Raw genomic sequence first — 286,153 nt, 5'->3', positions numbered from 1 at the left:
ATATAAAATGTACAAATGTAAAATGAAAAAATGAATATATAATCACCATATAAAATGGTATCCTGACACCATAAATTAGTCAATATATGTCCATACAGCAATCATAGAGTATTTTTGCGCTGGAACCCCCATATTTGGGTACCAATGTGTGAGGAAGAGCGAGCTTGTAATACTATCTACAGCACGAGGACCCTGATACAAAGTATCGCATTAGCTCTCCGCAAGCACTTACACCCTCTCTACCGCCTGATCTCAGCTCCCAATATTGGGCCGGATGCAGATCCGTGCCAGTCAGCCGGCGTCTCAGTGCAACTAAGCCACGAGCGGAGAAATGTCTCTTACCGTCCTGAGGGCCCATCCAGAGGACTTGTGACTGCAGGTAATATTCATCATTGTGGCCGGGTACATCCCGTGCCAACCTACACAGAAGCATTGTCTGACATTCACGCAGACGGGTTTTTACCATAAGGACACAGACGGACTTTGGTGTCAGGATACCAATTCATATGGTGATTATATATGTATTTTTTATTTTTATTTTATATTTTTATATATCATACTTATTTTTATAGTTCACTCCCTGTATGTTATAAGTCTGCGACAAGGGCCCTGTTCAGACTTTAGTGTAATATATCTTTTTAATAATTAGCATACAATAAAATTATTTATTTTTTGTACAACCAATGATATCTCTAGTCTTCAATCAATTCTATACCTTGAGGTCTGTTTCTATATATATATATATATATATATATATATATATATATATATTTATATATATATATATATATATATATATATATATATATATATACATTTATATATATATATATATATATATATAAATATATATATAAATACCATATTAATCGGCGTATAACATGCACTGGCGTATAACACGCACCCCCATTTTAACAGGGAAATTTAAGTAAAAAAATAAAATGTTAAATAAATGACTTGGACTAAATGCAACATCATCCACCCAACTTCGTTTTCTTCCACACATCAGTTTGGTCCCGTCCCCTCCAGTGCCACATCATTCCTTCCCTTTTATCAGTCCCTGTGCCACATTTATCCCTCTCATCGCCACCCCCCATGTCTCATCATCCCCCCCCCATGTCTCATCATTTACCCCTGTCATAGACCACCACTAGCCATACAGACATTAAGCATTTAGTACCTCCCCCCACTATCATTTTCCCCTGTCTCAACATCCCCCACCAGGGAGTGGTATTTTTGGTGTAGATACTCCCTTTGGTCGGCCCTTCTGTTCACCAGGATGGTACTCCCCATCCTGCAATAAAGAAGAGTACCGTATTCCCTGGCCTTGTCAAATTTGGCCACCGTAGTGCGGCAGCGCTCTAACGGTGTTTCCCCTTCTCGGGGGTAGTCCCACATAAGGTTGTAGAAGGCCTCCAGATCCTTGGTGTTTTGCTGTTGACGGACCCTCTCTTCATAAGGCATATGGATGGATTGAGGAGCATAGAGTGCCCTATGTCGAGCTTGGAGCGGTTCCATAAGATTAGCCATTTGGCCTCCCTGCGGGCCCTCTCTCTTTGGGCTGTAGGGACAAACACCCACTTAGGCAGAGGGGGTGAGCGCGGTTGTGCACTCAGCAGGGTTATTCGGGCCAGGGGTATTTCTGGCTCTGGGCTGGAGGAGGATGAAAATGCAGCTTCCGCCAGGGTGCTCACAGAAGTCTCCTCCGTCGGGATCTCGGCCCAGGACCCCCATGTGGTGAGGGGACAGTCTCACCGGTGATGCCGCTCCGGATGTCCCTGGAGATTCCCCTGGAGGGGTTGCTGGCCAGTCGTCGTCGTCATAGGGCAGCGGGGGCAGGTCGTAGGCCCCCTCCGTGTTCAGCGACAACTGTTGCAGATGGTCAGATAGTTCTTGGAACAGTTGTGCTGCGACCGCGACAACTTTCCACTGCTCCGGCACCATCTTGGTACTTTCCCCACATGGAACACTGCTCTCCGCCATGTCTGTACTCTCCTTCTCTTCCTCATGTAGACTGAAGAGGTCGCTGTGCAGTGCTCCTTTTATCATGGGCTTCTCCAAAATGGCTGCCGACCGGAAGGACGTCATCGGTGCAGCTCCGACTTCCGGTCCCCCGACAAACAACAGCAGTGACTTTAAGTTCCCCTTTGGCTGCGACACATGTACTTGGTAGCTACGCCCAGGGGCAGGTCATGATGCAGTGTGGGCTTTCTTTGCGCGCTTTTCTGGCAAGCAGTTATCCCCTGCAGTACTGTATGGGCCAGAGGATCGTAGCATGGCTTCACTACGCACTTTACACATCTTTGCAGCAAATTAATTTTCGCCCCCCCCTTACTTTTCGTGTGCGCTTCCCGCACACCGTACCATAAGCACATTCCCGTATGCTTGAATGCGATTCACAGTACATTAATATAGTTCTTTACATGGGGGGTGTACTCTGCTAATGGTGGCAACAGCTGTAGGCACACACCCGTATCCTGTTCGTGATGCCAAAAAGCAATGTGGTGAGCTTGTGGGGATGTAGGGTATGTATGCTGTAGCTGTGCAGTGATGAACGGATGTTGAATTAACCCTTAACTCTCGTGATGCCAGGGTGCAGGTTCTTCCTCTTTATATATATATATCCTACCGCCACCCATCCCAGGAACGATAGGGAGGAATAAAGGATTGTCCACAACCGGTTTAGTAAACTGGAAATAACTTCACTGCAACTTTCATGCAGGTTAATGGTAGTAACAGTCTTTACAGAGGACCGGACTTAAGGTTCCTCACAGTTGGTTGGGACCTTGTAGGGAAATAAGCTCTGAGGCTTTCTTTACGCTGTTCCACTGAATTTAGGGTTTGGTTTTGGGTTCAGTAGTCACGTAGATTTAGGATTGAGTTTAGTTGAATTCACGGTTTTGTATTCGGCTGAAGTTAGCAGGTTTCAGGCCTAAGTTCTCTTGCAGAATTGTACAGAGTGATGCTTTCTCTAGAGATGATCCGGAACAAGAGAGCAAGGATTGGATACAGTGCCCTTATATGGCAAGAGGGCAGGCTCATAGCTTATTGGTTCCCACCAACTGTCAGTCCTTTCACAAAGCATTGTGGTACATCATGTGACCCACTCACGTGACCTGGAAGGTCCTTAAGCTTAACCTAACAGTAGGCTTAGTAGGCATGTGACCTAAGGTCCTGGAAGTACTGTACATATATATATATATATATATATATATATATATATATCTAAATCATATATAAATGATATACATCAAACACATAAAATTAAAGAAGGAAGAGGTGACAAGGGGTTATCCCACTAGAAGGATCCTACCAGTGCGCAGGAACTCTGACTTTGGGGACTTAGCACACAAGGTACAGTACAATGTACGGTACTAGGACACCACATGCATGAATACTAAAACCCATAGGCTGGAAGCATTAACTCTTCCCAAACCAGGGAGAATTAACACAGAAACTGTTCAGACAATGTCTGATCAGGACTATAAGCAGAAAATACAAAGTACAGAAAAACGGACATTACAGTGTAGTTCAAGGGATCTATATAGGATGCTCTTAAAAATGTCCCCTTTAGCCTTTGTACTTTTATTACTGAGGGCACGGTCCCAATCTATAATACAAAAGAGCGAGACTAATGGCTGGAGGGCAAAATATACAATAATCACTGATAGATTGCCAAAGGCAATCCAATAAAGGCCCTGAGGGTCCCAACCAAAAATTTACTATAAACAGGACTTTAATTTGCGGGTCCAAAATTATAATAATGAAAAAAGAAGGAAAAACTCACACATTTAAAAACACTATGTGCTCCTAACTAATAGCTGAATTAAGGCTTATTGGGCTCGACTAGCTCCACCATTTTCTTTAATTCGTAGGAGATACATTGTGTTTTTTGTATCCCAGAACTACTGATTGTTAGGGTACATAGCAGTTAAAACCATAACACTGCCCCCCTCAACGTTTCGCCACCAAGTGGCTTTGTCAAGAGGCAAATGGGCAATGGCGAACAGAAAACGCCGACCGGACCTTTTAACACCTCCTGTTGTGATGTCACCAATGTTATTGCCAATCAAAAATGGCTCCCATCAGCCATTGCGACAAACCCTCCAATCGATCTGTATCAAGTATTGAGTGACAAGTTGATAGCCAACCAGATAGCTCAAGAACCTCACCACTACATGTCTGCCACATCTCTCTTCTTGATAGGAGTTCGTCCGGACTTCCGGCACCGACGTCATGTGTAAACAATGCGCAGAACAAACTGTGCGCGGACTTCGTATCTGTAAGTACCTGAAATGCCTGCCGCGCATGTGCCAGAGTCTAAACTGCGCGTTCTCAACTGCGCGAGAACTTAGCTGTTATTTCGCTTACTCATTGTATATGCTGATAGTGCCTGCGCAACACTTTACCATCACCCAGGAAGAACAATGGATACACAGACACTTTGGTCCAGAGCCAAAAAGGAGTGGATATATAGAAGAAGTAAATTTCATTGAATAAGTTACTATTTAGTGTTGCCAGTTATTTAATTTTATTAAAAGGTTACCACCCAGGTAAGTATACAGTGAGGAAATTAGGGTGTGTACAAATCAATTAATTGATTCAGAGGGTAAGTATTAGGCATGGTGATAACTAAACCCCTTCTCTGACCGCAGGGGAGGGGAAAGGAGAAAAAGAGGAAAAGGGTGAGAAGGAAGAATCTCTATAAGGAATAGGGTTTGAATAAGGCTGAAATGGGAGAATAGTCATATTAATAAACTTCATGATATTAATGGAGGTGATTGGTTCCGGTCGACTTGAGTGATAATAACCTTCAAATAATAACTCACAATTGATTAGTTATTGGTAGAACGTAAAACAGGTCACAAAAAGGCAGAAAAAGTAAAACCTTCATTTAATCCTTTCGGACTCAAACTTTGTAATTTGTAGATCCACTTCGCCTCAATACGCAAGAGGATCTTATCTAGATCACCCCTTCTGGGACCTAACTTGCACTTGATAAAGCCCCAAAATTGTAATTGGGACACGTCACCATTGTGGACTTCCCAGAGGTGTCTAGATAGAGGTGTATCCCCTTTATTTTTAATCATGCTGAGATGTTTTGATATTCTCCTCCGAAACTGCTGAACTGTTTTACCAACATAGAATTTAGGACATCCGCATTCCACTATATATACAATGCCCATGGTTTGGCAATTGATAAAATCTCTAATCTCATATTGGTGATTGTCAACCCAGTTTTCAGCTTTCCAGTCTATATTAAGGTAGTTAAAGTCCCCCAAAATAATGACATCCCCCTTCTTTGCTGTCCCATCTATTTGTCTTATTAGTAGGTTTTCTGCTGCTTCCATTATACTTGGTATTTTATAACAAACCCCTATCATTAACCCCTTAAGGACTCAGCCCATTTTGGCCTTAAGGACAATTTAATTTTTACGTTTTCATTTTTTCCTCCTCGCCTTCTAAAAATCATAACTCTTTTATATTTTCATCCACAGACTAGTATGAGGGCTTGTTTTTTGCGCGACCAGTTGTCCTTTGTAATGACATCACTCATTATATCATAAAATGTATGGCGCAACCAAAAAACACTATTTTTGTGGGGAAATTAAAACGAAAAACGCAATTTTGCTAATTTTGGAAGGTTTTGTTTTCACGCCGTACAATTTCTGGTAAAAATGACATGTGTTCTTTATTCTGAGGGTCAATACGATTAAAATTATACCCATTATTATATACTTTTATATTATTGTTGTGCTTAAAAAAAATCACAAACTTTTTAACCAAATTAGTACGTTTATAATCCCTTTATTTTGATGACCTATAACTTTTTTATTTTTCCATATAAGTGGCGGTATGGGGGCTCATTTTTTGCGCCATGATCTGTACTTTTTTTTGATACCACATTTGTATATAAAAAACTTTTAATACATTTTTTATAATTTTTTTTTAATAAAATGTATTAAAAAAGTAGGAATTTTGGACTTTTTAAATTTTTTTTCGTTCACGCCGTTCACCGTACGGGATCATTAACATTTTATTTTAATATTTCGGACATTTACGCACGCGGCGATACCAAATATGTCTATAAAAAATGTTTTTTACGCTTTTTGGGGGTAAAATAGGAAAAAACGGACGTTTTACTTTTTTATTGGGGGAGGGGATTTTTCACTTTTTTTTTACTTTTACTTTTACATTTTTTTACATTTTTTTTTACACTTGAATAGTCCCCATAGGGGACTATTCATAGTAATACCATGATTGCTAATACTGATCTGTTCTATGTATAGGACATAGAACAGATCAGTATTATCGGTCATCTCCTGCTCTGGTCTGCTCGATCACAGACCAGAGCAGGAGACGCCGGGAGCCGCACGGAGGAAGGAGAGGGGACCTCCGTGCGGCGTTATGAATGATCGGATCCCCGCAGCAGCGCTGCGGGCGATCCGATCGTTCATTTTAATCGCGAACTGCCGCAGATGCCGGGATCTGTATTGATCCCGGCACCTGAGGGGTTAATGGCGGACGCCCGCGAGATCGCGGGCGTCGGCCATTGCCGGCGGGTCCCTGGCTGCGATCAGCAGCCGGGATCAGCCGCGCATGACACGGGCATCGCTCCGATGCCCGCGGTTATGCTTAGGACGTAAATGTACGTCCTGGTGCGTTAAGTACCACCTCACCAGGACGTACATTTACGTCCTGCGTCCTTAAGGGGTTAAAGGAGTACTCCGCCCCTAGATATCTTATCCCCTATCCAAAAGATAGGGGATAAGATGTCAGATCGCCGGGGTCCTGCTGCTGGGGACCCCGGGGATCGCTGCTGTAGCACCCCGCTATCATTACTGCGCAGAGCGAGATCGCTCTGCACATAATGACGGGCAATACAGGGGTCAGAGCATCGTTATGTCACGGCTCCGCCCCTCGCGACGTCATGGCCCGCCCCCGTCAATACAAGTCTATGGGAGGGGGCGTGGTGGTCGTCACGCCCCCTGCCATAGACTTGCATTAAGGAGACGGGCCGTGATGTCATGAGGGACGGAGCCATGACGTCACGCTGCTCCGGCTCCTGTATCGCCCGTCATTACGCACAGGGCGAACTCGCTCTGTGCAGTAATGATGGCGGGGTGCCGCAGCGGCGATCCTCGGGGTCCTCAGCAGCGGGACCGCGGCAATCTGACATCTTATCCCCTATCCTTTGGATAGGGGATAAGATGCCAGGGGCGGAGTACCCCTTTAATTTATTGTTCATACCCCCTTGCATTTTTTTTACCCACAGAGACTCCACATGATCATTCTCTGCATCAATTCCCTTACACAGAATGTGCCCAAGACATGATTTTACGTATAAGCAAACCCCTCCCCCCTTTTCACTTGTATGTTAATTTCTGAACATACTCTAACTGTCCAGTCATAGATCTCATCCTGCCATGTCTCGCATCCAGCCATGTCTCACTTATCCCCACTATATCATAGTCTTCCTCCAACAATAATAGTTCCAGTTTCTCCATCATATTATTGAGGCTTCTGGCATTTGTATAAATGCACTTCATGTTATCCTTCCTATTATCTTTCCTTTGATCACTTATGACTGTTCTAACTCCTTCCGCCACTCCACCTCCAGTGTTATTACCTATCCCCAGCTCTCTATCTATACTATCTTCCCCCACTATGCTTTAGTTTCCACGGTGAAACAGAAAAAAAAAATTAATTGTGCGACAAAATTGAAGAAAAAATGCCATTTTGTAACTTTTGGGGGCTTCCGTTTCTACGCAGTGTATTTTTCTGTAAAAATGACACCTTCTCTTTATTCTGTAGATCCATACAGTTAAAATGAAACCCTACTTATATAGGTTTGATTTAGTCTTTCTTCTGGAAAAAATCATAACTACATGCACGAAAATGACTATGTTTAAAATTGTCATATTATGACCCTTTTCCGCATACGGGGTTGTCACGATGCCGGCTGGCAGGTAGTGGATCCTCTGTGCCAGAGAGGGATTGGCGTGGACCGTGCTAGAGGATCGGTTCTAAGTCACTACTGGTTTTCACCAGAGCCCGCCGCAAAGCGGGATGGTCTTGCTGCGGCGGTAGTGACCAGGTCGTATCCCCTAGCAACGGCTCAACCTCTCTGGCTGCTGAAGATAGGCGCGGTACAAGGGAGTAGACAGAAGCAAGGTCGGACGTAGCAGAAGGTCGGGGCAGGCAGCAAGGATCGTAGTCAGGGGCAACGGCAGAAGGTCTGGAATCACAGGCAAGGAACACACAAGGAACGCTTTCACTGGCACTAGGGCAACAAGATCCGGCGAGGGAGTGAAGGGGAAGTGAGGTGATATAGGGAAGTGCACAGGTGTAAACACTAATTGGAACCACTGCACCAATCAGCGGTGCAGTGGCCCTTTAAATCGCAAAGACCCGGCGCGCGCGCGCCCTAGGGAGCGGGGCCGCGCGCGCCGGGACAGAACTGACGGGGAGCGAGTAAGGTACGGGAGCCGGGGTGCGCATCGCGAGCGGGCGCTACCCGCATCGCGAATCGCATCCCGGCCGGAGGTAGTAACGCAGCGCCCCGGGTCCGTGGAACCGACCGGGGCGCTGCAGTGAGGGAAGTGTAGCGAGCGCTCCGGGGAGGAGCGGGGACCCGGAGCGCTCGGCGTAACAGTACCCCCCCCCTTGGGTCTCCCCCTCTTCTTGGGGCCTGAGAACCTGAGGATCAGACTTTTGTCCAGGATATTGTCCTCAGGTTCCCAGGACCTCTCTTCTGGACCACAACCCTCCCAATCCACTAAAAAAAAAGTTCTTCCCCTGACCTTTTTAGAGGCCAAAATCTCTTTGACAGAGAAGATGTCCGAGGAGCCGGAAACAGGAGTGGGAGGAACAGATTTAGGAGAAAAACGGTTGAGGATGAGAGGTTTAAGAAGAGAGACGTGAAAGGCATTAGGGATACGAAGAGAAGGAGGAAGAAGAAGTTTGTAAGAGACAGGATTAATTTGACACAAAACTTTAAAAGGACCAAGATAGCGTGGTCCCAACTTATAGCTCGGGACACGGAAACGGACATATTTAGCGGAGAGCCATACCTTGTCTCCAGGGGAAAAAATGGGAGGAGCTCTTCTTTTCTTATCTGCGAATCTCTTCATGCGAGAAGAAGCCTGTAAGAGAGAATTTTGGGTCTCTTTCCATATGGTGGAAAGATCACGAGAAATTTCATCCACAGCGGGCAGACCAGAGGGCAAGGGGGTAGGGAGGGGGGGAAGAGGGTGACGGCCGTACACCACGAAAAACGGAGATTTGGAGGAAGATTCAGAGATTCTGAAATTATACGAGAATTCGGCCCAAGGTAGAAGATCTGCCCAGTCATCCTGGCGGGAGGAAACAAAATGTCGTAAATAGTCACCCAAGATCTGGTTAATTCTCTCTACTTGTCCATTGGATTGAGGATGGTATGCAGAAGAAAAATTTAATTTAATCTTGAGTTGTTTACAGAGAGCCCTCCAGAATTTAGACACAAATTGGACGCCTCTATCCGAGACGATCTGTGTAGGCAACCCGTGAAGACGAAAAATGTGTACAAAAAATTGTTTAGCCAACTGAGGCGCTGAAGGAAGACCAGGAAGAGGGATGAAATGTGCCATTTTGGAGAATCGATCAACGACCACCCAAATAACAGTGTTGCCATGGGATGGGGGTAAGTCAGTAATAAAATCCATACCAATCAGAGACCAAGGTTGTTCGGGGACAGGTAGAGGATGAAGAAAACCAGCGGGCTTCTGGCGAGGAGTCTTATCCCGGGCACAGATAGTGCAGGCTCGCACAAAGTCCACCACATCAGTCTCTAGAGTCGGCCACCAATAGAAGCGAGAGATGAGTTGCACAGATTTCTTGATGCCCGCATGACCTGCGAGATGGGAGGAGTGACCCCATTTGAGGATCCCAAGGCGTTGGCGTGGAGAAACAAAGGTCTTTCCTGGAGGAGTTTGCCTGATGGAGGCTGGAGAAGTGGAAATCAGGCAGTCAGGAGGAATGATGTGTTGAGGAGAGAGTTCAATTTCAGAGGCATCTGAGGAACGAGAGAGAGCATCGGCCCTAATGTTTTTATCAGCAGGCCGAAAGTGAATTTCAAAATTAAATCGGGCAAAGAACAGAGACCACCTGGCCTGACGAGGATTCAGCCGTTGGGCAGACTGGAGGTAGGAGAGGTTCTTGTGATCGGTGTAAATAATAACTGGAAATCTTGATCCCTCCAGCAGATGCCTCCATTCCTCAAGTGCTAATTTAATGGCTAGAAGCTCTCGATCCCCGATGGAGTAGTTCCTCTCCGCCGGAGAGAAGGTCCTGGAAAAAAAACCACAAGTAACAGCATGCCCGGAAGAGTTTTTTTGTAGAAGGACAGCTCCAGCTCCCACTGAGGAGGCATCAACCTCCAATAGGAAGGGTTTAGATGGGTCAGGTCTGGAGAGCACGGGAGCCGAAGAAAAGGCAGACTTGAGTCGTTTAAAGGCGTCTTCCGCTTGAGGAGGCCAAGACTTGGGATCGGCATTTTTTTTTGTTAAAGCCACAATAGGAGCCACAATGGTAGAAAAATGTGGAATAAATTGCCTGTAATAATTGGCGAACCCCAAAAAACGTTGGATGGCACGGAGTCCGGAGGGGCGTGGCCAATCTAAGACGGCAGAGAGTTTATCTGGGTCCATTTGTAGTCCCTGGCCAGAGACCAAGTATCCTAGAAAAGGAAGAGATTGGCATTCAAACAGACATTTCTCTATTTTGGCATAGAGTTGATTATCACGAAGTCTCTGAAGAACCATACGGACATGCTGGCGGTGTTCTTCAAGATTGGCAGAAAAAATCAGGATATCGTCCAGATATACAACAACACAGGAGTATAGTAGATCACGAAAAATTTCATTAACAAAGTCTTGGAAGACGGCAGGGGCGTTGCATAGACCAAAGGGCATGACCAGATACTCAAAGTGTCCATCTCTGGTGTTAAATGCCGTTTTCCATTCATCCCCCTCTCTGATGCGGATGAGATTATAAGCACCTCTTAAGTCCAGTTTGGTAAAAATATGGGCACCTTGGAGACGATCAAAGAGTTCAGAGATGAGGGGTAGGGGGTAGCGGTTCTTAACCGTGATTTTATTAAGACCGCGGTAGTCAATGCAAGGACGTAGAGAGCCATCTTTTTTGGACACAAAGAAAAATCCGGCTCCGGCAGGAGAGGAGGATTTACGGATAAAGCCCTTTTTTAAATTTTCTTGGACGTATTCAGACATGGCAAGAGTCTCTGGAACGGACAGAGGATAGATTCTGCCCCGGGGTGGAGTAGTGCCCGGGAGGAGGTCAATGGGACAATCATAAGGCCTGTGAGGAGGTAGAGTCTCAGCTTGTTTTTTGCAAAAAACGTCCGCAAAGTCCATATAGGCCTTAGGGAGACCGGTTACATGAGGAAGCACAGGGACACGGCAAGGTTTACTGGGAACCGGTTTTAAGCAGTCCTTGGAACAAGAGGGCCCCCAACTCTTGATCTCCCCAGTGGACCAATCCAGGATTGGGGAATGGAGTTGAAGCCAGGGAAGTCCAAGAAGGATTTCAGAAGTGCAATTGGGAAGGACCAACAGTTCAATCCTCTCGTGATGAGATCCGATGCACATTAGAAGGGGCTCCGTGCGGAAACGTATAGTACAGTCCAATCTTTCATTGTTTACACAATTGATGTAGAGGGGTCTGGCGAGACTGGTCACCGGGATGTTGAACCTGTTGACGAGAGAGGCTAAGATGAAATTTCCTGCAGATCCAGAGTCCAAGAAGGCCACAGCAGAGAAGGAGAAGGCAGAGGCAGACATCCGCACAGGCACAGTAAGACGTGGAGAAGCAGAGTAGACATCAAGGACTGTCTCACCTTTGTGCGGAGTCAGCGGACGTCTTTCCAGGCGGGGAGGACGGATAGGACAATCCTTCAGGAAGTGTTCGGTACTAGCACAGTACAGGCAGAGATTCTCCATGCGGCGTCGTGTCCTCTCTTGGGGTGTCAGGCGAGACCGGTCGACCTGCATAGCCTCCACGGCGGGAGGCACAGGAACAGATTGCAGGGGACCAGAGGAGAGAGGAGCCGGGGAGAAGAAACGCCTCGTGCGAACAGAGTCCATATCCTGGCGGAGCTCCTGACGCCGTTCGGAAAAACGCATGTCAATGCGAGTGGCAAGATGGATGAGTTCATGTAGGTTAGCAGGGATTTCTCGTGCGGCCAGAACATCTTTAATGTTGCTGGATAGGCCTTTTTTAAAGGTCGCGCAGAGTGCCTCATTATTCCAGGATAATTCTGAAGCAAGGGTACGGAACTGTACGGCATACTCGCCAACGGAAGAATTACCCTGGACCAGGTTCAACAGGGCAGTCTCAGCAGAAGAGGCTCGGGCAGGTTCCTCAAAGACACTTCGAATTTCCGAGAAGAAGGAGTGTACAGAGGCAGTGACGGGGTCATTGCGGTCCCAGAGCGGTGTGGCCCAAGCCAGGGCTTTTCCAGACAGCAGGCTGACTACGAAAGCCACCTTAGACCTTTCAGTGGGGAACTGGTCCGACATCATCTCCAAGTGTAATGAACATTGGGAAAGAAAGCCACGGCAAAACTTAGAGTCCCCATCAAATTTATCCGGCAAGGATAGTCGTATTCCAGAAGCGGCCACTCGCTGCGGAGGAGGTACAGGAGCTGGCGGAGGAGATGATTGCTGGAGCTGTGGTAGTAACTGTTGTAGCATAACAGTCAGTTGAGACAGCTGTTGGCCTTGTTGCGCAATCTGTTGTGACTGCTGGGCGACCACCGTGGTGAGGTCAGCGACAACTGGCAGAGGAACTTCAGCGGGATCCATGGCCGGATCTACTGTCACGATGCCGGCTGGCAGGTAGTGGATCCTCTGTGCCAGAGAGGGATTGGCGTGGACCGTGCTAGAGGATCGGTTCTAAGTCACTACTGGTTTTCACCAGAGCCCGCCGCAAAGCGGGATGGTCTTGCTGCGGCGGTAGTGACCAGGTCGTATCCCCTAGCAACGGCTCAACCTCTCTGGCTGCTGAAGATAGGCGCGGTACAAGGGAGTAGACAGAAGCAAGGTCGGACGTAGCAGAAGGTCGGGGCAGGCAGCAAGGATCGTAGTCAGGGGCAACGGCAGAAGGTCTGGAATCACAGGCAAGGAACACACAAGGAACGCTTTCACTGGCACTAGGGCAACAAGATCCGGCGAGGGAGTGAAGGGGAAGTGAGGTGATATAGGGAAGTGCACAGGTGTAAACACTAATTGGAACCACTGCACCAATCAGCGGTGCAGTGGCCCTTTAAATCGCAAAGACCCGGCGCGCGCGCGCCCTAGGGAGCGGGGCCGCGCGCGCCGGGACAGAACTGACGGGGAGCGAGTAAGGTACGGGAGCCGGGGTGCGCATCGCGAGCGGGCGCTACCCGCATCGCGAATCGCATCCCGGCCGGAGGTAGTAACGCAGCGCCCCGGGTCCGTGGAACCGACCGGGGCGCTGCAGTGAGGGAAGTGTAGCGAGCGCTCCGGGGAGGAGCGGGGACCCGGAGCGCTCGGCGTAACAGGGGTGGTATAATGGCTAATTTTTTGCACTGTGATCTGAAGTTTTTAGCGGTTCTATTTTTGCATTGATCAGACTTTTTGATCGCAGTTTATAAATTTCATGATATACAAAGTGACCAAAAATACGCTATTTTGGACTTTGTCATTTTTTTGCGCATACACCATTGACCATGTGGTTTATTTAACAATATATTTTTATAGTTTGGACATTTCTGCACGCGGCGATGACACATATGTTTTCTTTTTTATTTACATAGTTTTTTTTATGGGAAAAGGGGGTGATTCCTACTTTTATTTATTTATATAGCACCTACAGATTCCGCAGCGCTTACAATTAAGGGGTACAAACAAAGACAAATAACTATATAACAAGAGGTGTGGGGATATATTGAGGATATGTTGGGGATATATTGAGGATATGTTGGGGATATGTTGGGGATATGTTGAGGATATGTTGAGGCCAATTAGAGAATGTTATAGGCCTGTCTGAAGAGATGTGTTTTTGGGCCACGTTTGAAACTATGGATGTTGTTGTTGAGTCTGAGGGATTGAGGGATAGCATTCCAGAGAACCGGTGCAGCACGAGTGAAGTCTTGGAGACGGGAGTGAGAAGTTCGGATTATAGAAGATGTTAGTGTGAGATCATTAGCAGATCAGAGAGAACGTGCAGGATGGTAGACGGAGATGAGAGAGGAGATGTAGGGAGGTGCAGCATTGTGGAGAGCTTTGTGTGTGAGACCGAGGATTTTGTACTGTATTCTGGACTGAATTGGTAACCAGTGTAGTGACTGGCACAGGGAGGAGGCGTCAGTGTAGCGGCTGGAGAGGAAGATGAGTCTGGCTGCGGCATTAAGGATGGACTGGAGAGGAGAGAGTTTGGAGAAAGGAAGGCCTATTAGTAAAGAGTTACAGTAGTCGAGGCGGGAGTGAATCAAAGCAATAATGAGAGTTTTAGCAGTTTCAGTAGTGAGAAACGGGCGGATTCTTGAAATGTTTTTGAGATGCAGGTGACAAGAACGTGAAAGAGACTGAATATGGGGAGTGAAAGACAGATCAGAGTCAAGTATAACTCCAAGACAACGAGCCTGCTGCACGGGCGTTATGGTGGTACCACATACCGAGATGGAAATGTCAGGGTTAGGTACAGTATCAGTTGATGGAGAAAAGACAAGAAGTTCTGTTTTAGAAAGATTTAGTTTCAGATATAAAGAGGACATGATGTCTGAGACGGCAGAGAGACAGTCACTGGTATTTTGTAGGAGTGCAGGGGTGATGTTGGCGGAGGAGGTATAGAGTTGGGTGTCATCAGCGTAGAGGTGGTACTGGAAACCAAATCTACTGATTGTTTTTCCAATGGGGATGTGTAGAGTGAAAAGAGTAGAGGACCCAGGACCGATCCCTGGGGAACCCCGACAGCAAGGGGAAGAGGAGAAGAAGTAGAGCCAGAAAACGAGATGCTAAAGAAGCGGCCAGAGAGATAGGAGGAAAACCAGGCAAGAGCAGAGTCCTTGAGACCGATGGAGCGGAGACTACTGAGGAGGAGTTGGTGATCCACAGTGTCAAAAGCCGCAGACAGGTCCAAGAGAACCAGTAAAGAGAAATTGCCATTTGATTTGGCCATCAGAAGATCGTTAGTGACTTTGGTTAGGGCCGTTTCTGTGGAGTGAAGGGAGCGGAAACGAGACTGTAAGGGCGTCAAGGAGAGAGTTCTTGGAGAGATAGTGGATAAGGCGGGAGTAGACCAAGCGTTCCAGGAGTTTGGAGATAAAGGGGAGATTTGAGACGGGTCGATGGTTGGCTGCACAGGACGGGTCCAGACATGGTTTTTCAATAGTGGGGTTATGATATAGTGTTTGAAGGAGGAGGGAAAGACCCCAGAAGAGAGGGAGAGGTTAAAGATTTTAGTTAGGTGACAGCTGATAGCAGGAGAGTGAGACTGGATGAGGTGTGAAGGCATGGGGTCACTAGAGCAGGTAGTGGGGCGGGCGGAGGAGAGGAACCTGGAAACCTCATCCTCCGTTACAGGCTCAAAAACCGAGAGTGATGAAGAGGAGACGTGGCTGGGAATTGGATAAGAACTTTTAGGGGACTGGGAGAGGATTTCATCACGAATGTCATCGATTTTAGTTTTGAAGTATTTGGCCAGGTCTTCAGCACAGAGATCAGTGATTGGGGTCTGTACTTTAGGCCGAAGGAGAGAGTTGAACGTGTAAAAAAGGTGTTTTGGGTTGTTAGACAGAGAGGAGATGAGGGAGGTAAAATATGTTTGTTTGGCGAGATGAAGAGCGGAGTAATAGGATTTATGCATGAATTTATAGTGCAGATAGTCTGAAGAAGTCTTAGTTTTTCTCCACAGACGTTCAGCACACCTAGAGCATCGCCTGAGAAAGCGGGTTGTTAGCGTGTGCCAGGGTTGCTGCCGTCTATGTCGGGAGGTTCGTGTTTTAGAGGGTGCCATTTGATCCAGGGTAGACTTTAGGGTGTCATGGTAATGTTTGGCTGCTAGATAAGGGCAGGAGAGAGAAGAGATTGGTGATAGTGAAGATTGTAGAATGTCTATAAATTGACTAGTGTTTATGGCACGCAGGTTTCTGTAGGTGTACAAGGTTGGAGTGTCTGGAAGAGGATAGGAGTTACTGATAGAGAAAGAGAGAAGGTTGTAGTCAGAAAGCTCAAAAGGAGAATTAGTGAATTTAGAGACAGAGCAAAGTCTAGAAAAGATCAAGTCCAGTGTATTCCCATCCTTGTGTGTGGGAGAGTCAGTAAGCTGTGAAAGGGCAAAGGAGGAGGTTAGAGACAGAAGCCGAGGGGCAGAAGAGGAGATTGGGGTATCAATGGGGATATTAAAGTCACCCATGATGAGTGTAGGTGTTTCTGAGGAAAGAAAGTGAGGGAGCCAGATGTCAAAATGATCCAGGAACATTTGGGGAGAACCAGGAGGACGATAGATGACCGCGACTCTGAGAGACAATGGACGGAAGAGCCTGTGGACCTCAAAAGAGGGAAATGTGAGTGAGGGTAATGGGGGGATGACTTGAAAAGTGCATTGTGGGGCTAGAAGCACCCCAACTCCTCCACCATGCCTGGTGTCAGATCTAGGGTTATGGGAAAAGTGAAGGTCACCATAAGATAAAGCAGCTAGAGAAGCAGTGTCAGAAGGTTGTATCCTTGTTTCTGTGAGAGCCAGCAGATTTAGAGAATTAGTGAGAAATAAGTGAATCTGGGTGAGCTTATTGCACACAGATCGAGAGTTTAGGAGAGCGCAGTTAAAGTTTGTAGTGGTTCCGCAAGAGGCAGGTAGTGTAGAGCAAATATTCGTGAAAGGTGGGCCAGGGTTAGGAGCGATGTCCCCAGCAGCTAAAAGCAGAAGAAAGAAAAGGGAGAGCAGATGGCTGGGTGAAGTGATGAAGCGACTTCTGCGCTGTACCATGGAATGAGGCGACTTTGGGTGGTTTATGATGGTGAGCAGTGCATGTGAGCAATACATAGGTGAGGGAAGGAGGCATGGACAGATGTATATAGAGTCCACTGGAGAAATCGGCGGGGGATATAAGAGAAAATATATCGCAATGATGTAAGTACTAAGTGAGTGCATGTTTGTTTTTTGTTTTTTTTTCTGAAAAAGAGTGACTTACTTTTGTAGTTATAATGTTGAGTTAGTTCCCTTTTGTTCCCTTCTGGTTCAATTCTGGTATAATTCTTGATGTCACACTTAAGAAGCACTTTAGATGGCATATTTTAATGTCACCAGACCTAAGGTCTAACAGACCTATAGCCTCTGATATTTAGTGCTAGGGTAAGCCAGAGAATTGGCAGAGGAGTGCAATCAGGTGTGAAAATGGGTGGGGAGCAATAAAGTTTTGGGAGTAAAGTTAAGAAAAAATAAACAGTTTGGGATCACTCAGGGGAAATAAATTGTGAACAAATAAAATAGAAACACTAGCCAGATAACAGTAAGAAATATACATGACAATCCAATGATGGGGGAATGGGAGTACACAATCACAAGATGAGTGACATACCAGGTTGATTATTTAACCCCTTAAGGACCAAGGACGTACCGGTACGTCCTTGGTCCTGCTCTTCTGATATAACGCGGGGTTACACAGTAACCCCGCGTCATATCACGGCGGGCCTGGCGTCATAGTGAAGCCGGGACCGGCCTCTAATAGTGCGCAGCACCGATCGCGGCGCCGCGCGCTATTAACCCTTTAGCCGCGCGCTCAGAGCTGAGCCGTGCGGCTAAAAGTGAAAGTTCCCGGCTAGCTCAGTCGGGCTGTTCGGGATAGCCGCGGCTAATCGCGGCATCCCGAACAGCTGACAGGACAGCGGGAGGGCCCCTTCCTGCCTCCTCGCTGTCCGATCGCCGAATGACTGCTCAGTGCCTGAGATCCAGGCATGAGCAGTCATGCGGCAGAATCGTTGATCACAGGTTTCTTATGAGAAACCAGTGATCAATGATGGAGATCAGTGTGTGCAGTGTTATAGGTCCCTATGGGACCTATAACACTGCAAAAAAAAAGTGAAAAAAAAAGTGAATAAAGATCATTTAACTCCTCCCCTATTAGAAGTTTGAATCACCCCCCTTTTCCAATAAAAAAAAAAACACAGTGTAAATAAAAATAAAAATAAACATATATGGTATCACCGCGTACGGAAATGTCCGAATTATAAAAATATATCATTAATTAAACCGCTCGGTCAATGGCGTGCACGCAAAAAAATTCCAAAGTCCAAAATAGTGCATTTTTGGTCACTTTTTATATCATTTAAAAATGAATAAAAAGCGATCAATAAGTTCTATCAATGCAAAAATGGTACCGTTAAAAACTTCAGATCACGGCGCAAAAAATTAGCCCTCATACCACCCCATACACGGAAAAATAAAAAAGTTATAGAGGTCAGAAGATGAAAATTTTAAACATATTAATTTTCCTGCATGTAGTTATGATTTTTTCCAGAAGTCCGACAAAATCAAACCTATATAAGTAGGGGATCATTTTAATCGTATGGACCTACAGAATAAATATCAGGTGTCATTTTTACCAAAAAATGTACTACGTAGAAACGGAAGCCCCCAAATGTTACAAAACAGTGTTTTTTTTTTCAATTTTGTCGCACAATGATTTTTTTCCCGTTTCACCGTAGATTTTTGGGCAAAATGACTGACAAAGTAGAATTGGTGGCGCAAAAAATAAGCCATCATATGGATTTTTAGGTGCAAAATTGAAAGAGTTATGATTTTTTAAAGGCAAGGAGCAAAAAACGAAAATGCAAAAACGGAAAAAACAGATATGCAGTGGTGAGAACAAATGATGGTGGTAGTTGTACTTTTATTAGGGAATGGGTTAAATGATCTTTATAAAAAAAAATCCACACCTTTTTTTTTGCAGTGTTATAGCCCCCTCTAGAGGCTATGACACTGCACACACTGATCTTCTATACAGATCACTGCCATGCATTAACATGGCAAAGGTCAGTGTTATCGGAGGTCGATAGCTCAAGCCTGGATTTCAGGCTTGGAGCAATCGCCGATCGGACACGCCAGAGGCAGGTAACGGACCATCCGCTCGCGTTCTAGCTGATTGGGATATTGCGATTTTTGTGCAATGGTCCCGATCAGCCCGACTGAGCTGCCAGGAGTGTATTTTTGTTACTTTAGATGCGGCGATCAACTTTGAACGCCACGTCTTAAGGGTTAATAGCGCGCGGCACAATGATCAGTGCCGCACGCTATTAGCCCAGGGTCCCGGCTTTCAATAGCCGCTGGGACCGACCCGCTATGACGCGGGGTCACGGCGTGACCCCGCGATAGAGAACGGGACTGGGCGCAGGTTGTACAGGTTTGCCCTGCATCCTTAAGAGGTTAAACAGTTACCTTTAGAGTCTGGTGTAAATTATAAGTGACTTTTCTAAACTCCCAGAATCTAAAGTCACTGAATTTCAAGTCACTCACTTAGAACTTGCGACCACGCACCAAGCGCTCTCACACCTCGCTATCTAGTTTTTTTGAAGCAACCTAAAATGCTGCAGCTGCTGTTTACTGCTCTTCAGTTTTGATCTCAGCGTCTAAAGAGTTAATGCCGCACATCACCCAGATCAGTGATGTTGGGCATTCGGCAACCGGCTTTGACTCTTTATAGTTCAGGAGCGGGCGCAGGGCATAAATGTACACCCTGCATCCTCTAGGGGTTAATCTACACAGGCAGTGGGACGGGCCTACTGCACCTCCGTGATATCTGCTGTTGGGGGTCCCGCCGGCAGGTATCAGTTTTGTTAAAGTTTTGTTAAAGTTTAAAAGTAAACTAACTTTTATCTGCTTGTGAATAAACTCTGAATGTGGAACTATTTTCCCTTTCAAAATGGCAAACATCATAATGGAGCTCATCAAATCTGCCTAAAATGTGTCGTAGAAGAGGAGTAATCTGTTAATCATTGCAAATAATATGACTACATACACTTAGTGTTCATGTACATGATGTAGCCTTGATAAACTGTGCTGTACTTTATTAGCAGACCTGCCATTGAAACATATCAAATATTTAATGCCTTGCTGACACGTTCTTCTATCACTTCAACAATTGCAATCTGTTATGATGGAAACTTACATAGACTGCACTGCATTGTAAATCAATTACATTGAAATGGAACCAACAGAAGATTACGACAGTAAGAAGAAGTTTTTCTATCTTTAAAGGGCCACACCTCTCATGGTCACGCCCCTCATGATGTCACACCATACCCCCTCCAGTCATGTCTATGGGAGGGGTCGTCCTGCCCCTCCCATAGACATGAATGGAGGGGGTGTGGTGTGATGTCACGATCACGGCCACCCTCTCCAAGCATTCTGAACAAAATGTTTAGAACGCTGGGGCCTGGGAGTACCCCTTTAACCCCTTAAGGACCCAGCCTAAATATACCTTAAGGACCCGGCCATTTTTTGAACATCTGACCACTGTCACTTTAAGCATTAATAACTCTGGGATGCTTTTACCTTTCATTCTGATTCCGAGATTGTTTTTTCGTGACATATTCTAGTTTATGTTAGTGGTAAAATTTTGTCGATACTTGCATCATTTCTTGGTGAAAAATTCCAAAATTTGATGAAAAAAATTGAAAATGTTGCATGTTTTTTTTTACTTTGAAGCTCTCTGCTTATAAGGAAAATGGATATTCCAAATAAATTATATATTGATTCACATGTGCAATATGTCTACTTTATGTTTCCATCATAAAGTTGACATGTTTTTACTTTTGGAAGACATTAGAGGGCTTCAAAATATAGCAGCAATTTTCCAATTTTTCACAAAATTTTCAAAATCGGAATTTTTCAGGGACCACTTCAGTTTTGAAGTGGATTTCAAGGGCTTTCTTATTAAAAATACCCCATAAATGACCCCATTATAAAAACTGCACCCCTCAAAGTATTCAAAATGACATTCAGAAAGTTTTTTTTAACCCTTTAGGTGTTTCACAGGAATGGCAGCAAAGTGAAGGAGAAAATTCAAAATCTTCATTTCTTACACTCACATGTTCTTGTAGACCCAGTTTTTGAATTTTTACAAGGTTTAATAGATGAAAAATCCCCCCAAAATTTGTAACCCAATTTCTCTCGAGTAAGGAAATACCTCATATGTGGATGTCAAGTGTTCGGCGGGCGCAGTAGAGGGCTCAGAAGGGAAGAAGCGACAATAGGATTTTGGAGAGTGAATTTTGCTGAAATGGTTTTTGGGGGGCATGTCACATTTAGGAAGCCCCTATGGTGCCAGAACAGCAGAAACCCCCCACATGGCATACCATTTTGGAAACTACACCCCTCAAGGCACGTAACAAGGGGTCCAGTGAGCCTTAACACCCCACAGGTGTTTGACGACTTTTCGTTAAAGTCGGATGTGTAAATGAAAAAAAAAATGTTTTCACTAAAGTGCAGTTTTTTCCCCAAATTTATCATTTTTACAAAGGGTAATGGGAGGAAATGCCCCCCAAAATTTGTAACCCCATCTCTTCTGAGTATATAAATACCCCATGTTAGGACGTAAAATGCTCTGCGAGCGAACTACAATGCTCAGAAGAGAAGGAGTCACATTTAGCTTTTGGAAAGCAAATTTTGCTGAAATGGTGTTTGGGGGGCATGTCACATTTAGGAAGCACCTAGGGTGCCAGAACAGCAAAAATAAAATAAAAAACACATGGCATACCATTTTGGAAACTACACCCCTCAAGGAACGTAACAAGGGGTACAGTGAGCCTTAACACCTCACAGGTATTTCACGACTTTTTGTGAAAGCTGGATGTGTAAATGAAAAAATATAATTTTTTCACTAAAATGCTGTGTTTTCCCCAAATTTTACATTTTTACAAGGGGTAATAGGAGAAAATGACCACCAAAATTTGTAACCCCATTTCCTCTGAGTATGGAAATACCCCATGTTTGGACGTCAAGTGCTCTGCTGGCACACTACAATGCTCAGAAGAGGAGGAGCGCCATTAAGCTTTTTGAAAGAGAATTTGTTTGGAATGGAAGTCGGGGGGCCATGTGCATTTACAAAGCCCCCCGTGGTGCCAGAACAGTCGACCCCCGCACATGTGACCCCATTTTGGAAACTACACCCCTCACAGAATTTAATAAGTGGTGCAGTGAGTATTTACACCCCACTGGCATTTGACAGATCTTTGGAACAGTGGGCTGTGCAAATGAAAAATGTAATTTTTCATTTTCACGGATCACTGTTCCAAAAATCTGTCAGACACCTGTGGGGCGTATATGCTCACTGTACCCCTTATTACATTACATGAGGGATGTAGTTTCCAAAATGGGGTCACATGTGGGGGGGTCCATTGTTCTGGCACTATGGGGGCTTTGTAAACACACGTGGTCTTCAATTCCGGACAAATTTTCTCTTCAAAATCCCAATGGCGCTCCCTCTCTTCTGAGCATTGTAGTTCGCCCTCCGAGCACTTTACATGCACATATGGGGTATGTTCTTACTCAGAAGGAATGGGGTTACAAATTGTGGGGGGCTTTTTTCCTATTTTCCCTTGTGAAAAGGAAAAATGTAGGGTAACACCAGCATTTTAGCGAAAAAAAAAATGTTTCTCTCATTTTCCCATCCAACTATTTTGTCAAACACCTGTGGGGTGTTAATGCGCACTATACCCCTTGTTACGTTCTGTGAGGGGTGCAATTTCCAAAATGGGGTCACATGTGGGTATTTCCTTTTTTGTGTTTACATCAGAACCGCTGTAAAATCAGCCACCCCTGTGCAAATCACCAATTTAGGCCTCAAATGTACACAGTGCGCTCTCACTCCTGAGCCTTGTTGTGCGTCCGCAGAACATTTTACGCCCACATCTGGGGTATTTCCGTACTCAGGAGAAATTGCGTTACAAATTTTGGGGGTCTTTTTTTGCTTTTACCGCTTGTGAAAATAAAAAGTATGGGGTAACACCAGCATGTTAGTTTAAAAAATAAAAAAAATGTTACACTAACGGGCTGGTGTAGACCCCAACTTTTCCTTTTCATAATGGGTAAAAGGAAAAAAAAGCCCCCCAATTTGTAGTGCAATTTCTCCCGAGTACGGCGATACCCCATATGTGACCCTAAACTGTTTTGTTGAAATACGACAGGGCTCTGAAGTGAGAGAGCACCATGCGCATTTGAGGACTAAATTAGGGATTGCATAGGGGTGGACACAGGGGTATTCTACGTGATTCCCAAACAGGGTGCCTCCAGCTGTTGCTAAACTCCCAGCATGCCTGGACAGTCAGTGGCTGTCCGGAAATGCTGGGAGTTGGTGATTTGCAACAGCTGGAGGCTCCGTTTTGGAAACACTGCCGTACAATACGTTTTTCCTTTTTATTGGGGGGGACAGTGTAAGGGGGTGTATATGTAGTGTTTTACCCTTTATTATGTGTTAGTGTAGTGTAGTGTAGTGTTTTTAGGGTACGTTCACACTGGCGGGCGTTTACAGTGAGTTTACCGCTAGGAGTTTGTGCTGCGGCGAAAAATTTGCCGCAGTCCAAACTTGAAGCAGAAAACTAACTGTAAACCTGCCTGTGTGAATGTACCCTGTACATTCACATGGGGGGGACAAACCTCCAGCTGTTTCAAAACTACAACTCCCAGCATGTACTGACAGACCGTGCATGCTGGGAGTTGTACTTTTGCAACAGCTGGAGGCACACTGGTTGGAAAACCTTCAGTTACCTAACTCAGTATTTTCCAACCAGTGTGCCTCCAGCTTTTGCAAAACTACAACTCCCAGCATGTACTGATTGCCGAAGGGCATGCTGGGAGATGTAGTTATGCAACAGATAGAGGTACACAACTACAACTCCTAGCATGCCCACATAGCAGTTTGCTGTCTGAGCATGCTGGGATTTGCAGTTTTGCAACATCTGGAGAGCTATAGTTTAGAGACCACTGCACAGTGATCTCCAAACTGTGGACCTCCAGATGTTGCAAAACTACAAATCCCAGCATGCTCAGACAGCAAACTGCTATGTGTGCATGCTGGGAGTTGTAGTTTTGCAAGATCTGGAGAGCGACAGTATAGAGATCATTGTGCAGTGGTCTCAAACTGTAGCTCTCCAGCTGTTGCAAAACTACAAATCCCAGAATGCCTAAACAGCTCTCTGGGCATGCTGGGAGTTATAGTTTTTCAACATCTGGAGGGCTACAGTTTAGAGACCACTCTATAGTGGTCTCAGACTGTAGCCCTCCAAATGTTGCTAAGCAACTTACCGTCTTCCGTAGGATCCACGGAGCTGCGTCGCTGTCCTCTTCTTCCGTCGATCGTCGCCCGCTGCCTTCGCCGATGGGTGAGTGGATCTTCGGCGCCGGTCCTGTGTCGTTTCCCCGTTCTGCCCCGCCTATTGTGGGTGGGCAGGATGGGGAAACCGAAAGTAAAGCCCACCGCCCCCGATCTGCTATTGGTCATCGCGTCTTGATGACCAATAGCAGGGATAGGAGGGGTGGCACCCCTGCCACCTCACTCCTATTGCTTCAGGGGGATCGTGGGTGTCATGGACACCCGCGATCCCCCTTCTATTCCGGGTCATCGGGTCACCATAGACCCGAATCGGCGCAAATCGCAAGTGTGAATTCACATGCGATTTGCGCTGATCGCCAACATAGGGGGGTCTGATGACCCCCCTGGGCATTTGCGTGGGGTGCCTCTGATCAATATCAGCAGGCACCCTGGTCCGGTCCCCGTCCGGCGCGCGGCGGGGACAGAAATTCCCATGGGCATATGGATATGTCCTAGGTCCTTAAGTACCAGAAAGCCAGGGCGTATCCATACGCCCTAGATCCTTAAGGGGTTAAAAGGGTTATTCACCATAAGGTGATTTTAGTACTTACCTGCCAGACAGCTTATAATGAATCTGTGCTTGTCTTAGGGTTAAATGGCTATGTTGTGAGTCTACCTTAAAGGGGTACTTCTGTGGAACTTTTTTTTTTAAATCAACTGGTGCCATAATGTTAAACAGATTTGTAAATCACTTCTATTAAAAAACCTTAATCCTTCCAGTACTTTTTAGAGGCTGTATACTAAAGAGAAATCCAAAAAATAAATGCTTTTCCTCTGATGCCATGACCACATTGCTCTCTGCTGACCTCTACTTTCCATTTTAGGAACTGTCCAGAGCAGCATATGTTTCTTATGGGGATTTTCTCCTGCTCTGAACAGTTCCTGAAATGGACAGCAGAGGTCAACAGAGAGCACTGTGGTCATGACATCAGAGGAAATGCATTTCTCTTTAGTATACAGCCCCTAAAAAGTACTGGAAGGATTAAGATTTTTTAATAGAGGTGATTTACAAATCTGTTTAACTTTCTGGCACCAGTTGATAAAAAAAAAAAAAAAAAAAAAAAAGTTTTCCATGGGAGCACCCCTTTAGTGACAATGGACGTAAATGTACGTCATGGTGACATGGTACTTAACGCACCATGACGTACATTTACGCGCCGACATGATCGCGAGCACCGGAGCGGTGCTCGCGTCATGCCCGGCAGGTCCCGGCTGCTATCAGCAGCCAGGGACCCGCCGGTAATGGTGGACATCCGCGATCGCGCGGATGTCCGCCATTAACCCCTCCGATGCCGTGATCAATACAGATCACGGCATCTGCGGCATTGCGGTACTTTTCACGATTGATCGGGTCGCCCGCAGCGCTGCCGCGGGGATCCGATCATCCAGCATGGCGGCCGGAGGTCCCCTCACCTGGCTCCGGCCGTCTCCCGGGGTCTTCTGCTCTGGTCTGAGATCTAGCAGACCAGAGCAGAAGATCACCGATAATACTGAGCAGTGCTGTGTCCTATGCATAGCACTGCACAGTATTAGCAATCAACTGATTGCAATGAATAGTCCTCTATGGGGACATAAAAAGTGTAAAAAAAAAAAGTAAAAAAAATGTTAAATAAAGAAGTAAAAAATTGTGAAAAATCCCCTCCCCCTATAAAAAAAGTAAAACGTCCGTTTTCTCATTTTACCCCCCAAAAAGGGTTAAAAAAAAATTAATACACATATTTGGTATCGCCACGTGCGTAAAATTCTGAACTATTAAAATATATTGTTAATCATCCCGTACGGTGAACGGCGTAAACGTAAAAAAATAAAAAAAAGTCCAAAATTGATGCTTTTTTGTCACATTTTATTCCAAAAAAAATTAATAAAAAATTAATAAAAAGTAAAACCTAAGCAAAAGTGATACTGATAAAAACTAAAGATCATGGTGCAAAAAATGAGCCCTCATATCGCCCCATATACGGAAGAATGAGAAAGTTATAGGTGGTCAAAATAGGGCAATTTCAAACATACTAATTTTGTTAAAATGGTTTGACATTTTTTTAAGCGGTATAATTATAGAAAAGCATATAACATGGGTATCATTTTAATCGTATTGACCCACAGAATAAAGAAAACATGTCTATTTTTACCGGAAAGTGTACAGCGTGAAAACAAAACCTTCCAAAATTTGCTAAATTGCCGTTTTCTTTTCAGTTTTCCCACATAAATAATATTTGTTTGGTTGCGCCGTACATTTTATGGTAAAATAAGTGATGGAATTAGAAAAGTACAATTGCAGCACACCTGAGCTGCTACACACAGGAAGTTATTTTCTTTTTAAATGTATTTTCTGTCTGACCACCGTGCTCTCTGCTGACACTTCTGTCAATGTTAGGAACTGTCCAGAGCAGGATAGGTTTTCCATGGGGATTTGCTCCTGCTCTGGACAGTTCCAGACTCGGACAGAGGTGGCAGAAGAGAGTACTGTGGTCAGACAGAAAAGAAATTCAAAAAGAAAAGAACTTCCTCTGTAACACAGTAGCTGATAAGTACTGAAAGGGTTAAGATTTTTTTATAGAAGTAATTTACAAATCTGGTTAACTTTTTGGCACCAGTTGGTTTTAAAAGTAGCCCTTTAAAGCTTGGTGTGAACTTCACCAAGTTGTCTTCACCATGTCTATATTTGTATTAACAAGCAGTTGAACAGGTGTACCTAGAATGGCAAGTGAGGTGAATATACATACATATATATATATATATATATATATATATATATATATATATATTCAGTGGTGCAAAAAAGTATTTAGTCAGCCACCAATTGTGCAAGTTCTCCCACTTAGCTGAGAGAGGACTGTGTGGTATAGCGGGGTGCAATGCAGGGCAGATGTTGTAACCCTGGGGTGCAGATGTTATTAACTCCTTCTTGTCGTGACGCCAGGGCGTGGTTTAGCCTTAACCACCCGAAGGTAATGCCGCTGGTCCTAGGCTAGGCACGGGGCTATGAAGACACGGACACCAACTTACGGACAAACGGCAGCTTTATTTAAGGTAGACAGATGACACAGTCTATGCAGTACAGCCAGTATCCCAAGGAGGTGACCAGTGACACAGGGGGAACTCGAAGGCTTGCTGGGACTTGCAGTATGTAGAGACACTGTAGTGCAGGCCACGGTGACTATATAGAAGACTTGACTTGACTGACAATTGACATGAAGATGACTTTGAGCTAACTTGAGCTGACTTTGTGGCTGCAGACTTTAGGTTTGAGGCCTCCAATATTCTGGACACACACTGGGACATCTTGACTGAACTGGACCTCAGGAACAAGATCTAAGAGCTCAAAAAAAACAAAAAAACATTGCAGCCCCTCCCCTGGTTTTTATAGGGGAGCTTAGCAAGGGTCCCATATGTCATTTGAGGGTCACCTGGTGCCTAGTCCCTCCTAGATAACAAGCACATGGTATAATATTTAAAGCAACAGTACACTAGTAATACACACATATATGCAATAGGGGTTACACTGTAAGGGGGGCTCTGGGGACATGGAGAGACTCTGCCTGAAAGGCCGGAGAAATGTACAGGGACACACCATCCCGTACTGGGCTACCACACCTGTAATTTTCATCATAGGTATACCTCAACTATGAGAGACATTATGAGAAAAAAAAAATCCATAAAATCACATTGTCTCATTTTTAAAGAATTTATTTGCAAATGATGGTGGAAAATAAGTATTTAGTCAATAACAAAAGTTAATCTCAATACTTTGTTATATACCCTTTGTTGGCAATGACAGAGATCAAACGTTTTCTGTAAGTCTTCACAAGGTATTCACACACTGTTATTGGTATTTTGGCCCATTCCTCCATGCAGATCTCCTCTAGAGCAGTGATGTTTTGGGGCTGTCGACGGCAACACGGACTTTCAGCTCCCTCCAAAGGTTTTCTATGGGGTTGAGATCTGGAGACTGGCTAGGCCACTCCAGGACCTAGAAATGCTTCTTACTGAGCCACTCCTTCATTGTCTGGGCGGTGTGTTTGGGATCATTGTCATGCTGAAAGACCCAGCCACGTTTCATCTTCAATGCTCTTGCTGATGGAAGGAGGTTTTCACGCAAGGAGGTTTTCACATGGATCAGTCATTCTGGTCCCTTGGCAGAAAAACAGCCGCAAAGCATGATGTTTCCACCCCCCATGCTTCACAGTAGGTATGGTGTTCTTTGGATGCAACTCAGCATTCTTTCTCAACCAAACACGACGATTTGAGTTTTTACCAAAAAGTTCTACTTTGGTTTCACCTGACCATATGACATTCTCCCAAAACTCTTCTGGATCATCCAAATGCTCTCTAGCAAACTTCAGACGGACCCGGACATATTCTGGCTTAAGGAGGGGGACATGTCTGGCACTGCATGATTTGAGTCCCTGGCGGCGTAATGTTTTACTGATGGTAGCCTTTGTTACTCTGATCCCAGGTCTCTGCAGGTCATTCACTAGGTCCTCCCGTGTGGTTCTGGGATTTTTGCTCACCGTTCTTGTGATCATTTTGACACCACGGGTTGAGATCTTGCATGGAGCCCCAGATCGAGGGAGATTATCAGTGGTCTTATATGTCTTCCATTTTCTAATAATTGATTTCTTCAATTATTAGAAAATGTTGATTTCCTCACACCAAGCTGCTTGCCTATTGCAGATTCAGTTTTCCCATCCTGGTGCAGGTCTACAATTTTATTTCTGGTGTCCTTTGACAGCTCTTTGGTCTTGGCCATAGTGGAGTTTGTATTGTGACTGTTTGAGGTTGTGGACAGGTGTCTTTTATACTGTTATAAGGTCAAACAGGTGACATTAATACAGGTAACGAGTGGAGAACAGAGAAGACTCTTAAAGAAGAAGTTACAGGTCTGTGAGAGCCAGAAATCTTGCTTGTTTGTAGGTGACCAAATACTTATTTTCCATCATAATTTGCAAATAAATTCTTCAAAAATCAGACATTATGTCTCTCATAGTTGAGGTATACCTATGATGAAAATTACAGGCCTCTCTCATCTTTTTAAGTGGGAGAACTTGCACAATTGGTGGCTGACTAAATACTTTTCTGCCCTGCTGTGTGTGTGTGTATGTATGTATATATATATATATATATATATATATATATATTTATTGTCATATATATTTATTTATAAACATATGACACACCCTGTAACTTTATACCATAGGTTTTGCTGTCAAATATCTGAAATGCACCCAATATTAATTCCATCCATTGTCCTCGGCATATGATAAATCATCCATTTGTGCATGTTCCCTTTTATTATCTGTATGTAATGCAAGTCTATACTGTGAACTCTGCTTGTTTAATACTGAATACAAATTTTGTGAAAAAATAAAGTGTATCCCATGCCTGGAAATATACAATAGAGTTGGTTCAATGGTAGGAGGAATGTATGTGCTGTGTGAGTTATGGGGCTGAAGGTTGTTTGGCTGTAATACATCAAAAAGGATCGCGGGCACATCCAATGGTTTATACATGTTTCATGGGCCCTGAACATGTATAAAACAAGAGGCTGTGCACATGATGTAGTAGCAGCTCTTGACTGGAGACATCCTTTGATCTCTTGATGTGTGAAGATGTCTGGAGACTGTTTTTTTTCTTTTCAATGAAGATGAGCTATGTCCCTTTCATCTTGAGGTGGTCAAGTGGATGACATAACACGAATCGTTGATACCATTGATATTGGATGGTAATAAAGTCTGAATAAAAAGTACAGATTAGAGACTAGTATTTTAGATGTACCTGATAATTCCATACAAGAAGGAGCCTCTTCATAGCATCATCTCTAACTCTGTAATGGAAAATCCACAGGCTAGCTGAGGTCACTACCATGTTGCTCGTACAGGTTGGTGCTTAGTTTTATATACACTGGAATAGATGTAACCAAAAAATAATCTGCACTCTGCCAGGGCCTGAGCTTACCATAGGACCGTCTGGTACTTCGGTGGCCCATTTTATCCTGCTCAGAAGCACCTACACCGATTTATGATCACCTGTGAGAGCATATGAAACAAATGGATCAATATGTTGTGGGAAAAAAATGTAAGGGCCTAGATAGGATTCTTCAATCAATAATCTTAGAACAGCAACATGATCTAGGTGCGGCTCGATTTAAAGGCGTTGTCCACCATAAGGTGATTTTAGTACTTACCTGCCAGACAGTAATGGACATGCTTAGGAAAGATCCGTGCATGTCGTTGAGCTAAATGTTGCAAATCCACCATAATGCTGTTGCTTTCTGTTTCTGAAATGGCTGTTTCCTGTTTGAGTTACCTCCCTACCACTACATGTCCCAGGATCCCTTGTTTGTAAGCATGAGGTCCTTTTTCTCCCTCCCACACAACAGCCACCCCACCCATTGAAGCACCCCTTGGACAATTCCCTGCTGCCCTGTGGAGAATGATCTCCTTCCCATCCAGTGGTCACTCCACCCATTGAAGCAGACAGGATCCCTTTCATCACCTGACTAGTGATGTAATGTCTCAGGCGGTTCTGGTCTTCCCCGGTACCGGTGTGTATTTCTCCTGATAACGTGCCCTCCCTGCTCTGCAGATGAAGTTCTGAGTACTCTGCAGCTTCAGTGATTTTCAGACTGGAGCACCAGCGCTGGCCTTAGCAAGATGAGTATGCTTAAATATATTATTTTACATCACGAGCAAGGTGTTATTTTTACTGTGGTAGAGGGTGTGATGCAAAAGGAAGATGGAACTACCCTAGGGGCATATGGCATTAACCCCTAGTATTCGTGATGCCAGGGCATGGTTTATCCTCAATACCACCCGAAGGTATACCACTGGATCCTGGGCTAGGCACAGGGGCAATAATGACTCAGATGCCAAGTTACGGACAACTGTAGCTTTAACTGAGATTACACAGGTGGAAAAGTCTATACAGTTCAGCTAGGCTCACGGAGGTGACCAGTGACTTCAGAGACCTTAAGGCAGTGGTTCTTAACCTGGGTTCGATCGAACCCCAGGGGTTCGGTGAGTCAGTCCCGGGGGTTCGGCGGGGGAGGTCGCAGCAGGACAGGCAAACCAAGCAATTGCTTGGGGCCCCGAGCTGGCCCGGGGCCCCGAGCAGAGCCGGCGTTTGCCCGTCCTGTAGCGACGGGGCAATTCCCCCCCATCACTAGTAACTCCCTGCGGCCCCGCGTTAAGTTTTAAAACGCTGGGCCGCCGGGACATATCGCACGCCGGGACGTCACTGACGTCCCGTGCGTGCGCCCATGGAAACAAAGGCGCCGAGGACCGGAGGATAGAGAAGGAGGAAGACGCGCTTGCCAGCTTGGTAAGTGACCACCGGTCCTGAGACCTACTGCTATAGCCGCAGCGGTGGTTGGAGCACCGAAGTGGGCAGTACACAGGCATACAGCCTCCAGCCATACAATGTAAATTGCTGGAGGCTGTATGTCTGTGGGGGAACACTGCCTACATCAGTGGTCCTCCACCTGTGGACCTCCAGATGTTGCAAAAATACAACTCCCAGCATGCCCGGACAGCCGTTGGCTGTAAGGGCATGCTGGGAGTTGTAGTTTTGCAACATCTGGAGGTCCGCAGGTTGAGGACCACTGGCCTACATAATGTGGGGGAACACTGCCTGCCTAATGTGGGGGAACACTGCCTGCCTAATGTTGGGGAACACTGCCTGCCTAATGTGGGGGAACTCTGCCTGCGTAATGTGGGGGAACACTGCCTGCCTAATGTGGGGGAACTCTGCCTGCCTAATGTGGGGGAACTCTGCCTGCCTAATGTGGGGGAACTCTATCTGCCTAATGTGGGGGAACTCTGTCTGCCTAATGTGGGGGAACACTGCCAACCTAATGTGGGGGAACACTGCCAGCCTAATGTGGGGGAACACTGCCTGCCTAATGTGGGGAAACACTGCCTGCCTAATGTGGGGGAACACTGCCTGCCTAATGTGGGGGAACACTGTCTGCCTAATGTGGGGGAACACTGTCTGCCTAATGTGGGGGAACACTGCCTAATGTGGGGGGAACACTGTCTGCATAATGTGGGGGAACACTGCCAACCTAATGTGGGGGAACACTGCCAACCTAATGTGGGGGGAACACTGCCTGCCTAATGTGGGGGGAACACTGTCTGCCTAATGTGGGGGAACACTGTCTGCCTAATGTGGGAGAACACTGTCTGCCTAATGTGGGGGGAACGCTGTCTGCCTAATGTGGGGGGAACACTGTCTGCCTAATGTGGGGGAACACTGCCTGCCTAATGTGGGGGAACACTGCCTGCCTAATGTGGGGGAACACTGCCTGCCTAATGTGGGGGAACACTGCCTGCCTAATGTGGGGGAACACTGCCATTGTTGCGAAAATGACATGAGAGTGGCACTTGCCAAGGTAAAGCCGCGCATTTCTGAACTGGTCTCTGAAAGACAACAGCAGAAGTCACACTGATTTGCAGTAAATATTCATTATGTTTTTGTTTTTGTGTGAAAATCATGTTTTCATGGTTTTGTTCTTTGTTCTTAATGGTTTTGTTCATTTTGTGCACCTATGTATAAATATACACTTAAATATATACCTCCGCTGTTTTGAATTTGAAAAAAATCATATTTTATTTTTCCAATTAAGAGGGGTTCGGTGAATGCGCATATGAAAGTGGTGGGGTTCAGTACCTCCAACAAGGTTAAGAACCACTGTCCTTAGGGCTTGCTGGGACTTGTAGTAGTAAATGTGGACAATTTAGTGCAGGCCATGTTGACTAGACAGATGATATTGACTTGACTGACTTGTGACTGAGAAGACTGTGACTGTGACTTACTTGCTGGTTTGTAGCTTGTGGCCGCAGACTGGACTTAAGTCCTCCTATGACTCTGGATACACAATTAGGCACGACTTGACTGGACCTCAGCAGGAAGCAAGAGAGAGAGCAGAGGCTCCACCCAGGGCTTTTATGGGAGAGGCTCTGGGGGGTCCCATTGGTCACCCTTAAGTCACCTGGTCACTGATACCTCCTGGGTAACAATCACATGACTACTCACATGTTAACAGTATTAAAGTGACAACACTTTCCTTACACATTATACAGCATACTACATAATAAATGTATGTACATGGGGGCAGTTGCAAGGGGGCCCCCAGGGGACACTAAAGGGAGGCTGTCTGACAGGGCAACAAGGGTACAGGGGTACAACTCCTGTACTGGGCCACCACATTACTTTACAGAGTTGCTGTCACTTAACCCCTTAAGGACTCAGGGTTTTTCCGTTTTTGCACTTTCGTTTTTTCCTCCTTACCTTTTAAAAATCATAACCCTTTCAATTTTCCACCTAAAAATCCATATTATGGCTTATTTTTTGCGTCGCTAATTCTACTTTGCAGTGACATTAGTCATTTTACCCAAAAATGCACGGCGAAACGGAAAAAAAAATCATTGTGCGACAAAATAAAATAAAAACGCCATTTTGTAACTTTTGGGGGCTTCCGTTTCTACGCAGTGCATATTTCGGTAAAAATTACACCTTATCATTATTCTGTAGGTCCATATGGTTAAAATGATACCCTACTTATATAGGTTTGATTTTGTCGCACTTCTGGAAAAAATCATAACTACATGCAAGAAAATTTATACGTTTAAAAATGTCATCTTCTGACCCCTATAACTTTTTTATTTTTCCACGTACAGGGCGGTATGTGGACTAATTTTTTGCGCCGTGATCTGAAGTTTTTATTGGTATGATGTTTGTTTTGATCGGACTTTTTGATCACTTTTTATTCATTTTTTTAATGGTATAAAAAGTGACCAAAATACGCTTTTTTGGACTTTGGAATTTTTTTTGCGCGTACACCATTGACCGTGCGGTTTAATTAATGATATATTTTTATAGTTCGGACATTTACGCACGCGGCGATACCACATATGTTTATTTTTTTTTTACACTGTTTTATTTTTTTTTATGGGAAAAGGGGGGTGATTCAAACTTTTATTAGGGAAGGGGTTAAATGACCTTTATTAACACTTTTTTTTTACATTTTTTTTGCAGTGTTATAGGTCCCATAGGGACTTGTAACACTGCACACACTGATCTCCTATGCTGATCACTGGCGTGTATTAACACGCCTGTGATCAGCATTATCGGCGCTTGACTGCTCCTGCCTGGATCTCAGGCACGGAGCAGTCATTCGTCGATCGGACACCGAGGAGGCAGGTAAGGGCCCTCCCGGTGTCCGATCAGCTGTTCCCGAACAGCCCGACTGAGCAGCCGGGATACTTTCAGTTTCACTTTAGAAGCGGCGGTCAGCTTTGACCGCCGCTTCTAAAGGGTTAATACCGCACATCACCGCGATCGGCGATGTGTGGTATTAGCCGCGGCTCCCGGCCGTTGATGAGCGTCGGGACCGAAGCGATATGATGCAGGATCGCGGCACGATCCCGCTTCATATCGCGGGAGCCGGCGCAGGACGTAAAATATACGTCCTGCGTCGTTAAGGGGTTAAAGGGGTACTCCTGTGGAAAACTTTTTTTTTTTTTAATCAAATGGTGGCAGAAAGTGAAACAGATTTGTAAATTACTTTTATTAAAAATGTTTAATCCTTCCAATACTTATTAGCTGCTGAATACTACAGAGGAAAATATTTTCTTTTTGGAACACAGTGCTCTCTGCTGAATCACGAGCACAGTGCTCTCTGCTGACATCTCTGTCCCTTTTAGGAACTGTCCAGAGCAGAGCAGTTTCCTCTGTAGTATTCAGCAGCTAATAAGTACTGGAAGGATTACTATTTTTTTTAATAGAAGTAATTTACAAATCTGTTTAACTTTCTGGCACCAGTTGATTTAAAAAATAAAGTTTTACACCGGAGCACCCCTTTAAGCTATCTTTGTCTCGCTGCTTCATAGACTTATAATGGAGCAGTGAGACAAAGATGTGTGTAGATGGGACATATGCCTTGGGGATTGTGGCACGGGAAAACTTCCCTCCCGAAAGAAAAAAATTAAATTGCTACCCTTTTCCCCATTAATCATTTTATATACCACTGGTCCCCTTAATGGGAATGCGTCACCCCTTTCCCATTTTTATACTTTTAGTGGGGTTTCTTTTGGTCTTCTGTAGTATTTAATGGCTGACACAATGTTATCCTGTCATTTTGGCTCCTTTTATATATACAGTCATGGCCGTAAATGTTGGCACCCCTAAAATATTTCAATAAAATGAAGTATTTCTCACAGAAAAGGATTGCAGTAACACATGTTTTGCTATACATACAGTACAGACCAAAAGTTTGGACACCTTCTCATTCAGAGTTTTCTTTATTTTCATGACTATGAAAATTGTAGATTCACATTGAAGGCATCAAAACTATGAATTAACACATGTGGAATTATATACATAACAAAAAAGTGTGAAACAACTAAAAATATGTCATATTCTAGGTTCTTCAAAGTAGCCACCTTTTGCTTTGATTACTGCTTTGCACACTCTTGGCATTCTCTTGTTGAGATTCAAGAGGTAGTCACCTGAAATGGTTTTCACTTCACAGGTGTGGCGGTGTGGAGGAGGAGGTGTGATGGTGTGGGGGTGCTTTGCTGGTGACACTGTTGGGGATTTATTCAAAATTGAAGGCATACTGAACCAGCATGGCTACCACAGCATCTTGCAGCTGCATGCTATTCCATCCGGTTTGCGTTTAGTTGGACCATCATTTATTTTTCAACAGGAAAATGACCCAAACACACCTCCAGTCTGTGTAAGGGCTATTTGGCCAAGAAGGAGAGTGATGGGGTGCTGTGCCAGATGACCTGGCCTCCATAGTCACCGAACTTGAACCCAATCGAGATGGTTTGGGGTGAGAGAGGACCGCAGAGTGAAGGCAGAAAGGGCCAACAAGTGCTAAGCATCTCTGGGAACTCCTTCAAGACTGTTGGAAGACCATTTCAGGTGACTACCTCTTGAAGCTCATCAAGAGAATGAGTGTGCAAAGCAGTAATCAAAGCAAAAGGTGTCTAGAACCTAGAATATGACATATTTTCACACTTTTTTGTTATGTATATAACTCCACATGTGTTAATTCATAGTTTTGATGCCTTCAGTGTGAATCTACAATTTTCATAGTCATGAAAATAAAGAAAACTGAATGAGAAGGTGTGTCCAAACTTTTGGTATGTTTTGTATGTTTATTCCCTTGGTGTTTATTGAAACTAAACCAAAAATGGGAGGAAAAAAACGCAAATTGGACATAATGTCACACCAAAATCTAAAAATGGGCTGGACAAAATTATTAATATTTGGTTGCACACCCTCTGGAAAAAAGAACTGAATCAGTCGCTTCCTATAACCATCATTAAGCTTCTTACACCTCTCAGCCGGAATGTTGGACCACGCTTCCTTTGCAAACTGCTCCAGGTCTCTCTTATTGGAAGGGCCTTTTCCTAATAGCAATTTTAATATCTCTCCACAGGTGATCAATGGGATTTAGATCTGGACTCATTGCTGCCACTTCAGAACTCTCCAGCGCTTTGTTGCCATCCATTTCTTGGTGCTTTTTGACGTATGTTTGGGGTCATTGTCCTGCTTGAAGACCCAAGATCTCGGACGCAAACCCAGCTTTCTGACACTGGGCTGTACAGTGAGAGCCAAAATCCATTGGTAATCCTCAGATTTCATGATGCCTTGCACACAATCAAGGCACCCAATGTCGGGCAGCAAAACAACCCCAAAACATCATGGAACGTCCACCATATTTCACTGTAGGTACTGTGTCCTTTTCTTTGTAGGCCTCATTCTGTTTTTGGTAAATAGTAGAATGATGTGCTTTACCAAAAAGCTCTATCTTGGTCTCATCTGTTCACAAGATGTTTTCCAAGGATTTTGGCTTACTCAAGTTCATTTTGGCAAAATGTAGTCTTGCTTTTTTATGCCTCTATGTCAGCAGTGGGGTCCTCCTGGGTCTCCTGCCATAGCGTTTAATTTAATTTAAATGTAGACGGATAGTTTGCGCTGACACTGATGCTCCCTGAGCCTGCAGGACAACTTGAATATCTTTGGAACTTGTTTGGGGCTGCTTATCCACCATGCGGACTATCCTGCGTTGACACCTTTCATCAATTTTTCTCTTCCGTCCACGTCCAGGGAGATTAGCTACAGTGCCATGGGTTGCAAACTTCTTGATAATGCTGCGCACTGTGGACAAAGGCAAATCTAGATCTCTGGAGATGGACTTATAACCTTTAAATTGTTGATATTTTTCCACAATTTTGGTTCTCAAGTCCTTAGAAAGTTCTCTTCCCCTCTTTCTGTTGTCCATGCTTAATGTGGCACACACAGACACACAATGCAAAGACTAAGTGAACTTCTCTCCTTTTTATCTGCTTTCAGGTGTGATTTTTATATTGCCCACACCTGTTACTTGCCCCAGGGAAGTTTAAATGAGCATCACATGCTTGAAACAATCTTATTATTCCACAATTTTGAAATGGTGCCAATAATTTTGCCCAGCCCATTTTTGGACTTTGGTGTGACATTATGTCCAATTTGCTTTTTCCCCTCCCTTTTTTGGTTTAGTTCCAATACACACAATGGGAATAAACATGTGTATAGCAAAACATAGTTTTACGTGCTGTCTTTACATGTACTCTGCCAGAGGTCCTTACCTGAGCAGTACAGAACAGGCCTTTTCCTTTCTTCATTCATACCAAGAAGATATATTGAGCTTGGCAAAGGTATTTTACCGGCACAGATGGTATTTTGGCATCCCTGACGGTATTTTTATATAAAAAATACCGGCAATGCAATGGCTGGTATTTATCCAACCAATCCTCCAACTCCCGGAATGTTGCACCATATGCTATACCAGTATTTCACAATCAGAGCGCCTTCAGCTGCTGCAAAACTACAACTCTCAGCATGCCCGGACAGTCAACGGCTGTCCAGGCATGCTAGGAGTCGTAATTTTGCAACAGATGGAGGCACCCCTGGTTGGGAAACACTGACCTATATTATATACTACTACTGAATATAGTCCAACATGCTGGGAGGTGTAGATTTTGTTTGGGGCAGCTGCTGAGCCACAGGCTGTATCAGGTCATGCTGGGAGTTGTAGTTAGTCACTAACTGAAACTGCCAAATTTAATTAAAAAGCCAACAAAAAGTCACATCAAAATAAAAATGGTACTGTTAAAAACTACAGATTGGGGCACAAAAAATGATCCCTCATACAGGCCCATATGAGGAGAAATAAAAAAGTTATATTTGTCAGAATAGGACAAAATTTCCCCCCGCATATGTGTATCCTGTGATGTCATGCATATATAATTAATTATGCAAATTAGCATGGCCGGTATGTTTTTTTAGAATACAGAAATTGGGGCTCAGAGTCGTGAATATTAGGATAACGTATGCTTATTTCTGTATATAATGTATAAAGTTACTTTACTTGTGAACTGTGAATCACAGGGACCAACAACAGAAACACAAAATGGTTGTTCAATGGTTAATGCAATAAAATTAGAATCATGGCAAATAAAAAGGGTTATTACAATAAAATATGGCTTTTAAAACACATAAAATTATCCTTTAAATAAGTGTCCACACATCTATAGGAATGAAAGCAATGGTTTAGCGATTTGTAAAAATGCAGTGATTTCTCTGATAGTCTTGGTTCGCTATTTCCACAATTATTTTGCATCCAGTTAGAATAAATAGTAAATGTCTTGAATAAAGAATGCAGCGATTTGTGCAAAGTTAGTTAGTGGCAATTGTATCAATTGACTTTAGAATGTAACAAATTGGTATCCTCTATGCAGAGGGCTCGCTGTTGGAGACACAGCCGTCTCCCAATTGTGCAGCGGCGGTGTTAAGTTTAATAACAACAGCGCTTTAAAAGTGTAGTCAGAATGGGTAACATCTATAGATTGCGCTGATCGCTGGACAAGTCCCAGTCCCTGGGCAGAGGGTGCGCTGCTGGAGACTCGGCCGTCTCAGATGTGCAGCGGCAGCAGTGGGCTCAGTCCGTGGATACTGCAGCGGTTCTCCGTTGTATTCTTGTGGAAAAGGTTGATGTGGCACTTGGATTGTTTGTGGTTGAAGCTGGATGTGTTTCAGGTCCTCCTTAGAACCTTTCTTCAGCAGCTAAACATATATGTTTTCAAAACAAAGTTCGCTCTGTGTTGGCTCTGTGTTGTCCCGGTACCGTATTGCATACCGTACCTTGTATGGTGGTCCCCAAAGTCAGAGTTGCTACATTCAGGTAGGGTCTCCCAGGTGGGACAGCCCCTAGTCGCCTTTCTCTTTTCTAATTTTGTAATGTTTAAATGTATATATTTAACATAATGCATATTAGTATGCTAACCTTGGTAGCATCGCAGGACATTCGGTCATGTGACTATGGTAATCCCTCTATAGTATGTTGGAGGACCTTTGGAGGTCCTTGGGTCACATGATTACCCATAACATTTTGTACAGATAATTGACAGAAGTATTGGACCAATCAGCTTTAGTCCAGCCCCTGCCCATATAAGGGAGCTGCAGACAATGATCGCTCTCTTGGGTACCGGACTATCAGAGAGGACAGATCCGTGCAACTTGCAAAGACAACCCAAGGCCTGAAGCCTGCTGGCCTCAGCGTGAACTCAAAACGTGAGTCTTAAACTGAATCCCCGCTAACAGTAGCGTGACTGCTGGTCCTCAACTAAATCCCCTAAATCCAGTGGAACAGCGCATATCAGTCTACAGACTCTAAAACGCCTAATGTCCCAACCACTGTCAATATGTAAGAGACTTTGCTTGTACAGAGACTGTTCTGGTTATAAAGCCTGCATAAAATCTTCAGTAAAAGTTCCGACTGTTTTCAGCAAACTCTCCGGTTGTGGACATTCAACTATTTCCTACCTCCCTATCGCTCTTGGGAAGGGTGGCGGTAGGACAAGCATAGCAGAGGAGCCCTCACCCTGTTGTCACGAGTAGAAAGGGTTAAACAGACTCAATTGAAGTACCGTACAGCTACACCCCATATACCCGACACCCCCAAGCTACCACAGCTCCATGCAGTTAGCCCTTTGACACGCTGTGGTGTTGGAGAACGTCATTTGTACAAATCAGGCAGGAGCGATCCTATTAGAAGCAATGGGAGGGGGGGGGGGATTTACTAAGACTGACATCTCATGCGCCGGTCCTGAATAATCCCTCGCCAGTAATTGATCACGCCAAATTTATGTTGAAGATTTGAACAAATTTTTAGATTTGAACAAATTTGTTCGTAAGTTAACCCTTGAGCGTCACTTCTCACTGGTTAGTGAGCGTGAATGTCCTACCCCTGTTCTGGAAACCATAGATATGGCCCTAGTGAGTGAAGTCAGAAACGTTCACGTTGTACCAACCTCTTCTTTCTATCCACTACATCACCGAGGTGTCCATCTTGAAACCTTTTATTCTTTGGTGTCTAAGGAATTTTCACGAATTCGTGATTATATAAGTCCTACCGCTAAGTATGATAACTTGACCAGCCAAGAAAGGAGTGCTATTAAATCTTTGCAGAATAATAAATTTATAGTTATACGTCCAGCGGATAAGGGTGGGGGTATTGCCATCCTAGATAGGTCTGCTTACATTAAAGAATCTCTGAGAATATTGTCTGATGTTGAATATTACGAAGTATTACCAGCTGACCCCTCATTCCAATACTTTTTGGACTATAAGATTCTCATTAATAAAGCCAGAGACGATGGTCTGGTGAACAAAAAAGAATTTGACTTCCTTAACATCAAATACTATTCTCTTTCCACTTTTTATTATTTGCCTAAACTTCACAAGTCTGTCACTGATCCACCGGGACGTCCCATTATCTCTGGTGTAGGATCCCTCACTTCCCATCTTTCCCACTATATAGATTTATTTTTGCAACATTATGTAGTACAACTTCCATCTTATCTTAAGGATTCTACTCAACTAATTCGGGAAATCGGTTCTTTACATCTCCCTTCTAATTTTTCTTTTCTCACTCTAGATGTCTGTGCACTCTACTCTAATATCATTACTTCGATAGGACTGGCAGCGATTTATGACGTATTTCATCTTGATTCCACTCTCACCTTTTCCCAATCTGACTTCCTCATTAGAGCCATGGAATTTATTTTGGAACACAATGTTTTTGAGTTTGATAATATTATTTACAGGCAGAGGCGGGGCTGCGCGATGGGGACTCGATTCGCGCCCAGTTATGCCAATTTGGTGATGGGGCGTTTCGAGTCCCTTTTTATCGCGCAGTCCCCCCTCTGTCATCATGTTTTATTTTTCAGAAGATTTATTGATGATTTGTTTTTTATTTGGTCAGGCAGTGCACAACAGGCCACTGAATTTGTTGACCACATTAATTCCAACGATTGGGGACTTACATTTACTCTTCATCACTCTACTGACAATATTGAATTTCTTGATTTACTTATCAAGAAGGATGAGACTGGTAACATTACCACTGAAACGTTTTTCAAATCTGTTGACATGAATAGTCTGCTCACGTTTAGTAGTGCCCATTATCCAAAATGGATCTCCAATGTACCCTACGGTCAGTATCTAAGAGTTAGGAAAAATTGTACTTCTGATGGGGATTTTGTTAAACAATCACGTATACTCCAACAAAGGTTTAAAAATAAAGGCTACCCACAATCTATGTTGAACAAAGCATATAACCGTGTTAAAGACAAACAACAGGTTAGTCTAGTACAGCCCAGGTCAGTGGAGCATCCGAGTAGGGTTGACAATGGTAACATCTATAAACACAATTTTATTACGTATTATAATAGTGCATCCAAAGAAATAAAAAACATCTTTTCAAAACATTGGGGTATACTCAAGGATGACCCAATTTTGACGAAGTCTCTCCCTCAACACCCAGGGGTAACTTTCCGGAGATCTAGCAATCTCCGCAATTTGCTAGCTCTCAGCCGGTTAAAACCCCTTGATCAACCTGTGAAAAATCATATTACACCCCAGGTGACACCGGGGGTATACCCCTGTAGTCGTGGGAGATGCCTTTGCTGTCCCATGGTTGCAGGGGGTACTAATAGTTTCAAGTCAAACCAGTCAGGACTATCTTACACTATAAAAGGTATCCATAATTGTGACAGTTCATACGTCATATACCTATTGACCTGTGTTTGTGGCATGCAGTATGTGGGCCGCACGGTTCAGGCCGTGCGGTCCCGCAAGAACAAACACAGGTCAAACATCAACAGAAATTTTCTTCTCCATAGCGTTTCACACCATGTTACATTAAAACACAATAAAGATATTGATTGCATCAAACTAATCATTATTGAAACCATTCCAGATCACATCCGCAATAGATTTCAGAGACTGATTAATAGAGAGTCATTTTGGATTTTTACTTTAGGTACTTTATTTCCAGGAGGATTGAACGAGACAATAGAAAATGCCCGGTAATATGTATAATTTTGTGATTTTTATATATTGTGCTCTATGTTATATTAATAGTTTTTTATTTTTTAGTATTATATTTTATAAATTTTTTTATTTACCGTATTTATCGGGGTATACCACGCACCGGCCTATAACACGCACCCTCATTTTACCAAGGATATTTGGGTAAAAAAAAGTTTTTTACCCAAATATCCATGGTAAAATGAGGGTGCTTGTGTGCGCTTGTATACCCCGATATACCCCCAGGAAAGGCAGCGGGAGAGAGGCCGTCGCTGCCCGCTTCTGCCCTGCTGCCGGCCCTTCTCTCCCCCTGGCTATCGGCGCCACTGCCCGTTCTGTCCCCCTGACTATCGGTACCGGCGCCCCATTGCTGGCACCGACAGCCAGGGGGAGAGAAGGGGCAGCGGCACCCATTGCCGGCGCCGCTGCCCTGTTGCCTCCCCTCATCCCCGGTGGCATAATTACCTGGGTCGGGTCCGCTCTGCTGCAGGCCTCCGGCGTGCGTCCCCTGCGTCGTTGCTATGCACGGCGTGGCGCACTGACGTCATGCGCCGCACCGTGCAGCGCATAGCAACGACGAAGGGGACGCACGCCGGAGGCCTGCAGCAGCGTGGACCCGACCCAGGTAATTATGCCACCGGAGATGGGGGGAGGCAACGGGGCAGCGGCGCCGGCAATGGGTGCTGCTGCCCCTTCTCTCCCCCTGGCTATCGGCGCCGGTACCGGTAGTCAGGGGGACAGAACGGGCAGCAGCGCCGATAGCCAGGGGGTGAGAAGGGCCGGCAGCAGGGCTCTAGACCCCAGGGAAGTCAGGGGGAGAGAAGCGGGCAGCGACGGCCTCTCTCCCCCTGCCTTTCCTGGGGCGGTATCGGCGTATAACAAGCACATAGACTTTAGGCTAAAAATTTTAGCCTAAAAAGTGCGTGTTATACGCCGATAAATACGGTATTCATCATTACTCTCTACTAGTTGCCTTTGGTGTAATACTCTACCTTATTGAACATAGTTGCTAGTTAGCTAGGTGTTTTTTCACCCCTGCATTCCTGTATATATGAACATATTATTTCTATATATATATATATATATATTTTTTTTTTTTTTTTCTTTATATATTTTTTATATATTTTTTATATATCTTTTTATACATGTTCCCTTCTATATGTATTGTTCATATGTGAAATTTTCCCCCTTTTCTGTTTATTCGTATGTGTATCTTTGTATACTGGGTGGTTCCCCTCCAGTGGAGCCCTGAGGGTTAATTCCCTCCTTGGCTCATCTGGAGGGCTAACTACCCAGTTCCCTATATATAGTATGCTTTTACTCACCTGAGTATGCCTGATGAAGCAGATAATCTGTGAAACGCGTTGCATGATGGGTGATTAAAGTTGATTTTACCCTCCGAGTGTGTCCAGCGCCTCCTTGGAGGCTCCTTGTTTTCCTTGTGCAAATTTATGTTGAGGCACACGTCGCTCCATAGTTAAAAACGGGGATGGGTAGCTCAACCAAAATTATAGAGATAGATGCATTATTATGCCAGACGAGTACAAATGTAGAAAAGTTGTGTGTCTCATACAACTTAAATAAATATAAAATACAAAAGGGGCAGACTGGTCTGAAATGTGTAACCTTGAATTTGTGATTTATTGCATAGAATGGTTCTATATCAATAAAATACATTCAGATATGTATAACAGTTGTTTTATTTATGTCTCATAAAATACAATATTATGCTCGTAGTGAGTATCAACTGCAGGGCCCGTTCAGGTGATCTCAGCATATGATAAAAATATGGATAAAAGTATATATCAAGGTAGAATAAAAAATGATATACAGATATCTCGATTCATATAAAGAATACTTCAGTTGTTTGTAGATGTAGCCATAATAACACCAAGTGTAATTAGTCTTTTGCGCGGCACCCTCAAGGTACTGTTGTTTTTATAGATATTGTGTGCGGCATCCTAACGATAATGCAGTTCAAATAATGTGATTCAGATAGACAATCCCGTCTTCTGTGAAGACTTCCTTAATAGATACTATGTATCTGTATAAAGTATATAGCAGAGAACTGGATACACTGCAATCTCGCCAGTTCAGATGATGTCCCTCGGCGCTCTCACACGTACCTTCTATGGTCACACAGATGCTATGAAATTCCTAGGATCGTGTTTAGGCTGCGCTGGCAGACCTGGAGAGGTCTGTTTTCTGATGTGATGAATGGGTTGTTGGTAGTAGCGCTCTCCTCGTGCGCGGTTTGCTCACTGTACCCCTTATTACATTCCATGAGGGGTGTAGTTTCTAAAATGGGGTCACATGTGTGTGTGTGTGCGGGGGGGGGGGGGGGATGTCCACTGTGGGGGCTTTGTAAACACACATGGCTTTCAATTCCAGCAAAATTCTCTCTCCAAAAGCCCAATGGTGCTCCTTCTCTTCTGAGTCCTGTAGTGCTCCCGCAGAGCACTTTACGTCCACAAATGGGGTATTTATATACTCAGAAGAAATGGGGTTACATATTTTGGGTGTCTTTTTCTCCTATTACCCCTTGTGAAAATAAAAACTTTGGGGTAACACCAGCATTTTAGTGAAAAAAAATCTGATTTTTCATTTTCACGTCCAACTTTAATGAAAATTTGTCAAACACCTGTGGGGTGTTAAGGCTCACTATACCCCTTGTTACGTTCCGTGAGAGGTGAAGTTTCCAAAATGAGGTCACATGTGGGTGATTATATTTTTTTGGGCGTTTTTATCAGGACCGCTGTAACTATGAGCCACCACTGTGCAAATCCCCAATTTAGGCCTCAAATGTACATAGTGCGCTCTCACTCCTGAGCCTTGTTGTGCGTCCACAGGGCATTTTTTACGCCCACATATGGGGCATTTCCGTACTCAGGAGAAATCGTGTTACAAATTATGGGGGGCTTTTTTTCATTTTAACATTTTTTTACACTAACATGCTGGTGTAGACCCCAACTTTACCTTTTCATAAAGGGTAAAAGGTGAAAAAGCCCCCAAAGTTTGTAATGCAATTTCTCCTAAGTACGGAAATATCTGATATGTGGCCCTAAACTGTTGCCTTGAAATACGACAGGGCTCCGAAGTCAGAGAGCGCCATGTGCATTTTTGGCCTAAATTAGGGATTTGCATAGGGGTGGACCCGGATGCAAGCATAGCGCTTGCCTCTGCTGCCAAAATACCCTACGGCAGTGTTCCCCAAACAGGGTGCCTCCAGCTGTTGCAAAGCTCCCAGCATGCCTGGACAGTCAATGGCTGTCCGGCAATACTGGGAGTTATTTTGCAACAGCTGGAGGCTCCGTTTTGGAAACACTGATGTATGAGACGTTTTTAATTTTTATTGGGGAGGGGGCAGTGTACGTGTGTGTATATGTAGTGTTTTACCCTTTTTTTGTGTAGTGTAATGTAGTGTTTTTAGGGTACAGTCACACGGGCAGGGCTTTACAGCGAGTTTCCCGCTGGGAGTTTGAGCTGCGATGGAAAATTTGCTGCACCTCAAACTTAAAGCGGGAAACGCTCTATAAACCCTCGGCCGTTTAAATGTACCCTGCTAACCTTCAACTGTTGCAAAACTGCAACTCCCAGCATGCACTGACAGACTGTGCATTCTGGGTGTTGTAGTTATGCAACAGCTGGAGGCACACTGGTTGGGAAACACTAAGTTAGGTAACAGACTACCGCAGCACCAGTGTACCTCCAGCTGTTGTAAAACTACAACTCCCAGCATGCATGGTCCATCAGTACATGCTGGGAGTTGTAAACACAGTGTTTTCCAACCAGTGTGCCTCCAGTTGTTGCAAACTACAACTCCCAGCATGTACTGACAGACCATGCATGCTGGAAATTGTCGTTTTGCAACAACTGGCCCTTCAGATGTTGCCGAACTACAACGCTCAGCATACCTGGAAAGTCTTGGGATGCTGATAGTTGTAGTTTTGCAACATCTGGAAGTGCACAGTTTGGAGACCACTATACAGTGATCTCCAAACTGTAGCCCTCCATATGTTGCAAAACTTCAACTCCCAGCATGCTCAGATAGCCAGACCCAGCTAAGGTATAACACCAAGTCACCACTACTTCATTAAACTCTGTCGCTAATATCATCTATAGCGTCAGCTTGCCTCACCTGCCCGGCTTTGGCCTGCCTGCCATTTAACCAAGACCCAGTGTCTCCCATCCAGTTAAAGTCTAGCTTCCACATCCTGGAGCCGGATTATGGGTGAAAACTAGGGGAACACTTAAACTCCGCTCCCATGTTTGGGCCCAAAGCCAAACCAGTAAGTGACAGAGTTGGCCCACACCCGTTGGGACGTTACACTCTCCCATCACCTGATATTTACTCCCATTATTACAAAAAAGGTCACGCCCATGTGACTGATTCCCTGAATTGTCAGACAAATTATAAACCAGGAAACAGGATCAAGAAACTGTAAAAATCTAACAAAGAAACTATATATTTTTTAATTTTTGGGTTGGCCACAGGTTCTCTTTGTTTTTGTGTAACTCTACAGTGACCAGTGGCCTTGAGTTACATCACTGTAGAGGGTTGGATGATCATCCATGAGGAGGCGCTGTTACAGCAGCGGGTAGATTGGTGCACCCAGGGGTAAAGTATCACCCTTAGTACACCAAATGCCGTTATTAACATATTAATACAAATTTATGTTACACAAAAGATATGTTGTTGATCAGTGTCCTCGGCCCTATTGGCCCATGTCAGCAGGTCCCATTCTTCTAACCAGCTGTCAGTTTCCCTTTAAATCTTGGATGGAGTAACATTATCAGTTTATCTCTATTTTAAAACCTGTGACAGTGCTTTCTGACCTGAGAAAACATTAATATATTTATATATGTAAAGCATACATCCACCAGATATGGCACCTCACATTAGAGATATTTCTGGAATGGGTTAAGACACATTTAAATTAAACAAAACTTAAAAAGCTTAATTGTGGTAACTCATTAACACTTGCCATTGGCAGAAGAACCATCTAAGTACATTGAACATATGCTCAACTTGTTTGCTGAAATATTTTCCTTCTATTGTTGATAATTAACCAAAAACTGTTACAACTGAATAAGTTGAATAAAATCTTGTAATAAGGAAACAAGGCACCTGTATATGATAATCTCCAAATGATAGCTAAGGCACATACATAGGGTACTTAAAAAGGTCAGATGACATGTTACTTACTTTTTACTCACCTAAATCATTGGCATATATTAGAAGGCCCCATCTTCTGTCATCTGCCTTTGTCTTCAAGAGCTTCTTTGCCATGCACCCTACTGATGACGTATAGCCATTGCAATGCTGTCCCCCGCTGAGAGTGGACTGGCATTTCTTCATGACACAGTACATAGCCTGGCACGTCTTCTGCTTTTGTTCCAGACATTTGCCCTCTGACACCTTTGGTACTTATGGCACATTGCTATCATAGTTGCCACAGCCTAAGATTTGTTGGAGGCTGTCCCTGTCACAGAAAATGTAGGGGCAGTTTTATTTATTTTTTTGTGCGTTGATCAGCTATTACAGGGTAGCTGTCTTCTCTTTCATGTTGCCTGAACCACATTAGGGTTGTCCCCAGCAGCTTCTCCTTACCCCATCAGCCTTGAGTGATAGATGTCTCCCCATACCCAAATAGAAATATATTTATCAAGGCTGGTGGGGTGGAGAAAATCCACGAGGGACCGCCCTAATGACTTTTGGTTCAGGCAGCATGAACGTGATGTTTTCCCTTTACCTTTTGGATTATTCCAAGAGGTAATAGGCAATATAAAATCCTCACCCCTCCTTGCTCCTGTTTACTTCTCTGCAGGTTTGGCTTGTCTTTGCTCCGAGCACTGACACACAGATTCCCGGATTCTCGACAGCATACAGATCTCATATGTGACTTAGAGCTGAACCTGCAGCAGAGGACCAAGGAGTGAAGAGAGGGAATTTTTGGGGGATCTGGGGTCTGAATTCAGGAGATCTGGGGGTATGATCTGAGATCTGAATGTTAATGTCTTGTCTGGAGTCTGAATTAAAGAGGAGCTGTGGCCAGTCTAAATACAAATATGTTTTTACAGTGAAACTTCTTCTAGAAGACTGCCCAAAAAAAGTGGTCTTCTAGGAGGGCGGCCTTCTCAAAGAAGATGGCCAATATGCATAATATATAGTTGAAGTCACAGGAAATCTGGTCTGGAAATTAGTTGGTCTTCTCAAAGAGTTGATGTTTTGGAGAAGTTTCATTGTATATATATATTTTTTGTTGTCTAAATTGTTCTGATTCCAACTGTCTTTTTATTTTTTTGCTACGCCCCCGGTTTCCGAAATATAGGGGTTTTACTATTTTACAAGAAAGAATTGGGGCTCAGGGTAAATGATGTATGGACACAACTGGCTAAATATGTTAAATAATGATATTTATTATTTATAGTAATCAAATTATTTGTAAGACATGGTAAGTACCGTGACTTACAGGGCCCTTGTAGAGCCACGGCACTCCCTACAAAAATATAGTATAGTATAATATAGATAAAATTGCGAATAAAAAATAAATCATGAATATAAAATATTATTTAAAACATAATAGTACTATTGAGAGCACTCAAAAAATTATGGATATCCAACAAAAGGTCCTCTTTGGAGTTTGGACCTCTTTAGATGTTAGTAACTAATAGCAACCCATGGGGCTATTTATAGCAATATAACCACAGTCTATTGAGTCTTTTGATAAATAGTTGAATAGGTTTGTATCCAGTTCGTTAAAGCATATTGGTGTAGCGCTGTTATGTCCCTTGGTAACAGAGTTAATATATCACTTGGTAGCAGAGTTGTAATAATTGCCGGCAATTGTAACAGTTAGTAAAATGATACAGTTATGCTCACCGCCCCGGGACCGGTACTTGTCAGGATGCTGTTGCTCTTTGGGGATGCTGCGATCCCTCCTGCGGTCTCTCCTGCGGCTTTTATGGATAGTTGGAGATACTGTGATCTCTCCTGCACTTTCTCCTTTGCGCTTTACTGGAACGAACTCTGTTCGTGGTTATATTGCTATAAATAGCCCCATGGGTTGCTATTAGTTACTAACATCTAAAGAGGTCCAAACTCCAAAGAGGACCTTTTGTTGGATATCCATAATTTTTTGAGTGGTCTCAATAGTACTATTATGTTTTAAATAATATTTTATATTCATGATTTATTTTTTATTCGCAATTTTATCTATATTATACTATACTATATTTTTGTAGGGAGTGCCGTGGCTCTACAAGGGCCCTGTAAGTCACGGTACTTACCACGTCTTACAAATAATTTGATTACTATAAATAATAAATATCATTATTTAACATATTTAGCCAGTTGTGTCCATACATCATTTACCCTGAGCCCCAATTCTTTCTTGTAAAATATTACCATTTTCATTCACCTTGGATATAGGTGATATTTTTTGGGTAGCCCGGGTTGCTATTGGTTACGGTGAGGACAAAGAGCCACTCCAAATCCTCTTTTTAACCGGTTTTACTATTTGTTTGACTACCTATACTTTTCACTGAAGAGTCAGATAAAGAGCTTTATTACAAAATGGAGTGTGAATGTTCAGGGGGTGTGAATCCTGGTCGGGCTGTATGATTATGAAGCTTCTATTAACATCCTCTATTTACAACTTATTTTCTTAAGACGTTCTTGCCCATCTGACGACAATTCAACTGGTGTCAGAAAGTTAAACAGATTTGTAAATTATTTGTAAATTAGATTTGTAAATAACCTGCGTATTGGGTTTAGGTGCTGGCTACATTTTTTTTTTTGTTTTTGTTTTTGCTGTGCCATTTGGGGGGAGTGGCTCCCTCTGTAGCCGTGCCTCCCCTCCCCTATTTAACAGGAGGTGGTTTTGGGTTGTTAGTGGATCCAGCATGTCACCCAGCCTGAGGTGAGTGAGTGTTAGGGTCCCATCCGATATAAGACCGTCTTCGCGTGGTGAATGGGGGGACACATTTTGATCAAAAAGTGCGCTAAGAACCTCCATTTTGTTGACCAAGTGTGCTGCTGCCATTTTCTTTTTTTTACAAGATTTGTAAATTACTTTTATTTCAAAATCTGAAGCCATACTTATCAGCTGCTGAATGCTCCAGAGAAAATTGTGTCTTTCTTTCTAGCCTGAAAACAATGCTCTCTGCTGACACCTCTGTCCATGTCAGGAACTGTCCAGATTAGAAGCAAATCCCCATAGCAAACCTCTCCTGCTCTGGACAGTTCCTGACATGGACAGAGGTGTCAGCACAGAGCACTGTGGTCAGACTGGAAAGAACTTCACAAATTTCTCTGTAGTATATCTGTAGTATACATTTACGTCCTGCGCCGTCTCCAGTGATATGAAGCGGGATCGGGCCGCGATCCCGCATCATATCGCGCCGGTCCCAGCGCTCATCAACGGCCGGGACCCGCGGCTAATACCACACTTCGCCGATAGCGGCGATGTGGGGTATTAACCCTTTAGAAGCGGCGGTCAAAGCTGACCGCCGCTTCTAAAGTGAAAGTGAAAATGTCCCGGCTGCTCAGTCGGGCTGTTCGGGACCGCCGCGGTGAAATCGCGGCGTCCCGAACAGCTTGCAGGACACCTTACCTGCCTCCTCGGTGTCCGATCGGCGAATGACTGCTCCGTGCCTGAGATCCAGGTAGGAGCAGTCAAGCGCCGATAACACTGATCACAGGCGTGTTAATACACGCCTGTGATCTGTGTAAAAGATCAGTGTGTGCAGTGTTATAGGTCCCCATGGGACCTATAACACTGCAAAAAAAAAGTAAAAAAAAAGTGTTAATGAAGTCATTTAACCCCTTCCCTAATAAAAGTTTGAATCACCCCCTTTTCCCATAAAAAAAATAAAACAGTGTAAAAAAAATAAATAAATAAACATATGTGGTATCGCCACGTGCGTAAATGTCCGAACTATAAAAATATATCATTAATTAAACCGCACAGTCAATGGCGTATGCGCAAAAAAATTCCAAAGAAAAAAAAAGCGCATTTTTGGTCACTTTTTATACCATTAAAAAATTTATAAAAAGTGATCAAAAAGTCCGATCAAAACAAAAATCATACCGATAAAAATTTCAGATCACGGCGCAAAAAATGAGTCCTCATACCGCCCTGTATGTGGAAAAATAAAAAAGTTATAGGGGTCAGAAGATGACATTTTTAAACGTATAAATTTTCCTGCATTTAGTTATGATTTTTTCCAGAAGTACGACAATATCCAACCTATATAAATAGGGTATCATTTTAACCGTATGGACCTACAGAATAATTATAAGATGTAATTTTTACCGAAATATGCACTGCGTAGAAACGGAAGCCCCCAAAAGTTACAAAATGGCGTTTTTTCTTCGATTTTGTCGCACAATGATTTTTTTTCCATTTCGCCGTGCATTTTTGGGTAAAACGACTAATGTCACTGCAAAGTAGAATTGGCGACACAAAAAATAAGCCATTATATGGATTTTCAGGTGGAAAATTGAAAGGGTTATGATTTTTAAAAGGTAAGGAGGAAAAAACGAAAGTGCAAAAACTGAAAAACCCTGAGTCCTTAAGGGGTTAAGTATGTACATCTATTATACGTATTGTACAGGGAATGCAAGTAATGTATGAAGGTTGTTAGGATATTTACCCTGTATTGGACCTTCCTAAGGTCATATGATATGTCATGTGATGTGTGATCACGATACCCAGAGTTCCAGAGGCACAGGTAACCACAGGCAACCAGCTACCAATGGGCTTTAGTCCAGCCCCTGATATATAAAGGGCTTTAATCTACACATTCTCTCTCTCTCTTGGTTCCTGCTCTTACTTTCTGGACCTTAAAGGTGTACTCCGCACCCCTAGACATCTTATCCCCTATCCAAGGAATAGATTAGACATCTGTGCCATCGGGAGATGTACTGGATATTTCGGCTCAATACATTGAGCCCTATAGGTCTCAATGAAGCTTTGGAAACCGTTTTCTGAGGTGTGCAGTGTGTATTCTGGTGACACAGATGTCTATATTCATAATAAGATCCAAATAGAATTCCTATGGAGAATGGAAAAAATTAGTAGTGAAACACAATATATACTTTGATTACTATAGATTAGTACTATGATAGGGGGAAGTGATAAGGTAAATGTTGTATTTTTAGCAATTGAGTACTAGTTGTACTGGGTATTGCACCACACCATAAATATATTTTCTTTTTGCCAAATAATTTTATCCTTACTATTAATTAGTATTATATATCTTTTTTTATATGTTTATATATTTTTATATTTCTGTTTTTTTATATATATGTAAATGGATCATGCAAACGTGGACCTGGAGACTGCCGGCGGCCCGAGGGGAGGCGCTTGGTGGAGCGCAGGCTGCATTCCGGGAAATTGGCCGTCCAGAATTTCCGTTCCTGGTGGAGCGCATTGTGCGTTCCAGAGGACCGGAAATGGGGGACCGTGGAGCTCAGAGTGCGGTCCAGGAGTGGCGCACAGGAAACCAGTGATTCGACCAATACACTGAGCAAGCGGGATACTTCCGGTGACCCATGGAGCGTCGCATGGAGGTTGGGGAAGCCGGAAGCGAGTCCACTCTGTGCACGCCGGCAGAACCCACAGGAAACGGATGCATCACGTGAGTAATGAATATGTATAAAATGTTTGTAAACCATTTGGACTGCTAATGGCCTGAGGAAGGGGAGTCTACCTGCTTAATCTCCCAGAAACGTGTTGCCACAGCACTTTATTGTAACTTTTATAGTTTTAAATCAGTAATAAATATCCTCTGCTACGGACACCTGCGGTGATCATTATCCATCTATACACGGGAGCTTGGATTGATCCGGTGCAAAGAACCCGTGATAAGCGGACGTGGAGGGGGGTACCAAGTTTTAAGGTTTTTGGTCCCCCCAAAGAGGAGTGAGTAATAACAAGTGTACACCCTGAGTCCTTTTAAATTACCTATTGAAGTGCTATATCTTGAGCGCTAGCCCTATTTTTTCTTTTTTTTCTTGTTTTCTTTGTATCTATCCAAGGAATAGGGGATAAGATGTCAGATCGCCAGGGTCCCGCTGCTGGGGACCCCCAGGATCTCGGCAGCAGCACCCACCTGTGAGGCTTCCACCTCACACCGGCAATGCTGGAGGCTTCGGATCCCGACCACAATGGTGGACGAGCGTGACGTCACAACTCTGCCCTGTGTGACGTCACGCCCCGCCCCCTCAATGCAAGTCTATGGGAGGTCCGTCACGCCCCCTCCCATAGACTTGCATTGAGGGGGCGGGGCGTGATGTCACGCTCGTCCGCCATTGTGGTCGGGATCCGAAACCTCCAGCGTTGCCGGTGTGAGGTGGAAGCCGTACAGGTGGGTGCTGCTGCCGAGATCCCGGGCAGCAGAACCCCAGCGATCTGACATCTTATCCCCTATCCTTTGGATAGGGGATAAGATGTCTAGGGGTTCGGAGTACCCTTTAAAGCAAGCAAAAGTGCTGCACAAGTCAAGTCCAGCATATCTAGGCTAAAGCCTAAAAGTCTGCAGCCACATCAAATCTGTAAGTACAAATCAAGTCTCTACTGTCCCTACCAAAGTCATAACAGTAGTACAGTGACCTGCATCATTATTGTTATTATTACAAGTCCAAGCAAGCCTGAGAGGTTCCCTGTATCCCGGTCACCTCTGTTGAAGTTGGCTATCTGTAAGAAATGTTTTCAGCCTTCTTCAGTAAAGTTCCAGATACATCAAAACTCTGCTTTGGACTCTCATTTACTATATGCCGTTTTGGGCTGGTTGTCGGCGGTACCCTACACCATACAACCTCATCCTAGCGTCACGAACACTGGGGTTAACAAAATCTTGCCCCCAGGGGTTAATACCATCTGGCCCCGCTACCTACACCGCTACACCCCGTGGGTCCCGCCATAACACCGTGGTCACCACAGAAGTAATTTACAAATCTGTTTAACTTTTTGGCAACAGTTGATTGGAAAAAAAAAAATTCCACCGGAGTTAAAGGGGTTAAAGGGGTCCTCCGCTGCTCAGCGTTTAGAACAAACTGTTCCGAACGCTGGAGCAGGCGCCGGGAGCTTGTGTCATCATAGCCTTGCCCCCTCAGGACATCACGCCCCGCCCCCTCAATGCAAGTCTATGGGAGGGGGCATGACAGCCGTCACGCCCCCTCCCATAGACTTGCATTGAGTGGGTGGGGCGTGATGCCATGAGGGTGCGGGGTTATGATGTCATGAGCTGCCGGCTCCAGCGTTCAGAACAGTTTGTTCCAAACGCTGAGCAGAGGAGTACCCCCTTTAAGCCTCTGGGGATTCACTGTCTGAAGATTGAAAACAAGAAGCTAGAGGACCCCAGCACTGGTAGTCTTCTTGATTCTTGTTTGTTTATGGTGCCGCCCAGCATCTCCATGCTCATGTTCGGTGGATGCCTGTGTTAAGCTGGACATGTTCTCGTTTTGGTCTATAGATGAAAGATCCATCAGCCTTTTATCATACTTTTCTTCAATCCTTATCTCTGTCCATGCTATGAAATTAACATGTTATTTATTCCACACGAGGGGTCGTCCACTATTAACACCTATCCCCTACCGTTTTAGGGGGATGAATGTTTGATCATCAGGGTCTGACTGCTGAGACCCTATGCAGTCTTAAGAATGGGATTCTGAGTCCCCTGCTGAAATGGGTCTAAGGACCTAAAGGAGCAGCATAGTGGTTCCCTATGAAACAGTTAGTACGGGTCACTAAACATGTGCCCATATTATGCTTATGTGAAATCAACCTTACTTAGGGAGGTCAGGCCTGCTTCCCACAGTATGGTTTTGTATTTGTTCCTGTAACCTTTTTGTGAGATCCAATTTATGGAATGTTTTGGGCCCAACAACACATATTTACAGCAAAATGAAAACTAGCTTTCGATCAATACTGGAGAAATTCTTAATGTATGGATAAAGGTTGATATCTCCAGAGGGTATGTTTAAATATTTTTTTCCAAAAAACTACTCTCAAAAATGTAAAATTTATATTAAATGTTGAATAGCAATATGCTGTTTCATACAGGTTGTAAATGACTATGTACCATATTGTGTAGTATACCAGATCAGCACTACTTGGTGTTTGACATAAAATGACTGACAAATTAAAAACAATTAGAATATTGAAGTCTCCTTTTATATCGGTAATAATTTCCCATACTATCATTTCATGTAGGCTGAGGAGTCCAGGGACAACTATCTGTGTATGCATGCTTGTATGGCTCTTAATAACTGAAAAGGACCGCCCATTGGACTCTTAAATGAACACTGTCAGAATCAAAAACTTTTTATATGTTGTACATCTGGGCAAAACATTAACCTTTACTTTTTATAGAAGTCATCCAGAACATAATCCTGTCCGGCTGCAGCATCATCTTTGTCCCAACTCAGGCACAGGCTGGGACAAAGTCCAGGAAGTGGGGGCCGGACTAGCTCTCCTCTGTGCTCACTCCTGTCCTGTCTCAGACTGCAGCATGAAAACAGAGAGGAGGGGTTTACAGATCAGCCTGCAGTGACTTGATGAAAACACCCAGCACAGCAGACTCAGGGAGGAAGTGAATGCATGGTGAGTGAAGGTGGGCTCAGTGCTTGCCTCAGACACGCCCTTTCCTGAGCTGTGGATTTCAGAATGAGTAAGCAGCAGAACAAAGGGATTTGTGAGCCAAAAACAGAAGATAGACACATGTGTTATAATTTTTTTTAGTAATATGACAGGTATGCTTTAAGCCCAGAATGATCAGGGATTTCAATGAATCTTTTCCCACAAAACTTTATTTTTATCTTTATATGTCCTCCTGCTCTATAACAAAATGCTGGCAGATCAGACTGAACGTTTAAGGTGACAGGTTCCCTTTAGTAAAAGTGGATGCAGAAGGAGCATAAAGAAACTATGGGTTAGGTACAGCACCGCAACCTCTTGGAGCAGGCTAAATACTGTCATCACTGAAATTAAATAAAGAATATGTCTACCTTACACTGATATTTATCTTACAGAAAATCCAATGTTACTAAGAAAGAATTTACTGTTTTCACATAAGACAGCTTTTTAGGATCTAATTGAAGCTTTTTAAAATTAATCATCTGCAGAGTTTTGCCTTAAAGTAAAGCCGCTGCTGCACCGGAGGCTCGTGATGTCACGGCCTTGCCACTTTCTGGCGTCACGACCCCTCAATGAAAGTCTATGGGAGGGGGGGGGATGGCTGCCATCATATACTTGCATTGAGAGGTTGGGCGTGATGTCACGAGGGGGGCATAGACATGATGGCATCTTTAGTCATCAGGCTCGGAGCGAAGTTCACTCCGTGCACCTGATGACTGTGGTGCCGCAGCAGAGATCGGGGGGTCCCAGCGGCAGGACCCCTGTGATCAGACATCTTATCCCCTATTATTTTTTATAGGGGATAATATGTCTAGGTGCGGAGTACCCCTTTAAAGGTATTAAAAGTGCAACTCTGGACACATTTTTGTAATTAGTAAAATGGAGCTAAAAGAGTCATTTGAAAGACCTGGACGATTAAGGGGGCTTTCCAGGACATAAATATTAATACCTATACTTAGAATGGGTTGTCAGTATTTGATTATTTAACTATTGTGTGAAAAATATTCAACCAAAAAGGATTACTGGGTGCTTTGTCTTCCGTGTGGCTGTCCCATAGTTGAGGTCCACATTTTTCAGTGCTACTGTGTTATGTACTTTTGGGCTAATATTTAATTTCTGGGGTTTCAGCTTACAATGAGGGGCATGTGGCACTCTAGTGAATGGGTTCCTGTGATTGGTGGCATGCTGCTCTATTTCTGTGGTGGACAGGAGCAGGGACTTCTATTTCTCCCCAAACTCCCTGCTACTGTACCATGAGCTGCAATACATTCAGTACTGTATGCATTGCTGCTCACTACATTTGCTGAGCATACAGCAAATGTACACTTAGTGGACGAAGATGGATAAGGTGCTGTATGTATCGCTACTCACTTATGAACCAGCAAATGTATTTAGCTTCTTCCCTCTTTTAAGAAGCACAGTGTGTCGGCATGCTGTTTAAACTTAATGTAACACTTTTGATAATTGTGTAGGTGTCCACTACATCTGTAGATGCCAAAAACACACATGCTGCAGTGGGCTCACAGCTGCCATCTATCTGCTCTACTGACAACATGCTACTTGTGCAAAGTGCATGCAGGTGATCGGAAGATTGGATTTGATTGATAAGCTGTTTTCCCTTAGTCTCCTCAGCAACACAATATGGGGTGTCTTTCGCCCCTGTGTGCCCCCACAGGACAAAGGAATTTTTAAATAAAAAAGTAGCACTTAATTATGCAAATAATCCCCCCCCCCCCATATAACATATAACGGGCTTACCCGCTGCATCTGACCCACTGAGTCAAATTATAAATTAAGTAAACTAAACTAGGGAGGGAGCCTTGTGCTGCTGGGGAGACTATGGGAAAACAGATTATCAATTATATCCTATCTTCCCTAGCGTCCCTCAGCAGCAAAATATGGGGATTTAGCAAGAAGAGAAACCCCCATAGAATTTATAACCGAGTTAGCAAAACTCGGTTGAGAAGAGAGCCTAGTTTCCATTCTATATTAATGAAAAAATGTCACAGGAGTAGACCAGGTGGCAGATGATAAAATCTGATCATTAGGGACAGAACCTCTTTTCTCCCAGAAGGCACACACAGCTCTTGTAGAGAGGGCCTTAGTTAATGCCGGGGGATCTAACCCCTCCAATGAGTTGCATAAATTTATACAGTCGCAGATCTATCTTGGAATGGAGGGTTAAGAGGCCTTCCTGCCTCTATTGCATCCCTAAAAAAGGACAAATAAATATTCATATTTTCTGAAAGCAGAAGTCCTGTTTAGATAGGTATTAAGACAGCGGACAATATCCAGCTTTTTAAGATGTTCATCTTCCTCCATCGGAAGGACAGGCAGAGCAATTACTTAATTGGTATTTTGAAACGAGGCATACTTCGGCAGGAAAGTAGGAAGTAATCTCAGAAAGACCTTGTCCTCAAGAAAGATGGTATGTGGCTCTTTAGCAGAAAGAGACAGAAGTTCACCCACTCTTAGTCGATGTAATGGCTAAGAGGAAAGTTGACTTAAAAGAGAGAAGCTTCATGTCAATCTCTTCTATAGGTTCAAATGGATGATCCCATAATATCTTCAGAACCAAAGGTAGATCCCAAGGAGATAGAGGTTTCAGTAATCTAGGTCTTAAATGGGAGACCTCCCTGACAAAGGCTTTGACTTCAGGTGTAACTAACAGTCTCTTCTGAAGAATTGCAGAAAGGGCTTAAATTTGCACCTGCAAGGTACTTGGAGACAAGCCTTTATTGAACCCATCCTGGAGAAATTCTAAAATTTCAGGGTTGTAGGGTATTGAGGGATCAATGACTTTAGACACACACCAAGACTGGAAGATTCTTTTTATCCTGGTATAGGATCTGTTTGTAACCTAACCCCTTGAGTGGGCAAGTGTTTCAAAAACCCTATGGCCACTATTAGGGTGCAATCAACCTCCAGGCTGTCAGATTGTAAGACTTGAGACTGTGACAGACTTGTGTTCCATGCAACACCAGATTCTGTCTGAGAGGAAGTGTCCAATATGGCCCTTAAAGAGTAAGTAAAATAAAGAAACAGTGCCTCGCCTCGATGATCTTTTAGCAATTGAAAAAGGGGGAATTTACCCACAAAACGCATCTTACACCCTGTTCTAAAGTTTCATGTGTCAATAAAATACACTATTACTTTTAACCTGGACTACGATTCTACCATCAATCTCTTAAGAGGCAGCGCCGCTGCAGATCACCTTTTTCTACTATTGCTTGCACTCATTGATATGAGTTGGGCAATAGTCATGGCATCCACAGCTAAAGAGTTGTCCACAAGATATAGGGAGCAGAACTTCTCAAGTTTTGTGATATTCTTTGTGGCCATAAATAAGGTCCACCTCTCCACATCTTGGTCAGCAGTAGAAAAATCAGAGGGTCTGGTGACCATTCCCCTAGATCAACAAAGTTTCAGGACAAACTGTCTGCTATGATATTCAGAGCTCCCTTTATGTGAACAGCGGATATCACTGGCACCCAGTTCTACGTAGGGGGTTCGATCTGGTTCCTCCCTGCTTGCTGATGTCATACACAGACGCTATATTGTCCGACCTGATTTTCACTGCCCTGTTTCTGAGGGAGGGGCAAAGGGACATAGAGCCAGATATATTGCTCTAAGTTCCTTGACATTGGAGGACAGGGTCTTCTCTGCCGGCTTCCAAGTTCCCTAAACTGACATCTAAAGCATGTGGACTCGACACCCAATGCCCGAGACATCTGTGGTAAGTATTATCCAATCTAGCTCCTCTAATCATGCACCATTTTGTAGGCGTGCCCACCAAGCTAGGGACTGGCGAACTGGTGAGGACAATCTCATCCTGGTGTATAGGCTGGAAAGAGACCTGTTCCAATGGTTGAGGACTTCTGTCTGAAGAGGCCTCATGTGCCATAAAGCCCATGGGACAGCATCTATCGTGGAGGACATCAGACCTAGTATTTTCATTAAGGTTCTTAAAGAGACCTGGTGCGTATGTGCATGATTCCTCCTGCTAAGCCATCCTTCCTCTCTTGAGAAAGGAATAGTCTCATCTGAACAGTATTAATGCTGAACCCCAGAAAGGATCTTGCGATGGATGGGGAAAGGTGTGATTTTTACCAATTGACAATCCAGCCTAGAAGGCCTAGCAGACCAAAAGTTTTCAATAAGTCCTCTGACTCTGCTAATTGCATCCAGTCGTCAAGGTACGGAATAACTCTTATTCCCCTTACTTGCAAAAATGCAACTACTGCAGACACAACCTTCGTGAATACGAAGGGAGCCATAGATATTCCGAAAGGAAGGACTCAGATTTGAAGGTGTAAGCGAGTTCCCTGAACCCATACAGATATCCTCAAGAACCTCCAGAAGGATGGATGAATGGAGATGTAAAAGTATGCTTCCTTTAAATGTAAGGACGCAAGAAAATCTCCCTTCTGCAGAACTGTCTTCACTATACGCATAGTCTGAATTTCTTTTTAACTATATAAATTGGTAGAGATATCTAAGATCTATTATCAACCTGCATTTGCCCGAAGGCTTAGAAAAATTAGAAAATAAACTCCCATTCCTAGTTCGGAAGGGGGAACTAGTTCTGCTGCTCTTTGGGTGAGAAAATCCAGAATAGACTCCTCTAAAATCTTCTTCCTTGGAGAACTTAACTCAGGAGAATCCTAAACTCTTTCTCCAGGGCACTGATAGAGAGGAAATAAGTACCTTTTTTGAATTATAGAGAGGACCCACTGGTCCTTTAATAGTTCCTTCCCTGTCAAAAGAAAATAATGTTGATGCCCCACCACCACCACTACAGGAAGAGTGACCCGTCAAAAGTCTGACTTCTTGGTAGAATCTTTAGAAGATCTGAAACTCCTTCTCTGGTTTCTATAACCTCTGCCACGAACGGACTGACCACCACGTCTAACCCCTGGTGGAGAATATTCTCGTCTGAATTATTTACATTTAGATTTAAGCTGGGGCAAAGACTTACCCTTGCAATCAGAGAGTCCCTCCATAATGGCATCAAGCTGGAATCCAAAAAGGTGGCCGGGAGAGTATTCCAGAATGCAAAGGTGGCATTTTGATGGGTTATCCCCTCCTCAAGGACAAAGCCAAAGGGCCCTACGTGAGGCTGTAGAGAGGTCCATGGCCCTAGAGGCCAAATTTATGGCCTCTACAAGCAGAGTCTACTATATAGTCCATGGCTAAAATTATTTTCTTGAAATGATCAAGAATCACCTCCCTTTTCACTATAGAATTCATGTCATCCTGAATTTGGGATAACCACTTCTTCAGGGGTCTGCTGACATGGGTGGCAGGTGCTACGATGTTTAAACCTGAAGCTGCGGAATAAGCTCTTTTGAAAGTGATCTCCATATGGCAATCAATCAGATCCTTCAGGAAGGATGGTACATTTGGATAACTTATTTTCAGAGATAGGATAGAGCATCCGGAATATCTTTTGCCAAAACCGGAGGTTTTTCAGTTTTTTTTAATTCTCTATCCGTAAGAGATTTCTTGGTGTCATCCACCAAGAAAGCCTTTGGCCTCTTAGAGGTTAATGGAACCTTCCCTTCACCAACCAAACTCTCGGTCTGGACTAACCTTATTAGCTTTTGGGCTTTTTCTATAGGAAATAATGCCCAAGAAAAATCTTCCTTTTCCTCAGACTCAGAGGAGGGAAACACCTCATCAATAACAGTGAGATCCTTGCCCAAAGGAAGAGGAGAATCCCTTCTAGATCTTTTTGATCTGGACTGACTAGTGGTCATCTTTTCTAAAGAATTTCTTTAAAGGGGTACTCCGGTAGAAAACATTTTTTTTTTTAATCAACTGGTGTCAAAAAGTTAAATAGATTTGTAAATTACTTCTATTAAAAAATCTTTACCCTTCCAGTACTTTTTAGCAGCTGTATGCTACAGAGGAAATTCTTTTCCTTTTGAATTTCTTTTTTGTCTTGTCCACAGTGCTCTCTGCTGACACCTCTGTCAGTGTCAGGAACTGTCCAGAGCAGGAGAGGTTTGTTATGGGGATTTGCGCCCACTCTGGATAGTTCCTGATATGGGCATCAGATGTCATCAGAGAGCACTGTGGACAAGACAAAAAAGAAATTCAAAAAGAAAAGAATTTCCTCTGTAGCATATAGCTGCTAAGAAATATTTTTTAATAGAAGTGATTTACAAATCTGCTTAACATTCTGGCACCATTTGATTTAAAAAAAAAATATATATATATGTTTTCCACCGGAGTACCCCTTTAAAGAATCCTGAACCCATATGACCACATCTCTATTGGTGGGTTCATCAATGTCCATAGGGTTCGGGTGACACAACTGACAATCTGCACAGGGATCATGGTCAGGAATGGGTATATCACATTTTCTGCATGAGATATGCTTATGTTTGGAGGTGGATTTACAACCTCCAGAACTGCCAGCAGGTTCCATAAAGGATCTAGAATATAAAAAAAAAAAAAAATTAGCAAGTAGAAATTTTTTTTTTTGCATAAAATGCAGAAATAGCAAGCTGAAACTAAGGCAAGCGCCGTTTGGAGCAAACCAAGTCTCTCTAGCACAGAAGCAAGAAAACAGGTCTTGCTAGAATAAAGAAGATAAATAGAATGAACAGGGTTTAAATACCCCACCATCTGGAGCCCCCAAATCGGAACCTCCAAAAATACAGGGCAAAATAAAATAGAATTTAACTGAAAAAAAGCTAAATACAAAAAACTGTGAAAAAAGAAGGATAATAAAAGAGCTATTAACAAAAAATTGGACCGGAAGTGATGAAATCTCACGTCCAGTCTGCAGCTCCCCACTAGCAAGAGCCGTGGGGCTGCCATAAACCCACCGACACCTCCTGCTGCGTGGGAAAAAGAGGGAGCCGCTAGCTGCAGTGAAACAGGTACCCCCTGGAGGAGCAGGAAGACAGCCGTGGGAAGACAGGGACAGAAGAAATCTCAGATGGAGGGGGTAAGCCCATTATATGGGGGAAATTATTTGCATAATTAATAGCTACTTTTTTTTATTATGGGTGTATTTTTGGAGAGTAATTACATTACAGGTTATGGATTCTGGATTTATAGGGACAGAACGTTGATCCAGGGATTTATTCTGATGCCATATTAGGAGTCGGGAAGGAATTTTTACCTCTAGTATGATTTTTTTTTTTGCCTTTCTCTGGATCAACTCAGTAGGGACTCATTAGAGATATAGGTTGAACTTGATGGACTTTTTTCAACCTTATGAACTATTACTTACTATGTCTTTGTCCCGTGGGGCAGAAGACACCCCATATTGTGCTGCTGAGGGACGCTAGGGAAGAGCAGGGAGTCTGCATTGTACCTTCAGCCAATACCTGCAAAGCAGGAAGTGATGTCAGACAAGGGGCAACTTCTTTATAGCAATTAGTGATGAGCCGCAGGGGCCTTATTTGAATTTGCAATATTTTGTGAATATATGGACAAATATTCGTCCTATGTTAGCTAAATTTGCATATTCGCTATGTTTGTTCACTTTTTTTTTCCATGGGAAAATCGTAAAGAAATTTGTATAGTGCGCATACGCGATTATATATCTTTCACCTAGTGCTGGGCAATATGACCGAAAATGAGTATCACGGTATTTTTCTAAAGTATCACGGTATCACGGTATTTCACGGTATTTTTTTTATTTTTTACATTGAGACTTGCATTGAGGTGGCGTAGCGGAACTAAATGGGCTTTTGGAACTAAATGATCTGAACACTGGGGCAGTGGAGTACCCTTTTAAATAGATGTAACAAACAACCCTACAGCCTCCAGCTGTTGCAAAACTACAACTCCCAGCATGTTGGACTATATAGTAGTGTATGGTATAGGTCAGTGTTTCCCAACTAGGGGTGCCTCCAGCTGTTGCAAAACTACAACTCTCAGCATGTTGGACTATATAGTAGTGTATTGTATAGGTCAGTGTTTCCCAACTAGGGGTGCCTCCAGCTGTTGCAAAACTACTACTCCCAGCATGTTGGACTATATAGTAGTGTATTGTATAGGTCAGTGTTTCCCAACTAGGGGTGCCTCCAGCTGTTGCAAAACTACTACTCCCAGCATGCCCGGACAGCCGTTGGCTGTCCGGGCATGCTGGGAGTTGTAGTTTTGCAACAGCTGAAGCGCCTCAACACCTGGAGGGCCTACTTTAGGTATAGTATATTATACAGACCCCTGTCCATCCCAGAACCCTGACTCACCTTCCCAGTTGCTGCAGGGACCGTCCGGGGAGGGTGAGCCAGGCCATCCATCCTTCCTGTGGTATCCGGCGGCATTCCAGGTGGAGGGTGAACCGGTCCGGGCTGTCCTTCTCCGGGGGGTCCTCTTCTCCACTCCCGGCAGGCTCCGGCCTAGTAACGCTGCATAGACGCCGCTGCGCAGTGACGTCCGTGCGCAGCGACGCACCTGACGTCACGGCGTAGCGGCATCTATACCGTTATGGCGGTATGGGCAAAAATCCATACCGTGGGAGAAAAAAAAAACGGTATCCGGTTCATACCGGTATACCGCCCAGCAACTAACAAACACTATACCCTACACTAGAATCCATCTGCTAAACTAACCTACCCTATCTAAAGCTAAAAGAAGGGAGGGATCAGTGTCCTCTGGAAGTGCAGATATTCGCAAATATTTACATATTCGCAAATACAAAATATTCGCGTTCCACACCGACTCACACAGTATATAATATTGGAGCCTTCTTTGGATCACAAGCTGGAAGCAGGGAGGGATGATCACTTTTTTTTTACACAGTACACATGATTGTTGTGATTGTGTACTGTGAAGAAAAAAACTGAATATTCGTCATTACGAAAATATATATAGCGCAATATTCACATTTCGAATATTCGCGCTCAACACTAAATGCAATTAATTACAGCATTAGTTGCTATTATCTGTTGTGTCAAGGTTTTGATAAATGGGAGATTTATCAAAACCTGTCCAGAGGAAAAGTTGCTGAGTTGCCCATAGAAACCAATCAGATCGCTTCTTTCATTTTTCACAGGCCTTTTCAAAAATTAAAAAAGCGATCTGATTGGTTGCTATGGGCAACTCAGGAACTTTTCATCTGGACAGGTTTTGATAAACATCATAGTGTACAAAGTACTCTGAGAATTAGCATTTTGTGGACCAGCATGAAAGTATTAATGGCCCTAGTATATTAAAGGAACCTAGTAAGCAAATTTGATCAATATGAAACACGATTTTTTCACGATTTTTCACAATTTTCACTTTAAAATTCTCTAAATTTCTCCTTAGCAACACACTACAAAGTGTCACTTTATTAGTAACAGATTATTATATTTTGTAAAATGTTGCTAGGGAACAGAGTGAGAACATGAGAGTGTTGAGAATGTTGAGTGGGAACTGTGAAAATGGAACTACCTTGTGAAGGGGTTATTCCACAATAAGCCAGATTCACTGAAATCTCAAGAATGGGGAGTTGAGTCTTCTCAAAAGGGTACACGTTATATCTCTTGGCCATACGTCTGCCAGTAACCTCACAGTAAACACAACCACGAATGCTCAGCATTGGTGGAATATCTCCTGGCTCCCTGCCACTGCAGGGTCACTAGCCCCTCTTAGTACCTGTAAGTAACCATACGGACAGGGCTGTGTGGGGTATGGTGTAGGAACATTGCTAGTTTTATCTACATGTTTTTTTAATGGTGTTTATAGAGAATCCTCAAATTCAAAGCAAAGGGATTCAAAGTGAGTATGAATCTATTGAGTGACTTCAGCCTCGACACAGCTACTGTAGAATGGGGTAAGATAAGGACCCTTACTATGTTTTCCTACGTTTTCCTATTGCAGATTTGGAGATTCGTCAATAAATTGCCAGCTTTGTGAGCCTGCAGCCATGAGATAACTTTTCTAAGTCATCCTGTAAGGGTTCATGATATCGTAAATATATATTCTGTGCTCTGAACTACTAGCGTGTGACTATAAGTTTGCTGGTAATATTGGGTAATGGCATAGATTTCCCTTATTGTATGCTTTAGGCTGTATTGCCCCCATGGGACATCACTTACTGTACCTACACACTATTTTGTTCTATGTGAATTGAGATACTCCTTACCGCAGACTTTATGAAGATTGTATGCAAATTCCCCTGAGGACGTCCTGATGAATAACTGACCACATGAGGAAAGAAACGTGTAGGGATTGCGTGCTTATTAACTATTGTCTTTTTTTAATTATTTAGTTTGTACCATCCCTGTGTCCACCATAGAACACTGTTTTTGTATTTTCTAGATTTTAATGTGTACATTCTCTATATGACATTTCGTTTGATATTTTTTCACATTTTGTAGAATTCATTTTTTCGTCAGGTGGATTTTATTCAGTATCAATAAAATTTTATTGGACTGGAGTCTTTTGTCAGAATGGACCGCACTACCGCACCATTCATTCTCTATGGCAGTTGCTGGATATTTCTCTGTACAGTGCTCAACAGGGCCGGACTGGCCTACCGAGTTACCGGGAAGATCCCCAGTGGGCCGCCGGCACTGGGGCCGCTTTGAGATGTGCACGCAGCCATTTTCTCCCCCTCCAGCGGCCGCCAGCTGCCAGGGCTGTCATCATTGGCGCTCTGCTCCGGGCCCCATGCCCACAGGGGACCCGTCACATTAGGGACATCCCTGTGTCCCGAAAAATCTTTTCGGGACACAAGGGTGCCCCGGTTACCTCTTTGCGGCCGCCGGCCCCGCGTTAACTTTAAAAACGCAGGGACAGCCGGGATGTAGCGCACGCAGGGACGTCACTGATGCCCCGTGCGTGCGCCCATAGTAACAGAGCAGAGCAGAGCGGTGAGGAGGATGCACGCGCATGGTAAGTGACCAGCGGCACGTCATCTTCAGTATTCCGACCACCACTCCGGGTTCACGATCTAATGCTATGGCTATAGGCCATAGCAGTAGATCGTGACCCCGGAGCGGTGGTCGGAATACTGAAGTGGGGCGGTAAACAGGCATACAGCCTCCAGCCATACACTGTATATGGCTGAAGGCTGTATGTCTGTGGGACTACTGTATACTGCACCTAATGTGGGGGAACTACTGTATACTGTACCTATTGTGGGAAACTACTGTATACTGCACCTAATGTGGGCGACTACTGTATACTGCACCTAATGTGGGCGACTACTGTATACTGCACCTAATGTGGGGGACTACTGTATACTGCATCTAATGTGGGCGACTACTGTATACTGCACCTAATGTGGGCGACTACTGTATACTGCACCTAATGTGGGGGACTACTGTATACTGCACCTAATGTGGGTGACTACTGTATACTGCACCTAATGTGAGGGGAACTATACTGCACCTAATGTGGGGAAGTATACTGCACCTAATGTGGGGAACTATACTGTACCTAATGTGGGGGACTATACTGCCCCTAATGTGGGGAAGTATACTGCACCTAATGTTAGGGACTATACTGCACCTAGTGTGGGGGAACTATATTTTACCTTTTATGAACAAGAAAATGATGACGTGCTGGTTTAACGACGCAACACTATGGGACTGGTATGTGATTTTTTCCAGGGCTGGTTTTCACACCCAGTCCGGCCCCGGTGCTCAACAATCTCTCAGTACAGTGCTCAACAATCTCTTACAGCTGTCAAAGAGAAAGAAAAAAAATTTTGGTCACGAATACTCACCGCTGCACTTTTCTGATGGGTGACTTGGGTCCCTGTTCTTGAGATCGCAGTGGTCTGACCCCTCCTTTGTTTCTGTTCTGCAGGCCTAAACATCGCTCTGTGTAACCAGGGGATATGCGGCCAACAAGTATGAAATGAAAGGGTTGCATAAACAATCCAACAATCATGTGGCTCTGCCTGAAAAACATTTAAGCCATGTATAGGCTCTTCACTCAAGCCCTAACTGCTAGTTTGGCACTTGTTTACAGATAGTGTGTCAGCCTGTTCATATTGGCCCTTACTATTTTTTTTTTTACTCATTATTATTATTATTATTTTTGACCACCGGTTCCTCAACTCTATTTGCCGGATTCACTTTCTTCACTGGGTGGTCCTTTGGAGCAAAACTTGTGACCACCCTTCTAGAGTTGTGAACACAATTCTCATACCCATCTGGACCCATGTACTGTCATATACATTCTTGCTTTGTGACCGTGCATGTTCCGTTCCATTGCACAGGGGGAGCACGCGCAGTCACATGGCAAAGAGAGAGTGGGACCTTTACTATAGTAAAATATTAGTGCATTTTATCAAGTACTGATAAATATCTGAAAACAACTATATATATATAACAACATGTATTATTTGGAAGAGCACAGATTAAAGGTTTATTTTTCATTTGTGTCTGTACAAAATATTTCTATACACTGAATATACCCACCCTGTTTTCCTCTGTTTCCCCAGAAAATGTCTCTGTCTCAAGAAAGAAATGGCAAATAAGCTCAATTCACAGAGCATACTTATTGACCAGAAACGTCCATGTCTTTCCTTTAAAATATATGTAGCAGTTTAACAGGTCTGTTACTTTTATAGGTTATAGAGTCCTCAGACGCACAAAGTACAACTACACTATAACCCTGATAGACAGTGCCATAGGAAATCATTGCCATTCTTTGCCATCATATGGCGGATTCTCTTCTGTATGAAATATTGTCTAGTGCCATGGAAGCCTGAAGGCGATCTAGTTCTAGGTGACTTCCCATAACATGGATGACCCCTTCTTCTGGACCACCACCAAGGACTTCATCATCCTCATCCTCCTCCTGACTTAGGAGAGCCAGCTCATTTTCATAGCAGAAGGCGCTTGGGGAAGGTAAAGCAGTAATGCGACTTTCATGCAGTTCACGTGCACTGCACATAGGGGTTCCTGGCACCTGGTACGTTTTATGAAAGTGAGAATAGTCGACTTTATAATGACTCTTCTCCTCAAATACAACAGGCTCAAATCTATGTCCCCAACGAATTTCACTTGCTAGATATGAGCTGCGAGCTTGTGTTGTCATAGCGGTGGCCTCAACCATACCTTCCAAAATGACAACAATCTCAAAGTCTTCCACCTCTAGCTGTTCCTTCCCCATTGAGTAAAAGGGACTCTCCTCATCAATCTCATGGACAATAATTATAGGGGAAACAAGAAATATTCGATCCAGTCCACTATCATAACCCACATTTAGGTCCTTCTGATCCACAGGCAGGTACTCACCCTCTTGGGTAACATAGGGTCGGATAAGTTGTGCTCTTACATGGGCTTCAACAATGTGACTTTTGCGCAGATTACCAACCCTCCACATTAAGCAGAGTTTACCATCTCTAAGGGCAATTACAGCATGATGACTGAAAAGCAGCGTTTGGGCTCGTTTTTTGGGTCTAGCCATTTTGGCCATTATTGTTCCAATCATAAAAGAGTCAATGAGGCAACCAAGGATGGATTGTGCCACTACGGCTAGTATGGCTAAAGGGCATTCATCAGTAACACACCGGAATCCATAGCCTATTGTGGTTTGTGTCTCTACAGAGAAGAGGAAAGCTTCCACAAAGCTGTTCACATGCATTAGACAGGGTTTTGGTGGGCCTGTTCTTCCTGCAGTAACTGCACTAGCACTTAAATCCCCATGGATGAAAGCAATACACCAGAAGAGGAAGGCAAAGAAGAGCCATGAAGCTAGGAAAGCGGCAGAAAAGATGAGCAGCATGTAGCGCCAACGGGTGTCCACACAGGTGGTAAAGATGTCAGCCATGTAGCGTTGTGATTTGTTGCTGAGATTTGCAAAGTAGACATTACATTGACCATTCTTTTTAACAAAGCGATTACGCCGTTTCCGTCGTGAATGAGGGTTGTGGAGTGAAGAGGCCCAGTGACCATTAAGACCCAAAGATGGCATGTGGAGAGCTTCCTCATCTGTTGACACGATGCTGTACCTACTGTAGAAGACAAAGAGAAAGGATAACCAGTATTTAATCTTTACAGTCATTTTGATCTTAACATTTTTACTTTTGCATTGATTTCATTAGATGTTTTACTTAATGAGAACACCTTTCATTTTTAACCCTTAACTTCCTTATAGGTGGGAGTCCTTTATTTTTAAAGGGGTACTACGGAGGGAAAAAAAATCTTTTTTAATCAACTGGTGCCAGAAAGTAAATTACTTCTATTTCTATTTAAAAATGTTCTAGATGATTTCCCAAAACATGGATGGTCCCTTTATTAGGACCAATGTCTCCTTCTTCATCTCCTGACTTAGGACAGCCAGCTTATTTTCATAGCAGAGAGCGATTGGGTCACAGTTATGTGGTCCTTTATGGAACTGTTTTTCAAATTTTAGATGTTTATGGCATATCCACAAGATAACTCTCATACTTATAATATGGATATTAGAGCTGAGTGAATAATGATAATTTTATGAAATCCAAGATTTTCCATTTAAAAACTAATTTAGAGGCTGCAGGATTTCATATGGAACTTAAAAATCCAGATCTGAGGAACTCAGAACATAATCAACAATAGCAATATACTGTCCCAATGCGCTCAAAACAATCATTTGTCAGGTGAAGTTTAAAGGGGTACTCTGGTAATTTTCTTCTATTTACATTTTTTTTTACCTTTCAAGTACCTATCAGCAGCTGTACGCTCCAGAGGAAGTTGTGTAGCTTTTTTAGTCTGACCCTAGTGCTCTCTGCTGACACCTCTGTCCATGTCAGGAACTGTCCACAGTAGAAGCAAATCCCCATAGCAAACCTGCTCTGCTTCGGACAGTTCCTGATATGGACAGAGGTGTCAGCAGAGAGCACTGTAGTCAGACTGGAAAGAACTACACAACTTTCTTTGGAGCATACAGCAGCTGATAAGTACTGGAAGGATTAAGGTTTTTAAATAGAAGTAATTTACAAATCTGTTTAACTTTCTGGCACCAGCTGATTTGAAAACATTTTGTTTCCACCAAAGTACCCCTTTAATAACAATTTTCCTCCAGAAAGTTGGCTGTGTTTAAAATTTTTAGCCAATGGACAAGAAAACTTTCAGGCAAAATCTTTAACTTACAAACAATCCTTCTGGAAAGATTTACTGAGAAATTTCCCAAAAATAAGATTTATCCTTAACCCGGCGTTATTTATCATGTACTGTATGGCCAGTGCCAACAAATGTAACAGCAAATATGGACTAAAAATCTGTCAGCAATGTATTGTTTTGATTTTTGCTGTAGATTGTCTATAGATCAGCAGAAAAATCAGCAACTGTAACATTTTTAAACCTCTAATTTTAAAATATATTTAAAAAAGGAATAGTTTTAGACAGGCAAATATACTTTCAACAACCCTTGCATGAAACAACATTCAGATACATTTTAGAAACTTAATATAATGTAACAGATCTTATCAGAGTAAAATGGCTCTTTCTCCAATGATCAGGCTCCTTTCCTCCCCCACTGATAAACTCATCATTCAAAAACCATCCAAGCCTGTCTTGCTCACAGAAGTATCAGGTTACAGTCGACTATTAGAAATCTATGGTGAGGTAAAGGAAGGAGGTATCACTCAAATAAAGAAAAAAGCAATGGATCCAGCAGCTGCAGTAAAAACTTATCCTTGTTTATTAATCATCCAAGCAAACAGACACTTGACATGAGCAGCCGGAACACCAGAGAATGTAGAGGTAGAATGACTGTAGAGAGATAGGAAGAGATAGGGCTGCAACTTGTTGTGAGAGTCATATGTCACCAAAGTGCTGAATTTACAGCTCACACTGCTCAGAACTGCTATATAATGTCCTCCATGTTGCCACTGCTTCTTATGGTTTAGTATATAGGTATAGGGTAGCAGGATCATCTTTTCTGTATGAGCACTGTATGGGTAGCTAGTCTCTGCATACTAGCTAAGGGACAATAGCCCTGCTTTTAGATCTTCTCTGTGGGCCTTGTAGGGGTGCTGATGTGTGCGTGGGGCAAACTGCCCTTGAACACCCCCACTCTACAAAACAAACCTCCTGCCATCAGCACAAGCCCCAACCAGTCTGAGGGGAAACAGGGGATTTCATAACCACAATTAAATGAGTGTGGTGCTGCAGCTTCTTATATTTGCACATTTACATGTAGTGCCTGGGTTCTCAACCCGTGGTACGTATACCCCTACTGGTACGCCACGGGTTGAGTGGGGGTACGCCAAAGCGCTGACAAATACTGGCCCTGCACTGTAAGGGAGCTGTGTCATTGCCGGGGAGACGTGTGACCTCCCCTGATGTTGCGCGGAGGTGCCGCACAGCGCAGGAGGACGTCACACGTCAGTGTGGCCCGCCGAGCGCTGCACGAAGGAGCAGGCAACGACACCGCAGGAAGCCTGGTAAAGTAAAAAAAAGTTTTAAAGTTAAAAATAAGTGTATGGGATGGAGAAGACGGAGCACAAGGCATTAAGATGGAGGGGGAGAGGGATAATGGAAAATGGTATCAGAGGGAGGGGGGATAATGGCACAAGGGGATTAATATGGAGGGGGGGATAATGGCACAAGGGGATTAATATGAAGGGGGGATGATTAATCCACCCCTCCATATTAACCCCCTTGTGCCATTATCCTCCCCTCCCTCTGATCCCCTTTTGCCATATCCGATAATAATAGCACAAGGGGATTAAGATGGAGGGGGGAATATTGGCACAAGGGGATTAATCTCTTGTGCCATTATTCCTCCCTCCCTCTGATGCTCTTGCGCCATTTCCCCCCCCCCCCTCCATCTTTATCCCCTTTTGCCATTTTTCCCCCCTTCCTTTGATCTCCTTTTGCCATATCGGATAATAATGGCACAAGGGGATTTAGATGGAGGGGGGATAATTGCTCAAGGGGATTAAAATGGAGGGGGGAATAATAGCCCATGTGGATTAATATGGAGGGGGGAATAATGGCACATCTTAATCACCTTGTGCTATTATTCCCCTCTCCATATTAATCCCCTTTAGCTATCATTCCCTCCTCCCTCTGATCCTCTTGCGCCATTATTCCCCCCTCTCTCTGATTCCCTTTTGCCATATCAGATAATAATGGCACAGGGGGATTAAGATGGAAGGGGAATAATAGCACAAGGGGATTAAGTATCGCATTAGTAAGAAAGTAAGAACACTCTTTTTGTCCGCGGGTACCCCTCACACATAAGTTCCGCGGACATACTTTCAGCCTGGGGGTACAGTCGCCAAAAAGGTTGAGAACCACTGATGTAGGATACTTGTACAAATATGGTCTTCATGGAAGAGTCATCAGAATAAAACCTCTTCTACGTCCTCACCACAAAAATCAGTGTTTGAACTTTGCAAATGAACATATAGACAAGCCTGATGCGTTTTGGAAACAATTTCTGTGGACCGATGAGATTAAAATTGAACTTTTTGGCCGGAATGAGCAAAGGTACGTTTGGAGAAGAAGGGGAACAGAATTTAATGAAAAGAACCTCTGTCCAACTGTTAAGCATGGGGGTGGATCAATCATGCTTTAGGGTTGTATTGCAGCCAGTGGCACAGGGAACATCTCACGATTAGAAGGAAAAATGGATTCAATAACATTTCAGCAAACTTTGGAAGCTAACTTGATGCCATCTGTGAAATAGCTGAAGTTAAAGAGAGGATGGCTTCTACAAATGGATAATGATCCTAAACACACCTCAAAATCCACAGGGGATTACATCAAGAGGCGTAAACTGAAGGTTTTTCCATGGCCTTCACAATCTCCTGACCTCAACATAATGGAAAATCTATGGATTGACCTTAAAAGAGCAGTGCGTGACAGACAGCCCAGAAATCTCAAAGAACTGGAAGACTTTTGTAAGGCAGAATGGGAAAAGATACCTCAAACAAGAATTGAAAGACTCTTGGCTGGCTACAAAAAGCGTTTACAAGCTGTTATACTTGCCAAAGGGGGCAGTACAAGATATTAAATCTGCAGGGTGCCCCAAACTTTTGCAGACGACATTTTTTTGTTTTCTGTTATTTTGAAAGTGTAAATGATGGAAAAAAAATCTTACTTTTGTTGACATATTATAAGAATGTCTAATCTGTAATTTGATGCCTTTTGGAGACTTTTCCATCTTTCCTTGGCTTCTTTATGCACATTAATACAAATTTTTACCTGGGGTGCCCAAATTTTTGATCCCCACTGTAATATGTAAGGCAGTTATATATGTGTATTATAGGTATATTGGGGGAGATTTATCAACACCTGTGCAGAAGAAAAGTTGGCCAGTTGCCCATGGCAACCAATCAGATCGCTTCTTTCATTTTTAACAAGGCCTGTGCAAAATGAAATAAGCCATCTGATTGGTTGCTATGGGCAACTGGGCAACTTTTCTTCTGCACAGGTGTTGATAAATCTCCCCCAATGATTGAGTATACATTTCTATATATATTTAATGCAACACTACTTTTTATCTGGCTTCCAAAACAGCTTTTTACATCTAAATGCTGGAATATTGCCGTAGTGCAGGGAAAAACAGAATCGGTTCTACCGTCCTTGCTTTCTTACAGTGTTGAGCTTGAGGTTGGATTCTTATTGTTTATACAGTTCACTTATCCTAGTGACATCCCTTCACTTTATAATGCGGGAGTATTCTTTTATGGTCTATTCACACGTACAGTATTCTGCGCAAATTTCATGTGCAGGATTTTCTGCTGCAGATTTCAATGTAAACTGAATGATTTAACACATCTTGAAATCCTGAGCATCAAATCTGCGCAGAATACTGCACGTGTGAATAGACCCTTAATGTGTATTTTCTCCAAGTCCTGACAGTGCTACACACTCCAAGATGTAATGTAATAAACTAGGATCTGATAAAATGTATTTGTAAATGTAAAATGTGAGGGTTTTACTCTTGACTCCCCTATATATGGTACCCAGTGCTTTATTAATGTCGGCTCTGATAAAGTCTACAAAAAGTGCTTAGAAAGATCTGTGTAAGCCTGGTGGGTTCTAGAAAGTAAAATTAGAGTTAGGAATAAAAAGCCCAAATGGGTGTGAATGCCTTGTGTCACCTTACCCGTTTGACTTAGGAACAAACTCAGGAGCAGAGTCTGGGTTTTCACCCTTTATCCTGCTCCAGGTTGTGGAAGCTGGACTGCTGCTAGGGGATACCACTGCCCCAAGAGTGGTCCTGGTATAGGTAGGGTTGCCACTTTTCTTTCAAAAAAAATACCGGCCATGCTAATTTGCACAATTCATTATATATGTGTAACATCACAGGATACACATATGCAGGGGAGATTTTGTCCTATTCTGACCCCTATTACCTTTTTATTTCTCCTTATATGGGCCTGTATGAGGGTTAATTTTTTGCACCACGATCTGTAGTTTTTAACCCATTTGATGTGACTTTTTGATCGCTTTATTTTTATTAAATTTGGGAGTTGCCTGTGGCTCAGCAGCTGCCCCAAACAAAAACTACAACTCCCAGAATGTAGGAGTGTTTACCAACCAGAGGTGCCTCCAGCCGTTGGCTGTCCGGGCATGCTGGGAGTTGTAGCTTTGCAACAGCTGGAGCTGCTCTGGTTGGGAAACTCTGGTATAGTATATGGTGCAACATTCCGGGAGTTGGAGGATTGTTGGATAAATACCGGCCATTGCATTGCCGGTAGGTCCAGCTGTGGGTCATGTGTTAAGCTGGTGACTCTCTGGGTAACATAAACATAACATGTGACATCTCAAAGATCCTTTAGACAATTACATAAGTCCTCCAAAGGTCCTTTATACTGTCTATACATTAGCATACTGATTATATACCTATTACAATAAATAACATTGTACTAACAGCATGGGAGAAACTGCAGGAGAGCCCCCAGGTCCCTGAGGGACTCAACCTGACAGGGCCTAAGTGTAGTACAGGACTATGTTCTGTACTGGGACATTACAATACACTAGGCTCACAAGGATTGGCACTGCACAGCACTGAGGTGTGGAGTCTAATAACACCCTGTTCTTCACCCTAAACATCTTCACAGAGTTAGGCACTCTGCTGATCCAATGGTTCGCCCACATTCCTCTAGGTTGGCAGAGTATGTGGGGTGCTCTGATGGGTGTCACGATGCCGGCTGGCAGGAGGTGGATCCTCTGTGCCAGAGAGGGATTGGCGTGGACCGTGCTAGTGGACCGGTTCTAAGTTACTACTGGTGTTCACCAGAGCCCGCCGCAAAGCGGGATGGTCTTGCTGCGGCGGTAGTAACCAGGTCGTATCCACTAGCAACGGCTCAACCTCTCTGACTGCTGAAGATAGGCGCGGTACAAGGGAGTAGACAAAAGCAAGGTCGGACGTAGCAGAAGGTCGGGGCAGGCAGCAAGGATCGTAGTCAGGGGCAACGGCAGGAGGTCTGGAACACAGGCTAGGAACACACAAGGGAACGCTTTCACTAGGCACAAGGGCAACAATATCCGGCGAGGGAGTGCAGGGGAAGTGAGGTATACATAGGGAGTGCACAGGTGAAGACACTAATTGGAACCACTGCGCCAATCAGTGGCGCAGTGGCCCTTTAAATCGCAGAGACCCGGCGCGCGCGCGCCCTAGGGAGCGGGGCCGCGCGCGCCGGGACAGGACCGAGGGAGAGCGAGTCAGGTACGGAAGCCGGGGTGCGCATCGCGAGCGGGCGCCACCCGCATCGCGAATCGCATCCCGGCTGGAGGCGGTATCGCAGCGCACCCGGTCAGTGGATCTGACCGGGGCGCTGCCGTAGCGAGGATGTTGCGAGCGCTCCGGGGAGGAGCGGGGATCCGGAGCGCTCGGCGTAACAGTACCCCCCCTTGGGTCTCCCCCTCTTCTTAGAGCCTGAGAACCTGAGGACCAGACTTTTATCTAGGATATTGTCCTCAGGTTCCCAGGATCTCTCTTCAGGACCACAGCCCTCCCAGTCAACTAAAAAAAAGTTTTTCCTCTGACCTTTTTGGAGGCCAGTATCTCCTTTACAGAGAAGATGTCCGAAGAACCGGAGACAGGAGTGGGAGAAATAAGTTTGGGAGAGAAACGGTTGATGATGAGTGGTTTAAGAAGAGAGACATGAAAGGCATTAGGAATACGAAGAGAAGGAGGAAGAAGAAGTTTGTAAGAGACAGGATTAATCTGGCACAAAATTTTGAAAGGACCAAGATAGCGTGGTCCCAATTTGTAGCTGGGAACACGGAAGCGGACATATTTAGCGGAGAGCCATACCTTGTCTCCGGGAGAAAAAATGGGGGGAGCTCTTCTTTTCTTATCAGCAAACTTCTTCATGCGTGATGGAGCCTGTAAGAGAGAATTTTGGGTCTCTTTCCATATGGTGGAAAGATCACGAGTTATTTCATCCACAGCGGGCAAACCAGAGGGCAAGGGAGTAGGGAGGGGGGGAAGAGGGTGAAGGCCGTACACCACGAAAAATGGGGATTTGGAAGAAGATTCAGAGACTCTGAAGTTGTACGAGAATTCGGCCCATGGTAGAAGATCTGCCCAGTCATCCTGGCGGGAGGAAACAAAATGCCGTAAATAATCACCCAGGACCTGGTTAATTCTTTCTACTTGCCCATTGGATTGAGGATGATAAGCAGAAGAAAAGTTTAATTTAATCTTGAGTTGTTTACAGAGAGCCCTCCAGAATTTTGACACGAATTGGACGCCTCTATCCGAGACGATCTGCGTGGGCAACCCGTGAAGACGAAAAATGTGTACAAAAAATTGTTTTGCCAACTGAGGCGCTGAAGGAAGACCAGGAAGAGGAATAAAATGTGCCATCTTGGAAAATCGATCAACGACCACCCAAACAACAGTGTTGCCACGGGATGGGGGTAAGTCTGTAATAAAGTCCATACCAATCAGAGACCAAGGCTGTTCGGGGACAGGCAGAGGATGAAGAAGACCAGCAGGCTTCTGGCGAGGAGTCTTATCCCGGGCACAGACAGTGCAGGCCCGCACAAAATCAACAACATCCGTCTCCAGAGTCGGCCACCAATAGAAACGAGAGATGAGTTGCAAGGATTTCTTGATGCCCGCATGGCCTGCGAGATGGGAGGAGTAACCCCATTTGAGGATTCCGAGGCGTTGGCGTGGAGAGACGAAGGTCTTCCCTGGAGGAGTTTGCCTGATGGAGGCTGGAGAAGTGGAGATCAGGCAGTCAGGAGGAATGATGTGTTGCGGAGAGAGCTCTACTTCCGAGGCATCCGAGGAACGAGAGAGAGCATCGGCCCTAATGTTCTTATCGGCAGGGCGAAAGTGAATTTCAAAATTAAACCGGGCAAAGAACAGAGACCACCTGGCCTGGCGAGGATTCAGCCGTTGGGCAGACTGGAGATAGGAGAGATTCTTGTGATCGGTGTAAATAATAACTGGAAATTTTGATCCCTCCAGCAGATGCCTCCATTCCTCAAGTGCTAATTTAATGGCCAGTAACTCTCGATCCCCGATGGAGTAGTTCCTCTCCGCCGGAGAGAAGGTCCTAGAAAAAAAACCACAAGTAACAGCATGCCCGGAAGAATTTTTTTGTAGAAGAACCGCTCCAGCTCCTACTGAGGAGGCATCAACCTCCAATAGGAAGGGTTTAGATGGGTCAGGTCTGGAGAGCACGGGAGCAGAAGAAAAGGCAGACTTGAGTCGTTTAAAGGCGTCTTCCGCTTGAGGAGGCCATGACTTAGGATTGGCATTCTTCTTGGTTAAAGCCACGATAGGAGCCACAATGGTGGAAAAATGTGGAATAAATTGTCTGTAATAATTGGCGAACCCCAAAAAACATTGGATAGCACGGAGTCCGGAGGGGCGTGGCCAATCTAAGACGGCAGAGAGTTTGTCTGGATCCATTTGTAGTCCCTGGCCAGAGACCAAGTATCCTAGGAAAGGAAGAGATTGACATTCAAACAGACATTTCTCCATTTTGGCATAAAGTTGATTGTCACGAAGTCTCTGAAGAACCATGCGGACATGCTGGCGGTGTTCTTCTAGGTTGGCAGAAAAAATCAGAATATCGTCCAGATACACAACAACACAGGAATATAAGAGATCACGAAAAATTTCATTAACAAAGTCTTGGAAGACGGCAGGGGCGTTGCACAGACCAAAGGGCATGACCAGATACTCAAAGTGTCCATCTCTAGTGTTAAATGCCGTTTTCCATTCATCCCCCTCCCTGATGCGGATGAGATTATAAGCACCTCTTAAGTCCAGTTTGGTAAAGATGTGGGCACCTTGGAGGTGATCAAAGAGTTCAGAGATAAGAGGTAGGGGGTAGCGGTTCTTTACCGTGATTTTATTAAGTCCGCGGTAGTCAATGCAAGGACGTAGGGAGCCATCTTTTTTGGACACAAAGAAAAATCCAGCTCCGGCAGGAGAGGAAGATTTGCGGATAAAGCCCTTTTTTAAATTTTCCTGGATGTACTCAGACATGGCAAGAGTCTCTGGGGCGGACAGAGGATAAATTCTGCCCCGGGGTGGAGTAGTGCCCGGGAGGAGGTCAATAGGACAGTCATAAGGCCTGTGAGGAGGTAGAGTCTCAGCTTGTTTTTTGCAAAATACGTCAGCATAGTCCATATAGGCCTTAGGGAGACCGGTTACAGGGGGAACCACAGGGTCACGGCAGGGAGTACTGGGAACCGGTTTAAGGCAATCTTTGAAACAAGAGGTACCCCAGCTCTTGATCTCCCCTGTGGACCAATCAAGGGTAGGGGAATGGCGTTGAAGCCATGGTAGTCCAAGGAGAATTTCGGAAGTGCAATTGGGGAGGACCAAAAACTCAATTTTTTCGTGATGAGGTCCGATGCACATTAGGAGGGGTTCCGTGCGGTAACGCACGGCACAGTCCAATCTTTCATTGTTAACGCAATTGATGTAGAGGGGTCTGGCGAGACTGGTCACTGGGATGTTGAACCTGTTGATGAGAGAGGCCAAAATAAAGTTTCCTGCAGATCCGGAATCCAAGAAGGCCTTAGTGGAGAAGAAGAAGGTAGAGGCTGATATCCGCACAGGCACAGTAAGACGTGGAGAAGCAGAGTTGACATCCAGGACTGTTTCACCTTTGTGCGGAGTCAGCGTACGTCTTTCCAGGCGGGGAGGACGGATAGGACAATCCTTCAGGAAGTGTTCGGTACCGGCACAGTACAGGCAGAGATTCTCCATGCGGCGTCGTGTCCTCTCTTGAGGTGTCAGGCGAGACCGGTCAACTTGCATAGCCTCCACGGCGGGAGGCACAGGAAGGGATTGCAGAGGACCAGAGGAGAGAGGAGCCGGGGAGAAAAAACGCCTCGTGCGAACAAAGTCCATATCCTGGCAGAGCTCCTGACGCCTTTCGGAAAAACGCATGTCAATGCGGTTGGCTAGATGAATGAGTTCATGTAGGTTAGCAGGAATTTCTCGTGCGGCCAGAACATCTTTAATGTTGCTGGATAGGCCTTTTTTAAAGGTCGCGCAGAGGGCCTCATCATTCCAGGATAATTCGGAAGCAAGAGTACGGAATTGTATGGCGTACTCGCCAACGGAAGAATTACCCTGGACCAGGTTCAGCAGGGCAGTCTCAGCAGAAGAGGCTCGGGCAGGTTCCTCAAAGACACTTCGAATTTCCGAGAAGAAGGAGTGTACGGAGGCAGTGACGGGGTCATTGCGGTCCCAGAGCGGTGTGGCCCATGACAGAGCTTTTCCAGACAGAAGGCTGACTACGAAAGCCACCTTAGACCTTTCAGTAGGAAACTGGTCCGACATCATCTCCAAGTGCAGGGAACATTGTGAAAGAAAGCCACGGCAAAACTTAGAGTCCCCATCAAATTTATCCGGCAAGGATAGTCGTAGGCTGGAAGCGGCCACTCGCTGCGGAGGAGGTGCAGGAGCTGGCGGAGGAGATGATTGCTGAAGCTGTGGTAGTAGCTGCTGTAGCATCACGGTCAGTTGAGACAGCTGATGGCCTTGTTGCGCTATCTGTTGTGACTGCTGGGCGACCACCGTGGTGAGGTCGGCGACAACTGGCAAAGGAACTTCAGCGGGATCCATGGCCGGATCTACTGTCACGATGCCGGCTGGCAGGAGGTGGATCCTCTGTGCCAGAGAGGGATTGGCGTGGACCGTGCTAGTGGACCGGTTCTAAGTTACTACTGGTGTTCACCAGAGCCCGCCGCAAAGCGGGATGGTCTTGCTGCGGCGGTAGTAACCAGGTCGTATCCACTAGCAACGGCTCAACCTCTCTGACTGCTGAAGATAGGCGCGTTACAAGGGAGTAGACAAAAGCAAGGTCGGACGTAGCAGAAGGTCGGGGCAGGCAGCAAGGATCGTAGTCAGGGGCAACGGCAGGAGGTCTGGAACACAGGCTAGGAACACACAAGGGAACGCTTTCACTAGGCACAAGGGCAACAAGATCCGGCGAGGGAGTGCAGGGGAAGTGAGGTATACATAGGGAGTGCACAGGTGAAGACACTAATTGGAACCACTGCGCCAATCAGTGGCGCAGTGGCCCTTTAAATCGCAGAGACCCGGCGCGCGCGTGCCCTAGGGAGCGGGGCCGCGCGCGCCGGGACAGGACCGAGGGAGAGCGAGTCAGGTACGGAAGCCGGGGTGCGCATCGCGAGCGGGCGCCACCCGCATCGCGAATCGCATCCCGGCTGGAGGCGGTATCGCAGCGCACCCGGTCAGTGGATCTGACCGGGGCGCTGCCGTAGCGAGGATGTTGCGAGCGCTCCGGGGAGGAGCGGGGATCCGGAGCGCTCGGCGTAACAATGGGGACGGTGATGATCTTTGCTGGAAGTTTGGGTGCTCTCAATGTCTCTTTTAAACTTGTCAAAATGTCTCCCACAATGAATGGAAGTACAGTCTCTTGTGATTATATATCAGGGCAATGGAATGAGGATGTGTCCCTTAGGTTAACACATAGTAGAATGTGTTTGGGGTCTTGGTCAGTCTATGTTCATCTAAAGCCTTTCCCCTGAGGTGTAGGTACTAGTCCTCAGTATGTTCACTGAGGTAATCTTCACTGGTGGGATCACAGTGGGTTGAATGCAATATAACTGCACCCACAGAAGTTGAGCTGCAGTGCCCTCTGCTGGGTGCAGGTCTTAAAGTAATCCATGACATGGCAGCCATTCTGTTTCTAGGCCTGGCCTGATGCGCTGAAAGGTTTTAGATGTTCTATGGAGTACTTGCACAACTTCACCCCAGTTTGTCAAGCAATAACGCTGCAGATATGCATGCTAATAATGTTTTTTTGTATGTTTGGGGCAGTGGAGGCCAGGTCCGGCTTTCGCGATTAAGTTAAAAAGTTACAGGTTATGCTTTAGCAAGATTTATGCTGAAGCTATTGAAATGATATTCTCTATAAACCCTCCCCCAACACTTAGTTTAAAAAAAAACAGGCAGACATTAGAACAAAAAGTACACGTTTTAGATATGTTTGCAAATACTTGCAAACCGCTGCTGAGAAATTCAGCTCATTCTTCAGAAATGTTTTAAAGAAATTAGATTTTTTCGGCTTTATCTAGTGCTGCTATTATCAATTCAATTCCCTTACTAATTCCACAATTGCCACAACAGTTTCCTACAACCCATGGCTCCCAATAAATGTAATCCATATGATGTCACACCTCGTCTGGCCAGATGATTGTGATTTCCATGGGCTCAGGATTCATGTCCATGTATATACATGAAGACACAGGCACAGGCATTTTGATACCCCTGCACCAGCATCTTTCTGCACCGCACTTGATGTTGTAAAGGATTTATGAATAAATTGTCACTGAAGCAAGAGATTTTGTGGTGAGTGTCCAGTTTTCTGTTCTATGGAAGTGATATACATGGACTGTGAGCACAACCCGTGATATCAGTGAAATAATCCTAGTCCGCCTCTAGCGTGTACCTGAGACTGGTGCTGTAATTACTGCAGCGCCGAGTTACTCTTGTGGAGGATGGTTGCAGTACAGTATAAAGGTCAATGTGTCAGTTGTCACCTTTTGTCCCTCACTGAGACTGCATGGACAGATCGTCAGATTAGAATGGCGTGTAGTGATCCATTCTGTACTGCAAGGGAAATCGGACATCACAGACCAAGCCTGGGGTGTTGAACAGTGTCTACACAAGCCATCAGAAGGCTCTTGAACAACATTAGGTTATATGCAAGATGTACAGATACAGATGTTCCACCACACCACTGCTCTCATAGGCTATCATGGTGCAGAACAAGATGGCAAAATAGGCTAGAATGGAGGTCTAACCTCTTTATCAATGAGTCCTGAAATTGGCCTGGAAACCATGAGGGCAACGCCATGAAGAGGTCTTCACAAGACAATTTCAAACTAGTCCCACTCCTGGGATTATGGTGTGGGGTAGCTGGACCTTTCTAGTCTTCATTCCAGGTACACTAACATTTAATTTTTACGGCCATTTCTCTTAAGCGTCTCAGTAGATTTTTTTCAACACCAGGCTGCATGTTGCTTGTTTTACTGTGAGCAGCCTATGCGGCCTAAATGCAGCCTACAGAATTTCCATCACGACTCCGCCCCCATGTGGCATAATGCCCCACCCCTTCAATGCAAATCTTGGGAGGGGGCGTGATGGCCGTCACGCCCCCTCCCAAAGACTTGCATTGAGGGGGCGGGGCGTGACATCACGTGGTCGGGAGGCATAACACTGAGAGCTTCCAGCAGTGCTAAAAGATGGGTGCTGCACGCTAGATTGTGGGGGTCCCAAGCGGTGGGACCCCCGTGATCACACATCTTATCCCCTATCCTTTGGATAGGGGATAAGATGTCTTGGGGCCAGAGTACCCCCTTTAACATGTCTATTAATCTGGTGATTCCATAACTCTACAACTTTTTGCTGTTGCAATTTCAAAAGTAAGATTCTGCACTCTAACAGAAACTTCTTAACAAAAAAGGTGAAGCATCATTGGGTTATGCCCAATAGATAGAAAGGAAAGTCCTTATGTTAATATGCTTTTCACTAGCCTACAAAAAGTTCAGATTTAACGGAAACTAAGATTTCACACAGATAAAAAAAAGAAAGAAAGAAAAAACAACAACAATATAACAATATGAAAGAATAATCCTCAAAGTACATTCAGACACATGATCAATATCCAACACCCACAGATCTGTCTGATATGCTATAAAAATCTGTAACTGTCCGTCCTATCTAAGATCTTATTGTAACAACTAGAAGTCCAGGTATTCAGCTTATTTTTGAAGAAAAATTTCATGGAACATTTCCGTTCTTCCTAGTTGTCCAGTTTTTGCTTTCTATTTTTAGTCTGCTGTATTTTTTTTGTTGTTGTTTTCTATGAGGAAATTTACCATTACAATGGTGTATTCTGATTCTTCACACTGTGACACAACACAATTGGAGGAAACGAATCACTTTTCTGAGATCTCCATGTTATATAACACAGGATCCTATTTTTTGCTCTCAGAAGCTTTATCAAGAACCATCTGTGACTGTTCTACACTCAGCACAACTCAGTTGCCATGGTAACCTGCGGCCCTGGTGGCGTCTAACAGGAGCTCAGGGCTGTAATTTCAACATCAGTAGCAGGCAGGGACACGGCGGGGGACCCAAATGCACCTTCTTCTCTCTCATCCCTCAACTTCCTGGCCCACGCAACCCTGACTCACCCCTATGTACAGGCAATGGGAGAGGGGAGTGATGTCACCTGATGACATCACGATGAGGGTATTGTGCGTGGACCATGACTGGGATTTCTTATCTATGCCTTGTGCAATGTCATTTCTTTATTTTCCATATTTATTACCACTCAATTCAAAGAGACGTTCTACATAGGCCTACCTGGTCCTCTTTGAAGTTTAAAGTTGCATTAATGTTTAGGTTCCAGTTCCTACCACTCTTCAAGAAACAACCTTTCTTTTTCCTGGTGGGCCGGTAGATAACTGCAATGAGATATGGTTGCCTTGCAGGCCCGTAGAGAAATGTGGTTTAGATATTGGGGCCTGGGTTGAAGCCTCACTAGTTACAGTCCTGAGACCAATGGGTTGGGCCAGGTAAATTGGGAAAGAGGTCCCTGAGCGTTGGGTCCGTTGGGTCAGCAAGTAGGAGACAGGTACGGGTATGGTCCTGTGTCAAGTAACAAAGGCCTGAGAAGGGGCTCCTGTGACAAAAGAAGTATGTGAAACTGATTCTATACTGTTAAATATTATTATACAATATTTACAATAATTAAATTTAAACATATATGTGTATAAATATATATATATATATATATATATATATATATATATATATATGCACACACACAGAGGAAATTCACTCCCATTCACTACAATGGGTTTTCCTCTTCTGTGTTCACACAGGGTAATTTTCAGGTCAGAATTTTTGATGAGGATCCATATTCGGCCACAAGAGTGAACATGTTCATTCTTCTGACAGAATTCATAAGTAAAATCCCATAAGCGCCAATTCTGCTTCATTTCAACATGAAGCAGAGAGAGGATTTTCTGCTCCAAAGTATCAGAAAGGAAATTTTCCTGGCCATATACTCAGTGTGAACATACCCTAAAGAAGTCGTGCCATGAACAATACCTGTCATTTCAGGTGACTTTTTAGAATCTGTCTTGTGTGTGAACATAAAAAGTGGCACATTTCTGACCATATATAACTGCTATATGGCATTTCCATCCGATTTCTGCTCTGCAGGCTTCATCACTAATTTTCATTTGTCACAGTAATCACAGTAACTTGTATATTCTCTTTACAGTCTTTATTTGCCTCCTACTTTCTCAACTATTCTGCTGCTACTTGGCCTGTAAAGACAAGAAGGAATTGAATTATTTTCCCAAATGACTCTGAAAGTTTAGGAGGGAAGAAGTGGCAGGAAAGTTTGCTGATGCTAGGAGAAAAAAAAACTTTTTTCTCTGACAAAGTATCTTACCTTCTCTTGTACTATTTATTCAAGCAAATTTGAGTATACATGTACCTTTACTGTAGGTACACTCAGGCTAAGTGCCTAGGGCAGTATTAGTTATTAAAAGAGTAGTGTAGGGAAAGATAACTTATGCCCTATCTAAAGGATAAGGGAGAAGTTATAGATTGCAGGGGGTCCGACCACTGGGACTCCCTGCGATCTCCTTAAAGGGGCCCCGGCAGTCTGCTGGAAAGGGGCGTGCCAACCCTGCCCTGCACAGAGCGGCTGTCGACATGCCCTCTCAATGTATCCTATAGAGATACATGGAGGGGGTGTGTCGGCTGCGGCTTCTGGCGGGGGTTGGAACAGCCACTTCCGGGAGACTGCTGGGGCCCTGTTCAGGAGGTCGCAGGGGGGCCGATTGTGTGACTTATCCCCAGTCCTTTGGATTGGGGATAAGTTATTTTTCACTGCACTACTTTAATATAGCCATGAACCTAATATGACACACTTTGTCTTCCATTTGCTCAGTGGAACAAATACATACCTCACAGAAATATTCTTATATCATTTTTCACAAGAAATAGAAAAATTATTGAATGCTATGGAAATAGTTGATTCTTAGCAATACGTTTTTCTGTATCTTATAGTTTTGCAATATTTATAAATAGAATTAAAAAAAATACAACGGCCCTTGTTTTTTCCCTTTCGCTTAACAAAATATAGTTAAGCCAAATATAACTCTCCCATCTGACTTCACAATGAACTAAGGTCTCTATCACAGGTCTAACAGGTCTTCTGCCCTTATGAGTGGCATCAGTGGGGTACAAAGCTGTAAAAAAAATTATGTAGAAAAATGTTCTTGTAGGTGTAAAGGCCTTTCACACATTGGAGAAAAGTCCAACTTTTTAAACCCACTTATTTCCATGGGACAACAGACTTATGTGTATAAGGATACTCCTAACTCTCCCCCGCAGATGATATTAGAGGCAAGAAGAATCGGCCATAGTAAACCTTTTAATACTTGACAGCTCTGTTAGACTTGCTGCTTCTAAGGTGGAAGAGTCCATTGTGTGGGCAGATTGTATACACAAGGGAGATCTCTGCTGCTTTCTTACTTCATGTTGGATATTATTATACTATTAGCAATGAGAGATGTAGAAGTCTTGTGTATTAAGGAGCAGCAGAGAAAGAAAAGGAGGAAGAGGCTAGAAGTAGCGGTAACAGAGCTAAACTTTCTCTTCAGTGTAGTCTGACCCCTCAGTGTTCTGTGCCTTCTGCAGGGTGGCTGTCTATGAGAGAAACTTATGGAGACCCTTTTGCAAGCAGCTGTGGCCTCCTGCAACCAGATAAAACCATTATGAGCAGCTGTGTCCTCCTTTTGCAGAATTATCCTTTACAAGGCGCTGAGTCATAACACAGTATATATTAAAGGGGTACTCCGGTGAAAACCTTTTTTCTTTTAAATCAACTGGTGGCAGAAAGTTAAACATATTTGTAAATTAAGGCAAAAAACAGAGATATCAATGTCCGGCACTGCTGCTGACCACCGAAAAGGACCTGGATCTAGGATGAATAGGAGTAATCCCCGAAGCTGAGGTAGTGCTCTGACTTGTAAGACGAGTCAAATACAATGTGCAAGGAGAAGGTGAAAAAGTCGGCAGACTCACCAAGGCTTCTTTTTTCAGGGTTGCTTCTTTATTAAATACTCACATACAAAACTTTGTGCGAAAGGGGAGAGAGAATCACATGGAGGGGGGTATTCACTGTCTGGCGACAGAATCTGTTTCACTCGGTAATCGAGCTTCTTCTGGCCAGAAGAAGCTCGATTACCGAGTGAAACAGATTCTGTCGCCAGACAGTGAATACCCCCCTCCATGTGATCCTCTCTCCCCTTTCGCACAAAGTTTTGTATGTGAGTATTTAATAAAGAAGCAACCCTGAAAAAAGAAGCCTTGGTGAGTCTGCCGACTTTTTCACCTTCTCCTTGCACATTATATTTGTAAATTACTTCTATTAAAAAATCTGAATCCTTCCAGTACTTATTAGCTGCTGAATGCTACAGAGGAAATTCCTTTCTTTTTGGAACACTGATGACATCACGAGAACAGTGCTCTCTGCTGACATCTCTGTCCATTTTAGCAACCATGCATAGCAGATGTATGCTAAGGGCAGCATGGTGGCTCAGTGGTTAGCACTGCTGCCTTGCAGTACTGGGGACTTCGGTTCAAATCCCACTAAGGAAACAAATACATAAAGCGTTATTATTATAATAACGTCAGCAGAGAGAACTGTGGTCGTGATGGCATTCCAAAAAGAAAAGAATTTCCTCTGTAGTATTCAGCAGCTAATAAGTACAGGAAGGATTAAGATTTTTTAATAGAAATAATTTACAAATATGATGAAAATAAAATTTTTTTATTCATAGATAACAATATAAAATACCGCTACTATAATCTCTTAATCATAACAATCATAGTAAATTGATTAGCAATAACTCCTTACACAGGGCCCTTGTGTGGAGAGAAAAATTGCAATAATAAAATATAAATGATTTTAAAAAATGTAAAATATTATGGGACCGCAGAGAAATGTCTTAGATCCAGTGATCCAGCATAAATGGTGATGCAGTTTAAGCAAATTAAGCATGTATCCAAGTCCGCTTTTATATAGATTTGTGCAGCATATATTTACCGGCTTATGGCAATAGACGTGCCGAGCTTTGGAGCTGTATTCCTGATCTTCCTGTAGAGGCTGATGTCACGATGCCGGCTGGCAGGTAGTGGATCCTCTGTGCCAGAGAGGGATTGGCGTGGACCGTGCTAGTGGATCGGTTCTAAGTCACTACTGGTTTTCACCAGAGCCCGCCGCAAAGCGGGATGGTCTTGCTGCGGCGGTAGTGACCAGGTCGTATCCACTAGCAACGGCTCAACCTCTCTGACTGCTGAAGATAGGCGCGGTACAAGGGAGTAGACAGAAGCAAGGTCGGACGTAGCAGAAGGTCGGGGCAGGCAGCAAGGATCGTAGTCGGGGGCAACGGCAGGAGGTCTGGAACACAGGCTAGGAACACACAAGGAAACGCTTTCACTGGCACAATGGCAACAAGATCCGGCGAGGGAGTGAAGGGGAAGTGAGGTATAAATAGGGAGTGCACAGGTGAACACACTAATTGGAACCACTGCGCCAATCAGCGGCGCAGTGGCCCTTTAAATCGCAGAGACCCGGCGCGCGCGCGCCCTAGGGAGCGGGGCCGCGCGCGCCGGGACAGGACAGACGGAGAGCGAGTCAGGTACGGGAGCCGGGATGCGCATCGCGAGCGGGCGCTACCCGCATCGCGAATCGCATCCCGGCTGGAGACGGTATCGCAGCGCACCGGGTCAGTGGAGCTGCCCGGAGCGCTGCGATAGCGAGAGAGAAGCGAGCGCTCCGTGGAGGAGCGGTGACCCGGTGCGCTCGGCGTAACAGTACCCCCCCCCTTGGGTCTCCCCCTCTTCTTAGAGCCTGAGAACCTGAGGAGCAGACTTTTGTCTAGGATGTTGTCCTCAGGTTCCCAGGATCTCTCTTCAGGTCCACAGCCCTCCCAATCCACCAAAAAGAACCTTTTTCCTCTGACCGTCTTGGAGGCCAGTATCTCTTTCACTGAGAAGACGTCAGAAGAACCGGAGACAGGAGTGGGAGAAACTAATTTGGGAGAGAAACGGTTGATGATGAGTGGTTTAAGAAGAGAGACATGAAAGGCATTAGGAATACGGAGAGAAGGAGGAAGAAGAAGTTTGTAAGAGACGGCATTAATTTGGCACAAGACTTTGAAAGGACCAAGATAGCGTGGACCCAGTTTGTAACTGGGGACACGAAAGCGGACATATTTAGCGGAGAGCCATACCTTGTCTCCGGGAGCAAAAATGGGGGGAGCTCTTCTTTTCTTATCGGCAAACTTTTTCATGCGAGATGAAGCCTGTAAAAGAGAATCTTGGGTCTCTTTCCATATGGTGGAAAGATCACGAGTCACTTCATCTACAGCGGGCAAACCAGAGGGCAAGGGAGTAGGGAGGGGGGGAAGAGGGTGACGGCCGTACACCACGAAAAATGGGGATTTGGAGGAAGATTCAGAGACTCTAAAGTTATACGAGAATTCGGCCCATGGTAGAAGATCTGCCCAATCATCCTGGCGGGAGGAAACAAAATGTCGTAAATAATCACCCAAGACCTGGTTAATTCTTTCTACTTGTCCATTGGATTGAGGATGATATGCAGAAGAAAAGTTTAATTTAATCTTGAGTTGTTTACAGAGAGCCCTCCAGAATTTTGACACGAATTGGACGCCTCTATCCGAGACTATCTGTGTGGGCAACCCGTGAAGACGAAAAATGTGTACAAAAAATTGTTTAGCCAACTGAGGCGCTGAAGGAAGACCAGGAAGAGGGATGAAATGTGCCATCTTGGAGAATCGATCAACGACCACCCAAACAACAGTGTTGCCACGGGATGGGGGTAGGTCTGTAATAAAATCCATACCAATCAGAGACCAAGGCTGTTCAGGGACAGGCAGAGGATGAAGAAAACCAGCGGGCTTCTGGCGAGGAGTCTTATCCCGGGCACAGACAGTGCAGGCTCGCACAAAGTCCACGACATCCGTCTCCAGAGTCGGCCACCAATAGAAGCGAGAGATGAGTTGCACAGATTTCTTGATGCCTGCATGACCTGCGAGATGGGAGGAGTGACCCCATTTGAGGATTCCGAGGCGTTGGCGTGGAGAGACGAAGGTCTTTCCTGGAGGAGTTTGCCTGATGGAGGCTGGAGAAGTGGAAATCAGGCAGTCAGGAGGAATGATGTGTTGCGGAGAGAGTTCAACTTCCGAGGCATCCGAGGAACGAGAGAGAGCATCGGCCCTAATGTTCTTATCGGCAGGCCGAAAGTGAATTTCAAAATTAAATCGGGCAAAGAACAGAGACCACCTGGCCTGGCGAGGATTCAGCCGTTGGGCAGACTGGAGATAGGAGAGGTTCTTGTGATCGGTGTAAATAATAACTGGAAATCTTGATCCCTCCAGCAGATGCCTCCATTCCTCAAGTGCTAATTTAATGGCTAGAAGCTCTCGATCCCCGATGGAGTAGTTCCTCTCCGCCGGAGAGAAGGTCCTAGAAAAAAAACCACAAGTAACAGCATGCCCGGAAGAATTTTTTTGTAGAAGGACCGCTCCAGCTCCTACAGAGGAGGCATCAACCTCCAATAGGAAGGGTTTAGATGGGTCAGGTCTGGAGAGCACGGGAGCCGAAGAAAAGGCAGACTTGAGCCGTTTAAAGGCGTCTTCAGCTTGTGGAGGCCAAGACTTGGGATTGGCATTTTTTTTGGTTAAAGCCACGATAGGGGCCACAACGGTAGAAAAATGTGGAATAAATTGCCTGTAATAATTGGCGAACCCCAAAAAACGTTGGATAGCACGGAGTCCGGAGGGGCGTGGCCAATCTAAGACGGCAGAGAGTTTGTCTGGATCCATTTGTAGTCCCTGGCCAGAGACCAAGTATCCTAGGAAAGGAAGAGATTGGCATTCAAACAGACATTTCTCTATCTTGGCATAAAGTTGATTGTCACGAAGTCTCTGAAGAACCATACGGACATGCTGGCGGTGTTCTTCTAGATTGGCAGAAAAAATCAGGATATCGTCCAGATATACAACAACACAGGAGTATAAGAGATCACGAAAAATTTCATTAACAAAGTCTTGGAAGACGGCAGGGGCGTTGCACAGGCCAAAGGGCATGACCAGATACTCAAAGTGTCCATCTCTAATGTTAAATGCCGTTTTCCATTCATCCCCCTCTCTGATGCGGATGAGATTATAAGCACCTCTTAAGTCCAGTTTGGTAAAGATGTGGGCACCTTGGAGGCGATCAAAGAGTTCAGAGATGAGGGGTAGGGGGTAGCGGTTCTTTACCGTGATTTTATTAAGACCGCGGTAGTCAATGCAAGGACGTAGAGAGCCATCTTTTTTGGACACAAAGAAAAATCCGGCTCCGGCAGGAGAGGAGGATTTACGGATAAAGCCTTTTTTTAAATTTTCCTGGATGTACTCCGACATAGCAAGAGTCTCTGGGGCGGACAGAGGATAGATTCTGCCCCGGGGTGGAGTAGTGCCCGGGAGGAGGTCAATAGGACAATCATAAGGCCTGTGAGGAGGTAGAGTCTCAGCTTGTTTTTTGCAAAAAACATCCGCAAAGTCCATATAGGCCTTAGGGAGACCGGTTACAGGGGGAATCACAGAGTCACGGCAAGGGGTACTGGGAACCGGTTTTAGGCAGTCCTTGAAACAAGAGGGCCCCCAACTCTTGATCTCCCCAGTGGACCAATCCAGGGTTGGGGAATGGAGTTGAAGCCAGGGTAGTCCAAGGAGGATTTCGGAAGTGCAATTGGGGAGGACCAAAAATTCAATCTTCTCGTGATGAGGTCCGATGCACATTAGGAGGGGCTCCGTGCGGAAACGTATGGTACAGTCCAATCTTTCATTGTTTACACAATTGATGTAGAGGGGTCTGGCGAGACTGGTCACCGGGATGTTGAACCTGTTGACGAGAGAGGCCAAAACAAAATTTCCTGCAGATCCGGAATCCAAGAAGGCCATAGTAGAGAAGGAGAAGGCAGAGGCAGATATCCGCACAGGCACAGTAAGACGTGGAGAAGCAGAGTAGACATCAAGGACTGTCTCACCTTTGTGTGGAGTCAGCGTACGTCTTTCCAGGCGGGGAGGACGGATAGGACAATCCTTCAGGAAGTGTTCGGTACTGGCACAGTACAGGCAGAGATTCTCCATGCGGCGTCGTGTCCTCTCTTGAGGTGTCAGGCGAGACCGGTCGACCTGCATAGCCTCCACGGCGGGAGGCACAGGAACGGATTGCAGGGGACCAGAGGAGAGAGGAGCCGGGGAGAAAAAACGCCTTGTGCGAACAAAGTCCATATCCTGGCGGAGCTCCTGACGCCTTTCGGAAAAACGCATGTCAATGCGAGTGGCAAGATGGATGAGTTCATGTAGGTTAGCAGGGATTTCTCGTGCGGCCAGAACATCTTTAATGTTGCTGGATAGGCCTTTTTTAAAGGTCGCGCAGAGGGCCTCATTATTCCAGGATAATTCTGAAGCAAGAGTACGGAATTGTATGGCGTACTCGCCAACGGAAGAATTACCCTGGACCAGGTTCAACAGGGCAGTCTCAGCAGAAGAGGCTCGGGCAGGTTCCTCAAAGACACTTCGAATTTCCGAGAAGAAGGAGTGTATAGAGGCAGTGACGGGGTCATTGCGGTCCCAGAGCGGTGTGGCCCATGACAGAGCTTTTCCAGACAGAAGGCTGACTACGAAAGCCACCTTAGACCTTTCAGTAGGGAACTGGTCCGACATCATCTCCAAGTGCAGGGAACATTGGGAAAGAAAGCCACGGCAGAATTTAGAGTCCCCATCAAATTTATCCGGCAAGGATAGTCGTAGACCAGAAGCGGCCACTCGCTGCGGAGAAGGTGCAGGAGCTGGCGGAGGAGATGATTGCTGAAGTTGTGGTAGTAGCTGCTGTAGCATCACGGTCAGTTGAGACAGCTGTTGGCCTTGTTGCGCTATCTGTTGTGACTGCTGGGCGACCACCGTGGTGAGGTCGGCGACAACTGGCAGAGGAACTTCAGCGGGATCCATGGCCGGATCTACTGTCACGATGCCGGCTGGCAGGTAGTGGATCCTCTGTGCCAGAGAGGGATTGGCGTGGACCGTGCTAGTGGATCGGTTCTAAGTCACTACTGGTTTTCACCAGAGCCCGCCGCAAAGTGGGATGGTCTTGCTGCGGCGGTAGTGACCAGGTCGTATCCACTAGCAACGGCTCAACCTCTCTGACTGCTGAAGATAGGCGCGGTACAAGGGAGTAGACAGAAGCAAGGTCGGACGTAGCAGAAGGTCGGGGCAGGCAGCAAGGATCGTAGTCGGGGGCAACGGCAGGAGGTCTGGAACACAGGCTAGGAACACACAAGGAAACGCTTTCACTGGCACAATGGCAACAAGATCCGGCGAGGGAGTGAAGGGGAAGTGAGGTATAAATAGGGAGTGCACAGGTGAACACACTAATTGGAACCACTGCGCCAATCAGCGGCGCAGTGGCCCTTTAAATCGCAGAGACCCGGCGCGCGCGCGCCCTAGGGAGCGGGGCCGCGCGCCGGGACAGGACAGACGGAGAGCGAGTCAGGTACGGGAGCCGGGATGCGCATCGCGAGCGGGCGCTACCCGCATCGCGAATCGCATCCCGGCTGGAGACGGTATCGCAGCGCACCGGGTCAGTGGAGCTGCCCGGAGCGCTGCGGTAGCGAGAGAGAAGCGAGCGCTCCGGGGAGGAGCGGGGACCCGGAGCGCTCGGCGTAACAGCTGATATGCGCTGGCGTGCGCACCGGCGGCTGGTCCGCTGGCCACAGACCGAAACAATGCAGCCGGACACGGAGGTAGATGATCAAACTCCGATGGTGAAAAACAGACCTCGTGGAGGAATTCTCGGCGTGTGACGTCAGCTCTGCAGTGCTGGATATCAGCCCGGTGAATGCTGTTAGTGAGAGCGGTGGTAACCAAATACTGGCAGCTGGATTAGTAGAAGCAGTGATAGCTCAACATGAGCGGCTGGATGGATGGCAGAAAGTCCTTTGTTAGACTGCGGAACAAAAATAATAGCAGTGATGTTTGCGGTAAAAAAATATAACTCTAGACGCGTTTCAGGGTACTGAATATTGACCCTGAGGAAAGGGTCAATATTCAGTACCCTGAAACGCGTCTAGAGTTATATTTTTTTACCGCAAACATCACTGCTAATATTTTATCATTATATCAAATTTATTTTATCTTTTTATTATTTTATTTCTGGTATTAGTCTAGAGGTGAATGGGACCCTTATATATCTATTTTATTTTATTACATTGTACTTTGCGGTGTAAGTACTATCCATTCATACCTCGACTCATTTTTTGTGAGCTGCACTTCCATTTATATTTTTTCTATTAACTTACAAAAGTTTTCACCGGAGTACCCCTTTAACCCTTTACAAGCAGATGTGTCCTCCTCGTTTAACAGGATAATACACAGGATAATTTTATTTTTATGGCTAATAAATTAGATTATGATCTGTGTGAAGAAAAGTTTAGGGTCTTGGAAGGAATGAGGGTCTTTCTCTTGATTTGCATTTGGCTGATTCGCTGCCCATTAGCATCCATTAGTAAACTATTTGACCAGGTTTATGATTAATTTAGGTGAATAAGTAAAATAGATAAATCAATTCTTCCATTTTCCTATTAGAAAGTCACAGCAACCAGTACAACCTTTACCAATATGCACTTTGGGTCACAGGTAGAAAGAAGCATACTGGTTGGTATGGTCATAGGGGTACTTAACGCTGCAAAAATAGATTAGCAGTCCAAACGAAAAGTAGAAAAAATTATGAGCATTACTTAACTCCATATAGCATTTATTTCCAAATGGTGCACATTACAGACATACACCCAATGATTTCCTAATGATATGAAATAGACCTGTATGTTTCATGGTGGCAAGAGTAAGTGTCTTTTTTTTAGATAATCCTTTCTTGCACGATTTGGCTTGATATGGCCGTTACATGGATGACATCATTGCCATTTGGAGATTGAACATAGCGACCAAACCAGCCTTTGTGGCTGGTGTATGTCATTTACGGTTCACCTACTTGTATAATTTGCAACAGGATTCTTTCATGAATTTGGTTATTAAAAGGGATTTTCATAGAATTGCCACATAGACCTATGGAAAGCCTATGGCAGGGAACTCCATCTGCCACATACAATATACAAGTCTAAATAAAGAAATATATGGAAGAGATGGGACTATCCCCGATGGCCCCTAGAAAGAGCTTGTAGAATAGTTCACCAAAAGATAGACCACAGATGCTGGTACCTAAGGATAACAGGAAGTTGGAAAAATAAATAATTCTCTTGTTTTTTATTACTAAGTAAGGAATTTCCCATGATTAGGAACATAATCAATAAATATATCTTTATTCTTTTCCCAGAATTCAGACCATGTAGCAATCTTGTCACAGGGCTGAAGGTTTTCATGTAGGAGAGCTCCTACATTGTCATATCTGTTGTCCCTCCCGCCGTTCACCCGTTATCTTCATTATTCTTGATATTCAAATTATTTTCTAATCGGCACGGGCGGGGTTACATGGCTCCATCTGGCACTGTGAAGTCAGCACCGCTCGTCCGCAGCACCACCCGGCTTATGAATATTCATGCCCTGCCTCCGCTTCTCCCTCTCCTCCCCGCTCTGTACAGGACTCCGCTGCGCATGTGCCGCTTCCTGTGTACACCCGGAAGTGGCCTCAGCACAGTGGAGTCCTGTACAGAGCAGGGAGGAGAGGGAGAAGCAGAGGGAGGGCATGAATATTCATAATCCGGGCAGTGCTGCGAATGAGCGGAGCTGACGTCACAGTGCCAGATGGAGCCGTGTAACCCTGCCCATGCCAGTTAGAAGATCATTTACATATTAAGAATAATGAAGATAACAGGTGAACGGCGGGACGGATCCGGGTATGGTAGGCAATATATTGATCAGCATCCCCCACATTACCAGCCAGTACCTCTGGTTAATGCAGGGGGAATTTAGTGACAGTTTTCATTTAAGAAAGGTAAAAGAGAGGAATCAGGTAACTATAGGACAGTAAGCCTGACATCAATAGTGGGGAAATTAATGGAAACCCTACTAAAGGACAGGATTGTGGAACATCAAAAATTCCCATGGATTGCAAGATGAAAAACAACATGGGTTTAGCTCATTGATATATAGAGAAAGGTATTAGCAGTAGAGAGGGAAGTGCCCATGCCGCTGTACAGAACACTGGGGAGACCTCACTTGGTGTATTGTGCGCAGTACTTGAGACTGTATCTCTAAAAGGATTTCGATATTTTGTCAAAGAGTTCAGAAAAGAGCTACTAAACTAGAACATGGACAACAGGATAACACTTACCAGGAAAGGTTAAAACATCCTGACATGTTTAGAAGAAAGAAAAGACAGAAAGGATATGATAGAAACTTTTACATATTTAAAGGGAATCCACACGGGAAAGGAGGAGAGCATATTCAAAAGAAGAAAAACTACCACAAGAGGACATAGTTTTATATTAGAGGGCATAGGTTTATACAGTAAAATGAGGAAGTATTACTTTACTGAGAGAGTAGTGGATGCATGGAATAGTCTTCCTGCAGAAGTGGTAGCTGTGAATTCAGTGACGGAGTTTAAGCATGCATGGGATAGGCATAAGGCTATCCTTCATATAAGATAGGGTCAGGGACTATTGATAGGATTCACGATATTGGGAAGACTAGATGGGCCAAATGGTTCTTATCTGTGACACATTCTAGGATTCTATATTTCTGGGACAGTGCTCTGTGTATAGTAGTGTGGTGGCCCAGTACAGGAGTTGTACTCCTGTACCCTTGCTGCCCTGTCAGGCAGCCTCCCTTCAGTGTACGCCCCCCCCCCCCCCCTCATCCCCTTGTACAGTTATTGTTATGCTAGCTAATGTATATAAAATGTTGTAGCTTTAAGAACAGTTGTCATGTGGTTAATCATCTGTCATGTGATTTTAACCCAGTGAGGTATCAGTGAACATGTGACCTAAGGGTGACCTATGGGCCCCACCAGAGTCTCCCTATATAAGCCCTGGGAGGAGTCTCTTCACACTCTTTGGAGACTAAGGCCCACATTTATCATTGCAGTGTAAGTGAAGCATTTTTTACACCTTTTTTTGTGTGTGCTGATAACCAAATCACCAAATCTATTAAATGGTCAAAGATCATTTGATAAATTTTGTGCAGGTCCACATTTTCTGAAATTTCTGTCTACACATACACCAAAAAGCTATACCATGTCTGGGCTGGTGTAGTTTTAGAGACTTTTCGGTGGCTTTGCGCCTTTTTTTGCTCCTTTTTACAAAAAGGTGCAATGATAAATCCCTTCCATATCATGTCTATTGCCAAAATCAGTGGATTGCAACTCAAAATCAGTGGATTGCAACTCAAAATCAGCAGAAATGTGTAAACAAAAAGGGGCAAAAAAAGGCGTAAAAAACCCTGCTTGCGCCTTTTTTGACCCTTTTTTTAGACACATAAAACAGTCTAAAGACAATGATAAATGTGGGCTTACGTCTTTGCTGAACCACAGTGCAGTCAAGTCCTAAGTGTATGTCCAGAGTCATAGGAGGCCTCAAGTCCAGTCTGCAGCCACAAGCTACAAACCTGCAAGTAAGCCACAGTCACAGTCTTGTCAGTCACAAGTCAGTCAAGTCAAAGTCATCTGTCTAGTCAACGTGGCCTGCACTAAATTGTCCACCTCCACTACAAGTCCCAGCAAGCCCTTAAAGGGGTACTCCTGCCCTAATACATCTTATCCCCTATCCAAAGGATATGGGATAAGATGCCTGATCGCGGGGGTCCCGCTGCTGGGGACCCCGGCAATCTGCATTGTGCATCCACCTTTGTGAGCTCTCTGCAGTGCTGGAGGCTGCGAGTGTGCAGCATGACGACCACGTGGCCGGAGTATCGTGACGTCACGACTCTGCCCCCATGTGACATCACGCCCTGCACCCTCAATGCAAGTCTATGGGAGGTGGCATGACGGCTTCAGAGAGCTCGTAAAGGTGAGTGCTGAATGTGAGATTGCGGCGGTCTTCAGCGGTGGGACCCCCACGATCAGACATCTTATCCCCTATCCTTTGGATAAGGGATTAGATGTATTAGGGCCGGAGTACCCCTTTTAAGGTCTCTGAAGTCACTGGTCACCTCCGTGAGCCTGGCTAAACTGTATAGACTATTCCACCTGTCTAATTCAGTAAAGCTACTGTTGTTCCGTAACTTGCCGTTGGAGTCATTATTGGCCCCATGCCTAGCCCAGGATCCAGCATTATACCTCCGGGTGGTATTGAGGATAAACCAAGCCCTGGCATCACGAATACAAGGGGTTAATGCCATCTGCCCCTAGGTTAATTCCATCTGCCCTGCATCACACCCTCTACCACAGTAGATAACACAATAGAGGACAGTGCACTGTTACAAAAGGATCTAGATAGGCTGGAGGCCTGGGCTGAAAAGTGACGGAGTTTAACACAGATAACTGTAAGGTTATGCACATAGGGAGAAAAAAATCCAGGCTGGGGATATGTTCTAAATAGAAAAACACTGGGGACGACTGACCTGGAAAAGGACTTTTAGTTAACTGTAAATTTAACTGTAGTCTGTAGCGACCAATGTAGCAGCCGCTGCCAAGGCAAATAAAATAAAGGGGACGACAAGGAAATAATTGTACCACTGTACAAATCACTAGTCAGACCACACATAGAATACTGTGTCCAATACTGGGCACCAGTGTACAAGAAAGACATAGTGGAGCTGGAGAGGGTTCAAAGACGGCCAACCAGGGTAATATGGGGAATAGGAGGACTACAGTACCCAGAAAGATTATCAGAATTAGGATTATCTAATATAGAAAAAAAAAAGAAGACTTATAACTATGTATAAATATATCAGGGGGCAGTACAGAGATCTATCTCATGATCTATTTATACCCAGGACTGTATCTATAACAAGGGGGCATCCTTTACATCTTGAGGAAAGAAGGTTTCTACACCAGCACAGTCGGGGCTTCTTTACCGTAAAAGCAGTGAGACTATGGAACCTCTGCCAGAGGAGGTGGTCATGGGGAACTCAATAAAAGAGTTCAAAAGGGGCTTCGGTACATTTCTGGAGAGTAATAATATTACAGACAGATAGGTAGTTCCTCAGCTCACCTCTTCAGCCAGAGACCTGACGCACGGTACTGTGTGAACCAACACCAAGGCAATGTAGAAAAGCAGGAGTCCAGCGCAGGATATAGTGCAAATAAAAGCTAATTCTTCATTCAAGCCACGAGACAGCAGGATACAAAGTAACGCGTTTCAGCTGGTGTGACCAGCCTTACTCATACAAAGGTACAAATGGTATAGCCATTCTTGTATGGGAGACAGAGGATCAACGGACCACCCAGGTAAACACCTGTTTTTTTTTTTTTTCTTTGCTGTGCAATTTTGGGGGGAGTGGCTCCCTCTGTAGCCGTGCATCCCCTCCCCTATTTTCACAGGAGGTGGTTTGGATCGTTAGTGGATCCAACATGTCACCCAGCCTGAGGTAGGTGAGTGTTTAGGGACCCATCCGATAAGAGGCCACCTCCGCGTGGTGGATGGGGGGACACGTTTTGATCAAAAAGTGCGCTAAGAGCCTCCATTTTGTTGACCAAGTGTGCTGCTGCCATTTTCTTTTTTTACATGTTTTGTACTTGCCACAGCAGCGTCCACCCGTGTATTGGGTTTAGGTGCTGGCTACATTTTCAGTTTTTTTTTTTCTTACCTGGGTTAATCAGTTTAATCCACTCTCATAAAGGAAATACAAAAAGCACACAGATAAAATGTGCAAGAAAACATATAAAAAGAAAAGAAATTAGGAATATAATGTATAAAAAATCCCATAAATTCTGGCTATTACACTAATGGCATTACAAAAAAGGAATAAAAAAGGAATACAAATATATATAATATATATAGAAATATATATACAACATGCCACAAGTGTATATAAAAGGAGAGGCATAGCTATATAAAAAATATATAATATTTTAGTAGACAGTGTACAAACGACTATATGTAATACTGTATACATTTCTTAATAATGTAGAATTACATCTTGTCTACGATTTAGTCCTTTGGGGAATCGAGAATCAAGTTCCAAAATCCAATAAACCTCGTGGTCGAGGATTTTTTGTCTGAAATTTCCACCTCTCTTGGGGGGAATAACCCTTTCAATTCCGCACAGGACCATTGAAGAATAATCTCCCTGATGAACCTGTGCACAATGTTGTATGACCTGAGAAAGAGAAGAAATAAGTTAGGCACGGTCTTTGTTATTTGCCCTTAACAAAGACCGTGCCTAACTTATTTCTTCTGTTTCTCAGGTGTATAATAATATTGAACCAAATGACATCCCTACACAGAAAAATAAAAAACCTATTGTATTTGTCACTCAATATAGCAGTGATTTTGGTGCAATTTGCAGCCTAATTCATAATTATATGCCGATCATTACCAGTGATCCTTTATACAGTTCAGTATTGGATGTAGGCTACAAATGTGTGTCCAAAAAGCTCCCACTATAGGGCAAAAACTGTCCCCTAGTTTATTTTCTAACAATATGCCTAGAACACGTACCTGGCTTACCACAAAGGGTTCATATATGCATAATTTGTTGCAAATTTATGCATAATGTTATTGAATTTACCTCATACTCTACTGGGAAAAATTATAAAATGCAACAATACATAAATTGTAACACGACGCATGTTATATATTTGTTTTCTTGCGTTACCTGCTAAGTGCAATATGTAGGGTGTACGTCAAACTCACTAAAAGTTTGAATTAGAAAACATATCTCTGATATTGCTCACTTTAATTCTCGTCATACATCTATGGTCACACAACATTGCGCAAAGGTTCATCGGGGAGATTATTCTTCAATGGTCCTGTGCGGAATTGAAAGGGTTACTCCCCCAAAGAGAGGTGGAAATTTCAGACAAAGAATCCTCGACCACGAGGTTTATTGGATTTTGGAACTTGATTCTCAATTCCCCAAAGGACTAAATCGTAGACAAGATGTAATTCTACATTAATAATGTCAGGATCCAGACTGGTATGCAGGGATGACACAGGTAGTGGATCCTCTGTGTTAGTGAGGTGATGGCGTGGGCCGTAACAAAGGGGAATGGAATCTAAGGGGTTACTGGTTTTCACCAGAGCCCGCCGCAAAGCGGGATGGACTTGCTGCGGCAGGTAACCCCCAGGTATTTCCACCGATAGCGACTCAACCTCACTGACAGCTGAGACAGGCGCGGTACACAAGGAGTAGGCAAGGCAAGGTCAGACGTAGCAGAAGGTCAAGGCAGGCGGCAAGGATCGTAGTCAGGGGCAACGGCAAGGGGTCTGGAAACACTGGCTTGGAAACACACAGAAACGCTTTCTCAGGGCACAAGGCAACAAGATCTGGCAGGGACAGGAAGGGGAAGTGGGTTTTTATAGTGTAAGGAATTGATTGCACTGATTGGGCCAGGCACCAATTAGTGGTGCACTGGCCCTTTAAATTTCAGAGAGCCGGCGCACGCGCACCCTAGAGAGCGGGGCCGCACACCGGGATGGGACAGAAGGAGGACGGGAAAGGTGAGTGACATGGGGCGCAATCCGAGAGCGGGCACGTCCCGTGCCTCAGATCGTGTCCCCTCCGGAGACACGGGAGCAGCGCTCGTGGTCAGCGGTGCTGACCGGAGCGCTGCATGCAGAGGCGCGCCGCAAGCGCTCCGGGGAGAAAGCGGAACCCGGAGCGCTCGGCGTGACAATTAAGAAATGTATACAGTATTACATATAGTTGTTTGCATACTGTCTACTAATATATTGTATATTTTTTATATAGCTATGCCTCTCCTTTTATATACACTTGTGGCATGTTGTATATATATTTCTATATATATTATATATATTTGTATTCCTTTTTTATTCCTTTTTTGTAATGCCATTAGTGTAATAGCCAGAATTTATGGGATTTTTTATACATTATATTCCTAATTTCTTTTCTTTTAATGTTTTCTTGCACATTTTATCTGTGTGTTTTTTGTATTTCCTTTATGAGAGTGGATGCAACTGATTAACCCAGTTGTTTACCTGGGCGGTCCGTTGATCCTCTGTTTCCCATAAAAGAATGGCTATACCATTTGTACCTTTGTATGAGTAAGGCTGGCCACACTGGCTGAAACGCGTTACTTTGTCTCATGCTGTCTCTTGGCTTGAATAAAGAATTAGGTTTTATTTGCACTATATCCTGCGCTGGACTCCTTGAAATGTATACTAGATCGGGCCAGAGGAAGCGCACCAGTGAGCAAAATTTGTTGCCGCCCCAGTGTACGCCCCCAGCCTCACCTGTTTCACCGTTGCTCCCTGTGTCCCTCCGTCCTACTGTAGTGTTCCTGTTTTATACTGAATAAAGCCTGGATTTGCAATTGAGAAGTACGTGGTGAGTGCATTATCCTTACATTCTTCTTTATACAAGTATAATAAAAGTTGGCATTAACCATATGCATGTTGGTGTTGTGCACTGCAATAATGAGCTGTCTAATCTTTCTTCTGTGGCTTAGATCCTCTTTAAGGCCTCATACACAGGACCAAAATTACACCACTCTACAGAAATTAAAACCTCACATTTATTTATGTAAAAGAACTGATACAGTTGGGGAATATGATTTTAAGCCGTCCATAGGTTGGTTTAAATGGTCACTTAGGCTAGATTCAAATGGCCGTTCTCTCCAGTCCCGCTATTCTCCCATCATTGCTGCTAAACAGACCGTACTAACAAACTGATGCAAAGGGATACCGTTAAGTGCCATCCTGTTGCATCAGTTTTAAATCCGTTTGTATCCTCTATTGTTTGTTTTTATTTTTGTTTGGCTACTTCCTGGTTGCTCACACTTCTTCTGAGCATGCTCAGAAGTAATAACGGATTAGAAAAAATGGATGCAAACAGAAGGATTACAGGCTCATCTGTTTGCTATAGACTTCAATGTTAAATTGAATATATCTATTTCTAATCTGTTATTTTTTAAGGGGAAAAAATACTGCATTCCACATCTTTTCTTGACTAAAAATAACAGAACAGGAACCAAACGAGTGCAAACGGAGGACAAAGGACTGTAAAAGAATCCCATTGACAGCAATGGGGTCTATTTACAGCCGTTTGTAAAAGGCTTGAATGGATTTGAAAACAGGAATGAATTAACGGGGACTGACATTAATGTGAACGAACCCTAATTGAAAAAAACAAACAAACACAAAAAATTTGTATGCACATGAGGAGTAACCCTATATTTGGCATTCTGTCACCAGTTGTCCACCATGCACACTTCCTTTCTAAGTTTAACCCGTTAACGACCATGGACGTCTATGCTTGTCTATGTGCCGTTAACGGGGTATGAACTGGGCTCCTGACTCCAGCCCGCGTCATACCGGCTGGCCCCCAGCTGATTCTTGTAGCTGAGGGCTGGCGTTAATAGCCGGCATGCGGGATCGCCACGGCCGGCTATTAACTCTTTAGGTCGCTTCTGTCAAAGCTGACAGCGGCGTCTAAAGGTGCCTTTATCCCATCCCTGGTGGTCCAGTGGGGTGGATTGCCCCCCCACAGCATGATCACGGGGGGGGGGGGGGGGCGGTGGTGGGCGTTCCACTGTGGAGGTAGCCGGAGGGCTTACCTCTGCTCCAGTGCCGACTACAGCACTCAGAATGATAAAGCCTGGCAGGACCATGCTTTATCAATCGAGTGCAGAGCACACAGATCAATGTGGTTCTATGGACCCACATTGATCTGTATGAGGAATCAAATGATTCCTCCTAAAAGACCCCTAAGGGGACTAAAAGTGTAAAGAAGAAATAAAATAAAAAATAAGTTAAAAAAAAGTTTAAAAACACACACATTAACCCCTTCCTTATTAAAAGGTTAAATCACTCCCCTTTTCCCAAAATCCCTATAAAAAAATATATAAACATAATAAAAATAAACATATGTGGTATCGCCGCGTGCGTAAATGTCCGAACTATAAAAATATATTGTTAATTAAACCACACCAAAAAATTCCAAAGTCAAAAATTGCGTATTTTTGGTCACCTTTTTATACCATAAAAAAAAGGAATAAAAAGCGATCAAAAAGTCTGATCAAAACAAAAATGATACTGATTAAAACTTCATATCAAGGCGCAAGAAAAGAGCCCTTATCCCCATACTTTGGATAGGGGATAAGATGTCTAGGAGCGGAGTACCCCTTTAAGTTGTTCCTGAGCTAGTCTGTGTATGATGTTTCCCATACACTGCTCACGCATGAAAGGGATTGTTCGCTCCTATACCTCTATAGCACACCCTCAGAAACAGCAGTGGCATTGAAGACATTATAGAGCAGTACAGAGCAGTCTAAGTTGTAAATATGGCATTGAGATGGGATATAACATTTCCCTTGTTCTCCATAGACTTCTTTGGCCAGCTGTTGTCTGATCCCTCTTTCAAGAAATCCTTTTTTTTTTTTTTTTTTTTTTTTCAGCATTAATAATAAGTTGGGGCAGAAAAAAAGCCAGATAGGCGACAAAAGAAGCAGTTTTGTCTAATAAGATATCTCACAGAGTTTCTTACATTTGCTTGGACTGTTATGCAGTATGTTGAAATGTTAATAGCTTTTTCAGCAGTCATTTTTCTATTTGATGACATTTCTCATATGTTCCCTTTTTCAAAGTATCTGCTTATACACATATTAAAATATATATATATATTTAATTGTTATTAATAGAATGCAAACTAAATAATTCTATTTATACATGAAACAGGACACTCTTTGTAATTCATTGTTTTAAGTGTCTGTTGCATTTACAAATACCTGTTAAAAAGCAGTGTTAACATAGGTATATTATTACATTTTGAAAGTATCCACCGCCCACCCCTCTACCCCATAATATAGTGGACATGTCAGTATCACATCCAAGGGGGTCTGGATCATTTAATTTGCCCAATCTTAAAACAAATATAAATTTGGCAAAATAATATATTGCTGGGAATCACCTATACAAGTTGTGGGTGATACACAGCACAGGTTCTATTGGGATTGGGATTTAATGGCTGTGAACTTACCTGCTGCGAACTGTATCCATTGTCATGTCAATGGTTATATCCGAGGAGACAGATACAGAAATCTGCTTGCAGAGTAGAATTCTCCTTAGCTCAGGCCCTCTTAGGTGACCATCCAATGCCCATATGAATGCATTACTGCAGCTTAAAAACCTTGGCACATTCTTAAAGAAGTAGTCGATCTACCATCTCTGGGTGTTGGGTAGATTCAAATAGACTATAATTCTTGATGGTCCTCAATGTAAGACAACAATGGAGACAACTATAAGAATTTGAAGTTTTTTCCTGTTCAGTATTCCAGAATTTTGCTTATCTATTCCATACAATCCCAATGTGAAGAACTTTTAAAGAAAGCTTTAGATATGAGCGATAGCATCCTATAACTGGCATCATAACCACTGTAGCGGTATAAGAAGAAATACTCAATCGTAAGTTCTCTTGACGGTGTAAAAAGTGAGACTTTCGAAGCAGCTTTTTCACGGCAGTAAATGATGTTCTTTGTGGTTCTGAGTGAGTCTTGACATTGATGATCTCTGGTTATGTGAGAGGATGGCACATTAACCTGGCAGCACTGTCTCCGACCGCCCCCCCTGGTTGACAAACCACGTTCTCACTGTTGGGAAAAGAAAATAGAAAAATAGCAACAGATAAAAGAAGTAGCAAGCCAAATCCTTCTGAAAACCATCTGCTGTAATGAGCACAGTGGAGAACGCAGGTTATTTTTATCTGTTTCTTCATCTTCCAGTTGCATAATAATTCTTGATAGACATTACTGCATATGGATATGGATTTTTAAAGACTGTGATGGAATCAGGAAGTTTATCTTTATAGGAAGATCGCTACAGTTAATAGGACAATATGATTCAATTATTTAGCATTAACAGGACAAGAACAGAGGACCTGTGGCCAACCCTCCAAAAGTTAGAGAGAACCCTCCAGGGGGCACAAGATGGCCACAGGATGGGATTGGACAATGTGTGGCTAGTGGATCTTAGTATGAACTCTGGTCTCTATTGGTGGATCCTGCAGCTACTGGAGACCACAAGCACCTCTTCCTCCAGGAGGTGCACAATGAGTGACGTCATTGTGCACCTCCCGAACATGGAGATGCTTGAGGGCTCTAGTGGCTGAAGAAGTAGGAGAGGCCGGTGACTGCAGGGAAGCGGAGGTGCAGGGGCATAGCTATAGAGGTAGCAGAGGCAGCAGTGGCACCGGGGCCTTGGAGCCTAGGGGGCCCCAAAGTACATCTGTCCCATTAGAGACCAGTAAAATAATTGGCATATGGGGCCCTGTTGCAGATTTCGCTTTGGGGCCCAGAAGCTACAAGCTACTCCTCTGTGGAGGGAAGTATGTTTCTTTGCATTTTAGGGGGGGGGGGGGGGGGGGGGAGTCCTACCTACAGGGGATAGGGTTTGGTAAAGGGGGTGTGGCCTCCTTCTGACCAACAGATTTAACATAACGTGCCACAAAGTGGTGTAACTTATGGTGCATATCAACACCTGCTCAAAGCAGACAAAGATTTGCCATTCTGGTACACAGACAACCAACCTCATTTGACTCCAGTGTAGTTGAGATTAAGACCCATTTCTAGAAATTCTCCTTTGGGGACTTATACTTAAAACTAAACTGAATGATTGTTGCTCATAGTAACTAAACAGATTGCATATTTTACTTTTCCATAGAGTTAACAAATGAAAGCTGTGATCTGACTGGATGTCACAGCCATCGCTGAAGTTTACCATTCTTTATGAAGAACCCCATATCCATATACCCCACAAAGGCATGTGGACATTATGAAGGGCACTGGGGACCCCCGCGATCTCTGCTGCGGAACCCCAGTCATCCGATGCATGGAGCGAACTTCTCCCCATGACGAATGTATGGCAATGCGGGGCTGGAGGCTAGTGACTACACAGCCACGCCCCTCGTGACGTCACAGCCACGTCCCCTCAATACAAGTCTTTTTCTCATAGACTTGCATTGAGGGGGCGTGGAAGTGATGTCATGAGGGGCGTGGCCTTGTTGTCACGAGCCTCCGGCACTGCACCTGACACTCTAAATGAGCACCGGGTGCAGCAGGGAGATTGCGGGGGGCTCCAGCAGCAGGACCCCCATGATCAGACATCTTATCCCCTATCCTTTGGCATATCGTGAGTCATCAGATACGGAGTGATCTTTGCTCCATGAGGCTGATGACAAGTGGGTGCAGCACGGAAATTGTGGGAGTCCCGCCTCTTTGGATAGGGGATAAGATGTCTAGGGCCGGAGTACCCCTTTAATACCCTTTGAGGAGGAAGGGAAACGTATACCAGCAGGTAAAGAACAGAAACAAACACTTATGTGTGTGGGAGTCAACGCCTCTTAAATGTTTTATTATACAGTATACACACAAGGATGTCCCCCTGCATTATTTCACCCAAATGAAAGGATTTCTTTAGGGTGTCTCTTCAAATCAAAATACAGCAACTTTATATAAGAAACATCTGGAATTGATTGCAGTTAGGTGGGAAATAGACATAGAACCCTTTAAGAGTAACAAAGGGACTAGGGACTAAAAGTGAAATTACGAGTTATCCATGCATTTACTATATTTATACCATATATAATATACATAACATTATCATTTAATCTCTCCCTCCCCCCCCCCCCCCCTCTATTAGCCAGGGTGGAGAACCGCTAAAGCTGATCATACATATTAGATAGCTAATCTCTCCATGTGCATGTGTTTTCAATGGAAAAAGCATAGTAAGCCACTGACAGTCACCTCTAACCGCTGCTAATCTCTTATGAGAACAAAAGGATCTGGCAATGGAAAGCCGATTGACCAATCCTTGATGTGTAGGGGAGAGTCGGGAGACCACCATCTACTGAAATCAGCAGATTCAGCCAATAGTATTCTATCAAGTGTGACTAACTTAAGGGCGAACTGTCATCAGTGTCACCAGGACTAACCTGTTGGTGCAGGTATGTGTTCCAGCGGCGGGCTTGGGGCATGGGTAGAGCTTCCTGACGTCACCGCTGCTGTTTTCCCAGGCTTGCACGGAAGATATGGAGCATTATAGCGGGACATGGGACAGGGACAAGTAAGTATGGTTATCATCAGTGTCACCGGCACTACATACCTTTACCAACAGGTTGGTGCGCATGACACTGATGACATTGTTCCTTTAACCATACCTGTCCATGTGATCAGTCATTTCCTCCACATTGGTGAGAACAACCTTCCACCTTTATCTTGAATAGACAGCCCTTAAATTCTTCATTTGCAATTCTGGGATGCCCAATGGCTTTTTTTTTTTTTATGTTATACTTTCTCGCTGATCTGTAATATTACAATGAACTCTGTGATTATGTTTAGTGACGGTACTAAGATTACTAAGACCACCGAGAACTTTCTTTCCTCATTAAACCTGGTGGTAAACATTTTAAAGCTGACACTACCCATCACAATATGACTTATAACAACTCCCCAACTTCCTCAAGATGACACAAGTTACAATCTCCAGCTGACGCAGGTAGAGGGAAGCCATCTGGTGGCGGCTTATCTTACGATGACAAATACACACCTGGGTCTATGACTACAATGACATACGTCAAGTCAGAGGATTTTTGTATGGAGAGGTGGGAGGAGGTGAGCACACCGATTTGCAGTCTCTGCTCTAGGGTACTGTTAAACTATTTTTTTTATCAAATGGCTTCTATTTTAACATAACACATTTCTTATTAATTTCTATTAAAGAGACCAAAGGGTTAATGTTTCTAATTGAGGAGAGCATCATAAAGATGTGTGAAGGCCTATAGGCCATGTATACTGCACTAGGACTTGTAAAATAGCTCACACACAACCTTTTCAGGTATCTTTCTTTTAAAGGACATTTTTCACCAATATCACCTGCACTAACCTGTCAGTACCGACGGGTAGTGCAGGTGACACTGATGACAATGGTACTTACCTTGTCCCGTTCTGTGGCAGGGATCTCTGGTAATCTTGTCTGTTAATCTTCAGCTCTGACCCTGCTTGTGGCACGGGCGGGGCTTAGTGATGTCAATAAGCTCCGCCCATGCCCCAAGCCGCTGCTACTCTCTGCTGGGTCTCGCAGCAGCAGTGACGTCACTAAGCTGTATCCATACCCCAAGCAGGGCCGGAACTGAAGCTTGACGGATAAGATTACCGGAGATCCCTGCCACGAAACAGGACAAGGTAAGTATTGTTGTCATCAGTGTCACCTGCACTACCTATTGGTACCGACAGGTTAGTGCAGGTGACACTAGTGACAGATTTCCTTTAAAGTCAGTGTTTCACTCCAGCTCAGAGTCTTAGAACATGACTGGGAATGTATGCTGAGGAAGAAATCTCTTCAGAAGGAAAGAATGCCCATCTGTAGATGGGGTTGTTGCCCCCCATCAGTACAGAGCAGGGTGCTGGCTGGCTAGTGAGAGGCCTATTGTTTTGGGACCAAAGGGGTGATGTTTCTTTTTGATGAGTGTGTCATATGGCAGATCTTTGTATATGGGATTTCCCATTACATAGCAATAATGCCATATTGATAAGAGTGATGTTATCACTTTCTGGCTTGTGTTGTTTGACTGCTGAGACTCAGCCATCCTCAGAATGAATGCCCCCTTCTCACTCGATCATATCTGTGGTCCAGTTCCCTGGACTAATCCAGCACTATGGAGGAGGAATGACCTTATGGACCTTTCATTTTCTGGAGTGGTGTAGGGGAAGGGAGGTCCATGAGATCAAATTACATAATGGCCATGCAAAGTCAACATTTCGCTAGTACTGGTGACCAACATTGCATATGTAACATAAAAACCTCAGCTTAGACTAATTTCAGACAAGCTGTCAATCCCAGCGGGTCTGCTGACGCAAACTAATACAATCCTTATGATGCTGTCAACAATGCACATGGTTTTAACATAATTTGCCACTGTCTTAAGGAACTTTAAAGAAGTAGTCTGATATAAAAAAAAAATATATCCCCTATCCTGAGGTCAGATCGCGGGTCTCCTGCTTGGCGCCCTAGCTGTCTGCAGGAATGAAGTGTGTTGACCATGGCACAAAGCTGTGGCTGACATGCCCCCCTCCATGCAACTCTATGGGAGAGCTAAAGATACATGAGTGCTGTATCTTCGGCTCTCCCATACAGATACATGGAGGGGGGCATGTCAGCCACAGCTTTGTGCCATGGTCAACACACTGCATTCCTGCAGAGAGCAAGGGCGCCAGGCAGAATACCCCCTGCGATCTGACACTTATCTCCTAACTGGTTCCCTATTGGTCAGCAAAATGTGGCAGAACTGTTACATGTTTAGGGTAGGGTCATATGCCGTATTTTGCTGTGTATTTGCTGCTGCATATTTTCCTACCCATTGGAGTCAATGGGTAGCAAAATCAGCTGCAGCAACTACTCAGCAAAATAAAGCACGTGTGACCTGACCCTTTATGTTGCCATTGATCTTTCAGGAATCCAGAGCCTATGCCAGCAGTTGCAGCCTAATAGGCAGTGGTGACCTAAGGTTTAACTACCTGCAGTGCAGGATCAGGTTAGGTCACGTTCATTTATTCATTTATTTATACAGTGTAGGACACCGATGCAGAAAATAAAATTTTGTGGTTGATACTGTTGCTCTTTACTGCAGCTATATCCTAAAGGAGTGGGACCCTGTTCACCACTCTAACAAGTGTCCAGTAAATGAATATGAAGCAACAACGCTGTATCAGACTTTAGTAAGTATAATGTTCTATAGAAGATTTCTATGATCTGTGGGTAAATAAATGCTTAATTTTATCTCAAGAACGAAAAACCAGTGTGTTGCTTTATGTATTCCTATATCTTTACCTTAGGTGTTCATTGTACATATTTCATTTTAGGGATGCATCCCTGACGAAGGAAACAGCAAGCGTTCTGAAATGCGTTGGAGGTATTTTGGTCCATCCTGAGCTCTGTAGTGACATCACATACAGTGATGTAACACATTGGCTTTTGGAGGAAAGCCAGCCGGGTTGAGACGTCTCCTCGCAGTCCTAACCATCTTTTCTGCTACCTATAACTTGCCAAAAATATACTTCGAATGTATCTAGCTGGAGAAAAAAATGGGCGCAGCAGGAACTTCTCATACTAAGATTTTGCACTGGATATCTCTATTCCCTACACACTATCGCCCTCCCCATGAATGAAAGTGAAAGATGTAAAACAAATACTTAAAGGGGTACTCCACTGACATTTTTTTTTTAAATCAACTGGTGCCAAAAAGTTAAACTGATTTGTAAATTACTTCTATTAAAAAATCTTAATCCTTCCAGTACTTATCAGTTGCTGTATACTACAGAGGAAGTTCTTTTCGTTTGTTTTAAATTTCTTTTCTGTCTGACCACAGTGCTCTCTGCTGACACCTCTGTCCATGTCAGGAACTGTCATCCCCATAGCAAACCTATCCTGCTCTTGACAGTTCCTGAGACAGATAGGGGTGTCAGCAGAGAGCACTGTGGTCAGACAGAAAAGAAATTAAAAAAAAAAAGAACTTCCTCTGTTAGTATACAGCAGCTGATAAGTACTGGAAAGATTAAGAATTTTCAATAGAAGTGATTTACGTTCTGGCACCAGTTTATTTTAAAAAAAAAGTTTTTCACCGGAGCACCCCTTTAATATAAAAACATAGAAATACATAAAGTAACACACATAAACTAAGCATTTATTTACCCTCAGATTATAGAAACTCCTTTGTAGAACATAGTACTTACTAAAGTCTCATATGGCGCTGTTGCTTCTTATTAATTTACTGCACATTCATTTAATACATTTTATTTATCCAAAACTTGTTCTATCCCATAAGGCCATGTACACACAGAGGAAAGTGGGCTGGACTTAATAGCAGGATCAAGGCTTCCTGCAGCCCGAAAATTTCCTATAAATGATGCCAAAAATTGTCATAAATTACACCTAAAATGTACTCTAGCTCATAAATGGCATGTAGTCCATTTTCTGGTGCATGAACAGCCACAGATCCGAAAAACTTATTAAGAGACTGGCACCTTTAAAAAATGGGTATTTCTTCCTTCTGGAGATATTTCTGGTTTGATGTACAATCCCCGTTGGGGCCCCCATGATCTCCGGGCTGCACCCCAGCATTCTGAACATTACATAGAAACATGGAATGTGTCAGCAGATAAGAACCATTTGGCCCATCTAGTCTGCCCAAAACATTTTTGTTCAGAATGCTGGGTTCGGGCGGCCGTGGTCATGACGTCACGCCCTGCCCCTCCATTCATGTCTATGGAAGGGGGCATGACAGCTGTGGTTGCTCTTCACACCCCCTCCCATAGAGATGAATGGAGGGAGCGTGGTGTCGAAAATAATCAGAACGCTGGGGTGACGCACAGTGATGATGGGGGGTCTCCGCGGCCGGACCCATGTGATCAGACATCTTATTTCCTATTCTTTGGATAGGGAAGAAGATGTCCAGGGGCAGAGTACCCCTTTAAGGGAAAGCTACCTGGAAAAAGTGGCATGAGAGAGTGGCTTTGCATATCCTTTCTTTACAGAATTCCCTGTGGAATATTAATAAGTCTTCATATGTCTTTATGATGTTCTCCTCAAGGATAAACATTACAATATTTAAAGTGTTCTATTTTGTCTGAATCTGCAGATGTTTTAGATAGTATCCCGTACTGAAAAGCCAATGGCCATGTTTAGAAGTCAGTCAGAAATCTTTCATTACTCAGGACCTGGCCTGCTTCTCTTTACCTTTTATCTCCTGAGACGAATGACGTAAAAATAAGTTGATTATCCAAAATAATATCAAAGTAAAGGTTTGTTTCGCCAACGCAGGCTCAGAGCAAGCTGTCATCAACGTATGTCTCCCCCCCCCAGCAAAACCAGGAGGAGAACAAATTTAACTGTTTTCCCACCGGTGGGTGCCGCCTGGCAGGGTATGTTTGGCACATGGCAGGGGGTAGAGCTATTGTGGGGTTTGCTTTGAGCAATCAGCCTCAGTTCTGCTGTAATAGAGGGAAGATGTATATATGTCTTCTCTTTGTAGGATTGAAAAGATGGATTGTATTTTTATCTAACCTATAACTTGTACTGAGGGATGTAGATCATGTTGCTCTTCTGGACTTCTGAAAAGTATGTTCTATCTCTTTAAGAGCATCTCCTATGCATATTGGTGAAAATGGTTCAAAGAAATCGATGCTAAAGTCAATAGATTAGTTTGGGGGGGGGGGGGAAGAATGCGCATATTAAGCTAAAATATATGACACTCCCTAAACATCTAGGTGATTTAGCCATCCTTCATTTTAGGTTCTACTACTTTGCAGCACAATTGGCCCACATATAAGGGGAAAATGGTAAAAAAAATTTGGGAATTTCTTAAAAGGGTACTCCGCTGCTCAGCATTTGGAACAAACTGTTCCGAATGCTGGAGCCGGTGTCGGGAGCTTGTGATGTCATAGCCCCGCCCCCTCATGATGTCACGCCCCGTCCCCTCAATGCAAGTCTATGTGACAGGGGTGTGAGCACTACACCATGTGACTTCAGCCATGTGACTTCAGGGGCATGAAGTCTTTACTGAGCATGCTCAGTAATAATAACGGACGTTATAATAACGGACATTAACGGATGTATTTGCTAACATCCATCAGCCATAGACTTCATTGTTAATAATAACAGCTGTTAATTTATCCGTTTCTTGCGATGGAAGAAAAATTAGTGCATGTGCCGTTTATTCTTCCGTCACAACTAACGGCCGTTATTCATGAAGAACTATAATATAAGACTTGTTTCACACTAGCAAATTACTCCGTTTAGCAAGTTCCGTCGCTAGTTCCTTTCTAAAATCAGCTGTCACCGGCAGTAACCAAATCCTATACGTCTGTTAGAAAATCCCATTATAGTCTATGGGATTTTTCTAATATCCGTTTTAATCCATTATAGTCCGTTATTGATAACGGACGTTTTTTTGTGATATTTTGTGATTTTGTGATATGTAGTCCATAAACTATTTTCTTCCGTTACTATCTTCCGTCACAAAATAACGTCCGTTATCAATAACAGACTATAATGGATTAAAACGGATATTAGAAAAATCCCATAGACTATAATGGGATTTTCTAACAGACGTATAGGATTTGGTTACTGCCGGTGACAGCTGATTTTAGAAAGGAACTAGCGACGGAACTTGCTAAACGGAGTAATTTGCTAGTGTGAAAGAAGCCTTAGTTCTTGTGACCATTGTGCTTCTGAGAGAACAAAAGGGTCATGACGGATAATCAAAAAATCCCATAGACTTGAATGGGATTTTGTAACGGACGTTTAACATCTGTTATTAAGACTTTTCTAACGGATGTTTATAACGAGTGTCAGTAAATTTGGCACATAAAATAATTTAATTTAAGATTGTGCATAGACTTCACTATTCACCGGAAGTAATTAATAAATTTAGGGGGGATACAGAAACAAGGTGTAACAAATGTAATACACTAAATGCAGATTTATGTCACATGTTTTGGGATTGTAATAAAAAAAAATTCTGGGTTAATATAGTAAGAAGAATTGAGGAATGTGTAAAAAATAAAGTGACTTTGGACCTCAAATTAATTTTATTAGGTTGTCATGATTAAATAGAATCCCCAAGGATTAAGTTTCTATTAAAAATATTGTTTATTGGGAGATTGCTGATTCTTAGAAATTGGTTATCAGAAAAAGGACCGATATTGAAAATGTGGGAAATGGAAGTTGGGAAAGTTAAAAATATGGAGAAATTTTGAACTAAATCAAAAAAAGCACTTGCTAGGTGGGAGAAAATCTGGAGTTTTTGGCATTAAAGGGGTACTCCGGTGGAAAACTCTCTTTTTTTTTTTTTTTTACATCAACTGGTGCCAGAAAGTTAAACAGATTTGTAAATTAATTCTATTAAAAAATCTTAAACCTTCCAGTACATATTAGCTGCTGAATACTATTATTTTCGGAACACAGAGCTCTCTGTTGACATCACGAGAACAGTGCTCTCTGCTGACATCTCTGTCCATTTTAGGAACTGTCCAGAGCAGCATATGTTTGCTATGGAGATTTTCTCCTATTTTGGACAGTTCTTAAAATGGACAGAGATGTCAGCAGAGAGCACTGTGCTCGTGATTTCAGCAGAGAGCTCTGTGTTGCGAAAATAATTTCCTCTGTAGTATTCAGTAGCTAATAAGTACTGGAAGGATTAAGATTTTTTAATAGAAGTAATTTACAAATCTGTTTAACTTTCTGGCACTAGTTGATTTAAAAAAAAAAAAAGTTTTCCACTGGAGTACCCCTTTAACTGCAGTGCGTTTTTGTTCTTCTCCTCGTGTCGATAGGGTATGGGGGGGTGAGTTGGGGTAGTTAAATTGTATATTGTGGATTTATTTATTACCTGCTTACTGGATTTATTGTATTTTGTTTGTCAAATTTAAAATAAAAGGAAAAAAAAAAAAGAGGATCAGTGACCTCATGTTCCTGCAGCATTTATTGAATTATATGGCTGTACATGGTGTACATGGTGCTGTGAGAGGACACCCATGGGACACTATGCTGGGGGATGATTTATACTACTATAAATAGTATGTAGGGGCAGAAGGGAGTTACTGATGCTCTGGATTTTCAAGGTGACGTGTGAGCAGAAATAAAAGAAATAGTACTGCTGCGGCTGCTTCTGGGAGGAGAGGGAAGCCTTGATTTACTTTTCAGGAACAGTGAGTATCCTTTGGAGAATGGAAACAGGCCCACAGGCTAACAACAGGCGTGGACAGCAGTTTGTAGGGAACTGAGAAGCCTTTTGATCCAGTCTTAGACTTTGTTTTTGTGTTTTTTTACTGTATGTTGCCACATACAGTGTGAGGAACCTAACTATGCTATAGGGGCAGTGTAGGGGACCTATCTATGCTATAGGGACAGTGTGGGGGACCTAACTATGCTATAGGGACAGTGTGTGGGACATAACTGCTATAGGGACAGTGTGTGGGACATAACTGCTATAGGGACAGTGTGTGGGACATAACTGCTATAGGGACAGTGTGTGGGACATAACTGCTATAGGGACAGTGTGTGGGACATAACTGCTATAGGGACAGTGTGTGGGACAAAACCATTATATAGTGACAGTGTGGGGGATATAACTATGTTTTAGGGCAGTGATTCCAAACCAGGGTCCCCCAGCACCAAGGGGTGCTGGCAGGCCCAGCAAGGGGTGCTAGGACACTCCAGTAAGAAAGCTGGCACAGAAATTACAAAAAATATATTTTTTTATTTCCCGCCCAGCGGGTGTGAGGGATAAATGTAGTCTGAGCAAAGGTTATTGAGAAAGTCTTCCTGTGATTGCATTATAGTGCCAGGACCTGTGGAGAAGGCACTGTCAGGAAAATAAAGATGTAACGTTTGTGACTAAGAACAGTGCCAAGCAACGTCTAGCTATTCAATATATTTTAAATAATAATGCTGTGAATCCAACTAGCAATGTCTGGAAATCCTTCCTTATTCCAAGAAAAGGTGCAAAGATTTTCTAAGTCATCATCTAAGCCTATGTTTAAACCAGGTTATATGTTAAACTATTATATAGTGTTTAAATTTGGAAAAACGTACGACCTGGTGCGTTGCACAACTGGTGGAGCTGTGTTAATTTTGACAGAAAATTTTGATTTCGTGTTAGATGTAGTCTTTTGACTGAAACAACATTTAGTTTTATATCATCCAAAAGAATAGAAAAACAGGGCACTCACCACACGATTTTCTGCTTCAGTGAAGGGTTTATTTACAGATCGACGTTACATCAAGTGCTGTCCAGACCGGACTCGGTGCCGGGGTGCTCTCGTTTTTAGCCCTACGAGACACCCCTGCACCGAGTCTTGTCTGCCCCGCACTTGATGTAATTTGGATCTGTATATAAATCCTTCACTGAAGCAGCAAATCGTGTGGTGAGTGCCCTGTTTTATTATAATTTTGTATGATGTTTATGGACTGTCAGTTTTGAACAGTGAGCACAACCTGATAGTACAGGAAGGTGTGATCCCAGACCCGGCATGTGCGTCCGATGACAACAGGTGCATGCCGAGTAAATCTGCGTTGGTTGATTTAACATTTAGTTTTAGTTAGATTTTAATCATCTGAATCGTTTTTAGTCAACTAAGCTAGAGTTACATATATGCCGCATCTGGCTCTGATAAACCTGGGCGAAAATTGCCACAACTGATGCCAGAAGTGCATCAGTTGGCGTCAGTAGTGCATCATCTGGCATCCATTGTTTGTGATCACCGGATTGGGGAACACAGCAAGCTGCGTTCCCCTGTCTGTGTGGGTCCGGCATGTCCAATCATCTGGTGTCTAAACTGAGACGCCGGATGATTGTAAACTGTCCCATTCAAATGAATGGGATCAGTTCTTGCTTCATTTTCCCTCCGATGCATTTTCTGCAGTGCCGGAGGTACAAAAAAAACTGACAATGCATATATATAGTAAAGGAGGCCTAACTTGTCAGGTCAACTATGTCTACAGTAGAATTAGTTTCATAAAATCTGGTTAGATTTAGTTAAAGTGTAATGCAAATCGTAGACAAATGCCTAAATAAAGCAAATTGCTTCTATATTACTAAAATAAAGCTATTAACCTGTTATTACTTATGATATTAGGATTTGAACATTGAATACAGACAAAAGATTCTGATGGAATCTATTCCCAAATTTTCTCTAACATTTTATCCTAGTTTTAGTCAGTTGACTAAAAAGTCAATAGATTTTTATTAAAGTTTTATTCATCATAACTAGAGTTGAGCGAACTTTTAAAAAGTTCGGTTCACCGGCATTTTGGAAATCGTGGGTTTGGTTCAGCTCGGTTCGACTCAAACCGATAATAAAATAAGCCCCTAAACATGTTTATAATACTACCTAAGAGCTCTAATCCCCTGTCTAACAGGGTTAGGAATGTAATCAAGTAGTTTAAAAGTGTTTTTAAGGCTCAGTTATGTCGACATGCAGTAACCCATGGTAACTATTACAGCTCGCCCATTCTCAGGCCTATTCACACCAAAATAAAGTGTCATAAAGTATCCCTGGTTGTCGGTAGATGCCTGTCAGTGTTAATATGCACATAAAGGCATGGGAAGACCCCATCTCGTTATCCCAGCATGCCAAAAATTATCCCTTTTTTTTGGTGTAGCAAGAGGTTCTCAGTCTAGCAAGTAAAGAAGACGGCATGGATTTCTCCAAGCATTCCAAAGGTTATCCCTTTTTTGGGATTAGCAGTAGGCATTATAAAATAGTTAAGACTGAAGAAGAAATAGCTCTTGTATAAATAGCCTAAAAAATATTATCCCTTTTCTGGGGATGATGGGTTGTGCATGTGTTGGCCTGGCTGGAAGCAGTGTGATGTTGGATTGGTGTTACTATTAGTATCCCGCATACAGCAGGTGGTGGCTAACTGATGTTAATAGCCAACAGCATGAGATGGCGGACTGATGTCACTAGTGTGTACAGCATGAGATGGTTGACTGATGTCACTAGCGTACGGCATGAGATGGCGGACTGATGTCACTAGCGTACGGCATGAGATGGCAGACTGATGTCACTAGTGTACAGCATGAGATGGTGGACTGATGTCACTAGTGTACAGAATGAGATGGTGGACTGATGTCACTAGCATTCAGCAGGGTTGTGGTAGTACTGCTTAATCAGTGACATCTGACCACGCTGCCTGCTACACTGAACACTGTCTCTGAAGCGTAACTAGAGGGTGGACAAGACAAAACACTCATGGCAAACTGGGCAAGTTCTTGCCAATGGTCTAATTTGGTGAGCCAGAAGTCCATTGGGTCTGGGCTCATGGTGTCTGTCAGAGAAAGGCACTGCTGAGCTAGGCCTCAACCTGGTTGTTGGTTTACATCCCTTGGATGACTCATGTCAGGGGAGCATACAGGAGACAGAAATTTTACCATGATGTGCTCAAACGTCAAGATGCCACCATTGCTGTTGCTGATGCTCCTGCTTCATGCTATGGTAGGGCTGGCAGAGGTAGTGGAGCGTTGACTCTGCAGAGAGCGGAAACTGGACCTCCAGTCAGCAGGTGTTTGTTGCTGGAAAGCCGTTGGCAAGCTGGCTGCGTAGTTTCTCCTTATTCAAATCGAATTCAGCCCCCTTTTCAGAAGGCAAGAAAATTCCCCCATTTTGGGTTCATACCAAGGGTCTAAGAGTGTGGCTATCCAGTACTCTTCTCTTCCCTTCAAGCCTACAATATGTTTGTTATTGTGCAAGCAGGAAAGCATACACCTAGAGACGATGAAGGTGAAGCAAGTCACATTTAAAAGCATACGAACGGCTAAACCAAATGCAAATTTTCCAGCATGTAGACACCACTGGCTTCACACCTGGATAAGTTGCCAAGAAATGTTTTACCACAAGGTTTAGCATGTGTGTCAAACAGGGAGCGTGTGTCATGCCACCTACACGCAGCACTTTGATAATGTTTGTGCCGTTATTGGCAACATTTCCCAATGGCAACTCATGACCTGGGAACCAATGTGAAACCTCTTGTTGCAGATAGGGCAGAAGTTCCTCTGCCACCTGGCTTTTCTCGCCCAGGCTCAGCAGATGTAACACATCATGGCATTGCTTGAATTTGCAGCGATGAAAGAAGAATGGGGGAGGAGAGGAATAAGCTACATTTTTCCCCGTGGGGTGCAAGATGTCCGTGGAGGAGATGGAGGATAGGCAGTTAAATCTGATTGGCGAAACTGTGGAGGTGTCACTATAATTTCCCGGCGTCTTGCGGTGGAGCCTCATTATGCAGGATGTTGACCCAGTGGGCCATAAAAGACATGTATTGTCCCTGGCCGTAGGTACTACTCCACGTATCAACCGTGATATGCACTGTTCTGCACCCAGACAAGTTCATGGTGTGGCCTACCCTCTCCGCCACATGATTGCACAAAGCGGGGACGGCTTTCTTTGCAAAATAATGGTGACTAGGTAGGCGCCACCTGGGCTGGGCACACCCCTTTAGTTGCCTGAAGGTTGTGGAGTCAACAAATTGGCCAGGTACGAATTGAGGCGCACTACAAGAGGGTGACTGGGAGAATACTGTTGTCTGGAGGACATGGATTCCTGACGGGGAATAGGCAAATCCCGAAAATGTTCTGCCTGTGGAAGAGGCCTGGCTGTTAGACAGTTTTTAGGGATCTGGAGGATCATCAGTAGCAGCGTTTTCCTCACTTTGTGGGGCATCTAGAATGTCTCACGCAGCCTTGTGGTGATGCCCCATGCCTACGTAGAGACATTAGGGGGAATTTATCATTGTCTTTAGAGCTGTTTTTGTTTGTAGATTTGTCTCCATTTTGGCGAAGCACTGCACCTTAGGCTATTTTTTTGTGACTTTTTGGTTTACACCTTTTGTATAAAGAGTGTACAGACCAGTTGTTAAAGGGGTACTCCGGTGGAAAACATTTTATTTTTTTATCAACTGGTGCAAGAAAGTTAAACAGATTTGTAAATGACTTCTATTAAAAAATCTTTACCCTTCCAGTACTTTTTAGCAGCTGTATACTTGCTTTTTTGTCTTGTCCACATTGCTCTCTACTGACACCTGATGCCCGTATCAGGAACTGTCCAGAGCAGGAGAAAATCACCATTCCAAACTATGCTGCTCTGGACAGTTCCTGACATGGACAGAGGTGTCAGCAGAGAACACTGTGGACAAGGCAAAAAAGAAATTCAAAAAGAAAAGAATTCCCTCTGCAGCATACAACTACTAAAAGGTACTGGAAGGGTAAAGATTTTTTAAGAGAAGTCATTTAAAAATCTGTTTAAGTTTCTGGCACCAGTTGATTAAAAAACCCCATTAAGGTTAGTCTGGTTCAGTGGTAATGAATTTATCAACTGTGACTTTAAAAAAAAAAAGTTACAAAAACCACCAAAAAGTCGTAAAACTACACCAGCCCAGTGTATGTGAAGAGTGAACTTTCAAAAAATGTGTACCTCCACAAAGTTTATCAAATGCCTTGCGACCATTTAATAAAATTGGCGCAGTCACATACAAAAAAAAATAAACTAAAAAGTGAACTCTGGCCACGACTTACTTTCTGTTTGCAGAGACGACATATTGCCATGTTTTCTGTATCAGGTAAGGTGAAAAAGAAGTTCCACACATAAGCAGATCGGACAGGGACTGCACCAGCTGACTGTGCCCCTCATGTTTTTTTAAGGGAACCTGAACAGGCAGTAAAGTCACAGTTACCTGAGTTCAATAGACCAGTAGCCTCTACGCCAGTTACGTTTCACAGTTTTTTCCACTACTTTGGCTACGCTATCACCACTACCCTCCTGCTCTGAACAAGTCAGCTCATGCCCAGGTGGTTCCCATGTCCTGTCCAACATCATCGTCAACATCAAACTCCTCATCCTCCATGCCACTCCTGTCTGCATGGCCTTCTTGGGCACCTTGCTCCCCCTCAGCATAGCAACCTCGAAGCCTTACAGTATCCCCACCACGTCTACCATCACCAGTCTCACTTGTGCTGGGCTCAACCACTGATTCTACCTCCACCAGCCAGCCAACACACTCCAAAGCTTGACTGCCCCCACACAACTCCTCCTCATGGCTAGTTTTATCCTTCTGAGTAGCAGCAGGGGGGAGGCAAAGCCAGAGATGAGGAAGCACAGCATCTAGGATGGACCTTTCCACTTCCCCATGTGAGTGTAGATGCAAAGGAATTCACTGACCGGTGGCTTACTGGCATATTGTCAGGAGTCTTCCTCCTCAGAAGTTGTATGCCAGAAATATTCCAGTAACACCGAATCCTCCTGTAAACCACATAACCTGTCTCAGGCAGTGAGAACTTGGTATGGCTGACGTGGCTACCACCCGACACCTGGTTGCTGTTGCCCCTACCTTTACTAGTACTGCCACAAACATTCTTACTGACAATGAACATGGTGGGGGTCTTCTGCCCCCTAACCTGTCCACCAACTCGTTTTCCAGACTTGTTTTTTTGGGTTACTTTTATCTTTTTTGGGTGATCTATCTCCAACCTACATGTCAAATCTAAGTTTTAATGCTTTGAACGCTTTTTGGGTGGCAGAGAAGACAGCACAATAAGTACTGACGGTGTTTGCAGAACAATATTAAATGCACCAGAACTGTATAACACTACAGGTTAGATACATGAAACTTCAACATGCTTTTTGCGTGGCAGAGATGACAACACAATGAGTACTAAAGGTGTTTTTGGAACAATATTAAATGCACCAGAACCGTATAACACTACAGGCTAGATAGGGGTAACTTAAACACACGTTTTGGGTGGCAGAGGAGACAGCACAATGAGTACTGAAGGTGTTTGCAGAATAATATTAAATACACCAGAACTGTACAACACTACAGGCTAGATACATGTAACTGTAACACGATTTTTGTGTGGCAGGGATGACAGCACAATAAGTACTGAAGGTGTTTGCAGAATAATATTAAATACACCAGAACGGTACAATACTACAGGCTAGATACATGTAACTGTAACAAGATTTTTGTGTGGCAGGGATGACAGCACAATAAGTACTGAAGGTGTTTGCAGAATAATATTAAATACACCAGAACGGTACAACACTACAGGCTAGATACATGTAACTGTAACAAGATTTTTGTGTGGCAGTGTGGCAGGGATGACAGCACAATAAGTACTGACGGTGTTTGCCAAACAATATTAAATGCACTAGGACTGTAGAACACTACAGGCTAGATACTTGTAACTTAAACAAGCTTTTGGGAGGCAGAGGAGACAGCACAATACGTACTGAAGGTGTTTTGCGGAAATCTATTACAGTAACCCCCCGACATGCGATGGCCCCGATATATAATCAAATCGACATACGATGGCCTCTCAGAGGCCATCGCATGTCGATGTCAGCATCGACAAACGATGCTTTTATATGTCGGGGCCATCGCATTAACTGCTATCCGACAGCGCAAAATGCTTAAGCTGCTGTCGGATAGCAGTTTAAGCATCCCGGACAGGTTCACTTACCTATCCCCACTGCTCCGGGTCCACTTCGCGATCCTCCGGCGTCTTCTGCATCTTCTCTGGGGTCCTGGCCTCACTTTCCGGCGTCGTTATTACATCCTGCGCACGCCGTGCCGGCGCAGCAACGTAATAACGTCACCAGAAAGCGAGGCCCGGACACCGGAGAAGATGCAGAAGAAGCCAGAGGATCCCGAAGAAGACGCCGGAGCAGCGGGACAGCATCGGGAGACCATGGGACAGCATTGGGAGCGGTGTGGACGCGGTCCGGAGCGGCGGGGACAGGTGAGTATTAAATGCACTTTTTACATTGCACGAATCCCTCAACATACAATGGATTCGACAAACGATGGGTCGTTTGGAACGAATTACCAACGTATGTTGGGGGACCACTGTATATTCATTACTGTGTAAACAGGCCCTATAGGTATATAGGTGCCACTTGAATATGCTTTGTGGGTGGGTGACACAGATCAATACACCTAACTGAAGCTGGTTCAGGAACACCATTCAATTCAGCTATCCAATAGAAAAAAATGGGGAGGGGGGAGAGCCAGTACTGTAAAATTTACTTATAGTCTCAAGGTGGGTGCTCAGCTGTACCAGGTCCGAAACTCCAAAACCTTCTTTAGTCAGAATAGAAAACGGAAAGCAGCAGCACTCCAAAAATATGCAAAAATAGTAGTCTTTATTCATCCATAGTGTTCCTTGCAAAGTTTCAGTCTCACAATGAGGCCTTTCTCAAGCATTACAATAGTGTTACATCACTTCCTATGTGAGATTCATTGGTGACATCATCAAATTTCATTTACATCAATTAAATAAACAACAAAAAACGTGGTCTCAAATGGCTGGAGGTGCTCAACCCCAAATGCGGTTGTGCATTTATACTGGGGGAGCAGATCCTGCCCTTGCAGTCCGTTGCTAAGGGCGATCCCCAGCATAAAAATGCATACAATAGATGATGCCTGCAGCGGACTACAAGTGCCCCAATAGAATCCTACACCAGATAACCGGTGTGGATGTGTAACAATTAGAATAATACAATACAGGAATATGGGTGCACTACTGTGGTAGATGTATACAATGACATTGGCTATCCCTCAACACTGATGTTAAAATTGAGACATTCGCCAGTGTATCCTTATATGAAGGACACACTAGAGTCCGCACACCAACGCCAAGGTTTCTACGCTAATCCTACCTGTGCGTGATAAGCAAAACAGGGGCCAGTGGGCAATTACGGCAGCATTCGGTCGACTCACAAGCTCCTCCCAGGTACCCTCCAGCGTGACTGAGCACACATGCAATGGGAGGAGGGAGGCAAGTTGCAAGCCCCACCTGAGTTGGCTAATATGGGTGCATGGCCTCACAGGTGTTACCTTAATGCTGCCTTGAAGATATTCAAGGCGCATTAATTATGGAGTTTACACACCTCCAAGTATAAAATTTAAACAAACAACAAAAAACGTGGTCTCAAATGGCTGGAGGTGCTCAACCCCAAATGCGGTTGTACATTTATACTGGGGGAGCAGTTTATACTGGGGGAGCCCTTGTAGTCTGTTGCTAAGGGCGATCCCCAGCATAAAAATGCATACAATAAAGGATGCCTGCAGACGAACTACAAGGGCAGGATCTGCTCCCCCAGTATAAATGCACAACAGCATTTGTAGTTGAGCACTTCCAGCCATTTGAGACCACGTTTTTTGTTGTTTGTTTAAATTTTATACTTGGAGGTGTGTAAACTCCATAATTAATGCGCCTTGAATATCTTCAAGGCGGCGGTAAGGTAGCACCTGTGAGGCCATGCACCCATAATAGCCAACTCAGGTGGGGCTTGCAACTTGCCTCCCTCCTCCCATTGCATGTGTGCTCAGTCACGATGGAGGGTACCTGGGAGGAGGTTGTGAGTCAACCGAATGCTGCCGTAATTGCCCACTGGCCCCTGTTTTGCTTATCACGCACAGGTAGGATTAGCGTAGGTCCCGCGCCATTTTGAGAAACCTTGGCGTTGGTGTGCGGGCTCTGGTATGTCCTTCATATAAGGTTACACTGGCGAATGTCTCAATTTTAACATCAGTGTTGAGGGATAGCCAATGTCCCTGTATACATCTACCACAGTAGTGCACCCATATTCCTGTATTGTATTACATCAATTAAATACAAAACGTATAAAAATACATACATATTCACAACATAGTGCAATATAAGCATAGTCATTTTCTTTAGTATCATGTGCATATTCGCATCATCTACTCCGGTCTTCATAGTACAGTTCCAGATCGGAGATACAGTGGTATTTACATATTATAAAGTAGGCAGTCCCTCAACTCTGTGCCCATGTGTTCGCCTTCTGATTCGCTGCTCCCTTGTTGCATCCGTCGTTTGTAAATATTGCCATTGCGCAGGTCCAGAAGTGTGCTCATCCATCACAGTGCGCTCTCCGATATTATAAATTCGTCACATCCTGAACTCCGTATGTTACCAGTGTGTGCGTACACACTGGTTAATACTTCTGTTCGCCATCTTTATTAAGGGCCAGTAGGACAGTAGGACAGCCTGTGGGCATGGGCATCCATGTTCTCAATCTCATAGGAGCCATCTTTATTAATGGAAAGCATGCCCACATCGCGTCCCAGTAGCTGCCCAAAGATGAATAATGGATCACACACTCAGTGGCCAGATCCAGAATATCATTTTCATCTCTCCCAATCATGCTAAATGGATGCATGAAATAATGCTAAGTATGTCACAGTCCAACCAATTGGGGATCACTATAAATTAAAACCGGCCAATATCATAAACATAATAACAATGTAAAATAATTATAATAAATATCTTTAGTAAATGTATGAATGTATTAACCAGCGTGTGCGCACACGCTGGTAACATACGGAGTTCAGGATGTGACGAATTGATAATATCGGAGAGGCGCTCTGATAGATGAGCACACTTCCGGACCTGCACATTGGCAATATTTACAAACGACGGACACAACAGTGGAGCAGCGAATGAGACGGCGAACACATGGGCACAGAGGTGAGGGACCGCCTACTTTATAATAGGTAAACACTACTGTATCTCCAATCTGGAACTGTACTATGAAGATCGGAGTAGATGATGCGAATATGCACATGATACTAAAGAAAATGACTATGTTTATATTGCACTATGTTGTGAATATGTATGTATTTTTATAAGTTTTGTATTTAATTGATGTAAATGAAATTTGATGATGTCACCAATAAATCTCACATATAAGGAAGTGATGTAACACTATTGTAATGCTTGAGAAAGGCCTCATTGGGAGGCTGAAATGTCGCAATGAACACTATGGGTGAATAAAGACTACTATTTTTGCATATTTTTGGAGTGCCGCTGCTTTCCGTTTTCTATTCATTTCAGGTATATGCAGGTATGTGGATTTGTGGTAGCAAAAGATGAGCCCTTCAGATGCTGTGATTAAGATGTCCCCTCTTTATATGCTGTTTGTTACGCCGAGCGCTCCGGGTCCCCGTTCCTCCCCGGAGCGCTCGCCTCATCCTCGTTGTTGCAGCACCCCGGTCAGATCCACTGACCGGGTGCGCTGCGGTCCCGCCTCCAGCCGGGATGCGATTCGCGATGCGGGTGGCGCCCGCTCGCGATGCGCACCCCGGTCCCCGTACCTGACTCGCTCTCCGTCGGTCCTGTCCCGGCGCGCGCGGCCCCGCTCCCTAGGGCGCGCGCGCGCCGGGTCTCTGCGATTTAAAGGGCCAGTGCACCAATGATGGTGCCTGGCCCAATCTTCCCAATTAGCTTAATTAGTTTCCACCTGTGCACTCCTTACTTATACCTCACTTCCCCTGCACTCCCTGGCCGGATCTTGTTGCCCTTGTGCCTAGTGAAAGCGTTCCCTTGTTTGTTCCTAGCCCGTGTTCCAGACCTCCTGCCATTGCCCCTGACTACGATCCTTGCTGCCTGCCCCGACCTTCTGCTTCGTCCGACCTTGCCTTTGTCTACTCCCTTGTTCCGCGCCTATCTTCAGCAGTCAGAGAGGTTGAGCCGTTGCTAGTGGATACGACCTGGTCACTACCGCCGCAGCAAGACCATCCCGCTTTGCGGCGGGCTCTGGTGAAAACCTGTAGTGACTTAGAACCGGTCCACTAGCACGGTCCTCGCCAATCCCTCTCTGGCACAGAGGATCCACCTCCTACCAGCCGGGATCGTGACAGTAGATCCGGCCATGGATTCCGCTGAGGTGCCGCTGTCAAGTCTTGCCGACATTTTCACGATGATCACCCAACAAAATCACCAGCTGGCATACTTGTCCTCCGTGAAACAGCAACTGAAGTCACAGTTACAGCAGCTGCTGTCACTGACACAGCAGCTGCAACTGCAACAACCATCTCCTCCGCCGTCTCCTGCAACTCCTCCGCAGCGTCCGGCCATGGATTCCGCTGAGGCGCCGCTGTCAAGTCTTGCCGACATTTCCACGATGATCACCCAACAAAATCACCAGCTGGCATACTTGTCCACCGTGACACAGCAACTGAAGTCACAGTTACAGCAGCTGATGTCACTGTCACAGCAGCTGCAACTGCAGCAACCATCTCCTCCGCCGGCTCCTGCAACTCCTCCGCAGCAACCGGCCGCTCCTAACCCCTGCTTGTCCCTGCCGGACAAATTTGATGAGGACTCTAGACTCTGCCGTGGTCTCCTTTCTGGAAAGGCCTTGTCTGGGGCCACACCACTCTGGGACCGCAATGATCCTGCCACAGCCACAGTCCAGTCCTTCTTCGCTGAGGTCCGTGGTGTCTTCGAGGAGCCTGCCCGAGCTTCTTCTGCCGAGACTGCCCTGCTGAACCTGTCCCAGGGTGTTTCTTCCGTTGGCGAGTACGCCATTCAGTTCCGTGCTCTTGCTTCCGAGTTGTCCTGGAATAGTGAGGTTCTCTGCGCGACCTTTAAAAAAGGCCTATCCAGCAACATTAAAGATGTTCTGGCCGCACGAGAAACTCCTGCTAACCTACATGAACTCATTCATCTTGCCACTCGCATTGACATGCGTTCTTCCGGATGGCGTCTGGAGCTCCGCCTGGATATGGACTTTGTTCGCACGAGGCGTTTTTTCTCCCCGGCTCCTCTCTCCTCTGGTCCTCTGCAATCCGTTCCTGTGCTTCCTGCCGCGGAGGCTATGCTAGTTGACCGGTCTCGCTTGACACCTCTAGAGAGGACACGACGCCGCATGGAGAATCTTTGCCTGTACTATGCCGGTACCGAACACTTCCTGAAGGATTGTCCTATCCGTCCTCCCCGCCTGGAAAGACGTACGCTGACTCCGCACAAAGGTGACACAGTTCTTGATGTCAACTCTGCTTCTCCACGCCTTACTGTGCCTGTGCGGATATCTGCCTCTACCTTCTCTACTATGGCCTTCTTGGATTCCGGATCTGCAGGAAATTTTTTTTTGGCCTCTCTTATCAACAGGTTCAACGTCCCTGTGACCAGTCTCGCCAGACCCCTCTACATCAATTGTGTTTACAATGAAAAATTGGACTGTCTCGTGCGTTACCGCACGGAACCCCTCCTAATGTGCATCGGACCTCATCACGGAAAAATTGAGTTTTTTTTCCTCAGGTTCTTTGGCCCCAAGACGAGGGGGAGACCCAAGGGGGGGGGGTACTGTTACGCCGAGCGCTCCGGGTCCCCGTTCCTCCCCGGAGCGCTCGCCTCATCCTCGTTGTTGCAGCGCCCCGGTCAGATCCACTGACCGGGTGCGCTGCGGTCCCGCCTCCAGCCGGGATGCGATTCGCGATGCGGGTGGTGCCCGCTCGCGATGCGCACCCCGGTCCCCGTACCTGACTCGCTCTCCGTCGGTCCTGTCCCGGCGCGCGCGGCCCCGCTCCCTAGGGCGCGCGCGCGCCGGGTCTCTGCGATTTAAAGGGCCAGTGCACCAATGATGGTGCCTGGCCCAATCTTCCCAATTAGCTTAATTAGTTTCCACCTGTGCACTCCTTACTTATACCTCACTTCCCCTGCACTCCCTGGCCGGATCTTGTTGCCCTTGTGCCTAGTGAAAGCGTTCCCTTGTTTGTTCCTAGCCCGTGTTCCAGACCTCCTGCCGTTGCCCCTGACTACGATCCTTGCTGCCTGCCCCGACCTTCTGCTTCGTCCGACCTTGCCTTTGTCTACTCCCTTGTTCCGCGCCTATCTTCAGCAGTCAGAGAGGTTGAGCCGTTGCTAGTGGATACGACCTGGTCACTACCGCCGCAGCAAGACCATCCCGCTTTGCGGCGGGCTCTGGTGAAAACCTGTAGTGACTTAGAACCGGTCCACTAGCACGGTCCTCGCCAATCCCTCTCTGGCACAGAGGACCCACCTCCTACCAGCCGGGATCGTGACACTGTTTTAGTGTATATTAGTCCCTATGGGATTCTTGTATGGTGATTGAATCCTGTTCACACACATCTTTATCTCTCTCTTTCTAACCACTAACTGTCCCTATGTCTGGCTCTTTCCCTCTCTCTCTGTCTCCTCCCTGCAGAAGTTTCCAGTGCTCTGAACGCTGTGGGGGATGTCAGTGCCCTTTAATCTGTGTCCCTGGCTGTGTTCTGTTGGCCTTTGTACTTAAATGACACAGTAAACAGCAAATCAAATGATAGATCTGGTTGTCATGTGATCTGCTGCTTTCCCTACGTCATCTCACTACCCTCTGCCTGCCCTGCTTTTTCTGTCTGACAAAAACCCATGCTTTCAGGTTTTTGGTGCTATTTACCGGCTCACGCAAGCCAAACCGGTAAAAGCGCAAGTGTTCGCCGAGCCTGAAAAATCCTAAAGTTCAGGTTGAATCCGGGTTTGCCGGATTTGGCTCGCTTATCTCTAATCATGAAGTTTTAATTTAGTTTTAGTCGCTGAAAAAGGTTTTTGACCAGAACAATGACAAAAATGATAGTTTAATGAAATGAACGCTGCAGTGGATACAAGATGAGTATTCAAGAATGATAATCTGCAGCCAATGGGCAGTTCTTCATTCTCCCTCATGTCAACATTAAGCTCTTAAGGACCCAGCCATTTTACACCTAAGGACCCGGCCATTTTTTGAACATCTGACCACTGTCACTTTAAACATTAATAACTCTGGAATGCTTTTAGTTATCAATCTGATTCCGAGATTGTTTTTTCGTGACATATTCTACTTTAACATAGTGGTAAAAAAAAATTTGTAACTTGCATCCTTTCTTGGTGAAAAATTTGAATTGAAATTTTGCATTTTTCCAACTTTGAAGCTCTCTGTTTGTAAGGAAAATGGATATTCAAAATATTTTCATTTTTTTTTCTCACATACAATATGTCTACTTTATGTTTGCATCATAAAATTGACAAGTTTTTACTTTTGCAAGACACCAGAGGGCTTCAAAGTTCAGCAGCAATTTTCCAATTTTTCACAAAATTTCCAAACTCACTATTTTTCAGGGACCAGTTCAGGTTTGAAGTGGATTTGAAGGGTCTCCATCTTAGAAATACCCCACAAATGACCCCATTATAAAAACTGCACCCCCCAAAGTATACAAAATGATATTCGGTCAGCCTTTTAACCCTTAAGGTGAAACAGGAATAGCAGGAAAGTGAAGGAGAAAATTCACAATCTTCATTTTTTACACTCGCATGTTCTTGTAGACCCAATTTTTGAATTTTTACGAGGGGTAAAAGGAGAAAATGTATACTTATATTTGTAGCCCAATTTCTCTCAAGTAAGCACATACCTCATATGTCTATGTAAAGTGTTCGGCGGGCGCAGTAGAGGGCTCAGAACCGAAGGAGTGACAAGGGGATTTTGGAGAGTACGTTTTTCTGAAATGGTTTTTGGGGGGCATGTTGCATTCAGGAAGCCCCTATGGTGCCAGAACAGCAAAAAAAAAAACACATGCCATACCATTTTGGAAACAAGACCCCTTGAGGAACGTAACAAGGAATAAAGTGAGCCTTAATACCCCACATGTGTTTCACGACTTTTGCATATGTAAAAAAATAAAATAAAATTTCACTAAAATGTGTTTCCCCCCAAATTTCACATTTTTGCAAGGGTTAATAGAAAAAAATACCCCCCAAAATTTGAAACGCCATCTCTTCTGAGTATGGAGGTACCCCATAAATTGACCTGAAGTGCACTGCGGGCGAACTACAATGCTCAGAAGAGAAGGAGTCATATTTGGCTTTTTGAGAGCAAATTTTGCTTGGGGGGCACTTCGCATTTAGGAAGCCCCTATGGTGCCAGGACAGCAAAATAACCCCCACATGGCATACCATTTTGGAAACTAGACCCCTTGAGGAACGTAACAAGGGGTACAGTGAGCATTTACCCCCACTGGTGTCTGTCAGTGGTCTGTACAACATTTTTAATTTGCACAGCCCACTGTTCCAAAGATCTGTCAGACACCAGTGGGGAGTAAATTGTCACTGCACCCCTCATTACATTCCGTGAGGGGTGTAGTTTCCGAAATGGGGTCACATGTGGGGTTTAGTTTTTTTTGCGTTTGTCAAAACCGCTGTAACAATCAGCCACCCCTGTGCAAATCACTTCAAATGTACATGGTGCACTCTCCCTTCTGGGCCTTGTTGTGCACCCCCAGAGCACTTTGCGCCCACTTATGGGGTATCTCCGTAGTCGGGATAAATTGCATTACAAATTTTGGGGGGCTTTTTTCCCTTTTACCTCTTGTCAAAATGAAAAGTATAGGGCAACACCAGCATGTTAGTGTAAAAAATTATTTTTTTTACACTAACATGCTGGTGTAGACCCCAACTTCACATTTTCATAAGGGGTAAAAGGAGAAAAAGACCCCCAAAATTTGTTAGGAAATTTCTCCCGAGTACGGCGATACCCCATATGTGACCCTATTCTGTTGCCTTGAAATACGACAGGGCTCCAAAGTGAGAGCACCATGCGCATTTGAGGCCTAAATTAGGGATTTGCATAGGGGTGGACATAGGGGTATTCTACGCCAGTGATTCCCAAACAGGGTGCCTCCAGCTGTTGCAAAACTCCCAGCATGCTTGGACAGTCAACGGCTGTCCGGCAATACTGGGAGTTGTTGTTTTGCAACAGCTGGAGGCTCCATTTTGGAAACAGTGGTGTACCAGACGTTTTTCATTTTTATTGGGGAGGGGGGCTGTGTAGGGGTATGTGTATATGTAGTGTTTTTTACTTTTTATTTTATTTTGTGGTAGTGTAGTGTAGTGTTTTTAGGGTACAGTCACATGGGCGGGGGGTTACAGCGAGTTTGAGCTGCCGCGCAAAATTTGCTGCATCACAAACTTGCAGCCTGATACTCACTGTAAGCCCCCTGTTCATGTGAATGTATCCTGTACATTCACAGGGGGGGGACCTCCAGCTGTTGCAAAACTACAACTCCCAGCATGCACAGTCTATCAGTGCATGCTGGTAGTTATAGTTTTGCAACAGCTGGAGGCACACGGGTTGGAAAACACTGAGTTAGGAAACAGACAATGTTTCCCAACCAGTGTGCCTCCAGTTGTTGCAAAACCACAACTCTCAGCATTCTCAAGCATGCTGGGAGTAGTAGTTCGGCAACATCTTTAGAGCCAGATGTTGCCGAACTACAACTCCCAGCATGCTTGGAGTTGTAGTTTTGCAACATCTGGAGAACTACAGTTTGCAGACCACTAATATAGTGGTTCTCAATCTGTGCCCTTCCAGATGTTGCAAAACTACAACTCCCAGTATGCCCTTACTGTCCAGGCATGCTGGGAGTTGTAGTTCTGCAACATCTGAAGGGCCAGATGTTACAGAACTACAACTCCCAGCATGCCTGGACAGTAAGGGCATGCTGAGGATGTGTAGTTTTGAAACATCTGGAAGGGAACAGTGGTCTCCAAACTGTGGACCTCCAGATGTTGCAATACTGCAACTCCCAGCATGCCCAGACGCCAAGGGCTGTCTGGGCATGCTGGGAGTTGTAGTTTACAGGGTCCCAATACAGCAATGCATGTCGCTTTACGGCGACGTGCATTGCTGTAAAGGGCCCGACCGCGGCTGAAGATCAACTCACCTGTCGCCGCCGCTGCCGTCTTCATTGCAGGGATCCGGGTCTTCAGGGACGAGGTAAGTACCGGGGCCGGGCCCCAGCACTCCCCCGTCCCCCGCAGCGTCCTCCGGTCTTCCTCCCATCCTCTCCGGACTTTCAGGGGCCGGGCAGGACGGGAGGAAGTAACCGCCCCCCCTTTCTGCGATTGGTCGGTTAACTAACCGACAGATCGCAGGGGGATCGGAGGAGGTGGCAGGCTTGCCACCTCGCTCCTATACTTCAGCATTATCCTGGCTGTCTGTGACAGCCGGGATCATGCGAAATTACCGGGCGGTCGGGTCCCAGAGACCCGATCAGCCCGGTATCGCCGCAGATCGCAAGGGCGATTTCCCTACATGGCCCCCCTCGGCGTTTGCCCTGGATGTCTGCTGAAGCATTTCAGCAGGCATCCGGTTCCGATCTCTGCCCGGCGCACGGCAGAGACCGGAAAACACCAGGGCGTATGGATACGCCCTGGGTCCTTAAGGCCCAGGGTGTGAGGGCGTATCCATACGCCCTGGGTCCTTAAGAGGTTAAACAAGGATAATATTTCTTTACTCTTTTACAAGTACAGTATATATTACATTTTCATTAGGCTGGGTTCACATTGCCATTGTGCTCTGACCCGATTAGGGTCCACTCTACTTCATTCTTTGCGGGTTGGAGCACCCTGAACGGGTTGCAGCACAACGGACACTGCCGGGACCCACTGACATCGAATAGTGGCCTGTCAGGTTTCCGTCTGGGGTCTGTTGTTTCACAGGATTTGAGTAAAGAAATAATTAGGAATATTGAAATTAAATAATGCAGGAATATTTTTCTCTGCTCAACTCCCACAATTTGAACGGACATGGCTAGCGGAGCTAAATGCTGATGTGAACCTACCCTAATATTCATATTTTTTCGAAATTTGCCCACTTATAGTATCTGACATAAGCAAGTCCACCCCTCAAACTTTAGTAAATATTTAATTCTATCTTTTCATGTAACCCTCTGCTACAATGTGAAGTAGTGATAACACAACCTGTATAGCAGTGTTTAATGTTGTGTACCTTCAAAATAACTCAACACACAGCTAGTAATGTCTTAACCTTGGCAACAAGTGAGTACACCCCTAAGTGGAAATGTCTAAATTGGGCCCAATTAGCTATTTTTCTTGCCCTTTGTCATGTGTCGTTAGTGTTACAAGATCTCAGTTGTGAATGGGAAACAGGTGCATTAAATTTGGTGTTATCGCTCTCACATTCTCTAATACTGGTCACTGGAAGTTCAACATGGCAACTAATGGCAAATAACTCTCTGAGGATCTGAAAAAGAATTGTTGCTCTACATGAAGATGGCCTAGGCTATAAAAAGCTTGCCAAGGCTCTAAAAGTGAGCTGCAGCATGGTGGGTAAGACAATACAGTGGTTTCACAGGACAGGTTCCACTCACAACAGGCCCCACTATGGTCAACCAAAAAAATTGAGTGCACTTGCTTAGCACTATATCCAGAAGTTGTCTTTCGGGAATAGATGTACGAGTGCTGCCAGCATTGCTGCAGAGGTTGAAGGGGGAGGGGGGTCAGCCTGTTAGTGCTCAGACCATATGTCGTACACTGCATTAAATTGGTCTGCATGGCTGTCATCCCAGAAGGAAGTCTCTTCTAAAGATGAAGCACAAGAAAAGCCAGAAAGACTTGATAATAACAAGCAGACAAAGGACATGGATTACTGGAAACATGTCCTGTGGTCAGATGAGATCAAGATAAACTTATTTAGTGCAGATGGTGTCAAGCGCGTGTCGGGGAAACCACGTGAGGAGTACAAAGACAAGTGTGTTTTGCCTACAGTCAAGCATAGTGGTGGGAGTGTCATGGTCTGGGGCAGCATGAGTGTTGCTGGCACTGGGAAGCTACAGTTTATTGAGGGAACCATGAATCCCAACATGTACTGATGTAATGTGACATACTGAGGCAGAGCATGATCCCTTCCCTTTAAAGACTGGACCATAGCAGCGCCGACCACTTTACCTTTAAGGGATTGTGGCAGAGTGACCAGGTGATCCAAACCTATCCCTTATGTAGTGTAGGGGAGGGGGAGGAGGAGGTGTTCTGTCAGAGTGTAGAGCTCAGTGTGAGCTGAAGTACAGTCAGTGTTCAGTGTGTAAAGAGAAGAGTGAGGAGAAGCCTAGGGAGAAGTAAATCTCAAAATATTACAGTCACGCCAATCTCAAGAAAACCTAAACGCATAGGTGAATGTCAAAGCCTGGGGAAAATCACGTCTTCAGTCAGTCAAGTTAAATCTTTCAAGTCCGCGTGGGCTGTTAATAATCTGAAAGCTGCAACAGCAACTACAACTCCCAGCAAGGTGACAGGGTCCCCGGGTCACACGCTGTACATCCCTCTGCACTAAAGATTGTATTGTCAAGGATGCGGTCATTTCAGTTGCAGTAAAGATAGTTATCTGTAACCTTGCAATGGTGTATTCATTACCCCGTGCCTGGCCTAAGGAAAGCTATCTCATCTTCGGACCGCGGAGGTTAACGGTACCCTGGCATCACGAACTTTGTCTTACACCCTCATCATTAGTGACACCACAGCCTTGTATCCACACTGTACCAACCACACAATCAACTTTGATTGCTGTGTCTAAAGGGTCAATATAGGACTTTGGCAGATCATCATTTCTTCAGTGTTGTCACATGGAAAGACTAAAATAGTTATTAAATGTTAAGGGGAAAGCAGCATTGTAAGCGATTGCTATGGGCAACAGAAAGAGTATTACTTTTAGATAGTTCTGTGAATTGGCCCCAAAATACTGTCTGGACTCCATAATCTTCATATATGAATGAGAATAGTATCATATACACCAACCAATGAAGTTAATGAATTGTATTTGATCTGGCTGGGGTTGCCATGACAGTGGGGGCCTAAACAAGACCGATCTGTTTGTAAAATTATAAAAGTGGCTTTTATGATAGCAGCTGAAGAGTCAAACTGGTGGAGCTGAGCTGAGGCAGCGCCTCCTCCCTCTTCCTCCTGCCCTGCTTTTACTGATTGACATACAGAACTGAAAGCTGAGCCCTGTACATCACTAATGCAGGGCAGCTTCATATCCAGTACTGAGCTGACAGGTTCACTTAAATTGCCACTGCCTGTCATTAACAGTGAGTGCTCAGCTCCTGGGCTCGCTTCCAAGACATTGAACACTCCAGGGCATACAGGTATGCCCTGGTGCATTAATCCTATAAGGACGCAGCCCTTTTTCTTTTTTCAAATTAATTATGCATTAATAACTCTGAGATGCTTTTACTTATCATACTGATTCTGCGTTTGTTTTTGTGACATATTCAACTTTTTCTACTTATACAGTATTCAAAATTTTGCCAATACTTAGTTTCTTAGTGAATAATTCCAAAATTTCATGAAAATGTAGCATTTTTCTAACTTTGTAACTCTCTGCTTGTAAGGAAAATGGACATGCCAAATAAATTATATATTGATTCACAAATACAATGAGGGAGATTTATCAAAGTTGTCTATGTCCCGCATCAATATAGACCAAACCACAGAGGGTTAGGCTGGTCTATTGTGTGCCTAATTTATCAAAAGGCGCACGACTCTTGATAAACTTAAACATGCTTGTCGCTGGAATGTCGCTTTTGATAAATTCAGCACCAATGCATTTTTCTGTCTAAAATAGACAAGAATGCATCCGGTTCTAAAAATCCTCTAAAGCAAAAGTCACAGAAAAGTCGCACATATTTAGACTGCGACTTTCTGTGCGACAAATTTAGACAGGAAAAAACAGTTTAAATCCTTTGATAAATATCCCCCAAAATGTCTGCTTAATGTTGGCATCAAAAGTTGACATGTTTTTACTTTTTGAAGACATTCAGAAAGTTTGTTAACCCTTTAGGTGTTTCACAGGAATAGCAGCAAAGTGGAGGAGAAAACTACTCAAAATCTAAATTTTTTTACACAAACATGTTCTTGTAGACCCTTTTTTTTTTCATTTTTACAAGGGGACAAGGAGAAAAAGTCCCCAAAATGTGTACCCCAATATCTATGCAAATACCTCATATGTGAATGTAAAGTGCTCTGTGGGTGCACAACATGGCTCAGGAGGGAAGGGGAAACTTTGAGAGAGATTTTGGAGGGAGAATTTTGCTGTAATGGTTTTTGGGGGGCATGTAGCATTTAGCAAGCCCCTATGGTGCCAGAACAGCAAAAAAAATAAAAAAAAACACATGGCATACTATTACAGAAACCACACCCCCTCAATGAACCTAACAAGGGGTGTAGTGAGCCTTAACACCCCACAGGTGCTTGACAACTTTTCGTTAAAGTTGGATGTGAAAATGAAAAATTAGATTTTTAACACTAAAATGCTGGAGTTACCCCAAATTTTTCATTTTCACATGGGTAATAGGATAAAATGCCCCCCAAAATTTAAAACCCCACTTCTTCTGAGTATGGAAATACCTCATATGTGGACGTAAAGTGCTCTGCAGGCGCACTACAGGGCTCAAAAGAGAAGGTGCAAAATTAGTTTGATGAGAGAATTTTGCTGAGACGGTTTTTAGGTGGCATATCGCATTTAGAAAGTCCCCAGGGTGCTAGAACAGCAAAAAAAAATTTAAAAAACACATACTATTTGGGAAACTACAATGTTAGTTACATACATTCAGAAGAAAATAAAAGAAAGGAACACCCACATGTGACACCATTAAAGAAAGTACACCCCCTAAGGAAGGTGTATAGGGGGAAGTGGACATTTGGAACGGATGGGTGATAAATGAAAATTGAAATTTTCCTACTAATATGCCAATTATGTACCCAGAGGAATGACCCAGAGTATAGCCAAAAGTAAAATTTATAAAAAATTATGCCCGCCCCAAATGCTCTGAATCATCATTCTGGGAATGTTTTGTGTGGCCATTCCTAAATGGTTGCCTGCAAATGAGCACACTGCTTGGGTTGGGAGAGAGCACTGCGTAACTCAAGAGGTGTTATCAGGGGTATTATGTGAAGGGGTTTTTGGGGTTTAAAATTTGGAAGACTATGTACCGTGGACAAGTACATTGGGGTCAAATTAGAAAATATTTAAATGGGGTGAAAGGATTAGAAATGTAGTCCTCCATGAAAGTGTGGTACTCCCTGAAGCACTTGTTAATGCAGCGGCCCGGTTGATCAGGGCATGTGTCACACTGAGTGGTGGTGTCCTTCCTTATCCTTACCCTCCTTTTCTGGGTCATTGGGTCACCGGAGACCTGAATGACCCGGAAACACTGCAAATCCCCTGTCTGAATTAACTGGTGAATTGCAATGACATGGGGGGGGGGGGGTCGGGACCCCCCTTGGCGATGACACGGGATGCCTGCTGAATGATTTCAGCAGACATTCCGTTCCGATCACTGCCAGGCGAGCGGCAGTAACCAGAAATTCACAGGGCGTACAGGTACACCCTGCATCCTTAAGTGCCAGAATGCAAGGGCATACCTGTACAGCCTGTGTCCTGAACAAGTTAAGGCCCAGATGGCAAGGGCATACAAGTACAAGCCCTATGTTGTCTAGGGGTTAAATGAAAAGTGCTATGGTTGGAGAAAGGGGAAAAAATAAATCTGGGATTTAAAAAAAAACATTTACCATCTGCAAAACCACAGTGATGGTAGTATCATGGTTTGGGCCCCTTTTGCTGCATCTGGTCCAGGACAGCTTGATGGAACAATGAATTCTGAATAATACCAGCAAATTGTGTAGTAAAATGTCAGGACATCTGTCTGTGAGCTGAATCTCAAGAGAACGTAGGTAATAAAGCAAGACAATGGGGGAGAGTCATCAAGACTTGTGCTGAGGAAATGTTGACCAGTTGCCCATAACAACCAAGCAGATCACTTCTTTAATTTTTTTAGAAGGCCTCTGAAAAAAAAAAGAAGCAATCTGATTGGTTGTTATGGGCAACTGGTCAACTTTTCCTCAGCACAGGTCTTGATGAATCTCCCCTAAGTACACAAGTCATGCTACTATAGAATGGGTAAAAAAGATTAACGTTTAAGTTTTGGAATGAACAAAGTCCAAAAGAAATGTAGTGGAAGGACCTGAAGCGAGCAGTTCATGGAGGGAAACTCACCAACATGACAGAATTAAAGCTGTTTTGTTCTAAGGAATGGGCAAAAGTTTCACCAAGCCGATGTGCTGAACTAATAAACAATTATCGGAAGTTAAACTCAAAAATCTAAAGCTGGCCACACTTAGGGTTTGTTAACACTGCATACATTCAGCTGGGGGAATTATTCCAGCTAAATGTCCACTTGAAGCAGTCGCTGCCTTAATTATTGACAGTAGGACAACACGGACATGCACCACCTCATAGACGGCAATGCAGTCTGGTTCATTCTTTTGGGCAGTGGAATTCTTTCCCCCAGTGGAATTCCTGCAGTAGGATGAGGTTAGACTAGGGAACCTCTCCTGTGATTATTGGCTAGGAGTAGCATGTGACCAAAGCGCCATTCAACTGTACATGCAAGGCATTTTATATCTTTGTGCAAGACCTCAGTGTAAGCATTACATTATGTGTAATGCGCAAAAATACATTTGAAAAATCCTCCGATATCTGATACACATTTTACGCATTTACAATGCATATAATGTGCATGGTAGCCGGGAAATCTGTACTGGAACACTACCAATGTGAAGAGATGCTTCTGCAAGCTGGAGGGCACAGTTACCGGAACAACTGTACAATGTCTGGAGATTATTGTGAACAAGTCCTACTGTAATTAATAGGATCTGTACATGATACTTTCTTGCTGTCATAAAGTTGCCTTGGTAACTGTAGTGTCCAACGTTCAGCATTGTCTTTCCATGTAAAATTAGGCAGAAAATCATAAGCAGAAGCAAACGTTAAAGAAGAACTCCCATCCTACTATTTTGGGTAGTCACTTAAATATATGCCCTTACATAATGGGTGTTATAGGAGTTAGGCTAGGGCGACACAATGTTTTATGTTGCACAACATAAATATCGCATTATCACATTGAGACATCTGATCATTTTCTATATGATCATGACCTAATGAGACTGTCACAACAGTGGGACTAAAAATTTGCATATGATTTGTCAGCATCTATCACAATATACAGTCATTGTCAATTTTTCTAGAAAATAAAGTATTTCTCATAGAAAAGGATTACAGTAACACATGTTTTGCTATACACATGTTTCCTTCCTTTGTGTGTATATAATATCACACCAAACTCCAAAAATGGGCTGGACAAAATTATAAACACCCTTTCAAAATTGTGGAAAAATAAGATTGTTTCAAGCATGTGGTGCTCCTTTAAACTCACCTGGGGCAAGTAACAGGTGTGGGCAATATAAAAATCACACCTGAAAGCAGATAAAAAGGAGAGAAGTTCACTTAGTATTTGCATTGTGTGTCTGTGTGTGCTACACTAAGCATGGAAAACAGAAAGAGGAGAAGAGAACTGTCTGAGGACTTGAGAACCAAAATTGTGGAAAAATATCAACAATCTCAAGGTAACAAGTACATCTCCAGAGATCTAGATTTGCCTTTGTTCACAGTGAACAACATTATCCAGAAGTTTGCAACCCATGGCACTGTAGCAAATCTCCCTAGGCGTGGACGGAAGAGAAAAATTCAACACAGGATAGTCCGGATGGTGGATAAGCAGCCCCAAACAAGTTCCAAAGATATTCAAGCTGTCCTGCATGCTCAGGGAGACCCAGGAGGACCCCACTGTTGACACAGAGACATAAAAAAGCAAGACTACATTTTGCCAAAATGAACTTGAGTAAACCTAAATCCTTCTGGGAAAGCATCTTGTGGACAGATGAGACCAAGATAGAGCTTTTTGGTAAAGCACATCATTCTACTGTTTAACGAAAATGGAATGAGGCCTACAAAGAAAAGAACACAGTACTTACAGTGAAATATGGTGGAGGTTCAATAATGTTTTTTGGGGTTGCTTTGCTGCCTCTGGCACTGGGTGCCTTGAATGTGTGCAAGGCATCATGAAATCTGAGGATTACCAACGGATTTTGGGTCGCACTGTACAGCACAGTGTTAGAAAGCTGGGTTTGTGTCTGAGATCTTGGGTCTTCCAGCAGGACAATGACCCCAAACATACATCAAAAAGCACCCAGAAATGGATGCAACAAAGGGCTGGAGAGTTCTGAAGTGGCCAGCAACGAGTACAGATCTCAATCCCATTGATCACCTGTGGAGAGATCTTAAAATTGTTGTTTGGAAAAGGCGCCTTCCAATAAGAGAGACCTGGAGCAGTTTGCAAAGGAAGAGTGGTCCAATATTCCGGCTGAGAGGCGTAAGAAGCTTATTGATGGTTATAGGAAGTGACAGATTTTTTTCCAAAGGGTGTGCAACCAAATATTAAGTTAAGGGTGCCAATAATTTTGTCCAGCCCATTTTTGGAGTTTGGTGTGACATTATGACAAATTTGCATTTATTTTTATTTTTTTTATTAAAGGGAACCCGTTTCACCCTTCCAAATCATGGGCAGTAAGAAACAGGTGCATTGAGCGCGGTCACAGTACACTATGATTTACTCTGAAGTGCTCAGGAGTTTTGGAGAAATTTATAGTTCAAGAAAGTGGGTGGGACCCAGCTAAATAGTCATGAGGGGGGTCTGTGTGGGTACTCCACACCCCAATGACCTTCACTAACACATCCTTCCACATCTGTGTATGGGGAGAAATACATCACCCAAGATTAGAGGTTCGGGGAGCAGCTGTGTGGCCATCCTTTTCACATCTGTTACATATCTGTTTATCCCAGTGTAGAAATCATCAATTCCACATGGGATTTTTTTCTGTTAATCTCTTGTGTTACCCTTCAATGAAAACATTATGAAGAGGGAAGTTTGTAAGCGTGTACCACTTCTTTGTTTGTTTGTGATATTTTCTGTTGTATTATTATGGCCTAGTGGTCAGTCAAGGTAATTACAATGGATCCTTAACAACTGGAATTTTCTCTCTGGTGTGTGAAAAAAAAAACCTTCATCGACCGGATCTTGGTTGATGTTTTGATTTTAAAACCCCTGTATTATGGATTGCTGAATTTTTATCTTTTAAGTGTCTATTAAAAGTTAAAGGGATATTCCAGGATTTGTTTTTTATTTGACTATGCTACAGGGGCTGTAAAGTTAGTGTAGTTCATAATATAGTGTCTTTGCCTGTGTGTGACGGTTTTCTCACAATTCTTATGTGATTATCGCCCCAATATTTTTTTCTAACAGCATACAAAATGACTGTTGTCTCAGAATTTTCCCAGGTTGCAATGCGTCTGAGACCTGACATCACTAGTCAGCTGATGACAGGGAGCCTGTCTGCTTCAATGGGTGGAGGGATCGCTTGGTGGGAGAGAGATCAAACTGCAACTAATGCAACAGCTGTAGGCACCCTGATTGAAAACCACAGGTCTTTTGAATGGATGCAGCTCATTTATGTTTCAATGGGTGGGGGGGCTGATGTGTGGGAGGGAGAAAAATTGAATTATGGAATTTGTTGTCAAAAAAAGAAAAGTAAAAGAGGAAATACCAGTTCACAAAAAGCTAGCCACAGTGTTATGGTAATCTCATGACATAGCCATTTACCCCCAAGACAAGCGCAGATCCTTCCTAAGAATGTCCATTACTGCCAGCCAGGTATGTAGTAAAATCACCTTATGGTGGAGAACCCCTTTAAGTTTATTTCAACCTAGGCTTACTTTTGTGGTGATTGTTATACTTAGGTGGGTCTCTGTGGCTTTTTTAAACTATGATTTCTCTTAGGCCCCCGAGCATTATTGTGTTTTGTGACCCTGTCCATTCCAACTGTTTCATGCTGGACCAGACAGATTGATATTTTTGAGACAATTGCCTACTTACTGTATGTGAACTTGCTTTTGTAAGTCTACTTACACAACCAAAAGTAAATATGTGCAAATACAATATGACTTGTATTTAGCTTTCCTTAAACTGTGGACTCTCAGCAATGTATCGGTACTTTGGAGTTTTGGAGATCTGGCATACAGAGGGTTAATCTTCTCTTTAAAGCCGCAGCCGGCACAGCCTGACTCAGAGATATTCATAGCTCCTACAACCAGCTGTGTCGTCAACTCAGGGGTTCAGGCATATTATTATATCAATTAGCATCTTAATGAAGTGAGCAGCATGGTTTTAGAGCTGTGCGGGAGACAGTGGCTATGGGTGCAGGCTCCCACATCGTGATACTGCTTACTTACAACTTATCAACTTGGGGTAGCCTCTGTGTATAATATCCTTCAATATAAATGGTACTGTAGCTAGATTCAATATACAAGGCTTTATGTGTCCCCCAATGTAAACTACTTTATAGTTCTTATAGACCCATTGTATGCACTGTGTACAAACCGCTGCAAAAACAAAGCCAAAATGTGGTAAAACCACATCATAAACGAGGTTAAAATGCAATGTGTAAGCCTACAAACAAAACATCTTACGTGGCATTACTTTCTACTCATGGCAATAATTCCCTAAAAAGCACACTTTGAATAAGAAAATGCATCAAAACTACATATGATAATGTGAACCCACTTATGAGTCTCCGCAGTTCACCTGACTGGACTCTAGCAGCCTTATTAGGTTGGTCTGACTAGGTGAACTGCAGCGATGAGACTCTCTTTTCTAGCAACTTTCTACAAAGCCAGAGGCATCCTGGGAAATGCAGGCAGCATTAGGAATCAATAGGAATCAATATGGCTGGAAACTCATGCCTACCACATCAGGTAAAATATCAGGGAAACACAAGGGCAGTATCCAGTACACATGTCCCAACTACAAAAATGTGAAGTTGTAAAAGCCAAGGGTACATTCACACAGGCAGATTACTGGAAGAATTTCTGCAGCGTATTTGCTGTGGAAAATCCGCTGCTGGTTTTGCTACCATTGACTTTAAGGGGTCAGAAGAAAATCCACAATAGAGGCAGATTTGCAGATTTTCCTTTAGACTCATTAAAGTCAATGGTCGCAAAATCCGCTGCAAATTTTCTGCAGCAAAATATGCTGTGGAAATTCTGCAGGCAATCCACCCATGTGAACATACCCTAAATTTATGTTTGGGGTATCTTGAGTATAACAGTTGTATCAAAAAAGTGTGATTGGTTAAAATTTCAATTACATTGGTTTAGGATGAGTAGATTATGGTCACATTTTCCAGTCAGCTTCTATGTAGAAGCTTCTAGAAAGTCAGAGGACTGGATACAAAATCAGAGTCTGGCTCTAACCAGATTAGTGTGCACATCTCTCCAGCTCCTGCTGAGTAGATCAGTTTAGCCAGTAGGCAAAACCCATCTAACCAGAAGCACATCTGGGTCACTTCTGCAGTGATCTTAGCTAGGGATGAGCGAATCGAATCTGAAGAATCCAAATTCCTTACAAATTTCAGGAAAAATTTGATTCACAACTAATGCGAATATCGGCATGATTCGATCTCGTGAATTGCTTCATTAAACTCCATCTAGTGTATTCCAGGCTCCAGGGCATCTAAAATTGCGTATCCACATGTGAGGACATGGGGCAAGGAATCCTGGGAAGGCGGGAACAAGGGTAGGCTGGATGACCCTGAATCACATGCAGCATGCAGCCTATCAGCAGCCATTCACCCCTGTGATGTCACAGCCCTATAAAATCAGCAGCCATTTTGCGGCCAGTCACTTTAGCCTTTCATTGCAGAGAGATAGAGAGGGACAGACAGCAGTGTGTGTTGGCCAGAAAAGCTTTTTTTCCCAGCAGCGATTCACCTCCTAGTCACATCAGCGTTCTGTTGCACAGAGGGACAGAGAGCAGTGTGTGTTGCACAGAAAAGCATTCTTACTGCAGCGCAGTGATTCACCTCCCAGTCACTACAGCGTTCTGTTACAGAAAGGGACAGAAAGCAATGTGTTACATAGTGTGTTGCACAGAACAGCAGTGATTCAGCTCAAGCACAAATCCTACCTAGAAGCACTGATAGGGAATGGAGTGAGATTGAGAGAGAAAGTGCAATTTTGGGTGTAGTACACAGCAACTGTGTGCTGCAGCACAGGTGTGTACTGCTGGTGTTGTACACAAATACTTTTTCAAGAGTACTGGAGCGCATTGTCCTCCCTTCATAAGTGCATACCACATACTTACATCTAAGTGGTGTACTATTTTGTTCCTGATAAAGTCTCAAGGGCCTAGATACTGTGAAAGGCCAGGCAAAAGTACTCACAGGCTGGTGTTGTACACAAATACTTTTTTAAGCGTACTGTAGCACATTGTCCTCCTATCATAAGTACATACCACATACTTACATCTAAGTGGTGTACTATTTTGTTCCTGTTAAAGTCTCAAGGGCCTAGATACTGTGAAAGACCAGGCAAAAGTACTCACAGGCGGGTGTTGTACACAAATATTTTTTTAAGCGTACTGGAGCGCATTGTCTACCCCTCATAAGTGCATACCACATACGTACATCTAAGTGGTGTACTATTTTGTTGCTGTTAAAGTCTCAAGGGCCTATATACTGGGAAAGGCCAGGCAAAAGTACACACCGGCTGTGTTGTACACAAATACTTTTTAAGCATAGCTGTAGCACATTGTAATCCCCTCATAAGTGCATACCACATCCATACATCTAAGTGGTGTACAATTTTGTTCCTGTTAAAGTCTTAAGGGCCTAGATACTGTGAAAGGACAGCCAAAGGTACAAACCTGCAGGTGTTGTACACAAATACTGTTTTAAGCGTAGTGGAGCGTATTGTACTCCCCTAATATACGCACTTAGTATGTCAGGCAGAGAAGTGCCAGGATGTGCACAGAGGAGTGGCAGACGCCTAAATTCATCAGACAGAGGTCGCAGCAGACTAGGGGCGAGTGGCAGCAGGAGTCACAACGGGATGCCTGAGCTCCCGGTATCAGCTAGCAGTAGTGCCTTGACCAGAAACCCATCTGCCATCATTGATTGGTTAACACGGTCATCCACTTCATCACAAGTGACATCTGACACCCCCAGTCAACAGTCAGTGGGTTCCTCAGACACAACCATCAGTTGGCATGGCCCGGGAGCAGTACCTGTCCTACCATTGCCTCTGTCCTATGCTGTTCCCTCCCCCACAAAAGTATCTTATACTGTGGGTTCAGCTCCACTATTTAGTGAGGATGATATACTAGAGGAAAGTCAGCAGCTACTGCCCAGCCAAGAAGTGGAGGAGACATCCGCCACTTCCTTTGCTAGGCGGCATGTAGTGATGAGGAGAGTGGTGTGAGAGGTGGTGTTGCGAGCCTTCAGGCTCCTGAAGCAGATACTGTAGAGGAACCTCAGGAGGATATCAGTGATGTGCAGATACAACTCGATGATGATGAAGCCGATTGCACTTGGGAGCCAGGTGCAGAAGGAGCTTCATCATCATCATCTGGAGAAGAGGGTTTCAGGTTGCCCGTGAGGCAGCAGCTGAGCCGCCAAGGTGGTAGCATGGTTGGCAGTCAGCATGGTGGCAGAAGTTGTAAGTCTGGAGCCAAACGTGCCCGGGGTAGACCACCTGCTTATCGGCAGCCTACCTTTCTGGGAGTTCCAGGGGTTCCTGTAGTCGTAGGCAGTAGCAGTCAATCAGTGCGGACTGTTTTTCATCAAGCATCCGGAGGAGGTTAACATGGCCACATGCAAGATGTGTTGGCAGAAGGTGAAGAGTGGCCAGGGTCCCAATGTTGGCACCACGGCCCTGCGTCAACATATGCAGCATCACCATAAAGTGGCCTGGTAGAACCGTGGCTCCGATGTGGTGGTCCAGCCTGCTGCATCACCCGGTGGCACGCGGCTCCCTGTTTCAGCCAGCCAAGGCTCCATCACCTCAGCCAAAGGGAGCTGTGTGTCATACCCATATTCTGTCGCTCCAGATGCTCCTGCTCCTCCTACTTCGAGTCATTCATTTCGCCAGCAAACCATTGGCGAAGCCATGTCCAAGAGTCAACATTATGTGCCCACTCATCCAACAGTGCAGAAGCTGAATGTTCTCCTGTCCAAGTTGCTGGTAGACACTTTCAGAGAACTGATGGCTTGTGCCGAGCCGCGAGGTGGAGAGATCCAAGCCGTCATTTCTTTGTGAAGAAGGCAGTACCAGCCCTGCACAATTTTGTGGAACAGAAGGTAGGCCAGTCCTTGAGCCTGTCGGTGTGTAACAAAGCACCGACGTGTGAAGCTGTAACTATGGTCAGGGACAATACTTGTCCTTTACGGCCCACTGGGTGAATGTGGTTCCTGCACAGCCACAACAGCTACTTGGACAGGTCACGCCGCTTCCGCCTCCACCCCCTCAGGCCATTGGTCCTGTGACAGTGTGCGACTCCACCTCCTCATCCTCCACTGTCTCCACAGCCTCCACTGCCCAGACAAGTCTCAGTGCCCCTCCAGCATACCATGTGTGCAGGGCACGGTGGTGTCACGCTGTTCTTCACATGGCTTGCCTTGGCGAACGGAGTCAAACAGGGGAAGAACCGCTAAAAGTCATTCATAAAGAAATCCAATCATGGCTTACTCCATGAAAACTGGAAATGGAACCATGGTGACCGACAACAGAAAGAACATCTTGTCTGCACTGCGACAAGGAAGCCTGAGCCATGCGCCCTGCATGGCACACGTGTTCAATCTGGTTGTCAAGCGGTTCCTGAAGTGATACATAACCATGCCAACACACCTTGAAGATCCGCTGGACTTCTGGGCAGCCAAACTTGATTTGTTTCCGAAACTAGCAGAGTTTGCGCTGGAAAAGCTGTCCTTCCTGGCCAGTAGTGTGTCATCAGAATGGGTGTTTAGTGCGGCGGGGGCCATAGTAACCCCAAGGAGAACTCGTCTGTCCATGAAAAATGTGGAGAGACTGACCTTTGTGAAGATGAAACAGGTGTGGATCAGCCAGGATTTCCACCCACCAATGCCTGATGAATCACAGTAGATTGATCATGGTGCCACACCAACACTTCACAAATATGGATAGTGCCAAACATGTTTAAGGTGCTGCTCCCCAGTTACACACATTCCTCGCCATCAGACCACAAGTAAGTATTGAGGATATGCATTAGCTAAAAACTTAACTTTTCTTAGGATAAAATATATGTACACAATTTTACATATAGAATAAAGGCAAAATGCAAACCTGATCATGAGATTTCCCAGCAAATAATACTTGTAGAATAAGGTGGGGAAGTGCCTAAAACTAATATTTATTGATATGTAGTGTTGAGCGGCATAGGCCATATTCGAATTCGCGAAAATTAACAGATGTGGAAATTCACATATGCGAACATTAGCATATACTAATTTTCGCATATGCGAATTTTCGCACGCCAGTCTCACACAGTAGTATTAGAGCCTTCTTTACACCACACAACCTGGAAGCAGAGAGGGGTGATCACTGTGATGTTTACTGTGAAGAAAAAAAAAACAAAAAACGAATATTCGTAATTACGAATATATAGCGCTAAATGCGCAAAATTCGCGAATTCGCGAATATGCTATATTCGCGAATAATATTCGAATTGCGAATATTCGTGAGCAACACTATTGATATGCATTAAAAATCACCAATTGATGAGGTGATTTTTAATGCATATCAATAAATATTAGTTTTAGGCACTTCCCCACCTTATTCTACAAGTAAAATATATGTACTCAACTTTTTTTTTTTTTTATCAAACAAATGGAAAGGTGTGCAAAAAACACCATGTGCCACCTACACCACCAAGTATTATTCTATTGATGTGATACAAAAAGACGTCTAAAAGGTGGGAGGGAACAACGTATGGTCCATTGTAACCGGTGGGGGTAAAAACTTCCCCTATAAGGCCCTACTCTCGCATTATTAATTCCCTTCTTTGCAAGTGTTACTCACCTTAAAAAGAGCGGCCCCACACAGGAACCTCTCCCTATTTCCCCCTACAAAACACTGCCATTTCCCAAGGTTTTTAGGTGGAAATAGAGAGCGTTTCCTGTGTGGGGCCACCCTTTTTAAGGTGAGAAACACTTGCCAAGAAGGGACCTTACAGGGGAAGTTTTTACTCCCACCTGCTACATTGGACAATATGTTGTTCCCTTCCACCTTTTCGAGGAAAGTATTACTCGTTTTAAAAAGGGCAGCCCCACACAGGAACCAATCCCTATTTCCAACTAAAAACCCTGGGAAATGGCAGTGTTTGTAGGTGGAAATAGGGAGAGGTTCCTGTGTGGGACCGCCCTTTTTAGGGTGAGTAACACTTGCCAAGAAGGGAATTAATAATGCGAGAGTAGGGCCTTACAGGGGAAGTTTTTACCCACACTGGTTACAATGGACCATATGTTGTTCCCTTCCACCTTTTAGAGGTCTTTGCATCACATCAATACTTGGTGGTGTAGGTGGCACATGGTGTTTTTTGCACACCTTTCCTTTTGTTTGATGTAAAAAAAAACATTTTTGTGTCCATATATTTTATCCTAAGCATATTTTTATAAGTTAAGTTTTCTGTAATGCATATCGTCAATACTTACTTGTGCACTTTTTGTGCACTTTTACAAAAGAGACCATTTTCTTCTGCCTACCTGCCTCAGCTACTATTCTGATCCGCCACCTGCCTGATGCCACACATCTGATGCCAAGTTCTCCTTTTTTCACCCCCCCCCTTCATCACCAGGTACTGGTATTGCCACCCACTGCACCACTCTGTCACCGCGCCCCTTTAGGACTCCTGATGCTGCTGCCACCTCCAGGCTGTCTCATTCTGCCACCATATGTTCTTCTCATGTTGATGCCAGCTCCAAGCTGTCTCATACTGCCACCATATGTTCTCCTCATTCTGCCGCCACCTCCATGCTGTGTCATGCAGGCACTATATGGTCTCATCATGCTGCCGCCACCTCCACGCTGTGTCATTCAACCACTATATGCTGCCACCACCTTCATGCTGTGTCATTCAGCCACTATATGCTGCCACCAACTCCAGGCTTTGTCATTCAGCCACTATGCAGTCTCCTCATGCTTCCGCCACCTCCAGGCTGTGTCATTCAGCCACTTTATGGTCTCATCATGCTGCCACCACCTCCAGGCTGTGTCATTCAGCCACTATAGGCTGCCGCCAACTCCAGGCTGTGTCATTCAGCCACTATCTGGTCTCATGCTTCCGCCAACTCCAGGCTGTGTCATTCAGCCACTATATGGTCTCCTCCTGCTGCCTCAAACTCCAGGCTGTGTCATTCAGCTACAATATGGTCTCCTCCTGCTGCCACAAACTCCAGGCTCTGTCATTCATCCACTATATGCTGCTGCAAACTCCAGGCTGTGTCATTCAGCCACTATGTGGTCTCCTCATGCTGCTGCCAACTCCAGGCTGTGTCATTCAGCCACTATATGTTCTCCCCATGCTGCTGCCACCTCCATGTTATGTCATTCAGCCACTATATGCTGCCGCCAACTCCAGGCTGTGTCATTCAGCCACTTTATGGTCCCCTCATGCTTCCGCCATCTTCAGGCTGTGTCATTCAGCCACTATATGTTCTCCTCATGCTGCCACAAACTCCAGGTTGTGTCATTCAGCCATTATATGATGCTGCCAACTCCAGGCTGTGTCATTCAGCCACTATGTGGTCTCCTCATGCTGCCATCAATTCCAGGCTGTATCATTCAGCCACTATATGGTTTCCTCATGCTGCCGCCACCTCCACGCTGTGTCATTCACCCACTATATGTTCTCCTCATGCTGCAACCACCTCCAGGCTGTGTCAGTCAGCCACTTTATGGTCCCCTCATGCTTCCGCCACCTTCAGGCTGTGTCATTCAGCCACTATATGTTCTCCTCATGCTGCCGCAAACTCCAGGCTGTGTCATTCAGCCATTATATGCTCCCGCCAACTCCAGGCTGTGTCATTCAGCCACTATGTGGTCTCCTCATGCTGCCGCCACCTTAACACTGTGTCATTCAGCCACTATATGGTCTCCTCATGCTGCCGCCACCTCCATGCTGTGTCATTCAGCCACTATATGGTCTCCTCATACTGATGCCACCTCCACGCTCTGTCATTGTGCCGCTCTGCGACAGTGATTCTAATAGCGACTCTCTGATCTGCATCTCATACTGAATAACAGTATTATTTCACTAACCCAGCAAACACCCCTATTGAGGCTCTCTATAGGCCAGAAATAGCCATTTTTATTAGCGATTCGCACCGAACCAAATTCTTCAAAAATTTGTTCATCTCTAATCTTGGCACTCTGCAGAGTTTCTGAGGATATGTTCTCCTCATGCTGCCGCAAACTCCAGGCTGTGTCATTCAGCGATTATATGCTGCCGCCAACTCTAGACTGTGTCATTCAGCCACTATGTGTTCTCCTCATGCTGCCGCCACCTCCACGCTGTGTCATTCAGCCACTATATGTTCCCCTCATGCTGCCGCCACCTCAACACTGTCATTCAGCCACTATATGGTCTCCTCATGCTACTGCCACCTCCACACTGTGTCATTCAGCCACTATATGGTCTCCTCATACTGATGCCACCTCCACGCTCCGTCATTGTGCCGCTCTGCGACAGTGATTCTAATAGCGACGTCTCTGATCTGCATGTCATACTGAATAACAGTATTATTTCACTAACCCAGCACACACTCCTATTGAGGCTCTCTATAGGCCAGAAATAGCCATGTTTAATAGCGATTCGCACCGAACCAAATTCTTTTCTGCAGAGTTTCTGAGGATTTCACCAAGAAGGTTGTTTCCAGTCCACACTGTCAGGACATTATTCTTCAATTATCTTGTTTTCAGCTCAAATAAGGAAAATCTGCTAGCGAAAAGTGGTAAACCAGCCAAGCAAGGACTCTTCTACCAATATTAATTTCTTTGTGGACTTCAAGTAGGAGTTATTATTACAACAAAAGGTTCTTCAGTGTACAACCTGCACATAGGAAATCGAGCCACAAAACGGTGTGTGAAGTTCCAAGAATCTGCACCACAGTAAACCAACCTGTATAGGCCCTCCACAGGTAAACCTACCTGTATTGGCCCTCCAAAGTAAACCTACCTGTATAGGCCCTCAACAGTAGACCTACCTGTATAGGCCCTCCACAGTAGACCTACCTGTATAAGCCTCCCACAGAAGACCTATCTGTATAGGCCCTCCACAGTAGACCTACCTGTATAAGCCCTCCACAGAAGACCTAACTGTATTGGCCCTCCACAGTAGACCTACCTGTATAGGCCCTCCACAGTAGACCTACCTGTACAGGCCCTCCACGGTAGACCTACCTGGACTGTATCTCTGTATCTCTCTGTAACTGAATTACTTCTGGTGTAACTACCTCACTAGTAACCAAAGTGCGAGGAGAATAGTTCAGACTTTAAATGAGTAAATTTACTTTTAGAATTTAAAGGAAAAGTGGGCAACTTTCCACTCATCTACCTAAATCTGTACCCAAGATATTTTTATATCTATATTTTTAAGTAAAGTTCCATGCTGCTAGCAACTTACCACAGTGTCTGGATTCTCATTTCAGAACTTTAAGGGGTACTCCGGTGGAATTTTTTTTTTAATCAACTGGTGCCAGAAAGTTAAACAATTTGTAAATTATTACTTACCAGGTAGTACTTACCAGCTGCTGTTTAATACAGAGGAAGTTCTTTTCTTTTTTAATTTATTTTCTGTCTGTCCACCAGTGCTCTCTGCTGATACCTTTGTTAATGTTAGGAGCTTTCCAGAGCAGGAGAAGTTTGCTATGGGGAATTGTTCCTACTCTGGACAGTTCCTGACATGGACAGAGGTGTCAACAGAGAGCACTGTGGACAGACAGAAAATAAATTCAAAAAGAAAAGAAGGTCCTCTGAAAAGAACCCCCCTGCTCCCACAATTTTCATCCCCATTACAAGAGTTGCGCAGGGTCGCAGGGTGACCTATCAGGTCAGCAAGACCACCCTGCCACACGTGGAACTATGAAGGACTTTACCAGAGGGACTAATATCTTCAACGAGCCTGCACTAAAACAGCTGCCCCCCTCATGGGTACCACACAAGGCATATATACTGTAAGAACCTTTACATTATTCTCTTACAATAGCCTATGCTGCACTATATAATCAAAACAAACAAACAAACACTTCTTTGAGTGTTTCTTGAATCTATGCTTTAGGGTCCATGCACACTGCATTGCTTTATGCACAGACCCTATACAGCAGCACAAAAAGTGCCAACTAGTCTATATTATTATTTTATAGATACATAGAGACCAACATCCTTTGTCATAGAAATGAAAACATTTTTGCTTGGTGACATTTTTTTCTGTACAAGATGGATCACATATATCAGTGTATGTGAGCTCTTGAAGTAAATGTCCACCACTGAACACCATTTTTTCCAATGCAGAGCTCCAAATCTAATGCATAAAAATAGAATTAAATAATACATTTCTGTCTGCCTTAAGCTGTCACTAGGGGGAGCTTAGGAGCTAACTGCATACATACAACTGAATAATAATACAGAATTCAATAAACACAAAAGCTCCTCCTAGTGGTAGCTGCAGTCAACCAAAATTGTATAATATAACATTGTCTAAAATTAATGACGACATTGAATGTGTAAGCGATTACTGTCACAGGCAAAACTCAAGCTCATCTATACATCTGTCCAATCATGAAGCAAATCCAAGATCCCTCTTGTTAAAGTTAACCAGAGAGCAGAACAAAGATGCTACTGCAGTACCTGACACAGCAGAGTCTACATGTGGGGCTGTGTCTAGTACTATAGCTTAGCATATTCAAGTGAACAAGCTGAGCTACAGTACCATACACAGCCACATATAAATAGCTTTGTGTAAATAAATTGCAGTGTAAGGGAATGTTCACACAGTGGAATTTCCATGTGGAAGTCCACAAAAGAATTCCATTGGAAATTTTGCTATAATTTACTGTCTGTTAATTTTAATGGAATTCTGCAGTCCCATTCAGAATTTCTGCTGTGGGCATTCTGCCGTGGAAATTCTGCTTTCCGCATTCTACAATAATATATAAGACCAGTCTTATGTTTTGCATAATCCCATTGAAATAAATGGGGCTCAAAATTGGGGCGGAATTATGTGTTCTGAGAATTCTGCTGCAATTTTGCTGCCATTCAACAATTCTGTTTAGCAAATGTTTCTGAACAGAATTTCAGCAAAATTGCTGAAATTCCGCTGTGTGGAAAAACCCTAAGGCCTCGTTCACATGGCAGAATTGCAAAGCGGAATCCAACTGAAAAATTCCGCTCAGAAATTCCATTGCAGGAGACTCCAATTTTTTCAATGGGATTCTGGTGCACTGTGCACACAGCGGAATTTCCGTAGCTGTGGAAACATCTGCCATGGAAATTCTGATTCCAGCCTCCGAAGAAAGAATTGATATGTCAATTCTTTCTGCAGAATCAACTCGGAAATGCATTCCCAGCTATAGAGACTGTGCATGTCCAAGCGGTCCTAGTACTGACTGATGAGTCGGTGCCTGCTGCTGACGAAAGGCCTGACCGGAAATTTTCGGGCCGTAAATTCTGCCAAAATTACACTGTTGGAACATAGCCTAAGGTTGGGCAATCAGATCCAACAGATGCAACAATCAGGATCTGTTGCATCTGGCATCCCATTTAGTGCCCCAGATTTCCGGCACGGCACTACAGTCATCCGGTGCACGGGTTGAACTCCACACCGTGTAAGATTGTTGTGAATGTATACGTATGTATCATAGGCGTGCGCAAGGGGTGTGCCGGGTGTGCCCAGGCACACCCTAATCCAGTGGCGTTGCGACGCGGGTGCAGGGGGTGCGGCCCGCATCGCAGGGGGTGCGGCCCACACCTAATGTGGGGAATTATACTGCACCTAATGTGGGGGAACTATACTGCACCTAATGTGGGGTAACTATACTGCACCTAATGTGGGGGAGCTATACTGCACCTAATGTGGGAACTATACTGCCAACGTAATGTGGGGGAACTGTACTGCACCTAATGTGGGGGACTATATTGCACCTAATGTGGGGGAACTATACTGCACCTAATGTGGGGGAAACTATATTGTACCTAATGTGGGGGAACTGTACTGCACCTAATGTGGGGGAACTATACTGCACCTAATGTGGGGGAACTGTACTGTACCTAATGTGGGGAACTGTACTGCACCTAATGTGGGGAACTGTACTGCACCTAATGTGGGGAACTGTACTGCACCTAATATGGGGAACTATACTGCACCTAATGTGGGGAACTATACTGCACCTAATGTGGGGAACTATACTGCACCTAATGTGGGGGAACTATACTGCACCTAATGTGGGGGAACTATACTGCACCTAATGTGGGGAACTATACTGCACCTAATGTGGGGAACTATACTGCACCTAATGTGGGGGAACTATACTGCACCTAATGTGAGGGAACTATACTGCACCTAATGTGGGGAACTATGCTGCACCTAATGTGGGGAACTATACTGCCAACCTAATGTGGGGAACTATACTGCCAACCTAATGTGGGGGAACTGTACTGCACCTAATGTGGGGGAACTATACTGCACCTAATGTGGGGGGAACTATACTGCACCTAATGTGGGGAACTATACTGCACCTAATGTGGGAAACTATACTGCACCTAATGTGGGGAACTATACTGCCAACCTAATGTGGGGAACTATACTGCCAACTTAATGTGGGGAACTATACTGTCAACCTAATGTGGGGGAACTGTACTGCAACTAATGTGGGGGAACTATACTGCACCTAATGTGGGGAACTATACTGCACCTAATGTGGGGGAACTATACTGCACCTAATGTGAGGGAACTATACTGCACCTAATGTGGGGAACTATGCTGCACCTAATGTGGGGAACTATACTGCCAACCTAATGTGGGGAACTATACTGCCAACCTAATGTGGGGGAACTGTACTGCACCTAATGTGGGGGAACTATACTGCACCTAATGTGGGGGGAACTATACTGCACCTAATGTGGGGAACTATACTGCACCTAATGTGGGAAACTATACTGCACCTAATGTGGGGAACTATACTGCCAACCTAATGTGGGGAACTATACTGCCAACTTAATGTGGGGAACTATACTGCCAACCTAATGTGGGGGAACTGTACTGCAACTAATGTGGGGGAACTATACTGCACCTAATGTGGGGAACTATACTGCACCTAATGTGGGGAACTATACTGCACCTAATGTGGGGAACTATACTACACCTAATGTGGGGGAACTGTACTGCACTTAATGTAGGGGAACTGTACTGGTGCAGTACAGTTCCCCCACACTAGGTGCAGTACAGTTCCCCCACATTAGGTGCAGTACAGTTCCCCCTCATTAGATGCAGTACAGTTCCCCTTCATTAGGTGCAGTACAGTTCCCCCACATTAGGTGCAGTACAGTTCCCCCACATTAGGTGCAGTACAGTTCCCCCACATTAGGTGGCACCTAATGTGGGGGAACTGAACTGCACCTAATGTGGGGGAACTGAACTGCACCTAATGTGGAGGAACTGTACTGCCAACCTAATGTGGGGGAACTGTACTGCCAACCTAATGTGGGGGAACTGTACTGCAAACCTAATGTGGGGGAACTGTACTGCAAACCTAATGTGTGGGGTCTTATACTGCCAACCTAATGTGGTGGGACTTATACTGCACCTAATGTGGGGGAACTATACTGCACCTAATGTGTCGGGCCTTATACTGCACCTAATGTGGGGGAACTATACTACACCTAATGTGTCGGGCCTTATACTGCACCTAATGTGGGGGAACTATACTGCACCTAATGTGGGGGGACTTATACTGCACCTAATGTGGGGGAACTATACTGCACCTAATGTGGGGGTATGTGTGCGTATATATATATATATATATATATATATATACATATATATATACATATATATATGCACGCGCGCGGCGTGAGTTTGTGCTTTAGGGTGCACACCCTAATGCAATAGGCTGCGCACGCTTATGGTATGTATGCATGTTTGTGTGTGTATATATATATATATATATATATATATATATATATATGTGTGTTTGTGTATGGGTAGGCATTATAAAAAGACTATTTGACAAAGCCCATCCCCCACGTTACTCTGCTCCTTGTTTTCCCCCCTCCCGCCAAGTAGAGGAATTTCCTGTCCTAGCCAATGCCTAAAAGCCTTCTAAAAATTTAACAGAGAGACCATACCTTATATGGTATGCCAAGGCCATATTTATCTCCCAAATGAGGGTGGGAACTTATGCTAATTGCAATGGCTATATAAGCTGGATTTTTGCCAATAAACTTTAGAAGTATGTTATAATCCGGACTCACAGTGGCTGACAAACCACTAGATTTTTGGTGTGGCTTTTGGCTAAACGCATTTTAGGGTACTCAGACATTAAGTATTGGAACCCTTCCTTCCTCAGTAGCTAGATAGCTACTGAGGAAGGGGTCGAATACTTAATGTCTGAGTATCCTGAAACGCGCTTAGCCAAAAGCCAAACCGAAAATCTAGTGGTTTGCCAGCCACTGTGAGTCTGGATTATTTCCTGGCACTATCCATCATTTTTGCAAAAGCTAATGACTGCAATCCATCTAATAGAATTGCCGATCCTGAAATCCATTTACTGCAACATCCTGGTTCCCCACTGATATTGCCGCTCCTGAAATCCACCTATCGCTGTTCTGCACAACCATCTCTCGGCTGACAACAGACGCCATTGCCACGAGGATCTGCCATTACGGTTAGTCTCTGGAAAACATTGTGCAACACACTTCGGGTTCCGCGCAGTCTGAGCCAGCCACACACAGTGCATGCCAGCGCACAACTGACAGCAGGAGCTTTGCTAACACCAATACCACAGCGCAAGGAGACGGCAACCAGAACGGGCAATACAGGAATATTACATCATAGCGGTAACAATATTCTATACTGCATATACATAACTAATGATTGCATATGGACTATGTTCATAATATTGATACACAATACAGATTGAACTGTAAATATCATTGCCGGACTATCAGAAGGCTAGCCAAAAAAGCATATTCCACTATTCAGTATATGCGATTTTATTTTTTTTCTGCTTTTATATTGCTTATTTTGTATGTTTTATGCATTATTATCACATTCCTCCCACAAGGGCCCTGTGAGGGGAATTTATGCAATCTGTATGCTTTTTAACAAAAAATAAAAAAAATCATTTTTATTTGAAGCAGTCTTTGATTACTAATATTACAATATCACACTCTCCTTGAGGTATGGGCTATATTTTTCCTTAGTTCTAATTGTATTATACACCTTGGGTATAGGTGATTGCCCATTTTACCTCGGTCAGTGATTAATTGTGAGCTGCACACACTTTTTGAATTCTTGATTTACTCTTGTGCTTGAACTTTAATCTGATAAAGAAAATAACGAATTCAGACGGGGGTTACATATTTACTAGGTCACTGATAAAATCCATATCAGTTTTTGGTGCCCGAACAGGAACTCTGGGCTATGGTACCGTGAGGCAGCCATGACACAAGGCATCACTTTGGACCAAAGGAGATGGGACACAGAGACAGGAGTCTGATCATCTTCAAGAGTACGGTAGGATGGTAGGACGAACTTCAAACTTCTAGTACCTTAGCCAAGTACCATTGTTTCCCCCCTTTGGTTCATCTTGGTGCCTGTCAATTGTCTCGTGGCCAACAAAGACAGGTAACTTCTTGCCCAGAGTCTGTTAACCGAACCTGTCATAAGTAACTATCTGCTACCCGAGTGTGTATGACGTGTGAGTGAGTGAATAAGCAGGATCCTGGGGAGAGGGACTGTGTCTCACTGGGAATTGAGTTGCGGATTAAAATGATGATCCATAGAGAGGATATTAGTGGATTTTGGCGCAGGACGCCTGTTATAATGTTATAAGTTGATACTGTGGGAAGGCGTGTCTAGGACAGAGTGTATACCAGAGGGTATGACACGGGACTCTCTGACAATAACATATTCCTAGGACCCGTCCCACTGATTGTATATGTGTCATGTCATGTCTTAATGTGTCCATGGATTAATGTTAGCTATTTTAGAAGAAAAGAGGGAGTAGATCTTTCCTTTCTAGTACCAGACTTAGTTAAAAAGGCAGAACTGCATTTAAATGTGTCTGTTAGTTGAACCCTAATGTTTTAGAGATATCTCCTAAGAAAAGGAGGGGTTGAGAGGGGTCTGTAGTTGTAACACTCACGTTTCTGAAGACAGGAACCCCGGTGGATGTGGATCCACTGGACCTGTGTGGCAGATGACTTGGACCGTACCAGGGAGCAGAGTCTAAGGTGCCGCTGGTTTTCACCAGAGCCTGCCACAAAGCGGGATGGACTTGCTGCAGGCGGCACCCAGGTCGCTACCCCTGGCACGGCTCGACCACACAGGCGGCTGAGGAGATGTGAGGCACAGGAAGGATAAGGCAACTCGTAGTCTGGATAGCAGAAGGTCAGAGCAGGCGGCACAGTAGCGTAGTCAAAGCGAAGCAGGAGTTCAGTAGGCAGGCGGCAGAAGAGCAAGGTCAAGTCACAAGAGCAAGAGATCTGATACACAGCAAGGCAATACAGAGGCAATCTCAAAGGCACAAGGCAACAAAGATCCAGCATGGAACTGAGGAGGGTGGAGGAATTTATAAATGAGCCATAGGTGGATTACACTAATGAGCATACTGGCCCTTTAAATCTTAAAGCTCCGGCACGCGCACACCCTAGGGGATGGGGACATGCACGCCGGAGCAGAGAGGCAGAGGCAGGAGAAACACCTGGAGAGTGACGGACTGGGGCTCGCATGCGGGCGCGTCCCACAATACGAGTCCCAGCCCTGCCAGCAGCAGAAGGTAAGGGGACCATGAACTCACGGCCAGTGTGTGTGGGCGGAGCACATAATGTAACAGTAATTTTCAGATAGCAGAGCAGTTTGGGCAGCAGCTGGAGGTCCCACAAATAGGCACCACCTTGAATAGCACAATGGGGGCCTGTGGGCCAGATGTAAGACAGTGAGAAGCAAAGGTCACAGAGTGCAGTTTGGAATGACCACACTGGTAGAGTTGTTGAAAGGAAAGAGGAAGAGGGGCCAGACCTGAGGGGGATAGAGTGTGAAGCACTTGGCTGCTGCACAAATGTCAAATGGGTGACTGAGCTGTAGGAAAATGAGCAAAAATGCCAAGGGAAGGATGTATGAGTGTGCATTGATTGGAAACGTATAGAGATAGTAATGAAATCTGGAGAAACTGAAAAAGTGTGTAAAGGGATGAATAGAAGGTATGATGGGAGTTGTAGTACCCTCCAAAATTTCAAAACTGTTTCTGTGTTGTAAACTAAGTTGTTGAGTAGGATTGCCTAATTATCTCCTAAAGAATGTTCCTTAGTGGTTTTGGATATAGTAGTTTGAGTAGACAAATAACTGTATGCATTGTGTTGTTGAGAAAGCTGATTAGTTAGTACAAAAGTTAATGATATATACAAGTGATAAGACAAGTAAAAGAGGAGCAGATTGTTGTTAGCAGCTTGATAGGATGAGAGAGAGAGAAACAAAATGGAGTCTCAAGGTTTTGATGGATGCTAGAGAAACAAAATGGAGACTCAAGGTTTAGATGGAAAAGCATGTGGTGATTGAAGAATGGACTATGGATATTAAAACAGTTGAAAGTTTGGAATATACTGATGGTTGATGGACAGAAGTATTCATGTATAGCAGCATTATATACAGTATTCATATACAACAGTGTAATTCTTGAGAGCATATTATGATTTGATTTGGTTATATTGTATTCATCTGAACTGTTATAATTATAATTAGAGATGTCGCAAATTGTTCGCCGGCGAACAGTTCCCGGCGAATTTCGCATGTTCGCGTTCACATTGCCAGGCGAACATATGTGAAGTTCAATCCGCCCCCTATACTTTAACATTTCAGTAAACTTTGACCCTGTGAGTCAGAGTCAGCAGACACATTACAGCCAATCAGCAGCAGTCCCTCCCTTCCAGACCCTCCTACCTCTTGCACGGATGCCATTTTAGCCTCATTCAGCATGCTGCAGGCTTAGGAAGTGGAGGGTTAGAGAAGCTGCTCCTGCTGTATAGGGAAAGCGATAACTAGGTTGCTGCTAGGTGGTGTATTCAGGGTCCAGTTTACTCCTAAAGCACTAGTGTAACATCTGCTTTAAGGACAGCACACAAAAAAGCCCTTTTTAGGGCTGAAAGATATCAGTCCTGGTTGGGAGGGAACCGCTGGTTAAAAGGGGTACTCCAGAATCAAACTTACGTTCCTTCAAGCAACTAACTCCTACAGTATTCAAAGGGCTGAAAGATATCAGTCCGTGAGTCTTGCAACAGCTGGAGGCACCCTGGTTGGGAGGGAACCGCTGGTTAAAAGGGGTACTCCAGAATCAAACTTAAGTTCCTTCAAGCAACTAAATACTACAGTATTCAAAGGGCTGAAAGATATCAGTCCGTGTGTTTTGCAACAGCTGTAGGCACCCTGGTTGGGGACCACTGCTTAAAAGGGGAACTCCACTGGCAAGCTTTTTTTGTTTAAAGCAATTAACTACTACAGTATTCAAAGGGCTGAAATATATCAGTCCGTGTGTTTTGCAACAGCTGGAGGCACCCTGGTTGGGAACCACTGCATAAAAGGGGAACTCCGCTGGCAAGCTTTTTTTCTTTAAAGCAACTAACTACTACAGTATTCAAAGGGCTGAAATATTTCAGTCCGTGTGTTTTGCAACAGCTGGAGGCACCATGGTTGGGGACCACTGCATAAAAGGGGAACTCCGCTGGCAAGCTTTTTTTCTTTAAAGCAACTAACTACTACAGTATTCAAAGGGCTGAAATATTTCAGTCCGTGTGTTTTGCAACAGCTGGAGGCACCCTGGTTGGGGACCACTGCATAAAAGGGGAACTTCGCTGGCAAGTTTTTTTGCTCATTGTCACACTAGTGCAAATCACATTAGGTGTGACAGTTGTGCAAATAAAAAAAAAAACTTTTTTGGCTGTTAAATAAAATCATTTGTAACTGTCAGTTCACATCACAGTTGCCACTTTTTTTGCCTGCAGGGCAAATTGTGTCACCCTAGTGCATATCACATTAGGTGTAACAGTTGTGCAAGTTAAAAAAATATACCTTTTTTGGCTGTTAAATAAAACCAGTCGTCACAGTTAGTTCACGTCACAGTTGCCATTTTTCTTGCCTGCAGGGCAAATTGTGTCACCCTAGTGCAAATCACATTAGGTGTGACACTTGTGCAAATTTAACCAAAAAAAATGACAGGCAGAGGAAGGCCACCCCGCAGGGGCCGTCGTGGTGATGGGATTCCCTTTGGCCCTAGAATGGCCAGTGTTCAGAGGCCACGTACCCTGAACCCCAAAGTTCTGAGGACTTAGTTGACTGGCTATCACAAAACACCCAATCTACTACTAAAGCTTCCACTCGGAACCTTGACGCACCGTCCTTCTCCTCCTCTAGCTTAGCTTTCTGCACCTCTCATGCTACCACTTGCCCGCCTGCCACCACCACCAACACTAGCACCACAGCAGCTTTACTTGATACGAGGAGTTGTTTACACATCAGTTTGAAGACATGAGTGATGCGCAACCATTATTGCAAGAGGATGTAGTTAACAGGGATATGTCTCAGTCAGGCAGCATTACACACATGGACTTACGGTGTGATGATGATGTTGTACCCGCTGCTGCTTCCTTTCTTGAGGTGTCAGATAGCCGTGAAGGTGTTGATGATGACGATGTGTCCGTGGATGCCACGTGGGTGCCCGCTAGAAGAGAAGAAGAGGGGGAAAGTTCAGATGGGGAGACAGAGAGGAGGAGGAGACGAGTTGGAAGCAGGGGGAGGTCGTCGTAAGGAGCTAGTGGCACAGTCAGACAGCATGTATCGGCACCCGGGGTCAGCCAGACGGGACACCAATCAATGCATGCTGTTGCCACCACCAGAATGCAGTCATCGCAGAGCTCAGCAGTGTGGCATTTTTTTTGTGTGTCTGCCTCTGACAACAGCGAGGCCATTTGCAACCTGAGTCGTGGGAAGTCCAACACCCACCTAGGCACAACTGCTTTGGGAAGGCACATGATGTCACATCACAAACGCCTATGGGATCAACACGTCAGTACAAGCAGCACATAAAGTCAAAGCCGCCATCCTCCTCCTGGTCCAGCATCTTCAGCCAGGTCAACCACTGCTGCCCTCCTTGCCCCCTCTCAACCAACCGCCTCTCCGTCTCTCACCTTAAGCAGTTCCTGCTCATCTGCCCACAGTCAGGTGTCTGTCAAGGAGATGTTTGAGCGCAAGAAGACAATGTCTCAAAGTCACCCCCTAGCCTGGCGTCTGACAGCTGGCTTGTCGGAACTGCTAGCCCGCCAGCTTTTACCATACAAGCTGGTGGAGTCTGAGGCCTTTAAAAAATGTGTAGCCATTGGGACACCGCAATGGAAGGTACTCGGACGAAATTTTTTTTGCACAAAAGGCAATCCCCAACCTTTGCTCCATTGTGCAAAAGGAAATGATGCCATGTCTGGCACACATTGTAGGGGCAAGGGTCCATCTGACCATTGATACCTGGTCTGCAAAGCATGGTCAGGGCAGGTCTATCACCTACACTGCGCATTGGGTAAACCTGGTGACGGCTGCCAAGCATGGAATGCGTGGCTCTGCAGAGGAGTTAGTGACACCGCCACGACTTGTAGGCAGGCCTGCTGCCACCTCCTCTACTCCTCCTACTCCATCCTCTTCCATAACATCCTCGGCCGAGTCCTCTTCCACTGCTGCATCTTGCTCCACATCACCGGCACCCCCCCAGCTCCCCAGGTGCTATTTCACATCCCGGATACGGCAGTGTCACGCCATCTTGGGGTTGACTTGCCTCAAAGCGGAGAGTCACACCGCACCAGCGCTCCTGTCGGCCCTGAACGCACAGGTGGACCAGTGGCTGACTTCACATCAACTGGAGATCGGCAAGGTGGTTTGTGACAATGGAACAAATTTGTTGGCGGCACTGAGGTTGGGCAAGTTGACACATGTGCCGTGCATGGCACATGTGTGTAATCTGATTGTACAACGCTTTGTGCTCAAGTACCCAGGCTTACAGGATGTCCTGAAGCAGTCCAGGAAGGTGTGTGGCCATTTCAGGCGTTCCTACACGGCCATGGCGCACCTGTCAGATATCCAGCGGCGAAACAACATGCCAGTGAGGCGCTTGATTTGCGACAGCACGACATGTTGGAATTCAACCCTCCTAATGTTCGACCGCCTGCATCCTGAGTATCAGGATGCAAGTTTGCGATGCAGCAAATTTTGCGCGGCAGCTCAAACTCGCAGCGGGAAAACTCGCTGTAATCCCCCGCCCATGTGACTGTACCCTAAAAACACTACACTACACTAACACAAAATAAAATAAAAAGAAAAAAACACTACATATACACATACCCCTACACAGCCCCCCTCCCCTCCCCAATAAAAAATGAAAAACGTCTGGTACGCCACTGTTTCCAAAACGGAGACTCCAGCTGTTGCAAAACAACAACTCCCAGTATTGCCGGACAGCCGTTGATTGTCCAAGCATGCTGGGAGTTTTGCAACAGCTGAAGGCACCCTGTTTGGGAATCACTGGCGTAGAATACCCTTATGTCCATCCCTATGCAAATCCCTAATTTAGGCCTCAAATGCGCATGGTGCTCTCACTTTGGAGCCCTGTCGTATTTTAAGGCAACAGTTTAGGGCCACTCGGGAGAAACAAATTTTGGGGGCTTTTTCTCCTTTAACCCCTTTGGAAAGGTGAAGTTGGGGTCTACACCAGCATGTTAGTGTAAAAAAATACTTTTTTTACACTAACATGCTGGTGTTGCCCTATACTTTACATTTTCACATGGGGTAAAAGGGAAAAAAGCCCCCCAAAATTTGTAATGTAATTTCTCCCGAGTACGGAGATACCCCATATGTGGGCGCAAAGTGCTTTGCGGGCGCACAACAAGGCCCAGAAGGGAGAGTGCACCATGTACATTTGAGGTGATTTGCACAGGGGTGGCTGATTGTTACAGCGGTTTTGACAAACGCAAAAAAAAAAAAAAAAAACACATGTGACCCCATTTTGGAAATTAGACCCCTCACAGAATGTACAACCAATGCAGTGAGAATTTACAACCCACAAGTGTCTGACAGATCTTTGGAGCAGTGGGCTGTGCAAATAAAAAATTTTGTATAGCCCACTGTTCCAAAGATCTGACAGACACCAGTGGCGGGTAAATGCTCACTGTACCCCTTGTTACATTCCTCAAGGGGTCTAGTTTCCAAAATGGTATGCCATGTGTTTTTTTTTTTTTTTTTTTTGCTGTCCTGGTACCATAGGGGCTTCCTAAATGCGACATGCCCCCCGAGCAAAATTTGCTCTCAAAAAGCCAAATATGACTCCTTCTCTTCTGAGCATTGTAATTCGCCCGTAGTGCACTTCAGGTCAACTTATGGGGTACCTACATACTCAGAAGAGATGGGGTTACAAATTTGGGGGGGGGGGATTTTCTGCTAATGTGAAATTTGGGGGGAAACACACATCTTAGTGAAAAAAAAATTTTTTTTTACATATGCAAAAGTCGTGAAACACCTGTGGGGTATTAAGGCTCACTTAATTCCTTGTTACGTTCCTCAAGGGGTCTAATTTCCAAAATGGTACGCCATGTGGTTATTTTTTTTTGCTGTTCTGGCACCATAGGGGCTTCCTAAATGCAACATGCCCCCCAAAAACCATTTCAGAAAAACTTACTCTCCAAAATCCCCTTGTCGCTCCTTCGCTTCTGAGCCCTCTATTGCGCCCGCCGAACAATTTACATAGACATATGAGGTATGTCCTTACTCGAGAGAAATTTCTCCTTTTACCCCTTGTAAAAATGCAAAAATTGGGTCTACAAGAACATGCGAGTGTAAAAAACGAAGATTGTGAATTCTCTCCTTCACTTTGCTGCTATTCCTGTGAAACACCTAAAGGGTTAAAATGCTGATTGAATGTAATTTTGAATACTTTGGGGGGTGCAGTTTTTATAATGGGGTCATTTGTGGGATATTTCTAATATGAAGACCCTTCAAATCCACTTCAAACCTGAACAGGTCCCTGAAAAATAGTTAGTTTGAAAACTTTGTGAAAAATTGGAAAATTGCTGCTAAACTTTGAAGCCCTCTGGTGTCTTCCAAAAGTAAAAACACGTCAATGTTATGATGCAAACATAAAATAGACATATTGGAAATGTGAATAAAAAAATTTTTTTGGGGGAATATCCATTTTCCTTACAAGCAGAGAGCTTCAAAGTTAGAAAAATGCCAAATTTTCAAATTTTTCATCAAATTTTGGAATTTTTCACCAAGAAAGGATGCAAGTTACCATACCATTTTACCACTATGTTAAAGTAGAATATGTCACAAAAAAAGAAATTATAACTAAACACAGAATGATAACTAAAAGCATTCCAGTGTTATTAATGTTTAAAGTGAGAGTGGTCAGATGTGCAAAAAATAGCTGGGTCCTAAGGTGTAAAATGGCTGGGTCCTTAAGGGGTTAAATAGGGCACACCACCAGACATATGTGAAGCTGGCCTGAGTGACTCAAGCAAGCTGCACCTTCATTGGGATGACAGCTTGTGATCGGACCCCCACTAGTTCTATATTGGTCTATCACAAATGTAAAGTTCCAGAATCCTTCTTTAGTTGTGCATCCACCTAATAATTCCCTCTAGTGATGTAAATCCTATAAACAGTGAAGTAACAATGATATGGTGATGATTTGTTTTGACTAGAAGCACTGAGAAGTGAATGTACCGTGAGGGGTATGTTGTATGCCATATCATGAAACAAATCTCAGACTTGTGGGTGTAGCAGCTATAATGCACTCGCTGAATCGCTCACATCCAAAATTGTCATCAGAATCTGCCACTGTTTTGAAAGATATCATCAGTGAGAGGGAAGGAATAAATTGTACCTAACAGCAAATGTTAGGACCTATATTTAGCAAAGACTGTACCTACTCTCAGTATTCCGAATTGTAAAGCACATTTCTAAATATGAGTGAAGATCAGTCTGTTCTATGCATTTTTTACATCAGAATCAGAAACTGTTCTGAGGAGATGAAATATCATCTCCATAGAGAAGCTGTAGGAATGTTACCCTCTCCCTTTTCTCCCTTTTCAAGAGGCCCATTGATAGTGAAATAAAGGACTTCTATAATATGAATGACTGGTCAGGACAGCAGGGTCATAAATCGCTGTACAACCTGCCCTTTCCTCCCAGAAGTGTTTAGGAATTCTGTTCATCACTTGTCCTTTAGTGACGTTCCTCCAATAAGCGGCTGCTGTAATGCTCGCTATCATTCTGCACCCACTGGTCTAACTGGAGTCTTGTATCTAAAGTTACCAAGATTGAAACTTGTCCCCTAACTACAGTGATCGGTGGGGGTCCCAGTGATCAGACCCCATCATCACAGAAGAGATACCCTTTTCTCCATATAAATGGAATGGCAGCATGAATGCTCGATGACTGCTGTAGCATAGTCAAGTTAGGCATTCAGCAAAGTTCGGAAGTCCCTCAAAAAATGAAAGGAGCGCAGTCAAAAATGTATGCTAACATTTCATTCATTTGGGGGGACAAGAGGTCTCTATTAGTGTGATTGGTGGCGGTCCTAATTGTTGGACCCCCACTAATTAACAATTATATTCAGGAGGCACAATGGAAGGCCGTATGAGTACATGTGGTGTCCCAGCACCAGTGGCTGACCTGTGGTTTTGGACTGTCTTGGGCAGACTGACAGCACAGGGTGTTGGGCTCACTAGAGTCCGTCCTACTGTTATATTAATTATGTGAATATTGAAAAATAGGAATAATATATTTTTCTTTAATTGTGTTATGGTTCCATGTATGTATGTTTAACATGTTGCTGTGCCTTTAAGGATGTTACCCATGAGACTCTGCAGTGAACCCAATGTGACCATGTGAGCCAATGAGACCCCAAAAGTCTCCTCTGTATAGTGAGGTATATACAGGAGAGGAGTTAGTTCGCAGTTAGTATCCAACCTAGTGAGACTCCTGAGCAACAGCTAGGCTCAGGTGTGCTGTGTGTCGTGTGTCCTAAGCTGAGGCCCAATTCAGTCCACTACTGGTCATCCTACAAGTGTCACTCTCAGGAGGGATACATGCCCCTGCACAATAGTTTACAGTGCCTTGCAAAGACCCTAATAACCAGAATCTACAGTGAAAAGCACCACAAGTCTCAGAACAGCAACAAGGCTCGCAAGGGGTACGCTGCACTCTCACACCGAGGCCAGCTGTCTGTGTATTAACATCTGCACAAGCTCAGTAAAGGCTTTTATCCGTAACCTGACGTCGGTGTGTTTATTCGCTCATCGTGTCTGGTCCAGGGGAAGCTGAATACAACCTTCATGAAGTGAACAAGGTATGTCTGCTAACAACCAGTGGCCACCACGTACAGATAAGGCAATCTCCTGAAATTTGTTTCATGTCGATTTGCTTGAATTGGCTGTGGAATTTAATATGGATACAGGAGCCGATACATAAGATGTACGCATTTGTTGGGCCAGGTTCTAGTGAGTGTAAGTGGTGATGCACACAACATCCCTCCTTACCTCCAGGCAGCACACATTCACTGGGCATGGCACTCTGCTCTTTTCCTCATCTCTATCTATGAGGATTAAAGGGGTACTCCGGTGCTTAGACATCTTATCCCTCTATCCAAAGGATAGGGGATAAGATGCCTGATCGTGGGAGTTCCGCCGCTGGGGACCCCAGGGATCTTGCACGCGGCACCCCGTTTGTAATCAGTCCCCGGAGCGTGTTCGCTCCGGGTCTGATTACGGACAACCACAAGGCCGGCGGCATGTGACGTCACGCCTCCGCCCCCGTGTGATGTCACGCTCCGCCCCTCAATGCAAGCCTACGGGAGGGGGCGTGATAGCTGTCACACGCCGCCCGCCCTGTAGTCGCCGGTAATCAGTCCCGGAGCGAACACGCTCCGGGGACTGATTACAAACGGGGTGCCGCGTGCAAGATCACGGGGGTCCCCAGCGGCGGGACTCCCGCGATCAGGCATCTTATCCCCTATCCTTTGGATAGGGGATAAGATGTCTAAGCACCGGAGTACCCCTTTAAGCAGAATGCTGAGATGCACTGCAAAAGTGAGGAGACAAATTGGTCCTAAACTTGGCAGGGATGAATCATGACTAAGAGAAGTCACCATGGTAGTCTGGGCCAGAAAGAGAAGTAATAAACACACCAGTCAGAGAAAACATTAAATATGAACCACTTAGGTTATTCTTTATTTTCCCTCTGACTGCGACACTTTGGTAATACAATCGATGTTTTGTCTGCTGACATGCAGACAATGGAGTCTAGATTATGAGCCAGGAACTACAAGTATATCATTTCCATTGTACTGGTAATGCTGGGAGATGTAGTGTGGTGTTCCAGCACCAAATGCTGTTCTGTGGCTTTGGACTGCTTCGGGCAGATCAGCAGCTCTGGTGTTGGGCCCACTGAAGGACTTCTTGCCACATTAATTACGTCTTAATCACAAATTAATACATTTTAAGTCTTTTGTTGCTGTTATGCCTATGTATATTATTTACAGTGGAGCAAACAGTATTTGGTCAGCGACCAATTGTGCAAGTTCTCCCACTTAAGAAGATGAGAGAGGCCTGTAATTTTCATCATAGGTATACTTCAACTATTAGAGACATAATGAGAGAGAAAAAATCCATAAAATCACATTGTCTGATTTTTAAAGAATTTATTTTCAAATGATGGTGGAAAATAAATGTTTGGTCGCCTACAAACAAGCAAGATTTCTGGATCTCACAGACCTGTAACTTCTTCTTTAAGAGTCTCCTCTGTCCTCCACTCATTACCTGTATTAATGGCACCTGTTTGAACTTGTTATCAGTATAAAAGACATCTGTCCACAACCTCAAAGAGTCACACTCCAAACTCCACTATGGCCAAGACCAAAGAGCTGTCGAAGGACACCAGAAACAAAATTGTAGAGCTGCACCAGGCTGAGAAGACTGAATCTCCAATAGGCAAGCAGCTTGGTGTGAAGAAATCAACTGTGGGAGCAATTATTAGAAAATGGAAGACATACAATACCACTGATAATCTCCCGCAATCTGGGGCACCACCAAAATCTCACCCTGCAGTGTCAAAACGATCACAAGAATGGTAAACAAAAATTCCAGAACCACATGGGGGGACTTAGTGAATGACCTGCAGAGAGCTGGGACCAAAGTAACAAAGGCTACCATCAGTAACACACTACGGCGCCAGGGACTCAAATCATGCAGTGCCAGACATGTCCCCCTCCTTAAGCCAGTACATGTCCGGGCCAATCGGAAGTTTGCGAGAGAGCATTGGGATGATCCAGAAGAGGATTGGAAGAATGTCATATGGTCAGATGAAACCAAAGTAGAACTTTTTGGTAAAAACTCAACTTGTTGTGTTTGTAGGAGAAAGAATGCTGAGTTGCATCCAAAGAACACCATACCTACTGTGAAGCATGGGGGGGGGACATCATGTTTTGGGTCTGTTTTTCTTCTAAGGGACCAGGATGACTGATCCAAGTAAAGGCAAGAATAAATGGGGCCATGTATCGTGATATTTTGAGTGAAAACCTCCTTCCATCAGCAAGGGCATTGAAGAATGGTTGGGTCTTTCAGCATGACAATGATCCCAAACACACCGTCCGGGCAACTAAGGAGTGGCTTCGTAAGAAACATTTTAAAGCTCCTGGAGTGGCCTAGCCAGTCTCCAGATCTCAACCCCATTGAAAGTCTGTGTTGCCCAGTGACAGCCCCAAAACATCACTGATCTAGAGGAGATCTGCATGGAGGAATGGGCCAAAATACTAGCAACGGTGTGTGAAAACCTTTTGAAGACTTACAGAAAATATTTGACCTCTGTCATTGCCAACAAAGGGTTCTAGAGATGAGCGAACTTCCAGTAATTCGATTCGTCACGAACTTCTCGGCTTGGCGTTTGCGGACTTGAGGCTGGATAAATGAGTTCAGCTTTCAGGTGCTCCGGTGGGCTGGAAAAGGTGGATACAGTCCTAAGAGAGAGTCTCCTAGGACTGTATCCACCTTTTCCAGGCAACAGGAGCACCTGAAAGCTGAACTAATTTATGCAGGAAAAGTAATCAACTGCCGAGCTGAGAAGTTCGTGACGAATCGCATTACTGGACGTTTGCTCATCTCTAAAGGGTACATAATATATTGAGATATACTTTTGTTATTGACCAAATACTTATTTTCTCCATAGTTTGCAAATAAATTCTTAAAAAATCAGAAAATGGGATTTTAGGGATTTTTTTTTCTCATTATGTCTCTCATAGTTGAGGTATACCTATGATGAAAATTACAGGCCTCTCTCATCTTTTTAAGTGGGAGAACTTGCACAATCGGTGGCTGACTAAATACTCTTTTGTTCCACAGTAAGTGTTACTGTACCCTTAAAGGGGTACTCCACCCCTAGACATCTTATCCTCTATCCGTCATGCCCCTTCCCATAGACTTGCATTGAGGGGGTGGGGCGTGATGTCACACAGGGGCGGAGTCGTGACGTCACGATCTTCCGTTCCCGTGGTCAGGAGCCAGACCCTCCAGCTCTTCCGGAGCAGTAACAGGTGGGTGCACATGCTATATTGCGGGGGTCCCCAGCAGCGGTACCCCTTCAACCTTTAAGGACCAAGGACGTACCAGTGTGTCCTGAGTCCTTTCCCTTTCTATAACGCGGGGCCACGACGTGGGCCCGTGTCATAGCGGGTCGGGCCCGGCCTCTAACAACGGCCGGGACCCGTGGCTAATAGTGCGCAGCACTATTAACTCTTTAGACGCGGCGTTCAAAGTTGAACGCCGCATCTAAAGTGAAAGTAAATCACTGCTGGTTAGCTCAGCGGGCTGTTCAGGATAGCCACAGTGAAATTGCGGCGTCCCGAACAGCTGTTAGACACGAGGAGGGTCTCCTACCTTGCCTCCTGGTGTCCGATCGCCGAATGACTGCTCAGTGCCTGAGCAGTCAAGCGGCAGAATCATTGATCACTGGTTACCTATGAGAAACCAGTGATCAATGTAAAATATCAGTGTGAGCAGTGTTATAGGTCCCTATGGGAGCTATAACATTGCAAAAAAAAAGTGAAAAAAAAGTGAATAAAGATCATTTAACACCTCCCCTATTAAAAGTTTGAATCACCCCCCTTTTCCCATTAAAAAAAAAAAACAGTGTAAATAAAAATAACAATAAACATATGTGGTATCACCGCGTGCGGAAATGTCCAAATTATAAAAATATATCATTAATTAAACCGCAAGGTCAATGGCGTATGCCCAAAAAAATTCCAAAGTCCAAAATTGTGTATTTTTGGTCACTTTTTATATCATGAAAAAATAAATAAAAAGCTATCAACATGTCCAATCAATACAAAAATGGTACTGCTAGAAAATTTCAGATCACGCTGCAAAAAATTAGCCCTCATACCCCCCCATATGCAGAAAAATAAAAAAAGTTAAAGGGGTCAGATGACTATTTTAAACGTATAAATTTTCCTGCATGTAGTTATGATTTTTTTCAGAAGTACGAAAAAATCAAACCTATATAAGTAGGGTATCATTTTAATCTTATGGACCTACAGAATAAAAGGAATGTGTCATTTTTACCGAAAAATTTACTGCGTAGAAAAAGAAGCCCCCAAAAGTTACAAAATGGCGCTTAAAAATTTTTTTTGTCTCACAATGATTTTTTTCCCATTTCGCCGTAGATTTTTGGGTGGAATGACTGATGTCATTACAAAGTAGAATTAGTGGGGCAGAAAATAAGCCATCATATGGATTTTTAGGTGCCAAATTGAAAGAGTTATGATTTTTTAAAGGTAAGGAGGAAAAAATGACGGAAAGAAAAAAACCCCGGTCCTTAAGGGGTTAAGAGAGAGCAGTGTAAACCCTATGTGACCCTGCCTGCCAATGGGAACCCCTCAATTCTTGCCCATATACTGTAGTGGGGGGTAGGAGTTGCCCCAGTAGTTCCTGAGCGTCAGTGTGGTAAAGGTGTAAGGTGTGTTGTGTGCTCTGAGGGAAGGCCCAGATCAAATCTACTTCATCAGGTCATTCTGCAAGGATTGCCTGACCGGGGGAAGTTCATGTCCTGGTGGAGGAAGTTACAAGACCTTGACGGAACCCTAGCTACCAGGATCAATCATATATTCTCACAAGTCAGTATCAATTCAATTAGTGAAAGCACAACAAGTCCCAGCAAGGCAACAGAGCTCCCAACGGATTACACTGCATCCTCTCACTCTACACCAAACTTTACATGTAATACCATCTGCACCCTTCTCAGTAAAGACATTCATGTGTAACCTCACGTCGGGGTGTTCCTTTACTCCCCGTGTCTGGCCCAGGAGAAGCTATCTCCAACCTCGGACAGTGTATAGTGAGAAGGTATTTCTCTTAGCACCCCCGTGGCTTCCACAGAAGTATCATGTGATACAAACTTATACTTAACCTTACAACTGATCTGTAGTTCCATTAATGTAAATATGTGTGCTTGGTTTTGGTAATGTAAATATGTGTGCTTGGTTTTGGTAATGTAAATATGTGTGCTTGGTTTTGGTAATGTAAATATGTGTGCTTGGTTTTGGTAATGTAAATATGTGTGCTTGGTTTTGGTAATGTAAATATGTGTGCTTGGTTTTGGTAATGTAAATATGTGTGCTTGGTGTTGGTAATGTAAATATGTGTGCTTGGTTTTGGTAATGTAAATATGTGTGCTTGGTGTTGGTAATGTATATATGTGTGCTTGGTTTTGGTAATGTAAATATGTGTGCTTGGTGTTGGTAATGTAAATAGGTGTGCTTGGTTTTGGTAATGTAAATATGTGTGCTTGGTGTTGGTAATATAAATATGTGTGCTTGGTTTTGGTAATGTAAATATGTGTGCTTGGTGTTGGTAATGTAAATATGTGTGCTTGGTATTGGTAATGTAAATATGTGTGCTTGGTGTTGGTAATGTAAATATGTGTGCTTGGTTTTGGTAATGTAAATAGGTGTGCTTGGTTCTGGTACTGTAAATATGTGTGCTTGGTATTGGTAATGTAAATAGGTGTGCTTGGTTTTGGTAATGTAAATATGTGTGCTTGGTTTTGGTAATGTAAATATGTGTGCTTGGTTTTTGTACTGTAAATATGTGTGCTTGGTTCTGGTACTGTAAATATGTGTGCTTGGTTTTGGTAATGTAAATATGTGTGCTTGGTTTTGGTAATGTAAATATGTGTGCTTGGTGTTGGTAATGTAAATATGTGTGCTTGGTGATGGTAATGTAAATATGTGTGCTTGGTATTGGTAATGTAAATATGTGTGCTTGGTTTTGGTAATGTAAATATGTGTGCTTGGTTTTGGTAATGTAAATATGTGTGCTTGGTTTTGGTAATGTAAATATGTGTGCTTGGTTTTGGTAATGTAAATATGTGTGCTTGGTTTTGGTAATGTAAATATGTGTGCTTGGTTTTGGTAATGTAAATATGTGTGCTTGGTTTTGGTAATGTAAATATGTGTGCTTGGTTTTTGTACTGTAAATATGTGTGCTTGGTTCTGGTACTGTAAATATGTGTGCTTGGTTTTGGTAATGTAAATATGTGTGCTTGGTTTTGGTAATGTAAATATGTGTGCTTGGTGTTGGTAATGTAAATATGTGTGCTTGGTGTTGGTAATGTAAATATGTGTGCTTGGTATTGGTAATGTAAATATGTGTGCTTGGTTTTGGTAATGTAAATATGTGTGCTTGGTTTTGGTAATGTAAATATGTGTGCTTGGTTTTGGTAATGTAAATATGTGTGCTTGGTGTTGGTAATGTAAATATGTGTGCTTGGTTTTTGTAATGTAAATATGTGTGCTTGGTGTTGGTAATGTAAATATGTGTGCTTGGTATTGGTAATGTAAATATGTGTGCTTGGTTTTGGTAATGTAAATATGTGTGCTTGGTGTTGGTAATGTAAATATGTGTGCTTGGTTTTTGTAATGTAAATATGTGTGCTTGGTGTTGGTAATGTAAATATGTGTGCTTGGTGTTGGTAATGTAAATATGTGTGCTTGGTTTTGGTAATGTAAATATGTGTGCTTGGTATTGGTAATGTAAATATGTGTGCTTGGTTTTGGCAATGTAAATATGTGTGCTTTGTGTTGGTAATGTAAATATGTGTGCTTGGTGTTGGTAATGTAAATATGTGTGCTTGGTTTTGGTAATGTAAATATGTGTGCTTGGTTTTGGTAATGTAAATATGTGTGCTTGGTTTTGGTAATGTAAATATGTGTGCTTGGTGTTGGTAATGTAAATATGTGTGCTTGGTATTGGTAATGTAAATATGTGTGCTTGGTGTTGGTAATGTAAATATGTGTGCTTGGTTTTTGTAATGTAAATATGTGTGCTTGGTTCTGGTACTGTAAATATGTGTGCTTGGTTTTGGTAATGTAAATAGGTGTGCTTGGTTTTGGTAATGTAAATATGTGTGCTTGGTTTTGGTAATGTAAATATGTGTGCTTGGTTTTTGTAATGTAAATATGTGTGCTTGGTTTTGGTAATGTAAATATGTGTGCTTGGTGTTGGTAATATAAATATGTGTGCTTGGTGTTGGTAATGTAAATATGTGTGCTTGGTTTTGGTAATGTAAATATGTGTGCTTGGTGTTGGTAATGTAAATATGTGTGCTTGGTGTTGGTAATGTAAATATGTGTGCTTGGTTTTTGTAATGTAAATATGTGTGCTTGGTTCTGGTACTGTAAATATGTGTGCTTGGTTTTGGTAATGTAAATAGGTGTGCTTGGTTTTGGTAATGTAAATATGTGTGCTTGGTTTTGGTAATGTAAATATGTGTGCTTGGATTTGGTAATGTAAATATGTGTGCTTGGTTTTGGTAATGTAAATATGTGTGCTTGTTTTTTGTAATGTAAATATGTGTGCTTGGTTCTGGTACTGTAAATATGTGTGCTTGGTTTTGGTAATGTAAATAGGTGTGCTTGGTTTTGGTAATGTAAATATGTGTGCTTGGTTTTGGTAATGTAAATATGTGTGCTTGGTTTTGGTAATGTAAATATGTGTGCTTGGTTTTGGTAATGTAAATATGTGTGCTTGGATTTGGTAATGTAAATATGTGTGCTTGGTTTACGTAATGTAAATATGTGTGCTTGGTTTTGGTAATGTAAATATGTGTGCTTGGTTTTGGTAATGTAAATATGTGTGCTTGGTTTTGGTAATGTAAATATGTGTGCTTGGTTTTGGTAATGTAAATATGTGTGCTTGGTTTTGGTAATGTAAATATGTGTGCTTGGTATTGGTAATGTAAATATGTGTGCTTGGTATTGGTAATGTAAATATGTGTGCTTGGTGTTGGTAATGTAAATATGTGTGCTTGGTTCTGGTACTGTAAATATGTGTGCTTGGTGTTGGTAATGTAAATATGTGTGCTTGGTGTTGGTAATGTAAATATGTGTGTTTGGTTTTTGGAATGTAAATATGTGTGCTTGGTTCTGGTACTGTAAATATGTGTGCTTGGTGTTGGTAATGTAAATATGTGCGCTTGGTGTTGGTAATGTAAATATGTGTGCTTGGTTTTTGTAATGTAAATATGTGTGCTTGGTTCTGGTACTGTAAATATGTGTGCTTGGTGTTGGTAATGTAAATATGTGTGCTTGGTGTTGGTAATGTAAATATGTGTGCTTGGTATTGGTAATGTAAATATGTGTGCTTGGTGTTGGTAATGTAAATATGTGTGCTTGGTTTTGGTAATGTAAATATGTGTGCTTGGTTTTGGTAATGTAAATATGTGTGCTTGGTTTTGGTAATGTAAATATGTGTGCTTGGTTTTGGTAATGTAAATATGCGTGCTTCGTTCTGGTACTGTATTTATGTTTTGAGCTTTGTACACTCACACTGGCATCTGGCACAAGGTGTCCTGAATCTGTACAGGATACAATGAAATCTCAAGACTATCAAGACATTCTAGAGAGAAATGTGCCCAGTGTCAGGAAGCTTGGCCTCAGCCACAGGCCATTGGCCCTGCAACAGGATACAGGATGACCCAAAACACACAGCTAAAAACACCCAAGAATGGCCAAGAGCAAAACTGGATTATTCTGAAGTTGCTTCTATGAGCCCTGATCTGAATCCTATTTAACATATGTGAAGGAGCTGAACCCTGCCATCTGGAGAAGACACCTTCACACCTGAGACAGCTGGAGCAGTATCTTATGAGGAGTGGGACAAGATATCTGCAGTCTGGAGAAGACACCTTCACACCTGAGACAGCTGGAGCAGGATCTTATGAGGCGTGTGCCAAGACACCTTCACACCTGAGACAGCTGGAGCAGGATCTTATGAGGAGTGGGCCAAGATACCTACAGTCTGGAGAAGACACCTTCACATCTGAGACAGCTGGAGTAGGATCTTATGAGGAGTGGGCCAAGATACCTACAGTCTGGAGAAGACACCTTCACACCTGAGACAGCTGGAGCAGGATCTTATGAGGCGTGTGCCAAGATACCTGCAGTCTGGAGAAGACACCTTCACACCTGAGACAGCTGGAGCAGGATCTTATGAGGAGTGGGCCAAGATACCTACAGTCTGGAGAAGACACCTTCACACCTGAGACAGCTGGAGCAGGATCTTATGAGGAGTGGGCCAAGATACCTACAGTCTGGAGAAGACACCTTCACACCTGAGACATCTGGAGCAGGATCTTATGAGGAGTGGGCCAAGATACATGCAGTCTGGAGAAGACATCTTCACACCTGAGACAGCTGGAGCAGGATCTTATGAGGAGTGGGCCAAGATACCTACAGTCTGGAGAAGACACCTTCACACCTGAGACATCTGGAGCAGGATCTTATGAGGAGTGGGCCAAGATACCTACAGTCTGGAGAAGACACCTTCACACCTGAGACATCTGGAGCAGGATCTTATGAGGAGTGGGCCAAGATACCTACAGTCTGGAGAAGACACCTTCACACCTGAGACATCTGGAGCAGGATCTTATGAGGAGTGGGCCAAGATACCTACAGTCTGGAGAAGACACCTTCACACCTAAGACATCTGGAGCAGGATCTTATGAGGAGTGGAGCCAAGATACCTGCAGTCTGGAGAAGACACCTTCACACCTAAGACATCTGGAGCAGGATCTTATGAGGAGTGGGCCATCATAAATTGGGTCAGATGAATTCCCTTTTCCCTCATAAAAAGCCACTATAAAACTGAGATGCTGAACAAACCTTTGTTGAAGCCTGTGGAAAAAGCTGACAAGACATCCTAAGATACAGCTGGACTCTCACTCACAAGGACTGCTATACCATTATGCTGTAAGGACTTTCTTTTGTTTTCTGAACTTGTCTTGCTGAACTCTTTTATATATTTTTGTACCTGTATGCAGGGGCGTACCTAGAGCATTTGGCACCCGGGGCGGACCCTTTGTTTGGCACCCCAACCTCCCCCGCACCCCCCCCCCCCTTAATTACACCCCCCTCCCTCCCCTCCCCCTTTTATTTACCCCCTCCCCCCCCCCCCCCCATAATTACAACACCTCCCAGGAGCGGACTGACAACACTCAGGGCCCACGGACCAAAAAAAAGCAAGGGCCCCTACTAGGCTCTGCAGCTCGTCAATCTTCTACCATGCCCCTATTCCACCTAAATCCCACACACAATAAACTAAAATTTATATATATAAGAAACACTTTAACATAGGTAAATTTCCAAGACCAATAATACTGGTATACAAGGAGTAAATATATACCACCACACATTGACTGGATAATACCGCCATACTGTACTGAATAAAACCACTACAGACCAGTATACTATAAAGGATCTGTATAAGTGATTATATACAGGACCATATGGCGGTAGATATCAGCTGTACACAGGATGTGTATACCATATAAGTGATTACAGTTACATTTTGGGACTCACAATTACGTATTTTCTGATCAGTGGCGTCCTCTTTCCTTTTCTTCTCCGTCTGGATAAGACCGCCATGTGGATCTCTTAACATCTGCAGGAAAAACATGTCAGACTCTGCATTTTTCCAGTGCCCTCCCCTCCTCTACACAATCTTTCCATCTATAGGCCCACAAACTGTAATAATGCCCTCCTTGGTGTCCTGCACAGTAAACGGGTAGGTAGCCAGGTAAATAGGTAACTAGGTAGGTAGATCAGGAAGCCAGATATGTAGGTAGGTGACAGGTTAGGTAGGTAGGGGGCTAGCTAGATAGTTAGGCAGCCATGTATGAAGGCCAGGTATGTACATAGTTAGGTAGCTGGGTATGTAGGTAAGTAGTTAGGCATCCAGGTATAAAGTTAGGTAGCCCCCCTTCCCTGTAGGTATAGGCAGCAGAGTTAAACCCCCTTCCCAATAGGTATAGGAACAGAGTTAACCCCCCTTTCTCCTTAGGTATAGGCAGCAGAGTCCCCCACCCCCTTTCCCCGTAGGTATAGGCAGAGTTAAAAAAAAAAACTCCCCCCGTTTCCCATAGGTATAGACCGAGTTAAACCCCCTCTTCCCAATTGGTATAGGCAGAATTACCCCCCTCTTCCCCATTGGTATAGGCAGAGTTACCCCCCTCTTCCCCATTGGTATAGGCAGAGTTACCTTCCCCCCCCCCTCTTTCCCATAGGTATAAGCAGGTGCACCCCCCCTCTTTCCCATAGGTATATGCAGTTACACCCCCCCTCATTCCCATAGGTATATGCAGTTACATCCCCCCCTCTTTCCCATAGGTATATGCAGTTACATCCCCCCCTTCCCATAGGTATATGCAGTTACACCCCCCTTTCCCATAGGTATATGCAGTTACACCCCCCCCTTTCCCATAGGTATATGCAGTTACACCCCCCTTTCCCATAGGTATATGCAGTTACACCCCCCCCCCTTTCCCATGGGTATATGCAGTTACAACCCCCCCCCCTTTCCCATAGGTATATGCAGTTACACCCCCCCCTTCCCATAGCTAGGTATATGCAGTTACACCCCCCCTCTTTCCCATAGGTATATGCAGTGGCACCCCCCTCTTTCCCATAGGTATATGCAGTTACACCCCCCCCTCTTTCCCATAGGTATATGCAGTTACACCCCCCCTCTTTCCCATAGGTGTATATGCAGATACCCCCCCCCTTTCCCAAAGGTATATGCAGTTACACCCCCCCCCCTTTCCCATAGGTGTATGCAGTTACACCCCCCTCTTTCCCATATGTATATGCAGCTACACCCCCCCCCCTCCCCCATAGGTATATGTAGAGTAACCCCCCCTCCCCTTAGGTATATGTAGAGTAACCCCCCCCCTCCCCTTAGGTATATGTAGAGTAACCCCCCCCTCCCCTTCCCCATAGGTATATGTAGAGTAATCCCCCCCCTCCCCTTCCCCATAGGTATATGTAGAGTAACCCCCCTCCCCTTCCCCATAGGTATATGTAGAGTAACCCCCCCTCCCCCATAGGTATATGTAGAGTAACCCTCCCTCCTCCCCTATAGGTATTTGTAGAGTAACCCCCCCCCTCCCCTCCCCCATAGGTATATATGTAGAGTAACCCCCCTCCCCCATAGGTATATGTAGTGTAACCCCCCCTCCCCTTCCCCATAGGTATATGTAGAGTAACCCCCCCTCCCCTCCCCCATAGGTATATGTAGAGTAACCCCCCCCTTCTCCCCTATAGGTATATGTAGAGTAACCCCCCCTCCTCCCTTATAGGTATATGTAGAGTAACCCCCCCCCCTCCTCCCTTATAGGTATATATGTAGAGTAACCCCCCCCTCCCCCATAGGTATATGTAGAGCAACCCCCCCCCTCCTCCCCTATAGGTATATATGTAGAGTAACCCCCCCTCCCCCATAGGTATATATAGAGTAACCCCCCCCCCTCCCTCCCCTTCCCCATAGGTGTATGCAGAGTTGAGAAAAATAAATAAAAAAAAGGATGCTCATCTGATATCCCACACAGCGATCTCCTCAGCTGCAGGGCCCGCGTCTTCTCCCCTCCACAGTACAGGCGCTGATGAGTGACATCATCGGCGCCTGTACTGCGTGCTGCGTGGGGGCGGAGGCCACGTCTCCTCTGTGTAGCTGCAGATGCGGCTCACACAGAGGGGACGCCTTCTCTTGTATGTGCGTGTATCGCGGATACAGGAGAAGGCACCGCTGTCTGCTGCGGATCTGGGACGAGTGTCCCGGATCCTCAGTAGTAGTGGCGGCTGCGGCGGCTCAGTCCGCCCCTGGCACCCCTCTTCTGAGTGGCACCCCCTCCCCCCCCCCCCCCCTTAGTACGCCACTGCCTGTATGTAATTTTTTTTATTTTATACTTAGCACTGTGATACCTTTTTTCAGATCAACTGTTTAATTAATCAGCTCTGGTCTTTGATCTCTCAATATATGAGCTCACCTTTCTGAAGCAAGCTCTGGTGAAACACGTTTATCAAAGGGTTAATTTGGTGACTTGCTGGGACTAGTAGTAGATAGCCAGAGGTCTGGTGGCTTTAACCCTTGCACCATCACACTTGGCTGGACCGATAGGGTGTGATTGTGACACCCTCCAGATCAAAAAAAAAATTCTGAGCTCTAAAAAGCTGTGTATCATACAGTTCCCTTTGCTCACATTGTCTAAGCTCCAGGCAGGATAAAGTGGCCGTTCCCCAGCAGGCGGGAAGTAATTGAAGTCTGTGAGAGCTGTGTGTCGCCATGCTTGGCACGCACTTCCTGTGTTTGGACTTCTGCAACTCCGGGTGGAGACCAAACTAACTGTTTCACTTGCGGCAGTGAACAGAAGAGAGCCACCTAGTGGCTGTTTTTTCAATCACATTACATATAAACATATAAAGGTTGAGAATTTTAGCAGCAAGTAAATAGCAAAGGGTCTTATAATAACATAAGGAACAATATATTAAATGTTTAGTTTGGTGACAGGTACTCTTTAAGTTTAGGAACCATCATTTTTGTCCAGGACAGGTTTATTATTTTGTTTCTTTAAATTATTTGTATGCAATGTCTTATTTTCATCAGTTCATTTTCAGTACATTTTAATTCATTATTATTTTTTATCATTTTCATGTTATTTCAAGGAACATTGTGGGTTTTTCTGTCTGTAACGGAAGGGTACCAACAACTTTGTCCATTTTGTGCCACGAGGTTGCAAGAAATACCTGATCACTTTGGGACGCCAGGGCACAGTTAGCCTATACACGGTCCGAGGTTGGAGACAGCTTCTCCTGGGCCAGACACGGGAATAAAGACACCGAAGTTGGGTTACGGATAACTGTCTTTTACTAAGCAGGGTGCAGATGTTATTACACGCCAACAGTATGGTGCGGAGTGGAGAGGGTGCAGTGTAACCCCTTGGAATCACTGTTGCTTTGCTGGGACTTATGGTGCTTTTCACCTAATAGATTAATACTGACTTGATATGAGACTGAAGATTTTCCAGGCCGCTAAGGTTCTGACAAGGTCCTTTGACTTTCTCCATCAGAGCTTAAAGGGGTGCTACCGTGCTGACAACTTATCCCCTATCTAAAGGATAGGGGATAAGTTGCCTGATCGAGCGGGGTCCCGCTGCTGGGGACCCCCGCGATCTCGCACGCAGCACCCCGCTCTCATCAGGCCCCGGAGCGAACATCCACTTCAGGTCTGATGACGGGCCGGTGATCGTGAGGTCACAGCTCCGCTCCGTGTGACGTCACGCTCCGCCCCTCAATGCAAATCTATGGCAGGGGCGAGACAGCTGTCTCGCCCCCTGCCATAGACTTACATTGAGGGGCAGAGCGTGTTGTCACATGAGGGCGGAGCCGTGATGTCACGATACTCCGGCCCCGTGATCGGCAGTCATCAGACCCGGAGCGATGTTCGCTCCAGGGCCTGATGAGAGCGGGGTGCTGCGTGCGAGATCGCGGGGGTCCCCAGCAGCGGGACCCCGCTCGATCAGGCAACTTATCCCTTATCCTTTAGATAGGGGATAAGTTGTCAGCACGGTAGTACCCCTTTAAATTTCCCCTGTCCCTTGGAATCCCTTGCAGAATGGCTGGATAAGACTTGAGAAGATCTTTGTTCTGGACTTCCCTCAGAGCTTCTCCACATAACAATTCACTCCTTTACCACACTTGGGCTCAGCTTAGACTGGGGTAGAACTGGGGCAACTCCTCCCCCCACTACACTATATAGCTCACAATTTAGGGGTTCCTATTGGGTAGGCAGGGTCACATGGTTTACACTGCTCCTCACTCTCAAAGGTACAACGCAGATAAATAACTGATAACACAGTGCTTTTGAAAAATATAAGAAAGATTTGATAAATTGCTTAAACAATTGAAATGCAGCAGTCAGTCACTCAGTGGGTTCCACACCTGTGCCACAGGCATGCCCCAGAAGATCCGCAGCCCACAGGACAGCCTTAGATGCTGGGACACCACATTCACACCAGTATATTATTTATTACCATATCAACTAACATTTGAAAAAATGTTTCATGTTTTTTTTATTTTTATGTATCACTAAAGATGTGGGTATTTAAATATAGTCTCTTTTTTGTATCAGCACTGATAGAGGACACTTGGGGGAAGATTTATCAAAACCTGTGCAGAGGAAAAGTTGCCCAGTTTCCCATAGCAACCAATCAAATTTCTTTCATTTTTAACAAGGCCTCTGCAAAATGAAGGAAGCGATCTGATTGGTTGCTGTGGGCAACTGGGCAACTTTTCCCTTGCACTGGTTTTGAGGTGGCTGCCGGTGTTCAGCGAGAAATGATCACAGTCTCCATGATACCATCAATGCCACCTCCTCTGCTGAGCCAGGTGTACTTGGTGCTATGAGAATAGGGAAAATACAGTGTGCACAACACTTCATGTTTGACCAAGGTTTAATCATTTTTAAGGGGTTTGTCCCATCTCATCAGATTGACTTTCCAGACACCTGCGACCGGTTTGCAGCCATTGGGAGTGGTCAGAAAAGGCAAAAGCAGCAGAGACATTGAAGTTACACAATTTGCACAACTCTCATTCACTTTAATGGGAGTTGCGCGAATGGCATAGCCCATCGAGATAAGTTTTTTCTGTAATTTCCAGAGCTGCATGAAAAGATTAGCTTATGGGGCTACACCATTTGCAAAGCTTCCATTAAAATTAGTGGGAGTTACGCAAATTGCCTAACTTCCCCATTTAGGTTTCTTATGGTTTTTCCGACCACCCTCGACCCCCACCCTCCGACCACCAAATTGACAAGGTTGGACAACCCCTTTAACCCCCTTCCTTTAGAAAACCCAGCATACACGCCTACTTCACTGTATACATACACAAAGTCAACTACACTACTGTACAGAACATATTAAATGTTGCCCTACTCTTATAAAGGTTTAGTACTAACCTAAACCCCGACCTATCGCTAGAACTAGTGGTAAGAAATGCTTGACTGAGCATTGCTTATTTCTGCTCTTTATGCACATGACCCAAGATGATCCCATAGACTTAAATTACGAGAAAGTCTTGGTCATGTGGCACTGTGTTGGGAGAAAGCACTCACCGCGGACTTCTTTTGGCTTTTTTTTAGCAATCTACCGGAGCCTGAACACAGAGGCCGTAACTGGTCAAACTTTTGACATGTCCCTAGGACATGTCAAAAGTTTTTTCAAAACCCAGTGACCCTTTGAAGGGGTACTCTGCCCCTAGACATCTTATCCCCTATCCAAGGGATAGGGGATAAGATGTCTGATCGTGGGGGTCCTGCCACTGGGGATCCCATGATCTCCCTGCTGCACCAAGCGTTCATTTAGAGCATCGGGTGCTCGTGACGTCACGGCCGCTCCCCGCTTGTGATGTTATGGCTACGCCCTCTCAATGCAAGTCTATGGGAGGGGGCGTGATGTCCGTCACGCCCCCTCCCATAGACTTGCATTGAGGGGCGTCGCTGTGACGTCACGAACCTCCGCATCGCCAGTCATCCGGCACGGAGCGAAGTTCGCTCCGTGCACCGAATGTCTGGGGTGCCGCAGCTTAGATTGCGGGGGTCCCCCGCGATCAGACATCTTGTGCCCTATCCTTTGGATAGGGGATAAGATGTCTAGGGGTGGAGTACCCCTTTAAAGGTTCATCTCAGGCACTAACCCTAGTAAGCAATTTTTACCATTCCCTGTTTCCAGTACCATACAGTTCCATAAAACACCTTACACCACTGGCACTGCACAGGAGATAAAACAAGTCTCTGAACATCTGATTTTAAATTTATGACGCTGCCGAGCATCTGTTGGAGAAATTGGTATCTTTCTCCCGCATGTGCGAGAATAATTGAACTTCATCCTACACGCTATATTTAGCCTATACAAGATCTGCTGCCAGCGCTGTTGTTGTTTTACCACATCACTTAAAACCACCTTTTCCATATTATCTTGTGCAGGTTTCGCAGTACGCTCATACGTAATGAAATGACAAGATAACAATGTGGGGAAAATAAAGAACCGTACATTTCAGAGTTGGAAATATGACGATGCCACCAAATACTCAGAACTTTTATGCTAAATTAATCAAAATGATCCCTGATATAAAGATATTGGGGGAGATTTATCAAAACCTGTCCAGAGGAAAAGTTGTCCAGTTGCCCATAGCAACCAGATAGTTTCTTTCATTTTTAACAAGGCCTCTGCAAAATGAAACAAGCTATCTGATTGGTTGCTATGGGAAACTGGGCAACTTTTCCTCTGGACAGGTTTTGATAAATTTCCCCCATTGTGAACAGGAAAGCTGAGAATACAGGAATCAAGCAGAGATGGCAATATGTTAAGTGTTCTCCCGGTGTGCTAGGTGCTGCCAAGAATAACACTTGCAGCTGTCACTTAGTGTTCTTGCATGGTATTGATCATTATTGGTCTTCGTGACAAGTTCTACTGTAGTAGCAATATTATGACTGGATTAGTAGAAAATACAGACGTGGACAAAATTGTTGGTATCTTCCGTAAAAGACAGAAAAACCCACAATGCTCCTAAAATATCTTGAAACTGACAAAAGTAATAATGACAATAATTAATAAAAATGTAACCCCTTAAGGACCGGGGTTTTTCTGTTTTTGCATTTTCGTTTTTTGCTCCTTGCCTTTAAAAAATCATAACTCTTTCAATTTTGCACCTAAAAATCCATATGATTGCTTATTTTTTGAACCACCAATTCTACTTTGTAATGATGTCAGTCATTTTGCCCAAAAATCTACGGTGAAACGGAAAAAAAAAAATCATTGTGCGACAAAATTGAAAAAAAACGCAGTTTTTTAACTTTTGGGGGCTTCCGTTTCTACGTAGTACATTTTTCGGTAAAAAATGACACCTTATCCTTATTCTGTAGGTCCATACGATTAAAATGCATTGCATTGCATTGATAGGACTTATTGATCACTTTTTATTCATTTTTAAATGATATAAAAAGTGATCCAAAATGCACTATTTTGGACTTTGGAATTTTTTTTGCGCGCACGCCATTGACCGAGCGGTTTAATTAACTATATATTTTTATAAGTCGGACATTTCCGCACGCAGTGATACCATATATGTTTATTTTATTTACACTGTGTTTTTTTATGGGAAAAGGGGGGTGATTCAAACTTTTAATAGGGAAGGGGTTAAATGATATTCATTCACTTTTTTTTTTTCACTTTTTTTTGCAGTGTTATAGGTCCCATAGGGACCTATAACACTGCACACACTGATCTTCATCATTGATCACTGGTTTCTCATAGGAAACCAGTGATCGATGATTCTGCCGCCTGACTGCTCATGCCTGGATCTCAGGCACTGAGCAGTCATTCGGCGATCGGACAGCGAGGAGGCAGGTAGGGGCCCTCCCGCTGTCCTGTAAGCTGTTCGGGATGCCGCGATTTTGCCGCGGCTATCCCGAACAGCCCACTGAGTTAACCGGCAGCTTTAACTTTCGCTTTTAGCCGCGGGGCTCAGCTCTGAGCGCGCGGCTAAAGGGTTAATAGCGCGCGGCGCCGCGATCAGCACTGCGCGCTATTAGCGGCGGGTCCCGACTTGACTATGACGCCGAGCCCGCCGTGATATGATGCGGGGTTACCGTGTAACCCCGCGTTATATCACGGGAGCAGGACCAAGGACGTACCTGTACGTCCTTGGTCCTTAAGGGGTTAATGAAAATTAACTGATGAACATCAGACATCGCTTATGAATTGTGGATCAACAGAATAATATAAAGAGTACCTGTTGTGATCTTGTTAAATGTTATAATCCTCCCAGTTCACTGCCCCCATCATGATAAACCACCCCCTGCCTTTATTTTTATTATTTTTTAGTTTTCTACCTTGATATTGCTCTGTATTTTGTGCTCAGTGTCAGTCAGATTCACAGACTGGGAAGGGGCGTTCCCCAGCAGGCGTGACATCATCTGAAGCCATACAGGGGAGAACTTCCTCCCTAATTCTGCTACACACAGCTCAGAGCAGTTCAGTGTGAGGTGAGCTATGATTGGCTAAGGCTGCACACACACACACCCTCAGCACTCCAGACTGCAATTCCTGATTTTGGACTTCTGCCAGGCCAGTAGGAGTCCAAAGTCTGTGCAAGAGATGGGGGGGGGGGGGATATGCTCTGGACAAGTAGGGAGACACCTAGTAGGGAGGCAACTTTTTAAAACACAAATAAAACATAGAAAACTTCATTTTTTTTTTTTTTTAAACAAAGTGCATCACAAAGATTTTTTATTTCAATAGCAAAAGTTCGTTTTAATGAGAGTGCCCATTTAACCCCTTAAGGACCGAGCCCTTTTTCACCTTAAGGACCAGAGCATTTTTTGCAATTCTTTGCAAGGATTTCACAGGATTCAGATCAGGGCTCAATGAAGGAATCTTCACAATAGTCCAATGTTCTGCTCTTAGCCAATCTTGTATGTTTTTAGCTGTGTGTTTTGGGTCATTATCCTATTGAAAGACCCATGACCCGTGACTGAGACCAAGCTTCCTGACACTGAGCAGCACATTTTGCCACAGAATGCCTTGATAGTCTTGAGATGTCATTGTACCCTGTACAAATTCAGGACGCCCTGTGCCATATGCAGCAAAACAGCCCAAAAACGTAACCGAGCAAAACATTAGACTATTCTGATGTGGCTTCTATAATTCTGGCCTGAATATATCTAAAACCTGCTGTCTGGAAAAGACACCTTCACACCTCAGATAGCTGGAACAGGATCTTATGAGGAGTGGGCCAAGATACCTGCAGTCTGGAGAAGACACCCTCACACCTGAGACAGCTGGAGCAGGATCTTATGAGGAGTGGGCCAAGATACCTGCAGTCTGGAGAAGACACCTTCACACCTGAGACAGCTGGAGCAGGATCTTATGAGGAGTGGGCCAAGATACCTGCAGTCTGGAGAAGACACCTTCACACCTGAGACAGCTGGAGCAGGATCTTATGAGGAGTGGGCCAAGATACCTGCAGTCTGGAGAAGACTTATTCACACTTGAGACATCTGGAGCAGTATCTTATGAGTAGGCCAAGATACCTGCAGTCTGGAGAAGACACCTTCACACTTAAAACGTCTGGAGCAGGATCTTATGAGGATTGGGCCAAGATACCTGCAGTCTGGAGAGGACACCTTCACACCTGAGACAGCTGGAGCAGTATCTTATGAGGAGTGGGCCAAGATACCTGCAGTCTAGAGAAGACATCTTCACACCTAAGACAGCTGGAGCAGGATCTTATGAGGAGTGGGCCAAGATATCTGCAGTCTGGAGAAGACATCTTGACACCTGAGACATCTGGAGCAGGATCTTATGAGGAGTGAGCCAAGATACCTGTGGTCTAGAGAAGACACCTTCATACCTGAGACATCTGGAGCAGGATCTTATGAGGAGTGGGCCAAGATACCTGCAGTCTGGAGAAGACACCTTCACACCTGAGACAGCTGGAGCAGGATCTTATGAGGAGTGGGCCAAGATATCTGCAGTCTGGAGAAGACATCTTGACACCTGAGACATCTGGAGCAGGATCTTATGAGGAGTGAGCCAAGATACCTGTGGTCTAGAGAAGACACCTTCATACCTGAGACATCTGGAGCAGGATCTTATGAGGAGTGGGCCAAGATACCTGCAGTCTGGAGAAGACACCTTCACACCTGAGACAGCTGGAGCAGGATCTTATGAGGAGTGGGCCAAGATATCTGCAGTCTGGAGAAGACACCTTCACACCTGAGACAGCTGGAGCAGTATTTTATGAGGAGTGGGCCAAGATACCTGGAGTCTGGAGAAGACACCTGAGACATCTGGAGCAGGATCTTGTGAGGAGTGGGCCAAGATACCTGCAGTCTGGAGAAGACATCTTCACACCTGAGACAGCTGGAGCAGGATCTTATGAGGAGTTGGCCAAGATACCTGCAGTCTGGAGAAGACACCTTCCCACCTTAGACAGCTGTGTGGTGAAGCCACGGGGTGTGAATGGAGGTGTATGGGACAGGTGTTGTAGCCCTGGGGCAGGTTTTGTTAACCCCTTCATGTTTGTGACGCCAGGGCGTGGTTTTAACCAAGGACTACCCGAACGATAGCACTGATTTTTTTTCGTGCTTTTGTGGGAACAGGAATACCTTCAGGCCAGCAAAGTATCCTGGGCACGTGAACACAAAAATTATATTAGACATTTTAGACATAGGACATTTGTATGGACTGTGTTGTGTTGAGTGTTACAGCCCTAATGTACATGAGACATGTGTACATGACTTTATGTGTACTTGTGGATTATGTGTAGTACACGACTTTACTGTACATGATGTTGGCGATTGGGTGACATGTTGCTTCTCCTGATTGGTTCAGGATAACCCCTACAAGAAAACTGCCAGACATCAGAAAATATGGTACACTACGAGTTTTTGTTGTACAACAAATTATATAAATTTTTATTATACTATAACAATTATAGTACAGGACCGAAAATATTTCCCTTGTGCATAACGCCAAGCATAAATATATTACTATGGCAATATTTACACAGATGTACATGTATCGCTCAGTAGTCCAGATACACTATAGGGTTCAGAGTCTAAGAGCTCAGGCTCTCTCAGGTTCCTGAGGAGACTCTCGGCCGTACGTAGCCGGGCACAACACTTACGAGATTGGTTACCACAAAACTTTCTTCACTAGTCCGTCAGGCACTGTTGCTGTAGAAACCTGTAACATAAAAAAGATGGTGCTTGCACACAGAAGTCAGTGAGTCTTACGACCATGTCTGGTGAAGTTACTGTACGCGAGTACACAAATAGAACATTTATCACATAGGTACTCTTCCACTCCAACCTCGTCGGTCAGACTGTTTCCTAGGCTGTGACATATACCTAGGACCACGAGACTGGGCCCCCTCCATGGGGTTGACATGTGTGTTCCATGAGACATGGGACAAATGGGATTCAGTGATGGTCAGGCTCACAGTGACCACCACTTGTACAGCAGCAACTGGTGGAATGACAGTTGGTGCCTGTTGGTCCAGCTAAACCTACTGAACGGCTGGAGTAGGCTGAGGCACTTCTGTTGGTGCCCGCTGGTCAGACCAAACCGCTGGGGCAATCAGAGTAGGCCTGGGCACATCTGTAGGAGACCCTTGGTGCAGATACTTGGGGTCCATAGCAGGTGGATCCGGATACTCTTCTTGGACAACTGCTCCCTTGACACTTGGTGGTAGAAGACCAAAGGGATCTGAGTCCCAATCTACAGAGGGGGAGTAGGCAAAGGGGATTTGTGTGGGATTCTTAGGTCTGGTGACGACTGGTGACGACTGCTGCCAATTCCCTTTGCAGACTCTGTACAGCCATGTATTCCACAATCTCGCCTCTCTTAAGAGAATGAATAGCTAGGGGGAGATAGTCCCTTTTTACTGCTCTCCTGTTTACTAGGAGGATGCCCCTGTGGTGACAGTCCATAAGAGTGCCAAACCCCCTCACTTTGTCGAACTTGTTTACTGTTGTACGATGGTGCTCCAGGGGTGGCTCACCCTCCTGGGGGTACTCTAGTTTTCTTATGTAAAGGGCCTCCAACTCTTTGGTATCTTGCTGCTTCTTCTGTTGCATCTCGAACAGCAGCCGCTTTGGCCCATATCTCTCCATTCGCGGAACCCTCAGTTCCTCCAGAATGGCGGCCACCTCAGCGTCTCTTTTAGCCCTTTTGGACTGGGCCAGAGGAACTGTGGGAAGGGACTTCCCTGGCAGGGGAAGAAGATGCTCCCTCATATACTGGATTGTCAGGATCGTCGCCAAATAGCCACTTAGGTAGTGGTGGTGACTGGGGACGTGCTGGTGGCTGTTGGACCTGGGGCACTGGCTCTGGACTGGGGGTAGATGGAGGGGTAGAGAACGCGGCCTCGGAACCGGGGTACTCACTTCTGACTCCTCCGTATCGATTTCTGCCCAGGATCCACAGGTCCAGTGATGGGGTGACAGCCTCACCGGTGACGTTCTCTTGATGACTTCGACATACCTTCCATCGTCCTCTGGCAACGGCACTTTCAGATGGACGTCTTCGGCCCCGATGGAGAGCTTATGCAGGCGATCCGCTAACTCATGGAACACTTGTGCCGTGGCAATCTGCCTATCCTCCGGTGCCATCTTGGGACACTACACCTCCACCATCTTCTTACTCTCAGCCAGCACTTCCATAGAACTGAAGAGGTCAGGCTCCTCATCGCTTCTTATGCTGGTCTCCAACAAAATGGCCACCGGCCAAAAGGATGTCATCAGCGGGGCCTGGGACCGGAAGTGACTCAGCGGGGCATCCTCTTCTTCTGCAACCCGGGCAACAAGGGGTGGAACCTTCAAGTTTCACCTCAGACTGGACACAGCAACAGGATCTCCACGGGCGGGGTGTTGACCAGTGCGGGACATTTTTGCACGCTTCTCGTGCTCCTCCTTAATCCTTTCAGGTACAATGGTAGACATCTTGGCACGTAACATGGATTCAGTTCTGATTTTGCACATTGTCGCTGCAACTTTCACAGACTTTTCCACAATAAACAGCACAGTTTTCTTCCCCTCCCCCACATCACAATGACAATGTCCCGAACAGTTTTCTGGCGCAAACTTTTTCGCATTGGCATGCAGCTTTTCTTGGACACAATTCAGACTCAGACTAGGGGGAAGGACTTGTGGCTTTATGGCTATGGCACACACCCTTATCCTGTTTGTGACACCAAAGTTGGGTGTATGGGGCAGGTGTTGTAGCCCAGGGGCAGGTGTTGTTAACCCCTTCGTGTTTGTGACGCTAGGGCGTGGTTTTAACCAAGAACCACACAAATGGTGGCACCGCTAGTCCTAGTTTAAGCAGGGCAAATAATAGTCCAAGGCCAGGTTAGGGTTATCAGTAGCTTTACTGAGGTAGACAGATGGTACAGTCTTTACAGTGTGGCCAGGATCCCAGAGAGGTGACCAGTAACACAGGGGACCTCACAGCTTGCTGGGACTTGAAGTGACTTTGACAGACTTTAGGACAGCCACGCTGACTTGTGGCTGTATTTTAGGCCCGAGGCCTCCAGATGTGTTCTGAGATGTCTGGCCTGGACTTGACCTCAGCAGAAAGTGAAACACAAGAGCAAAAAAGGGCAAGATTGTAGTACCTCCCCCTCTTATAAAGGGGGCTGAGCAAGGAGCCCATAGACTAGCTGCGGGTCAAGTGGTGCTCTCTGGGTAACAAAACATGTGACTTTAACATGTGACAACCATTATTATGTGACTAATAACCATGTGACCATATCAAAGTTCCTATACACTACAGTGGGGATCAAAAGTTTGGGCACCCCAGGTAAAAATTTGTATTAATGTGCAGAAAGAAGCCAAGGAAAGATGGAAAAATCTCCAAAAGGCATCACATTACAAATTAGACATTCTTATAATATGTCAACAAAAGTTAGATTTTATATCCATCATTTACACTTTCAAAATAACAGAAAACAAAAAAATGGCGTCTGCAAAAGTTTGGGCACCCTGCAGAGTTAATATCTTGTACTGCCCCCTTTGGCAAGTATCACAGCTTGTAAACGCTTTTTGTAGCCAGCCAAGAGTCTTTCAATTCTTGTTTGAGGTATCTTTGCCCATTCTTCCTTACAAAAGTCTTCCAGTTCTTTGAGATTTCTGGTCTGTCTGTCACGCACTGCTCTTTTAAGGTCTATCCATAGATTTTCAATTATGTTGAGGTCAGGAGATTGTGAAGGCCATGGCAAAACCTTCAGTTTACGCCTCTTGATGTAATCCCCTGTGGATTTCGAGGTGTGTTTAGGATCATTACCCATTTGTAGAAGCCATCCTCTCTTTAAAGGGGTACTCCGGTGAAAACCTTTTTTCTTTTAAATCAACTGGTGGCATAAAGTTAAACATATTTGTAAATTACTTCTATTAAAAAATCTTAATCCTTCCAGTACTTATTAGCTGCTGAATAATACAGAGGAAATTCCTTTCTTTTTGGAACACTGATGACATCACGAACACAGTGCTCTCTGCTGACATCTCTGTCCATTTTAGCAACCATGCATAGCAGATGCATAGCAGATGTATGCTAAGGGCAGCATGGTGGCTCAGTGGTTAGCACTGCTGCCTTGCAGTGCTGGGGACTTGGGTTCAAATCCCACTAAGGACAGCAATAAATAAAGCGTTATTATTATAATAACGTCAGCAGAGAGAACTGTGCTTGTGATGTCATCAGAGAGCATTCCAAAAAGAAAAGAATTTCCTCTGTAGTAATCAGCAGCTAATAAGTACAGGAAGGGTTAAGATTTTTTAATAGAAGTAATTTACAAATATGTTTAACTTTCTGCCACTAGTTGATTTAAAAGAAAAAAGGTTTTTCACCGGAGTACCCCTTTAACTTCAGCTTTTTCACAGATGGCATCAAGTTAGCATCCAAAATTTGCTGAAATTTTATTGAATCAATTTTTCCTTCTACTCGTGAGATGCTCCCTGTGCCACTGGCTGCAATACAACCCAAAAGCATGATTGATCCACCCCCATGCTTAACAGTTGGACAGAGGCTCTTTTCATTAAATTCTGTTCCCCCTTCTTCTCCAAACGTACCTTTGCTCATTCAGGCCAAAAAGTTAAATTTTAACCTCATCAGTCCACAGAACTTGCTTCCAAAATGCATCACGCTTGTCTATATGTGCATTTGCAAAGTTCAAACACTGATTTTTTGGGTGAGGACGTAGAAGAGGTTTTCTTCTGATGACTCTTCTATGAAGACCATATTTGTACAAGTATCTCTTTATAGTGCATGAGTGTACCACAACTCCAGTGTCTGCCAGATCTTTCTGGACGGATTGTGCAGTCAAACGTGGGTTTTGAATTGTTTTCCTCACAATCCTGCGTGCTGTTCTGTCTGATATTTTTCTTGGTCTTCCAGATCTTGCTTTAACTTCCACTGATGACTGCCATTTCTTAATTACATTCCGAACAGGGGATATTGACATCTGAAAACGTTTTGCTATCTTCTTATAGCCTTCTCCAGCTTTGTGAGCGTCAACTATTTTCAGTTTCAGATTTCTAGACAACTGCTTAGAAGAACCCATGGTGCTCATTGTTGGGGCAAGGTCAGATGTGTCTGGGCATTTAAAACCTTTGAGATTGACATCACCTGGTCTTTCGAGATGATGATTGAGAACAATCCATGACACTGGCAGGTCTCAGCCTTGCAAAGGGGGCAGTGCATGCTATAAATTCTTCAGGGTGCCAAAACTTTTGCAGATGCCATTTTTTTGTTTTCTGTTATTTTGAAAGTGTAAATGATGGAAATAAAATCTAACTTTGGTTGACGTATTATAAGACTAATGTCTAATCTGTAATTTGATGCCTTTTCTTTCTGTACATTAATACAAAAGTGGAGACGTCTCATTGAGAGTTACAGAAATCTCTGGACTGCAGTGACTGCCTCAAAAGTTGTGCAACAAAATATTAAGATCTGGTACCATCATTGTTGTTCAGAACAGGTTTATTATTTTGCTTTTAAATATGACTCTGTTGAACCACAAGTCAGAAGCAATGTCTGATTTTCATGAGTTAAGATTCAGTAAATTCTTATTCATTATTACTTATGTCAGCTTTAAGGTTTTTTTATGAGCATTGTGGGTTTTTCTATCTTAAACAGAAGGGTACCAACATTTGATTCCCTGACCAGAAACATCTTCAAAAGTGCCCAAAACAGGCTCTTTTTATGTCCATTTGTATAAGGCATAACCAATTGTGAGGTCCGGTCCAGGGGACATTTAAAAAAAAAATAAAGAATTGGAAGGTATCATAGATATTAATGAATTGGTAGATATTATGAGACATTACTTAGTACATTATATTGTGGCATTCTATAGGAACAGATGGTTTTAAAATGAAATACACAGAGGAGTGCCACAAATAACTCACCCCTTCCTAAAATAGGTCTAAATCTGGTAACACTTTTTAAGGTTTCATATAGGCCTAAATGTTGCTTTGGAAATATGAGTAAAAGCGCATTTTGCACTATTTCTGCAACCATTATATATATTTTTCTTTAATTAAAGGGAACCTGTCAGCTGTATTTGCTGCTAAGAGCTGCATACACGGTTGGCTAGCTGTTAGGATAGAAAAGCAATCTGCAAGCAAAGATGTATGTAGTCCAGCTCACTCCCTCAGCCCGTCGCGCCAGGAACGGCGTGGGCAACACCGACTGGAACCAACAAACAAAAGCAAAATTTCCAGCACGAGTATCAAGGAACAGGATGTTTTATTCCAATAAAAGCCAAAAAGACCAGAACATGAGAAGGTGACCGGTATGACTAAGGTCCAGTTTTAGGACCGAAACGCATCACCTTCTCATGTTCTCCTGGTCTTTTTGGCTTTCATTGGAATAAAACATAAAAGCAATCTGTACCTTTCCTGGAGCTGATGGTGGTTACCAAAGTTATTATTTAGACTTTTTACTTCTCAGCCAAGCGTCACAGAGGAGGAGCCAAGTTACTCAAGTATTAAAACTTGGCATGCCTCCTCATTCATACTCATCTCATAGCCTCTCCTTAATTGTTATCCGATCCCTGCATGTCAATTAAGGAGGGGCTGAAACGTGTGAGGGCGCCAGGACGTGTGCCAGATGGTGGCATTTGAGCACCTCAACCCCTTCTCCTTGACACTTGACTGAGAAATAGAAAGGCAAATATATAGGTTTGCCTACCACCATCAGCTCAAGGAAAGGTACAGTCTTCATTAATACTTTAACAGCTATCCAATGGTGTCTGCAGCTCATAGCAGCAAATAGGCCATGTTCACACAGCAGAATTCCCGGGCAGAACCTAGCAGAAAAATTAAGCTTGGAAATTCCATAGCAGCAGAGTCCAATTCTTTAAATTGGAATACTGCTGCAATGTGCACATGGCGGAATTTACTAATCAGAAACTCCTGGCATGGAAACTCAAATTCTGGTCTCTGCAGAAAGAATTGACACCTCAAATTTTTTTTTTTGGGGGGGGGGGACAAAATTCAAAATGAGTCGCACCTGCTGAGGATGGAACATCCAGCCAGAAATTTTCATTGCTGGGGATTCCTTTAAAATTATGCTGTGTGAGCAGGGCCCAAGGAGGACTGCCATCAAGCTCTTTTTTACTGGCATCAAGTGCTTTGGGTTGTGTGCCATTTTGCTCTAATTTGCTTCATAGATAGATAGATAGACAGACGGATAGAAGAAAGAAAAATATCATATGAGAAAAATAGGTAGAACACAGATATAAGATAGATACTTTAGAAATATAGATAGATAGATAATACTGTGTGTAGAAATAAATAGAAAAAAGAAAGTAATAAACATAATAGATCCATAGGTAGATAGATAAAGAGATAGATATGAGATAGATAGATATATATGATATAGATAGATAGATATGAGATAGATAGATAGATAGATATGATATAGATAGATATGAGATAGATATGAGATAGATAGATAGATAGATATATATGATATAGATAGATAGATAGATAGATATGAGATAGATATGAGATAGATAGATATATAGATATATATGATATAGATAGATAGATAGATAGATAGATAGGAGATAGATAGATAGATATGAGATAGATAGATAGATAGATAGATATGAGATAGATGATAGATAGATAGATAGATAGATAGATAGATAGGAGATAGATAGATATGAGAGAGATAGATAGATAGATAGATAGATAGATAGATAGATAGATAGATAGATATGAGATGGATAGATATAGATAGATATGAGATAGATAGACAGATAGATAGAGATGAGATAGATAGATAGATAGATAGATAGATAGGAGATAGATAGATAGGAGATAGATAAATATGAGATAGATAGATATGAGATAGAAAGATAGATATGATATAGATAGATATGAGATAGATAGATAGATATGAGATAGATAGATAGATAGATAGATATCAGATAGATAGATAGAAGGAAAGAGAGAAAGAAAGAAAGAAAGAAATAAAGAAAGAAAGAAAGAAAGAAAGAAAGAAAGAAAGAAAAGAAAGGAAATAAGATAAATAGAAGGCTATCATCTAGATCAGTGGTCTTCAACCTGCAGACCTCCAGATGTTGCAAAACTATAACTCCCAGCATGCCCGGACAGCCAATGGCTGCCCGGGCATGCTGGGAGTTGTAGTTTTGCAACATCTGGAGGTCCGCAGGTTGAAGACAACTGATCTAGATAGACAGACTATAACTGGGTCTATATCTGTACAAGAAAGTTTGTTGTGAATGAGTTTACATAGATTATGAAAACCTTTTTTAGACGCGTTACCATAGAAACACTAAAACAGTAAAAACTATTTGAAATCCACCTTCCATATTTTTCCGAGAGAATATTTATGAATCTCTGCGGCATATAATGTGTTTACATGGTGTCATTATGTTCTGCGCTGCTGTACGATGCAGAAATAAATATTGGTAACACATATACAGACACGTTCACACAGGCACTTACTAAAATCAGGAGATATGCTACAAACAGCAGTATAACAGCAGGAGAGGGTGCTGACTCCATCACGACCCTTGTCCCCAAATATCTATCTATATTTCCATCTATTTGTGTGGATTCAGAGTTTTGTCGCCATGATAACTAATGTCCCAGCTTTCTACATTGTGCATTAGCCTCCAGATCTGGTGTGCTGACCCAGCAGTGCTGACACGTGGAGGGATTGGTTCATTTCTGTGTATATGTCAATACTCAGTTAGTGTTCCTCAAATGTAAGTGTCCCTCTGCTTTCTGACCATTTGCCGCCCCTCGTGCCTTTCTCCATCTGAAGTGCCAGGCTGGGACTGCCAGCATTGATGGAAAATTAATAGCGTCAGCATATCGATTCCATCCATGTTACTGTGTTGTTATAGCCCCAAGACAAAAGAGAGACATCAAGAGGCAAAGCGACATGGGAAATAGGGCTAGAAGCCGAATACTGTAGAATTAATGGAAGGAATCCATAAAGAAACAGGAATACAGCTAAAGAAAGCAACAGAGTCTGTAAAGGTCCATAAAGAGAAAGATAGGAGGTGGTGGAAGATGTAGGATCAGACCCTGGAAACGTGGGAAAGAGAAGATACATATAGGATGTGAATGTGTCTATTTTACCATGAAAATAAACTTGTCACAAGGCTATTTGTCAGGTGAGAATATACCATTTATACTCGAGTATAAGTTGAGTTTTTCAGCACGAAAACGCCCCCCTCGGCTTATACTCTAGTGAACAAAAAACGCTTCTGGCTTAGCTGTGAGGGGATGGTCCAGGCCGTCCATCTTCGGCCATCTATGCTGCAGGGACCATCCGGCAGGGAGAGTTACTCTTTCCGGGCTGTCCATCTTCACCGGGAGGCCCTCTTCTCCGCTCTGGGCCAGCCCCGAACTAGTGGCGCTGCATTGACGCCACCGCGCAGGGACGTCACTGATGTCTGCTGCGCACGGACGTCCCTGCGCGTCATCGTCAACGCAACGTCACTAGTCCGTGGCCGGCCTGAAGCGGAGAAGAGGGCCTCCCGGTGAACATAGACAGCCCGGAACGACTAACCTTCCCCACCGGATGGTCCATGCAGCATAGATGGACGAAGATGGACGGCCTGGACCAGCTCACCCTTCCTTCCCACCAAGAAAGCAACAATTGGGAAGATGAGTAGAAAACAAAAGGGGGGTCTGGATGATGACAAAGGGCAGTGGTCTTCAACCTGCGGACCTCCAGATGTTTCAAAACTACAACTCCAAGCATGCTGGGAGTTGTAGTTTTGCAACATCTGGAGGTCCGCAGGTTGAAGACCACTGACGTAGGGATTGACAGGCGATGATGATGAAGGGGGGGGATGATGACGAGGGGGTCTGGATGATGACAGGGGGATGATGTATTTCCCACCCTAGGCTTATAGTCGAGTCAATAACTTTTCCTAGGTTTTTGGGGTGAAATTTGGGGCCTCGGCTTATATACCGTACGGCTAATACTCGGGTATATACGGTAATAGAATTTCCATAGATAGATATGAATATTATCAGCTACAAGTCACTGGATGACTGTCCAATTGTAAATCCTGCAAATGATACGTTACTTTGGTTAGGGATGTCGGCTCCAAATCTTCTCGGCATTATTACCTAGATCAACCAAGATTTCAACACTATAGGGGAGATTTATCAAAAACTGTGTACAGGAAGAATGATGCAGTTGCCCATAGCAACCAATCAGATCGCTTCTTTCATTTTTCAGAGGCCTTTTTAAAAATGAAAGAAGCGATCTGATTGGTTGTAATGGGAAACTGCACCCCTCTTCCTCTAAAAAGGATTTAATAAATCTCCCCCTATGTGTTGTTCAGTCCCAATGCTAGGCTTTTGCTTTCAACAGCTGGGGGGTCTTCAGTTTTCTTAGTCCATTTGATGTTGCTGTCAATTGTGGGTTGTTAAAGCGTTACTGTCATTAGTAAGAAAGAAAAAAAGCTTAAATCTGTGTAGTAACGTGTCCTAAGACCTGTACGCATAATAATATGCATGTGTTAATATGTAAAATGTGCTTTAAAATGTGTAAGGAAAAAAAGAGAGAAGGGAGGGAAGACAGACAGATTGCGCAGCTATGTGCCGTTACTCTCACATAAATGAAATCTTGAGTAGAAAAAGGTTATGCTAACCTTGAGATGTTGTACTAAGAGCACAACATCTAAGGAAGCGTAGAGCCCAATCCAGTGGGCAAAAGGATCAGGGAGCAGCCAGGAGATGTCCTGTGCCGAAGAGAGACTCTGGTCGGTGGAGCGTAGCTTGGAAGAAGTCCCACAAAAGAAGGTGTAGAAATATCCTCCTAATGGCGCTCACGGGTTCTACGGTTTCTACACCTGCTTTTGTGGGACTTCTTCCTTAACCCCTTAAGGACTGAGCCCTTTTTCACCTTAAGGACTCGGCCATTTTTTGCAAATCTGACCACTGTCACTTTAAACATTAATAACTCTGGAATGCTTTTAGTTATCATTCTGATTCCGAGATTGTTTTTTCGTGACATATTCTACTTTAACGTAGTGGTAAAATTTTTTGGTAACTTGCATCCTTTCTTGGTGAAAAATCCCAAAATTAGATGAAAAATTTGAAAATTTTGCATTTTTCTAACTTTGAAGCTCTCTGCTTGTCAGGAAAATGGATATTCAAAATAATTTTTTTTTTATTCACATATACAATATGTCTTTATATTTGCATCATAAAATTTATGAGTTTTTACTTTTGGAAGACACCAGAGGGCTTCAAAGTTCCGCAGCAATTTTCCAATTTTTCACAAAATTTTGAAACTCGCTTTTTTTCAGGGACCAGTTCAGGTTTGAAGTGGATTTGAAGGGTCTTCATATTAGAAATACCCCATAAATGACCCCATTATAAAAACTGCACCCCCGAAAGTATTCAAAATGACATTCAGTCAGTGTTTTAACCCTTTAGGTGTTTCACAGGAATAGCAGCAAAGTGAAGGAGAAAATACACAATCTTCATTTTTTACACTCGCATGTTCTTGTAGACCCAATTTTTGAATTTTTGCAAGGGGTAAAAAGGAGAACATTTTTACTTGTATTTGAAACCCAATTTCTCTCGAGTAAGCACATACCCCATATGTCTATGTAAAGTGTTCGGCGGGCGCAGTAGAGGGCTCAGAAGGGAAGGAGCGTCAAATGGTTTTGGGGGGGCATGTCACCTTTAGGAAGCCCCTATGGTGCCAGAACTGCAAAAAACCCCACAGGGCATACCATTTTGGAAACTAGACCCCTCGGGGAACGTAACAAGGGGTAATGTGAACCTTAATACCCCACAGGTGATTCACGACTTTTGCATATGTAAAAAAAAAAAAAATTTTTTTACCTAAAATGCTTGGTTTCCCTAAAGTTTTACATTTTTAAAAAGGGTAATAGCAGAAAATACCCCCCAAAATTTGAAGCCCAATTTCTCCCGATTCAGAAAATACCCCATATGGGGGTGAAAAGTGCTCTGCTGGCGCACTACAGGTCTCAGAAGAGAAGGAGTCACATTTGGCTTTTTTGAAGGAAATTTTGCTCTGGGGGCATGCCGCATTTAGGAAGCCCCTATGGTGCCAGGACAGCAAAAAAAAAAACACATGGCATACCATTTTGGAAACTAGACCCCTCAGGGAACGTAACAAGGGGTAAAGTGAACCTTAATACCCTACAGGTGTTTCACGACTTTTGCATATGTAAAAAAAAATAAAAAAATTTACCTAAAATGCTTGGTTTCCCAAAAAATTTACATTTATACAAAGGGTTAAAGCAGAAAATACCCCCCAAAATGTGAAGCCCAATTTCTCCCGATTCAGAAAACACCCCATATGGGGGTGAAAAGTGCTCTGTTGGTGTACTACAGGTCTCAGAAGAGAAGGAGTCACATTTGGCTTTTTGAAAGCAAATTTTGCTCTGGGGGCATGCCGCATTTAGGAAGCCCCTATGGTGCCAGGACCGCAAAAAAAAACCACATGGCATACCATTTTGGAAACTAGAGCACTCGGGGAATGTAACAAGGGGTTAAGTGAACCTTAATACCCCACAGGCGTTTCACGACTATTGCATATGTAAAAAAAATTTACATTTTTTTACCTAAAATGCTTCTTTTCCCAAAAACTTTACATTTTTAAAAAGGGTAAAAGCAGAAAATACCCCCCAAAATTTGAAGCCCAATTTCTCCCGAGTACGGCGATACCCCATATGTGACCCTTAACTGTTGCCTTGAAATACGACAGGGCTCCAAAGTGAGCGCCATGCGCATTTGAGGCCTAAATTAGGGATTGCATAGGGGTGGACATTGGGAATCACTGGCGTAGAATACCCCTAACAGGGTGCCTCCAGCTGTTGCAAAACTCCCAGCATGCCTGGACAGTCAACGGCTGTCCGACAATACTGGGAGTTGTTGTTTTGCAACAGCTGGAGGCTCCGTTTTGGAAACCATGGCGTACCAGACGTTTTTCATTTTTATTGGGGAGGGGAGGGGGGCTGTGTAGGGGTATGTGTATACGTAGTGTTTTTTACTTTTTATTTTATTTTTTGTGTTAGTGTAGTGTAGTGTTTTTAGGGTACAGTCACACGGACGGGGGTTCACAGTAGTTTCTCGCTGGCAGTTTGAGCTGTTGCAGAAAATTTGCTGCAGCTCAAACTTGAAGCCGGATACTTACTGTAAGCCTCCGCCCATGTGAGTGTACCCTGTACATTCACATTGGGGGTGGACATCCAGCTGTTGCAAAACTACAACTCCCAGCATGCGCTGACAGACTGTACATGCTGAGAGTTTTAGTTTTGCAACAGCTGTAGGCACACTGGTTATGTATCACGGAGTTTGTGACCTTACTCAGTGTTTCAAAACCAGTGTGCCTCCAGCTGTTGCAAAGCTACAACTCCCAGCATGTACGGTGCATGGTGTAAGGTGACTGCTGGGAGTTGTAGTTTGCAACTGCTGGAGGCACACCGGTCGTGAAACACTGAGTTAGGTAAAAAAAAAAAACTCTAAGTTTCACAACCAGTGTGCCTTCAGCTGTTGCAAAACTACAACTCTCAGCAGTCACCGACAGCCAACGGGCATGCTGGGAGTTGTAGTTATGCAACCAGCAGATGCACCACTACAACTCCCAGCATGCACTTTAGCTGTTTGTGCAAGCTGGGAGTTGTAGTTATACAACAGCTGAAGGTACACTTTTCCATAGAAAAAATGTGCCTCCAGCTGTTGCAAAACCATAAGTCCCAGCATGCCCATAAGGGAATGCTGGGAGTTGTGGTGGTCTGCCTCCTGCTGTTGCATAACTACAGCTCCCAGCATGCCCTTTTTGCATGCTGGGGGCTGTTGCTAAGCAACAGCAGGAGGCTGTAACTCACCTCCTGCTGCTGCTCCATCGCAGGCTGTCCCTCGCCGCTGCCGTCGCTCCTGGGGCCCCGATCCCAACATGGCCGCCGGGGATCGGGGTCCCCAGCACCCGGGGTCGTCTTCCCGCACCCGCTCACGCCCTCCGGAAGAGGGGCGGAACGGGTGCGGGAGTGACGCCCGCAGCAGGCGCCCTGATTGGTCGGCCGGTAATCCGGCCGACGAATCAGGGCGATCGTGAGGTGGCACCAGTGCCACCTCACCCCTGCAGACTCTGGCTGTTCGGGGCCGTCAGAGACGGCCCCGAACAGCCAGTAATTCCGGGTCACAGGGTCACTGGAGACCCGATTGACCCGGAATCGCCGCAGATCGCTGGACTGAATTGTCCAGCGATCTGCGGCGATCGCCGACATGGGGGGGCATAATGACCCCCCTGGGCGATATGCCGGGATGCCTGCTGAACGATTTCAGCAGGCATCCGGCTCCGGTCCCCAACCGGCTAGCGGTGGGGGCCGGAATTCCCACGGGCGTATGGATACGCCCTGCGTCCTTAAGGACTCGGGATGCAGGGCGTATCCATACGCCCTGCGTCCTTAAGAGGTTAATATGTAAAATACCTTTTGATCTATAGATATCTGTGATCAGTCTTCTGAATTCCTCTCAGTGGTTGGGGTGTTCTCCTCCCCCCTTCCCTGTCATGAGGTTTGCACAAACATTATTACACTTTCTAAATCCATGCTCTATATAACTCTAATGCAGCCATGTAAAACTATATGGTGCAAGGACAGAAGAAAAACCTGCATTTTCACAGCTCTGTAACCATATTGTGTGCTTTTTATAACCCTAAAGCAGCCATGTGAACCTATATGGTGCAAACACACAAGAAATAAGTTCATAAAATGACCAAAGAGAAACCATTTTGCATATAAATAATAGTTTTGCACCTTGCATAACTTGTCACTGTGCATGTGAATACTTCTCCTGAAGAGGCTGCAGACTGTCTGCATCTTGTCTGATCGCACAGGTGTTCTCCTCACACAGATGAAAGCTTCACAGATACACTGTACTGAGTGAGAAGAGGAGAGAGAAAACCACACTCCCACTCCTACTCCCTTCCCTTCCTACTCATTTTCAAAATTAAAGAGACAGAGATCCCTAGTGGCCATGTTTTTAAACATTTATTTCACATCTTCAGCAATAAAATGTTTTAATGAAGTATATTAGGAAATGCTTAGTTTTAAAGGAAGTATTAAATGGAAAAAGTTGTTTCTAACTACAGTAACCCTTTAAGGTGGCCATACAGTCTTAATAACTGTCTGCGGATTTGGCCCACTTAAGTCTAAGGTGTATGGGCACCAGACAGCAAGAGAAGGCTCCCTCTGTCAGCTCATTAGTGCCCAACATAGAGATTGTGGGATGACAATGGGTAATCATGACAACCAGGAGCCATCATAGCTGCAGTTCCTTGCATAGTTTTGTGGTCAGCAGCACTGTTGTACAGGTAAACTTCAGAAGGGGATATAGCACTGCACCAAATTGCTTTCCCTGAGGGGTCCCAGAGATCAGACCCCCACTGATTATAGCAAGAGTATATCTAGTGATATACAGCCACCTAAAGGGGTACTCTGCCCCTAGACATCTTGTCCCCAATCCAAAGTATAGGGCATAAGATGTCTGATCGCAGGGGTCCTGCCGCTGCGGACCCCCTAGATCTCCCTGCTGCACCCAGCGTTTGATTAGAGCATTGTGTGGAGCGCTGGAGGCTCGTGATATCACTGTCACGCCTGCTCGTGATCTCATGGCCACGCCCCCTCAATGCAAGTCTATGGGAGGGGGCGTGATGGCTGTCATGCTCCCTCCCATAGAATTGCACTGAGGGGGCATGGCCGTGATGTCACAAGCAGGGCGTGACCCCGACGTCACGAACCTCTGCCCTGCCTCACCAGTTATCTGGCACAGAGCGAAGTTCGCTCCGTGCAATGAATGTCTGGGGTGCCGCAGCCAAGATTGTGGGAGTCCCCAGTGGTGGGACCCACGTGACCAGACATCTTATCCCCTAACCTTTGGATAGGGGATAAGATGTCTAGGGTGGAGTACCCCTTTAATAAGATGGAGAAATCCTTTAAAGGAAATCTGTCATCAGAATCACCCACACTAAACCTGTTACACAGGCTTGTAGTGCAGGACTGGTTAAAAATGGTTCAGCGCTTCTTAAGATATCTATATTTTTAGTTTTGTGTTATTCCCTGGCTTGGGACTCAGTGGGAGGTGTTATCATCTGGGACTCGGCCACACGTCATTCTAGCTGGGCGGAGCTGCCGCCCGGCTCATGAATATTCATGAACTTATCCTTCTGGTCTAATTCTTCTTCTTTGGTGTGGAGGGCCGCGCATGTGCCGCGTTCCGTACACCCGGAAGCGGCGTTCTCCCCCCCGGCTTCACTCAAGCTGCGGCCCTATACAAGTAAGAAGACGGGCTGCATGAGTGAAAAGCCGGGGGTGGGAGGAAGGGAGGGACGGAGGGTGTATTTATTCACAAACAGACCGAGAAAGAAGAATTAGACCAGGAGGATAAGTTCATGAATATTCATGAGCCGGGCGGCAGCTCCGCCCAGCTAGAATGACGTGTGGCCGAGTCCCAGATGATAACACCTCCCACTGAGTCCCAAGCCAGGGAATAACAGAAAACTAAAAATATAGATATCTGAAGAAGCGCTGAACCATTTTTAACCAGGTAAGGAGCGTTTTAATCAGGATCACCCACACTACAAGCCTGTGTAACAGGTGATTCTGATGACAGATTTCCTTTAAAGAAAACTTATGCAGTAGTATGGGGTTTAAGAGCTCTTCTTCCCCTGAAAGTTTTTTTTTTTTTCACTAATTTCTTAGTTATACTTTGTTGTGGGCAAATTCCAGGTATTCATTATGTTTTATGCTTTCCATTTCCTTTAATCTCTCTGACATATAACATGAGATTAATGGGGATATGTGGAAGAAGGGAAATAGATGAATAAATGTAAGATTGTGTCTCTTAAGAAATGTTTCTGGCTGTGGCTAATAGACTGTAACACGTATAGCAGCACTGTTTACCACTAGCTACATATAGGAAATCAATAGGCCAATTTATAGTGAATGGTGTAGTACTGTGACCATGAGATCCCCTCATCCTGACCTCTGTTGCCTTCACTGAAGTACTGCTATATATAGATAATGCACTCCTAGTGCACATTGTATAGATTCTTGTGAAAGGATTCTGCTGAGGTCTAACTTTCCATATCTCTGAATGTATATGAATACACCACAACACACTCAAATAACCATTGCGTGTTGTGTTTCACCTTAACAACTTAGATGCCATGGTTGCCATTGCCAGCAGCATCTAAAAGGGTTTTTAAAAATGAAGACTGTTCTTTTGGGTTACCTGCTTGTTTCAGCTTGGCACCATTTGGCGCTGCCTATCCAGAGCAGTGCCGAGCAGAAACAATGCCAAGTAGAAACGAGTAGGTGCAACCCTTGTTTTAGCAATTGGTTGGGGTTGCAGTGTTTGGCCCCCACCAATCAAAACTTCTGAAATGTCATTATGACAAGTTCACTTTTAAATGCCCCTTGAAGGTGACAACAATCTTTGGTTTAGAATTGCAGGATTTTTTAAAATGTTGTGATGTCCTGGATATGAATAGGTATTCCGTACACTCAAGCAACACTGGTATAAACAAGTAAATAATACGTCATCCAACCGTATCAGCTAAAATGGCACAACGGTGCTAATTCTTTGCCACTTATATTGTCTACTTCTTACAATTTTACTTATGGTATATAGTTTAAAACCATATTGATGTACTGCAATCCTTTTGATCATTAAGGAAGCCTATTGCCATGAGCTTTAACATTTTCTGTAAACATTCATTTTGTATTTTTATGATGATCAGCATCAGAATAGCCTACGCATAGAGCACGACAACTATTTGTTGTATATAAGTAGAGTATGTGAATTTTTACTCACTTGTGCCTGTATATCATGGATGTCTTTTATAAAGATGTCAATTTAGGCAAAATAGGCAGCCGCCTACACCACCCTCTTTATGGGGGCGCCGTTCTGCCCGCTGCAAAAAGATTGGCAGCCACCATCCAAAGCACCTGCCGCTCATCCAAAGCACCCGCCCAGCCAGCACCACCGTCGCACCACACCCCCTCCTGATACCATAATAATCTGCATTCTTCAGCCTGCAGCGCAGTGCCACCTCCGAGGCCAGACAGGCAGATAAGGTCTATCCAGCATCCTGACATCGTGTGCACCTCCATACATCCGCCGCATGAGGAGGAGGTTTGTTACAGTGTGTCACCCCAGTAGTAAGGTGTGGAGTGTCAAAGGGCAGAGTCAAGGCGTGGCAAAATTAGCTTTCGCCTAGGGTGGCAAAAATCCTTGCACCAGCCCTTGGTGAGAACACTTCCAATTTCTAAAGCAAAGGAGGCGCTTTACCAACAGAACAGATGAAAAAGGAATTTTAGAATTTTACTTTTTAATTAGTAATGATAATACATTTTTTTAAAAGATTTTAAAAATGTTTTCCATTCCATTCCTAAAGGTCCAGTTGCTTGTACAGTTTCGCTCACCTTAGAACAACATTATATTGTGCACTGTGGTAAATGTTGAAATACACCATGTTATCTATAAGTCATGCCCACAGCTTACTTTGCTGTCTGCCGAGAAGTGAAGATCACACAAACCAGCGCAGTAACTTATAGGAACTTTTCTTTCCTAATCCTTTTCTTCTTAATGTTTTAAAGTGAATTTCCATAATACCAAGTATTTAAAGCTTTAAATGGGTTATCAGGAAAAATATGTTAACATTTTAAACTTCTCAGGGTGACAGGAGTAACCCAAATAACTTGTACACACCTGAGGCCGATCCCATTAGGAGCATCGCAACATGCCTCTAGCTACGTTTCGGGGGTTGGACCACAAAACATAGGGAGGAACGTGTTGTAACGCTACATCTCCCTCTTGCATGGGAACTCTGTACCTGGAAGTGGACTCCTATCCTAGCCTGTCCTGAGGAAAGGCCATCAATCATAGTAGCTCAGAAAACTTCTTCAATATGGAATACATAAAAATGGAATGGGATCTGTATGTGCCCAGGGGTGTTTATTTGTATGGACAAAATATAAAACTACCAAAAATCAAAACTAGTTAAAATTTGGTCTCTGGGTCATGAGGCAATCACTCTGGGCCCCTGTACTGACAACTCTGCCAACAACTGATTTGCTGAGCCAGGCAATTCCTTATTCCATTCTGGCTGATCTGGAGGGGCTTTGAGCAATGCACCCCTACTCTGACATCTATATGGCCGAATAATGCATAACGATAGGGATTGTCTTCATGGTAATATCTTTTAACTTGACCAAATATCTTTTCAGTTATGGCATACTTTAATTATTACCATAGATTTGGACGGATAGAGCCATTACTGTAGTAAGTAATGGTGAGCAATTCGATTCAGAACAAAACAGATTAATTTTTATTTGTTCCAAATCGCTCTGATCCAGCGAGAAATATGTTCAGAGACAATGCTCAGCATCGACACTTAACTTCTTGGGTGCCAGAGAGTAATAAGCAATCTATATAAATAGCTGCTTACTGTAAAGGAGCAGAACACCTGTCAAAATGATGGTTGTTGTGCTCCTCTATGGGGACCTCCTCTAGTCTAGGACTATGCTGATGACTGGCGGATTGCTTTTTTTTTTCCAATAAATTAGCCTATGGGGGGGGGGGGTGTTTTTATTTATTTTTTACTCATGTCAGGGTTTTGTTTTTTAAATTCAGGCTTAATAGTGAAGCTGTGGCTTAGTGTTAGCCTTTAAAACAGTTACCTAACGTCCACATTATTTTCCCAGTACTCCAGTATTATCAGGCATGAAGCATCATAAAATGGTACCCCAAGCAGAGTGCACCAAGGTTGCACCAGGCTAGATTTGAAATAGAGGAGGGACTCCAAGTGTCGTTGTTGTTTGGTTTTTTTTTTTGCTCTTTTTTTAATTAACATTTTTAAAATTATTTTTAAATGTGGTCCCCTCCCCCCCCAATAATATCAGCCTGCTAGTGCTGCAGACGTGAAGAACCTTTTTTTAGATGCTCTGGTCCTGATGGATCCAGGCTATTCCCAGTACCCCTATGATGGTAGGTACTTGGGTAATAATGTGGTGGTGAGTGTTTGGCTTTTTAATTATTCAAATAAACCCTCCACCCCCACTCTTTGTTGGCCATTTTATTAGAGAAAAAAATCAGTCAGTCACCAACATGGTCCTTGAATCCGACACAGTCCTGATCACTTAAAACCGGGCTTCATATCTGGACTTCGTCTAAAAGGGTCTTAATGAGTGTGTCAGCAAGTGTATAGGGCAGTATGAACCCCAAATACAAACCTGCCAGTAAGAGCTCTAGAAAATATTCTAATCATTGCAGAGATATAAATGATGGTCAAATCATGAACTAAACATAAGATGCAGAAAACAAGAAATTCTCACAAGAGGAGGTGGAAATACAAAGAAAATCTCATCTGATTGATAGATCTAAAAATATACAGAATCTAATACAGGGTCAGAGATCAAACAGGGTGTGGGGCTTTATAGTAGATAAGAAAGTGGGAGTTAAGTGGCTCTTACAGACGTCAAATACTGTGTTTCTATGGAAATATCCAAGAAAAGCTTTTCAAATATGGCTGCTTGACCAAGTGTGTGACCTGGAGTTTATTAGAACTACAAATCTAACCAAGGTATCTGACTGTGTTATGATTTTCACTCTTCAGTAACTTCTCATGTTCACCGAGACTGTTCTGAAGTATTTTGTGATATATGTGAATGGCAGATGAAGTTCCTAGGTCTACATATGTATTTTTATTTGCTTTATGATCATTGGAATATGTTCATATATTTTTTACAAATTTGAATATTCATGAACACCATGTGAAATATGTATCCCATCATTTCTAATGGGAATAAACACTGTTCATCTTTACATTGTGGATTTGAAATCCAAATTGTAGATAGTAAAAAAGTGATCTATGTAGAAAATATGATAGATAGATAGATAGATAGATAGAATGCAGATTTACCACAGTACAATCCACGGCGATAGAGAGGGAAATGCTCTGCAGAATGTATTCTGCAGCACATTTTTCCAACTGAAAAATAAGTCATGGAAACATAGCCACAGAGAAAGAAACAGATAATAATTAAATATAAAAACATATGGATTACATTTACACGTTGAACCATTTCATGTACGAATGAGAATAAGAGATGATCAAAATAAAAACTAAAACTCAAAATGTATAGAGATGTAGCAGTGCTGAGGGAGACCGGGAGATGTCTATGGTTTTACACGGAACGGCAGCTAAGACTAGAATTATCCCAACTCAGAATTAGTAAGATATAGGAGCACAAAAAACTGATATATGACATATCTTCATTAGTAAAATTGAGATGTCAAATCTATCTATCATATATATATATATATATATATATATATATATATATATATATTATCTATCTATCTCATATCTATCTATCTATCTATCTCATATCTATCTATCTCATATCTATCTATCTATGTATCTCATATCTATCTATTTATCTATCTCCTATCTATCTATCTATCTATCTCTCTCATATCTATCTATCTCATATCTATCTATCTCATATCTATCTATCTATCTATCTCTCTCATATCTATCTATCTATCTCATATCTATCTATCTATCTATCTATCTCATATCTATCTATCTATCCAACTCATATCTATCTATCTATCTCATATCTATCTATGTATCTCATATCTATCTATCTATCTATCTCATATCTATCTATCTATGTATCTCATATCTATCTATCTATCTCATATCTATCTATCTCATATCAGTCTAAAAACAAAGAGGAGCAGCACAAACAAAAAAGTGCAGATAGGGTGCCAGCTATGGAAAGGCTTGGTCCAACAGACTCTGTAATCTCCACTTGAAATATCACAGCTGCACATACAGATAGCGGTTAAATGTGCAGCTTAATTCCACACCAGAATGGCGTGGCCACGTTTTGGTCATCTCACATGGCTGAGATGGGTGAAACATGGGCACGGCATTCTGGTGTGGAATAAAGCCACATGTGCTGCTGGGATATGACTTTTCTAACAAGTTTACAGTATTGCTAAATGAAAATAGTACAGAAAAACGGTACCATATATATATATATATATATATATATATATATATATATATATATACCAACTCCGGAAATCACAGCACCAGTCAAGTCTTGGATCAAGCTTGATAAAGGCTACTGGTGCCGAAACATTGCACTTTATTTGGGGACAATAAAAATTTCCCGTTTTCTCTATGATCCAAGAGCTGACGGGTGCTGTGATTTCCGGAGTTGGGGTACTTTAATCCTGGGTTGGCAGTCTGGGTAACCACTTGCACAGAGGTCAACCCCCGGAGCTGTCTTACTTTCCTGCCAATATATAGATATAGTTGTTTTTTGTTTGTTTTTATGCAGAAAAGAACCAGATCCATTGTGCAGTCAGCTCTTGTACATAACCCTTCTCTCCTCATTCTATTCCCTCTATCTTCTCTCATTTACACCATATGTAATAAGGTCTTCCACCATGTCATACAGGCTGCAGAAGTTACAAACAATGACACCCGCACCTCACACATCACACATCACACATCACACCAGAACCTGATGATTGTTCTCTTATTAGGAGGGAAACAATTTACAACTTTGCTACATTAAACACATCTGCATTGTGTAAAGATATCCATGATGATATAATCACTACCCTCCAGTCATCACCGCATTATCACTGTGTCTGTGGATCTTTCCGCAGATATCTGGACATGTGTCTTGTCATAATATGCACTCAAGCATGCAACAGGGTATTTATAGATGAACAGATGGATAAATGGATAGATATGATAGATAGATAGATAGATATTAGATAGATTGATAGATATGAGATAGATAGATATGATTAGAGATGAGCGAACTTACAGTAAATTTGATTCATCACAAACTTCTCGGCTCGGCAGTTGATGACTTATCCTGCATAAATTAGTTCAGCTTTCAGGTGCTCCGGTGGCTGGAGACTCTTTCCTAGGACTGTATCCACCTTTTCCAGCCCACCGGAGCACCTGAAAGCTGAACTAATTTATGCAGGATAAGTCATCAACTGCCAAGCCGAGAAGTTCGAGACGAATCGAATTTACTGTAAGTTCGCTCATCTCTAGATATGATATAGATGATAGATAGATATGAGATAGATAGAGAGATATGAGATAGGTAGATATAGGATAGATAGATATAGGATAAAATAGATATAGGATAGATAGAAAGATAGATAGATAGATAGATAGATATAGGATAGATAGATAGATAGATAGATATAGAATAGATAGATATAGGATAAAATAGATATAGGATAGATAGATAAATAGATAGATATAGGATAGATAGATAGATAGATAGATAGATAGATATAGGATAAAATAGATATAGGATAGATAGATAGATAGATAGATAGATAGATAAATAGATAGATAGATATAGGATAGATAGATATAGGATAAGATAGATATAGGATAGATAGATAGATAGATAGATAGATAAATAGATAGATAGATAGATATAGGATAGATAGATAAATAGATACTTTAAGGATGTTAACAAATAATTCTTCTATTACACTATTCTCTCCCCTTGTGTCTCATGTCCAATGTTTTAGTATTTCAGATCTATTCACATCTATTCCTCAATTTCTCCCCAGAGGTGTGAACAGTATCCAGCTATCCTCCTATAACGTGGAATATAAGTTGCAGTCATTCCCCCCCAAGTCCTTCCATCACAGCAGGGGCACCTGTCAGTACCTCTGTAAGAGTTCAGAGGGGAGTGAAGCTCCACACACCATATGTATCTGACAGGCAGCTGACAACCACTGAGCAGAGAATGGAATATATCTATGAGCTCTACAATGTAGCCATAAAGAAATACAGAGAATGGAGTTACCTTGGCTGGGTGTATGCTGGAGAGGAGCCCAGGTGATGCGCACGTTTCTGCAGGTTCTTCTTCAGGTTTTATCCTGACACTTTCTTCCCTGGAAACTTAGTTCTTTAGTGTATCCAGGTGTCTCATCCCTCCCTGTGTTACAGTTTCCTTATATCTTTAGTTTCCTTAGTTCACTTGTTGTCTGTGCTCCTGTCCATCTGACCCCATCCTTTCCTTATACTTGTACTTACTAAATCCCCAGTAACCGCTTCCACTATGTACCCCCCAGCTATGCACCCTCCAGCTATGTACCCCCCAGCTATGTACCCCCCAGCTATGCACCCCCAAGCTATGTACCCCCCAGCTATGCACCCCCAAGCTATGTACCCCCCAGCTATGCACCCCCCAGCTATGTACCCCCCAGCTATGCACCCCCAAGCTATGTACCCCCCAGCTATGCACCCCCAAGCTATGTACCCCCCAGCTATGCACCCCCCAGCTATGCACCCTCCTGCTACTTTGCACTTAGTCCCTGTCTGAGCCCTTTAAATCTTGCTCTGCTACTTAGTTCTCCATCAGTTGTGCCTGTATCTCTTTGCTGTCTCTGATGCCTCCTCCTTGTGTCTCTACCCCCTCTCCTTCCTCTCTGAGCAGTAGTTGGTGGTTGTGCACAGGAATCTGACAGCACTGGGCTGGATGATCTCTTCTCTCCATGTGATCACAGCCTGGATTTACATTGAAGCCTCAGGACTTGGTGCCCCCTCTCTGGACCTGACATCACTGATGAACTGTGTGAACATTACCAGGAGGATCAGGCATTCAGAGACATTTTTTGTTTTCTACCTTTAAATAAATAGTTTATTTTATAGTTTGGGATTTACTATTATACATGTAGACCAGTGTTTCCCAACCAGCGTGCCTCCAGCTGTTGCAAAACTACATTGCTGCATTTTATTCTGCATTTTATTCACCAACATATTCAATAAAGAGTATACACCAGAGTGCCTCCAGTTGTTGCAAAACTACAACTCCCAGGATGCCCGGACAGCCAAAGGCTGTCCGGGCATCCTGGGAGTTGTAGTTTCGCAACAGCTGGAGGCACACTGGTGTAGACCAATAGTAATTTTATGCACATATTTTCTGTTGCATTTTATTCACCAACATATTCAATAAAGGGTATACACCAGGGTGACTCCAGCTGTTGCAAACCTACAACTCCCAGGATGCCCGGACAGCCTTCGGCTGTCCGGGCATGCTGGGAGTTGTAGTTTCACAACAGCTGGAGGCACACTGGTGTAGACCAATAGTCATTTTATGCATTTATATTTTCTGTTGCATTTTATTCACCAACATATTCAATAAAGGGTATACACCGGGGTTTCCCAACCAGGATGCCTCCAGCTGTGGCAAAACTACAACTCCCAACATTCCTGGAGAGCCTTTGGTGCATATGCAAATTAGAACTTTGAAGAGGATTTCTCAGGTGTAGTGGGTAACCAGACATTATGAGTCCAAATTATTATTATTATTATTTTTTTTTTTTTGGGGGGAGGGGGGGTACTTAATTCATCATTATTGCATTTGTCCACATGTTTGTCTTATCTTGTGTATACAAGCATCGCACAGGGTTGTTCATCTAAGCCGTAATCATTTAAAGGGGTTATCCACCAAATGGCGATTTTAGTACTTGCCTGCCAGACAGTAATAGACATGCTTAGGAAGGATCTGTGCTTGTCTTGTGCTAAATGGTTTTGTTGCAAATCCCCCATAATCCTACCAATTTGTTTTTGTGAACTGGCTTTTTCCTGTCGGAGTTCCCTCCCTCCAACTACAAGTCCCAGGATCCCTTGTTTGTAAGTGTGAGGTCACTTTTCTCCCTCCCACACATTCGCCACCCTACCCATTGCAGTACAACTGCAGCCCTATAGAGAATGATCCCCAAGCACCCTGCGGTCGCTCCCCTCATTGAAGCTGACAAACTCCCTTTGAACAATGTAATGTCTCGGGCCGCACTGCAATCTGGGAAAACCTGAGGCGGCACTCATTTTGTATGCTGATGGAAATAAACATCGGGGCAAAGATCACATAAGAATATCATGCATAATAGGGGAACACTGAGTAGTAGGTCATCACCGATTTCAGCACCTACTGAAAAAATCGAGATCCCTCAATCACAAAAAACACCATCTGACTAAATAAGATATACTCAGGAGAGTGGAATGATACTTCTTACTAATACCTTTGTATATCTCCACTATGTCACTACCTGTGACTAGAGAATACAATAATTGCTACTAATTACTGTACAAATAGTGACCAGACCACATGACAATTCCACTTCTTTCATTAAGTGCTTAACATGGACCAGTGTCCCTACAAGTGCATGTGTCCAAGTTTAGTGAACCCCACTTACCGGGCTTAGTCAGATTACCAATAATAACACCTCGTGAGAAAGAAATGAATTAAAAACATTACAGTTTCATGCCATTTGTTCCGACGCGTTTCCCCCCATGATGTCGGGGTTTCTCAAGGAACATTAAGGTTAACTGTTCATTAGACAAGGACTGGTGCCAAGTGACAAGACTGACTTGGAAACAATATGCACCAGGTTAATGAGGACATAGTCAGTAAAGCATTGCGGCGTCTAGCTGGATATGGCGCCCGTCAGTATGCCGGCATCTTTCCTATACACCCATGAACACTTCCTTCTACTGCTAATACCTCTCCCTATACACCCATGCACACTTTTTCTTTATCTACTGCTAAAATCTCTCCTTATACACCCATGAGCACTTCCCTCTAATGCTTATACCTCTCCCTATACACCCATCACCACTTTCCTCTTTCTACTGCTTATATCTCTCCTTATACTCCCATCAGCACTTTCCTCTTTCTACTGCTAATACCTCTCCCTATACACCCATGAACACGTCCCTCTACTGTTAATACCTCTTCCTGACAGATAGAGAAGCGTGATCCATTACACCACAGAACACTTTTCTCCTGCTCAAAACCTAGTGGCGGTAGCTTTACACCATTCCATCTGACACTTGTTATTGTGCTTCGTAATGTAAGGCTTGCATGCAACTGCTTAGGCATGGAAACCCATGCAATGAGGTGCCTGACAGGGCGCAGTATTTGCAATGATTTTGCAGTTATTAATTCTGCAGTAAGTGAGTCAGCAAAGCTTTGGTGACTTTAAAGGGAACCAAGCACTAGATTTTACCATATACAGTATAATGCTTGGCAACGCATTCTATATGGTAACATTTTTATTCTCACTTTCCCCAGGGGACGTTTTTGCCCCCAGAAATGGTGAGGATATGAATTTATATAGTCTCCCCGTAAGTAGTCCCCTGTGCAGGGAGCTATACTTACCAGGTCCCGTCGCTCCGGCCATAGTGACACCCTTTCGGCTTAAATGACGGCCGAGTCACCACTCTGCTGCCTAAGCAGAAGGAGCAGAGCGGGGATGCAGGCTGTCAATCAAGCAGAGGGGGCGTCACTACAGTTAAAAAGACGGGACCTGGTAAGTATAGCTCCTCGCCCAAGGGACTAATTACAGGGTGGCTCGGGAGACTTTAACATCCCCCGGGGATGGTAATGATAAACATTTTACCAAATATAGGGCGTTGCCACATGTTATATATGGTAAAATCTAGTGCTTGGTTCCCTTTAATGCACTATGCCCTTTAACAGAGTACTATGGTGCTTTTTATTATTAATCCTCTGTGCCTGGGCTACAAAACAAAACAAACTTTTACTCACCTTCCTATGTTCCCCCGTTGCTCCGATATCTGTGTCCCGTTCTCCGGTCCCTGTCTTCTTCCGCTTCCTGTGGGTCGGTGAGTCACACTGCTCTCAGCGTATAACCGGCCGTAGCGGGACATTTCTGTGGCCCGTGATACGCTGAGAGCTTAAAGGGGTACTCCGCTACTCAACGTTTGGAACAAACTGTTCCAAACGCTGGAGCCGGCGCCGGGAACTCGTGACATCATAGCCCTGCTCCCTCATGATGTCACGCCCGCCCCCTCAACGCAAGTCTATGGAGGCTGTCACGCTCCCTCCTATAGACTTGCATTGAGGTGGCGAGACGTGACATCATGAGGGGGCAGGGCTATGATGTCACGAGCTCTCAGCGCCAGCTCCAGCGTTCGGAACAGTTTCTTCCAAACGCTGAGATGCGGAGTACCCCTTTAAGTCAGGACACTATATAGATCAGGATACACAGGTACATGATAACATAAGACTAAACACAGAAACATACCAAGTATAGGGACAATGCAAAAAACAATGGATTAGATTGAGGACCTATACCATGGTGGGGTACAAAACACAAACAGATCAGAATACAAGTCAGGATACAGGTTAAGGTAAAAACAAAACAGAATAAAGAACATACCAGGCTACAGGCAAAGCAAAATGCAATGGAGCAGGACCTATACCGTGGTGTAGTACAAAACACAAACAGGTCAGAATGCAGGTTAGGATGCAGGTTTAGGTAACAAAAACAAACTAGACAGAATAAAAACCGACCATGAGTACAAACAGATCACAAGACAGTCAGGACAAGGCTAAAAACTAGATAAACAGGTCAGAACTCCAAAGCCATGGCAAAAATAAACTAACAAGTAAGAACTGAAAAAGACAGGACTAAAATGAAGGAAAGCTAAAAATCAAGAGCAAGAGCCAGAAGGCTTAGGTGAAATCAAATACCCCACCTCAGCTGCTGATTGGCCCAGCCTGTAACTCCTAACTGACCAGAGCGAAACATGCAAAGCCTGCCCAGGTGCGACTATTACAGTACCCCCCTATAAAGGGCCACCTGGACGAAAACAATTGGTACAGGAACTGAAGACCATCCTCTCCACTGCAGAATCCTGGACCTTGATGACTATGCAGAAGTCCCTATCTAGAAGTGGATGCACCTGATGCTCACACAACAAGATTTTCTGATTCTTATCAAAAGTTCCTTAAGGATTAGTATAAAGACATTTTAAAAGTCTGATTTCTTAGCTATTCCAACAATTCTGCTGCTAGTGTACGGTGCTGGAAGTGCTGTGATGATGTCCCTGTACATTGTGCATGTGCAGCCAATCCTTGATCTAAGAAATCCCATTCATTACATACAGGACCCCTGAATCCAGTAATGGCTGCAGCGGCTCGTGCACAGTGTACAGGGATGTCATCTCAGCACCTCCAGTAGGTGACTCTGGTGGCATCAGCAAGTTCAGTAAGGAGTGCCAGGCTCTTTTATATTTTATGGTTATCCCAGACTGAAGGGCATTTTTAACAGTTCCCTCAGCCTAGATTTAATTTTTTCCTGTTCCTATTTTGCAAAAAATAAATAAAAAAATAACAAACTTTGTAATGCACTTGTAGCTCCAAATGTCTTTATAAGATAGTAGAATCTATCACCTAGAATGAGGTTTCTTATGTTCATATTAGGGCCATACCAGCATATAAGGTTCATTACATACACTGTTAGGATTTCCTTATGTAGCGCTGTTATTTCAGGGGACAGCTAATGATTCACGCCTGAAGGCTTGCTTTTGGGGAGACAATAATGAATTGGTCATGGAATTATTCTGAGGCCGGCAGAACTGAGTGTGGTATCATGTAATGGGTAATGTTGAACTACAACTAACACACAGTCCTTCAGAAGCTCATGTTGCCCTCAGGATACATCAGAAATATCCTTACATGCCTTCATCTGAATGAGCGATTCTATTTTGACTTTAGATATGGCAGCGGAGGCCTGAATTGGTGTTGGCATAGAAAAAATATAATACTGGATTATTGTCCAATCAGCTGCTCTAGACAGGGCTGGTGCAAGGGTTTTTGCCACCATAGGCAAAAGCTAATTTTGATGCCCCTTGACTCCCCCATCTTACAAATGAGGAGACACACTGTAACAAACCTCCTCCTCATACAATCTCCTTACTACTGAGGAGACACACTGTAACAAACCTCCTCCTCGTGTAATCTCCTTACTACTGGGGTGACACACTGTAACAAACCTCCTCCTCGTGTAATCTCCTTACTACTGGGGTGACACACTGTAACAAACCTCCTCCTCGTGTAATCGCCTTACTACTGGGGTGACACACTGTAACAAGCCTTCTCCCCATGTAATCTCCTTGCTACTGGGGTGACACACTGTAACAAACCTCCTCATGTAATCTCCTTATTACTGGGGTGACACACTGTAACAAATCTCCTCCTCATGTAATCTCCTTACTACTGGGGTGACACACTGTAACAAACCTCATCCTCATGTAATCTCCTTACTACTGGGGTGACACACTGTAACAAACCTCCTCCCCATGTAATCTCCTTACTACTGGGGTGACACACTGTAACAAACCTCCTCCCCATGTAATCTCCTCATTACTGGGGTGGCACACTGTAACAAACCTCCTACTTATGTAATCTCCTTACTACTGGGGTGACACACTGTAACAAGCCTCCTCCCCATGTAATCTCCTTACTACTGGGGTGACACACTGTAACAAACCTCCTCCCCATGTAATCTCCTTACTACTGGGGTGACACACTGTAACAAACCTCCTCCCCATGTAATCTCCTTATTACTGGGGTGGCACACTGTAACAAACCTCCTACTTATGTAATCTCCTTACTACTGGGGTGACACACTGTAACAAGCCTCCTCCCCATGTAATCTCCTTACTACTGGGGTGACACACTGTAACAAACCTCCTCCCCATGTAATCTCCTTACTACTGGGGTGGCACACTGTAACAAGCCTCCTCCCCATGTAATCTCCTTACTACTGGGGTGACACACTGTAACAAACTTCCTCATGTAATCTCCTTATTACTGGGGTGACACACTGTAACAAACCTCCTCCTCGTGTAATCTCCTTACTACTGGGGTGACACACTGTAACAAACCTCCTCCTCGTGTAATCTCCTTACTACTGGGGTGACACACTGTAACAAGCCTTCTCCCCATGTAATCTCCTTACTACTGGGGTGACACACTGTAACAAACCTCCTCCTCGTGTAATCTCCTTACTACTGGGGTGACACACTGTAACAAACCTCCTCCTCGTGTAATCTCCTTACTACTGGGGTGACACACTGTAACAAACCTCCTCCTCGTGTAATCTCCTTACTACTGGGGTGACACACTGTAACAAACCTCCTCCTCGTGTAATCTCCTTACTACTGGGGTGACACACTGTAACAAGCCTTCTCCCCATGTAATCTTCTTACTACTGGGGTGACACACTGTAACAAACCTCCTCCTCGTGTAATCTCCTTACTACTGGGGTGACACACTGTAACAAACCTCCTCCTCGTGTAATCTCCTTACTACTGGGGTGACACACTGTAACAAACCTCCTCCTCGTGTAATCGCCTTACTACTGGGGTGACACACTGTAACAAGCCTTCTCCCCATGTAATCTCCTTGCTACTGGGGTGACACACTGTAACAAACCTCCTCATGTAATCTCCTTATTACTGGGGTGACACACTGTAACAAATCTCCTCCTCATGTAATCTCCTTACTACTGGGGTGACACACTGTAACAAACCTCATCCTCATGTAATCTCCTTACTACTGGGGTGACACACTGTAACAAACCTCCTCCCCATGTAATCTCCTTACTACTGGGGTGACACACTGTAACAAACCTCCTCCCCATGTAATCTCCTCATTACTGGGGTGGCACACTGTAACAAACCTCCTATTTATGTAATCTCCTTACTACTGGGGTGACACACTGTAACAAGCCTCCTCCCCATGTAATCTCCTTACTACTGGGGTGACACACTGTAACAAACCTCCTCCCCATGTAATCTCCTTACTACTGGGGTGACACACTGTAACAAACCTCCTCCCCATGTAATCTCCTTATTACTGGGGTGGCACACTGTAACAAACCTCCTACTTATGTAATCTCCTTACTACTGGGGTGACACACTGTAACAAGCCTCCTCCCCATGTAATCTCCTTACTACTGGGGTGACACACTGTAACAAACCTCCTCCCCATGTAATCTCCTTACTACTGGGGTGGCACACTGTAACAAGCCTCCTCCCCATGTAATCTCCTTACTACTGGGGTGACACACTGTAACAAACTTCCTCATGTAATCTCCTTATTACTGGGGTGACACACTGTAACAAACCTCCTCCTCGTGTAATCTCCTTACTACTGGGGTGACACACTGTAACAAACCTCCTCCTCGTGTAATCTCCTTACTACTGGGGTGACACACTGTAACAAGCCTTCTCCCCATGTAATCTCCTTACTACTGGGGTGACACACTGTAACAAACCTCCTCATGTAATCTCCTTACTACTGGGGTGACACACTGTAACAAACCTCCTCCCCATGTAATCTCCTTATTACTGGGGTGGCACACTGTAACAAACCTCCTACTTATGTAATCTCCTTACTACTGGGGTGACACACTGTAACAAGCCTCCTCCCCATGTAATCTCCTTACTACTGGGGTGACACACTGTAACAAACCTCCTCCCCATGTAATCTCCTTACTACTGGGGTGGCACACTGTAACAAGCCTCCTCCCCATGTAATCTCCTTACTACTGGGGTGACACACTGTAACAAACTTCCTCATGTAATCTCCTTATTACTGGGGTGACACACTGTAACAAACCTCCTCCTCGTGTAATCTCCTTACTACTGGGGTGACACACTGTAACAAACCTCCTCCTCGTGTAATCTCCTTACTACTGGGGTGACACACTGTAACAAGCCTTCTCCCCATGTAATCTCCTTACTACTGGGGTGACACACTGTAACAAACCTCCTCATGTAATCTCCTTATTACTGGGGTGACACATTGTAACAAATCTCCTCCTCAAGTAATCTCCTTACTACTGGGGTTACACACTGTAACAAACCTCATCCTCATGTAATCTCCTTACTACTGGGGTGACACACTGTAACAAACTTCCTCCTTATGTAATCTCATTACTACTGAGGTGACACACTGTAACAAACCTCCTCCCCATGTAATCTCCTTACTACTGGGGTGACACACTGTAACAAACCTCCTCATGTAATCTCCTTATTACTGGGGTGGCACACTGTAACAAACCTCCTCCCCATGTAATCTCCTTACTACTGGGGTGACACACTGTAACAAGCCTCCTCCCCATGTAATCTCCTTACTACTGGGGTGACACACTGTAACAAACCTCCTCCTCATGTAATCTCCTTACTACTGGGGTGACACACTGTAACAAACCTCCTCATGTAATCTCCTCATTACTGGGGTGACACACTGTAACAAACCTCCTCCTCATGTAATCTCCTTACTACTGGGGTGACACACTGTAACAAACCTCACCCTCATGTAATCTCCTTACTACTGGGGTGACACACTGTAACAAACCTCACCCTCATGTAATCTCCTTACTACTGGGGTGACACACTGTAACAAACTTCCTCCTTATGTAATCTTCTTACTACTGGGGTGACACACTGTAACAAACCTCCTCCTCATGTAATCTCCTTACTACTGGGGTGACACACTGTAACAAACCTCCTCCTCATGTAATCTCCTTACTTCTGGGGTGACACATTGTAACAAACCTCCTCCTCATGTAATCTCCTTACTTCTGGGGTGACACACTGTAACAAACCTCCTCCCCATGTAATCTCCTTACTACTGGGGTGACACAATGTAACACACCTCCTCCTCCTCATGTAATTTTCTTTCTACTGAGGTCAGGGCTGGCGCTAGCCAGAGGTAGCCAAAGCAGCTGCTTTAGTGCACTGGTGGTGGTGGGGAGGGGGGGGGGGGAAAGAAAAATCAGAATCCCTCGCACATACCTCCATAAACACCCCAACCCCAATATCCCTGACATCACCCCCCCCCCCCCCAACCCACCGCCAACCCTAAACCACATATCCTGGATGGATGATGTATGTGTGTATGTATGTATGGTTTGGATGATAGATGTGCCTATGTATGATAGATGTGTGTATGTGTGTACCTAAAAAGCTCTGCTGCTAGTACTACTATTACCTACCTACCTAAAGTGGGCTGCTACTTCTACTACCTAAAGGGAGTTTTTACTTTCTTTATAAATGGGGGCTACCATCTATAATGGGACCTACCTACAGGGAGTAACCCTTACTTAGGAGGCTGATACTGCCTACAGAGAGTTAATACCTACAGGTATCTACACAGGAACCTACCTACAGGTGGCACTTACCTACTTAGGACACCTTCGTAATGGGGGAAACAATGTGAAGGGATCTACTTAATGGGGACCTACCTACTCTTCCCCCAATCTGCTTATCTACCCAGTCTACTGTGTGAACCACCAAGGGGTTATTATTACTGTAAGGAGAGTGTGCATCCTAAAATGTTTGTCTGGCAGGTTCTTGATAATGGAAGAAATCATCATGTCGGTCTGGGCTGGATGGAGAAGAAAAAGGAAAGTAAACGACTCCGATCAGAGACGACGTCACCTGGTGTACACCTTCGCTTATTTAGATAAAAATCCTTGCACTGGCTCTGACTCCCTCCTTATGTAATTACCCTACAACTTGGGTGACACACATCAGAGGGGGGGGGGGGGGAGGTTATGGTGGTGCTGCTGGCTGAGCAGGTGGTTCAGATGCTGGTTGTCTAACTTTCTTGTGGCTTTCAAGAGGGTGCTCTAGGCGGCTGCCTGTTTTGCCTGACTCTAGATCTGTAGCATAATCTATGACAGACGTGGATATTGGGTGCCATACCGGCCGTACAAGCATTCTATAGATAAAGTATAGAACACAACATGTATTAGATGATTAAGTACCTGACTACATTGAGACAAAGTATAAAAAAGAGTAAAGGAGAATGAGACATCGTCAGACAAAAATACTAAATAAATCGTAACCCCTTAAAGGGGTACTCCTGCATTATACTTCTTATTCTTAATCCAAAGGATAGAGGATAAGTGTCTGATCACGGATGGTCAGACTGCTGCGTCCCCTACCCCAGCGTGATCTCCTGCACACCGCCCTGGCTCTCCTCATGCTTTAAAGGGGTACTGGTGCCAGAAAGTTATACAGATTTGTAAATTACTTCTTTTTAAAAATCTTAATCCTTCCAGTACTTAACAGTTGCTGTATGCTCCACAGGACGTTGTATATCTTTCTGGAGTTTTTTTCTGTCTGACCATAGTGCTCTCTGCTGACACCTCTGTCTGTATAAGGAACTGTCCAGAACAGGAGGGGTTTGCTATGGGCATTTGCTTGTACTCTTGACAGTTCCTGACATGGACAGAAATGTCAGCAGAGAGCACTGTGGTCAGACAGAAAAGAACTACACAACTTCCTCTGGAGCTTACAGCAGCTGCTAAGTACTGGAAGGATTAAAATTTTTAATAGAAGTAATTTACAAATCTAATATAAACACAATGGAGAGTCTCCTGTCTGTCTGACCGTCACTAAAGACCCGAGCAACCCAACAGACACCTATACCCAAGGTGTAAAAATAGGGACAATATATTAAAAGTAAATGGGGCTCAAAGGTCAGATATCTTTGACCTTTGAGCCCCATTTACTTTTAATATAATTTACAAATCTGTTTAACTTTCTGGCATCAGTTGATTTAAAAAAGAAAATTCCACTGGAGTACCCCTTTAAGGGAGGTCAATACACCCTTCTATGTATCTCAATGGCAGAGTGGCGATACACAAGTAAAGTGATTGAGTACCCCTTAAGGACAAAGCGGGTTTTGGCCTTGAGGACACAGACAATTGTCATTTTAGCGTTTTAATGATTTCCTCCTCTCCATAACTCTTTTATATTTCCATTCACATGTCTTTTGCAGCAAGACATGGGGGGGGGGGTCATTTTTGCGCAGCACTCTTTACGGTACACTGGCATAGTATCTTTATTCTGTAAGTCAATATGATTACAATGATACCCTTAGTTACGTGCTTTACTATTATTGTACTGCTTTTATAAAACAAAAAAAGTCTAACTTTTATAGCAAAATAAGAATGCCTAATATTGCACTATTCTGACCTCTATAACGGTTTATTTTTCCGTATATGGGGCTGTATGCAGGCTAATTTTTTGCACTGAGGGTGATTACAATTTTAAGTAAGGGAGGGGCTTTTTATATAATTTTCAATTTTTTACTATTCATTTTACACCTAACTCCCCATATGGGGCTATTGTATGTAGAGATGAGCGAATTTACAGTAAATTCGATTCGTCACAAACTTCTCAGCTCGGCAGTTGATGACTTATCCTGCATACATTAGTTCAGCTTTCAGGTCCTCCCGTGGGCTGGAAAAGGTGGAAAGAGTCTCCTAGGACTGTATCCACCTTTTCCAGCCCACGGGAGCACCTAAAAGCTGAACTAATTTATGCAGGATAAGTCATCAACTGCCGAGCCGAGAAGTTCGTGACGAATCGAATTTACTGTAAATTCGCTCATCTCTAATTATATGCAATCATGGGATTGCATTCACTGTAAAAAGCTCTGTTATTGCCCTACTAATGCAGCCTATGTAAGGCTAAGTCACAAAAGCAACAATACGGCTGCAGGAGGATGGGTAAGAGACCTCCAGCCGACATTTAAGCTCATTGGACCCTCTGCAATTGTGCTTCCGAAGTCCAATGAGCCCCCCAAACTCACCAGTATCTGTCTTTTTCTCCTTTTCCTCAGCATTGATTACAGAGTCTTAAAGGGGTTATCCAGGAAAAACTGGCTCCGGAAATTTAAACAGATTTGTAAATTACTTCTATTAAAAATTTTTAATCCTTTCAGTACTTATGAGCTTCTGAAGTTAAGGTTGTTCTTTTCTGTCTAAGTGCACTATGATGACACCTGTCTCGGGAAATGCCCAGTTTAGAAGAGATTTGCTATGGGGATTTGCTTCTAAACTGGGCGGTTCCCGAGACAGGTGTCATCTGAGAGGACTACTGACAGAAAAGAACAACCTTAACTTCAGAAGCTCATAAGTACTGAAAGGATTAAGATTTTTTAATAGAAGTAATTTACAAATCTGTTTAACTTTCTGGAGCCAGTTGATATATATAAAAAAAAGTTTTTTCCTGGAATACCCCTTTAAGGGTTAATGATGGACATCGGCAGGATTGCTGATGTCCGACTGACGTCCTGGCTGCTGAGATCAGACATCACTCAACACCTATGAAGACACTATTATAGACACAGAATACTCCGGGGTGTACATGTAAGCTCTGGTGCGTTTAGGATCAGATGGCAAAGATGTACATGTATTCCCTGTATTGTCTAGGGCAGTGGTCTTCAACCTGCGGACCTCCAGATGTTGTAAAACTACAACTCCCAGCATGCCCGGACAGCCGTTGGCTGTCCGGGCATGCTGGGAGTTGTAGTTTTGCAACATCTGGAGGTCTGCAGGTTGGAGACCACTCGTCTAGGGCTTAAAGGGGTTTTCTGGAACTTTTTCATTAATAACTAGAGATGAGCGAACTTACAGTAAATTCGATTCGTCACGAACTTCGCGGCTCGGCAGTTGATGACTTTTCCTGCATAAATTAGTTCAGCTTTCCGGTGCTCCGGTCGGCTGGAAAAGGTGGATACAGTCCTAGGAGACTCTTTCCTAGGAATGTATCCACCTTTTCCAGCCCACCAGAGCACCTGAAGGCTGAACTAATTTACGCAGGAAAAGTCATCAACTGCCGAGCCGAGAAGTTCGTGACGAATCGAATTTACTGTAAGTTCGCACATCTCTATTAATAACCTATCCTCAGAATAAACTATATCTGATCAGTGGGGTGCTATTTATTCACTGTAATGGGACCTGAGCTGCAGAAACGCAGCCCAGCCACTACAATATGTACAGAGGCATCTTATCATCCTGGGTGCTTGACGCAGGGTGCTGAGTCCTGGGTATTAGCACCCCATCAATCAGACATTAACCCCTTAAGGACCGGAGGTTTTTCCGTTTTTGCATTTTCGTTTTTTGCTCCTTGCCTTTAAAAAATCATAACTCTTTCAAATTTACACCTAAAAATCCATATGATGGCTTATTTTTTGCGCCACCAATTCTACTTTGTAATGACGTCAGTCATTTTGCCCAAAAATCTATGGTGAAGCGGGAAAAAAAATCATTGTGCGACAAAATTAAAAAAAAAACGCTGTTTTGTAACTTTTGGGGGCTTCCGTTTCTACGTAGTACATTTTTCGGTAAAAATGACACCTGATATGTATTCTGTAGGTCCATACGATTAAAATGATACCCTACTTATATAGGTTTGATTTTGTCGGACTTCTGGAAAAAATCATAACTACATGCAGGAAAATTAATACGTTTAAAATTGTCATCTTCTGACCCCTATAACTTTTTTATTTTTCCGTGTATGGGGCGGTATGAGGGCTCATTTTTTGCGCCGTGATCTGAAGTTTTTAACGGTACCATTTTTGCATTGATAGGACTTATTGATCGCTTTTTATTCATTTTTTCATGATATAAAAAGTGACCAAAAATGCACTATTTTGGACTTTGGAATTTTTTTGCGCGCACGCCATTGACCGTGCGGTTTAATTAACGATATATTTTTATAATTCGGACATTTCCGCACGCGGCGATACCATTTATGTTTATTTTTATTTTTATTTACACTGTGTTTTTTCTTTTATGGGAAAAGGGGGGTGATTCAAACTTTTAATAGGGAAGGGGTTAAATGATGTTTATTCACTTTTTTTTTGCACTTTTTTTTTTGCAGTGTTATAGGTCCCATAGGGACCTATAACACTGCACACACTGATCTTTTACATTGATCACTGGTTTCTCATAAGAAACCAGTGATCGATGATTCTGCCGCATGACTGCTCATGCCTGGATCTCAGGCACTGAGCAGTCATTCGGCGATCGGACAGCGAGGAGGCAGGTAGGGGCCCTCCCGCTGTCCTGTCAGCTGTTCGGGATGCCGCGATTTCACCGCGGCTATCCCGAACAGCCCACTGAGCTAGCCGGCATGCTTTCGGTTTCACTTTAGACGCGGCGTTCAACTTTGAACGCCGCGTCTAAAGGGTTAATAGCGCGCGGCACAGCGATCAATGCCGCGCGCTATTAGCCACGGGTCCCGGCCGTTGTTAGAGGCCGGGCCCGACCCGCTATGACGCGGGGCCACGCCGTGGCCCCGCGTTATAGATCGGGAGTGGACACATGACGTTCCAGTACGTCATGTGTCCTTAAGGGGTTAAAGGGGTATTCCTGGAAAAAAAATGTTTTTATATCAACTGGTTTCAGAAAGTTAAACAGATTTGTAAATTACTTCTATTAAAAAATCTTAAGCCTTCCAATAATTATTAGCTGCTGAAGTTGAGTTGTTCTTTTCTGTCTGGCAACAGTGCTCTCTGCTGACATCTCTACTTGTCTCAGGAACTGCACAGAGTAGAAGAGGTTAGCTATAGGGATTTTCTTCTACTCTGGACAGTTCCCGGGACAGGTGTCACCAGAGAGCACTTAGGCAGAAAAGAACTACTCAACTTCAGCAGCTCATAAGTATTGAAAGGATTAAGATTTTTTTAATAGAAGTAATTCACAAATCCGTTTAACTTTCTGGAGCCAGTTGATGTATATAAAAAAGATTTTTCCTGGATAACCCCTTTAATGTTCTATACTGAGGACAGTCTATCAATATTTAAGTCCCATAAGAACCCTTTAACAGTCTGTTGATGTCAGGCTGGGTAGGTGCCAATTCTGCAGCAATATTTGTTGGCATTGTTACTATAAGGCTTCTTCTCCTGCAGTTCAGGTGCCCGATCTTCAGATATGACCAGAGACGTTGAGGGGACGACAAAAGTGAATTATAAGCGATTCTCTCTTCAATTTTTAATCCTACACAACACTAAACCCTGATTCTATAAATGATCAAGTCAGAGTGGAAAACGGCAAAATAAAAAAAAGAGTAAACATCATTTTAAACATCTTTTATGACCTACCGTAGGACATATTGGCCCTGATGTACTGAGAGTGTAGTGTAGTTTTCTTTCCCGACACATTCTCTGAGCTGTCGGTTCTCTAGAGCTGAAATCCATCACATTTTATGTGGGAACATTAGTAAATATGTCTGGATTTTTCCAAACTGTTGGGGCTGCGTCCTTTTTCGGCAGCCACTCCCCCTTTCTCGGTGGCCAGTTTTTTGTGTTATGAAAAAATGGCCCACATTTTGAAGATCATGCCGCCCTCCAGACCATGACACTCCCACCACTATGCTTCACTGTAGACAAGACACACTTGTCTTTGTACTCCTCATCTGGTTGCTGCCACATAAGGTTCATCTGGTTGCTGCCACATACACTTGACACCATCTGAAGCAAATCATTTTATCTTGAGCTAATGACCACAGGACATGTTTCCAGTAATCCATGTCCTTAGTCTGCTTGTCTTTAGAAAGCTGTTTCTGGGCTTTCTTGTGCTTCATCTTTAGAAGAGGATTCCTTCTGGGACAGCCCAATTTTAATCATTGCATGGTGTATGGCCTGAGCAATGAGAGGCCAGAAAGACAACTTCTGGATATGACGCTGAGCACGTGCACTGAGCACAACAATGGTGAGGCCTGTTGTGAGTGGAATCTGTCCTGTGAAACTGCTGTATGGTCTTGCCCACAGTGCTGCAGCTCAGTTTCAGAGTATTGGCAATATTATTATAACCTAGGCCATCTTTATGTTGAACAACAATTCTGTTTTTCAGATCCTCAGAAAGATCTTTGCTATGAGTTGCCATGTTAAACTTCAAGTTACCAGTATTAGAGAGTGTGAGAGCGATAACACCAATATTAAGATACCTGCCCCCATTAACACCTGAAACCTTGTAACACTAAAAAGTCACATGATACCAGGAAGGAAAAATGGCTAATTGGGCCCAGTTTGGACATTTTCACTTAGAGGTGTACTCATTTTTTTTGCTAAGGTTTAGGCTTCTTTCACACTATGGTTCATAAATCCGTTATAAAACATCCGTTATATTCAATTCTATACTGATTTAACGGACGTTATATAACGGATGAATAAAATGATTATAACGGATGAATAGATTTCTAACGTCCGCTAATCAAACGAATAAATATTTATCCGTTATTATCCGTTAATACCTTATTATTAACGTCCGTTATATTCACCTTTGTTTGACCTCTCCCTACCTGCACACATTGCAACAGCTGAAGCTCCTCCTCCTACCTGAAGGGGAGGGTATAAAAGGATGCCACAACGATCCTGCCGCAGTCTGCATTTCAGCATTGAGAGGGAGAGTACTATTGGCTGCTTTGCTTGCTATCAGACTATCGGGGGGGGGGGGGGGGTGCACTACTCTGCCTCCTGGAGGGGGGGGTGCAGGAGGGTGCACGGCTCTGGTTCTTGGGCTGTTAATAGAGCGCTGTTGAAGTGCTATCAGGGGTGCTATCAGGCAGATGGCGGCGGATGAATACGGATACCCAGAACAGACTCCTACTGCTGCCTCCTGCTGTCTGACCAGGAAGTAGAGGGGGTGTGAGCACTACTCAACTTTCCCATGTGACTTCAGGAGTGTGAAGTGTGTAGCACTAACGGACGTTAAATTAACGGACAATAACGGGTGTATTTTGTAACGTCCGTTACGCCATAGGCTTCAATGTTAATAATTAACGGACGTTCAATGATCCGTTAATTATAAACGGGAAAAAAATACTGCATGTCCGTTCTATTTTTCCGTTATAACTAACGGACGTTAGTTTAACGGAACAAAAAAGGTACAAACGGAAGATTAAAAAATCCCATAGACTTTAATGGGATTTATTAATGGAAGTTTAAGGATCCGTTATAAAAGACTTTATAACGGAATTTCATAACAGATCTTTAAACGGAAGAACTTTATAGTGTGAAAGCAGCCTAAGACATTACTGGCTGTGTGTTGAGTTATTTTGAGGGAACACAACATTAAACACTGTTATACAGGCTGTATTATCACTACTTTACATTGTAGCAAAGGGGCATTTCTTCAGTGTAAAGATTTAATAAAATATTTACAAAAAAGAATGCCCTGGAAGGGAAAGCATTGGACTGTAGGGGCACATGACAGGGGGATTAGGCAGCGAGGAAAGGGTTAATGGGTTAGAGCGGGAGTTTTAAGGAGGAAAGGGAGGAGCTAGGTACAGGGGTCATAAGTAGGTAGGCAGGAAGTTAGGGGCCAGTCGGGACACGAGGAGGAACGTGAGAGGAGCTCCCTACCTGATGGAGGACATGGACGAGATCTTGAGGTGAGTGAGGGAGGAGGCACTGCTCCGTGGGCCCCAGTGGTTCGCGGAGCAGTTTCCGGGATTTGCGGCGCAGTCGGTGGGGGAGTCCGGGCCCCGGTCCAGCGGCCGGCGCTCTCGTCCTCCGGAGCGCCTTTCACCTGCGGCCTCTCCCTCTGCTAGACGCCGGCGGGTGGGCCTTTCGGCCGTTGCCGCTGGCGGGATGCCCGTGGCGGCCAGCGGTGTGCGGTCGGGGGGACCGCCTGCCGGTTCGGATGCTGCGCCGGTGGGGAACGCGAGGCGTGCGGGCGGCACGTCTCGCTCACGGCAACGGGAGCGTGGTGCTGCGGCCTGCTCCCGGGGAGTGTCGGTGATGGGGGAGCAGGCCAAGGGGAGGAGGACGACACGTGCCACGGCTGACCCTGCCCCCCAGTCGGGGGGGCGGGCTCCTGCGGGCCTGGCAGTCACCCAGGCCACGATTCATGCTGCACCTGCGGCCTCCTCCACTGGGGGGGGCAGGCGGCATACTGGATTGTCGCGGGCTGCTGCTGCTGCAGGGGGAGCTGCAGTGTACGGGGGGATGACATTAGCCCCGCCCCTAGCGATGCCAGCGGTGATGAGCTGCTGCTGGCTGATGGTCCTGCTGTTGCCTTGGACCCGTTGGCCTATCCCCTGCTTCCCCTCGGGGTCGCAGGCACGGAGGTTAGCGGGGGCCGGAGTTCTTCCTGTGACGATGCCGCTGTTGGGGGTGAATTGACCGGTGTTGCTGCAATCCGCACGGAGGGGGTTCTTCGGGTCCAGCCTCCCGTCGTCAATGTGAGCCGAGTCTGTGATGTCCGGAGCATTCCTGCAGCTGGAGTTATGGCCGCTGGTCCAGAGCCGGTGAGGTCGGGTGAGTACACCACTGTCTCCACTGCTGCGGGTTCAGGGGGGGGGGGGTGGGGGGGTTGGGGGGTTTGCGATGTTTTGTAGATGGGTTGCAAGCGTTGCTGCGCAGTAGCGGGTTGTCTGCGGGTGGGTCGCCGGTACCTGTGTGGGGCGCAGCGTCCTTGTCCAAGGGACTGGGGGATCAAAGGGGTGCCGGGGGGGTGGATATAGTCGGGGGTCCTGGGGTTGCTTGGTCGAGCTCACCCCCGGTGGTGGGGGCGTCGGGTTCCGGTGGGGGGGTTCGTTTGGCTGATTCTGCTCGGGGGGAGGTGTATGTGTGTTTCGAGGGCCCCCTGGGCGCGCACCTTAAGGCGGAGGTGCGGGAAAAGATTTGGAAGCGGGAGTATGTGGATATTTTTTCGCTTCTCCCGCTTGAAAAATTTAATCTGGACAGGGTTAGGCCGGATGAGTCGAAGCGTCTGGAGAAGGTTGAGGAGGAGGAGCGCCGGCGGTATCGGCTGATACCGAGGACCTTCTCTAACTGGATCCAGGCGTTCGCTATTTTGGCCAGTGTAGTGGGGGAGAAGTCGCCGGAGCATTGCTCTGGTCTCTTTTGTTATTTGGACGCTGTGGGAGAGGCGTATCGGGTGTATGGGGGTTCGGCGTGGCTTCGGTACGACGAACAGTTTCGGCAGCGGATGGCGGTGCGCCAGGATTTGAGGTGGGACCATAAGGACATAGGTCTGTGGATGCGGCTTATGGCGGCTCCACGCAGTGGGGGTGGCCTGCAGTCCTTTCGGGACAGCGCCGGAGGTGCAGGGCTGGTGTCAGGGCGGTCCGGGGGGCCTGGTAAGGGTGTTTGCTGGCAATTCAATGAAGGCAATTGCAAGTTCGGAGCAGAGTGCCGTTTTAAGCACGAATGCTCCGGGTGCGGAGTGGGAGGCCATGGGCTGTCGCGCTGTTTCCGGCGGGGTAAAGGCAAATTGGGGGAGGTTTATGCGAAGAGGGGTGACCCCGGTGCTGGTGGCAAGGATGGAGCCTTTCCTCGCCAAGTACCCAAATAGGGCGGCGGCGGAATTTTTGAGGGCGGGGTTTACGGACGGATTCCGTATCCCCTTTGAGGGGGTTCTGGAGGGGAATGGGGAGGTTAGGAATTTGGTCTCGGCGCTTGCTCGGCCGGATTTGGTGGAGGAGAAACTGATGAAAGAGGTGTCTTTGGGTCGGATGGCTGGTCCTTTTGACTCGCCTCCGTTGGTGGGCTTGAGGGTTTCCCCATTGGGTCTGGTTCCTAAAAAGGAGCCTAATAAATTCCGCCTGATTCACCACCTTTCACATCCTTCTGGAGGGTCGTGAATGACGGCATTGACCCAGCTATTTGTGCTGTATCTTATACTTCTTTTGATGCGGCATTGGCGTGGGTCCGGAGGTACGGCCAGGGGGCCTTGTTGGCCAAGACGGACATTGAGGCCGCTTTTCGTCTGTTGCCGGTACACCCGGACAGATTTGCGTTATTGGGGTGCTGTTTGGGTGGGCGGTTTTTTGTAGACATGTGTTTGCCCATGGGCTGCTCAGTTTCTTGTGCGTTTTTTGAGCAGTTTAGCTCCTTTTTGGAGTGGGTGGTGCGAGTGGAGTCGGGTTTGGATTCGGTTTTGCACTACCTTGATGACTTCCTGTTTTTGGGCCCGGCGGGGTCTAGGGTGTGTGCTATTTTGCTTCAGGAAATGGAGAGGGTGTCGGGCTGGTTTGGCGTTCCGTTGGCGCCTGACAAGACTGAGGGCCCGTCTACGTCGGTGAAGTTTTTGGGCATAGTGATCGACACTGTGGCCATGGAGTGCCGGCTGCCTGAGGATAAGCTGGGCGAGCTGAGGGAGGAGGTGGCGAGGGCGTGTCGGGTTCGGAAGCTGAAGCTGCGGGAGGTCCAGTCTTTGCTGGGGCGTCTCAATTTTGCGTGCCGGATCATGCCTATGGGGAGGGTTTTTTGCAGACGTCTCGCGGCGGTCACGGTGGGTGTTTCTCGGCCTAATCACTATGTGCGGTTGCCAGTGGGGTTGCGTGAGGACCTGAGGGTGTGGCAGGATTTTTTGGGTCGGTATAATGGACGCTCTGTGGTGATGGGGAGGCCGGTATCGAGCGTTGACCTGGATCTGTATACCGACGCGGCTGGGGCCTGCGGGTTTGGGGCTTACCTTCGGGGTCAGTGGTGTGTGGGGCAATGGCCTGAGGTGAGGCGTGAGTCGGGGCTGACTAGGAACCTTGCGTTCCTGGAATTGTTCCCGATAGTGGTTGCGGTGTTTGTATGGGGGGAGCTGTTTCGCAATAGGAAGGTGTGCTTCCATTGTGACAACCTGGGGGTGGTTTTGGCTATTAACAACCAGACGGCGAGTTCTCCGCCGGTGGTCACGTTGCTGAGGCGATTAGTGTTGCAGGTGCTAGAGCTTAAATCTCAGGTGGTGGCGTTGCATGTGCTGGGGGTTGACAATTCGGTGGCTGACGCTCTCTCTCGCTTACAGTGGGACCGTTTCCGGGAATTGGCGCCGGAGGCCGAGGTGACCGGCCTTCCGTGTCCGGAATGGCTGTGGCGTCTGGTTTAGAGGTGGCGCTCGCTTTAGTCTGTCGGTCAGTAAGCCAGGCTACTTGGGCTTCTTATCGACGCTGGTGGTCGGACTGGGAGACGCTACTGGGACAGTTGTCGTTTACGGGCGCCCCTGCTGATTGGGAGGCGGCCCTATTGTATTATTTGGGTAGGGCGTTTTGTGAGGGCGTGTCTCCGGGGGGGATTAGCCGCCGGATGTCGGCTTTTGCGTTCTGGTTCAAAGTTCGTGGTTTGCCGGACGTCTCCAAGTCGTTTTTGGTGCGTCAGGCACTGCGGGGGTTTCGGAGGGGGGCGGTGGCCAGGGATTCGAGGCGTCCGGTGACTTTTCCGCTTTTGTGTCGGTTGGGGACGGCGTTGGTAGGGATTTGTTCTTCGGATTACGAGCGTTGTTTGTTTCGATTGGCGTTTGTTTTGGCGTTTTTTGGGGCTTTTCGGATTTCGGAGTTGGTGGCCCCCAGTAGGCAGCATGCTGGGGGCTTGCTTTTTTCGGATGTTGCTTTGGAAGGCGGGGTTTTGCGTTGTTTGCTGCGCCGTTCCAAAACGGATCAGGAGGGTCGCGGGGTTACTGTGCGTTTGGCGGCCTTACGGGGTTCGGATATGTGTCCGGTTTTTTGCTATACGGCTTTTTTGGAGGTGAGGGTGGGGGTTGTGGGTCCTTTATTGGTACACGCAGACGGGAGTTTTTTGTCGCGTTTTCAATTCGTGGGGGGTTTTCGGAAATGTTTGGCGGCGGTGGGTTGTGTGGCGCGGGATTATAGCTCGCATTCGTTCCGCATTGGGGCGGCTACCGAGGCGTCTCGTTGGGGCTTGGGACCCGAGATCATTAGGCGGATTGGAAGGTGGGAGTCGGAGAGGTTTCAGTTGTATGTTCGTCCTCATTTGCTGTGATTGTTGTGTGTTGGGGGAGTGCGGTTTGTATTTAGCTATTGTTTTTTGTCTTTCAGGTGGCGGCCCGGGACTTGTGTGGATTATCGGCCACTCCTATGTGGTGAGGGGTGGGGTGCGGGCTGGTGTTCGTCCGGCGGGCCGGCAGTTGGGATTGGAGAGTTCGGCAGGTCAGGGCCACTGGTTGGGGAAGAGCGGAATGAGGTGGGCAGAATTGTTGGCCAGGGTTCAGTTTTTTGTACACTTGGACAGAGCCCCCAATGTCCTTGTCATACACCTAGGGGGGAATGATTTGGGTGTGAGGAGATCCCGGGATCTGACCCGGGACATCAAGCTGGACTTGATGCGATTGTGGTCGTCCTTTCCTGGACTGATCATCGTGTGGTCTGAAATGGTGGCCAGGAGGAAATGGAGGCAGGTCAGGTCTGTGGTTGCCATTAATAGAGCGCGGATTAAACTCAATAAGGTGGTGGGCAAGTTCGTGGCCCGTAATGGCGGCCTGGTGGTGCGTCATAGAGAATTGGAGGGGAGCTCTTCGGAGTTCTTAGATGATGACGGCGTTCATTTGAATATATTTGGTATGGATCTGTGGATCTTGGAGATTCGGGAGGTAGTGGAGCGAGCACTCAGTCTGTGGCGGAACGGGGACAAGTGAGGAGTCACTTGTCACCGTTGTGGCGGTGGCAGGAGAGAGACCTGGAGGTACAAGTGGATGGCATGGAGGTGATGGATACAGTGCGGAGGTGGGCTGGGAGCGGTCCCAGCATGATGGAATATTCTGCAAGGGAACATGGGTTCCCAGGATGGTTGGGGGGCCTCACAAAATGGTGCTCCTGTGCAGGCGCTAACGGCTAGGAGCAAGTGAGGCCCCATTCTAGCTTGGGCTCGGTAACAGTGCCTTCAGGTCCTCCTCCTGTATTAGGGACATGTTAATTGGTTAACTTATGTTAAGTATGTTTTATTCAATGTTATGTATGATGTTCATACAAGGTTGCCTTACAATGTTTTATTGTTATTTATGGTTTGATATTTAATAAAGGGGCTGCTGTGGCCTTGTTACCACCAACACTGTGTCTGTCGTGTTTAAGGTAAGGGATTCCGGGTTAAAGGGGGGAGGTTTTGGGGGGTTGGTGGATGGTAGGCCTTAGCAGCTATAATATCCCCTAGTCAAGAATGCCCTGGAAGGGAAAGCATTGGACTGTAGGGGCACATGACAGGGGGATTAGGCAGCGAGGAAAGGGTTAATGGGTTAGAGCGGGAGTTTTAAGGAGGAAAGGGAGGAGCTAGGTACAGGGGTCATAAGTAGGTAGGCAGGAAGTTAGGGGCCAGTCGGGACACGAGGAGGAACGTGAGCCCGCCCACCCACCCTTATTTGTTGTCGCGGCAGCGGTGGCAGGAGAGAGACCTGGAGGTACAAGTGGATGGCATGGAGGTGATGGATACAGTGTGGAGGTGGGCTGGGAGCGGTCCCAGCCCGATGGAATATTCTGCAAGGGAACATGGGTTCCCAGGATGGTTGGGGGGCCTCACAAAATGGTGCTCCTGTGCAGGCGCTAACGGCTAGGAGCAAGTGAGGCCCCATTCTAGCTTGGGCTCGGTAACAGTGCCTTCAGGTCCTCCTCCTTTATTAGGGACATGTTAATTGGTTAACTTATGTTAAGTATGTTTTATTCAATGTTATGTATGATGTTCATACAAGGTTTCCTTACAATGTTTTATTGTTATTTATGGTTTGATATTTAATGAAGGGGCTGCTGTGGCCTTGTTACCACCAACACTGTGTCTGTCGTGTTTAAGGTAAGGGATTCCGGGTTAAAGGGGGGAGGTTTTGGGGGGTTGGTGGATGGTAGGCCTTAGCAGCTATAATATCCCCTAGTCATGTGGAATGTGGATTCACTTTTGTGATATACTGTATATATAATGTGAGGGGTGTACTCACTTATGGGAGATACTGTATATATAATGTGAGGGGTGGACTCACTTATGGGACATACTGTATATATATAATGTGAGGGGTGGACTCACTTATGGGAGATACTGTATATATAATGTGAGGGGTGGACTCACTTATGGGAGATACTGTATATATAATGTGAGGGGTGGACTCACTTATGGGAGATACTGTATATAATGTGAGGGGTGGACTCACTTATGGGAGATACTGTATATATAATGTGAGGGGTGGACTCACTTATGGGAGATACTGTATATATAATGTGAGGGGTGGACTCACTTATGGGAGATACTGTATATATAATGTGAGGGGTGGACTCACTTATGGGATATACTGTATATATAATATGTGGGGTGGACTCACTTATGGGATATACTGTATATATAATGTGAGGGGTGGAGTCACTTATGTGATATACTGTATATATAATGTGAGGGGTGGACTCACTTATGGGATATACTGTATATATAATATGTGGGGTGGACTCACTTATGGGATATACTATATATATAATGTGAGGGGTGGACTCACTTATGGGAGATACTGTATATATAATGTGAGGGGTGGACTCACTTATGGGATATACTGTATATATAATATGTGGAGTGGACTCACTTATGGGATATACTGTATATATAATGTGAGGGGTGGAGTCACTTATGGGAGATACTGTATATATAATATGTGGGGTGGACTCACTTATGGGATATACTGTATATATAATGTGAGGGGTGGAGTCACTTATGGGAGATACTGTATATAATGTGAGGGGTGGACTCACTTATGGGAGATACTGTATATAATGTGAGGGCTGGACTCACTTATGGGAGATACTGTATATATAATGTGAGGGGTGGAGTCACTTATGTGGGATACTGTATATAATGTGAGGGGTGGAGTCACTTATGGGATATACTGTATATATAATATGTGGGGTGGACTCACTTATGGGATATACTGTATATATAATGTGAGGGGTGGAGTCACTTATGTGATATACTGTATATGTAATGTGAGGGGTGGACTCACTTATGGGATATACTGTATATATAATATGTGGGGTGGACTCACTTATGGGATATACTGTATATATAATGTGAGGGGTGGAGTCACTTATGTGATATACTGTATATATAATGTGAGGGGTGGACTCACTTATGGGATATACTGTATATATAATATGTGGGGTGGACTCACTTATGGGATATACTGTATATAATGTGAGGGGTGGACTCACTTATGGGAGATACTGTATATATAATGTGAGGGGTGGACTCACTTATGGGAGATACTGTATATATAATGTGAGGGGTGGACTCACTTATGGGATATACTGTATATATAATATGTGGGGTGGACTCACTTATGGGATATACTGTATATATAATGTGAGGGGTGGACTCACTTATGGGATATACTGTATATATAATATGTGGGGTGGACTCACTTATGGGATATACTGTATATATAATGTGAGGGGTGGAGTCACTTATGGGAGATACTGTATATATAATATGTGGGGTGGACTCACTTATGGGATATACTGTATATATAATGTGAGGGGTGGAGTCACTTATGGGAGATACTGTATATAATGTGAGGGGTGGACTCACTTATGGGAGATACTGTATATAATGTGAGGGGTGGACTCACTTATGGGAGATACTGTATATATAATGTGAGGGGTGGACTCACTTATGGGAGATACTGTATATATAATGTGAGGGGTGGACTCACTTATGGGAGATACTGTATATAATGTAAGGGGTGGAGTCACTTATGGGAGATACTGTATATAATGTGAGGGGTGGAGTCACTTATGGGAGATACTGTATATATAATGTGAGGGGTGGAGTCACTTATGGTATATACTGTATATATAATGTGAGGGGTGGACTCACTTATGGGATATACTGTATATATAATGTGAGGGGTGGACTCACTTATGGGAGATACTGTATATATAATGTGAGGGGTGGACTCACTTATGGGAGATACTGCATATAATGTGAGGGGTGGAGTCACTTATGGGAGATACTGTATATAATGTGAGGGGTGGACTCACTTATGGGAGATACTGTACATATAATGTGAGGTGTGGACTCACTTATGGGAGATACTGTATATAATGTGAGGGGTGGAGTCACTTATGGGATATACTGTATATAATGTAAGGGGTGGACTCACTAATGGGAGATACTGTATATATAATGTGAGGGGTGGACTCACTTATGGGATATACTGTATATATAATGTGAGGGGTGGACTCACTTATGGGAGATACTGTATATATAATGTGAGGGGTGGAGTCACTTATGGGAGATACTGTATATATAATGTGAGGGGTGGACTCACTTATGGGAGATACTGTGTATATAATGTGAAGGGTGGACTCACTTATGGGATATACTGTATATATAATGTGAGGGGTGGACTCACTTATGGGAGATACTGTATATATAATGTGAGGGGTGGACTTACTTATGGGAGATAATGTATATATAATGTGAGGGGTGGACTTACTTATGGGAGATACTGTATATAATGTGAGGGGTGGAGTCACTTATGGGAGATACTGTATATATAATGTGAGGGGTGGACTCACTTATGGGAGATACTGTATATAATGTGAGGGGTGGACTCATTTATGGGATATACTGTATATAATGTGAGGGGTGGACTCACTTATGGGAGATACTGTAAATAATGTGAGGGGTGGACTCACTTATGGGAGATACTGTATATATAATGTGAGGGGTGGACTCACTTATGGGAGATACTGTATATAATGTGAGGGGTGGACTCACTTATGGGAGATACTGTATATATAATGTGAGGGGTGGACTCACTTATGGGAGATACTGTATATAATGTGAGGGGTGGAGTCACTTATGGGAGATACTGTATATATAATGTGAGGGGTGGACTCACTTATGGGATATACTGTATATATAATGTGAGGGGTGGACTCACTTATGGGAGATACTGTATATAATGTGAGGGGTGGAGTCACTTATGGGAGATACTGTATATATAATGTGAGGGGTGGACTCACTTATGGAAGATACAGTATATAATGTGCGGGGTGGACTCACTTATGGAAGATACTGTATATAATGTGCGGGGTGGACTCACTTATGGGAGATACTGTATATAATGTGAGTGGTGGACTCACTTATGGGAGATACTGTATATATATAATGTGAGGGGTGGACTCACTTATGGGATATACTGTATATAATGTAAGGGGTGGACCCACTTATGGGATATACTGTATATATAATGTGAGGGGTGGACTCACTTATGGGAGATACTGTATATAATGTGAGGGGTGGATTCACTTATGGGAGATACTGTATATAATGTGAGGGGTGGACTCATTTACGGGAGATACTGTATATATAATGTGAGGGGTGGAGTCACTTATGGGGGATACTGTATATAATGTGAGGGGTGGACTCACTTATGGGAGATACTGTATATAATGTGAGGGGTGGACTCACTTATGGGAGATACTGTATATATAATGTGAGGGGTGGACTCACTTATGGGAGATACTGTATATATAATGTGAGGGGTGGACTCACTTATGAGATATACTATATATAATGTGAGGGGTGGACTCACTTATGGGAGATACTGTATATATAATGTGAGGGGTGGACTCACTTATGGGAGATACTGTATATAATGTGAGGGGTGGAGTCACTTATGGGAGATACTGTATATATAATGTGAGGGGTGGAGTCACTTATGGGAGATACTGTATATATAATGTGAGGGGTGGACTCACTTATGGGATATACTGTATATATAATGTGAGGGGTGGAGTCACTTATGGGAGATACTGTATATATAATGTGAGGGGTGGACTCACTTATGGGATATACTATATATAATGTGAGGGGTGGACTCATTTACGGGAGATACTGTATATATAATGTGAGGGGTGGACTCACTTATGGGAGATACTGTATATATAATGTGAGGGGTGGACTCACTTATGGGAGATACTGTATATATAATGTGAGGGGTGGACTCACTTATGGGAGATACTGTATATATAATGTGAGGGGTGGACTCACTTATGGGAAATACTGTATATATAATGTGAGGGGTGGACTCACTTATGGGATATACTGTATATATAATGTGAGGGGTGGACTCACTTATGGGATATACTGTATATATAATGTGAGGGGTGGACTCACTTATGGGAGATACTGTATATATAATGTGAGGGGTGGACTCACTTATGGGATATACTGTATATAATGTGAGGGGTGGACTCACTTATGGGATATACTGTATATATAATGTGAGGGGTGGACTCTCTTATGGGAGATACTGTATATATAATGTGAGGGGTGGACTCACTTATGGGATATACTGTATATATAATGTGAGGGGTGGACTCACTTATGGGATATACTGTATATATAATGTGAGGGGTGGACTCACTTATGGGATATACTGTATATATAATGTGAGGGGTGGACTCACTTATGGGAGATACTGTATATATAATGTGAGGGGTGACCCACTTATGGGAGATACTGTATATATAATGTGAGGGGTGGATTCACTTATGGGATATACTGTATATATAATGTGAGGGGTGGACTCACTTATGGGAGATACTGTATGTAATGTGAGGGGTTGAGTCACTTATGGGAGATACTGTATATATAATGTGAGGGGTGGATTCACTTATGGGAGATACTGTATATAATGTGAGAGGTGGACTCACTTATGGGATATACTGTATATATAATGTGAGGGGTGGACTCACTTATGGGATATACTGTATATATAATGTGAGGGGTGGAGTCACTTATGGGAGATACTGTATATAATGTGAGGGGTGGACTCACTTATGGGATATACTGTATATATAATGTGAGGGGTGGACTCAGTTATGGGAGATACTGTATATATAATGTGAGGGGTGGACTCACTTATGGGATATACTATATATAATGTGAGGGGTGGACTCACTTATGGGAGATACTGTATATATAATGTGAGGGGTGGACTCACTTATGGGAGATACTGTATATAATGTGAGGGGTGGACTCACTTATGGGATATACTGTATATATAATGTGAGGGGTGGATTCACTTATGGGATATACTGTATATAATGTGAGGGGTGGACTCACTTATGGGCGATACTGTATATATAATGTGAGGGGTGGATTCACTTATGGGAGATACTGTATATAATGTGAGGGGTGGAGTCACTTATGGGAGATACTGTATATATAATGTGAGGGGTGGACTCACTTATGGGATATACTGTATATATAATGTGAGGGGTGGACTCACTTATGGGATATACTGTATATATAATGTGAGGGGTGGACTCACTTATGGGAGATACTGTATATAATGTGAGGGGTGGACTCACTTATGGGATATACTGTATATATAATGTGAGGGGTGGATTCACTTATGGGAGATACTGTATATAATGTGAGGGGTGGACTCACTTATGGGATATACTGTATATATATTGTGAGGGGTGGACTCACTTATGGGAGATACTGTATATGTAATGTGAGGGGTGGACTCACTTATGGGATATACTGTATATATAATCTGAGGGGTGGACTCACTTATGGGAGATACTGTATATATAATATGAGGGGTGGACTCAGTTATGGGAGATACTGTATATAATGTGAGGGGTGGACTCACTTATGGGATATACTGTATATATATTGTGAGGGGTGGACTCACTTATGGGAGATACTGTATATGTAATGTGAGGGGTGGAGTCACTTATGGGAGATACTGTATATAATGTGAGGGGTGGACTCACTTATGGGAGATACTGTATATAATGTGAGGGGTGGACTCACTTATGGGATATACTGTATATATAATGTGAGGGGTGGACTCACTTATGGGATATACTGTATATATAATGTGAGGGGTGGACTCAGTTATGGGAGATACTGTATATATAATGTGAGGGGTGGATTCACTAATGGGAGATACTGTATATAATGTGAGGGGTGGACTCAGTTATGGGAGATACTGTATATAATGTGAGGGGTGGACTCACTTATGGGAGATACTGTATATATAATGTGAGGGGTGGACTTACTTATGGGATATACTGTATATATAATGTGAGGGATGGACTCACTTATGGGATATACTGTATATAATGTGAGGGGTGGACTCTCTTATGGGAGATACTGTATATATAATGTGAGGAGTGGACTCACTTATGGGAGATACTGTATATATAATGTGAGGGGTGGAGTCACTTATGGGAGATACTGTATATATAATGTGAGGGGTGGACTCACTTATGGGAGATACTGTATATATAATGTGAGGGGTGGACCCACTTATAGGATATACTGTATATATAATGTGAGGGGTGGACTCACTTATGGGAGATACTGTATATATAATGTGAGGGGTGGAGTCACTTATGGTATATACTGTATATATAATGTGAGGGGTGGAGTCACTTATGGGAGATACTGTATATATAATGTGATGGGTGGACTCACTTATGGGAGATACTGTATATATAATGTGAGGGGTGGACTCACTTATGGTATATACTGTATATATAATGTGAGGGGTAGACTCACTTATGGGAGATACTGTATATATAATGTGAGGGGTGGACTCACTTATGGGAGATACTGTATATGTAATGTGAGGGGTGGAGTCACTTATGGGAGATACGGTATATAATGTGAGGGGTGGACTCACTTATGGGATATACTGTATATATAATGTGAGGGGTGGACTCACTTATGGGAGATACTGTATATGTAATGTGAGGGGTGGAGTCACTTATGGGAGATACTGTATATAATGTGAGGGGTGGACTCACTTATGGGATATACTGTATATATAATGTGAGGGGTGGACTCAGTTATGGGAGATACTGTATATATAATGTGAGGGGTGGAGTCACTTATGGGATATACTGTATATATAATGTGAGGGGTGGACTCAGTTATGGGAGATACTGTATATATAATGTGAGGGGTGGACTCACTTATGGGATATACTGTATATATAATGTGAGGGGTGGACTCAATTATGGGAGATACTGTATATATAATGTGAGGGGTGGACTCACTTATGGGATATACTGTACATATAATGTGAGGGGTGGAGTCACTTATGGGAGATACTGTATATATAATGTGAGGGGTGGAGTCACTTATGGGAGATACTGTATATAATGTGAGGGGTGGACTCACTTATGGGAGATACTGTATATATAATGTGAGGGGTGGACTCACTTATGGGAGATACTGTATATAATGTGAGGGGTGGACTCACTTATGGGAAATACTGTATATATAATGTGAGGGGTGGACTCACTTATGGGAGATACTGTATATATAATGTGAGGGGTGGAGTCACTTATGGGATATACTGTATATAATGTGAGGGGTGGACTCACTTATGGGAGATACTGTATATATAATGTGAGGGGTGGATTCACTTATGGGAGATACTGTATATAATGTGACGGGTGGACTTAGTTATGGGAGATACTGTATATATAATGTGAGGAGTGGACTCACTTCTGGGAGATACTGTATATATAATGTGAGGGGTGGACTCACTTATGGGATATACTGTATATATAATGTGAGGGGTGGACTCACTTATGGGATATACTGTATATAATGTGAGGGGTGGACTCACTTATGGGATATACTGTATATATAATGTGAGGGGTGGACTCACTTATGGGAGATACTGTATATAATGTGAGGGGTGGACTCACTTATGGGATATACTGTATATATAATGTGAGGGGTAGACTCACTTATGGGAGATACTGTATATAATGTGAGGGGTGGAGTCACTTATGGGATATACTGTATATATAATGTGAGGGGTGGACTCACTTATGGGAGATACTGTATATGTAATGTGAGGGGTGGAGTCACTTATGGGAGATACTGTATATATAATGTGAGGGGTGGACTCACTTATGGGATATACTATATATAATGTGAGGGGTGGACTCACTTATGGGAGATACTGTATATATAATGTGAGGGGTGGACTCACTTATGGGAGATAATGTATATAATGTGAGGGGTGGACTCACTTATGGGATATACTGTATATATAATGTGAGGGGTGGACCCATTTATGGGAGATACTGTATATATAATGTGAGGGGTGGAGTCACTTATAGGAGATACTGTATATATAATGTGAGGGGTGGACTCACTTATGGGATATACTATATATAATGTGAGGGGTGGACTCACTTATGGGAGATACTGTATATATAATGTGAGGGGTGGACTCACTTATGGGAGATACTGTATATAATGTGAGGGATGGACTCACTTATGGGATATACTGTATATATAATGTGAGGGGTGGACCCATTTATGGGAGATACTGTATATATAATGTGAGGGGTGGACTCACTTATGGGAGATACTGTATATAATGTGAGAGGTGGACTCACTTATGGGAGATACTGTATATATAATGTGAGGGGTGGACTCACTTATGGGATATACTGTATATATAATGTGAGGGGTGGACTCACTTATGGGATATACTGTATATATAATGTGAGGGGTGGACTCACTTATGGGAGATACTGTATATATAATGTGAGGGGTGGAGTCACTTATGGGAGATACTGTATATATAATGTGAGGGGTGGAGTCACTTATGGTATATACTGTATATATAATGTGAGGGGTGGAGTCACTTATGGGAGATACTGTATATATAATGTGAGGGGTGGACTCACTAATGGGATATACTGTATATATAATGTGAGGGATGGACTCACTTATGGGATATACTGTATATAATGTGAGGGGTGGACTCACTTATGGGATATACTGTATATATAATGTGAGGGGTGGACTCACTTATGGGAGATACTGTACATATAATGTGAGGGGTGGAGTCACTTATGGGAGATACTGTATATATAATGTGAGGGGTGGACTCACTTATGGGAGATACTGTATATATAATGTGAGGGGTGGAGTCACTTATGGGAGATACTGTATATATAATGTGAGGGGTGGAGTCACTTATGGGATATACTGTATATAATGTAAGGGGTGGACTCACTAATGGGAGATACTGTATATATAATGTGAGGGGTGGACTCACTTATGGGATATACTGTATATATAATGTGAGGGGTGGAGTCACTTATGGGAGATACTGTATATATAATGTGAGGGGTGGACCCACTTATGGGAGATACTGTATATATAATGTGAGGGGTGGACTCACTTATAAGAGATACTGTATATAATGTGAGGTGTGGACTCACTTATGGGAGATACTGTGTATATAATGTGAAGGGTGGACTCACTTATGGGATATACTGTATATATAATGTGAGGGGTGGACTCACTTATGGGAGAGACTGTATATATAATGTGAGGGGTGGACTTACTTATGGGAGATAATGTATATATAATGTGAGGGGTGGACTTACTTATGGGAGATACTGTATATAATGTGAGGGGTGGAGTCACTTATGGGATATACTGTATATATAATGTGAGGGGTGGACTCACTTATGGGAGATACTGTATATATAATGTGAGGGGTGGACTCACTTATGGGATATACTATATATATAATGTGAGGGGTGGACTCACTTATGGGAGATACTGAATATATAATGTGAGGGGTGACCCACTTATGGGAGATACTGTATATATAATGTGAGGGGTGGACTCACTTATGGGATATACTGTATATAATGTGAGGGGTGGACTCACTTATGGGATATACTGTATATATAATGTGAGGGGTGGACTCACTTATGGGAGATACTGTATATATAATGTGAGGGGTGACCCACTTATGGGAGATACTGTATATATAATGTGAGGGGTGGACTCACTTATGCGATATACTGTATATATAATGTGAGGGGTGGAGTCACTTATGGGAGATACCGTATATATAATGTGAGGGGTGGATTCACTTATGGGAGATACTGTATATAATGTGAGGGGTGGACTCACTTATGGGATATACTGTATATATAATGTGAGGGGTGGACTCACTTATGGGATATACTGTATATATAATGTGAGGGGTGGACTCACTTATGGGATATACTGTATATATAATGTGAGGGGTGGACTCACTTATGGGAGATACTGTATATATAATGTGAGGGGTGACCCACTTATGGGAGATACTGTATATATAATGTGAGGGGTGGACTCACTTATGCGATATACTGTATATATAATGTGAGGGGTGGAGTCACTTATGGGAGATACTGTATATATAATGTGAGGGGTGGATTCACTTATGGGAGATACTGTATATAATGTGAGGGGTGGACTCACTTATGGGATATACTGTATATATAATGTGAGGGGTGGATTCACTTATGGGAGATACTGTATATAATGTGAGGGGTGGACTCACTTATGGGATATACTGTATATAATATGAGGGGTGGACTCACTTATGGGATATACTGTATATATAATGTGAGGGGTGGAGTCACTTATGGGAGATACTGTATATAATGTGAGGGGTGGACTCACTTATGGAATATACTGTATATATAATGTGAGGGGTGGAGTCACTTATGGGAGATACTGTATATATAATGTGAGGGGTGGACTCACTTATGGGATATACTGTATATATAATGTGAGGGGTGGACTCAGTTATGGGAGATATTGTATATAATGTGAGGGGTGGACTCACTTATGGGATATACTGTATATATAATGTGAGGGGTGGACTCACTTATGGGAGATACTGTATATATAATGTGAGGGGTGGATTCACTTATGGGAGATACTGTATAAATAATGTGAGGGGTGGACTCACTTATGGGATATACTGTATATAATGTGAGGGGTGGACTCAGTTATGGGAGATATTGTATATAATGTGAGGGGTGGACTCACTTATGGGATATACTGTATATATAATGTGAGGGGTGGACTCACTTATGGGAGATACTGTATATAATGTGAGGGGTGGACTCACTTATGGGATATACTGTATATAATGTGAGGGGTGGAGTCACTTATGGGATATACTGTATATATAATGTGAGGGGTGGACTCACTTATGGGATATACTGTATATAATGTGAGGGGTGAACTCACTTATGGGAGATACTGTATATATAATGTGAGGGGTGGATTCACTTATGGGATATACTGTATATAATGTGAGGGGTGGACTCACTTATGGGAGATACTGTATATATAATGTGAGGGGTGGATTCACTTATGGGAGATACTGTATATAATGTGAGGGGTGGAGTCACTTATGGGAGATACTGTATATATAATGTGAGGGGTGGACTCACTTATGGGATATACTGTATATATAATGTGAGGGGTGGACTCACTTATGGGATATACTGTATATATAATGTGAGGGGTGGACTCACTAATGAGAGATACTGTATATAATGTGAGGGGTGGACTCACTTATGGGAGATACTGTATATAATGTGAGGGGTGGACTCACTTATGGGATATACTGTTTATATATTGTGAGGGGTGGACTCACTTATGGGAGATACTGTATATATAATGTGAGGAGTGGACTCACTTATGGGAGATACTGTGTATATAATGTGAGGGGTGGAGTCACTTATGGGAGACACTGTATATATAATGTGAGGGGTGGACTCACTTATGGGAGATACTGTATATATAATGTGAGGGGTGGACTCGCTTATGGGAGATACTGTATATATAATGTGAGGGGTGGACTCACTTATGGGAGATACTGTATATATAATGTGAGGGGTGGACTCACTTATGGAAGATACTGTATATATAATGTGAGGGGTAGACTCACTTATGGAAGATACTGTATATAATGTGAGGGGTGGACTCACTTATGGGATATACTGTATATATAATGTGAGGGGTGGATTCACTTATGGGAGATACTGTATATAATGTGAGGGGTGGACTCACTTATGGGATATACTGTATATATAATGTGAGGGGTGGAGTCACTTATGGGAGATACTGTATATAATGTGAGGGGTGGACTCACTTATGGGATATACTGTATATACAATGTGAGGGGTGGACTCAGTTATGGGAGATACTGTATATATAATGTGAGGGGTGGACTCACTTCTAGGAGATACTGTATATATAATGTGAGGGGTGGACTCACTTATGGAATATACTGTATATATAATGTGAGGGGTGGAGTCACTTATGGGAGATACTGTATATATAATGTGAGGGGTGGACTCACTTATGGGATATACTGTATATATAATGTGAGGAGTGGACTCAGTTATGGGAGATATTGTATATAATGTGAGGGGTGGACTCACTTATGGGATATACTGTATATATAATGTGAGGGGTGGACTCACTTATGGGAGATACTGTATATATAATGTGAGGGGTGGATTCACTTATGGGAGATACTGTATAAATAATGTGAGGGGTGGACTCACTTATGGGATATACTGTATATAATGTGAGGGGTGGACTCAGTTATGGGAGATATTGTATATAATGTGAGGGGTGGACTCACTTATGGGATATACTGTATATATAATGTGAGGGGTGGACTCACTTATGGGAGATACTGTATATAATGTGAGGGGTGGACTCACTTATGGGATATACTGTATATAATGTGAGGGGTGGAGTCACTTATGGGATATACTGTATATATAATGTGAGGGGTGGACTCACTTATGGGATATACTGTATATAATGTGAGGGGTGAACTCACTTATGGGAGATACTGTATATATAATGTGAGGGGTGGATTCACTTATGGGATATACTGTATATAATGTGAGGGGTGGACTCACTTATGGGAGATACTGTATATATAATGTGAGGGGTGGATTCACTTATGGGAGATACTGTATATAATGTGAGGGGTGGAGTCACTTATGGGAGATACTGTATATATAATGTGAGGGGTGGACTCACTTATGGGATATACTGTATATATAATGTGAGGGGTGGACTCACTTATGGGATATACTGTATATATAATGTGAGGGGTGGACTCACTAATGGGAGATACTGTATATAATGTGAGGGGTGGACTCACTTATGGGATATACTGTATATAATGTGAGGGGTGGACTCACTTATGGGATATACTGTTTATATATTGTGAGGGGTGGACTCACTTATGGGAGATACTGTATATATAATGTGAGGAGTGGACTCACTTATGGGAGATACTGTATATATAATGTGAGGGGTGGAGTCACTTATGGGAGACACTGTATATATAATGTGAGGGGTGGACTCACTTATGGGAGATACTGTATATATAATGTGAGGGGTGGACTCGCTTATGGGAGATACTGTATATATAATGTGAGGGGTGGACTCACTTATGGGAGATACTGTATATATAATGTGAGGGGTGGACTCACTTATGGAAGATACTGTATATATAATGTGAGGGGTAGACTCACTTATGGAAGATACTGTATATAATGTGAGGGGTGGACTCACTTATGGGATATACTGTATATATAATGTGAGGGGTGGATTCACTTATGGGAGATACTGTATATAATGTGAGGGGTGGACTCACTTATGGGATATACTGTATATATAATGTGAGGGGTGGAGTCACTTATGGGAGATACTGTATATAATGTGAGGGGTGGACTCACTTATGGGATATACTGTATATACAATGTGAGGGGTGGACTCAGTTATGGGAGATACTGTATATATAATGTGAGGGGTGGACTCACTTCTAGGAGATACTGTATATATAATGTGAGGGGTGGACTCACTTATGGGAGATACTGTATATATAATGTGAGGGGTGGACTCACTTATGGGAGATACTGTATATAATGTGAGGGGTGGACTCACTTATGGGAGATACTGTATATAATGTGAGGGGTGGACTTACTTATGGGAGATACTGTATATATAATGTGAGGGGTGGACTCACTTATGGGATATACTGTATATATAATGTGAGGGGTGGACTCATTTATGGGAGATACTGTATATATAATGTGAGGGGTGGACTCACTTATGGGAGATACTGTATATAATGTGAGGGGTGGACTCACTTATGGGATATACTATATATAATGTGAGGGATGGACTCACTTATGGGAGATACTGTATATATAATGTGAGGGGTGGACTCACTTATGGGAGATACTGTATATAATGTGAGGGATGGACTCACTTATGGGAGATACTGTATATATAATGTGAGGGGTGGACTCATTTATGGGAGAAACTGTATATAATGTGAGGGGTGGACTCACTTATGGGAGATACTGTATATATAATGTGAGGGGTGGACTCACTTATGGGATATACTGTATATATAATGTGAGGGGTGGACTCACTTATGGGAGATACTGTATATAATGTGAGGGGTGGACTCATTTATGGGAGATACTGTATATAATGTGAGGGGCGGACTTACTTATGGGAGATACTGTATATAATGTAAGGGGTGGACTCACTTATGGGATATACTGTATATAATGTGAGGGGTGGACTCAATTATGGGATATACTGTATATATAATGTGAGGGGTGGACTCACTTATGGGATATACTGTATATAATGTGAGGGGTGGACTCATTTATGGGAGATACTGTATATAATGTGAGGGGTGGACTCAATTATGGGAGATACTGTATATATAATGTGAGGGGTGAACTCACTTATGGGATATACTGTATATAATGTGAGGGGTGGACTCATTTATGGGAGATACTGTATATATAATGTGAGGGGTGGACTCACTTATGGGATATACTGTATATATAATGTGAGGGGTGGACTCACTTATGGGAGATACTGTATATATAATGTGAGGGGTGGACTCATTTGTGGGAGATACTGTATATAATGTGAGGGGTGGACTCACTTATGGGAGATACTGTATATATAATGTGAGGGGTGGACTCACTTATGGGATATACTGTATATATAATGTGAGGGGTGGACTCACTTATGGGCGATAATATATATATAGTGTGAGGGGTGGACTCACTTATGGGATATACTGTATATATAATGTGAGGGGTGGACTCACTTATGGGATATACTGTATATATAATGTGAGGGGTGGTCTCACTTATGGGAGATACTGTATATAATGTGAGGGGTGGAATCACTTATGGGAGATACTGTATATATAATGTGAGGGGTGGACTCACTTATGGGATATACTGTATATATAATGTGAGGGGTGGACTCACTTATGGGATATACTGTATATATAATGTGAGGGGTGGACTCACTTATGGGATATACTGTATATAATGTGAGGGGTGGACTCATTTATGGGAGATACTGTATATAATGTGAGGGGTGGACTCAATTATGGGAGATACTGTATATATAATGTGAGGGGTGAACTCACTTATGGGATATACTGTATATAATGTGAGGGGTGGACTCATTTATGGGAGATACTGTATATATAATGTGAGGGGTGGACTCACTTATGGGATATACTGTATATATAATGTGAGGGGTGGACTCACTTATGGGAGATACTGTATATATAATGTGAGGGGTGGACTCATTTGTGGGAGATACTGTATATAATGTGAGGGGTGGACTCACTTATGGGAGATACTGTATATATAATGTGAGGGGTGGACTCACTTATGGGATATACTGTATATATAATGTGAGGGGTGGACTCACTTATGGGCGATAATATATATATAGTGTGAGGGGTGGACTCACTTATGGGATATACTGTATATATAATGTGAGGGGTGGACTCACTTATGGGATATACTGTATATATAATGTGAGGGGTGGTCTCACTTATGGGAGATACTGTATATAATGTGAGGGGTGGAATCACTTATGGGAGATACTGTATATATAATGTGAGGGGTGGACTCACTTATGGGATATACTGTATATATAATGTGAGGGGTGGACTCACTTATGGGATATACTGTATATATAATGTGAGGGGTGGACTCACTTATGGGATATACTGTATATATAATGTGAGGGGTGGACTCACTTATGGGATATACTATATATAATGTGAGGGATGGACTCACTTATGGGATATACTGTATATATAATGTGAGGGGTGGACTCACTTATGGGATATACTGTATATATAATGTGAGGGGTGGACTCACTTATGGGATATACTATATATAATGTGAGGGATGGACTCACTTATGGGATATACTGTATATATAATGTGAGGGATGGACTCACTTATGGGATATACTATATATAATGTGAGGGGTGGACTCACTTATGGGATATACTATATATAATGTGAGCGATGGACTCACTTATGGGAGATACTGTATATATAATGTGAGGGGTGGACTCACTTATGGGAGGTACTGTATATAATGTGAGGGGTGGACTCATTTATGGGAGATACTGTATATAATGTGAGGGGTGGACTCACTTATGGGAGATACTGTATATATAATGTGAGGGGTGGACTCACTTATGGGAGATACTGTATATAATGTGAGGGGTGGACTCACTTATGGGAGATACTGTATATATAATGTGAGGGGTGGAATCACTTATGGGAGATACTGTATATATAATGTGAGGGGTGGACTCATTTATGGGAGATACTGTATATAATGTGAGGGGTGGACTCACTTATGGGAGATACTGTATATAATGTAAGGGGTGGACTCACTTATGGGATATACTGTATATAATGTAAGGGGTGGACTCACTTATGGGATATACTGTATATAATGTGAGGGGTGGACTCAATTATGGGATATACTGTATATATAATGTGAGGGGTGGACTCACTTATGGGATATACTGTATATAATGTGAGGGGTGGACTCATTTATGGGAGATACTGTATATAATGTGAGGGGTGGACTCAATTATGGGAGATACTGTATATATAATGTGAGGGGTGAACTCACTTATGGGATATACTGTATATAATGTGAGGGGTGGACTCATTTATGGGAGATACTGTATATAATGTGATGGGTGGACTCACTTATGGGAGATACTGTATATATAATGTGAGGGGTGGACTCACTTATGGGAGATACTGTATATAATGTGAGGGGTGGACTCACTTATGGGAGATACTGTATATAATGTAAGGGGTGGACTCACTTATGGGATATACTGTATATAATGTGAGGGGTGGACTCAATTATGGGATATACTGTATATATAATGTGAGGGGTGGACTCACTTATGGGATATACTGTATATAATGTGAGGGGTGGACTCATTTATGGGAGATACTGTATATAATGTGAGGGGTGGACTCAATTATGGGAGATACTGTATATATAATGTGAGGGGTGAACTCACTTATGGGATATACTGTATATATAATGTGAGGGGTGGACTCACTTATGGGAGATACTGTATATATAATGTGAGGGGTGGACTCACTTATGGGATATACTGTATATATAATGTGAGGGGTGGACTCACTTATGGGAGATACTGTATATATAATGTGAGGGGTGGACTCACTTATGGGAGATACTGTATATATAATGTGAGGGGTGGACTCACTTATGGGATATACTGTATATATAATGTGAGGGGTGGACTCACTTATGGGAGATACTGTATATATAATGTGAGGGGTGGACTCACTTATGGGAGGTACTGTATATAATGTGAGGGGTGGACTCATTTGTGGGAGATACTGTATATAATGTGAGGGGTGGACTCACTTATGGGATATACTGTATATATAATGTGAGGGGTGGACTCACTTATGGGCGATACTGTATATATAGTGTGAGGGGTGGACTCACTTATGGGATATACTGTATATATAATGTGAGGGGTGGACTCACTTATGGGATATACTGTATATATAATGTGAGGGGTGGTCTCACTTATGGGAGATACTGTATATAATGTGAGGGGTGGAATCACTTATGGGAGATACTGTATATATAATGTGAGGGGTGGACTCACTTATGGGATATACTGTATATATAATGTGAGGGGTGGACTCACTTATGGGATATACTATATATAATGTGAGGGATGGACTCACTTATGGGATATACTGTATATATAATGTGAGGGGTGGACTCACTTATGGGATATACTGTATATATAATGTGAGGGGTGGACTCACTTATGGGATATACTATATATAATGTGAGGGATGGACTCACTTATGGGATATACTGTATATATAATGTGAGGGATGGACTCACTTATGGGATATACTATATATAATGTGAGGGGTGGACTCACTTATGGGATATACTATATATAATGTGAGGGATGGACTCACTTATGGGAGATACTGTATATATAATGTGAGGGGTGGACTCACTTATGGGAGGTACTGTATATAATGTGAGGGGTGGACTCATTTATGGGAGATACTGTATATAATGTGAGGGGTGGACTCACTTATGGGAGATACTGTATATATAATGTTAGAGGTGGACTCACTTATGGGATATACTGTATATATAATGTGAGGGGTGGACTCACTTATGGGAGATACTGTATATATAATGTGAGGGGTGGAATCACTTATGGGAGATACTGTATATATAATGTGAGGGGTGGACTCACTTATGGGAGATACTGTATATATAATGTGAGGGGTGGACTCACTTATGGGAGATACTGTATATATAATGTGAGGGGTGGACTCACTTATGGGATATACTGTATATAATGTGAGGGGTGGACTCACTTATGGGAGATACTGTATATATAATGTGAGGGGTGGACTCACTTATGGGAGATACTGTATATAATGTGAGGGGTGGACTCACTTATGGGATATACTGTATATATAATGTGAGGGGTGGAGTCACTTATGGGAGATACTGTATATATAATGTGAGGGGTGGACTCACTTATGGGAGATACTGTATATAATGTGAGGGGTGGACTCACTTATGGGATATACTGTATATATAATGTGAGGGGTGGACTCACTTATGGGAGATACTGTATATATAATGTGAGGGGTGGAGTCACTTATGGGAGATACTGTATATAATGTGAGGGGTGGAGTCACTTATGGGAGATACTGTATATATAATGTGAGGGGTGGAGTCACTTATGGGAGATACTGTATATATAATGTGAGGGGAGGACTCACTTATGGGAGATACTGTATATATAATGTGAGGGGTGGACTCACTTATGGGAGATACTGTATATAATGTGAGGGGTGGACTCACTTATGGGATATACTGTATATATAATGTGAGGGGTGGATTCACTTATGGGAGATACTATATATATAATGTGAGGGGTGGACTAACTTATGGGAGATACTGTATATATAATGTGAGGGGTGGACTAACTTATGGGATATACTGTATATATAATGTGAGGGGTGGATTCACTTATGGGAGATACTGTATATATAATGTGAGGGGTGGACTAACTTATGTGATATACTGTATATATAATGTGAGGGGTGGACTCACTTATGGGAGATACTGTATATATAATGTGAGGGGTGGACTCACTTATGGGAGATACTGTATATATAATGTGAGGGGTGGAGTCACTTATGGGAGATACTGTATATAATGTGAGGGGTGGACTCACTTATGGGAGATACTGTATATATAATGTGAGGGGTGGAGTCACTTATGGAATATACTGTATATATAATGTGAGGGGTGGACTCACTTATGGGAGATACTGTATATATAATGTGAGGGGTGGACTCACTTATGGGAGATACTGTATATATAATGTGAGGGGTGGAGTCACTTATGGGATATACTGTATATATAATGTGAGGGGTGGACTCATTTATGGGAGATACAGTATATATAATGTGAGGGGTGGACTCAATTATGGGAGATACTGTATATAATGTGAGGGGTGGACTCACTTATGGGAGATACTGTATATAATGTAAGGGGTGGACTCACTTATGGGAGATACTGTATATAATGTAAGGGGTGGACTCACTTATGGGAGATACTGTATATATAATGTGAGGGGTGGACTCACTTATGGGAGATACTGTATATAATGTAAGGGGTGGACTCACTAATGGGAGATACTGTATATATAATGTGAGGGGTGGACTCACTTATGGGAGATACTGTATATATAATGTGAGGGGTGGACTCACTTATGGGAGATACTGTATATAATGTAAGGGGTGGACTCACTAATGGGAGATACTGTATATATAATGTGAGGGGTGGACTCACTTATGGGAGATACTGTATATAATATGTGGGGTGGACTCACTTATGGGAGATACTGTATATATAATGTGAGGGGTGGACTCACTTATGGGAGATACTGTATATATAATGTGAGGGGTGGACTCACTTATGGGAGATACTGTATATATAATGTGAGGGGTGGACTCACTTATGGGAGATACTGTATATAATTTGAGGGGTGGACTCACTTATGAGAGATACTGTATATAATGTGAGGGGTGGACCCACTTATGGGAGATACTGTATATATAATGTGAGGGGTGGACTCACTTATGGGAGATACTGTATATATAATGTGAGGGGTGGACTCACTTATGGGAGATACTGTATATATAATGTGAGGGGTGGACTCACTTATGGGATATACTGTATATAATGTGAGGGGTGGACTCACTTATGGGAGATACTGTATATATAATGTGAGGGGTGGACTCACTTATGGGAGATACTGTATATATAATGTGAGGGGTGGACTCACTTATGGGAGATACTGTATATAATTTGAGGGGTGGACTCACTTATGAGAGATACTGTATATAATGTGAGGGGTGGACCCACTTATGGGAGATACTGTATATATAATGTGAGGGGTGGACTCACTTATGGGAGATACTGTATATATAATGTGAGGGGTGGACTCACTTATGGGAGATACTGTATATATAATGTGAGGGGTGGACTCACTTATGGGATATACTGTATATAATGTGAGGGGTGGACTCACTTATGGGAGATACTGTATATAATGTGAGGGGTGGACTCACTTATGGGATATACTGTATATAATGTGAGGGGTGGACTCACTTATGGGATATACTGTATATAATGTGATGGGTGGACTCACTTATGGGAGATATTGTATATATAATATGAGGGGTGGACTCACTTATGGGAGATACTGTATATATAATGTGAGGGGTGGAGTCACTTACGGGAGATACTGTATATATAATGTGAGGGGTGGACTCACTTATGGGAGATACTGTATATATAATGTGAGGGGTGGACTCACTTATGGGAGATACTGTATATATAATGTGAGGGGTGGACTCACTTATGGGAGATACTGTATATAATGTGAGGGGTGGACTCACTTATGGGAGATACTGTATATATAATGTGAGGGGTGGACTCACTTATGGGAGATATTGTATATAATGTGAGGGGTGGACTCACTTATGGGAGATACTGTTTATATAATGTGAGGGGTGGACTCACTTATGGGAGATACTGTATATATAATGTGAGGGGTGGACTCACTTCTGGGAGATACTGTATATATAATGTGAGGGGTGGACTCACTTACGGGAGATACTGTATATATAATGTGAGGGGTGGACTCACTTATGGGAGATACTGTATATATAATGTGAGGGGTGGACTCACTTATGGGAGATACTGTATATAATGTGAGGGGTGGAGTCACTTATGGGATATACTGTATATATAATGTGAGGGGTGGACTCATTTATGGGAGATACAGTATATATAATGTGAGGGGTGGACTCAATTATGGGAGATACTGTATATAATGTGAGGGGTGGACTCACTTATGGGAGATACTGTATATAATGTAAGGGGTGGACTCACTTATGGGAGATACTGTATATAATGTAAGGGGTGGACTCACTTATGGGAGATACTGTATATATAATGTGAGGGGTGGACTCACTTATGGGAGATACTGTATATAATGTAAGGGGTGGACTCACTTATGGGATATACTGTATATAATGTGAGGGGTGGACTCACTTATGGGAGATACTGTATATATAATGTGAGGGGTGGACTCACTTATGGGAGATATTGTATATATAATATGAGGGGTGGACTCACTTATGGGAGATACTGTATATATAATGTGAGGGGTGGACTCACTTATGGGATATACTGTATATAATGTGAGGGGTGGACTCACTTATGGGAGATACTGTATATATAATGTGAGGGGTGGACTCACTTATGGGAGATATTGTATATATAATATGAGGGGTGGACTCACTTATGGGAGATACTGTATATATAATGTGAGGGGTGGAGTCACTTACGGGAGATACTGTATATATAATGTGAGGGGTGGACTCACTTATGGGAGATACTGTATATATAATGTGAGGGGTGGACTCACTTACGGGAGATACTGTATATATAATGTGAGGGGTGGACTCACTTATGGGAGATACTGTATATATAATGTGAGGGGTGGACTCACTTATGGGAGATACTGTATATAATGTGAGGGGTGGACTCACTTATGGGAGATACTGTATATATAATGTGAGGGGTGGACTCACTTATGGGAGATATTGTATATAATGTGAGGGGTGGACTCACTTATGGGAGATACTGTTTATATAATGTGAGGGGTGGACTCACTTATGGGAGATACTGTATATATAATGTGAGGGGTGGACTCACTTATGGGAGATACTGTATATATAATGTGAGGGGTGGACTCACTTACGGGAGATACTGTATATATAATGTGAGGGGTGGACTCACTTATGGGAGATACTGTATATATAATGTGAGGGGTGGACTCACTTATGGGAGATACTGTATATAATGTGAGGGGTGGAGTCACTTATGGGATATACTGTATATATAATGTGAGGGGTGGACTCATTTATGGGAGATACAGTATATATAATGTGAGGGGTGGACTCAATTATGGGAGATACTGTATATAATGTGAGGGGTGGACTCACTTATGGGAGATACTGTATATAATGTAAGGGGTGGACTCACTTATGGGAGATACTGTATATAATGTAAGGGGTGGACTCACTTATGGGAGATACTGTATATATAATGTGAGGGGTGGACTCACTTATGGGAGATACTGTATATAATGTAAGGGGTGGACTCACTAATGGGAGATACTGTATATATAATGTGAGGGGTGGACTCACTTATGGGAGATACTGTATATATAATGTGAGGGGTGGACTCACTTATGGGAGATACTGTATATAATGTAAGGGGTGGACTCACTAATGGGAGATACTGTATATATAATGTGAGGGGTGGACTCACTTATGGGAGATACTGTATATAATATGTGGGGTGGACTCACTTATGGGAGATACTGTATATATAATGTGAGGGGTGGACTCACTTATGGGAGATACTGTATATATAATGTGAGGGGTGGACTCACTTATGGGAGATACTGTATATATAATGTGAGGGGTGGACTCACTTATGGGAGATACTGTATATAATTTGAGGGGTGGACTCACTTATGAGAGATACTGTATATAATGTGAGGGGTGGACCCACTTATGGGAGATACTGTATATATAATGTGAGGGGTGGACTCACTTATGGGAGATACTGTATATATAATGTGAGGGGTGGACTCACTTATGGGAGATACTGTATATATAATGTGAGGGGTGGACTCACTTATGGGATATACTGTATATAATGTGAGGGGTGGACTCACTTATGGGAGATACTGTATATATAATGTGAGGGGTGGACTCACTTATGGGAGATACTGTATATATAATGTGAGGGGTGGACTCACTTATGGGAGATACTGTATATAATTTGAGGGGTGGACTCACTTATGAGAGATACTGTATATAATGTGAGGGGTGGACCCACTTATGGGAGATACTGTATATATAATGTGAGGGGTGGACTCACTTATGGGAGATACTGTATATATAATGTGAGGGGTGGACTCACTTATGGGAGATACTGTATATATAATGTGAGGGGTGGACTCACTTATGGGATATACTGTATATAATGTGAGGGGTGGACTCACTTATGGGAGATACTGTATATATAATGTGAGGGGTGGACTCACTTATGGGAGATATTGTATATATAATATGAGGGGTGGACTCACTTATGGGAGATACTGTATATATAATGTGAGGGGTGGAGTCACTTACGGGAGATACTGTATATATAATGTGAGGGGTGGACTCACTTATGGGAGATACTGTATATATAATGTGAGGGGTGGACTCACTTACGGGAGATACTGTATATATAATGTGAGGGGTGGACTCACTTATGGGAGATACTGTATATATAATGTGAGGGGTGGACTCACTTATGGGAGATACTGTATATAATGTGAGGGGTGGACTCACTTATGGGAGATACTGTATATATAATGTGAGGGGTGGACTCACTTATGGGAGATATTGTATATAATGTGAGGGGTGGACTCACTTATGGGAGATACTGTTTATATAATGTGAGGGGTGGACTCACTTATGGGAGATACTGTATATATAATGTGAGGGGTGGACTCACTTATGGGAGATACTGTATATATAATGTGAGGGGTGGACTCACTTACGGGAGATACTGTATATATAATGTGAGGGGTGGACTCACTTATGGGAGATACTGTATATATAATGTGAGGGGTGGACTCACTTATGGGAGATACTGTATATAATGTGAGGGGTGGACTCACTTATGGGAGATACTGTATATATAATGTGAGGGGTGGACTCACTTATGGGAGATATTGTATATAATGTGAGGGGTGGACTCACTTATGGGAGATACTGTATATATAATGTGAGGGGTGGACTCACTTATGGGAGATACTGTTTATATAATGTGAGGGGTGGACTCACTTATGGGAGATACTGTATATATAATGTGAGGGGTGGACTCACTTATGGGAGATACTGTATATATAATGTGAGGGGTGGAGTCACTTATGGGAGATACTGTATATAATGTGAGGGGTGGACTCACTTATGGGATATACTGTATATATAATGTGAGGGGTGGACTCACTTATGGGAGATACTGTTTATATAATGTGAGGGGTGGACTCACTTATGGGAGATACTGTTTATATAATGTGAGGGGTGGACTCACTTATGGGAGATAGTGTAGTATCAGGACCTTGCATAAGCCCCCAATGTCACTTTAGTGTCAGGCCTTTATGTGATGAACCTTGAATATGAGTGTCTTGTCAGCCCCCTGGACTATTGGGCCTGGTCCCAATTGTTACCAGTGTGACTATATTCATGAGGGTGTTGGCACTTTCAAGACAAAAAAAAATCTTTTATTAAAAGATTTTCTCAAAACTCAAAAAGAATTTAGGCAGAATAGTTCTGATTACGAATGCCATTGTTGTTGTCAGGTTAAAGATGACCTATCTTACCCCACCAATGGTTAAATATGGATAAAAATTTCCTATCATGTAAATATGATTGGGCACCCAGGATCATAGGGTTAATCCCCTCCCCATGATGATCACTATGACGAAGACCCTATTGAGTACCTATAAAAGAACCCAAGTCAGCGATCGGATGTTGCTAGGAGACTTTCCAAAAATAGTTTAGGTAAATTGCTCAGGCTCCTGTTTGCTTTTCCAGCAAAGAGAAAGACACATTAATTTATTCTAGTTCTCTAAAGTATCAGTTATTTTGTGACAATAAAAATATAAGGACAACATTAAAAACTTCATACTGGATGCAGAAAAAGTGTCAAGAATTTACATTCTGTCTACTGGTACTTGTTGGGTTTTTAAGCTTCAATGGGCACTGTCAACTTTTTATATGTTGTACATCTTGGCAAAACATTAACCTTTCCAATAAACTCCATAAGAAAATGTTTATTTTGATAGAAATCATGCTTTATGGAAAAATACACCACTAGGGGTCCTCATACCATGTAGAACATAATCCTGTCCAGCTGCAGCATCATCTTTGTCCTTGCTGAAGAGTAGGCTGAGGCAAAGTCTACAAACTGAGGGTGGGACAAGCACTCCTCTGTGCTCACTCCTGTCTTATCAGACTGCAGCATAACAACAGAGAGGAGGGGGTTATAGAGCAGCCTGCAGTGATTGGATGAAGAGACCCAGCACAGCAGACTCAGGGAGGAAGATGAGTCATACAGAGTGAGGTCTGTGCCCCTCCAAAGCACAGAATAACAAACCGATGCTCTGCACAATGGAGGCGGGGAATTACTCTGAGCCACCCCTATAATGAATATTCATAATATTCACTCTCATGTTTTTAGGGCGTGAGACCCCGCAGACGCCTGCACTCTTCTCTGAGTAGAGTGCAGGCTGTCTTGTCGTAATGATGTAGAGTGAATATATTTTTTTTTTTTCCAACGTGCTTTATTGAGTAAACAGACCATACATTAATTAATAAATATTATAGACAATAAATTTCAATACATACTTTGTGCATCCCCTTTTAAAACCAAGACAACTATATATGCATCCAAAGCTTCCTGGCTTTTTTCCCATTCCAACCTATGTTCTTCTGAGGGGTCTACCATTTGTATATTTTCTGCCCCAGAGCATGCTGATCTTAGTTCCTCTTCCCTGCTTCTAAACTCTCGTTTCTTCCTTCTAATAGCTCTTATTATTTCACCTCTAAGAAAGGCCTTCCCTTCTTCCCAAACAATGTGATCATCCGCCGTGCCCCAATTATTTGCAAAATATTCCTCCACATTATTAAATATTCTTTCATTTTCAATGAGGCATAGCCAATGAGCATTCATTTTGGGCATCCCCTCCCGCCTCACCCTGCCAGTGTCTACAGTTATCTCAATCGCTGCATGATCAGACAGGCAGTGAGCGAGATAACGCACACAGTTCACCCTATCACATCCAAGAACATTTCCTATACTGATATCTATTCTGGACAGAGCTCGGCCGGAGCGACTCCAACAGGAGTACTTCCTCACCCCCGGATTCTGCATCCTCCATATGTCCGTCCAGCCAAACTCTGCACAGATTTTGGCGAGAGGGGAGACCCCGCCACCCTCCACACTACCCTGAGAGCGATATCTATCCAACTCCTCTGAGAACACCCCATTCATGTCCCCTTGTATAAAGAGTGGACAGTCTTCCCTATTGTCACAGAACTCAAAGAGTTTAATCAGAACTTCAGGCGAGAAGGGGGGCGGGATGTAAATAAAGGCCAAAATGCAGATCAATCCCTCCAGTCTACCATACAGGAAGATAAATCTCCCATACTGATCTACACTTTGTCCCATCACATCCCACTTAATACTTCTATGGAAGAAAACTGATACCCCCCGTGAACAAGATGTAAAAAAAGAGTGAAAACTACTTCCCCACCAACTTCTTTTTAATAACTGAACCGTATCCCTTGTCAGGTGTGTTTCTAGCAGACCAAGAATGCACGGGAGATAATTTTTAACCACACTCATTACTGCCATCCTTTTGATGTTTTCCCCAAGCCCCCGAACGTTCCAGGCTATCAATTTTATGTTACTCATCCTCTATCCCCTCTTATCCCTCTGTCTGTTTTGAGGAAGGAACGATAGAGGAATGACAAGGAGAGGGAGGAAGAATGAAAGAAGAAAAAAAAAATTTTAAGAAAACTTAGAAACACAGAATCCAAAAATCACCAAAATACTCATCATAATCAACTTAGTCCCCAGCACCCCTAACCACCCCCCACCCCTCTTGTTCTCCCCCCCCTCTCCCCTCTATATTTTTGAATATTCATTACAGATGGGCCAGAGAGGAGAATATGGAGGAGGCAAGGGGGTGAGGCGAGTCGGCTCCCTGCCTCCATAGCTTAAGCGCAATACTGCGTGAAACGCGTCAGAAGTTTTCATGTACCTGTGTCTCATCTTATGAATTTGTGAATCTACAATAAAGATTTTATCGGATCACCTAGTGCTGGACATCGGTTTCTTTTGGTTGAATGTTCTTAATGGAAGCCGGGGAGGTGCCGGTGGGTTCACTGCACAGGTGTGTATGAGTGGGCGGGGTGTAGCTGAATATCTCTGGATCTTGGTACACATATATAGTAGTACATATTGCTGTAGAAGGTAATGCTGTCTATGATAGAAAGGTCATCGGAACTCATGATGGATGTTTGCTCCTGTTGCAAAATTCTTAGGGACACAAAATCTGCTCCCCCTAAACAATCCTGTAAATGTAGGGTAAGCAGCAATGCACACAGTGTATACATCGCCAATCGCTACAGTAAGTATATATTGACTATTCACCAGCCCAGTTTTAAGGGGCATAATATATTTTCATTACCCCTTGTGCTTGCAAACCAGCATAGAGGAAAACAAATATGATAAGTGTTCTGTTTTTTTTGTTTTTTTTTCCTTAAGGAGCCAGCCCCCCCCCCCAACAGGTTTACAGTACCATAGGAATCTATAGGGTTCAGTACAACCAAGGCTGGTCAATAGATTTAAGAAATTCGCAGAAAATTTTCCAGAATTTATTATTTTTTTTTTTTTTGTCGGATAAATTCCTACAGCTCTAGGACCGTACAATGCTTTTATAATAGACTATAAATAGTCCCATATTGCTATACATGTATAGGGTGTTAGTTTATGTATTTTTCCAGCTGATCTCAGAGAACTGTATCATTAGGATGTAATTAAAGCTGTCATATGTATTACAGAATCACAGGAATCCGCAGCAATGACAATGTTTCCTGCTCTTCTCTTGCTTTATAATTAATACCTTCGCTAGATATGTATACGGCAGATAGAAAATAAAAAAAATAGTAACCAAGGTCAGCAGCATGTGCCTCCCCCCCATACAGTAATATTAATATGTCAGCCTATTACCTTTGATTGACTGCATTCGGATTACATACATGTGTGCTGCTTCCGCAACGCATGCCTGCGCCCCCACATAGGTTTCCAGGTGTAAAAAAAAAAAAAAACACATTGATAACCCACACTTTTTCTTAAAATAAATAAAATAAAAAATACTAGCCCGAAACCCCCGCTTATTGGCAGGTAATATGGTTCAAATTGCAATCGAATAGATTCGAGCTCTAAAAAAGGTCAGTGTTTCCCAACCAGTGTGCCCCCAGCTGTTGCAAACTACAACTCCCAGCATGCCCGGACAGCCAAAGGCTGTCCGGGCATGCTGGGAGTTGTAGTTTTGCAACAGCTGGAGGCGCACTGTTTTGGAAACACTGCTATAGGTGTAGGAAATAGGAGCCTGGGCTATATTGTCTTTAGCTGTGGAAAAGGCCTCGTTCACACGATAGAATTTCCGAGCGGAATCCGATGAAAAAAATGACACTCAGAAATTCTGTTGCAGCAGAGTCCTATTGTTTTCAATGGGATTCTGCTGCAAAGCGCACACGGCCAAATTTCCCACGCCGCATGTCTCTGCCGCTGAAATTCCGATCCCGGTGTTCCCCCAAAAGAATGACCATGTTTATTCATTCTGCGGAATCTGCTTGGAAATGCATTGCCGTCTATGGAGACGGTGCATTTCCGAGCGGTCTTAGCGCCGACAGAACATGCAAATTTGCGAATCGTTATGCAATTCCGCACTTTCCGCAAATTTTCCGCCGTGTTAAAATGCTTTCACCCCTACAATTGAAGTCTATGGAGGAAAGGGATGGATAGGGCCTGGAGCGCGTATCATGATGCAGACAGACCAGCTCCCGGCCCAGGGACAGAATAGACAGGGCTCTGCGCAGGCGCGGCTATCACTGCAAGTTAGCAGTGATGGTCATGTCTCTTGGCAACAAGCAGACAACAACGAAGATAGACTGAAAAGAATATCCGAAGAAGTTAAGATTTTAGACAACAGGAGAACATTGGTACATCTTTAATTCTTGGGGATTATTGATGTCTTCACACAAAGATGGGATTACCCTTAAAGGGGTACTCCGGTGAAAACCTTTTTTCTTTTAAATCAACTGGTGGCAGAAAGTTAAACAGATTTGTAAATTACTTCTATTAAAAATATCTTAATCCTTCTTGTACTTATTAGCTGCTGAATATTACAGAGGAAATTCTTTTCTTTTTGGAATTCTCTCTGATGACATCACGAGCACAGTGCTCTTTGCTGACATCATTATAATAATAATAACTCTTTATTTATTGTTGTCCTTAGTGGGATTTGAACCCAAGGCCCCAGCACTGCAAGGTAGCAGGGCTAACCACTGAGCCACCATGCTGCCCTTAGCATACATCTGCTATGCACGGTTGCTAAAATGGACAGAGATGTCAGCAGAGAGCACTGTGCTCGTGATGTCATCAGTGTTCCAAAAAGAAAGGAATTTCCTCTGAAGCATTCAGCAGCTAATAAGTACTGGAAGGATTAAGATTTTTTTAATAGAAGTAATTTACAAATATGTTTAACTTTCTGGCACCAGTTGATTTAAAAGAAAAAAGGTTTTCACCGGAGTACCCCTTTAAAAACAAAAACATTTTTAATCAAATGGTGCCAGAAAGTTAAACAGATTTGTAAATTACTTCTATTTAAAAATCTTAATCCTTCCAGTACTTATCAGCTGCTGTATGCTCCAAAGGAAGTTCTTTTCTTTTTGAATTTCTTTTCAGTCTGACATAATGCTCTCTGCTGACACCTCTGTCCATTTTAGGAACTGTCCAGAGCAGGAGAGGTTTGCTATGGGGATTTGCTCCTGTTCTGGACAGTTTCTAAAATGGACAGAGGTGTCAGCAGAGAGCACTGTGGTCAGATTGGAAAGAAATTCAAAAATAAAAGAACTTCCTTTGGAGCATACAGCAGCTGATAAGTACTAGAAGGATTAAGATTTTTAAATAGAAGTAATTTACAAATTTGTTTAACTTTCTGGCACCAGTTAATAAAAAAATGTAAAACATTTTTTCCACCGGAGTACTCCTTTAAAGGTTGGGCCTCACCTCTTCCAGAAACAAGCATCACTTATGGCATCATCACCCCTGTAACATCATCATATGTACAGGACCCACCCCATCATATCCCAGACCCCATTATGATGACATAATCATTAATGACATTACCAAGACACTCACGCTGCCATATCAACCTCTTTAACATCACCCACTATGCATACAGCACACATTATGTATGCGCCACCAATGCTTGTAGGGGTGGAATCCTTGGCGATCTGGTAGCTGTGTGTCTTAACATTCATTTTATAGGGCAAGCACCCCTTGTGATGTCATCTCCAGCTATGCCCCAAATGATGACACGATCAACTGATTGCAGGAGACAGGCTCCATAGAAATACAATGGAGCAGTGAGCCAGGGAGTGAAGTACGCTGCCCAAATATATCTACAATGGGACCCTGACTGATGTCAACTTTTGACATTTCTGTGCATCATGTCAAAAGTTTGTTCAAACACTTTAAATACTTCACCATTTTAGAACTACAGTATTTGTTTGCTGTCAGTAAATTAACACTCTTGGTTACATCAACAGGCTGCAAACCAGACCTAGATCTGTTCTGAGCTTATACATCAGCAGCAGCTGCACAAATCTCTCTGATACAATGTAACAGTACGGCGTCCATTTTAGGACATCGTCAGTCGTCAGACGTAACTCTGTCCTCCCTCAGGTGAAACGGCGTCCCGCCTCCTCCCTCGGACCAATCGCCGTCCTCCTTCAGCCACAACTCCATCCTCACTCATCCGAAACTCCCTTGTCCAAAACGCTGTCATGCCTCAGACGGTTCTCCCTCAGACGCAACTTCCTGCCGCATAGCAGAGCCGACGCTGCACAGCATGTATAGCAGAGTCGAAACTGTGAAACTTGCTCGTGTACTACAGACACTACATGTGCTACAGAGTCTGCATAGCAGAGCCGACACTGAATAGCACGTACAGCAGAACCCGTATAGCAGGGAGCTCTGCTACACGGCAGGAAAGTTTTTCGTCTGAGGGATGACGGAGTTTTGGATGAGAGACTTTAGGATGACAACGGAGGGAGGAGGGAGTTGCGTCTGATGCCCGACGGAGATTGGCCCGAGGCAGGAGGCGGGACGCCATTTCACCTGACGGAAGACGGAGTTACGTCTGACAACTGACGATGTCCTAAAATGGACACCATTTCACAGGGCACTGCACAGACTGCATAAAAATGTATCACTTTTCACCAGAGGTGGACCAGGTAGTTTGCTGCCTCTCAATGGACACATGAGTGTTCTCCAAAATAGATTGGGCAGATTAAACCCTGAGGTTATATACAGACTTTATTGGGCCGTATTTTTTTGGTTACCATGCCTGATAAAAAAGACCCGAGGTAGTCTCAACAGCTTGCAATTTGTCATTAAAGGGTTACTCCAGTGGGGGGGGGAGGGGGGGAATGTTTTTTAATCAACTGGTGACATGAAGTTACACAGTGTTGTATACTATGTACTGTATTGTTTAATTGTTGTATGCTGTGTACTGTATGGTTGCATACAGCCACTGCCCTTTTATTTATATTCACCTACCAATTGCTATTTATATTGGTGTTAACTTAGTATGTAGCAAACAAAAACATATGTACATATACTTTGTTGGCCAGTAGATAAAAATCATTTAAAAACAATTCTATGTAGTTAATACCTTTTAAATGGAGAACTGAAAAAATTGCCATAAAGTTATACAGATTTGTAAATTACTTCCATTTACAAATCTTAATCCTTCCAGTAATTATCAGCTGCTGTATGCTCCAGAGGTAGTTATATAATTCTGTTTTGTCTGACCACAGTTCTCTCTGCTGATACCTCTGTTCGTGTCAGGAACTGTCCAGAGTAGAAGCAAATCCCCGTAGCAAATCTGTCCTACTCTGTACAGAGGTGTCAGCAGACAGCACTGGGGTCAGACCGGAAAGAACTACACAACTTCCTCTGGAGCATACAGCAGCTGATAAGTTCTGTACGGTGTCCATTTTAGGAGATCGTCAGTCGTCAGACTTAACTCCGTCCTCCCTCCTTTGTCATCTTAAAGTCTCTCATCCGAAACTCCGTCATCCCTCAGACGAAAAACTTTCCTGCCGTGTAGCAGAGCTGAGTCAGTGTCTGCTCTCTGCTATACGGGTTCTGCTGTATGTGCTATTCAGTGTTGGCTGTACACATGTAGTGTCTGTAGTACACTTGAAAGTTTCACAGTTTCGACTCTGCTATACATGCTGTGCAGCGTCAGCTCTGCTATGCGGCAGGAAGTTGCGTCTGAGGGAGAATCGTCTGAGGCATGACGGCGTTTTGGACGGCAGAGTTTTGGGAGGATGCAGTTATGGCTGAAGGAGGACGGCGATTGGTCCGAGGGAGGAGGCAGGACGCCTTTTCACCTGACGGAGGACGGAGTTACGTCTGACGACTGACGATGTCCTAAAATGGACACCGTAGTACTGGAAGGATTAAAGGGGTACTCCAGTGTAAACCTTTTTTTTTTTCTTTTTTTTTTTTTAAATCAACTGGTGCCAGAAAGTTAAACAGATTTGTAAATTACTTCTGTTAAAAAAATCTTTATCCTCCCAGTACTTATTAGCTTCTGAATACTACGGAGGAAATTCTTTTCTTTTTGGAACACAGTGCTCCCTGCTGACATCTCTGTCCATTTTAGGAACTGTCCAGAGCAGTATAGGTTTTCTATGGGGATTTTCTCCTACTCTGGACAGTTCTTAAAATGGACAGAGCTGTCAGCAGAGAGCGTTGTGGTCATGATGTCCTCTGTAGTATTCAGCAGCTAATAAGCACTGGAAGGTTTAGGATTTTTTAATAGAAGTAATTTACAAATATGTTTAACTTTCTGGCACCAGTTGATTTAAAAAAAATAAAAAATAAAAGTTTTCCACCGGAGTACCCCTTTAAGATTATTAACCCCTTCCCGCTATTGGACGTATGCATACGTCCAGGCGAATTACACGTTCGCGCAAATGGACGTATGCATACGTCCAAGCGATCTCCTGCTCTGCCGCGGGCAGCGCAGGAGATCGCGGGTGGGACTCAGCTGTCAATCACAGCCGGAGTCCCACCGCAGCTGCCGGGGCCGCGATCGCGCCGGTCCCGGCAGCATTAACCCCATAGATGCCGTGATCAGTCTGATCACGGCATCTATGGTGTTTGCAGGGGGAGCGCTCTCCCCCTGCCCATCAATCGCGGGGCCGCGATAAAATAAGGGGGATCGGGGGTGTCCAAGACACCCTCGATCCCCCTTGAAGAGATAGGAGTGAGGTGGCAGGGTTGCCACCCCTCCTATCCCTGCTATTGATCGGCGGAGCGGCCGACCAATAGCAGACTGGGGGCGGGGGGGTTAAAGTTCGGTTCCCCGCGCTATGCCCGCCCATCGGTGTCCGGGCACAGCGGGGGGAACCGTGTAGTAGCGGCGGCGGCGGCGATCACTTACCCGGCGGCGGCGGCTGTGATCACGACGGCGGTGGAGGTGAGTATGGCGCCGCGTGTCCATAGTCTGTTGCCTAGCAAAATCTGCAGGGCGACAGTTTAGAGAGTGGTCTCTAAACTGTCGCCCTCCAGATGTTGCAAAACTACAACTCCCACCATGCCTTGACAGCTGTTTGCTGTGTTGGCATGCTGGGAGTTGTAGTTTTGCAAGATTTAGAGGGGTTCAGGCTAGAGATCACTGACAGTGGTCTCTAAACTGTAGCCCTCCAGATATTACAAAACTACAACTCCCAGCATGCCCAGACAGCAGTTTGCTGTCTTAGCATGCTGAGATTTGTAGTTTTGCAACATCTGGAGGGCCACAGTTTAGAGACCACTGTCAGTGATCTCCAGCCTGAACCCCTCTAAATCTTGCAAAACTACAACTCCCAGCATTCAGGAACAGCAAATGGCTGTCTCGGCATGCTGGGAGTTGTACTTGCGTGCATCCAGCTGTTGCATAACTACATCTCCCAGCATTCTCTTTGGCAATCAGTACATGCTGAGAGTTGTAGTTCTGCAACAGCTGGAGGCACACTGGTTGGGAAATACCGAGTTAGGTAATAGGTTCTATTACCTAACTCAGTATTTTCCAACCAGTGTGCCTCCAGCTGTTGCAAAACTACAACTCCCAGCATGCACGTTCTGTCAGTGCATGCTGGGAGTTGTAGTTCCCCCCCCCCCCTCCCATGTGAATGTACAGGTTACATTCACACTGGCGGCGGATTACAGTGAATTCCCTGCTTCAGGTTTGAGCTGCAGCAGCCGCAGCTCAAACTCCTAGCGGGAGACTCAGTGTAATCCGCCGTCAGAGTGAATGTAACCTAAAAACACTACACTACACTAACATAAAATAAAGAGTAAAACACTATATATACACACGTACACTGCCCCCCCCCACCACCACCCCTTCCCCCCCAATAAAAATGAAAAACGTATCCTACAGCAGTGTTTCCAAAACGGAGCCTCCAGCTGTTGCAAAACAAAAACTCCCAGCATTTCCGGACAGCCATTGACTGTCCAAGCATGCTGGGAGTTTAGCAACAGCTGGAGGCACCCTGTTTGAGAATCACTGGTGTAAAATACCCCTATGTCCACCCCTATGCAAATCCCTAATTTAGGCCTCAAATGCGCATGGCGCTCTCACTTTGGAGCCCTGGCGTATTTCAAGGCAACAGTTTAGGGTCACATATGGGGTATTGTCGTACTCGGGAGAAATTGTGTTACAAATTTTGGGGGGTATTTTCTACTTTTACCCCTTATGAAAAGGTAAAGTTGGGGTCTACACCAGCATGTTAGTGTAAAAAAAAACATTTTTGTACACTAACATACTGGTGTTGCCCCATACTTTAAAATTTCATAAGCGGTAAAAGAAAAAAAGCCTCCAAAATTTGTAACGCATTTTCTCCTGAGGACGGAGATACCCCATATGTGGACGCAAAGTGTTCTGGGGGCGCACAACAAGGCTCAGAAGGGAGAGTGCACCATGTAAATTTGAGGTCTAAATTGGTGATTTGCACAGGGGTGGCTGATTTTACAGCGGTTCTGACATAAGTGCAAAACAATAAATACCCACATATGACCCCATTTTGGAAACTACACCCCTCACGGAATGTAATAAGGGGTACAGTGAGCATTTACGCCCCACAGGTGTCTGACAGATCTTTGAAACAGGGGTCTGTGAAAATGAAAAATAAAATTTTTAATTTACACAGCCCACTGTTCCAAAGATCCGTCAAATGCCAGTGGGGTGTAAATTCTCCCTGCACCCCTTATTACCTTCCGTGAGGGGTGTAGTTTTAAAAATGGGGTCACATGTGGGGGGTCCACTGTTCTGGCACCACGGGGGGCTTTGGAAATGCACATGGCCAAATTCTCTCTCCAAAAGCTCAATGATGCTCCTTCTCTTCTGAGCATTGTAGTTCGCCCCCAGTGCACTTCACGTCCACTTATTGGGTATTTCCATACTCAGAAGAGATGGGGTTACAAATTTTGGGGGGTATTTTCTGCTATTATCCTTTGTAAAAATGTAAAATTTGGGGGAAAACAAGCATTTTAGTGTAAAAAAAATATTTTTTTTTTTACATATGCAAAAGTCGTGAAACACCTGTGGGGTATTAAGGTTCACTTTACCCCTTGTTACGTTCCCCAAGGGGTCTAGTTTCCAAAATGGTATGCCATGTGTTTTTTTTTTCTGTCCTGGCACCATAGGTGCTTCCTAAATGCGGCATGCCCCCAGAGCAAAATTTGCTTCCAAAAAGCCAAATGTGACTCCTTCTCTTCTGAGACCTGTAGTGCGCCAGCAGAGCACTTTTCATCCCCATATTGGGTGTCTTCTGAATCGGGAGAAATTGGGCTTCAAATGTTGGGGGGTATTTTCTGCTATTACCTTTTTTAAAAATGTAAAATTTTTGCTAAACCAAGCATTTTTGGTAAAAAATTTTTAATTTTTTTTACATATGCAAAAGTCGTGAAACACCTGTGGGGTATTAAGGTTCACTTTATCCCTTGTTACGTTCCTCAAGGAGTCTAGTTTCCAAAATGGTATGCCATGTCATTTTTTTTTGCTGTCCTGGCACCATAGGGGCTTCCTAAATGCGACATTTGCTCTCAAAAAGCCAAATATGACTCCTTCTCTTCTGAGCATTGTAGTTCGCCCGTAATGCACTTCAGGTCAACTTATGGGCTACCTCCATACTCAGAAGAGATGGGGTTACAAATTTTGGGGGGTATTTTCTGCTATTAACCCTTGCAAAAATGTGAAATTTGGGGGGAAACACACATTTTTGTGAAAAATTATTTTTTTTTTACATATGCAAAAGTCATGAAACACCTGTGGGGTATTAAGGCTCACTTAATTCCTTTTTACGTTCCTCAAGGGGTCTAGTTTCCAAAATGGTATGCCATGTTTTTTTTATTTGCTGTTTTGGCACCATAGGGGCTTCCTAAATGCAACATGCCCCCAAAAAACCATTTCAGAAAAACGTACTCTCCAAAATCCCCTTGTCGCTCCTTCGCTTCTGAGCCCTCTACTGCGCCCGCCGAACAATTTACATAGACATATGAGGTATGTGCTTACTCGAGAGAAATTGGGCTACAAATTCAAGTATAAATTTTATCCTTTTACCCCTTGTAAAAATTCAAAAATTGGGTCTACAAGAACATGCAAGTGTAAAAAATGAAGATTTTGAATTTTCTCCTTCACTTTGCTGCTTTTCCTGTGAAACACCTAAAGGGTTAAAACACTTACTGAATGTCATTTTGAATACTTTGGGGGGTGCAGTTTTTGTAATGGGGTCATTTATGGGGTATTTCTAATATGAAGACCCTTCAAACCTGAACTGGTCCATGAAAAATAGCGAGTTTGAAAATTTTGTAAAAAATTGTAAAATTGCTGCTGAACTTTGAAGCCCTCTGGTGTCTTCCAAAAGTAAACACTTGTCAATTTTATGATGAAAATATAAAGTAGACATATTGTATATGTGAATCCAAAAAAAATAATATTTGGAATATCCATTTTCCTTACAAACAGAGAGCTTCAAAGTTAGAAAAATGCTAAATTTTCTATTTTTTCATCAAATTTTGGGATTTTTCACCAAGAAAGGATGCAAGTTACCACAAAAATTTACCACTATGTTAAAGTAGAATATGTCATGAAAAAACAATCTCGGAATCAGATTGATAAGTAAAAGCATTCCAGAGTTATTAATGTTTAAAGTGACAGTGGTCAGATGTGCAAAAAAGGGCTGCGTCCTAGAGGTGAAAATGGGCTGTGTCCTTAAGGGGTTAAATAGTAATTTACAAATCTTTACAATTTTCTGGCATCAGTTGATTAAAAAAAAAAAATTCCATAGGTGTACCCCTTTAACTTGTTTTCAGTTCGTGATTTAAAAGTATCATCGACTGAAAACTCTCAAAGTTTTATTTTTATCTACTGGCTTACACAGTAAACACGTTTTCGCTTGCTTCATACTAAGTTAACACCAATAAAAGTAGCAATTGGTAGGTGAATGGAAATTAAAGGACAGTAGTGGTATGAAACAATATGACACAATGGCGTTCTATCCTACTCAGGTCTCAAGTTCTGCAGGAGCGCATGGGAACTGAGTTCCTACACTTTTTCCACAGCAGGAACACAGTTCCCATTAGAAGGAATCCTGCAGTACCAGCCCTGATGTGGTAATCTTGGGTTCCCACACTTTCTTTTCCCAGGACTTGACCCCTGATCCTACCGATGTCATATACAGGAATTAATGCACTATAACCAGAGCATTACCTCTGTATGAGCATGCACTTCTGATGTCAAAGCACTGAAAGGATTGTATTATTCAGTATATAAGATATATACAAACATTACATCAGACAATGAATAAACTTCACATAAAACCCATTACAAGCGTTGTTTTACGAAGACCACCGCATTATAAAGAGAAGACAAGCAGCTGAAGCTGCACCTGGCTGTACATTACTGACACTGCAGGGGACATGTAGAATTGTGTGTAAGCGCTGACCATATAACAAAGTGTTTCCCAAGCAGGGTGCTTCCAGTTATTGCAAAACTACAACTCCCAGCATGCTCGGACAGCCTTTATTCATTGCGCTTCACTCCCCAGCTCAGTCCTCTGATTACCTGGAGACGGGCACATTTTAGTCTATGGAGCCCATCACACGCAATGAGCATCCAAACGGGGAGTGAAGCCCGTACCGGTGTGCTTCACCAGACTGTATCTAACATTAGGAGGTGGTCTCAGCACTGTAACTCTGACTAATCTAAACATTTGACGTGTCAAAAGTTTAAAGGGGTATTCTGGGCAAAAATATTTTATCCCCTAGGGGATAAGATGTCTGTTCGCGGGGGGCCCACCGCTGGGAACCCCCCCAGCGATCTGCCTGCAGCACCCACATTCTATGCGGGAGGTGCGTCTCCAGTTTCGGAAACCTCGGGGTTTCCGGGACTGGGAACGTGACGTCATGCCACGCCCCCTCCATTCATGTCTATGGGAAGCCCTCTCCCATAGACATGAATGGAGGGGGCGTGGTGTGACGTCACGTCCCTAGTCCCGGAAACCCAGAGGTTTCCGAAACTGGAGACGCAGCTCCCGCATAGAATGTGGATGCTGCAGGGAGATCCCGGTTGTCCCAGTGACGGGCCCCCCGCGATCAGACATCTTATCCCCGATCTGATTGGTTGCTATGGGCAACTCAGCAACTTTTCCTCTGGACAGGTTTTGATAAATCTCCCCAATGGTCTACAACTGTTTCTTTAAAAGGGGATGACTTGAACACCATATTAAAGGTAGGAAGGGAGGCAACAGGGGATTATTGTTCACTTACACTTGAAGTTCTGTGGCCAGGAAACATGAAGCCTATTCTGAAATCTCTGACCAACACAGCTTGTCCCAACCCTGTCCCTATTTCTTCACCTGCATCTGTAAAACATTTGGAATAAGGATGTGAGGTCAGTATACAACATTTCAGAAGATTTTGGTTATCTGCTCTTACAGCTAATAAAACTCACATATTTCCACGTTCCATAGATTCGCGAATGCTCCATTATTTAACATGGAAGATTCTACAAGGACCATCACAAACTGAACATGTGTAGAAACTGCAACTTCGCTTCTCAGGGGTTAAATATGATCAGCGCTATTTTTTGAGGCATTCTGAAGTAAAACATGCAATGTGACTAAGTGAAATAAAAATAATTTATTTTTCTTTTACATATCGACTCAATTAGTTATAATTCTATATTTAGAATCTTAGAAGAGAAAAAAAATAGAGAAAAAAAAAACACTAGATCTTTTGCCAAATTCGGTCACTGTGGAAATAATTCTAAAGCAGGGCCCAGTTACCGTGGAAACAGAGGCGCTGCGTGGTGGGGAGAGAGGACCAATATAGATCAGGAGAAAATGTTGTCAAGTAAACCCCCCTCCTCACTTTCCTAAGTTTGAAATGTATAAATGACCCTTATAAAGAGGAAAATACTAACTATAGGGCCAGGCCTACTAAGGGCCTGTTCGCACTGTGTTTTTTATTTTTTATTATTACAGTAGCTTTAAAGCGTATAGCGGATCCTGCCTGTGTATTGTTTACTGGGTTCTTCAGGTTTCTGAATTTGTTTTTACTTTGTTTTTTTTTTATATATTTTTTTTTTTTTTTTTTTTTTAGGAACACAGAGTTAACATTATGTTGTTGTTGTTATTAGTTAAAGAGGTTTTCTGGTTTAGAAAGCCCATTTTCAAGAACCCTGTTAGGGCATTATGGGTCAATAGAAGAGAAAGAGGTGTTAATCGTTCAGAAACGTACCCGTTTTCCAGCTGCTGTATTCTAAGGTTGTCATGTAGCTGCAGAGTCTCTCCATACAATTGAATCTTTGTCTGGATATTGTGCGTTAATCCTGTATAATCTGATACATTCATTGTCTGTTACACTAGGAGTGCAAGGAGAAGTATCATGTATAAAAACGTATCCCCTATCCAAAGGATAGAGAATAAGTTTTAGCTCACAGGGGGGTCCAACTGCTGGGACCCCCCACAATCTTCTGCATGGGACCCTGTCTCTTCCCGGATATGCGGTGATTCGACCCGCACATGAAGACATGACACCTCCATGTATCTCTATGGGAAAGCCAGAGAAACAGTGTTTCCCTGTCATCCTAACCAGCAGCACAAGTGGGGTGTTTCTGCCCCTGTGAAGCTGGCAGGACGGTGGAATTTTTAATTCCGCCCAAGCAATTAACATAATTGAACCCCCCATACAAGGCCTCCTCCCCAGGCCATAGTGCTTTTTTTCTGTCCTGTGCTGGACAGCAGGACGGGGCAGGCTCATTGTTCTGCAGCGTTTGCTGCTTTAAGCCTTGGGCTTTTTAGCCCTTTCCTTTTTACAGGTCTGACCTGTGCTTATCTCCTCGCAGCGTTCGCTGCGCTTCTTCTACCTGCCCGGTTGCCCGGTGCTCTGAGTCAGTGCATTCCCCGAGCAGATATGCGCTGTTATAGGAGCTCCGTACCTGGTCAGTGATGCAGGTCGGAGCTCCGCTCTGAGATCCGCTGTACCGGCATCTCCCTTCTGCTCACATGACCTTATCTCTGACCCCAGAGAGGAAGTTCTTAATAGTTCCCCAAAGAGTCTCCATCAGAACTCTGATGAAAATGCTAGGCCACATGTCAGCATCTGCAGAGGCAGTACCTTGGGCCCTATGGCATCTCCGTCCATTTCAAGATCAGCTCTTGAGTGTCTGGAATCGCAACCCCAAAGGGTTGGACATAAGATATTCCCTGTCTGTCGAAGTCCGTGCATCCCTCAGATGGTGGACAACTCTGTCAGATGGGAAGTCCTTGATTCAACCTCGTTGGATCATTCTGACCACGGACGCCTCCCTTGTAGGCTGGGGAGCCCATCTGGACAAAACTCCGGTACAAGGTACCTGGACTTCTCAAGAGAGACTCCTCTCTTCCAACATGAGAGAGTTGAGAGCAGTCCGTCTAGCTCTCTATCACTTCGCTCCCCTAGTTCTAGGGCAAGCAATAAAAGTCTGTTCAGACAACACAACTGTAGTGTCTTACCTAAACAAATAGGGAGGCACAAGGTCCAAAGTTCTCCTCGAGGAGACCGGACTAATTATCTCTTGAGCAGAGACCAATCTATCCCACCTCTCGGCAGTCCACATCAAGGGGGATCTCAATATGGTTGCAGACCGACTGAGCCGAGGTCCTGGTTCACCCAGCTCATGAGGATGAGTCAAGGGTGTTATTGGAGGCTTCCCCACGTGCAGAACCTTGTGTCTCACAACACAGGCTCCTGCCTAGATCTGAGGAGACTCAATCTGACAGCCTGGAGATTGACAGGACCCTACTAGGTAGTGGTCTCTCATTGGAGGTCTTGAGAACTCTTGCTCACTCAAGAGCAGAATCTACTAACAGAGCTTACTCCAGGATAAATCGGATTTTCCTACAATGGAGTGCTAAGAAAGAGGTAGTTGCCTTAGATCCTCCTCTTTCTGCTTTGCTTCAGTTCCTGCAGGATGGCCTTGACAAGGGTCTTAGTTCATCCACTCTAAGAGTGCAGGTTGCTGCACTCTCTGCCTCTCTAGGCAGATCTTTATCTCAAGATCTCCTAATCAAGAGGTTCCTCAAAGGAGCCGAAATACTTAAGCCTACAGTTCTTAGGCCTATTCCCCAATGGGATTTGTCTGTCGTTCTCAAGGGGTTGAGTTCTCCCCCCTTTGAGCCTTTGGACCAAGTGGACTTTAGGTATTTGTCCCTTAAAGTCACCTTTTTGTTGGCCATAACCTCAGCCAAGAGAATTGGCGAGCTTCAGGCCCTAGCGGCTTTGAGCCTTATACTCTCTTTTTACAAGACAGGGTCTTGTTGAGATATCTACCGACCTTTGTTCCCAAGGTATCAACCTTTTCCAATATTAACCAGGTTATCTCCTTACCAGTTTTGTGCCCAGACCCTTCCTCCCCTGAGGAAGCTGCTAACCATACTGTCACGGATCGGCGGGCAGGAGGTGGATCCTCTGTGTCAGAGAGAGTTTGGGGAGGACCGTGTCGGTGGACCGGTTCTAAGTAGCTACTGGTTTTCACCAGAGCCCGCCGCAAAGCGGGATGGTCTTGCAGCGGCGGTAGCAACCAGGTCGTATCCACCGGCAACGGCTCAACCTCTCTGACTGCTGAGATAGGCATGGTACAAGGGATAAGGCAAGAGCAAGGTCGGACGTAGCAGAAGGTCAGGGCAGGCAGCAAGGATCGTAGTCAGGGGCAACGGCAGGAGGTCTGGAACACAGGCTAGGAACACTCAAGGAAAGGCTTTCTCTGGCACAAGGGCAACAAGATCCGGCGAGGGAGTGCAGGGGAAGTGAGGTATAAGTAGGGAGTGCACAGGTGGAAACTAATCAGGAAGATTGGGCCAGGCACTAAGGCAACAAGATCCGGCAAGGGAGTGCAGGGGAAGTGAGCATAAGTAGGGCTAGGAACAGGTGCAGCTAATCAAGGTGATTGGGCCAGGCACCATCATTGGTGCACTGGCCCTTTAAATCTCAGAGAGCTGGCGCGCGCGCGCGCCCTAGAGAGCGTAGCCGCGCGCGCCAGAGCATGACAGCCGGGGACCGGGACAGGTAAGTGACTTGGGATGCGATTCCCGAGCGGGCGCGTCCCGCTATGCGAATCGCATCCCCGCCAGCAATGTCAGTGCAGCGCTCCCGGTCAGCGGGACTGACCGGGGCGCTGCAGGGAGAGAGACGCCGTGAGCGCTCCGGGGAGGAGCGGGGACCCGGAGCGCTCGGCGTAACAGTACCCCCCCCCCCTTGGGTCTCCCCCTCCTTTTGGGACCTGAAAATTCTTTAATCCGGAAGACGTCTGAGGACCCGGAGACCGGAGTGGCTTCCTCTAGGTATTTAACTTCAAAGGGTCCAAGGTAACGTGGTCCCAGATAAAAACTGGGGACACGGAAGCGGATATACTTGGCGGAGAGCCACGCAAAAACAGGAGGAGCTCTTCTCTTTTTTCCGGCAAGCTTCTTCACCCGGGATGAGGCTAGTATGAGGAATTTTAGAGTCTTTTTCCAGACGGTGGCGAAGCCCCGGGAAACCTCATCAACAGCGGGCACACAAGAAGGCGTGGGGGTGGGGAGGGAGGGAAGAGGGTCAAGCTTGGCACGGGGCAGAGTGTTAACAGGACGGGGGCTGTGAGGAGGAGACACAGCATAGTCCAGATAGGCCTTGGGGAGACCAGGTAAAGGGGGAGACACAGAGGTTTGACTGACGGGACTGGGAGCAGACGTGAGGCATTTTCTGTGGCAAGAAGCACCCCAGCTCATGATCTCCCCGGTGGTCCAGACAAGGGTAGAGGAGTGGCGTTGGAGCCATGGCAGGCCGAGGAGGAGTTCAGAGGAGCATTTGGGCAAAACAAAAAGTTCCATGCTCAAGAGCAGGGGTTCTGTGCGGTAACGCACAGTGCAGTATAGAAGTAAATCTTTCTTTCTGCGGCGAGTCCTCTCTTCAGGGGTCAGGCGAGACCGATCCACTTGCATAGCCTCCTCGGCGGGAGGCACAGGGGTGGATTGCAAAGGATACTGTGAGAGGTGCTCCGAGCGGTGTGGCACATGGCAGGGCCTTCCCAGGCAGGAGACCACGGCAGAGTCTAGAGTCCCCATCAAATTTGTCCGGCAGGGACAAGCAGGGGTTAGGAGCGGCCGGTCGCTGCGGAGGAGTTGCAGGAGGAGATGGTTGTTGCTGTTGCAGCTGCTGTGTCTGAGACTGAAGTTGCTGTATCTGCGGCAGCAGCTGCTGTATCTGTGACTGAAGTTGCTGTGTCACGGTGGTCAAGTATGCCAGCTGGTGATTTTGTTGGGTGATCATTAGGGATTGCTGGGCAATCACCGTGGAAATGTCGGCAAGACTTGACAGCGGCACCTCAGCGGAATCCATGGCCGGATCTACTGTCACGGATCGGCGGGCAGGAGGTGGATCCTCTGTGTCAGAGAGGGTTTGGCGAGGACCGTGTCGGTGGACCGGTTCTAAGTAGCTACTGGTTTTCACCAGAGCCCGCCGCAAAGCGGGATGGTCTTGCAGCGGCGGTAGCAACCAGGTCGTATCCACCGGCAACGGCTCAACCTCTCTGACTGCTGAGATAGGCATGGTACAAGGGATAAGGCAAGAGCAAGGTCGGACGTAGCAGAAGGTCAGGGCAGGCAGCAAGGATCGTAGTCAGGGGCAACGGCAGGAGGTCTGGAACACAGGCTAGGAACACTCAAGGAAAGGCTTTCTCTGGCACAAGGGCAACAAGATCCGGCGAGGGAGTGCAGGGGAAGTGAGGTATAAGTAGGGAGTGCACAGGTGGAAACTAATCAGGAAGATTGGGCCAGGCACCATCATTGGTGCACTGGCCCTTTAAATCTCAGAGAGCTGGCGCGCGCGCACCCTAGAGAGCGGAGCCGCGCGCGCCAGAGCATGACAGCCGGGGACCGGGACAGGTAAGTGACTTGGGATGCGATTCCCGAGCGGGCGCGTCCCGCTATGCGAATCGCATCCCCGCCAGCAATGTCAGTGCAGCGCTCCCGGTCAGCGGGACTGACCGGGGCGCTGCAGGGAGAGAGACGCCGTGAGCGCTCCGGGGAGGAGCGGGGACCCGGAGCGCTCGGCGTAACACATACCTTGGACATTTCAAGAAGTCTCAAGATATACATCTCAAGAACTGGTGAATTCAGAAGATCTGAAAACCTTTTCATTTCTTTTTTAGGACGGAACAAAGGTCTAAAGGCCTCTAAACCCTCTCTGAGTAGATGGGTCAAAGAGGCAATCCGGGAGGCATTTATAGCTCAGGAGTTAACTCCTCCTTCTTTTGTTACTGCCCACTCTACCCGGGCAGTTGCTACCTCCTTTGCTGAAAGAAGGTCTTTTCCACTAGAACAAATTTGTGCTGCTGCCTCCTGGAGCACGCACAACACATTTATCAAACATTACCGGGTTAATGCCAAACGTATGGAAGAGCTGGCCTTTTGTTCGTTCCATCCTAAGTGCCGCTCCTCCTTAGTCCCTCCCTATTTGTGTTGTTACTTGCTAAGTCCCCACTTAGTGCTGCTGGTTAGGACGACAGGGAAGCGTTAATTTCTAACGCAAATTTGTTTTCCCTTAGTCCTAACAGCAGCACACAAATTTCCCACCCTTGTAGTTTGTATATTTTTGCTTGTTATTAAAGCACTATGTCCTGGGGAGGAGGCCTTATATGGGGGATTCAATTATGTTAATTACTTGGGCGGAATTAAAAATTCCACCGTCCTGACAGCTTCACAGGGGCAGAAACACCCCACTAGTGCTGCTGTTAGGACTAAGGGAAAACAAATTTGCGTTAGAAATTAACGCTTGGCTATCTCCAGCTCTCCCATAGAAAAATATGTAGGGGGCGCATCGGCCACAGCTTCGTGCAGGGGTCAGACATCCTGTTTCTGTGGAGAGCCGTCATGCAGGAGATCGCAGGTGGTTCCACCGGTTGGACCCCCCTGCGATATAAAACATATCCCCTGTGGATAGGACATACGTTTTTATACATGATAGTTCTCCTTTAATATTTAATATAATATTTTCCCTGTAATGCCACAACTGATGGATCACATGTAAAGGATGCATGGGGCTTTGGTAACATGACCTCCCCTAAGACTAACTTTTGTTAGAAGCTTCTGGGTTGTTCTGAGGGAGGAGTCTCCCAAGCCCAACCTTCTCTCCCTAGCGGGATCTGCTATACGCTTCTCTCCCTAGCGGGATCTTCTATACGCTTCTCTCCCTAGAGGGATCTGCTATACGCTTCTCTCCCTAGAGGGATCTGCTATACGCTTCTCTCCCTAGAGGGATCTGCTATACGCTTCTCTCCCTAGAGGGATCTGCTATACGCTTCTCTCCCTAGAGGGATCTGCTATACGCTTCTCTCCCTAGAGGGATCTGCTATATGCTTCTCTCCCTAGAGGGTTTAACCTGTTCAGCCAGAGTATAATCTAGATCAGAAAAAAATTGTATAACCAATCCTTCAAGGATTTTACCCCAAAAAAGGTACACAGTGATATTTGAATATCATTGTGTACCTTTTTTGGGGTAAAATCCTTGAGGGATTGGTTATACAATTTTTTTCTTATATATTTTATCTCTGGCCGTTGGGTTTCGGCATATAACCAGTAATATCCTCAGATTTTTGGTTTGTGAGCTGCACACTCATTGGCATTTTTATAATCTAGATCAGGCTAGAGAGAAGACAGGTTGTGTCTCTTGTAAGGCCATGCAACAAGTGGATATATTTATACCAGTAAAGCCTGCTGT

The 286,153-nt window shown here is 44.1% G+C and overlaps 1 protein-coding gene across 6 annotated transcripts; it reads right to left on the bottom strand.

Annotated features, from left to right (window-relative positions):
* Positions 1–68,757: 68,757 nt before the first annotated feature.
* KCNJ4 (potassium inwardly rectifying channel subfamily J member 4) lies at positions 68,758–278,700 on the bottom strand. 6 transcript variants are annotated; one of them, XM_056523928.1, is made up of 4 exons: positions 214,566–214,835; positions 163,797–163,904; positions 106,029–106,638; positions 68,758–70,378 (listed from the first exon to the last, which is right to left on the bottom strand). In XM_056523928.1, exons 3-4 carry the CDS (start codon positions 106,052–106,054, stop codon positions 69,076–69,078), a joined length of 1,329 nt encoding a protein of 442 aa, XP_056379903.1. In that variant the 5' UTR covers positions 106,055–106,638; positions 163,797–163,904; positions 214,566–214,835; the 3' UTR covers positions 68,758–69,075. The 6 variants fall into 6 exon arrangements, with proteins under 6 accessions (XP_056379903.1, XP_056379906.1, XP_056379904.1 ...); XM_056523931.1 differs by lacking the exons at positions 163,797–163,904; positions 214,566–214,835 and adding an exon at positions 278,684–278,700; XM_056523929.1 differs by lacking the exon at positions 163,797–163,904.
* Between the last annotated feature and the right edge of the window lie 7,453 nt (positions 278,701–286,153).

The sequence above is a fragment of the Hyla sarda genome, chromosome 6 (genome assembly GCF_029499605.1).
Source record: "Hyla sarda isolate aHylSar1 chromosome 6, aHylSar1.hap1, whole genome shotgun sequence".
Lineage (NCBI taxonomy): Eukaryota > Metazoa > Chordata > Amphibia > Anura > Hylidae > Hyla > Hyla sarda.
Note: the sequence above shows the minus strand (reverse complement) of the source record. Positions and strands in the feature narration are given on the sequence as shown.

Excerpts from the sequence above, each read along its gene's own strand:
- KCNJ4 (XM_056523931.1), bottom strand. The coding sequence starts at position 106,054 with ATGACAATGGATACAGTTCGCAGCAG. Across the intron at positions 70,379-106,028 it reads ATGGATACAGTTCGCAGCAG|TAGGTACAGCATCGTGTCAA; the intron begins GTAAGTTCACAG and ends TGTCTTCTACAG.